A 288,358-nucleotide genomic window follows, 5' to 3' on the forward strand; every position below is an offset into this window, starting at 1 on the left:
ATATTATCAAATAAAACAAATAGAAATAAAACAGTTCAAATAGATATTTGAACTATTTAAATTTGAACTATTTCAAAAATTAATAAGATTTAAAAAATAAATATGTTAGCCAAACTAGTTCAAATAGTAAGACTATCAGAATAATTATCTATTTCAAATCATTCTATCCTTTTCTTTAGTCATAAAATAATTATTTCAGTTCATACAAGCTTATTTGGAATAAAATAATACTAATTTATTAACATTCAAAAAATTAAAGCAAGAGATCTAAAAAAATAAATTTGTTTACTGAACAATTTCAAATAGATATGACTATTTAAACAATTATCTATTTAAAATTATTTTGACATTTTGTTTTCTCATAAAATAATTATTCCGGTTAATAAAAACTTATTTGAAATAAAATAATACTACTTTATTAATATTTCAAAAATTATTAAGCAAGGGACTTAAAAACTAAAGCTATTTTTCAAAGTAGTTCTAATAGTTATGACTATTTGAACAAATATTAATCTCAAATCGTTATGATCCTTGTTTTGTCATAAAGCAATTGTTTTAATCATATAAGATGATTCAAATAAAAATAATACTAATTTAATAATATTTTAAAAATTAATAAGTAAGAGATTTAAAAACTAAATGTGTTTGTCGATCAATTCAAATAGTTAAGATTACTAGAATAATTATCTATTTCAAATTGTTTTAACCTTTTGTTTAATCATAAAATAATTGTTTCAGTTCATACAAGCTTATTCGAAAGAAAATAATACTAATTTATTAATTTTTGAAAGATTAATAAGCAGGATATTTGAAAAACTAAAGTTGTTTACTGAATAAGTTCAAATAGTTATGACTATTTGAACAATTATCTATTTAAAATCATTGTGAATTTTTGTTTCGTCATAAAACAATTGTTTTAGTTCACAAAAGTTTATCCAAAATAAAATAATACTACTTTTCTTAATATTTTAAAAATTAACAAATTTAAAAAATAAATTAGTTTACTGACTTAGTTTAAATAATTATGGTCATTTGAACAATTATTTATTTCAAATCGTTATTACCTTTCATTTTGTCATAAAACAATTGTTTTTCAACATACAAGCTTATTTGAAATAAAATTGTTAGTACTTTTTGTTTTGTCATAAAACAATTATTTTTGAATGTATAAGTTTATCTGAAATAAAATAATACTATTTTATTAATATTTCAAGAATTAGTACAGATTCAAAAAATAAATCTGTTTACCAAATAAGTTCAAATAATTATAACTATTTGAACAATTATCTATTTCAAATTATTATAATATTTTGTTTTGTCATAACATAATTATTTTTGTTCGTATAAATTTATTTGAAATAAAATAATACTAAATTAATAATATTCTAGAAATTCATAACTAAGAGTTTTAAAACATAAATTTGTTTGTTGAACTAGTTTAAATAGTTAAGACTATATGAATAATTATATATTTTAAATTGTTATGACATTTTGTTTTGTTATAAAACAATTATTTCAACTTATACAAGCTTATTTGTAATAAAATAAAACTAATTTATTAATATTTAAAAAATTTATAAGTAAGAGATTTAAAAAATAATTTTATTTATTGAACGAGTTCAAATAATTATAGCTATTTGAACAATTATATATTTCAATTTGTTATAACCTTTTATTTTGTCATAATATTTTGACAATTAATAACTACGAGATTTAAAAAATAAATTTGTTTGCCAAACCACTTCAAATGGTTAAGGCTATATAAATAATTAACTATTTCAAATACTTACAACATTTTATTTTGTTGTAAAGCAATTTTTTTAGCTCCTACTAACTATTCGGAATAAAATAAATCGAATGTATTAATATTTCAAAAATTAATAAGTAAGAGATTATAAATATAATTTTGTTAGCTGAAGCAGTTCAAATAATTATTAATATTAATTATAATAATAAAAAATAGTCAAAATATAACTGATAGCAATAATTTTAATTATTATTGATATTTCCAATATAATCATATTTAATTAATTACAACTTAATTATAAAATAGATTAAATAATAATATACTTAATTATTATAATAATTAATAAACACCAATATATCAATAAAAAAATATTGAATAATATTATGATTAACTTATTATTAATAATATGTATGTTCTATTATATTTATAAAGATTTTAATTAATTAATTAAAATTTATAAATTGTAATATTTATAGTTATTCAATATAAAAAATAAATTTAATATGAATAATAATATTTATATTCATATATAAATTTAATAATAAGTTCTATACTAATTGTTATTATAGATAATTTTATATAATATTATATTTATTGTCTTAATATAATTAATAATTATATAATTTTAATTCAATATAGCATTAAACAATTATTATAATAAGTTATAATAATTATTGTATGTAATTTAAATTACATATAACTCTATAAATTAAAGATTATTAATAATAGATTAATATTTTAAATAAACAATAATTATTATATTATTATTGTTAAATATATTATAGTAATTAAGTATCATAATAAAATTATTAATTAAAATATCAATAATAGTATTTATTTAATTACTATAAATATTATTTTAAGGTTATTTAATAGTACATTTGAATACAATTATATTATGTATAATTATATATTACATATTTGATTCTAATAGTCTAATATTGATAGATTTTTTTATAGTATTATAAATATAAATATATAATTACTATAATATAATTATATTTATTTATTAAGACTATATAATATATGAATAAAATAATTATTATAGAATAATTGTCAAATAATTAAGTATATTATTATTTAATCTATTTTATAATTAAGTTATAATTAATTAAATATGATTATATTTGAAATATTAATAATAATTAAAATTATTATTATTTATTATTATAATTAATATTATTACTATTATAATAATAATTAATAATATTATTATTATTTAAACTAACTAAGAATTTATTATTAGATAATTTAATAACTAAATTAATATTATTAATTATAAAGTAATTTTTCAAATTAATAAATTATTAATTTTAATATAACTCAATATTAAGTTAATTAATAACAAATAGTTATAATTAATTATTAGTTTAATATTCTATTAGTTTCATGTCTAATAAAATAAAATTAATTAATTAAATAATATAATTATTTATTATATTATAATTATTAATATTAAATAAGCTAATATAAGAATATAATAACTGTTATTATAAATAGTCATAATTATTAATTTTTTAATAACTATATAATATTGTAATTAAATATATTATATTTAATATCTAATTGTTAAATACAAATTATACAATTTGTTATAATAAAATGGTATTATATAAAGGGATATTAATAAATAATATTTATAACTTATATTTAAATTAGAATATAAATAATTTTATATAATATAATCTATGACAATATTTTATTAATTGAAAGTTATTAATATTTATTTAAGATTTATATATAATCATAATATATATAAATATTTAAACTAATTTGAACAATTAAGATCAAAATATGTAAATAAAAAGATATTTAAAGTATACAAAGAAAAATCTATTTCCATCTTATAATTGGAAAACACTTGAATAATTTCCCATTGTCAATCCATTCCAATCAAAATGTATCTCATTTTACTATTGGAATTTTATTTTATTTTATAACAAAATATAATATTAAGATAGATATTTTATTAATAATACATTTAATTATTATTAATTTTTTAATATAATTATTATTCATGATTATTTAAATTAAATATTAATTTATTTAATTATTAATTATTTTTAATTTAATAATTAAATAATTATTTAATATTCTAAAAAATAGATAAAAAATTAGTAATTAAATGATTAAATTAAAATAAGTATTATTGATAATAATTATTGTTATTATTAAAGAATCATTAATTTTTATAAGTATTAATTATATTTTAATTAAGATAATACCTTTAATTTATCCAAAAAATTAATAATATTAAAATTTAATTAAATATTATTTGGATAATTATTACATTGTTATCATATAAGTATTTTTTTTAATTATCCCAACTGATAAACTTAATTAATTATTAAATTTAAATTTAACCCAATTGTTTTATGACAAAACAAAAGGTCATAATGTTATATAATTTATCTAATCCATTAATAATTTATTAATTATTATTCTTAATAGATTATTTTTATTAATTAATCTAATTATTATATGTTTATTAGTAAGAGCTAAAAAAATTATTATATAAATATTAATCAAATTATTTAATAATATATAGTTATTATATATTTTAATTAATATATTATTATAATATAATCACAAATAACAAATTATTAACTTAAAAATACACTACATTTTATTTTTAAATTAGTTAATAATTATATTTTATAATTATAATGTCATAGAATTGAAATATGCTATCTAATAATCTTTGCTTATATTATATAATACTATTATATTAATATTATAATGATTAATTGTAATAAATTAAACTAAAATATTTAAATAATTTATTATAACTCTAATATATATTTATTTACTATTTAATATTTATTAATTATATATTAATAATTATATTTAATATTTATTAATTATTAATTATTTATATATTATAACAATATATATTAAAAATTAATGATCTTACATTTAATATAGTTTAATTAATATGTTATAGATACTATAATATCTATATAATATTTAATTAAATTTTTAACTACAATTTATATTATTAATAGTATTTATATTATTAAATATTAGTTATTTAAATGTACAATATTTTGATAATATTATTATAAATAGTAATATAATAATTTATTATATTTTATTAATTATTTACTTAATAAGTAAGGATTTATATCCTTAAATCTTATATAAGCTTATCATATTAATAATAAATATTAATATAAATAATTGTTAATAATTGTCCAATCTGCAATTGTTAAAATTTAAAATATTAATATCGTAAAAATTAATCAAAGATAAAATAAATATTTTTAAATCTCTTTCATATTAATTTTTCAAATGTTAATAAATTAGTATTAATTTATTCTGAATAAGCTTGTATGAACTGAAATAATTATTTTGTGACTAAACAAAAGATCAAAATGATATGAAATAGATAATTATTCCAATAATTTTAACCATTTGAACTGATTCAGTAAACAAATTTATTTTTAAATCTCTTACTTATTATTTTCAAAATATTATTAAATTAGTATTATTTTAATCCAAATAAGCATGTATGAACAAAACAATTGTTTTACGTTACAAGAAAATGTCATAATGATTTGAAATAGATAATCATTCATAGATATATTATATTATAATATAATATTTCAAGTTTTATAGTATCAAATTAAAATTATTAATATAATAATATACAATATAATTAATTATTTAATATACGATTAATCTATCAATATTGTTATATATGAAATTATAACTGTTAATATAATAAATTTTATAACATTTTATAATAACATTTATTATAAAACAATAAATTAACCCTAAATTAATGTTAAAACTAATATTATATATAATATGAAAACTTGAAGCAGATATTGTTATAAAATAATTAAACTATTATAATTTATAATAGTATTATAAACAATATTAATTTACTTAATTCTATATTTACTTAATTCATTAATAAAGTAAACAGATTTAATTATTAACTTAAATTAATATAATTTAATTTAATTATAATTATAATTATGCTTATTAAATTATTATAATAATTATACCTATTTAAAACTTAGTGAAAAAGATTATTTTTAAAACATATTTTAATAAGTATTTAATCTACTAATTATATGAAATAATATTAAATTATAGTATTTATTAATAATATTAATACTTAATTTTAATTATTAAATGAATAATAATATTATTATTACAATTGTTTGATTGGTTAAGCTTCATTGAATAATTTATAATTTATTTAATATACAATACATTATTATATTTGTGTTTAATTAATATATAACTAAAGGAAATATCAATTACAATAAATTATTAAATTAAAAGGTTACTGTTGTTTAATATTCTATTAATTTATAAATTTAATACATAAATTAATATTAAATTTTTTATTATTAAATATTAAATAATATAACATGTTATATTTAAAATTTTAAAATTTACATTCTAAAAATTTCTGATATTATATATTAATTTTAACAATTATATATTATAACTATATTGTTATATTATTTTCTTCGACCATGCACTAGATTAAAATAGTTAATTGTTTCAGTTTAATTAATAATTAATAATATAAATTAATTATTATTATATAATTAATAATTATTATTATAAATATTAATTTTAATATATTTTTAATCATAATATGTAATAAATATATGTATAATTTATATGTAAAAGAATTTACAAGATTAATTTGAGAAGAAAAATATTATTTCCTCCATTTTATTTTTCTTTATTCATATTTATTAATGATTCAAAACTATTTATTTGAATTAAAATAATTAACTTATAATAATATTTAATTTAATATTAAATAATTTATAACAAATTAATATTAACATATTATTAAATAACTAATATTTGAATTATACAATTAATATACTCAATAATTATTAATAAATTAATTAATATAATTATATTAATAATATTAATTTATTATATAATTAATATAAAAATTATATATTAGTGATAAATTATAAATTAGTATTATAATTTAATTTATACATTATGAAATATTATAATTAAATTAATATTATATTTATTAATATAATAAATTATATTATTAATAATTAATTTATAGTTATTATTAATAATTGTTAATACTATTATTATATTATTATAATAATTAATATTATAAATAGTAATTATTATACATATTTTTATAATCTTAAATCTCTAAATTATATTTATTGTTTATTAAATTATATATTTAGAAAATATATAACTATTAAATAATGCTTGTAAAAAATATTATTATAATACTATATTTATATATAATAATTATTATAGAATAATATAACAATTATTATATATATAATTAAATAATATAATAATTAATTTATAATGATATATAATTGTTAAATATTTAATACTATAATTGTTATTAACATATTTAATATTATAACTATATAATTATTACAAAAAATTCGATAAGGTATAATTTGAATATAAATTTATTTTATAAAATTTATAATTTATTTTATTATTAATTTTCTATGACCATGAGTCTTGAAAGTCTCTTAAACCGAGCTATGAGTTTTTTCTTTTGGCTAGAAACTGAGCTTGGATAAGGTATGAGAATATTTTCTTGAACTTTTTAATACTGCAATTCAAGTTACAAAACTTTGAAATTCACTTTTGGATATTTGCTTTTCAAAGTAAGATTTTGTTGGTGAAAACATTAATCAAACCCAGAACATAAAATTGCACCAACCAACAAAACTACATGACACATGAAAACTAATTCAACCCATATAATGTATAATTAATTTATACACTCACAGAAAATGCTTTTTGCTGTTGCTAATAATGCTAACTTCAAAAAATTAATCTTTAAATAATTAATAGAAATTTAATATTAATATTAAGACAATTAAATATAATAATTAATTATTGAATATTCAAATCCTTACAATTAATAAAGATTGGATGAATTTTAAATCGTTACAATTTTATTAATTATTTTAATAATTAAAATATATAATAACTATATATTATTAAATAATTTGATTAATATTTATATAATAATTTTTTTAGCTCTTACTAATAAACATATAATAATTAGATTAATTAATAAAATTAATCTATTAAGAATAATAATTAATAAATTAATAATAGATTAGATAAATTATATAACATTATGACCTTTTGTTTTGTCATAAAATAATTGGTTTAAATTTAAATTTAATAATTAATTAAGTTTATCAGTTGGGATAATAAAAAAAAATGATTAACTAATTACTTATATGATAACAATGTAATAATTATCCAAATAATATGTAATTAAAATTTAATATTATTAATTATTTGGATAAATTAAAGGTTATTAATATCTTTAATAAATTAAACATATTATCTTAATTAAAATATAATTAATACTTATAAAAATTAATGATTCTTTAATAACAATAATAATTATCAATAATACTTATTTTAATTTAATCATTTAATTACTAATTTTTTATCTATTTTTTAGAATATTAAATAATTATTTAATTATTAAATCTCTTATTATAAGTTTAAATTATTAAACTAAAAATAATTAATAATTAAATAAATTATTATTTAATTTAAATAATAATGAATAATAATTATATTATTATTATATATGATTAAATTATTATAAAACAATTGTTTTATGACAAAACAAAAAGTCATAACAATTTGAAATAGATAATTGTTCTAATGGACATGACTATTTGAACTTGTTTGGTAAACAGATTTAATTTTTAAATCTGTTACCTATTAATTTGCAAAATATTAATAAAGTAGTATTATTTTATTTTGAATAAACTTGTATGAATAGAAACAATTGTTTTATGACAAAATAAAATATCATAACTATTAGAAATAAAAAATTATTTAAACAGTTACAACTATTTAAGCTTACTCGGTAAACAGATTTATTTTTTAAATATTTTACTTATTAATTGTTGAAATATTATCAAATTAGTATTATTTTATTTTGAATAAGCTTATATAGACAGAAACAGTTGGTTCATCACAAAAGAAAATGTCATAACTATTTGAAATAGATAATTGTTCAAATAGTTAGATCTATTTGAACATGTTCAAAAAATAAATTTATTTTTTAAATTTTTACTTATTAAATTTTGGAATATTAATAAATTTAATTATTTTATTCAGAATAAGCTTGTATGGACAAAAACAATTGATTTATCACAAAACAAAAGGTTATAACTATTTGAAATAAATAATTGTTCAAATTGTCAGAACTATTCAAACAAGTTCAAAAAACTAATTGTATATTTTAATCTTTATTTAGTATAATTAACTAAATATTAATTTAGTATTATAGTAAATAAAATAAATTAATTGTAAACTTTTTCAATTATTAAAATAACTAATTTAAACTATACATTTGTTCAAATAGTCATAATTATTTGAACGGATTCAATAAATAAATTTATTTTTAAAATTTCTTACTTATTAACTTTTGAAAGATTAATAAATTAGTATTATTTTATTTTGAAGCTTGTATGATAAAAACAATTGTTATATGACCAAACAGAAAGGTAATATTGATTTCAAATAGATAATTGTTGAAATAGCCATAATCATTTGAACTAATTCAGTAAACAAAATCATTTTTTAAATCACTTACTTATTATTTTTTGAAATATTAATAAATTACTATTAATTTTAAGTATTTAATATTTATATAGTTAATTTTACATATATATTTCTATTTTATTTTATTATAATGTTATAATGATTGTTAATAAATATTTATAATATATATCGTATAATTTAAACAAAAGAAATAAAATAATTTAATATAATTAATGAAATTATACATGTCATATTACAAATATATTTCTATTAATATATGTTATTTTTATTAAATAGAAAATTAAAATAATAGATTAAAATAATTACAATTAAATATTTATATTTATGATTTAATTCTTTAAAGTATTAATTGATAATTAAAATCAATATTTAAAATTTAATTAATAATTAAATAATAATACTAATTTATTACCTTTTGTTTAGTCATCATATACTTGTTTCATATCTTACAAGTTTGTTTTAAATAATAATTATTTATTTAACTAAATTATTATAAGGATTTTAATTTTAATATTAATTTAATTATTAATTTATTTTTAATATTATTAAATAACAAATTAATTTATTATTTCAATATGGTTTATATTAAATTATTTATTAATCTAATAAATCTAATTAATATATTATCTTTCAAATATTATCTCTTACTTACAATTATAGATAATTGTATAGTTAGAATATAATTGAATATTAAAGATAATATAAAATATTATATATTTTATTAATTAGATAATAAAAAGCCTATTTAAATATTATTTATTATTATTTTAAAACAAAAAGTTAATACTATATTCAATTATTATTTTTTATTAATATTATGGTAATAATTAAATTATTAAAACTATAATAACTATTAGAACTGCTTATATATAACATTCAAAATTTATATAATTAAAAGTAAATGAATTTATTAATATTTTAAAAATTAATAAGAGATTTAACAAATAATTCTGCTTATCTAACCAGTTCAAATAATTATGACCTTTTGTTTTGTTATAAAACAAATGTTTTTGTCCATATAAGTTTGTTCGAAATAACTTAATACTACTCTATTAATATTTTAAAATTTAATAATAGATCTAAAAAATAAATCTTTTTAGATATCTATTAATTAATAAAAATCAATAATTAAAATATTTAAATTAAAATCAATATTCAGATAATTAATAATAAATTATAAGTATTTATAATAATAATTTAATTAAATATTTATATTTTATTAATTCAAATAATTATTAATAGATTAAATTTCATGATTAATCCTTAAATATTAATCTAATTCATTTTAAATTTAATAGAAATAGCATTTTAAATTAATAACAATTATTTATATTTAATTAAAATAAGGAACTATATTGTCAATATTTATTTTAATATTAATAATTAATCAATATTAATATTAAATAAAGACTGAATTAATTAATCTTTTAATTATAATATAACTGTGTTTTTCTGGTTAATATTGCAAGAACACTTTCTATTCAACCATTATTATTATTATTATTAATTCAATATTATTATTAAAATATAATAATATAATAATATTAATTTAAATAATTATTTTTAATTAATAAAATAATATTAAATAATAATATTTCATATTATTAATTTGTTAATTAATATTTCTATGATATAAAACCTAATTAATAGAAATATTAATAATGAAATATTTATTTAATAATGATTAATAAAATATTCATTATTTAATTAATTATTAATTAATGAATATTTAATAACTAAAATATTAAATATAAATATAATATTTATTAATATGCCAAAAATTCATTAATTATATAATTAATAATTGATTATATATAATTATAATTATATGTTATATATTTATCATATAATTAATGATTATTAATTATAAACCAATTCAAACTTAGTATAATTAAGTTTATACTAATTTTATTATTACAATTGATATTAATTATATTATTATAATAATTGATTATACTATATTATAACAACTAAATATAATTATTATAAACTTAATTATACTATATAAAATAATTATATTTTATAATTAATATATTATAATATATTTATTTCAACTTAATATCAATTATAATATTAATTATTTATATTATAAAATATAATATAATCATTTTATATTTAATATTATTAATAATAATAGTGAATTTAAATTTATTAATTAAAATTTGCTCCTACGACCTATTTAATAATAATATTATTATTATAAAATTAATATAACATGACTTATAATAACTATAAATAATTTATTATTTAAGCTATAAGTTAAAATTGATTGAATATATGATAAAATATTATAATTGGTTATAATTATTGTTGAATAATATCATTAATTAATTAATTAATAATTAACTAATTTGAAATACACTATATTTAATTATATAATAAAATATAAATAAAATTATTATATTTATAATTAATTGTAAGTATTAATTCAAAATTTAATTTTGTTATAACAAGTATATTTATAGATACCAATAAATATTATATAATTAATTTATATAACTTATAAAAGTCTAAATTGATATATTAGATACCATTTACAATATTACCAATTATAAATATAATTATATATAAATAATTATTATAAATTATATTAAATTAAATAATCAAATAATATATTAACTATAATTATTAATAATATAAATATAAATATAATATTATTAATTAATAACAAATATTATTTAAATATTTTAATAATAATATCATATATAATAATTATAATTGATATTATAATATATATATTTATAAATTATAATATATTAATAAATTATTTTTGCTTACTATTAATAAATAATACTATATTAAAAATATATTTATATTAAAAATTAAACTATTTTATATATATAATAAATAAAACTATTTATATACTCTAAGATTATTAATATTTATTAATTTATTTATTTATTATAAATTTATATAATATTTGTTAATATTAGAAGATGAGCAATAATATAATAGAAAACAATTTCTATTAAAATTTACAGTAATTTAATATCATAATATTTTTAAAAATTGTATTATAATTAAATTAATAAATTAGATTTAATATTTAAAATTAATATATATTATAGTATTAAATATAACTAGTAATTTTAATAATTATTTATAAATAAATAAATAAATTATTATTTAATTAATTTAATAATTGTATAGATTATAATTTAGTATAATCTATACAGTTATAATATTTATTTAAATTTATTATTTGATTTTAATAATATCAAATAACCACATTTATTAATGTACTATTCACACAATTATATCATAATTATATCGTAATTATATTAGATACCTAATATTTATCATTAATGATAAATAATTATATAATTTAAAATTAATATTTATAGCAATAATTTATAATATTATATATTTGTAATAATAGATAATATATAATATTTAAATTTTAAATATTAAATATTAAAACTAATATATATTGTTTTAATATATTAATTTGTTTAAATTAAAAATAAATATTAAAATTTATTTTAAATAATAAATATTGCAATAGCTTAATAATTAATACAAACAAATCTAATATACTATATATTAATCATCATTTATATAATAATTTTAATATTACTTAATTATATACTATAAAATAATTAATATTAATTATAATATTAATAATTAATTAATAATACTTATTTAAATATAAGTTATATTAGTTATAAAAATATATTTATTATTAATATTTGATTATAAATATTTATAATAATTATTAAAAAATAATTTATATAAACAAAAATAATTAATATAACTATAACAATATATATATGTTAATTATAATTATAAATTAAAAGATTATGTTTAATTATATCTATTATATTTATCAAATATAAATAATAATTAATTTGAACTTGTTTGGTAAACAATTTATTTTTTCAAATCTTTTGCTTATTAATTTTTCAATCCCTTAGTAATGTTAAAATAATTAATATTTAATTATTTTATAGATAAATTATTATATTAATAATTATTATTATTACAATTGATTATAATTAATATAATATAAATAAATAATATTTAAATTTAAATTTTAAATTAAAGAATTGTAGAATTTCTATATAATTAAAATATTTTATACAATTAAAATATTTTATTTAATTAGTATTTTTATTAATTACATAATTTAAAATTCAGCTCATACAAGTAAATCAATATTAATCATTTAATAATTGCTTTTTATGACTTAATTTCTTAACCTAATATTAATCATAATATATATACAAAATATTAATAATTAATACTTAAATTTAAATTAAATAAATAATTAATCAAATTTGTTAAACTAATAAATTATATCTATTTATCAGTTATCTTATTAATAACATAATTATTAATATAATTTATCTAAATTATTTTAAACATATTTTCTTTGATTATAGTTGTATTTGATTTAAATATTATAGTAAATTATTTATAGTTAATATATAATATTATCCTTTATAATATTATAAATTAATTATTTAAACATAATATGTAAATATATTGTAATAATTTTAATTCTAAATATATTATATTGAACATATTATTAAATACATACTTATGACAAAATAGAAATATGAACATAGTCTTATTTAAAATGAACAATTTGTTATAATTTAATATGATTATTATAGTATTTTATTTAATTAATATTTGGTTTAGGGTTTAATATATTAAATATAATATTAATAAATTATTAATAGATTAGATAAATTATATAACATTATGATTAACGTTAATATAACATTTATTATTTAATTTTAAATAAATAATTATATAAATTTATAATTTTACTAATATAATTAGATAGACAAGCAGTAGGCTTGAATTGAAAATTTAATTAACTAATATGGGATAAGTTAATTTTATATTAATATAAAATAGGTTTATAATAAATGATAATAATAATTTGTTACTTATTCAATTAATTAATATATTAACTAATTTAAATAATTTATAAATATATTATATATTATATTAATTCTTATAAAATGGTAATATTAAAGTAAGTATTAATATTAATTGATTATTTGTAATATATTTTTTCATATTATTAATTTTAATTAATATAAAAAATAATTAGTATTTTATAATTATATATAAATAATAAAAATTTAAACAATGTTATTACTTAAATTATAATATAAGTTATTATTTATTATTAGTATTAACTAAAAAAATATTAAATTAAAATATTACTAATATTTGTTAAAATTATAAATTAGTATTAGTTAATAATTGTTCATAACAATTATTTAATAATCTTAATGTAATAAAATAACTGAATAATTTTTAATAAATATAAGTAAATTTAGATTCATAAGATTTATTATAAACTACCTAGTTATAATTATCAGTGGATATCTTATTATATATTCTACATTTGTTTATTATATTTATAACTATAATTAATATAATACATTACTTATATGTATATTTACAAGTATATATAAATTAATTATTATTAATAATAAATAATATAATAAATAATATATAATTATTATTAAATAATAATTATTATTATAGAAATTTATAATAATACTAATTAATATAACTTTAAATAAATATTAATTAATTAATTAATTAATTATATAATCTATTTAATGATTATATATTTATAATAAAATATTTAATATTAAATTATTGCAATTGTTAATATTAATAAACTTATTAATTAATTAATATATATAAATTACAATTACAAATAATAAATTATAAAATTTATTTCTATTTGATAATTAATATTATAAATTAACTATATTTAGTTATTATGGTATTTAAATTTTAAATAATAAATAATTATTATTTAAAATTTTATAACTGATTAAACCAATTTATATAATTATAATTATATAATAACTGATTAGTAATTAAATATTTAATTAAATTCTTATAACAATAATCGATAATTGTTATAATTTTATTACTAAATCCAATATTATCTAATAAATTAAATATTAATTTAATTAATATATATTAATAATATTATATAATATATAATTGGATATTATTAATTATTTTATATTAATTATTATATATAATAATATATATAAATATTATATAATTATATAATACTTCATATTATTATATATTATTAAAAATAAATAATACTGTTTTATGAATTATTATTAATATAGTTAAAAAATTATATAATAATATGAAGTATAGAATTGTTCAAGTAATTATCATTTTATTTAATTAATTAACATTTAATATTTAAATAATTTTGACTATATAAGTTATTCATGATATAAAGTAAACAATTATTAATAATTAAAATAAGTTAATTAATATTACTAGTATTGATATTTTACTATTGTTAATAATTAACAATAATAATAATTTATTAAATTTAATAAATAATTTATAATATAATTAATTATAATTATTATTTTAATAATTTATAATAATATTGTTATTATAATTATCCTAATAATTACTAATAATGATTATCTTTAATTAATATTATACAATAGAATTTAATATAAATAATTTATTATTAATAACATGTATGTTCTATTATATTTATAAATATTTTAATTAATTAATTAAAGTTTATTAATTATAATATTTATATTTATTCAATATAAAAATTAATTTAATAAAAATAATAATATTTATATTCGTATATAAATTTAATAATAAGTTCTATACTAATTGTTATTATAGCTAATTTTATATAATATTATATTTATAGTCATAATATAATTAATAGTTATATAATTTTAATTCAATATAGTATTAAACAATTATTATAATAGTTATAACTAATTAATTTATTATATTTATTTTGAATATAAATTATTATAATAAGTTATAATAATTATTCTATATTAGAACAAGTCAATATACAATAATAATTATTGTATATAATTTAAATTATATATAACTCTATAAATTAAAGATTATTAATAATAGATTAATATTTTTCTATTAAATAAACAATTATTATTATATTATTAATTGTTAAATATATTATAGTAATTAAGTATCATAATAAAATTATTAATTAAAATATCAATATTAGTATTTATTTAATTACTATAAATATTATTTTAAGAGTATTTAATAATACATTTGAATACAATTATATTATGTATAATTATATATTACTTATTTGATTCTAATAGTCTAATATTGATAGATATTTATTTATCAATATTAAAATGATAGATATTTTTATAGCCTTATAATTATAAATATATAATTACTATAATATATTTATATTTATTATAATCTTAATAAATAATTATTAATTTACTTATAATAAATTTATTTATTAAGACATATAATATATGAATAATATAATTATTATAGAATAATAGTCAAATAATTAAGTATATTATTATTTAATCTATTTTATAATTAAGTTATAATTAATTAAATATGATTATATTGGAAATATTAATAATAATTAAAATTATTACTATTAGTTATATTTTGACTATTATTTATTATTATAATTAATAATATTATTATTTAAACTAACTAAGAATTTATTATTAGATAATTTAATAACTAAATTAATATTATTAATTATAAAGTAATTAATTATTAAATAAATATATAACTAAATAGATTAATTATTTAAATAAATTATAATTATTTATTTTAATTATTTGATATGATTTATAATGTAATTAATTACTTGAAAATTAATTAACTTATTTAATATTTTAATATTTTTATCGATATCTATAAAACTAAAAGTTATGTACTTGCCATTAGATGTTGGATTGAATAGTTCAACTCCATTTTATACTTTGTTTATTAATTATTTATCATAATTATAATTTATTAATATTAATTATAATGTAATTAAAATATTATGATCATTAATTAATATTAATAATTATTATAATTAAATTAATTATTTTTGTTAATAATTATAAATTATTATTTTATGAGTTAAATTTATTAATATATAATTTAATTATAACTATTAGAATTATATAATTTAATTAGTTATAAATAATATAAAAATACCATACAATATAAGTTATTTGTATTATATAATAAAGTAATTATAATTTAATTAATTTATTAAATTATTATTATTTAAAATATTTAATTCTAAATCAATATTGTATTATTAAATATAATAAATTAGTACAATTATTTGATAAATATAATTATTTGGATATATATTTAAATTAATTAATATGAATAATTATGGCTATTTGAATAATTGTGAATTATTTAGTTAAAATAGTTATGACCTTTTGTTTTGACATAAAATAATTGTTTCAGTTCATAAAAGTTTATTTAAAATAAAATAATACTAATTTCTTAATATTTTGAAAGTTAATAAGTAAGAGTTTTAAAAAATAAATTTGTTTACCAAACAAATTCAAATAGTTACAACTATTTAAACAATTGTCTATTTAAAATTGTTATTCCTTAAATAGACATTATTCATAACATTATAAATAAGTTATAAATTTATTTATAAATTAATAGAATAATAATATTATCAAATAGTTTATTAAATTAACAACAATTTATTTAATTGGAAATAGTTTATCTATTTTTAAATATTAAAAAATTTGTAACTAATTATGTATTTATAAATATATTTTGAAATAATAAGTTTATATTAGATGAGAATCCCTATGTGAACCCTCATTTTCCGAAATATAAATTTAATTAATTTATAATATTATTACCATTATCTATATTTATATTTATAAATAATTGTGTTAATAATTATGATACTATAAATGTTTAAACAATTATTATTGAATTAATTTAATAAACTAATACCTAATTTTGTCATAAAGCATTATGATATAATAACATAAAATAATAATTATTTTATTATTAAGTTATAATTATTAATATTTAATAAAATGAATCAATTAAAATTATTAAATTAATTAATTTTAATTTAAAAATAATATAATAATATAATTATATATATAATTAAATTGTTTATAGTCAAAATAATTAGTCAATAATTAAATTATAAATAAAACTAATTTATATTATAACTATGAAATATTAACATCAAGTTCATTAAAAATATAATTAATAAGCATTTATCCAGTAATATTTGATAATAATATAATAATAATAATATTTATTAATATAAATTAAAATAATTTTAATTTTAATATTATAATTTAATTAATAAAATTAATAATAATATTAACAATAATATGATTTATTATAATTGAATTAATATTATAATTATAATTATAATAATTATTATTTTCATATTAATTAAAATTATAATAATATTAATTGAATAATAATTCAAATATTAAAATTATAATAACAATCTTTCTTATAAATTATTATAATTTATGATATTTATAATTATAATATAAATAGACAATTATAGGTATGTATAATAACTATACATATTATAATTATAATACTATGAATTATTAATATAAGTCTTATATTATTTATATTATAATATAAGTTATATTAATAAATTAGTTATATCATATTAAGATTATATGATTAACTATTATATTAAAATACCTAAACTATTTATTATATAAAATAGTATATAAAAGAATATATTGTTATAATTCAAATAGTTATGAATTAAAATAGTATACAACAATTATATAATTAATTAACTTATTAAACTAATATCTAATTACTATCGATTAGTACTTATTAATTAACTAAATTAATTTTTTCAATTATTAATATAATTGATTGTTTATAATTATAATTAATCATTATAATTATAATTTAAAACATAACATTTAATAACTATTAATTATTAATATATTTTATTATAAAAAATAACAATTATTAGTTATTTATTTATTTTAATAATTATAAAAATTAATCAGACTTATTTTATCAAATTATATTAATGAGTAATTAATATAATACATATATATTATTAACAATTGTATATTAATTTATGATAATGAATTAATTAATTCATATGAGATTTATCTAATTAAATTATTTGTATATTAGTAATAGTCGATTCTTAGTTATAAATCTAATTGTATTTATTTTAAATATTATTTTATTTAATTTTAATAATCAATTTAAAATAAATATTATATTCAATATATATTAAATAATATATAAAAAATTTAATTAATTATTCAAAATATTTATTTTTATATCAAATAGCTTCGTATTTTAAATTATTATTTAATAATTATATATATTAAATAATCAATAAATAAGTATATTTAATACTTAATCATTTTAATTTATATTATTTTATTTAGAATAAGCTTGTTTGAATAGAAACAATTGTTTTAGGATAAAACAAAATGTCATAACAATTTGAAATAAATAATAGTTCAAATGGACATGACTATTTAAATTTGTATTATAATAAATATTATATTACATTATAATAATAGTAATATTAGTTAATATAATTATTATTATATTATAATATAAATTAATAATAAATATTATTAAATAGTACTAAGAAAATTATTTGCTCAATATGCTTATTTATTAAACCCAATAATTGGATAATAATTATATATTTTATTAATTAAAACATAATTATTAGATAAATTATATTATGATTAAACTTGTATGATAATAAAATAAAGATATTAATATGAATTATTGATTTTAATTTAATATAACTAATAAATAAATAATTATATTTATTAATTTTCAAAATATTTAACTATATTATTAAATTAATTATAATAATATTATAATTTTAATTGTAATATAATTTTTAATTAAACAAAATTAGATATTAATTTTAATAAACAATAATAAATGTTTACAAATAATATATCAAATAATATTTTATAAACGATATTATTATATAATAATTAATAATATAAATTCAAATATTATAATTAATATACTTTATTAATAGTTATAAACAATATATATTAATCAGTTTTAATTTATTTAATAATATTATTTAAATTATTAATTAATATATTGATTAATATTATTTATAATAAATATTAATATTAATAATAATAATAACTATTTGTAATAAATATGATATAATAATTTAGTTTTAAGTATAACGTAGAAATTAAAACATAATTAAATAAAAAACAAATAAATTATTTAACTTGTTTATTTATTATAATATAATAACTAGATATTTTATATAACATGATATATTAATATATATTTAAATAAATAATTGTGCAATTGCCACTTAGATGTCCTAATTTATTTAATTAAATTTATAATAATTGTAAAAATATTATAATGTTTGTATTTATTAAATAATTATAATTATAGTAGTCATAACTATTTGCAATGGTTAGGCCAACAAATTCATTTTTTAAATTCGTTACTTATTAATTGTTAGAATATTAATAAATTAGCATTAGTTTATTCCAAATAAGACTATATCAATAGAAATAATTGTTTTATAACAAAACAAAAAAGATTATAACAATATGAAATAAATAATTGTTAAATTGTTATAATTAATTGAACTAGTTTGGTAAATAAATTTATTTTTTAAATCTCTTAGTAATTATCAAAATATTAATAAATTAATATTATTTTATTCTAAACAAAATTATATTAACACAAACATTTGTTTTATGACAAAATAAAAGAATATAACGATTTGAAATAGATAATTATTCACATAGCCTAACTATTTGAACTAGTTCAACAAATAAATTTATTTTTCAAATCTCTTAATTATTAATTTCCATAATATTATTAGATTATTATTTTTTTAATTAATTAATATTTATATAATATTAGTATATTTATAATTTGTATTAAATTTATAATTTTAATATAAATTGTAAATTTATATTAATAGTTATACAAATTTATGAATAATTTATTTACTTATTCGGTTAAAAATATTACTAATTTAATAATATTTCAAAAATTAATAAGAGATTTAAAAAATAAATTTGCTTGCAAAACCAGTTCAAATAGTTAAAATGATTAGAATAATTATCTATTTTAGTAACAACAATTTATTAATTAAACAAATATTTATATAATTAAATGAATTAAATTTATATTATAAACAAATGCTCTATATTATGATATATTAATATTGAATATATTATATTTTTTATTATCTTTAAAACTATTTAATTATAACTAAATAATTAAATTATTATTATACAATTATTACTACTAAATTAATAATAAATTTTATTATTTGTAGTAAATAATTTTTGAAAATATATTATCTATATTGTAATAAAACAATATTATAACCGATTAATATAAAAATTACAAATAATAATATCAATATTAGGTATAATTATTCAAATAAATAAATATCTATAATCTATTTCAAATAATTTAAATAATAGCTTATTATTTTATTATAGCTTATTATTATATATATTATTATAACATTATTTATTACATTTTTAATTAAATAATAAAAAATTTAAATAGTGATAATTGTTGCAATTATGAAATAATTTATTATTAATAATAATACTAATTTATTACCTTTTATTTAAATATTTTGTAATAAATTAATACTAATTTACATAATTTAATAATAATCATATATTATGAATAGTTACTTTATAATTATAAATAATATATATTTATATAATTTATTAATATTTCTAAAATTAAATTATTAAATTTAAAGATATTATTACTAAATATTATATTAATATAATATAATTTATTAAAGTATGTATTAATTTTATAATTAATACAATTATAAATTATGATAATATTAATAAGTTAAATTAATATATAAAATAATTAATTATTATAATGTTATATTTATTATAACATTATATAAATATCCAATATTTAATTTATATAAAATTATAATTATATTATTATAATTTTAAATTAAATTATATAGTATTAATTTAAATTATTAATATTATTAGTTAATATAAATATTATATATTATAATATTTAAACTTATATTTATAATATATAAATTAAGATATAATATATCTATATACTAATAATTTAATTATTAATAATTGATACAATTTTTAATAGAAACTTAAATTAGAATAATATTCAAATAGTTATATAAATATTAAACAATTAACAATTTCAAAAATTGATAAGTAAGAGTTTAAAAAATGAATCTGTTTACCGAACCAATTTAAATAGTTATGACTATTTGAACAATTCTATACTTCATATCATTATAATTTTTTGTTTTGTCATAAAATAATTATTTATGTTCATACAAGTTTATTCAAAATAAAACAATACGAATCTAATAATATTTAAAAAATTAATAACTAAAGGATTTAAAAAATAAATTTGTTTGCCAAACTAATTCAAATAGTTAAGACTATATGAACAATTATCTAATTCAAATCATTACTACCTTTGTCTTGTCATAAAATAATTTTCTCAATTCATACTGGCTTATTTGAAATAAAATAAAATGAATTTGTTAATATTTCAAAAATTAATAAATAAGATATTTAAAAAATAATTCTGTTTACCTAACCAATTCAAAAAATTATACTATTTGAATAATTATATATTTCAAATCATTATTACTTTTTGTTTTGTCATAAAACAAATGTTTTTGTTCATATAAGTTTATTCATAGTAAAGTAATACTAATCTATTAATATTTCAAAAATTAATAAGTGATTTAAAATAATCAATTATAATTAAATTATTATATTAGTTATAATCGATAATTATAACAATAAATTTGAATTAATTATCTTTAATTATTATTTATAAATAAAAATTATTATTATTTTATGTTATTAAAACAAAATTGGTTTATATTATGTTAATAATTAATAATTTATAAAATAAGTTATAATTATATTAACATATTTATTTCACTATTATTAATAGATTATTATATATAAGTTATAAATTTAATTACAATTAAATTATATATTATTTTTTATTAATTTTTTATTGTATTAACTATATAATTGTTAATTATTATATTATTATATAATAAATTAATTAATCGTTATACAATTTATTTTAAAATAGTTTATAAACTATATCAAATATTAATTATAGTTAATTTTATAAAACAATTGTTAATTATTAATATCATTATATTTATTAAGTTATATATATAATCTCATATTATAGTAATAATATTATTATATTATTATAATTTATGATTATATTTGAATAATTTCTAATATTAATAAATTGATATTATTTATAGTTTATAATATACTATTTGAACAATAGTATAATTAATAATAATATATAATTCAATATATTATCAAGACTTAATATTAATTAGTAATATTAATAGTATATTAATTCAAATATAATTTAAATAATAATTAATCATATATAAATTTAATATTATTAATATTTTAAAATAATATTCCAAAAATTAAAGAGTAACAAAATAGAAACTATTATTTTAACATAATATAAAATTATTATAATATATATAATAATTTTATAAAATAACTTAATACTATTTTTATAATATGATAATAACTATAAATAATAAATAATATTATTGTTTATTATATAATTATAATAATATTATATATTATAAATCTAATAATATATATAATTTTTTATTAATTATTTAAATATATAATTATTAATATATATAATTATTATATTAAATTATTTTATTAATAATTAATTAATTTAAATAATTATAGAGATATACTAATAAATTAATTATTAATATTAATATTTATTATTATTATTAAATAAATAATAATTATAATATATAATTATATTATATTATATATAAATTTTTAGCATATTAATCATGTATTGTAACTATAAATTTATTATAGAAATTAAAAATTTAATTTTTAAATTAAACAAATTTAAACTTAAATTAGAATAATATTCAAATAGTTATGAATATTTGAATTATAAGATTTCAAATATAAAAAATTAATAACTAAGAGATTTAAAAGGTAATATTTTTCTAATTATTTAGCTGTTGTTTTATGACAACTCAATTAAAATTTTTTTAATAAGTTTAAATTACAAAATGTACGATCCAAATTTATTAACAAATTATTAATTTAGTACGATTTGAAATAAATAAATGTTCAAATTGTTATAACTAATTGAACTAGTTATCCATATTAATTCAATTTATATATTAGTTATAAATTTATTGTTCATATATTATTATATAATAAATTATTCAATTATTTTATTTATTATAATAATAAATATTTAATTATTAAATTATTATATAATTTCACTATATAAATATTTATGTTTTACAACAAAATAAAAAGGTTATAACGATTTAAAATAGATAATCATTTATATAGTTTTAACTATTTAAATTGATTCAATAATTAGATTAATATATTATTTATAATTAATACTATATAAAATAAAATAATTATTTATAATATATTGAGTCAATATATCATTATAGTATAATAATATCTAATTTATTAGTTAAATTTATTTAATATTTTATTAAAATATTATTAATACTATTATTAATATGAATAATTATATATTCATATTATTACAAATAATAGAATTAATGATATTAATATTTTTGTTCATACTAGCTTATTCGAAATAAAATAATTTAATTACTTATTAATTCTAATAATTAGCTTAATTATATATTAGATAATTATTATAACTAATATATCATAATTTAATTAAATTTATTATATATAACTAAATATATAATTATGATATATTATAATACATGCGTATTAATTATTAATATTTAATAATTTCTTTAATATTAATATATAATTAATATTTATATTAATATTTATCTATAGCTTAATTATATTATAAATAATTAATTATAATTAAATATAATAATTAATAGTATAATTAATAAATATTAAAATTATTAATATATAAATAATATAGGTTGATACCCATGACTATTTTTCCTTGATTGCGAATTGATTTTGCATATGATTGCATTCTACCAGAAATTCATCATTACAGTCGGTTTGAATATCTACTAATGCAAAAATATATGACAAAAAGAGAAAGCCATGAGCTCTTGTTAATGTGGATGCAAATGACGATGGTGGATAATTGCTGTTGTAGAGAAAAAGTAAAAGCAGTGGATTTTAAGAAAATTTTAATGAAAGCTATGGCAGATTAAAATGATTATATTATAACTAATATAGATTATATTAGTTATTTATTATTTATTTATAATAAATAATTTATATAATTTATTTTATTTAAAATTTATTTTTAATTTATTTTGCTTAACTATCGAGCATATAAGTTAAGCAAAAAAATTATTATTAAAATAATATATTTATGTAATATATATTCATTAATATAATTATTTGATAAAATACTAAATTATATAATAATACTATATAATAAATTTTAAAAATATATTTAATACTAATTTTAAAATAGAGATTATTATAACTTAATAATATTATTATTAATTAGTAGCTTAATTAAATAGTTTAATTAATATTTTATGAGTAACAATATTTATTAATAAATAAATTATTTAATAATAATTTTAATCTTTATTTAAATTAATTTAATAATAATATAATTTAATAATAATTTAAGTATAATATAATTAATAAAATTATATTATATTAGATAATATTATTAATTAATTTTTTATTTAATAAATAATGTTAACATTAATAATAATTATTATATATATATAATAATTAATATATCTTATATATTTACTAGTTATTATTATAACTTATAATTTATAATTTAATATAAACACCAATACATATATTATAAATATAATTTTTTAAATAGATTATTATATAATTATTAAAAACAATTATATCTATAAATTATAATTATTATAATACTAATTTTTATTATAAAACTAATAATAAATATATTACATATATTACAAATTAAATAATTTATAATATTAATTATAATATTAAATATTAAATTAGTATTTTCATATAAATAGATAAATATGATTATATTTATTATATCTAATAAATTAATTATTATTTAAAAAATAAGAATAGATTAAATTAAAATTAAAATTAAAATTATAACAAATATTATTTTAATATTTTGATATATTTTAATAAACAGTTAATTATATAAATTAATTAATAAATTAATTAATTGATTATATTAACTATTAAAATTCACATATAAGCATATGTTATATATACTAAATTAATATTAATTCTGTTCTTACAGAATAATTATTCAAACCAATTATTAATTATTAATAAATATATAATAATATTAATATTATAGATAAATTATAATAGTTTATAATATAAGCAAAATTATATAATACCCTACATATATATTACTACGTTTTAATCGCAAAACAATTGTGATTATACTTTAAATTTAATTACTTAATAGGTTAAACTTACTTAATTAATCTAAATTTATTAAAATTTATTACAATAAATAATTAATAAATATCTTATTATAAATTTTAATTGAATTATTATTTAATCTAATATTTAGATTATAATTAAATTTTTATTGTAGACCAAGAGTTAGGGAAACATAGCAACTAAAGATCCCAAGAATAAAATTCCAAAAACACTTGAAGGGAACAAACAAGAATCTCTAGAAATCTTAATATATCCTTGCTGTTTCACATATTTCATCTTTTCTGCAAATAATTCACCTAAAGAGCTGCTAGCACAATAAAAGGTAACCCTTTAGAAATATTAGCATAGTAAGGAACATTTTAATTGATAAAATGTTTATATTGGAGTGATTTAGTTGCGAATTTCAACATATTATTTGCAAAAACAACATTCTTTAAGTTTTGTGAATATTGTTGAGGAAAAGAAACAATCATTGAAGGTAGACTTCCACCATCTTAAATTGTCATCTGTCGTAATAATCAATTCTACCTTGCTTTTCTCTTTGACTCTGACCCATGTGCTCTAAGATGTCTGCCTTAAGAAACTGTAGTATTTGCAATACCAGCTGTTCATAAGTCAATGCTTGGATCTTCTCTAAATTGTGATATAAAAATCATTTGCAAAATTTTTAATTTTTGTTGTGTTTCATACTTATTTGCTTTAGATACATTTTTAGGAGAATTCTTTAATGCTCTAAGGAATTTTGGGATTACATATGAATGCTCCTGATATTGGGATTGCGTGAATGATCTTGATATTTGGATATTATTTGCGAAATTGTTCTTGGTGCTTGATGTGATTAATAGTGTGCTAACTTGTTTTTATATTTATGCACAAACATAGGGGGAGCACTCAAAGCTTAATGTTTTTGAAATTTTTTGTTTCGCTTTGAAAATGATTTTTGTTAGAGTCAAGCTTCAAAATATGAAATATTGTTTTAGAAAGTGTTTAAATGAAAATTAATTTGAATATCTTGAATCCAATATTTTGAACTTGCTCAAACAAGAAACATGATAACTTGCATTGGTTTTAATTTTTCACAGTTTTAAGTGTAAGTTTTAAAGGATTTTGGATCTTAAAATATCAAGATTTGTTTATGAACAATTATGGGCATAAAAACCAGCATTGGTTTTAATTTTTTACACTGTTGAGCGTAAGTTATAAAGGATTTTGGAGGATAAAATATCAAAACCTGTTTTTTAACAATTATGGGCATAAAACCATTTGCATGATTTTAATTTTTTTCATTGCGTTTTGCACTCACTTGTTTTAGATACATTTTTACTAGAATTCATGAATGCTCTAAGGAATTTGTGGGATTACATATGAATGCACTTGATATTTGGGACTGCGTGAATGATCTTGTTATTTGGATGTGATTTGTGATATTGTTATTGGTGCTTGATGTGATTAACTGTGTGCTAACTTATTTTTAAATATTATGCACCAACTTAGGGGGAGCACTCAAAGCTTCATGTTTCTAAAGTTTTAGGATTTGCTTTGAAAATGATTTTTACTGGAGTTGAGCTTTAAAATATTATATATTGTTTCAACAAGTTTTTAAATGAGAATGAATTTGAATATCTTGAATCTAGTGTTTTAAACTTACTCAAAGAAAGAAACGGGATAACTTGCATTGGTTTTAATTTTTTACAGTGTTAAGCGTAAGTTACAAAAGGATTTTGGAGCTTAAAATATCAAAACCTGTTTTTGAACGATTATGGGCATAAAAACCATTTGCTCAATTTCAAACTGTGATATAAAAACCATTTATACGATTTTAATTTTTTTCATTGTGTTTTGCACTCAGTTGCTTTAGATACATTTTTAGGAGTACTCATGAATGCTCTAAGGAATTTGTGGGAGTAAATATGAATGCTCTTGATATTTGGGACTGCATGAATGATCTTGATATTTGGATGTGATTTGTGAAATTGTTATTAGTGCTTGATGTGATTAACTGTGTGCTAACTTGGTTTTATATATTATGTACAAAGTTAAGGGGAGCACTTAAAGTTTGATGCTTCTGAAGTTTTATGCTTTGCTTTGAAAACAATTTCTGCTAGAGTTGAGCTTTAAAATATGAAATATTATTTCAGTAAGTTTTTAAATGGTAATGAAATTAAATATCTTAAATTTGCTCAAACAAAGAAACAAGATAGCTTGCATTGGTTTTAATTTTTCACAGTGTTAGACACAAGTTACAAAGCATTTTGGAGCGTAAAATGTCAAAACCTGTTTTTGAACGATTATGGGCATAAAACCATTTGCACAATTTCAAACTGTAATATAAAAACTATCTGCATTATTTTAATTTTTTCGTTGCATTTTGCACTCACTTGCTTTAGATAAATTTTTAGGAGAAATTATGAATGCTGTAAGGAGTTTGGGGGATTACATATGAATGCTCTTGATATTTGGGACTGCGTGAATGATCTTGATATTTGGATGTGATTTGTGAAATTTTTATTGGTGCTTGATGTGATTAAAGGTGTGCTAACTTGTTTTTATATATTATGCACAAACTTAGGAGAGCACTCAAAGCTCAATGTTTATGAAGTTTTAAGCTTTGCTTCGAAAATAATTTCTGCTAGAGTCAAGCTTTAAAATATGAAATATTGTTTTATCTGAACAATTATGGGCATAAAAACTATCTGCATAATTTTAAATTGTGATAAAAAAACTGTTTGCATGATTTTAATTTTTCATTCTTATCTCCTTTAGATGCATTTTTAAGAGAATTCATGAATGCTCCAGGGAATTTGTGGGATGTTGTTGATATTTGGATGTCATTTGCAAAATCGTTATTGGCTCTTGATGCCACTAACTGCATGGTAACCCGCTTTTATGCATTATGCGCAAACTCAAAGCTCAATGTTTTTCAAGCTTTTATGTTTCGCTTTGAAAACCATTTCCACTAGAGTCGAGCTTTAAAAGTTTGAAACATTGTTTTAGCAAGTTTTTAAATGGAAATGAATATCCTGAATCTAGTGTTTTAAACTTGCTCAAACACTGAAACAGGATAACATGCATTGGTTGCAATTTTTCACAATGTTAAGTGTAAGTTATGAAGGATTTTGGAGCTTAAAATATAAAATTTTCGTGTCTAAAAAATTATGGGCATAAAAACCATCTGCACAATTTCAAATTGTGATATAAAAATCGTTTGCACGATTTTAACTTTTCATTCTTCTTTGCTTTAGATGCATTTTTAGGAGTATTCATGAATGCTCCATGGAATTTGTGGGATGCTACAGATATTTGGATGTTATTTGGGAAATCGTTATTAGCACTTGATGCAATGAACTTCGTACTAATGTACTTTAAGTATTATGCACAAACTCAAAGCTCAACGTTTTTTAAGCTTTTATGTTTTACTTTAAAAACCATTTCCGCTGGAGTCGAACATTAACAGTATGAAACAATGTTTCAGCAAGTTTTTAAATGGAAATGAATATCTTGAATCTAGTGTTTTAAAGTTGCTAAAACACAGAAACTAGATAACTTGCATTGGTTTTTAATTTTTCACAGTGTTAATTATAAGTTATGAAGGATTTTGGAGCTTACAATATCAAAATTTCATTTCTGAACAATTATGGAAATAAAAACTATCTACACAATTTGAAATTGTGACATAAAATCCGTTTGCACGATTTTAATTTTTCATACTTATTTGCTTTCAATACGTTTTTAGGAGCATTCATGAATGTCCAGGGAATTTTTGGGATGCTGTTGGTATCTGGATGTCATTTGAAAAATTGTTATTGGTGCTTGATGCGATGAACTGCTTGCTAACTGCTTTTATGCATTATGTGCAAACTCAAAGCTCAATTTTTTTGAAGCTTTTATGTTTTTCTTTGAAAACCATTTCCGCTGGAGTCGAGCTCTAAAAGTATGAAACATTGCTTCAGCAAGTTTTTAAATGGAAATGAATATCTTGAATACAGTGTTTTAAACTTGCTGAAACACAAACACTGGATAACTTGCATTGGTTTTTAATTTTTCACAGTGCTAAGTGTAAGTTATGAAGGATTTTGGAGCTTAAAATATCAAAATTTCATTTCTGAACATTTATGGGTATAAAAACTATTTGCACAATTTCAAATTGTGATATAAAAACCATTTGCACAATTTTAATTTTTCATACTTATCTACTTTAGATGCATTTTTAGGACAATTCATGAATGCTCCAAGGAATTTATGTGATGCTGTTGCTAGTTGGATTTATTTGTGAAATAATTATTAGAGATTGACGCGATGAACTGCATGCTAACCTGCTTTTTTGCATTGTTTTAGCAAGCTTTTAAAATGGAAATGAATATCTTGAATCCAGTGCTTTAAACTTGCTCAAACAAAGAAACAGGATAACATGCTTTGGTTTTTAATTTTTCAGTATTAAGTGTAAGTTATGAATGATTTCAGAGCTTAAAACATCAAAATTTCGTTTCTGAACAGTTATGCGCATAAAAATCATATGCACAATTTTAAATTGTTGTACAAAAACTGTTTGCACGATTTTAATTTTTCATACTTATCTGCTTTAGATGCATTTTTAGCAGAATTCATGAATGGGAATTTGTTGGAAGTTGTTGATATTTGGATGTCATTTGTGAAATCGTTATTGGCGCTTGATGCAATGAACTACGTGCTAACCTGCTTTTATGCATTATGCGCAAACTCACAGCCCAATGTTTTCGTAGCTTTTATGTTTTTCTTTCAAAACCATTTCCACTACAGTTGAGCTTTAAAAGTTTCAAACATTGTTTCAGCAAGTTTTAAAATGGAAATGAATATCTTGAATCTAGTGTTTTAAACTTGCTGAAACACAGAAACTGGATAACTTGCATTGGTTTTTAATTTTTCATAGTGTTAAGTGTAAGTTATGAAGGATTTTAGAGCTTAAAATATGAAATTTTCGTTTTTGACCAATTATGGTCATAAACACCATTTGCAAAATTTTAAATTGTGATACAAAAACCATTTGCACAATTTTAATTTTTCATAATTATCTGCATTAGATGCATTTTTAGGAGAATTCCTGAATGCTCTGGCGAATTTGTGGGATGCTGTTGATATTTGGATGTCATTTGTGAAATCGTTATTGGTGCTTGATGTGATGAACTGTCCACTAACCTGCTTTTATGCATTATGCGTAAACTCAAAACTCAATGTTTTCGAAGCTTTTATGTTTTGCTTTGAAAACCATTTCCGCTGTGGTTGAGCTTTAAAACTGCGAAACATTGTTTTAGCAAGTTTTTAAATGGAAATGAATATCTTAAATCTAGTGTGTTAAACTTGCTAAAACACAGAAACGAAATAACTTGCATTGGTTTTTAATTCTGGTTTTTAATTTTTCACAGTATTAAGTGTAACTTATGAAGGATTTTGGAGCTTAAAATATCAAAATTTTATTTCTCAATAATTGTGGGCATAAAAACCAACTGCACAATTTCAAATTGTGATATAAAAACCATTTGCACGATTTTAATTTTTCATATTTATCTGCTTTAGATACATTTTTAGGAGAATTCATCAATGCTCCAGGGAATTCGTGGGATGCTGTTGATATTTGAATGTTATTCATGAAATCAATATTGGCGCATGATGGAGTGAGCTGTGTGCTAACCTGCTTTTATGCATTATGCACAAACTCAAAGCTCAATGTTTTTGAAGCTTTTATGTTTTGCTTTGAAAATCATTTCCACTAGAGTCAAGCTTTAAAAGTATGAAACATTGTTTTAGCAAACATTTAAATGGAAATGAATATCTTGGATCTTGCGTTTTAATCATCCTCAAACACAGAAACAGGATAACTTGCATGGTTTTTTTTTCAAAGTGTTAAGTGTAAGTTATGAAGGATTTTGGAGTTTAAAATATCAAAATTTAATTTATGAACAGTTATGGGCATAAAAACCATCTGCACAATTTCAAATTGTGATATAAAAACTGTTTGCACAATTTTAATTCTTCATACTTATTCGCTTTAGATGCATGTTTAAGAGAATTCCTGAATCCTCCAGGGAATTTGTGGGTTGCTGTTGATATTTGGATGTCATTTGTGAACTCGTTATTCGCACTTGATGTGATGAACTGCATGCTAACCTCCTTTTATGCATTATGCGCAAACAGAAAGCTCAATGTTTTTGAAGCTTTTATGTTTTGCTTTGAAAACCATTTACACTATAGTCGAGCTTTAAAAGCTTCAAACATTGTTTCTGGAAGTTTTTAAATGAAAATAAATATGTTGAATCTAGTGTTTTTAAATTGTTGAAACACAGAAACTGGATAACTTGCATTGGTTTTTAATTTTTCAGTGTTAAGTGTAAGTTATGAAGGATTTTGGAGCTTAAAATATCAAAATTTCCTTCCGTAACAATTATTGGCAAAAAAACATCTGCACAACTTCAAATTGTGATATAAAAACTGTTTGCACGATTTTATTTTTTGATACTTATTTGCTTTAGATGCATTTTTAGGAGAATTCATGAATGCTCCAGGGAATTTGTGGCATGCTGTTGATATTTGGATGTCATTTGTGAAATCGTTATTGGCAGTTGATGCGATGAGCTATGTGCTAACCTACTTTTATGCATTATGCGCAAATTGAAAGCTCAATATTTTTTAAGCTTTTATGTTTTGCTTTGAAAACCATTTCCACCATAGTCGAGCTTTTAAAAGTATGAAACATTGTTTCCGCAAGTTTTTAAATGGAAATGAATATCTTGAATCTAGTGTTTTAAATTTGCTGAAACACCGAAACTGGATAACTTGAATTGGTTTTTAATTTTTCACGTCGTGAAGTGTAAGTTATTAAGGATTTTGGAGCTTAAAATATCAAAATTTTGTTTCTAAACAATTATGGGCACAAAAACTATCTGCACAATTTCAAATTGTGATTTAAAAACTATTTGCACTATTTTAATTTTTCATACTTATTTGCTTTAGATGCATTTTTAGGAGAATTCATGAATGCTCCAAGGAATTTGTGGGATGCTATTGATATTTGAATGTCATTTGTGAAATCGTTATTGACACTTGACGTGATGAACTGTGTACTAACCTGCTTTTATGCATTATGCGCAAACTCAAAGCTCAATGTTTTTGAAGCTTTTATGTTTTGCTTTGAAAACCATTTTTGCTGTAGTCGAGCTTTAAAAGAATGAAACATTGTTTCAGCAAGTTTTTAAATGAAAATTAATATCTTGAATCCTGTGTTTTAAACTTGCTCAAACACAGAAACAGGATAACTTGCATTTGTTTTTAATTTTTCACAGTGTTAAGTGTAAGTTATGAAAGATTTTGGAGCCTAAAATATCAAAATTTCGTTTCTGAACAATTATGGGCATAAAAAACATCGGCCCAATTTCAAATTTTGATATAAAAACCGTTTGCACAATTTTAATTTTTCATACTTATCTCTTTTACATGTATTTTTATTAAAATTCAATAATGGCAGGGAATTTGTGGGATGCTGTTGATATTTGGATGTCATTTGTGAAATCATTATTGGTGCTTGATGCGATGAACGGCGTGCTAACCTACTTTTATGCATTATGTGCAAACTCAAAGCTCAATGTTTTTAAAGCTTTTATGTTTTACTTTGAAAACCATTTTTGCTGGAGTCGAGCTTTAAATGTATGAAACATTGTTTCAACAAGTTTTTAAATGAAAATGAATATCTTGAATCCAGTGTTTTAAACTTGCTCAAACACAGAAACAGGATAACATGCATTAGTTTTTAATTTTTCACAGTGTTAAGTGTCAGTTATGAAGGATTTTGGAGCTTAAAATATCAAATTTTCGTTTTTCAACAATTATGGCAATAAAAACCATCTGCACAATTTCAAATTGTGATATAAAAACCATTTGTATGATTTTAATTTTTCATACTCATCTGCTGTATATGCATTTTTAGGAGAATTCATGCATGCTCCAGGAAATTTGTGGGATGTTGTTGATATTTGAAGGTCATTTGTGAAATCGTTATTGGCACTTGATGCGATGAACTACATGCTAACCTGCTTTTATGCATCATGCACAAACTCAAAACTCATTGTTTTTGAAGCTTTTATGTTTTGCTTTTAAAATTATTTTCACCGGAGTTGAGCTTTAAAAGTATGAAACATCATTTCAGCAAGCTTTTAATTGCAAATGAATATCATGAATCTAGTATTTTAAACTTGCTGAAACACAAAAACCGGATAACTTGCATTTGTTTTTAATTTTTCACAGTGTTAAGTGTAAGTTATGAAGGATTTTGGAGCTTAAAATATCAATATTTCATTTCTGAACAATTTTGGGCATGAAAACCATCTACACAATTTCAAATTGTGATATAAAAACCGTTTGCATGATTTTAATTTTTCATTCCTATCAGCTTTAGATGCATTTTTATGAGAATTCATGAATGCTCCAGAGAATTTGTGGGATGCTGTTGTTATTTGGATGTCATTTGTGAAATCGCTATTGGCACTTGATGCAATGAATTGTGTGGTAACTTCCATCTATGCATTATGCACAAACCGAAAGCTCAATGTTTTTGAAACTTTTATGCTTTACTTTGAAAACCATTTTCTGCTGGAGTCGAGCTTTAAAAGTATGAAACATTGTTTCAATAAGTTTTTGAATGGAAATGAATATCTTGAATCCAGTGTTCTAAACTTGCTTAAACATAGAAACAGGATAACATGCATTACTTTTTAATTTTTCACAAGGTTAAGTGTAAGTTATGAAAGATTTTGCAGCTTAAAATATCAAAATTTTGTTTCTAAAAAATTATGGGCATAAAACCATTTGCACAATTTTAAATTGTGATATAAAAACTATTTGAATGATTTTAATTTTTCTTTCTTCTCTGCTTTAGATGCATTTTTAAGAGAATTCACGAATGGTCCAGGGAATTTGTTGGATGCTGTTGATATTTGGATGTCATTTATGAAATCATTATTGGCCCTTGATGCGATGAACTGTTGGCTAAGCTGCTTTTAACCATTATGCGCAAACTCAAAGCTCAATGTTTTTGAAGCTTTTATGTTTTGCATTGAAAACCATTTCCGCTGGACTTGAGCTTTAAAAGTATGAAACATTGTTTCAGAAAGTTTTTAAATGGAAATGAATATCTTGAATCTAGTGTTTGAAACTTGCTGAAACACAGAAACAGGATAATATGTATTGGTTTTTAATTTTTCACAGTGTTAAGTGTAAGTTATGAAAGATATTGGAGCTTAAAATATCAAAATTTCGTTTCTGATCAATTATGGCAATAAAAAACCATTTGCATGATTTTAATTTTTCATACTTATCTGCTTCATACGCATTTTTAAGAAAATTCATGAATGCTCCAGGGAATTTGTGGGATGTTGTTGATATTTGGATGTCATTTGTGAAATTGTTATAGGTGCTTCATGCGATGAACTGCATGCTAACCTGCTTTAAGGCATCACACGCAAACTCAAAACTCAATGTTTTTAACGCTTTTATGTTTTGTTTCGAAAACTATTTTCGCTGGAGTTGAGCTTTAAAACTATGAAATATTGTTTCAGTAAGTTTTTAAATGCAAATGAATATCATGAATATAGTATTTTAAACTTACTGAAACACAGAAACTGGATAATTTGCATTTGTTTTTAATTTTTCACAACGCTAAGTGTAAGTTATGAAGGATTTTGGAGCTTAAAATTTCAAAATTTCGTTTCTGAACAATTATGGCCATAAAAACCATTTGCGCAATTTCAAATTGTGATATAAAAACCATTTGCACGATTTTAATTTTTCATATTTATTTGCTTTAGATGCATTTTTAGGAGAATTCATGAATGCTCCAAAGAATTTGTGGGATGCTTTTCATATTTGGATGTGATTTGTGAAATTATTATTGGCACTTGATGTGATGAACTGTGTGCTAACTTGCTTTTATGAATTATGAGCAAACTAAAAACTCAATGTTTTTGAAGCTTTTATGTTTTGCTTTGAAAACTATTTCTGCTGGAGTAGAGCTTTAAAAGTACGAAACATTTTTTCAGCAAGTTTTAAAATGCAAATGAATATCTTGAATCGAGTGTTTTAAACTTGCTGAAACACAGAAATTGGATAATTTGCATTGGTTTTTAAGTTTTCACATTGCTAAGTATAGGTTATGAAAGATTTTGGAGCATAAAATATCAAATTTTCGTTTCTGAACAATTATGGGCATCAAAACCATCTGCACAATTTCAAATTGTGATATAAAAACCATTTGCACGATTTTAATTTTTCATACTTATTTGCTTTAAATGTATTTTTAGGAGAATTCATGAATGCCAGGGAATTTGTGGGATACTGTTGATATTTGGTTGTCATTTGTGAAATCGTTATTGGTGCTTCATGTAATGAACTACGTGCTAAATTGCTTTTATGCATTATGCGCAAACTCAAAGCTCAATGTTTTTGAAGCTTTTATGTTTTGCTTTGAAAACCATTTCCACTGGAGTTGAGCTTTAAACCATTGTTTCAGCAAGTTTTTATATGGAAATGAATATCTTGAATCTAGTGTTTTAAACTTGCTAAAACACAGAAACTAGATAATATGCATTGGTTTTTAATTTTTCACAGTGTTATGTGTAAGTTATGAAGGATTTTGGAGCTTAAAATATCAAAATTTCGTTTCTGAACAATTATGAACATAAAAACCATCTGCACAATTTCAAATTCTGATTTAAAAATCATTTGCACGATTTTAATTTTTCATACTTATTTGCTTTAGATGCATTTTTAGGAGAATTCATGAATGCTCCAAGGAATTTGTGGGATGCTATTGATATTTGGATGTCATTTATGAAATCATTATTGGTGGTTGATGTGATGAACTGTGTGCTAACCTGGTTTTATGCATTATGTGCAAACTCAAAGCTCATTGTTTTTTAAGCTTTTATGTTTTGCTTTGAAAACCATTTTCACTGGAGTCGAGCTTTAAAAGTATGAAACGTTGTTTTAGCAGGTTTTTAAATTGAAATTGATGTCATTAATCCAGTGTTTTAAACTTGCTGAAACACAGAAATTGGATAACTTGCATTCGTTTTTAATTTTTCATGATGTTAACTGTAAGTTATGAAAGATTTTGGAGTTTAAGATATCAAATTTTCATTTGTAAACAATTATGGGCATAAAACCATCTGCACAGTTTCAAATTGTGATATTAAAACCGTTTGCACGATTTTAAATTTTTATACTTATCTGCTTTAGATGCATTTTTAAGAGAATTCAACAAAGCTCTAGGGAATTTGTGGGATGCTGTTGATATTTGGATGTCATTTGTGAAATCGTTGTTGGCGCTTGATGCTGTGAACTGCGTGGTAACCTGCTTTTATGCATTATGCGCAAACTAAAAGCTAAATGTTTTTTAAGTTTTTACGTTTTGCTTTGAAAACCAATCTGTTGGAGTCGAGTTTTAAAAGTGTGAAACATTGTTTTAGCAAATTTTTAAATGGAAATTTTTGTGAACAATTATGAGCATAAAAACTATTTGCATAATTTCAAATTGTGATAAGACCTCAATGTTTTTGAAGTTTTTATGTTGTGCATTGAAAACCATTTCTGCTGGAGTCAAGCTTTAAACGTATGAAACATTATTTTAACAAGTTTTTAAATGGAAACGAATATGTTGAATCCATTATTTTAAACTTGCTTAAACACGGATAACTTGCATTTATTTTAATTTTTCACGGTGTTAGGTGTAAGTTATGAAGGATTTTGGAGCTTAAAATATCAAATTTTCATTTTTGAACAATTATAGGCATAAAAACCATCTGGACAATTTCAAATTGTGATATAAAAACCATTTGCACGATTTTAATTTTTCATACTTATTTGATTTAGATGCATTATTAGCAGAATTCATGAATGCTTGAGGGAATTTGTGGGATGCTGTTGATATCTGGATGTCATTTGTGAAATCGTTATTGGTGCTTGATGCAATGGACTGTGTGCTAACTTATTTTTATACATTATACACAAACTCAAAGCTCAATGATGTTGAAGCTTTTATGTTTTGCTTTGAAAAGAATTTCTGCTGGAGTTGAGCTTTAAAAGTATGAAACATTGTTTCAGCTAGTTTTTAAAGGGAAATGAATATCTTGAATCTAGTGTTTTAAACTTGCTCAAACAAAGAAACAGGATATAAAAACCATTATATCAAAATTTCGTTTCTGAACAATTATCGGCATAAAAACCATTTGCACAATTTCAAATTGTGATATAAAATCCATTTGCACGATTTTGAATTTTCATACTTATTTGCTTTAGATGTATTTTTAGGAGGATTCATGGATGCTCAAGGGAGTTTGTGGGATGCTGTTGATCTTTGGAAGTCATTTGTGAAATCGTTGTTGGTGCTTGATGCGATTAATTGTGTGATAACTTGTTTTCATACATTATGCGTAAAGCTTTAAAAGCATGAAACATTGTTTCAGCAAGTTTTTAAATGAAAATAAATATATTGAATCCAGTGTTTTAAAGTTGCTCAAACACAAAAACAGGATAACTTGCATTGCTTTTTAATTTTTCACAGTGTTAAGTGTAAGTTACGAAAGATTTTGGAGCTTAAAGTATCAAAATTTTCTTTTTGACCAACAATGGGCAAAAAAAATCATCTACGCAATTTCAAATGGTGATATAAAAACCATTTGCATGATTTTGATTTTTCACTGTTATTTGCTTTAGATGCATTTTTTGGAGAAATCATGAATGCTCGATGGAATTTGTGTGATGATGTTGATATTTGGATGACATTTGTGAAATCATTATTGGCGCTTGATGCGATGAACTGTGTGCTAACTTATTTTCATACATTATGCGCAAACTCAAAGCTCAATGATTTTTAAAGCTTTTATGTTTTGCTTTGAAAACCATTTCTACATGAGTCGAGTTTTAAATGAATGAAATATTGTTTCAGAAAGTTTTTAAATGGAAATGAATATCTTGAATCTAGTGTTTTAAACTTACTGAAACACATAAACTGGATAACTTGCATTGCTTTTAATTTTTTGCAGTGTTAAGTGTAAGTTATAAAGGATTTTGGAGCTTAAAATATCAAATTTTTGTTTCTAAACAGTTATAGGCATAAAAACCATCTGCACAATTTCAAATTGTGGTATAAAACCATTTGCACGTTTAACTTTTCATACTTATTTGCTTTAGATGCATTTTTAGGAGAATTCATGAATGCTCCAGGGAATTTGTGGGATGCTATTGACATTTGGATGTCATTTGCGAAATTGTTCTTGGCTCTTGATTGGATGAACTGTGTGCTAACTTGTTTTTGTACATTATGCACAAGCTCAAAGCTCAATGTTTTTGAAGCTTTTGTGTTTTTGCTTTGAAAAGCATTTCTGCTAGAGTCGAGCTTTAAAAGTATGAATTATTGTTTCAGCAAGTTCTTAAATGGAAATGAATATCTTGAATCCAGTTTTTAAACCTGCTCAAACACAAAAACTGGATAACTTTCATTGTTTTCGATTTTTAACAGTGTTAAGTGTAAGTTATGAAGGATTTTGGAGCTTAAAATATAAAAATTTTGTTACTGAACAATTATAGTTATAAAAATCATCTGCACAATTTCAAATTGTGGAATAAAAACTGTTGAATGATTTTAATTTTTCATACTTATTTGCTTTAGACGCATTTTTAGGAGAATTCATGAATGCTTCAAGGAATTTGTAGGATGCTGTTGATATTTGGATGTCATTTGTGAAATCATTATTAGCGCTTGACACGATGAACTGTGTGCTAACTTGTTTTTGTACATTATGCACAAACTCAATACTAAAAGTTTTTGAAGCCTTTGTGTTTTTGCTTTGAAAACCATTTTTGCTAGAGTCTAGCTTCAAAAGTATGAAACATTGTTTGAGCAAGTTCTTAAATGGAAATGAATATCTTGAATCCAGTGTTTTAAACTTCCTCAAACACAGAAACAGCATAACTTGCATTGGTTTAAATTTTTTACAATGTTAAGTGTAAGTTCTGAAGAATTTTGGAGCTTAAAAAATCAAAATTTTCATTTCTGATGGACATAAAATCCGTCTGCACAATTTCAAATTGTGGTATAACAACCATTTGCATGATTTTAATTTTTTATAGTTATTTGCTTTAGATGCATTTTTAGGAGAATTCATAATGCTCCAGGGAATTTGGGGGATGCTGTTGATATTTGGATGTCATTTGTGAAATTGTTATTGGTCTTGGTGCGATGAACTGCATGCTATCCTGCTTTTATGCATTATGCGCAAATTTAAAACTATTGGTTTTGCTTTTATGCTTTGAAAACCATTTCCACTAGGTCGAGCTTTAAAAGTATGAAACATTGTTTTCAGCAAGTTTTTAAATGGAAATGAATATCTTGAATCCAGTGTTTTAAACTTGCTCAAACACAGAAACATGATAACTTGCACTTGTTTCAATTTTTTACAGTGTTAAGTGTATGTCACGAAAGATTTTGGAGCTTAAAATATCAAATTTTCGTTTTTGAACAATTATGGGCATAAAAACCAACTGCACAATTTCAAATTGTGATATAAAAACCGTTATTGGAGCTTTATGCGATGAACTGTGTGCTAACTTGCTTTTATGCATTATGTGCAAATTCACAACCCAATGTTTTCGAAGCTTTTATGTTTTGCTTTGAAAACCATTTCCACTAGAGTCGAGCACTAAAAGTACCAAACATTGTTTCAGCAAATTTTTGAATGGAAATGAATATCTTGAATCCATTTTTTAAACATGCTCAAACACAAAAAGCAAGATAACTTGCGTTGGTTTTTAATTTTTCACAGCGTTGAGTGTAAGTTATGAAAGATTTTGGAGCTCAAAATATGAAATTTTCGTTTTTGAACAATTATGGGCATAAAAAACATCTGCACAATTTCAAATTGTGATATAAAAACCATTTGCATGATTTAAATTTTTAATACTTATTTGCTTTAAATGCAGTTTTAGGACAACTCGTGAATGCTTCAAGGAATTTGTGGGATGCCGTTGATATTTGGATGTCATTTGTGAAATCATTATTGGCACTTGATGCGATGAACTGTGTGCTAACCTACTTTTATTCATTATGCGCAAACTCACAGCTCAATATTTTTAAAGCTTTTATGTTGTGCTTTTGAAACCATTTCCACTGGGGTCTAGCTTTAAAAGTATGAAACATTGTTTCAGCAAGTTTTTAAATGGAAATGAATATCTTGAATCCAGTGTTTTAAACTTGTTCAGACACAGAAACATGATAACTTGCACTTGTTTTAATTTTTCACAGTGTTAAGTGTATGTTACCAAGGATTTTGGAGCTTAAAATATCAAATTTTCATTTTTGAATAATTATGGGCATAAAAACCATCTGCACAATTTCAAATTGTGATATAAAAACCGCTTGCACGATTTTAATTTTCATACTTATTTGCTCTATATGCATTTTTTGGAAAATTCATTAATGCTCCAGGGAATTTGTGGGATGCTGTTGATATCTGGATGTGATTTGTGAGATCGTTATTGGCGCTTGATGCGATGAACTGTGTGCTAACTTGTTTTCATACATTATGCGCTAACTAAAAGTTCAATGTTTTTGAAGCTTTTATGTTTTGCTTTGAAAACCATTTCTGCTAGAGTCGAGCCTTAAAAGAATGAAACATTGTTTCAACAAGTTTTAAAATGTAAATAAATATCTTGAATCCAGTGTTTTAAACTTGTGAAACAGCACAAAAACAGGATAACTTGCATTTTTTTTAATTTTTCATAGTGTTAGGTGTAAGTTATGAAGGATTTTGGAGCTTAAAATATCAAAATTTCATTTCTGAACAATTATTGGCATAAAAACTATCTGTACAATTTCGAATTGTGATATAAAAACGGCTTGCACGATTTTAATTTTCATACTTATTTGCTTTAATTGCATTTTTAGGAGTATTCATAAAATGCTCCACGGAATTTGTGGGATGCTATTGATATCTGTATGTCATTTGTGAAATTGTTATTAGCACTTGATGCGATGAACTGCGTGCTAACTTTTTTTTATACGTTATGCTTAAACTCAAAGCTCAATGTTTTTGAAGCTTTTATGTTTTGCTTTGAAAACCATTTCTGCTGGAGTCAAGCATTAAAAGTATGAAACATTGTTTCAGCAAGTTTTTAAATGAAAATGAATATCTTGAAATATCTTGAATCCAGTATTTTAAACTTACCCAAACACAGAAACAGGATAACTTGCATTTGTTTTAATTCTTCACAGTTTTACATGTAAGTTATGAAGGATTTTGGAGCTTAAAATACCAAAATTTCGTTTCTGAACAATTATGGGCACAAAAACTATCAACTGAATTTCAAATTGTGATATAAAAACCGTTTGCCCAATTTTAATTTTTCATACTTATTTTCCTTAGATGCATATTTAGGAGAATTCACGGATGCTCCAGGGAATTTGTGGGATGTTGTTGATATCTGGATGTGGTTTGTGAAATTGTTATTGGTGCTTGATGCGATGAACTGTGTTGTAACTTGTTTTTATACATTATGTGCAAACTCAAAGCTCAATGTTTTTGAAGCTTTTATGTTTTGCTTTGAAAACCATTTCTGCTGGAGTTGAGCTTTAAAAGTTTTAAATGCTGTTTCAGCAGTTTTTAAATGGAAATGAATATCTTTAGTCTAGTGTTTTTAAACTTGCTCAAACACAGAAACAGGATAAGTTGCATTGGTTTTAATTTTTCATGGTGTTAAGTGTAAGTTATAAAGGATTTTGGGGCTTAAAATATCAAAATTTCATTTCTAAACAATTATGGGCATAAAAATCGTCTGCACAATTTCAAATTGTGATATAAAAACCGTTTGCCCGATTTTAATTTTTGATACTTATTTGCTTTTGATGCATTTTTAGGAGAATTCATGAATGCTCCAGGGAATTTGTGGGGTGCTGTTGATATTTGGATGTCATTTGTGAATTTGTTATTGGCGCTTGATGCGATGAATTATGTGCTAACTTGTTTTTGTACATTATGTGTAAACTCAAAGCTCAATCTTTTTTAAACGTTTGTGTTTTTGCTTTGAAAACCATTTCTGCTGGAGTCGAGCTTTAAAAGTAAGAAACATTGTTTGAGCAAGCTTTTAAATGGAAATGAATATCTTGAGTCCAGTGTTTTAAACTTGCTCAAACACAGAAACAGGATAACTTGCATTGGTTTTAATTTTTCTTGGTTTTAAGTGTAAGTTATGAAGGATTTTGGAGCTTAAAATATCAAATTTTCATTTATGAGCAATTTTGGGCATAAAAACCATCTACACGATACCAAATTATGATATAAAAACCATTTGCACGATTTTAATTTTTGGGAGAATTCGTTAATGCTCCATGGAATTTCTGCGATGCTGTTGATATTTGGATGTCATTTGTAAAATTGTTATTGGCACTTGATGCGATGAACTGTGTGCTAACTTGTTTTTGTACATTATGCGCAAACTCAAAGCCCAATGTTTTTTAAGCTTTTGTGTTATTGCTTTGAAAACCATTTATGCTGGAGTCGATCTTTAAAAGTACAAAACATTTTTTCAGCAAGCTTTTAAATGGAAATGAATATCATGAGTCCAGTGTTTTAAACTTGCTCAAACACAGAAACAGGATAAGTGTTTTGTGTAAGTTATGAAGGATTTTGGAGCTTAAAATATCAAAATTTCTTTTCTAGACAATTATGGGCATAAAAACCATCTGCACAATTTCAAATTATGATATAAAAACCATTTGCACAATTTTAATTTTTCATACTTATTTGCTTTAGATGCATTTTTAGGAGAATTCATTAATGCTCCAGGGAATTTGTAGGATGCTGTTGATATTTGGATGTCATTTGTTAAATTGTTATTTGTGCTTGATGCGATGAATTGTGTGCTAACTTGTTTTTGTACATTATGCGCAAACTCAAAGCTCAATGTTTTTTAAGCTTTTGCGTTTTGCTTTGAAAACCATTTCTGCTGAAGTCGAGCTTTAAAAGTATGAAACATTGTTTCAACAAGCTTTTAAATGAAAATGAATATCTTGAGTCCAGTGTTTTAAACTTGCTCAAACACAGAAACAAGATAACTTGCATTGTTTTTAATTTTTCACGGTGTTAAGTGTAAGTTATGAAGGATTTTGGAGCTTAAAATATCAAAATTTCATTTCTAAACAATTATGGGCATAAAAACCATCTGCAAAATTTCAAATTGTGATATAAAAACCGTTTGCATGATTTTAATTTTTCATACTTATTTGTTTTAGATGCATTTTTAAGACAATTCATGAATGCTCCAGGGAATTTGTGGGATGTTGTTGATATTTGGATTTCAGTTGTGAAATCATTATTGGTGCTTGATGCAATGAACTGTGTGCTAACTCGTTTTTGTACATTATGCGCAAACTCAAAGCTTAATGTTTTTTAAGTTTTTGTGTTTTTGCTTTGAAAACCATTTCTGCTGGAGTCGAGTTTTAAAAGTACGAAACATTGTTTCAGCAAGCTTTTAAATTGAAATGAATATCCTGAATCCAATTTTAAACTTGCTGAAACACAAAAACAGGATAACTTTTATTTGTTTTTAATTTTTCACAGTGTTAAGAGTAAGTTATGAAGGATTTTGGAGCTTAAAATATCAAAATTTCATTTCTAAACAATTATGGGCATAAAAACCATCTGCACAATTTCAAATTGTGATATAAAAATCGTTTGCACAATTTTAATTTTTCATACTTATTTGCATTAGATGCATTTTTAGGAGAATTTACGAATGCTCCAGGGAATTTGTGGGATGCTGTTGATATTGAAATCATTATTAGTGCTTGATGCAATGAACTGTGAGTCAACTTGTTTTTGTACATTATGCGGAAACTCAAAGTTCAATGTTTTTTTTAAGCTTTTGTGTTTTTGCTTTGAAAACCATTTCTGCTGGAGTCGAGCTTTAAAAGTACGAAACATTGTTTCAGCAAGCTTTAAAATTGAAATGAATATCCTGAATCCAATTTTTAAACTTGCTCAAACACAGAAACATGATAACTTTTATTTGTTTTTAATTTTTCACAGTGTTAAGAGTAAGTTATGAACGATTTTGGAGCTTAAAATATCAAAATTTCGTTTCTAAACAATTATGGGTATAAAAACCATCTGCACAATTTCAAATTGTGATATAAAAACCGTTTGTATGATTTTAATTTTTCATACTTATTTGCTTTAGATGCATTTTTAGAAGAATTTATGAATACTCCGGGGAATTTGTGGGATGCTGTTGATATTTGGATGTCATTTGTTAAATCGTAATTGCCGTTTGATTCGATTAACTTGTGCTAGCTTGTTTTTACACATTATCCACAAACTCAAAGCTAAATGTTTTTGAAACTTTTATGTTTTGCTTTGAAAACCATTTCTACTGGAGTTGAGCTTTAAAAGTATGAAATACTGTTTTAGCAAGTTTTTAAATGGAAATGAATATCTTTAATATCTTGAATCTAGAGTTTTAATCTTGCTAAAACACAGAAACAAGATAACTTGCATTGGTTTTAATTTTCCATAGTGTTAAGTGTAAGTTTTGAAGGATTTTTGAGCTTAAAATACCAAAATTTCATTTCTAAAACAATTATGGGAAAAAAAACCATCTGTGCAAATTGTGATATAAAAACCATTTGCACAAGGTTAATTTTTCATACTTATTTACTTTAGATGCATTTCTAGGAGAATTCATGAATGCTCCAAGGAATTTGTGGGATACTATTGATATTTGGATGTAATTTGTGAAATCGTTATTGGCGCTTGATGCAATTAATTGTGTGCTAACTTGTTTTTATACATTCTACACAAACTCAAAGGTCAATGTTTATGAAGCTTTTATGTTTTGCTTTGAAAACCATTTCTGCCGGAGTCAAGCTTTAAAAGTATGAAACATTGTTTTAGCAAGTTTTTAAATGGAAATGAATATCTTCAATATCTTGAATCCAGTATTTTAAGCTTGCTCAAACACAGACATAGGATAACTTGCATTGGTTTTCATTTTTCACAATGTTAAGTGTAAATTATGAAGGATTTTAGAGCTTAAAATATCAAAATTTCGTTTCTAAAACAATTATGGGCATAAAAACCATATGCACATGATATAAAAATCATTTGCACAATTTTAATTTTCACACTTATTTGCTTTAGATGCATTTTTAGTAGAATTCATGAATGCTCCAGGGAATTTGTGGGATGCCATTGATATTTGGAAGTCATTTCTAAAATCGTTATTGGCACTTGATGCGATTAACTTTGTGCTATCTTGTTTTTATACATTATGCACAAACTCAAAGCTCAATGTTTTTGAAGCTTTTATGTTTTGCTTTGAAAAGCATTTCTGCTAAAGTCAAGCTTTAAATGTATGAAATATTGTTATAGCAAATTTTTAAATGGAAATGACTATCTTGAATATCTTGAATCCAATGTTTTAAACTTGATGACTTGCATTGGTTTTAATTTTTCACAATGTAAAGTGTAAGTTATAAAGGATTTTGGAGCTTAAAATATCAAAATTTTGTTTTTGAACAATTATGGGCTTAAAAACGATCGACACAGTTTCAAATTGTGATATAAAAACCATTTGCACGATTTTAATTTTTTATACTTATTTGCTTTAGATGCATTTTTAAAAGAATTCATGAATGCTCCAGGGAATTTGTGGGATGCTGTTGATATTTGTATGTCATTTGTGAAATCGCTATTGGTGCTTAATGCGATTAATTGTGTGCTAACTTGTTTTGATACATTATACACAAACGCAAAGCTCAATGTTTTCAAAGCTTTTATGTTTTGTTTTAGACTATTTATGCTAGTTTCGAGCTTTAAAAGTATGAAATATTGTTTTAGCAAGTTTTTAAATGGAAATGAATAACTTGAATCCAATGTTTTAAACTTGCTCAAACAAAGAAAGATGATAACTTGCATTGGTTTTAATTTTTCACATTGTTAAGTGTAAGTTATGAAGGATTTTGGAGCTTAAAATATTAAGTTTTCATTTCTAAATAATTATGGGCATAAAAACCATCTGCTCAATTTCAAATTGCAATATAAAAACTATTTGCACAATTTTAATTTTCATGAATGCCCTAGGGAATTTGTGGGATGCTGTTGATATCTGTATGTCATTTGTGAAATCGTTATTGGTGCTTGATGCAATTAATGGGTGCTAACTTGTTTTGATACATTATACACAAACGCAAAGCTCAATGTTTTCAAAGCTTTTACATTTTGTTTTAGAAACTATTTCTGCTGGTATTGAGCTTTTAAAAGTATGAAATATTGTTTTAGCAAGTTTTTAAACGGAAATGAACATCTTGAATTTTTTGAATGAAATGTTTTAAACTTGCTCAAACACAGAATCATGATAACTTGCATTGGTTTTAATTTTTCACATTGTTAGGTGTAAGTTATGAGGGATTTTGGAGCCTAAAATATCAAAATTTAGTTTCTGAAAAATTATGGGCATAAAAACCATCAGCATAATTGCAAATTGTGATATAAAAACCATTTGCATGATTTTAATTTTTCATACTTAAGTGCTTTAGATGCATTTTTAGGAGAATTAATGAATGCTCCAGGGAATTTGTGGGACGCTGTTGGTATTTGGATGTCATTTGTGAAATTATTATTGGTGCTTGATGTGATTAACTGTATACTAACTTGTTTTTATACATTATGGTCAAACTCAAAGCTCAATGCTTTTGAAGCTTTTATGTTTTGCTTTGAAAACCATTTCTGTTAGAGTCGAGCTTTAAAAGTATGAAATATTGTTTTAGCAAGTTTTTAAATGGAAATGAATATCTTGAATCCAATGTTTTAAACTTGCTCAAACTCAGAAACATGATAACTTGCATTGGTTTTATTTTTTCACAACGTTAAGTGTAAGTTATGAAGGATTTTGGAGCTTAAAATATCAAATTTTCATTTATGAATAATTATGGACATAAAAACCATCTGCACAATTTCAAATTATGATATGAAAACCATTTACATGATTTAATTTTCAATACTTATTTGCTTGAAATGCATTTTTTGGAGAATTTATGAATCCTTCACGGAATTTGTGAGATGCTGTTGATATTTGGATGTCATTCGTGAAATCATTATTGGCACTTGATGCGATTAACTGTGTGCTAACTTGTTTCTATACATTATGCACAAACTCAAAGCTCAATGTTTTTTAAGCTTTTATGTTTTGCTTTGAAAATCATTTCTGCTAGAGTCGAGCTTTAAAAGTAAGAAATACTGTTATAGCAAGTTTTTAAATTGGAAATAAATATCTTGAATATCTTGAATCCAGTCTTTTAAACTTGCTCAAACACAGAAACATGATAACTTGCATTCGTTTTAATTTTTCACATTGTTAAGTATAAGTTATGAAGGATTTTGGAGCTTAAAATTTCAAATTCTCGTTTCTGAAAAATTATGGGCATAACAATCATCTGCACAATTTCAATTTATGATATGAAAACCATTTGCATAATTTTAATTTTTCATACTTATTTGCTTTATATGCTTTTTTCAGAGAATTCATGAATGCTACAGGGAATGCTTTTGAAGCTTTTATGTTTTGCTTTGAAAACCATTTCTGTTAGAGTCGAGCTTTAAAAGTATGAAATATTATTTTAGCAAGTTTTTAAATGGAAATGAATATCTTGAATCCAATGTTTTAAACTTGCTCAAACTCAGAAACATGATAACTTGCATTGGTTTTATTTTTTCACAACGTTAAGTGTAAGTTATGAAGGATTTTGGAGCTTAAAATATCAAATTTTAATTTTTCATACTTATTTGCTTTATATGCTTTTTTCAGAGAATTCATGAATGCTACAGGGAATTTGTAATATGCTGTTGATAATGTCATTTATGAAATCGCTATTGGTGCTTGATGCGATTAACTGTGTGCTAACTTGTTTCTACACATTATGCACAAACTCAAAGCTCAATGTTTTTTATTCTTTTATGTTTTGTTTTGAAAACCATTTGTGCTGCAGTCGAACTTTAAAATTAAGAAATATTGTTATAACAAGTTTTTAAATGGAAATGAACATCTTGAATCCAGTGTTTTAAGCTTGCTCATACACAGAAACATGATAACTTGCATTGGTTTTAATTTTTCACAATGTTAAGTGTAAGTTATGAAGGATTTTAGGGCTTAAAATATCAAAATTTTGTTTCTGAACAATTATGGGTATAAAAACTATCTGCACAATTTCAAATTGTGATATAAAAACCATTTGCATGATTTTAATTTATCATACTTATTTGCTTTAGATTTATTTTTAGGAGAATTCATGAATGCTCCGGGGAATTTGCAGGATGCCATTAATATTTGGATTCCATTTGTGAAATTGTTGTTGGCGCTTGATGCGATTAACTATGTGCTAACTTGTTTTTATACATTATGCACAAACTCAAAGACTAATGTTTTTTAAGCTTTTATCTTTTGCTTTGAAAACCATTTCTGCTAGAGTCAAGCTTTAAAAGTAAGAAATATTGTTTTAGCAAGTTTTTAAATTGAAATTAATATCTTGAATATCTTGAATCCAATGTTTTAAACTTGCTCAAACACAGAAACAGGATAACATGCATTGGTTTTAATTTTTCATAGTGTTAGGTGTAAGTTCCACAGGATTTTGGAGCTTAAAATATCAAAACCTGTTTTTGAACAATTATGGGCATAAAAAATCATTTGCACAATTTCAAATTATTATATAAAAAGCATTTTCACAATTTTAATTTTTTTCGTTGTGTTTCGCACTTGCTTGCTTTAGATACATTTTTACGAGAATTCATGAATGCTCTAAGGAATTTCTGGGATTACATATGAATGCTCTTGATATTTGGGACTGCGTGAGTGATCTTGATACCTGGATGTGATTTGTGAAATTGTTATTAGTGCTTGATGTGATTAACTATGTGCTAATCTGTTTTTATATATTATGCACATCCTTAGGGGGAGCACTCAAAGCTAAATGTTTTTGAAGTTTTATGCTTTGTTTAAAAAATTATTTCTACTATAGTCAAGCTTTAAAATATGAAATATTGTTTCAACAAGTTTTTAAATAGGAATGAATTTGAATATCTTGAATCCAGTGTTTAAACTTGCACAAACAAATAAACAGGATAACTTGGATTTGTTTTAATTTTTCCCGTGTTAGGCGTAAGTTAGACAGGATTTTGGAGCTTAAAATATCAAAACCTATTTTTGAACAATTATGGGCACAAAACCATTTGCACAACTTCAAACTGTGACATAAAAACCATTTGCATGATTTTCATTTTTCTCGTTTTGTTTCACACTCGCTTGCTTTAGATACATTTTTAGGAGAATTCAAGAAGCTCTAAGAAATTTGCGGGATTACATATGAATGCTCATGATATTTGGGACTGCATGAGTGATCTTGATATCTGGATGTGATTTGTGAAATTGTTATTGGTGCTTATGTGATTAACTGTCTGCTAACTTGTTCTTATATATTATGCACAAACTTAGGGGGAGTACTCAGAGCTTAATGTTTTTTAAGTTTTATACTTTGCTTCGAAAATGATTTCTACTAGTGTCGAGCTTTCAAATATGAAATATGGTTTCAGCAGGTTGAGAATTAATTTGAATATCTTGAATCCAGTGTTTTAAACTTGCTCAAACAAAGAAACAGCTCACTTGCATTAGTTTTAATTTCTCACAATGTTAGGCGTAAGTTACACAGGATTTGGAGCTTAAAATATCAAAACCTATTTTTGAACGATTATGGGCATAAAAACCATTTGCACGATTTTTATTTTTTTGTTGTGTTTCGCACTCGTTTGCTTTAAATACATTTTCAGGAGAATTTAAGAATGCTCTAAGGAATTTACAGGATTACATATGAATGCTCTTGATATTTGGAACTGCTTAAGTGATCTTGATATTTGGATGTGATTTGTGAAATTGTTATCAGTGCTTGATGTAATTAACTGTGTGCTAACTTGTTTTTATATATTATGCACAAACTTAGGGTGAGCACTCAAAGCTATTTTTGAAGTTTTATGCTTTGCTTTGAAAATGATTTCTACTAGAGTCGAGCTTTAAAATATTAAATATTATTTCAGCACGTTTTTAAATGAGAATTAATTTGAATATCTTGAATCCAGTGTTTGAAACTTTCTGAAATAAAAAACAGGATAACTTGCATTGGTTTTAATTTTTCACAGTGTTAAGCGTAAGTTACATAGGATTTTGGAGCTTAAAATATCCAAACCTGTTTTTGAACAATTATGAGAGTAAAAACCATTTGCACAATTTCAAACTGTGATATAAAAACCATTTGCACGATTTTAATTTTTTCATCATGTTTCGCACTCACTTACTTTAGATACATTTTTAGGAGAATTCATGAATGCTTTGAGGAATTTGTGGGATTACATATGAATGCTCTTGATATTTGAGACTGTGTGATGAATCTTGATATCTGGATGTGATTTATGAAATTGTTATTGGTGCTTGATGTGATTAACTGTGTGCTAACTTGTTTTTATATATTATGCACAAACTTAGGGAGAGCACTCAATGCATAATATTTTTGAAGTTTTATGCTTTGCTTCAAAAATAATTTTTGCTAGAGTCGAGCTTCAAAATATGAAATATTATTTCAGCAAGTTTTTAAATGAGAATGAATCTGAATATTTTGAATCCAGTGCTTTAAATTTGCTCAAACAAAGAAATAGGATAACTTGCATTGGTTTTAGTTTTTCACAGTGTTAAGTGTAAGTTACAATGGATTTTGGAGCTTAAAATATCAAAACTTATTTTTGAGCAATTATGGGTGTAAAAACCATTTGCACAATTTTCAAACTCTGATATAAAAACCATTCACATGATTTTATTTTTTTTGTTGTGTTCGCACTCACTTGCTTTACATACATTTTTAGGAGAATTCATGAATGCCCTGAGGAATTTATGGGATTACATATGAATGCTCTTGATTATTGGGACTGCATCTATCTGGATGTGATTTGTGAAATTGTTATTGGTGCTCGATGTGATTAACTAAGTGCTAACTAGTTTTTATATATTATGCACAAACTCACGTGAGCACTTAAAGCATAATGTTTTTGAAGTTTTATGCTTTGCTTCAAAAATGATTTTTCCTAGAGTCGAGCTTTAAAATATGAAATATTGTTTCAACAAGTTTTTAAATTGGAATGATTTTGAATATCTTGAATCCAGTGTTGTAAACTTGCTTAAACAAAGAAACAAGATAACTTACATTGGTTTTAGTTTTTCACAGTGTATAGCATAAGTTACAAAGGATTTTGGAGCTTAAAATATCAAAACTTGTTTTTGAACAATTATGGGCGTTAAAAACCATTTGCACAATTTCAAACTGTAATATAAAAATCATTCGCAAGATTTTTATTTTTTCGTTGTGTTTTGCACTGACTTGCTTTAAATACACTTTTAGGGGAATTCGAGAATGCTCTGATGAATTTGTGGGATTACATATGAATGCTCTTGATATTTGGGATTGCAAGAATGATCTTGATATGATTTGTGAAATTGTTATTGGTGCATGATGTGATTAACTGTGTGCTAACTTATTTTTATATATTATGCATAAACTTAGGAGGAGCACTCAAAGCTTTATGTTTTTGAAGTTTTATGCTTTGCTTCAAGAACAATTTTTGCTAGAGTCGAGCTTTAAAATATGAAATATTATTTTAGCAAGTTTTTAAATGAGAATGAATTTGAATATCTTGAATCCAATGTTTTAAACTTGCTTAAACAAGGAAACAGGATAACTTGCATTGGTTTTAATTTTTCACAGTGTTAAGCATAAGTTAAAAAGGATTTTGGAGCTTAAATTATCAAAACTTATTTTTGAACAATTATAGGTGTAAAAACCATTAGCACAATTTAAAATTGTGATATAAAAATCATTTGCAAGATTTTAATTTTTTGTTGTGTTTCGCACTCACTTGCTTTAGATACATTTTTAAGAGAATTCATAATGCTCTAAAGAATTTGTGAGATTACATATGAATACTCTTGATATTTAAGACTACGTGAATGATCTTGATATTTGGATGTGATTTGTGAAATTGTTATTGGTGCTTGATGTGATTAACAGTGTGCTAACTTGTTTTTATATATTATGCACAAACTTAGGGGAGCACTCAAAGCTTAATGTTTTTGAAGTTTTATGCTTTGCTTCGAGAACAATTTTTGCTAGAGTTAAGCTTTAAAATATGAAATATTATTTCAGCAAGTTTTTAAATGGGAATGAATTTGAATATCTTGAATCCAGTATTTTAAACTTGCTCGTACAAAGAAACATGATAAACTTGCATTGGTTTTAGTTTTCCACAGTATTACGCATAAGTTACAAAGGATTTTGGAGCTTAAAACATCAAAACTTGTTTTTGAGCAATTATGGGCATAAAAACCATTTGCACAATTTCAAGCTGTGATATAAAAATCATTTGCACGATTTTAATTTTTCATTGTGTTTCACACTCACTTGCTTTAGATACATTTTTAGGAGAATTCATGAATGCTCTAAGGAATTTGTGGGATTACTATGAATGCTCTTGATTTTGGGACTGCGTGAATGATCTTGATATTTGGATGTGATTTGTGAAATTGTTATTGGTTCTTGATGTGATTAACTGTGTGCTAACTTATTTTTATATATTATGCACAAACTTAGGGGGAGCACTCAAAGCTTAATGTTTTTGAAGTTTTATGCTTTGCTTTGAAAATGATTTTTACTAGAGTTGAGCTTTAAAATATGAAATATTGTTTTAGCTTGTTTTTAAATGAGAATGAATTTGAATATCTTGATTCCAATGTTTAAAACTTTCTCAAACAAAGAAACAGGATAAACTTGCATTGGTTTGAATTTTTCACAATGTTAAACGTAAGTTATAAAGAATTTTGGAGCTTAAAATATCAAAACTTGTTTTTGAACAATTATGGGCATGAAAACCATTTTCACAATTTAAAGCTGTGATATAAAAATTATTTGCACAACTTTAATTTTTCGTTGTGTTTCGCACTCACTTGCTATGGATACATTTTTTGGAGAATTCATGAATGCTCTAAGGAATTTATAGGATTACATATGAATGCTCTTGATATTTGGGACTGGGTGAATGATCTTGATATTTGGATGTGATTTGTAAAATTGTTATTGGTGCTTGATGTGATTAACTGTGTGCTAACTTATTTTTATATGTTATGCATAAACTTAGAAAGAGCACTCAAAGCTTAATATTTTATGCTTTGCTTTGAAAATGATTTTTACTAGAGTCGAGCTTTAAAATATGAAATATTATTTCAGCAAGATTTTTAAATGGGAATGATTTTAAATATCTTAAATCTAGTGTTTCAAACTTGCTCAAACGAAGAAACATGATCAACTTGCATTGGTTTTAATTTTTCACAGTGTTAGGCGTAAGTTACAAAGGATTTTGAAGCTTAAAATATCAAAACTTATTTTTGAACAATTATGGGCATAAAAAATCATTTCCACAATTTTAATTTTTCGTCATGTTTCGCACTCACTTGCTTTAGATACATTTTTAGGAGAATTCATGAGTGTTCTAAGAAATTTGTGGGATTACATATGAATGCTATTGATATTTGGGATTGTGTGAATGATCTTGATATTTGAATATAGTTTATGAAATTGTTATTGGTGCTTGATGTGATTAACAGTGTACTAACTTGGTTTTATATATTATGGACAAACTTAGGAGGAGTACTCAAAGCTTAATGTTTTATGCTTTGCTTTGAAAATGATTTTTGCTAGAGTTGAGCTTTAAAATATAAAATATTATTTTAGCAAGTTTTTAAATATGAATGAATTTGAATATCTTGAATCCAGTGTTTTAAACTTGCTTTTAAACAAAGAAACATGATAAACTTGCATTGGTTTTAATTTTTCACAGTTTTAAGCATAAGTTACAAAGGATTTTGGAGTTTAAAATATCAAAACTTGTTTTTGAACAATTATGGGCATAAAAATCATTTGCACAATTTCAAGCTATGATATAAAAATCGTTTGCATGATTTCAATTTTTCGTTGCGTTTTGCACTCACTTGCTTTAGATACATTTTTAGGAGAATTCATGAATGCTCTAAGGAATTTGTGAGATTACATATGAATGCTCTTGATATTTGGGACTACATGAATGATCTTGATATTTGGATGTGATTTGTGAAATTTTTATTGGTGCTTGATGTGATTAATTGTGTGCTAACTTGTTTTTATATAATATGCACAAACTTAAGATGAGCACTCAAAGCTTAATGTTTTATGCTTTGCTTTGAAAATGATTTTTGCTAGAGTCAAGCTTTAAAATATGAAATATTGTTTCAGTAAGTTTTTAAATGGGAATGAATCTGACTATCTTGAATTCAGTGTTTTAAACTTGCTCAAACAAAGAAATAGGATAAACTTGCATTGGTTTTAATTTTTCACAGTGTTAAACATAGGTTACAAAGGATTTTGGAGCTTAAAATATCAAAACTTATTTTTGAACAATTATGGCATAAAAATATTTGCACAATTTCAAACTATGATATAAAAACCATTTGCACGATTTTAATTTTTTCATCGTGTTTCGTACTCACTTGCTTTAGATACATTTTTAGGAGAATTCATGAATGCTCTGAGAAATTTGTGGGATTACATATGAATGCTTTTGATATTTGGGACTGCGTGAATGATCTTGATATTTGGATGTGATTTATGAAATTGTTATTGGTGCTTGATGTGATTAATTGTGTGCTAACTTGTTTTTATATCTATTATGCAAAAACTTAGAGAGAGCACTCAAAGCTTAATGTTTTTAAAATTTTATATATTGCTTTGAAAACGATTTTTCTAGAGTTGAGCTTTAAAATATGAAATATTATTTCAGCAAGTTTTTAAATGAGAATGAATTTGGATATCTTGAATAAATTGTTTTAAACTTGCTCAAACAAAAAAATAGGATAAACTTGTATTAGTTTTACTTTTTCACGGTGTTAAGCGTAAGTTACAAAGGATTTTGGAGCTAAAATATCAAAACCTATTTTTGAACAATTATAAGCATAAAAACCATTTGCATAATTTCAAACTATGATATAAAAACTATTTGCACAATTTTAATTTTTGGTTGTGTTTCGTACTCACTTGCTTTAAATACATTTTTAGGAGAATTCCTGAATGCTCTAAAAAATTTGTGGGATTACGTATAAATGCTCTTGATATTTGGAACTGCGAGAATAATCTTGATATTTGGATGTGATTTATGAAATTGTTATTAGTGTTTGATGTGATTAATTGTGTGCTAATTTGTGAGAAAAAAAAAAAAAACCCAAATGTGTTCCTTTGCCGTTGTGAGTTGCTAGCCCATTGTTGTCTGGGCATCCCAGGTCCATGCCTCGCATTGGATAGACATTTTGTATTAAGAAATTTAGGTTTGCCAGTATAGTTTTTATGGAGCTTTTCGTTAATTAAAATCAACCGATTTTAAGTTAATGACTTGTTTCAGAAAAAAAAAAAAAAAAAGCTAAAATCATTTGAAGAAAGGGCTTGATTCTTGACTTGATTGTATCTGTTTCATTTTAGATTTATAATTATGTTACATAACATATACTAAATTATAATTAAGCATACAAGTTGAATTCCATGTAATTTACATGTAACTTTTCTGATTTTATCGGACAATAGCCCTTGGAAGTTAGAACAATTCTGGTTGTGTACTAAATAATTTTGTTAAAATCAAAATATATCTTGAGATCATACTAACATTTTTAATATAAATCTACTTGTAAAGTTTTTTAAAGTTTATGCAAATCGTGTTAAGCACTTTCCACCTTTTCACAAGATCAAGAAGAATTAAAATTTTCTATTTCAATTAATAACAGAATTAACATTTTATCGTTATTTGTGTTGGTATGGATGTTGATTTGTTAATTTATAGTCGATGATATCGATATATATTTTTTATTTTGTTGATCACGCGGTCAGGAGGTGAGTCAAAGAATACCTTTCCTTTTATTTCCACCTTCCTAAACCGCGCGTTTAGCACCCTCTATATAAATATATATATATATATATATATTTTTTTTTTTTTCATTTTCTTTTACTTTTATTCTCTCTGCCCCTTGCTACTTCAAACAAACCCAGGATCCGGCCGCCTCCTTAACCAGATTTTGACGGTCGATATTTTGAGGTTCAGTTCTCAGGGCTTCAATGGCAGTGAAAACATATTTTGAGCCAAACCAGGTGAAGATGAAAACCCCAAAAGCCACATTTCAGAAAAGACAAATCAAGCCTGCCCTTCAAGACCCACTAAGAATTCCTCTTTTCCCTTTGCATCGAACTAATGTTTTGGGTGTTTGTTCCGATTATAACAAAATATGTAAGATATTAAGTTTGAATTTTAAAATTAAATCTGTTGCACAGTGCTACATTACAATTGAATTAACTGACGTATTCCTCATAACCACGTGCGGCTGTAGCTCAGTGGATAGAGCGTCTGTTTTCTAAGCAGAAAGTCGTAGGTTCGACCCCAACTTGGCGCGGTATTACACGTTATCAGGCTATTTCTTTTCTTTCTTCTTCTTTCTGAAACCAATTCTTCTGCAATTGCTTTGCCAATCCATGGATTAATAGCAACCCCCATCAGTGTGAAAAACTTGGACCCTGTTTCAATGAGCTTCGCTGAAGCTGAGTTTAGGCCTCATAACATTATTGTGGTACCAGCATGACAGTTGACCCACTGGACTATCCAAGTTCGAGAGAAATATGGGAATGTTTAAAACTTCAAATCCAGAGCTTTCTTTGATTTGAGAAAATCTCACCATAGCTCTTGACACGGGGAACTACTCCTATATGTGAAGGCAAAGCCAGCCATCGCAAGCTAAAGCGAGTTCCATGAATTTGATAAAAATTTATATCCCAACTTGCCACCGTAACAGAAATGATGAAATTTATAGTTGACATTTAGATGATGAACTATATATATGATCATATTTGACGCTGATGATGATGAAAATGTGTAACTGCTATGAGCACATATAAAGGTTAAATGAGTAGCAGCAATGTGAAGCCAGCCTAAAATACCCATGTTTCTGATGGTTTTCAATCAATGAATGAAACCATAAGTTCTAAATCATAATCTTCATTTTTTTTTTATAGAAAAATCACAACCTGAAAATAAGCAAAAATATTGTAATTATTAGATTTAAACTCAAGACCTACTCAATATCACTTCTCATAGGTGATTGCATTTTTTTTTTTTTTTGCTTGAATGGTTTGGTGACGTAAAATGGAAAAATTATTATGAGATTGACAAGTAAACAGAAAATATTGTTTTCTTTTTTGGTAAGGAAAATACCATTAAAATTCTTCATGCCATAAAGCTGGTACCGGAGTATAGGCGTGGCGACAGGTTGAACCATTTCTCAAAAGAACGACTTCATGACTGAAGCAAAGGTATTGTTTATTTAAGAAACAAAACAAAATTACAAAAGATGTGGTCTAGCAAATCTTCTTGAAGACGACCAAAATTGAGGTTTTGCATCAGTCATCAAATGTGCTCATAAATCCACCAATAAACCCAGCTCCATTACAATTCCCACATAAAATCTCCCTTTTTCCCCTGCAACAAACATAAATTAATGGTATCAAATGGTGATTGCTAACAATTCCACATGTTTAATTCAACTAAGGAATTGTGGAATATAACGCTATCGATGCACCGAAAAACCCACTTCCAAGAATTCTGATGCTATGTAAGTTAACCACATGGTTGGAGGATGATTTGAACATGAGTATATAAGCAATGACAAGATCCTTGAATCTAGTATTCCTAATTCATCAAACTTAGACTTCTTACACGAGAAAAGAAGAAATGTGATGAACTCATGCCTTGGACAGGCGTTGGAACCAAGAATGTATCCATTTCTACAATTAGAAATAATGGGTTGTATGGTTGATAAGACCCAATACTAGGTATCAATTATCAATTACTTTGTTTTGCCAATAGAAAAGGTAAAGTCAATTCTCCAAGACATTTATAGAATCCGGTCTGCACTCTACACTAAACATGAAATGCTTGTAGAAAATCTCATTTTCTTTTCTAATCAGTATTCCATGTTGCTCTCAAGAATAATCCAAAATAGACATCAACCTTTAAATCCTTGATTTATCCCCAACCGTGGATATCAGGGTAAAGAAAGAGAAGGAATAATAAATAATTAACTTTGACTGCAATCAGTAACCGGTGATGACAGAAATGATACTAATGCAAGTAGGGGTGTAAACGAGCCGAGCCGAATAGTGAGAAGCTCGAGCTCAAGCTCAACTCACAACTCGGGGCTCGATACTCGGCTCGAGCTCGATCGAGTTTTATTTTTCAAGCTCGAACTCGATTCGTGATCGAATTCGAGCTACTCGAGCTCGCTCGATTAATATGTAAAAATAAGCTCGATTCATATATTCGATAAGAGTTCGATTATTCATGCTCGAATTCGAACTCGGACTCGAAATATTTTATTAATTAAAATAATAAAAATATATTTAAATATAAAAGCTCAATTAGGCTCGCGAGCTACTCGAGTCAGATATAAGAATACTCGAATTCGGCTCGATCGATAAGTCGAGTTACTCGAGCTCGACTCGATAATAATCGAACCGAATTTGAGTTTTTTTCGAATCGAACCCGAGTAGCTTGCGAGTACTAATGTATCATTTACACCCCTAAATGCAAGCTATCATACTGGGATAGGCAAGAGGGGGAAGGAGGAGGAGGAGGAAAAGGAGATGAGCACCTGCAAAGCCAACACAGCCCACCAGCTTTAACTTGTCCATCAAAGTGATCAACAGAATTAACTCTGGTACCTTTGCATTGAGTACACTGTTTGGCACCTATAGTTGAACATAGAAACTAGTTATATTTGTATGTTGGTTGAATTAGAATAAGAGAACTCAAACAAAGAAACTCTTAAGTGATGCTTTTTAGAATGCTCAAGAACAAAAGACAAAAAAAATCTTAAAATGCTTAAATATTGACTTGAACATTGGTTAATAAAGGAAGTTGTCTGGAAGACCGAATGATCAAAAAGTTCAAAGAAGATAGAGAAGACAAAGCATTCACACCTAACAAACATAGATTCGTGATGTCGAAGAATACGAGTTTGCCAATACAAAGAATTTCTTTCAAAAGTGGGTCAAGCTAAGAAAGTGAGTGACATCTTCGGCTAAGAAGCCTTCTTCCACAGTAGCGAAGAAAGACTTTTTTATTGACTTTTTTTTTTTTTTGGATAAACTACTACTTTATTTTAATTTTCAGTCACTTCCATCAAAAAGGAAACCATACAGCACACAGCACCTAAGAATTTTTGTTTTAAACCAATTTCGTGATCCTTATATAGATTGATATGATTGCAGGATCACCAGCTAAATATAGACAAAAGTGCTGGATGTTTGTATCTGCTAAGGCTATATGGTAATCATACATCATTCTTCAGCTGGAATTTTTATATATATATATATATATATATATCTACATAGATATATACATATATATATGTAGATATATCTACATATATATATGTATATACACACACATATAGAATGGACTGTCATGCTAAGCACTCTCATAATTGGCAGTTCAAAGCATCCTTCTTGGTTGATGTTTAGGATACCATATATAATATTAACAGCACAAAGTCTTAAGTCTTAAGTACATTTCAATAGAACAATACAGCTTCATTCCGGCCTGTGAGACAGCATAAAAACGTTATGATAATCAACAAAATATCTACTTAAATGAAAAGAAACCTGATCTAGGACAAAAAGACCAGACCAAAAATAAAGTAATATTAGTCACAATTTTGCTTACCATTTCCATCACAATCAGCGCAGACAATGCTATTTGGTTTAGTACTTTGATTTTTGTCTGCAGCCTGTTAAACCAAAAGCTAAGTAAACTTGCAAGCAGAAAATTATGGACGGATAAGAAGAAATTAAGAGCAAATATTTTTAAAAAACTCAACTTCCCCCTAAGACACGTTCCCCTTTGCTCATTTCCAGTTCCATAGAAAGATCTATACCTTGTTTGTTTAAGACTTTAAGTTTATATTCCATTCCATCAGCCAGAACAAGTCTTTCATATAGGCCTCGACCAGTATTATTCAGCCTTTAACCATGATAATGCCTATCCATACCATCACAATCACAATTCTAGTGTATGAATTCGTAACGCATATACTCTCACTATGCCATGAATTGATTCCTTTCTCATAACCTGCATACTATTGACAATCTTGGTATTTAAATGTACACCTTCTGGTCCAATAACCATAAAGTTGAATGTTGCATTTTTTTCGACTCCCAGTTTTCTATATTACCATCCTTCACTAGAATGGGCAACTTCCTTGACCATTTCCAGATGTCATTATGACCTAGATTAAAAAAAAAAATCATTCTAATTCATGCCTTGGGTCTTGACCACTATTTCCTTCCTTTTACTATATGTTCCCCCCTATAAAATAAATATCAAATACAATTCAAAATCCAACTTACAAACCATTAGCATCTAAAATTAAATCACCCCTTCACAGTTCCCACCTTAAAAATTTACAAAATGGGTACGAGCCCATTGGCAAGAATTGTGCAACTACCACACTTCCAAATTCCTCAACTTTACTAACAAAAATCCAAAACTAAGACTATTTTGTAAGTGGGATAGTAAAAAAAAAAAACTCAAACCTTAGCTTCTAAAGATTGAATTCTGGCAGTCCTGGAGCTTTGAAACACTTCATTTACCTGAAGAACCTTCCTTCGAAAAGAATTATCAACAATTATCCCTAAAACCAATGCAGAAAACAATAAAGTTAAAATTGGTCACCGACGATTAAACCAATATTACTAAAAAAGACACTTTTAGAGTACCTGGTTTATTCGGAGCGTTGAAGGAACAAACAGAAGTGAAACATAGAGAGGTTGCCATTCTTTCTTATTCTTAGGGGAGCTTTCAATTTGTTGTCTTCCAATTTTTTTTGAAGTGCTTTGTGTTTTAAAGCTTTGAACTTCAGAGAAGAAACGACAGGAAGTGTGCGTCTTACGGTTGTTCTTCTAGATAAGGCTGAATGGAGGCAAAGACATTCCGTTTATCTGATTACACAAATGCCCTTGGCAAAGCGGTTATAACTTGTGTGATTGTCTATTGGTATCTGGAAACAGGGGGCAATGTGGTCAATGTATTCTACAAACAAACCAAAACCTGCGGCTTTGGGCAAAAACATTGAGCGGAAAATGGCTTGTAGTTTACTGTTGAATACTGCTCCTTTTCTGCCTTCCCAAAGTATGCAATTTCTGACTCTTTTTTTTAGCATGCTTTCTTTTTTACTTTTTCTTTTAGTATAAAATTTAGTTTTTTATATACATGAAGAAATTTGTGAAAATTCTGTGAAAAAAAACTTGTCGGCGTGGGTAGTGAAATGTGGGAATGTGTTTTTATCCTTTCATTGAAAAGTAAGATTTAAAATAACTAATTACCTGCTTGTTTCAAACAGGAAATGAGGTGAGTGGTCTTATGGGACAATTGAGGAGCTCATTCCATGGCAAAGTAGGACATAAGCAAAGTTTTTTAAGGAGAGAATTCAATAATCCTCGTGGAAGCAGAATTGTTGTTGCATCAGTGGTTTGTATTGTTTCACATTTGTTGCTCATTTGTTTAACATTTATTTCCTCCTTTACATGTTTGAATTCTTAAAATTAATTGGTAGATGAATGTAAAAGACTTTAATTTATGCCCAGGCTGGTGGCAGGAAGTATGAATTTTGATTGACCTGATTTTGGGTTATGGTTCCTGTTTCATAAGTTGTAAGTTGTAACTCATGGTTTGAGATAGACACTTTGTTGCTTGGCAGCTTGGGAGGAAGGTCCAGAAGAAAGAAACTGTGATTCCTGACCCAGATTATCGCATACCAATTGTCCTACTTGGTGGGTACTCTGTATTTTCCATAGTTAGATACACTTAGATACATCCTTTTTGTTTGGTATCTTGGCCGTTCTGAGTGATGATGAACTTGCTGTTGGGTGGTACTGAATGGTGTTCACATGAACTTAACTTGCTTAAGCCAGTTTGCCTATTTTGTCTGTAGATTAATTTATTACCAGAACTAGGACCATAATAGTTCTTCAACAATTGGTTGTTTGTGTCTACCTATTGATGTTTTGGAGGCCAAACCCTTTCCAAATATAAATATGTCCAAACTGCATTATGGCCTGTGAGTGAGGTTGCGTTTCTTGTTGCATCAGCTTATAAATGGGTTTTGCACTGGTCTGTGAGCAATCTTTATTGCTAGCAATTTCTGTGTTTGCTTCTTTAGAACATTAGGAGCTTTTTGGTTTGGGTTTGCAAACCAGGTTTTTAAACCTAAATGTCATATTGTTTTGTTGTTTAGCATTGAGATTGTGTCAAAAGCAGCTTTTAAACGCAAAAGCCACTTTCAACCTCAATGCTAAACTAGCCCTTGGTGTATTGATCTTGTTATTGACTAGCCATATAACAATCTTTTAATTGATTTTGATCTGTATAAAATTGAATGGGCAGCATTATAATCAATCAATTCTCTTCCCTTCTTCCTAAAAAAGACTGCATTTCGTAATATTTATGTTTTGAAAATTGTTAATTGAAACAGGTCTAGCTGGAGGATTGGCTTATACAGATAACCTATTACCAGCTGCACCTGTTGGCCTACTTGGATTGCTTCTATTGTTCCAGGTATCATTTACTAGAAATAGATGATGTCATTGAGAAGAATCCAAATCCATCTGAAGAGCTTTGTTCCCTTTATTAAATGCATAGTGGTTTATAAGACACCAATCTCCTCCTCTTTCTAGATTTACCTTATTTTTAGTTTCTATTTTCCTATCATGTGGTTTGGTTTTGCATTTAAGTTTTTCAGCTGAAATCTGCTGACAGTTTGTTGCTTTTCCAGACTACAAGAGTGAGATTTGTCTTTGATGACAAGGCACTGGTTAGTCAATTTTTCTTTGGACTCTGCTATTTCTTAAAAGTAGGTGTTTGCAAATATAATTTAGTGACATCTTATGCAATTTTTGTTGCTAAAATGATATCTAATTCCATTCCTTAGATATGCTTCCTAATTTCTGTCTTGACTTGACTAGCAATTATCGTGCCAGAACATCATTTTGAGTAAGTTTCATGAGGGTCATCATAAAGTTTAACTCTGAATTTCAAGAGCATCATAAATATTAATTTTGGAGTATTATATAATCTCTTCATTATTGCAGATTTGGCACTAGAATTTCTTGCTTACACATATGTAACATTTGTGGTTTTAGGAGGTGAAAGTAGGAGACCAGCTCGAGGATTTAGGTGAAAATGTCTTTGTGGGTGGAAAAAACCGTTGGAAGTAAGTATTGTTTTGAACTTCTATGACTATCCTTATTTCAAAACATTAAGCAGTTAACCTAGTTATTTCACCATAGATACTCAACATTTGTGAATTGGGAGTTTTGGTGGCCAAGTTTCCCCATTCTGGTGTATTTTAAGGAGACACAAACAAAGCCTGAGGGACAAGTTCACTTTTTCCCAGTAATTTTTGTAAGTTTACATTAGGAGCAAAATTACATCTCTTCTACTTTTCTACGTTTTACTCAGCTTAACCAGCTTTACTGGATTAGCGGATTTGGTTTTGACAAAACTTGGAAGATAAAGGATGCCATGAAACTTCGGGTATGAAATACCTCAGTGTTACTGAAATCCCTGATTTATGTGTTTTTTTTTTTTTTTTTTGGGTTACAAATAGAATGGAAGGCAACTCTATGATGTTATGGTAGAAAGAGCAGGTCCTTCAAAAACCAGTGGTCCAAAATAATCCTGGTGGCGGATTTTAAAGATTAAACTGTAAAAGCATTAAGGTATGAGATTCTCCAACTCCAACATACAATTTGGTAATGGTCTTTACACTTAAGTCTTTAACTCTTGTTATACAGGTGAACTGGCTGTCGTGCCTATAGTTTATTTGAAGCTTCATGAAGTACATATTTTCCTCTAGGCTGCACCCAATATTCATCATATCCATCATTTATGGTTAAAAATTTGTACTGTCCTGCAGTTGCAGACATTCAAGAATACAAGATGTAAGAACCAAGGGTGTATATATTATAGCTTTGTAAAACTCAAGATATAAGGCCAGCATGAGATAAGAGCTCTCAACAACAGTTTCATCCAACCAGACCGTTAGAAATCTGAGCATTAAATAGCTGCCATTAACAATCCAATTACGAACCAAAAAGAGAGACCTTGTCAGAACCTTTTATCAGCTTCATTTCAACTCCTCTATCAAAAAAATGAAAAAATTTGTATTGGGATGACAACTGCGTTGCACTGCCGGAGGGCTGAGAGAAATGGAAAGCAAAACAGCGGAGTTGCAGTAGGTTCTCAACCGTAGCATATTCATGGTACTTGCATTAATTCTTGGTGCAATTGGCATCTGTACCATGCTGGATGCAACTAGTATAGCCCAGACTACTTAGAATGTCCCGTATCTCTTTGGCAGTGCTGTTACTCGCTTGCAAAAGTCGTTCATCTTCCTCATAGATTAGATATGGGGCATCACCTTTTTTCCTGGATAACAACTTTTTGGCTCCCTTCAATACATGATATTCCCATCCCTGAACATCTATTTTAAGCAGAAGCACTGGCTGCGACGTTGGGATAACTTTATCGAGAGGGATGTACCTCACTTGAACTGCTATTTCTTCATTGGACTTGAATGCCAACTTTGCACCGACAGCGGAAACAGCACTGTTGTCAAGCCGGCCAACCAACTGGTGAAACCAGAGAAGGATTTGACATAAGAAGTACATAATGACTAATATGGTAGCGGATGGAAAGAAATATATAAGTAGGGATGAATAAAACTGTGGCCTTTTCTTAATGAGAACTATTGTTATCATACAACAACATATGCTAGAAGGATTTGCATGGGGAAAGACCATAAGGTACCAAATCTGAATGCCAAAATTGAGAAGACTACAGATATTCAATACAGCAAATCATAATAGTTATAATTCACTCTCAATCTAAACTCCCCATAGTTTATCATGTGATTCATAAGAGTTACCAGCTCTCAATCTTCCAAGCAGCATTAACCAATATCTCTTGCAAAGTGGACTTGCAAAATCATTATCACATTCAACAGAAAGCAGAGTTACATCTACAGAACTGAAAGTTAGGCTCCATCAGTTCCCAAAAAATTCCAGGTTTGAGCTTCCCAAAAATCCATTTTAAATTGAATTCATGGACATTGGCTATTGATGACCAACCCAAGAGAGTTGAAGTGGTCCTCACAGGCTTTCTGATCACATATAAAGTTACTAGGGCTCCTACTAGAGCTAGTTGACATTAAGTTTGCCATTAACTTGAAATATAAAAAAATAAGGCAAGTTTTATTGGTCAGAGTGGATCATTGATGCAACTGACGCACTTAGCCTAGAGACGGGAGGGCTGTTGCATAAAGGATTCTTATGACTGCATTACAAAGAAACCAAAATGGAACTGTTCTCCATCCCAAAGATTACAAGGAACAACATGGAGCTTCCTCCTTTTCGCAGAGACTTAAGAACTCAAAAACACCAGCCAATGAAAATGTTTCGACAAGTAACAACCTTCGAAAAAGCCACTCAACCGCCAATGCATGCATGTGCAAAATCCAACAGTCCACCAAATTCCCATTTTAAAGGCCACATACATGCTAAACCTCTATACTTCTTCTATTTGAAGCTAAACCAAAGTTTAGTGAACAAACATCAGTTTAACAAATAAAACTAATACCAAAACCGTGAGGTCACTAACTTCACAACTAGATTTTAAAACTATTAAGATTATAAAAAATCAAAATCAGCCAAAAAAACCAAAAATTAAAAGAGTCGTACCTTATGGAAAGTAATATTTCCATTCCGATCAGATGCAGCAGCTTCAAAAACAATAACCAATTCCTCAATCCTATTAAACCAAACCCCATCACAAATCCTTTGCAAATTCTCCAAACCGGCTCAAAAGCCAACACGTTGAACCCCATAACAGCCGCCGCGAAACTCGCCATCCCGACATTGGCACCGACATCCACGACAAACCCATCTTTGTTTTTCCCTTCCAGGAAATCCTGAATGGTCACCGAGATGTCAGGTCGACGAAAGGGCTTTCCTTTAAGAAGTCTCACAATGTTCTTGTGAGGCTTGTCTGGGAGGGAACCTAAGTCAGCTAGGGAGTAAATGAAGGGGTATTTGAGATTTTCTATTATGTTTGCAATAATGGGATATGATTGTGGGGAGTTGTGGCAGTTAAAAGGAGGGATTGGGAAATATTTGGCAGTTTTTTGGGTCTCATAAGAGGTAGTTGTGGAAGTAAAGTTTGGGTTTTTAGGGGAAAGCAAAGAGAAGGAGAGGTAGAGGAAGAGGGAGAGGGGGAGGAGAGAAAGGAGGGTTTTGGGTGAGAGGAGCTTTTGGGTTTTGCTGTTGTCTCTTTTCCATGCATTTGCCATGGAAAATGACAGGTTTGTTCTGTTCTTTTCAAATGGAATTTACAGGTAAATTTTGGAGTATTGATAGATTGGATCTCTGGGGAAGATTACCATGAGCTTCTGAGTTTTGAGTTTTTGAGTTTTGAGAATGGGAATTGGAGAGCTTTGGTAGAGAGTGTATTGGTTGTTACCAATTACGAGTTCCCACGTGCAGAACGAAGGATTTTATCGTCTCCGCGGTAAGTTAACGAAGCAAATGTAAGGATAATGTATCAAATCAAAGTAGTAAAAAGTTAAAAACTAAATAAATTAAAAACAAAAATAATAAAAAAAGTTTTTATTATTTAATTTATATTTTAAAAAGTTCTTAACATAAATTTATTTATTTTTTTAAAAATAAAAATATATTTAAATACAAATCAAAAAATAAAAATTTATTTAAATATAATAAAAATATAAAAATTTATCTAAATAAAATAATAAAATTCAGAAATTCTTTTAATATTTTAATCTAAATTAAACAAACAAAACCCAAAAAAAAAATTACTATAACGAAACACACGTATTTTTTTTTTCGGCGGTACTAAAAATACCAATTATTCTAACAATGACAGTTTTGGAGGTGCCATTACCCCATCGGGTTTTTTCTAATGCGTACTTATACATGTAAGATTAAAATGCAGAGAAGGATTTGATCCTGGCCAAGAATGTCATGGAATGGTGACTGCACCAATGTCATTAGCCAGTAGCTTGTCAAGTGTTGAAAAAATGTTAGAATTGAAAACTAACCCAAAAAAAAAAAAAAAATTTGTTTCCTTGTTGGGTAGAGCAAACTGGAGTTCAGACAAGGAACGCGGCTTACATAAATCTATGGGGAACATCAAGCACCGATGTGGCCGTTACTCTAAACTGCAGCCTCTCAGTTTCATGCACGGGACTGTTATTGCAATCCAATGGCTTTAAGTCTGCCACGACTGCGAAGAAGGTTAGTTCTAATTGCATTAATGCTCATGGGGCAGCTTTTGGAGATGTTCAACCTGCTCCCTGTGTAGCAATTGACGTGCATACAATGTGAACAATAATGAGCCATATAAACGTACAAAATAAATTAGAGTCAATCGAATAATACAAATCCTTATTTATTACTTACTGGGTGGGGGGTGTTTCTACTAGTCTGCAAGCGAATAGTGATGTAGAAAGTTGCAAAAGAATGCCTTCAAACGCCGTTTGGGTAGGCGACAAAAAGAAATCATCGACAACTATAATGTAATCATTAACATTGCATTTGATAGGAATTGGAAAACAATTTTACATAATGAAGTACAGCACCTTTATAAATGTATGCAAACTAGGCAAGTAAAATTTCATCAAAATTCTAACAGAAACCAGTTCTTATATATGGGTTTGAATAAAGTTCTTATATTCAAATCATATTGCTCCTATTACCGGCTATGCATAAAATTAAAAAGGAAAGGAATTTTGTATGCATGAACTAGTGTTTTATAGATTGAACAAAATCTATAGATAATTACATCACATTTGATACATTCTCAGATTTTACAGACAAGGCAAATGATTACAGAATTTCACAAACAACCAGAACACATTAATGTGAAAATAATTTCAATCACTATATAAAAGAAAAATTCTCATTGCTTGAACCAAAATCATAAAGCCAATTTATGGATCACCATTTCTTTAAGCGAAGTCACTAATCTGCGGAAGACATTAAGGTTGTGGCCTACTTTATCCTGAGAAGGCAAGCAACAACCATAAGAATATAAATATATGTTCCAACAATGAAAACCAAGGACTCATTCTGTTATGCCTCGAGACTAAGACATAACATGATCATATTATCTTGAAATAAATCTCAAAATAATACGAAGTTTTTTTTTTAATCATTCTAAAATTTTTCAATAAATTGATATAATATATTAAGTAAAATCTATATTTTTAATCTAACTAATGATACATCTCCATATATCCAAATACAAACTATATAAAAATATAAAATCATTTCATAAAATCTCATTGGCTAAAATTGTCTCTGATGACTAAGTAATCTTTCTCATTTGATCTTCTAGCTTTTCTCAAAACTAAGCAAACTTATCATTTACTCATCTATAAAAAAAAAGTAAAAGGGAAATGAGTAAACCACAGTTTAGCAAGTATAGGCTTACACACCTTATTAGATCAAGTATTTTTTTTTCATATATATCATATAGATCATTTAAAATATTCATTAAATCATAATGTCAAAATATTTTAAAGATCACCGTTTTGTCAAATATTTTATAAATTCATAAATCAATGTCAAAACATATCAATTCATAAATCATTGCAAAATATGCTATCATTTAAATATCATAATCAAACCAAATCATGGATCAATCATTAAAAATTATCGTAAATCATTATTATTCGTTTATCATTAGCTACGATCACTACTATAACCCATGACATTTATCATATCAACAATTTCATTCTCATGATCATTACTAACTATTATAACCCATTAGCTAAGGCCTTATGCTAATTGCTATAATCCGTTAGCAGAATCGTATGATCATGTCTATGCTAATTACTATAACCCGTTAGCCAGAATCGTAGAATTAGTTCTAGTGTCGATGATCTCACTTCCCAAGAATGTAAAAATGTAGCTATTATAAAATTATTATTTAAACATAAATCATTATAAGCATGATCAATCATTTACATAGTAAGAACACAATAATCATATGTTTGGTCTTATTTTCATATATAAAAAATAATGAAATAAAACATTTACTCATTTAGAAATATATATATATATATACATAGATTCAAAAACAAGCAAAGTGTATGAGATTCTACTTACCTCTTTTCGATTCCATCACTTAGTTTTTCTCCCAAAATAATTAATGACCTATTCAAGATAATTTCAATATAATAGAAATTAATCAACCCATTTGAGATCACTTATACCAAAACAACTAAGTTAAACAAAAATTAACCCAACTAACTAATTCTAATAGACTGCGTTACTTTCACTAAAATGACCATATCTCAAGATATCTAACTCGAAATTAAAATATTTTTAATGCATTAGAAAATAGACTCGATAAGCTTTCTAACCATTTATGACACACATCATAATTCCTTGTAAATTAATTATAACAATTTTTACAATCCACGTCATATGCTGCTGCTGGACAGCATATATACATTCTAATAAAAATTACACATTTATTCATAGGAAACTCCAAATTCAATTCAACTTGTTTTGTTGGAAAATAAACTTAATAAGCTTTCTAAACATATATGACTTAATCCATAATTCCTTGTATAAAAATTAAGAAAATTTTCATAATCCAACTTTGATGCTGTTGCCTTATAACCTGCATATCCTTAAGTAAAAATTAGACAACTCTTCATAGAAAACTCGTATTCGACTTCCATTTGTTTTATTAGAAAGTAGATTCAACATGCTTTCTAACGATGTATAATACTTATAGCAATAACTTATCTATTAATACATAATTCTATTTTGATTCACTATCGTAGATCATAGCATCTTATCTAAAAATAAAATTCTTCCTTCAATCTTTAAAAATTCAAATCCCTACTTTCAGCCTTTAAACTCCATTCAATAATCATCAATAAATCTTAAGAATATGAAATAAATAAAGCCCAATAATTTACCCAAATAAATCGTGAAAATTAATAAAAGATTTCATAATTTTTTTTGATTTTTCTCTCAAAACTTTAACTCCATATAATAACAATCAACATGATATTTTTTCTTAAATAAAAAAAAATCATGTACTCACTTTTAAGGGATTAACTTGATTGTAGCCTTTGATTTTGAATCTCTAACTTAATTTTTTATGCTCTCTAATCCTAAAAAAGATGAAGAAGAAGAATACTTATTTTGTTTTTGTTTCACGATAGTTAAGTTTTCTTTCATTTAATACATCAATCATTTTTCTTTTATTAATTAATTTCTTAATAAATTTATGGATATTGGCATTAGTCTAACCCAATTATCATTTGGGTTGGGATATTACATATTCAAAGCAGTTGGCAATGGAACCAAGATTGATCGTGCATTTGATCAAAATTTTAACCCAACCCTAAATTAAGAGATTTAATAACACCATCATCATTCCAAACTGAAGCAACAAACCCAATCCAAAAGGGGCTAAATGTGGGAGTAAATCTATATTGCATAACTTCTTTTCATGCATATTTGTATGCAACGAATTGACATCTGTTTGGTAGCAAACTTGGTATCAAATAAAAGTGATCTTCCATTTATCTGCGCTGCTGTTTTTTCAGAATTTCAACCACCACTAGAGTAGATAAACTAAAACACATTGTACCATGTCTAATACTTAATTCTCACAACACATGCAGATATTTTATAATAACAGAGCTTGAGCTTCCAGGACAATTGTGCATGCTCGAGTGGGAATGAGCATATTGCAAAGGTCTAAACAGTGATCAGGGAAGCAGCATACCTCACTTAGTAACTCAAGTCGTTCTAAGAGTGGTATTAGCTTTTCACGCAACAAAGAAATTTCTTGTCCTGAGTCAGACTTAGCACCATATGTAATCATTTTCATACTTCCATTGGAATCAAATACACCAGAGCTGCCATTAATTAAAGCCAGGAATTGAAAATAAGACAATTTGCATAATAATACAAGGTAAATATTGGAAACGGAGCAAAGAAAAGAAAGAAGCATAACATCAATCTACTTTATGTCAGACATTCTGATGTCAACTTGCTTATGAGGACAAATCACTCTAAAATCCAATAAAAAAAAGAGGGGAATACATGGGTGGGCAAATGATTTACAGCTAAAGATTAATACATTCTAATCTAGATCACTTTCACTCTAAAATATATTATTTCCTACAACCGCTTAACATTCACTATCATATTAAGACAACCAGCTAGAGACCTTAAAGAACTTCTCTTCTAATCTTCAAAAATATCCTACACTCTTATATACAATAGTCTTAAATCTCATTCCTTATGCCTTGTCAATCCTAAGCACCAAAAGAAATACTCTTACAAATTTTCTACTCGTCAATTTTCAATAGCAGAACCATGCAACAAAAAAAGATTATATTTCAATGCTAGAATAGAGGACTAATAGACATCGGTTCACCAATTCTTGAAAGTTCCAGAAAGACCAAAACAACGTACATAAACACACCAGGCACAAAGTAAAATAATTTCACCAATCAACAATGCAACAAGATAAGGATTATTTCAAAACCAGAGGGCAAAAAACAAAGCACCTATCCTGAAAATGGATTAGGATGACATTCAAAATGTGCTCCACAAGAGGAAGTAATAAACAAAATAGCTGATCCCTATTACCAGCTACTTCGCACATTTTGACCATTGCTATATACCGCCTGTAAAACATAAAAGCCATAGTGTTAAAAGTACACGAAGAATGCACCAACAATCCATCAAAACCACAAATACATGAAAAATGTAAGCTGATATATTTCTTTTTGGGTATTTGAGGCAGCCAGAAATTGAATCATAGTCACTGAAACTAAGAGTTCAGCACTTTAACAATAGACCATCTTTAAAACCCATAAAAGATATTTTGTCTTCAATTGAGAGAAATTTCTTTAATTTCAAACATTATATAACAAAAGTATGGCTACAGGAGAAACATGTTGTGCATCAACTTTCAAATAAATAAAATCAAACAGAAAGGCAATACAAAACCAAATAGATACCTTTTTTGTAAGTCATTGGAGGCCGAACCAAATCTTGCCTAACATACATATTAATAACTTCATCCACCTCCCGTCTTGAAAGTTCATTTATGTCTCGAATCTGACAACTCTAAAATGTAATTAGTGCACATGCACCTCCACACACAACCTTTTACTTCCAAGGAGAAAAAGTAACGCACATGTAGAAAGGATAGATAAAAGGCAATGCAAATCCAAAGAACAAAGGACAGAAAAGAAATGCAAAAGCCGAAGACATTTTGATCTTTCACGATGTATAAACAATCCAGCGATACCTTATTAAGCAGTAAAGATTTTTCCTCAGCTGCTCTTTTAAGAGAATTCATCACAACATTCAGAAGTGAACAAAGTAAATTAAGTGTCGGCTGCTGCAGGCCAGGAGAAGAATGATAGTCGGGAGAGTCATCTGAAACCTGCAACAAGTTGATTGATGAGAAGCATTTATTTGTGTTTTAGAGTATAATCAAAAGATGTAAGTAAATGAAAGAACGCACAACCCTCAACCTTTGAAATTTGAACACATACCTGAAGCCTAAGGGATTTCCTTGTGACCAAAAAGTATAGATAAGAACTCAGACTAAAGCATAATTGAAAAGCATTGAGTTCTGACTTCCTCTGATTCTGATCATTCATTGGGAAGATAAAAAAATAATGAACAATACACAAGTGTGAAAGCATAACAAAGACTGTTGAGTTCCAACTTTCTCAGATTCAGATCATTTAAAAAGAAAAAAAAGACACACAAAGCCGAATAATACAAGAGTGCGAAAAAGTTGAGAGCTTCTGCAGCCACCTTCACAAGAGACATTAGCATACCTCGGGAGATCGTGATGAGTGTGAAAAAATGGGTGTCTCTGAATCATGAGAGAAAAGAATATGCATCATGCTAAAAGGCCCTTGAACAAAACCATACTCGTCACTTTCTTCATAAGGCCAAACCCATCAAATTTTTTTTAAAAAAAGGAAAAGGGGTCTATATTTAATCAAATCAAAACTTTATTTGATTAATACAAAAGAAAAGACTAGCCAACAAATAAAAAAGATGAGAAAGATTATCAGTATGACATTAAGATGAGAACCACTAGAAAACCCCTCAAAAAGAAACTAAATAGTAGTTTTGAATCTTTGACAACCATATTCTATGCCTAAAAAGTGTCCAAAAAGCACAATATTAAATAGATAATGCCACTATCTGATTGCAAGTTTCAAATCTATTCAAAGCCAGATAGTATTAACCTAGAACACATCTAAAAGCTTCTTACCTTGCTAAGTATACCAACAACAAGACTAATTTGCCCCATCATCAATTCATCAGCTCCAGAAATATCTTCCCAAAGAACTTGATCAAAGAGCAATTGATGTCTTTTTACAAAATCTACGACTTCACAAACAATTTTATTCTTTACCTATCAAACAAAGTACACAGGTATAGGAGGAAATTCACCTCAGGCACAAAATTGGAGAAAGAAGAGTTGAGAGGAGGAAGAGCAGGAAAAGGACTAATATAGAACGTAAGAAAGAAAAGAAATAGTGGCTTATGATGATTCAAGTCAAAACAAGCTTGCTTGATTGTGGTTCAAAGAGATGAAGATTGAGAAGCCTATAACAGAAATTGAAATGCTGTTTCTACAAAATTGAAAAGAGTATTTGACAATTTCTTCTTGTGAAGCACAAAATTGTCAAGCTCAAGATCTGGTTGGCTGAATCCATAACCCCAAATGAAAATGAAAAATTGCTAAAAAGTAACACCCATTCCATCATAACAATCCAATATAGAAATAAATTATAGTTCTTGCTATCCATGATAGTCAAACTTCTAAATTCCAATCCTTCAAAACTATATCTTACCTTTGTACCCAAAAGCACTTTTTAACTTCGGGTGTTGGGAAGTAAACGACCAATATAAAAATAACAACCAAACAGAGGTTTCAATAGATGGAATACAAAGTTTGATCTTAGTTGTCAATTTGAGCCATCTCAAGCTTGTTAAGTAGCTAACGGGAGGATGCTATCGATCATAGTCAGTAGCTATGTTGCTCAATTTTGCATTGAGCAAATTTTTTGAGAGTTTTTCCTCATATTTAGAGAGTCATACCTCCATACTCATATATACTTCGAAGTTTCAGGCATGAGTCCAACATGATTTTGTAGGGCAAAAAAATTAACAAGTCCATGTAAGATAGGTTAGGAAGAGGTGGAACATTTCATTTGTTGAATTCTGTAGCTAAACCTGACTTAAGGGTTAATATCTTTCTTTGCCTTTCATTACAAGCAGGAAGTGACTTGACTTTATAGGACAAAAATAAGAGAAGGACCTCAAAAAACTCAGATGTATCAACCAATGATGTCAAAGAAAACACCAATCTCAACACAGGAGTTGCGATCATCTGCTGTTTGTCAATGTCCACAGCCACATCTCTTATTAGCTTTTTGTCAACCCTCCTCAAACTTCCCTGGCGGATAGTTTAATTTCATTCAATCAGATACATGGTAAAATAAATAGTATAATGGACACAAAGATTGCACTTTCACCTGCAAGTTAACTGCCCTGCATGAAGCAATATGCTCCAAAGCACCCATGGAAAATAAAACCCAAGCCCCAGATTTCCCATATCTGTGACTAATTCTCAGAAATAATGCGAGTTCAGCTTCAAGATTAAAAGCCCGTTGCAATGAGTCAAGCGAATGGTCACCACCCTGAATCAATTATACAGTTTATATGCAATGATATGAGCCAAATTCTATAAACAAAATGGGGGTGATAGAGGTGTTAAAGATCTCTGATAATGCTTCCAAATAGGTTTTTCTTTCTTTTTTTTTTTTTTTAGGTTGGGGTGGGGGTGGTGGGGAGGGGTCAGAAGGCGAAGGTTAAGAAGTTGGAAGACAGTTTGCGTAGAGAAGAATATATCTATTTTCACATAGAAAAAGTTTAAACATATGCAAGAATTACTTTTTGATAAAAATATGTGCAAGTAATGTACCAACAGAAAACGAAATGGAGAGCATTATAAAAGTTGGAACATATTTATTGCCCCAGTGCAAGGGAAAATAACTGGGTAATGATCCTTGGTGAAGAAAAAGATTTAAGAAATTTAGGGTACGTTACCTTTCAATGATTGATTAATATTAATTACGGATGAAGAACGGAATGGCAGCATGGATAATGCATTTTAGCCAGCTATTTTCCTATTACCAAAATGCATCTTTATTTCCAACTTAATCATCAATATAACCATATTTCCCCAATTAGTATATTTAATATCAAAACAAGAACATATTATGATGAAGGATGGAAACATGCTAGTTGAGGGATTATGTTATCTGAGACTTTATTTTATATTTTACAGGTTTGATTATAATCTTTTAGGTTTAGATTATTTAGGTTTTTTATATTAATTAGTATTTTATTTCTTTATCAACTATTAGGATTTTAGGGTTATGTTTGCTATTTTGCATTATATTAAAGTTTTGGGTTTAGTCATAGATACATATGTTAGCTTTGAGTAAGTTTTATGATGAACATTTGAGTTATTGTGATATTAAATATTGAGATTTTCTCTCTGTATTGATTCTTTCTAGTTTTCCCCTTAGTTCTCTCCCAACTTCCTTTGTTCCTAATTGTATGTCTATTTCTGATTTTCCATATAGATTGTCTATATTCTGTATCTTTTCCCTACTTGTTCTACATCATTTTTCTTGTTATTTAACATGGTATGGTACAATACTTTCCATGATTCAGCAGCTACTTTATGAAGGATAGACATACCTGATATGAAAAATTACTAATGCTCATTAAGCAAGATCTCAAAAACCCTCTATTTTGAAGTTGACTCAAGAAATATCTCTCCTGATCAATACAAACTACCACATCCAGAACATAAAGTGATATTGTCTTGCGAGGTTCGCTTCCTTGAGCTGCATCCTTTATTACCTTCAGATAAGGATTGAACATGTGAAAACAGAATAAGAAAGAAAACAGCACCAAAATATATATAAAGTATATGTCATGCCCCATACATCCAGAATAACAAGAGAATCTATACAGCAGTAAGAATATCTTGCACAAAATAAATTTATGCCATGTTTGAAAAAATATTAATAAAAAAAAAAGAAAGAAAAAGAAAGGATTCATGTACCTTTGTTTGGATAATTAAAATTAATAAATGAAATGAAATGAAGTGAATTCTAACGACCATTATTTGGATAAATAGTGAAAAGAAAGGAAATGATTTATTATAATAATTTTTTCAATTATAACATTTCATTGCTTGTAATTTTATAGAACATTTCTAAATCATAATATGTTTGTTATCTTATCTAGCCTCACAATTACTACTATATTAGTAGTTTTTAATCAGGTAAAACAAAAAGATGTTTTACAAATATGTATTGATGGATTTATTGGTCATTATCAAAATTTCAGCACATTATCACTTTAACAATATATTCATATAAAAGCTATTAAATATAAAAAATACAATCACATAAAAACATTACATATAAGTGAATTATATGTCCTTTTTGCATCAAACAAAAAGTAATAACATATCACTATATAATTGTCCAGCATAAATTTATTTTACTAAAATAAAAAATAAATATTTCCATCCTAAGAAATATAAACTTATTTCAACAAATTAAATATGTAGCAAAGAAATTTTTGACATCTTTGTGACAATAAATCATATATACTACTACTAATAATACTAATATTTATCAATTACTAACATATATTAATTATTATAATACTAATATTTACCAATTAAGTTTGTGTGAAAAATGTACTAATATGTTTATAATCATAGCCAAATTAATTGTGTTTCAATGAAACATCTCACTTTTCCCATTCTTCTTTCTATAATGTCATGGAATTGCTAACATCTGAAACTATAATATATTACATATAAAAATAAAAAAATTTTGAGTTAGTTTGACATCTCATAAACCTAAAAAATATGTTTATTCATATTCAATCATTCATCAAGATCAAATCACCAAAAAATTATAAAAAAAATTTATATTGAAAAAGACATGTGAAACTTACTTGAAAAAAGAGGACTTTAAAAAAATTATAAAAAAATTGTGATGTGATTAGGTTTTTTCTTACTAGGCTTTTGGTATTAATAAAAAGTTGAATATAATAATTTTTTTACAAAAATAAAATTTTTTTAACTTTCCTTTCCTCAACTTTTCCCCTAAATTGGGTATTAAAACAGTAAAAATTATAAAGAAAACCAAAATTTATTGAGTTTTCACATTTTTCTTTTTCTTTAAATTAAAAACTTATCAAAAGAAAATGTTTTTCTATTTTCATTATTTTTTTTTTTATTTTCCTTTCCTTTCCTTCCCTTCCCCTCAATCCAAACATAATCAGAATAAGCTTGACATGGGAAAAAGGAGTTATAGAAGAACGAGATAGACTATAAAACCCTATAAAACAGTTCATCCACACGTAATATTAGCAAAGAGAATAAAATACGATAAATGTATACATTGTACAATAACAAAATCACTGCTCATGCTGATTGCCCCATCAAAGAAGCATACTATACCAGATGCATTGAAAAACACATCCCTAGCATTTCAAGTTCATAGCAGTTTAAAAACCCAGATCTTTGGACTAGATTTTGTAGTATATGTGTATATGAATTCACAGGAATTGTACATACATACAACCATTTATAGTTATTCCAATCCAGACAAAACCTTTGTTCAAACTCTGCAGTAAAAAGAATCTCAATTTGGAGTTCCATATTGAGGACAAAATATAGTCATAAACTTCCAATTTAACACCAGTCTTTACATACTATAACAACTGAAGAAAAAAAGAGGGTTACGTGGGGGAGAGGCTACTTAACAAATCCAAAATGGCCTGAGCCTCTTTCCTTAAGATAGAAAAGTTGGCACAAGTTAGTTCCGCCTGTTCTTTGTCAATCTGTAAAAAAATGGATCAGTGGTAATGAAGCTTTTCTTCAATTAACATGTAAAAACGGCATCATAGTCAAGATAACTAGAAAAAGGTTTTAGAGAGTACATACCTTTTGGAGATCTAAGTCTTCGCCATCTTGCTCATCAAGCAGCAACTGCTGAAGAACTGTTGTCGGCACACTCAGGGCAAGCATATGCTGACAATACTGGAAATAGCTCAGAAGTAATGCATACTGACTGAAGACAGATACAAATACAAAGGTCAGATAAGAACTGAAAAAAGTTTAACAAACAAGGAAAAGCATCAGATATGTAATTAGGACCATACCGCCTTCTCAAGGCCTCTGATGATTGATTTCCCAAAATTGCCATGATAAGCTTGAACAGCATTGAGTGGCAAGCACCATTTGATAATTGTTTCACCATGATAATGTCAAGACATGTTATATTATCTGAATTAAAACCACCAGGGCATAAGAATCTATCATCTCTTAGTTTTGCCATGCATGTAACAGAAACCTAGCAACATGAAAAAGGCAAGTAATCAAAACAACTGCCATAAAAAGGAAAGCTAAGTAGTAAGTTAACAAGTTGAGTGCAGCTGGTTACCTGGCTCAATATAAATGCCATTTTCAATGAGCAATCTGGAGAAGCAGAAGCACAAAGAGAGGCATCAAGAATCCTGACAATGACCAGAGAAATAAGCAATACAGCAAACTAAGACATTAAAGAAACATGCCATTGATGATAGGGAAGCCTACTGATATAAAATTTCAGATCGATTTTCAAGCGATGAGATTCTTCTGGATACAGAAACCTGTCAGAGTACATAGTACAGACAAAGGGCATGAGAAAATCGAGATTAACTTTTGAAAAAAAATAGTGTCCCGACAAGCCAATCAAAAAGTGGTTAGACCTCAATAATACGTGACCAGCCAGTTAACATATGAAGTTGGGCAGCCTGTTCCTCAAGGTTTTTGTTGTACCTCCATCCCCATCTCAACAACTGCTGAATTGTCTCTCTAACCTCATTCAGCTCAGCTTCACTGGCAAAGTTACTCAACTGAGGATAAACAGAGTTGAATTTCTGAAAAAATAATCAGATCAGCTTTATATATAAAATACTGCAACAAAAATTTGCATTTTCAGGCAAAACTTTTTTTAAAAGAAAAAGGAACTGACCTGCCAAAGTTTATCACGAAGTGAAGCAAGATCTATCAGACGATCACCACGTTTAGAATAGTAATAGATGCCACCCTTTCCGGAGGTTGGATTTCCCAGTATGTCCTCCGCCTAGAAAAACAGAAATGAGCAAGTCCAGATGACAACAGTATGAGAGATACTAGTTACCAGCAAATCATATTTCATATTAGAAATAATTTGAGAAAGCTTCATAGTGGTGTCTGGTGATCTGAATTGGACGACTTCAAGCAACTCTAACACCTGAAATTGATCCCAAAATGAGATTGATCAAATTGCAAAGCGGCACAAAGTGAGCCAGCAGAATCATTTCATACTATTCATAAAGGAAAATGGCACTCTTACTAGACACCACATAATACATCCCATGCAAAATATAAGATTAGGATTATATAGCATGGAAACAATTGTCAAAAGGATTTGATGCACTAAAAGGAACTAAGAACTCAGCCAACAATGAAAAGAAAATAAAAGGAACAACGCAATTTGCCTCGGCATGAATATAACAAGCATAAACATATATCAAACCTTCAAAAAGTTCTTAAATTCTTGTCAAAATGACTTGCAAGTTGCAACTGTCAATGCAGCCTAAAAGCAATAAATGGAAAAGCCAGGGAACCACCACTTTGCCTCAATACAGAAACCTGTATATCAGAAAAAAAATTAAAGAGGAAAAACACATGGGTGCAAGTAGCAGCAGCTATGGAAAGAATTGTTAGAAATTGAGATCAAATTCTATTTACAATAACGCAGTTATTTTTACAGATCATCAGCAATGTAAGGATTTGTTTATTTCAAATTATAATAGATATCAGTAACTAGAAATACCTTGGTCTTACTGATGGTTCTGGTTGCTGCATGTTCCTTGCTATTTTGAAGAATTAAGGACTGAGAAATAATGTCAGTGCCAGTTTTAACAACATCCTGCCCAAAAAGGTGAGCAAGGATACTCTGACAAGACTCTCTATGATCGGGACTACTCACATAAGCAGCATGTAACTCAATAGCTAAAAGTTTCAACATCCATGCTTTCTGTGGAAGGCATGAAGCAAGAAATCAGCATGATAAATGTTCCACAAGATAGAATGATATAGCTGACAAGACATTCTCAAATAATAGAACTTAATTCTGAATCTGTTAGGAAGGAAACATGCACCATGAAGACAACTAATCCATATAAACTAACACCTAAGATATCGAGACCTCAGGAAAAATAATAAATAATTGATTAATAATTGAGCTCAAAAAAGTTTGGGCAAAAGACTAGGTTGTTTTAAGTAAGTTAGAGAAAATGGGAAAAAATTTGTATCCAGACCTCTTTGGAGTAAAGCATAACATGGTTTAGTGAAATGAGTATAATCAAGTATTTGTGAATTGTCAAGCTTGGTATAACTATAGATTTAAACGAAAACATAGCCAATTTCCAATCATGAGGTAAGTTGCCGACAAAATAGTAATCCAGAAAACAAAGCACCGTCAGATTTTCCTCTGTGTCTCACTTCAAAAAGGAAATGGCACTGTTGAGTACAGAACTATGTGAACTACACAACTTGGTTTAAATGATGCAACGGCAAGAACATAGAACTAAATTATATCAGGAAAAAGAATACTAAAGCAAACCTGATGCAGAGAACTGATACGAAGTGCCTGGTTGCTATTTCGCTTAGGAAGTGGAGCAACACCTATAGTATCAAGATGCTGCCACACAACAATGTCATAAGATTTTGTTCCTTGAAACAAAGCAAACCACATAAGAAAAGAAAGAGACAAATTAAGGTCATTAAATTTTAAATCGTCAAAGCATGTTATACCGTTACAAAGAAATGATACTTTTTGTTACGCAAAAGATCCATGGTAGGTCCACATGTTAATGAATCCAAACACAACTCGAAAAGAAGCTGCATAATGTGAACAATTGAAATTTTTCTAAGACATAGAAACATGGTCCCACTCCCTTAGAAACTTGGGAAACTATAAAAGAGAAAAGAAACTAATTTAAATGCTAGAAACTTTCTTTTTAAGAAATTCAATATGCAACACAGAGTAACTCAAACCTGAAAACCAAATTCATGGAGCAATGTATTTACATCAGGCTTTGACGCGTTCTCCAAGATTTCAAGAATAACCTTCAATGAGCTGTAAAATAATAATGAAAATACCGTACGAGGATCAAAGCAAACATCGGAACAAATAAACATAAATGTATTTGAAAAACTAGCAATTAAAACTGTAATGGAATTTTGGCTGTAAAAGTGTCCGCACAATAGAGGTATCAAGATCAAACTTAAGCAGTAAATGTGTAATGTTTGGTGCAGGCCGACTAATATTAGCTATCAGAAGCTGAAAGATCAGAGAAAATTACAGCAAAGTTCAAGACACTGCTCAAAGCATTTAAACTATATGAAGACCAAGAAAAAAGAAACACACACACACACGACCAACTCAGATTAACCTGCATTATTAGAATCCCTGGATCATCACCACTGTTCTCTATAACCTGACATTCTTGCAATCGCAACTCAAGGCAGGCTGCATAGTCCTCAACCAACGAATTTGCAGTATTGGATTTCAGCAGCAGCTGAACCAACCCAACCATGCGAGAACTTCACCCAAGGTAGCATTAAAAAAAATCAGATTCCAAAACATCAGAAAGAGAGATAAGACAAAAGTAGTCCAATAGAGGAAATGCTCATAATTTTGATAAAGCATTGCTGAATTTGTGTTAGAAAACCATATCTGACATACTCCAATAATGCAACAATTTGATTATGAACTTGAGAGAGTATAACATCCAAAGGCTGCAAGGAAAACAAGCAAAAACTAAGATTATTTTATTCTTCCTGATCTGTTGGCATCCTAAATCCAGTACATGCAATAAAAAATACGCTACTTTGGGTTCAATGTTACTGTGCGGGCCATGGAAAATGGAACATAGCTTAGCACAGATCATTTAAAAATGACGCATAACTTTTATATACATTTAAAAATAATAAAATATGTGTCCCGTTCCTAAAATTATATAATTGTCCAAATTCCACATTAGGGTAGAGACTTCGTTTGGGAGGCCAATGCTCCCACCGCATCAAAAGCCAGTGGGCAAAATGAATGAAAACATACATGGTAATGGGTTAAGTGAAAATGGGTTAGATTATTAGCAATTGGTTCACCCCTTTACATTTGGAGATTATGCAATTACCCGAATTCCAAGCAGTCTAATCGGTTTGAGGCTCCATTTGGAGAGCAATGCGAATGCTCTCAGGGTGCGTGTTTTATTTATGTCAGCTTCCTAATGGAGCCTGAATACACGCACGAGATAAACACGGTTTCGAGGAGTGCAATAATGGCAACTCATTTCCGGGTTAGTGATTTCTTTGTTTAGGAGAATGCAAGAAGTGGGCACTAAGCCTACTCTCTCTATCGTTGTTATTTTTCTCACTGCTTGTGCTCATCCTGGTGCTGCAATGCAAGGCCTTTGGATTCATTCCAATGCTAAGCGCTATGACCTTGAAGGGAACACTATCTTGGCCACTGCATTGGGTTGATACGTATGCGAAGTGTGGTTATTTGGAATCAGCTTTAACAGTGTTTGAGGGTATCCGAAGCAAGGGTGCTGGAGCACGAAATGCTATGATATCAGGATTTGATCAAATGTTAACGAGTGGTATTCAACCTACAGAGACCATATTTGTTGTTATCCTCACTGGATGTACACATGCGAAGATGGTTGGAGGGGTTACAATTGTTTGAACAATGATGAGTAGCGTCTATTGGGTTGAACCTCAGCTTGAGCATATTTCATGTGTTGTTGATCTTTTGGCCAGTGCAGGTATGGTATATAGGAGAAAGCTTATAAGTTTATAGAGGAGAAGATGGGAGCGTTGAGAGGTGGAGATGCTAACGTATGGAGAGCTCTAATATCTTGCTTGACTTGATTCACATCTTAATCAAATTGCCTTATGACTCGAGAAATGGTCTTTACCCCAATTTCATATAAGTTGTGTTTTTTTTTTTTTTTTGGTGTCTGGAAGATTGGCAACGATCATTAAACGCTAGAAAGAATGAACCTTGATGGTTTTTTTATGTCTAGTGCATCATATGATGACAGAAATACAGACAACTAACCTGCAGATCTATAGAAAAACAAAACATCTGGTTATCTTTCACATTAACTAAGCATTTGAAACATGGAGCCACTTTTCTTTTCACTTCTTTTAACACATTGTGCGGTCTTAACGATGCTGCTTATTTAAACGATGGTTTTAAGCTTTCAACAAGTCAAAATTAGAGAAGAAATAGTTTTCTGTATTCTGTATAGCCATAGCTAATACATTTAAGCACCATTCTTGCAAAGAGAGAATTAATGTAGAAAACTACCATTATCCTTTTAGGGTTGATCTTTCTACATAAAGTTATAATTAGGGCACTTTATCTCATTACTCTTTCTGCCCATGGTTCTAATGTTTGAATGCATCACCATTTTGTCTTTTGAATATGCTCTGAAAGAAGATACAAGATGCATAGTGCATAATGCATCAAAAAGATAGACAGATCAAAAAGCAGTATTATCTAAACCAATACATAATACATTGAACTACACATTACTAATCAACCTACCAAAATGTTGTATTAATCGTATAGCATATAATCTGGACGGAGAGTATTTTCCATCCCCTTTTAGTTTCCTATGCCTCCCAGCTGACCCATCAGCATTTTCCGTTATTAATTCAACAGAGTATTCATCTGTCCAGTTACTAGAAGGCTTGTTTCTTGGACTAACAGTGTCGACTACACTGCTTTGCATGAAAATCTTCGGCTGATAGCAGACTACTGATGAGATGTTTGAGTTTCTCAGCACCAGGAGCTGGCCTAAGCTCTGTGGTATTATTTGTTCTGACATAATGCAGTAGAGTTATGTTGGAATTTCCTTCACTATTGAACCATCCGCCCCGGCACAAATCCGTCAGCATCGCAGCCCAAAAGCTCAGAATCAATCTTGTCAAGAACTGGTTCATTCTTGCCAAATTTCCTTGCAAAGGGAGCTCTACTTTCGACCATCCTTTGGTAGTCATTTACAGTAAGGAAATGTAGATGTTGTTTTGGAGGGTTGTCCCAAGATATGAAATGGAGGTCATGATTTAAAGTGGTGCTTCGAAACTCATTGGCGTTGCAGATAACAGTATGGAAGTACCCTTTAGGGGAAGACAGAAAGTTTGCATAGTACATGAGAACTATCCTTGGACGTTGTCCCAACCCCATAAACAATACTCGATTAAAGGACGAGAGAGCATCATCCAAGCAAAACCTGATGAATTTGAGCAGAATCTACAATCAGATGCCTACAAGTGTATCCTAAAATATGCTTCAAGTTTCAACTTCACAAAACTTATCAATCAATCCAGAACAGTGGCATGCGGGATGAAAGGAGAAGAAGAAAGAGGGTGGCGGGGGCCATGGATAGGCTGCCGGCCTCTTTTTATCATTTTAAAGGCGATCCCTTACTGGAAGTCAATGTGACGCCTATGCTAAACATAAGCAGTGGAGGGCAACTTTCATCTTAGCTGAAAGGCAGGGAAATGCTTACAAAATTGGAATGTCCAATTCTGGGACTCCATGAAACCTCGTCTATCTGGCTGAAACTTAGATTAAATGTTTATCTCGGAGTTCTTAACGACTTTCCTACTAATTGTTATAAGTTAGGCCAAAAGACTTATAGTAAGAATGGTTTCTTTTGAGTGAGAGGATGCTAAGATACTTGGTCACCTAATAGATCATGATATTCAACTAAGTACTAAAAAGGGCTTACCTGAAAAAGAGGCAGGGCAAGAGAAAAGTTCCCTAGACAACAAGATGTGATTTACATGAAATGATAATTAACAAATTATGGTGTGTTTAAAAGTAGAATTTCAAGAGGGGTAAAAATAACATATCAACAATAGAGTTAATAGATGCACTGGAATGTCTTCATTTAGTAACCTATAAAATTCAAAAAGCAAAACATTCCAAATGATAGAGTAAGTTGTCCATAATCTTATCTAATTCTTCAACTAAAATAATATTATATATTCGATGCATCATAGCAGTGCACAAAACCAGGGTGAGTGAGTGACTGAATACCTCAACCACAATCAGGTTCTACAAATAATGGCATCTTGACTTTCCTGTCTTTCTTTTTCTGCCATTTATTATTGAGAGATAGACCTTCACAATTTGCATCAGCATTTTTTGCATGAAAAAGATCATATATTGCACAAATATTCTTTTCAAGGAATATATACAAGCAAAAGCAGACTAAGGCTTCGTTTGGAATGCATTCGGTGCGGTGCATTTATTATGAAAAGAAGTGCCAAACGTGACTTTGAAATCCAAACGGTATTACAGTGCATTTTATTTTTGACCGATTGCCCACTAGAGTCTGTACCTCCAGTTCACCACCGTTCCAATTTCTTTAAATTTTTTTTTTCCATTTTTCTCCTTGAACTTCTAACAACTTTTAACTTTTTTTTTCTTTTTTATTTAAAAAGTATAAAGTAATTTTTGTTAATTTAATATAAAAATAAATTTCATTATTATACAATAAATTAATTAATTAATTTATTATATAATAAATTAATAAATAATTTTTAATTATTTATTAACAAAACAATTATTTGATTTTAAAATTTTTAAAATTTTTTTAATTATTTATTAATTTTATAAATATTAAGTAATGTAACATTTTAATTACATATAATTTGTAATCACAATTTTTAATAATTTTTTTTATTAAAATTCATCTCATCGTCACCGTTATTTTTATATCCAAATACATATTTTATTATTAATTTTAATTTCGTCACTACAATAATTAATTTTACTTTCACTGTTATTTTTAATCTCATCAAAACAAACTTCACCGTCCCTCCCTAAGCAATCTCCAACTGAACAGTAATAACTATTTTTATAAACTACATAAAGAAGCAGAGAAATGAAAAATCTCACCTGTAAACAGCCTATAAGCGGTTGGCACACTCCTTTTCTCTGCAACCCAAAATACATCTGATTTTTGCCGGCTATAAAGCCCTGGATCAATTATAACAGGCTTCGCTCTTTGATACCTGGAATTGAGCAAAAAGACATTCCTTAAGCAGATTCACATACAAGCATGAAGACTTGCAATGTACTGCTACCTTTAAATTGATATCTCTTAGACCCACGAAGATAAATAAATGTTGAAACAGATACTAACAAAAGCCTAAAGGATGAACCACCTACTCCTTCCATCCAATGTCACTGTTATGCTCGATAAAATTAAGGTCTCTTGGGATAGTTGATAACGTGTGAAGCAGATCTGTCACACAAAAAAAGAAAACATACAAATTGAAGGCACCGAGAAACCAATGCAGCAACAGCAAAACTAGTACTCGTAATCAGAAATAATATTCCAAGGACCAGAAACAAGAATAAAGTTTCAGGGCAAAATGGAGGAAGAGTGAAAAGTTAAAAGCCATGAATAGGTGGTTGTTAATCACTAATGATTAATTATAATTAGATACTAAAAAGAGTGTCTTATAAATAGTCATTTGTAATTGGAGAGTCAGAAATCTAATTCTTATTGCAGCTAATGTAGTCAGCTAAATGCATGCATATACATTGAACATAACTCAAAATTAACAACAATTCAGCAATAAATATAAAGCAGGTCGAATAAAATTATCCAAGATTTTAGAATCAACCAAATAAAACCCAGAAAACTGCAAAATTAGTAACTTTGCAATCCTCTATTTCTCAGCTCAAAACCAGAAATAACACCAACCAAAACCAATGAATTGCTGAATAAAAGGATTAACATCAAATCTAAAAAGCAAATATCACCCATCTTCAACATACCATCTTGAGTAACCAAAGGGTAATCAGAAGCACTCAAGTTGATGAACTAATCCCAGTCACCACCTTCCTTAAACAAAATGGCAGCAGCATGAAGGGTATTGGTAACCATAATAGGGCCTCTATAAGTCACCAGATTGGCTCTAGTAACCATCCTGACATTCCCAACTTTCTTAAAAAGCGGCTCACTTCTCACAAACTTTGCCACCTCCAACCACTCCTCGGCAGAAGCCTCCAAATCCAAATGCACAGCATATTGGTTCCTGGGATGATAAAAAGCTTTCAACGTTTTCTTTAAGCTCTCCCCATCGCTAGCCGAGCCAGATATGAGATAAGGCAGTTTGGGAACTCGGGCGCCACGTGGAGCATGGATTCCACGATCTGTGGAAGTTGGGTTTTAGTTCTCGCGTACGGATGTAATAAAAAATATTATGAATGATGATTTAAATCTCATAAAAAATTTGTTTAAAATTTGTTAGAGATTTATTTGAGATTTGTTAGATATTATTTAATGGACAAGAAAACTTGTAAAAAAATAATTCTAAGAGAAAAAAAATTTTTAATAGGTAAATTTAACTTGTAAAAAAAAAATTTAAAAGAAAATAGATTTTTAATATGCAAGTTCGTATAATTAGAAATAAGTGAAGTCTATACAAGATTAAGTATAAGAAAAAAATGTAAAAAAGTTATAAAATTTTATAAGATAGATAGCTCATAGGAATACTAAGGCTTATATCTTATAGATGTGTATTTTTGTTATAAGTAGACTAAAAGAGATTGAAATGGTGTGTATGTTTATTTATGAATGAATTAAAAGAGATTAAGAAGGTCCATATAAGTATAATATATAAGTGCATATAAATATGTATTTAGTTGTGTTAAAAAGGTATATGTGAGTATGTGTTTGTTTGAATGAAAAATATCTCATAAGATTAAAAAAAATTTAAAATATCTATAAATATTAATTATTGAATGATTAATATATTTTTATACATATTTATAATTTTTTATAACTAATGAATTTTTTTTTTATACGTGAACGTAGCCTAACAAAAAAAAAGGAAGTGGAGGTTACGGAGATGATGATGCGAAGAGTTGAAAGGATAAAAATATGCTATGATCATGTAATATATCCAACATGCTTCGTCACTTAGCTACTTTGATTTAACATATATATATTTTATATTTTAAATTTGAAATTAATTAATAATTTTAATTTAATGTAATATTTATAAAAATATTACTTTTAATATAAATTACATATAAATGTAATATTTTATTAAGTTAACCTTTTAATTAAAATATTAAATAATAATTAATATAATATATATAATTAAATAAATAATAAAAAATATATTTATATATTTTTTCTAATTGAGATTGATATTTCCTTAATAAAAAAATAGTTCAATTGGTTAAGATTCATCTTTTTTTATAAAAAAGTTTTGAGTTCAAATTTAATCGATAGTCGCTTGTTAGAATTATCTCGAATGTACGATCTACGCTCACCTATCTTAGATTGTGATCACTTATCTTATATTGACTTAAAGATTAAACAATCTATCAATCTTAAAATTTTTTTACCAAAAAAATATTGATATTTCGATTTAAGAAAAAAATCTCTGACCTCTTATCGAATCTTGATTGAAAAAGTTATACCTTTATTAAATCAAAATAATAAAAATTCATCTACCATATCTTATCATATTAATTCAAATTAATTGTAATTTTTTCTTTAATTCAAAAATTAATGAAAAAATGTAGTGACGCATACAGTAATGAAAAAGAAAGCGCGTGGGAGGAAAGGGGAAGTGTAATTGGCAGAGTGATAGGTTGCGGTGGCACAAGATTTGAATGCTGTGCTTCTTTTTCTCCACTTTAAATTAATGAGATGCGACGAGAATTTAATCAGTGGGGGAAAAAAGTTGAAAACCATTAAGCAAAATTATTACAAGCTGGATGGTCATTTTAATGTCCACCGATGAATGCTGCCACTGCAGCCCTTGCACGATTCATGGATGGCTTCAAATTGCTGCAAATTCTTTACTTACTTTGTTTCTCCGACAGCAAATTTCTCTTTGAAACTCGCAAACAAAGTATGCAAATGTGAATGAGCACCGGCGGCCGGCCTCTTGAGTGTCGTACCTGCTTCATTAAAGACGAAACATTGTGGAATGAAAGCGTAAAATCTTGGGCGGAGATTCTAAGAGCAGATTCACAATCATATATAGTTCCAATACAATCAATGTCCAAAGATAGGAACACTTTGTTTTGGATTCCATAAGCTTGCGGTTTAGATGTAAGATTATCTTGTAAAAATTTAAGTAAATCATTAAAAAAAAACGAAGCCACTGAATTTCAAATTCTTTGTCTTAAACCAAGTTAATTAAAAAATCAGCATAAAAATTCGTTTATCTATATATATGTTTCAAAAAATATTTTCAATTTCTTCTCATTAAACTTTATTTAATATTTAATAATTTTATTGAATAATAATAAATATTAAACTTTGAATTTCAATGATAAAAATTCAAATCATGATAATTTTAAAAATTAAAAAAAAAATCTAATTTAATCCTTACTAACTTTTTTATAAACTTTTAAAAGTGTCTTTTAATTTACATTTTTGAATAATTTATTCTAGTTAAGAGTGTAAATGATACATTACTAGTCGTAAGTTATTCAAATTCAATTCAAATAAAACTTGAATTTAGTTCGGTTATTATCGAGTTGAATTTAAGCCCAAGTAACTCGATCTATCAATCTAATCGAGTTCGAATATTTTTTTTAACCAATTTGAACAGTTCGTAAGTCTAATCGAACTTTTATACTTAAATATATTTTTATTATTTTAATTAATAAAAAATATTAAACTCGAGTTCAAGTTAAGTTTAAATAATTAAAGTTTTTATCGAATATAATAATTAAATTTATTTTTATATTGTAATTGAATATAATAAAACGAGTTCGAATAACTCAATTTATATCTTAAATCAAGTTTTAATTAAAAATATAAAATTTAATCGAATTTGAATTAAATTTCAAATCTTTAATTTTGAATCGAATTTAAATTCAAGTCTAATACTGTATAGACTCAAACTGAATTGATTACACCTTGATCCAATTGAAACAAATTTTTAGAAGGCGTGAAAAGTTTGCACATGACAGAAAAACTATTGAGAAGCCATGGGTGAAGGATGTTGATTGTTGGTTTACATGAGCAAAAGAAAGGAGAAAAAAATCATTCATGCGGACTGAAATCTTGCTTCTATATTGATTGTGAAAGACAAAAGAGAAAGGAAACCAAACCCAAACCAATTCTTAATGCACAAAGGCGAAAAAAGCTAGAAGAGCACCTATGATGTGAAATCCTAAAGAAACCTTGCACTTATCCTCAGCAGAGGAGCCATTAACAATGGTCTCCATCTGTATAGCAGGCTTTGGTTTCCGTGGCTTGTACCACACCGCGCAAACAAGATAGACTGCAAAATTTATGATGCCTAGAACAGCTAGAAGTCCATAGAAGCAGTCGAGTCTCCCATGGTTTATATTATTACCCAGCCATCCTTGCCCATTATTACTTCCTGTCACCCTTTTCGCTACTGATACCAAGAAACAGCTGACGAAGAAACCAAGTGATAGAGTTGTGAGGAAGAGACCAGTGCTCATAGTTTTCATTCCTTTGGGAGACTTAGTGATGAAGAAATCAAGCTGGCCTGTGTATATGAAGGCCTCACCAGCACCCACCAGGAAGAATTGCGGAATCAGTAAGAACACGCTTATGGGGAGGGTTGCTGTGGTGGCAGCCGCAGCTCCAGCTTCTGCCAGTCTTTTCTTCTCGACTACTGCTGCAGCTGCCATTCCAAAAGTTGACAGGACTAGGCCGATGGCTATTCTCTGTAGGTTGGTAAAACCTGTTGCCAAAAAATGAAAATTGGTAAATTTATTGAAACAATTATCAATGATTATAGCATAATTTTGTGTCACTTATTTATTTTCTTATAACATACCTGGTTTTCCTTTCCATTTCTTCCAAAATGGCATAATGAGACGGTCATATACAGCCAGGGTGATCAATATAGCTGCCACAAAGAAGACGGTGAGGGAACCTGCAGGGATCTGGAAACCTCCAATTGATCTTTCCATGGTAGAGGCTTGCTCCACTGAAAAGGTGATCATCTGTGCATAAGTGGTCCAAAATATGATGGTTTTGGCCAAATTGGCAGAAGCCCCACCATCATTTTCACTTCCTCCACCCTCGTGACTGGGCGAAGTTTCCAGGGGTTTGGAGCTGAAACAACATTTCTTTCAAATTCTCCTTCCGCAACAATAGCAGCCTTGTCCAAGAATCTAGGAATAAGATGAGAAAAAACATTGAGCAAAAATGAATGAATGATAGCAGAAAAAGAAAGAAAATGAAAAAGTATCTTTATTCCCATGCAATTACTGAAGAACTGAGTAGACAGGAAACTCACTGGAATTGATCTGTGTGACGAATTCTTCTAGCCTCAGGAGAATCCTCGTATAATAATTCAACATTGTAAGGGAGTTCCATCTTCCTCTTATTTATTGCAGCTACGATAACTTGGAAAATCTGAACTATTGGACTTCCCAAGCTTTTCTTGTATCTGTATCTTTTAGTCCCTGATAAAAATATCAAGATGGCTACAAACATGGACACAGAGCAAATTCCATAAGCCCAGCTTCGACCAACTTCATCTTGGAGGTAGACAAGCACTGTGACCGCCATCAGGGTTCCAATACTAATGATGAAGAAGAACCTGTTGAAAAAATAGGACATTTGGGCTTTCTCCTTTGTATCTTTCTCGTCAAATTGATTAGTTCCAAATCCTGAGACTTGATTTTAGGCCACCAGTGCCAAGTGCAAATAGATATAGAGCCATGTATAAAATACCCCTCTGAAATACATTGGCTGGTTGGCATGTATGGGAAGCTGATGCATGGCATGGTGGTGGGCGTAGCTGTGGCAGTTTTGTAGCTATTGCCAATGTGCCAGTCCCTAAATCACCATGATCACCACAATCAAAAACTGAAAAGGATAAGATTGAAATAAACATTTTTTAACCAAAAACTTCAACTCTTTCTTTTATTTCTAGTTTTTTTCTTTAATCTTGTAAGAAGGGAACTATTTAAACATCCACCATTGCTTGTATAATGGCAAATATGGCAATTGTCTTGTATCTGCCAAGGAATGAATCAGCAAGAAAGCCTCCAAGCAAACACAAGAGAAAAGATGTGCCCATGAAATCTGTTACAACGTTGGCTGAAGTTGAACTTGGCAAATGCATTGTGCCAACCAAGTATGTCACAAGGTTAACTGCAATTCCCATTGTTGAAAGCCTCTCACATATCTCAATCCCTATGAAATGATTTCTACAAATCATCATATATAATTGTTTGCCAGATAGTAGTTATTTATCTTTTTTTTTCTCTTCTTAATAAATTAAAAAAAAAGTTTTGTTTATAAAAAAGCCATCACTTTTCCAATTTCATCTTGTTCTAGTCCTGCTGTGAGAACTCATAAACAAAAGAAAATTTTTTACCAGCATTTCTGGTGGGGGACAATGATTAAAAAGTTTTATATCAGAAACCCTCAGAAAATTAAAGTGGAGTTGAATAATACCATAAAGCATTATGGTGGAAAGCAGATTGGCTTGAGAATATCTCCATAATTCAGAACTTACATACATGAATGGCCCAGCCAGAATATCTCCCCTATCCCATCAAACTCCGAACAGAAAATGACATGAATTTTACCATCATTAGAAGTATACATATGGATTGGAGTTCTAATGGGTCCCATGTAGTTTGTCCTCCTTCATCTCCCTTCTCCTCTACTCAACTCATAAATAAAAGTGAATCAAGGGAAATAAAATAAGAATCAGGTTTGACCACTCGCAAAATGTTTTTTCTTTTGACTTGTGCAAAGGGTGTGATGTATTAGTGGTGAATCTGTTAATAAACTTTCTGTTTAATTTCCTAGTTGAACATTTAATTCAGGCTTGAAGGCCCTATCCCCTTTACATGAACTAACTGCTTGTTACTCTGATGGAGTATCATATAATATCACCATCCCCTTTCTCCTACCTTCTTCGCATTTTTTTACAAAAGGTATTCTCATTTAAGTGCAATTTTTTACTTGTTCTAGATGATAATATATGATGTCACATGGACTGTTAAATGCTTGTCCAGTAAAAACAGCAAAGAGAAAAAGGGGTAAAGCTCTTAGCATGATCTTATAAGTAAAGATCATAACTCTGGATCTAGTCAAGACCTGTCAATTCTTTTCCTTTTGCATGATTTAAAATTTATAAAAATATTCAATTATTCAAACCAAGCCAACTTAAGAAATGATGTTGAAAGAAATTCATGGTGGATGATGTAACATACATACCTAGAAGGAGGGCAGCAGGAATCCAACCACCAGTTTTTGACCTGTCAGCAGGGAAACCCTTGTAGTCCACTGCATCCGTCACTGTCCAAATCATCTTCCCTTCCTGAGAGCCATGAAAAAAAATATTTCAGAGAATTTCATCATGTTAATAACATAGAAAGAAAATGGCTTTAACAGCCATGGATAGAATAGAATATCTCTTAGTGCCATGGAAACTTAGACTGACCATTTTCTGAAATTCAACTGGAAAAAGAGCACAACAATGCTGCAAAAGAAAGACGGAGAGAAGGTGTAAGAATGCCTTTGTCTTCTACAAGAGCTTCAACTCTCAACTTGGATGTCTCGAAACTAGCTTCCCCTTTTATAGGCAAGGAGTCTATAACAAATAATGTTGAAGTTAAAGTAGCTCTCAACTAAATAATTGAGACAGATCATTGATCTTGTTCTCGATATAAAGGCTAGATATTAGGTTTATGGCATTTTTCAGTGAGAGGTTTATCATTGATTAAAACCAATGCTTTTTCTAAGCAATGGAAATTTTAAAAAGTGATGGTGATTGAGGATGGTTAGGAGGAAAAACTGGAAATTGGAACATACAAAACCAATATATCACCTTGAATCTCACCTCTTCTTTATGGTAGGATAGATTGGACGTTTGTGAAGGTTGTAAACCACAGCACCCAACATTGGCTTTATTTTAGTGCCTTTGATGCCCCACAAGCCAAAAAGGCTCCCCCACCTCTTAATTTTTGTTTATGAAAGCCAGAAACCAGTGACTTAAAACGTTTCACAAAAAATAAATTTTGACCCTTTTTCAACATGAAAAAAAAATTACAATAATGTTAACAAAAGAGACAAAACAGGAAAGAAGAAAGTAAACGTTTCCCTCAAATTAGAGACAAAAGAGAATTGGGTTGAAAAAGGTTTTAACACTGAAATACAGTGTGACCTCTTTTGACATGAAAAGAATGTTGCAATAGTGCATAAAAGAATATTTTCATTTACACAGCAAAGTGGTAGTTCTTTTTGCTTTTTTAACTGTCAATTTTAATGAAAGAAAAGGATCTCATATATATCAATCAAGAATATAGTTGCTAGGAATATAAATATGGTAGACCCCAGAAAATTCCTTTGGTAAAGGCTAATTGAGTTTCTTCTAATCAGTTTAATTATTGGTAATATGAAGACCATGTGCTGTCTTGTATGTATGGTTTGATTTTGTCCGTAATGTAAGGCAAGGTTATATACAAAATCACATATACCTTGCCTTACAAGTCAATCAAATGGGATGAACAGGTCAGACAAATCACTCACTCGGCTCTCAATCAACATGGTAGTATGCTGTCAGTCCTACCACTATATGAAGACATTATTGTGGACTCATCCAAGTTGACAAGAATAAAGCCGCCAGCAATTGCCGCCACATGGTTCATGAAAAAAGAGAGTTTCCCACTTCACAAAATTACGTTAGGTCCAAATGTGACCCACAACCAGACAATACCACCCATGGGACCGTTATTCTTTTTCTCTCCCTTCCCTTCCACTATCAATTCAAGGATTTCTTTAATCACTTTTAACTTCTATCAGGCATATGCCACAGAATCCACAACCACCTCCATCTGCAAGGCTTCTCCATATTGTTAATGTAATAACGAGGATGTCACTTTGGGAATATTTTTAGTGGTACTATACTATGGTAATAAATTGTAGCAAATGAGTGGTTCTCATTTATGTTTGTTGTGAAAAATGATAAAAGATCTATTAGTCTCTACCAAAGGATTTTCAATAAAGATCATTACTATTTTCTTTGTCAGGACAGTTTTGAGTTGTTAACGAGTATCTATGTAATATCCTAGTCCAAATGATAATTGAGTTAGACTAATATTAAAGTTTATTAATTTATTAAGAGGTTAATTAATAAAAAAAATTGTTGAGGTATTAAATAAAAAAAAACCTAGTTATTGTAAAACAAAAAGAAAATGAGAGTTCTTCTTTTTCATCTTTTTTAAGATTAGAAAGCATGAAAAATTAAGTTAGAGATTCAAAATCAAAGGCTACAATCAAGTTAATCTCATAAAGATAAGTACATGACCTCTTTTTATTTAAGAAAAAATATCATGTTGATTGTTATTACATGGAGTTAAAGTTTAAAAAAAAAAACCAAGAAAATTATAAAATCTTTCATTAATCTTTATGATTTATTTGGGTAAATTATTGGAATTTATTTATTTCATATTCTTAAGATTTATTGATGATTAACGAATAGAGTTTAAAGGCTTAAAGCAGAAATTTTAATTTTTAAAGATTGAATAAGAAATTTTATTTTTAGATAAGATGTTATGATCTATAATAGTAAATCAAAATAGAATTTTATATTAATTGATAGGTTATTGATATGATCATTTTATATTGTTGGAAAGCAAGTTGAATTTACTTTCTAATTAAAGAAACAGAAGTTGAATTCGAGTTTTCGATAAAGAGTTGTCTAATTTTTATTTAAAGATATATAAGTTGTAAGGCAACAGTATTAGGGTTGAATAACGAAAATTGTCTTAATTTTTATACAAGAAATTACAGATTAAGCCTATATGTTTGGAAAGCTTATTTAGTTTACTTTCCAACAAAACAAGCGGAATTGAATTTGGAATTTCCTATGAATAAATGTATAATTTTTATTATAAGGTATACATGTTATTTGGTAGCAACATATAACATGGATTGCAAAAATTATTATAATTAATCTACAAGGAATTACGAGGTATGTCATGTATGGTTAGAAAGTTTATCGAATCTAATTCTAATGCATTAAAAAGATTTTAATTCCTAGTTAGATATCTTGAGATATAGTCATTTTAGTGAAATAGCGTAGGCTATCAGAATTAGTTATTTAAGTTAATTCTTGTTTAACTTAGTTGTTTTGGTATAAATGATTTCAAATAAGTTGATTAATTTCTATTATGTTGAAATTATCTTGAATAAGCCATTAATTATTTTGAAAAAAAAAATTAAGTATTGGAATTGAAAAGAGGTAAATAGAATCTTACATACTTTGTTTGTTTTCGAACCTATATATATATATGTATGTTTCTAAACGAGTAAATGTTTTATTTCATTATTTTTTATATATGAAAACAGGACTAAGCATATAATTATTTTATGTTTTTGCTATATAAATAATGGATCATGCTTATGAATGAAATGAGAAAATGATTCATATTTAACGAACAATTTTATGATAACTATGGTTTTACATCCTTGAAAAATGAGATCGACACCAGAACTAGTTCTACGATCTTGACTAACTAGTTATAGTAATTAGCGTAAAGTCCTAATTAGCGGGTTATAATAGTTAGCAATGATTATGAGTATTAAATTATCGATATAGCCAATGTCACACATTATAATAGTAATCGTAGTTAACGATAAACAAATGATAATGATGATTTATAATTATGATAATTTATGATAATTTTAAATATTGATCCATGATTTGTATGAAATATGTATTTAATTATGATTTATGATTCATAATTGATGAATTAATATTTTTTATATTGATTTATGATTTACGAAATTTTTGACATAATGATTATTTTTAAAATATTTTGACATTATGATTTAACGAATATTTTAAATGATTTATATAATATGTATAAAAACAATACTTAATCTAATAAGGTATATGAGATTATACTTATTGAACTATAGTTTGCTCAATTTCCTTTTACTTTTTTTTTAAATAAATAAATGATAAATTTATTTAATTTTGTAAAAAACTAAAAAACCAAATAAGAAAGATTACTTAATCACCGAAAATAATATTAGTTAATAAAATTTTATAAAACGATTTTATATTTTTATATGATTTGTATTTAGATATATAAAAAATATATCATTAGTTAAATTAAAAATATAAATTTTATTTAATAAATTATATCAATTTATTGAAAAATTTTAAAATAATTAAAAAAAACTTTATATTATTTTGAAATTTACTTCAAATAATATAACTGTATTACATTTTAATCGCAAAACTTAATAATCTATTACTAATATATATTTCAATTCCAATCAAAGTAGGTCTTTCTTTAATTTTCTCCTCCTTCCCATCCCCTCTTTGACCTTCAATGTTCAGGTAGATTTCTGGCATGCATATCTGCCATAGGATGTGTAGGTAAGATATCAACTGCATGTACATGATAGACTGATAGTGGAACTTTAAATTGATTTCAATGTTCTGTTGCAAAGATTCAATAGTATTATCTGTTGGATCAGGCCTTCCATTGCATTTTTCCCATCAACAGTAGCAAAAAACCTCCAGGAAGTTGCTTTTCTTTTATTTTCTTCACCTTCTTTCATCTATGGCATCTCTCTGGAATGCATAAGCTAGCCTCGTGTTACAATTTAGATGCACCTCCGATTCCATGAGACATAATTTAGTGGCAGCAATTATTTCTTGCTTAGGCTGTTGTACATGTCAAGCATTAATTTTCTGCCGACGATGGTCTTGTTTGTGCCAATCATAGCCACAAGCTCTCTATCATACAGCATGTTGTCCAAAGACAGAACCATATTAATCAGAGCAAAGCAACACAAAGGCCAATGTTAACCAACAAAAATATAAAGCATCCATTAAAACTCCACCTAATTACATCAGCATTTTGCTCAAAAAGCAAATTCAACAAATTGAAACCAAAGCTTAGATCTGCTCTAAGTTTAGACACTAATTAATCAACTAAAAACAACTAACCTACGCCCTCTCTCCTCTAATCCTCCTAGCAAGCTGGATATCCTTGGGCATGATTGTAACCCTTTTAGCATGAATGGCACAGAGATTAGTGTCTTCAAACAGTCCAACAAGATAAGCCTCAGCAGCTTCTTGAAGAGCGGCGACGGCACTGCTTTGGAACCTCAAATCCGTCTTGAAATCTTGAGCGATTTCTCTCACCAGCCTCTGGAAAGGAAGCTTCCTGATCAACAGTTCAGTGCTCTTCTGGTACTTCCTGATTTCTCTCAAAGCCACAGTTCCTGGCCTGAAACGGTGAGGCTTCTTCACTCCTCCGGTTGCCGGTGCTGATTTACGAGCGGCCTTTGTGGCTAGCTGCTTACGGGGAGCCTTGCCGCCGGTCGATTTCCTAGCTGTTTGCTTGGTACGAGCCATCGGTAGGATAATTTGGTGATGAACAAAGAGTGTTTGGTTTGCGAGAAATTGAAGAAAATTCAAATAAAAAATTTTGATGGGAGAATGGTGATGATTTTGTGGGATACATAAAGGGGGAATTTTGGAGAAGCGGGAAGAAGTGAAAATTTTGTGCTTCATAGGAAAGATTTTAAATGGGAGAATCTAAACCGTAGATTGGGTAGGCTGTCGACGGCTGTTAAGCTGTTAAAAACTTGATCTATGTGCAATGAGAAGTGACCAATAAGATTCGTTCTTTTAAGCGGCCTTTTTTTACAAGTTTTGGCTCCTTTTAATTTTTTGATGAGGTTTGTGACAGAGGATCTAGGCCGTCCATGGACTAGATTATCGACGGATATAATCTAGTAAACGGGCGAGCAACGGATAACAATCTGTGGGATAGCCAACCAGCCAATCGGATTTATCCATCACTTTTCTTATTTTTTTTATTTGAAGATATCTTATATCATCATAAATCTAAAAAAGGCTAAATGCTTAATTTGATTTTCAAACATTTCAGGATTGTTTAATTTAGAATTTTACTTTTTATTTTTAATAAATCAATATTTAATTTATTCAAAATTTAACAATTAAGAACTTCAATAAATAAAATTTAAGAGGTGTCATACATACGTTTTTATTTTCACATTAACCATTATATATTGTGATTACGTATAATTTTATTATGATGTGAAAAATGTTTATTTATTTTAACTTATAAAATATCTTTAAAATATAAATAATTATCTCAAAAATCATATTTGAAACAATTCATCCTTACTTCATTTCTTAAACCTTAAATCAAATCACCTTATATTGATTGAACCAAAATCAATTAAAAAATCTTTCATTTCCTGATCAATTCAACCATAATCCAAAATTATTTAAAGTAAGCAAACAAAACCTAATAGCCATTACTACCAAATCCCCTAAACCAAACAACCATCACCTTTACTTAAAAAATCGATTGAATCACCATAATTGAAAACAAAAAAGTTGCCCATTTTAATTTTTTAACTTAAAATAGACCCAAAAAAAAAAAAAAAACCAACAAATCCCATAAGAAACAGTAGTTAAAAACCACAATCCAAGAGCAAGCATAAACAAAAAAAAAAAACAAACAAACAAAAAGGAAAACTAATGAGAAGGGGTTTTACTTTGAGGTGCCACAAGGTGTTTTAGAGCTTGAAATTTTTATGAGAATAAAGGCTAGGGTAAGGGAAAGAACATATTTAGAGAATTGAAGGATTTGACTGACAGAAAATGACATTTCGGGGATTTAAAGTTGACATGTTTTGGCTTAAATCTAGAAGAATATAGAGATTTTTAATAGAGCTGATAATCTAAAATATAATATAGTGACACGATATGAAATTAATATGAATAAAAGATACTAAGATGATAGGATTTAAAGTTTTAACAAAAATCATAAATAAGTTTAACAAAACAAAATAAAATATATTTCATATTTTTTATCAACACAAACTTTGATACATAATTTTTGTGTAAAACACGACAAAAAGACATGGATTATTAGTATTTTACATTAAACGAGTAAACAAATAACCAAGTTTAGTTTTTAGGGAAATTTAATATGATATAAAGAAAGAAGAGGAAAATAAGAGTTTAGGGATGAATTTTGGAAGAATTTGGCATCAGCCAACAACGACCAACAACAATGAACAATGGTTAAACATACAATGCTAGAATCTAGATTTAAGAGCGGTTGGTGATGGTGTTCTTATGATATTTTTAGTAAGAGAAAGAGTGAGGTAGAGACAAATAGTGATAGTGAAAATGAAATTAAAAAAATTATAAGGTAGCAAAATGTTGTGTTTTAACTTTTAAAGAAAATAAGAAATGGAAAAGAAAGAAAAAGGATAAAAAAAAAAAAGAAAGAAAAAAATTATAAAAGGAAAGAAATTTAATATGTGGCATATGATTTGGCAAAAAAATTACCTAGTTGGCGAGATTAGCAATGCATGTACAATGCCTTCTAGATTTCATCCATTAGTGTCATTAATTGTTAATGTTAGTTTCTTTGGTAAGATTATGATCTAAAAAGAGGGCAAATTGTATTTTTTTAAATTTTTTTTAAAAAAATAATTTTAATATAATTGAATGAAAATTAAAACCAATATCAAAATATGATGTAAATAATAATAAATTGATGAACTATAAGCAAATATAAATTATAATCAAAATAAAGAGATAGTGATAGAAAAATCAAACATAAGAATTTATAAAGATTAGGGTCTTTCTCCACAAGACACCAACGTCCTCTCTCTTGGTTGTCTATACCAAGTCTTCAATCCACTATTATTGAATTGAAATTATAACCTTATGTTTTTCTCTCTAAGGCTTAAGATAGAAACCTTACACTTTCTATTTTTTAAGCTAAGTAACAACCTTTTAATCTTCCAAATTCAAGAGGATACCTCACCTCTTGATTACAAAATTACTTAATAAAAATGTAAATTTAAAACATCGCTCAAAAGCTAAGTATTTGCCTAATGAAGTATAAAAAAATTTGATGAATGAACAACAACAAAAATTTGGATACAATAAATACAAACATGTAGACTTTTAAGCTCTAACAACTCTTGATTCTTTGAGAAAATGAAAATATAGCTTGTTGACTCTTGCTTTCTTGATTCATCGATCTTCCTAGTGTGTTGGAGTACCTAATTTATAGAAGAATTGATGAAATAGCCTTTGAGAATGCTTAGGAGAATAAAATAGCCATTGAAGCTTGATAAACTAGCCATTGAAGCTTGATAAACTAGCAGTTAGAGTTGTTTCAGGACCTATTCGATCAATCCCTTCCATGAGGGGATTGATTGGTTCAAGTTTTGGTGCCATTTTTCACTTGAAAAACATTACCCAATCAATCCATTCGATGAGAGGATTGATAGGTTCATGTTTTGAAAGCTAATTCACGCTTGAAAATACATAACCCGATCAATTCCTTTATGTAAAGGATCGATCCTATGAAGAAGGTGATCGATCCCTTATATAGGACGATTGATCCTTTCTTAAACCTGGAGCACAAAGATGCATTATGGTAAAAAATCGATCGATCCCTTCTCTAAGGGGATCGATCCTGTCAAAGCTATATGGTTATTTCCTATTTTGCACTATACTCGTTAATTTGATCATATCTTGAGTTATACAAATCTAAATCAAAAACCATTTGAAGATTTAGAAACTACACTTAAAGTGCTTTCTATCTATATAAAATTCATCACTTAATTCATTATGTACTAATTACAGTGAATTTTCAAATCTACCATTTATGTAGTTTTTAGACAACTACAAAATATCTAGTAAAAATAAAAAATCTTTTCTTAGAAAATTTAGATTTAGATTTTGTTTGATCCATTAAAAAGTAGACTCAAAGAATTTTTCAACTATATAAAATTTAAATATTAAAACTTTGTGAATTAAAACAAAAAAATAAAACAAGTTCAATGTTGGAAAATTTTATTCTTGTAAAACAACTTTCTTAAGTTAATCTATTTCTCAAAACTAATATTATAAAATTGTATTAAATCCAAAATGAATAAGTTCACTTTAAAAACAACAATTCAACTTTCATTTAAGCTTGAATAAACAATCTTTAAAGATAGATTTAGTTTGAGAAATATGAAAACAAAGAAATGTTTGTTTATATTATGAAAAACATATTATTTATTTAATATAAAAATATAAAACTTAAGAACATATATTAAATAAATCTTTTTCAAAATTTTAATCAAGTTTATTTAGCTTAATGTTTTGTTATTTCAAAATAAAGATCAATTTAAGGTTCTGATACCAGTTTTCAAGATCAAGTGTTTATCACTACACCAAAAACTATAGCTGATAATGAAGACATAACTCTATTTTCTTATTATTTTTGGTAGCACAGAGCCCCGTACTAATCGACAAGTTGACATAAGGGGCTTCGTAAAGCCTTTTTAAGGTACCTCACCCATTAAGCCTCAGTAGGTTGGGTTGTCATACACTAAAATTCGATATATCATGGGATACCTCATGTAGATAAACCAACATATTGAGTCCCTAAAAAAAATCACTAGATCCCATAATCCAATAATCTCCCCTTCAACGACACTTGAGGGACTCGAACCTACAACCTTGCTCTGATACCAATTTTTAGGATCAAACGCTTATTACTATACCAAAAGCTATAGCTGATAATGAAGGTGCAACTAATATTTCTTATTATTTTTGTAGTGCAGAGCCCCGTACTAAACGACAGGTGAACATAAAGGGATTCGCAAAGCCTTCTTGGGATACCTTATCCATTGGGTCTCGATAAGTTGGATTGTCACACACTGAAATTCGATCTACCATGGGATACCTCACATAAATGAATTGATATACCGAGTCTCTAAAGGAGACCCCTGGATCCCATAATCCAACAGTTAAATTCTGAATACATTAGATCATAATTCGTTAAAATTAAAAAATCACATCCTAAATTGAGTAATCCCACAAAAATTAAGATCATATTGAGCATTTAGCAAAAAATCTAACACTTTATCAATATACTACACAACTATTAGCACTTTTCACATAATTTATGGAAAAAACTAATTTTCTTTAATTTTCTTTTTTTTTTCTAACAAAAAATTTTAGACTATACTAATTATAATACTTTTGAGTAAGTTTATTATCACGAGTCAAGTGATATAATATTTATAATTCAAAATAAAAGTAATAATAATAGTAATATAAACGAGTTAACTAGACCCCTTGAACCAAACAACCACCACACTTGCTCAATAAAATAATCGAACCACAATAATCGAAAACAAAAATACCCATTTTCATTATTTTTTCTTTTTTTCAACTTAAAAATGACCACAAAAAATAACAAATCCCATTATAAACAGCTTTTAAAAACTATAATCCAAGAACAAGCATAAGCAAAGAAAAAAAAAATAAAAAGAAAAACTAATGAAGATGGGTTTTGATGCCATAAGGTGTTTTGTAGCTTGAAATTTGTTGAAGATAAAGGGTAGGCTAAGGGAAAGGACATATTCAAAGATTTAAGGGTTTTGACTGACAAAATAGGGCATTTCGAGAACTTGAAACGGACAAGTTTTGGCATAAATCTAGGAGAATCCAAAGGTTTTTAGGAAAATTTAATCTGATAGAAAGAAAGAAGAAGAAAACAAGAGTTGGTAGATGAATTTTGAAAGAATTTTGGCATCAGCCAACAATGGCCTGCAACAATGTGCGATGGTTCGATGGATAAACAATACTAGAATCTAGGTTTAAGAGGCGTTAGTCATGGTATTCTTATGATGTTTTTAGTGAGATGTTTTTAGTGAGAGAGGGTAAGGGTGTTCATAATTCGGTTTTAATCGAATTAACCAATCGAATCGATTTAATTTGATTAATCGGATGGTCATCAAATTAATTTCGATCGGTTAACAAAAATGATTTTAGAAGAATTTTGATTTTCGATTAATTTAGTTTGAAAACGAATTGATCGAAATTTTAACCGAAATATAACATAATCCAAATAAAAATAAAAAATACATGAAATGGATCACTTAATTTCATAATTTATTAGAATTTTTAATATAATACTTTCGTATTTGAATATTTTATTGAATAATTTTATTTGGTTTGTTTAAAATAGGATAAATTAAGAGTTTAAAATATAATTTAACTAAAATTCATTTATTATACGGTTAAATAAAAAAATTAACTAAACTGACCGAATTAAATTCAGTTGGTTAATTTTCAAAATTCATAAATTTGATTCAGTTAACAAAAATAAAATAATATAAGTTAGTTGTTTCAATTTTGGATAATTTAGTTCAAAATTAACTGAACTGATTGAATAAACACCCCTAAGAGAACGAGTGAGGTAAAGACAAAGAGTGAGAGTGAAAATGAAAATGAAGTTAAAAAAATTATAAAGTAGCAAAATGTTGTGTTTTGACTTTTAAAGAAAATAAGAAAGGAAAAAGAAAGAAAAAGAATAAAAAAGGAAGGGAAGAAGAAAACTATAAAAGGAAATAAATTTAATATGTTGCGTATGATTTTGCAAAAAAATTACCTAGTTGGTGAGGCTAACAATGTGTGCACAATACATTTTAGTTTCCATATCAGTGTCTTTAATTGTTAGATTTCGTATATATTAGATCATGATTTGTTAAAATTAAAAAGTTACGTCTTGAATTATGTAATCCTATAAAAATTAGAAATCAATTTAAGCGTTTAGTAAAAATCTAACATTCTATCAATATATTACACAACTATTAGCACTTTTCACATAAATTACTAGAAAAACCAATTTTCTTTAATTTTATCCTTTTTTTGACAAAAAAAAAAAAAAAGGTTAGTCTATGCTAATGATAACACTATTGAGTGAGTTTATTGTCATGAGTTAAGTGATATAAATTTATTTTAAAATATTATTTAAAATTCAAAATAAAGTAATAATAGCAATGTAAAAGAATTAATTACATTTTTGGTAGCAAAACTTTAGAAAAATGTATAAATTGGTATCTAATAAAATAAATATACAATTTGGACCCTAAATATTCAAATGATATATCATTTTAATCTAATTTTAGTATTGTTAACTTAACTCATCTATATAGTATTTAACTAATATAAATTTGTTATACGTATATTATTTGCTAAATCAAAATGTTAAATATTTTGTAAAAACCTTTATGTGGATGCTATTGACCAAAAATGATTAACCAATCCTAGACAATTTTTATGGTTTAGGTAAAAAATATATATTTAATTTATATTGCAAAAAGCTGCTGATAGTATGTTTGGTGAACATATAACTTGATAATATTTATCAAATGTCACATATATAAACTAATATGATTAGCGAGATTAAAGTTTGAATTAATATGATACATAATTTAAAAGTTTAGGGTGCAACTTGTGCATTGTTTGAAAGTTTAAGGTGCAAATTGTACATTTTATTTTTTTAGGTAATAATTTGTATATTTTCTCAAAATTCAGGTATAAAAATTATAATTAATTCTGATAGAGTTAATTATTTTTATTTTCAAAATGATTTAATTACATTATTGGTTCCTAAATTTTAGAAAAATGTACAAATTGATACCTAAAGAAATAAAAATTAGAATTTGCATCCTAAACTTTCATAAAATACATAATTTGCATCCTAAACTTTCAAATTATGTATCATGTTAACCTAAACTATAATTTCATTAATCATATCAACTTCTATACGTGTTATTTGATAAATATTATCAAATTATTTATTCACCACACATGTTATAAACATTTTTCAATAAAAAGATCTAAATAGTATATATTTCTTACCTGAACCCTAAAAACTGTTTAAAAGATTGGTCAATTATTATTTGTCATGTGATATCCATATGGTATTTTTACAAAATATTTAAAAATTAATATGTATATAACAAAATTATATTGATTTGATACTAAATAGGCAAATTAAATTAACAGTATTATAATTTGGATTAAAATGTACATTATTTAAAAGTTCAAAGTGTAAATTATATATTTTAGTTATTTAGTTATCAATTTATACATTTTTTTCAAAATTTAGATACTAAAAGCATAATTAACTATTTTCCAAAATATACTATTTCTATTGTTAATGGTAAAAAAAAAAAGGTATTTTATTTTCATATTAAGCGCACATTCCATCCACATCCACTACCTTTTTTTTTTTTTTTTTTCATTAACTTAAACATAATTTTTTTTCCCTACTTTCAACAATAATGCTAAATTGTAATTTAAGCACATGTTCCACCCGCTACCTTATTCTAGCGAGATAAAGCCCCACTTCTCTCTTATCTCTACTTTTTTTTTTTCATTAAAACATTGGAAAATAAACATTAATGAAATGTTTATTAACCACCCTTTAGCATATTTTAGTGCTCACTTAACTTATATGTTAAAGTTTAGGAGCAGTATAAAGTTTGTTTGCATGATAATATTTGGTGCAAGATGTACAAGAATATCATTAAAGGGAAGTTAGTAATGGAAGCATATCATATATAATTAATCAATCAAAATTTAATATTATATGAGATTTATAAAAAAATTGTATAAAACACATACTTTTAAATGATAATTTTTACATAATTATTTATTATGATTGATTAATAATAAAATTAATTATAATAGAAATAATTGTGCATAAAATGCTCCCGGTTAATAATAGACTTATATAAACTGGTGGCCGGTGGTATTGGTTGAAATCTCCTACTCAAATTCTAATTGTAACTCAAAAAATTAAAAGGGCTTATCATTTCATCCAATAAATAATTTACTTTTGCTAAAAAATTAATTCCAATAAATATTTAAAACTATTAAAATATTAACAATAACTTTAATTATAAAATTTAATATTAGGCCACAAAAAATGTAAAATTTGATGGGTGGGTCCAGAAGTATAGGCACAAAATAAGCCCCGGCTCGAGCTAAACCAGGTCGGCATGCCTAATAGACAACTCCACGGTCTTAGTTGTGCCTGTTCCATCCATTTGGCAGAAGGCCAGATTAATCATAGCTAGGACCTTGGTTGCATTCAACTTTATAACTTAAAGCAAAGCAATTAGGGACAACAATGACACTGAAACAGGACAAACGGAACATATTAATTAATAATAGCATCATTCATACTAAGTTCTGTTAAACATCAATTCAAAGATTATCCTTTTTCTCAATTCATAAGAAAACAGAACAAGACAAACACAAGAACAATCACATTTAAGGTCAAATACTAAGACTGATTGGATAGTGGCACAACTTCATCAGTCCAAGCCTCTAAAGGAGCTACCACCACAGTCCAAGAGGCCCATCACACCGAATAGGGTTCACGATATTTTAGATTAAGAGCTTCTCAATTGCATCCTGCATTTCACAATTGCAAAACATAAGATGTAGGAGCAAATTTAGCCACAACAAATGCAAAACCATAACTTTTATAATGTAACAGACTATATTAGAAAGAAAAGTACCTTGAGCTGTTGTATTTGGGATTTCAATTGGCTTCCTTCGTTTGTTGTGACAGAGCATGCAATTACAGGTCTTGTGACCCCACATGCTCGGCCGAGTGCTTGCTTTGAAGGAACAAATACATAGGGGACATTCTGCAAAATTCAAAAACATAGGTTATTATAGTGATTCTGTAATCCTTCAACAAAAGCCACGGGAAAATAGAAAATTTAGCAGCTGATCCTAGAGATTTTTGCTCCATGGAAAGGAATCAAGGAGTGGTTGTTGAAAATTTGCTTCCATAATAAACTTTACTTTGAGCTATAAACCATCAAGATGTGTGAAAGGAATGCACCATAGCTCAAGAGTGCAAAACGTTTCATACAAAACAAAGTGCCATAATGTTATGTAAATTCTCTTTTTTTCTTTTTGTCTCTAAGCCTATGTTGCTGATATTTTCACAGTAGAATCAGAGTTTCAAATTCATAGCTAGGGACGTAGTTAATTTGAAGCAATAAAACCATATATGTTCCCAAATCAAGACAATTTGCCAAAAAACTCTCCCAAAGCTAAATATTTACAACAGTGATATGACTTATTAACACACAAACACCGTTGTGAAGAACAACACATTAGACAGCCACCAGCATATCAACCATAAATGCATAACAAGCAAAGGTACTGGTTAAAATTAAAAGGAGAAAAAGCTCCAAAAATGCTCAAAATTCCATGTTTTCATATAGTTTTATGGAGAAAAAAAAAAACCACAAGCCTTTTCAGTAATTTACTGCAAATCAGGCAATTAAAAGCCAGAATCAGAACATGATATAGTGGCTGCCTCCTATTATTATGCGATATAACAAATTAAATACAAACACACTTTCATTAGTGCAGGCGAGGACAAAACGATATTCCATCAAATTCAAACAAGCATCTCCATCTTGCCTAACTTTGTATTCACAACAAAACTATAAGTAACAATTAACATGCCACTTATTTATTACTACTCTGCCAGTTTAAATCCTCAAATATTCAATATTAAACCAATCCAATTGAATTAAGAAAATAAACGGAAATATCGGAAAAAATCCATAAACAAATTACCTTGTCCTCAGCAAGCAAAGGAAGATGCAGCAGAATCTCAAGGGGCTCAGTATCCGCAGCCATCACAACGAACTCCGAGATACCTCGGTTCAGGGTCTTAGTAGCTGTATCCCAACAAGCCAAATTAAAGGATTAAAAGGAAAATGAAGAAAACCCATATCAGAAATAATAACAACAATTACAATTACAAACAAATCTGAAAATGGGTATTGTTCCTAACCTTCATTAGCTCCCTTTTTGAGCTGCTTGTAGTTGGCAGCTTGTTGAACAAGATCCAAAATCGTGGTCGTTAACTGAGCATCTGCTAGTGGGTATGCTTTGGGATTCACTGGTTCTCCCGTCTGCAAAAATATTAGCCAATAGTAAATATAATGCAAAGATAAAATCACTTTGGTTTAGCAAATATTAGACCACCAGATAAAGAGAGAGACGTAGAGTACCATATTGGTTAAGAGAGACGGCTAGGCAGAGAGGTGGAAAGGGAGGCTAGGGTTTTTATTCGAGAAAATAATTTAGGGTTTGAAAGAGGAGCTGCTACCAAGATCGCCCAGATTATTTATAGGATGTTCAACTCGGATCGAGTCCTATGGCTATGGGTCCGACCGCATTTTTCTCCCTGGTTTTAATTTGTCTTAATTTGTCTTTACCACTTCAAGTTTCTTTTTTTTTTTTTTTTTAACCAAGACTTCAAGTTCAAGTCTATTTTTTTTTAATCAGAAGAAACTATTTAAACTAATAAATTGTCTATTCATTTTGGTTTCAAAGTGAAATTATAATTGTTAATTTTTTTACATTTAAGGTGGTTAAAATTAAATTTTAATTATCAAAATTAATCATCCAATACAATATCAACAAAATACACTATTGTTGATAAATTTAAATTACTCATTTATAAAATCCTTTTTTCATTTTTATTATGTCTATTTATTCGATCAACATAGGTAATTTTTTCAAAGCATCCAGTCAACTTAAGCCAAATTATTACGTCACTTCATTATAAACTTGACTCGTATCTCGTTAAGAACTGACTCATCTAATATTCACACTAACATTTTATCAAAACACCATTTTAAAATTAATTATTTGATTTTTAATTTATTTAAAATTATTAAATATAATATATATTTATTTAAAATCATTAAATATAATACAATCACTCATATATATATTTTCATATAATTTTATATAAATTTATTATCAACTATTAATTATTTAAATTAAACCTTCATCTTTTATTTCATATATAGAGTAAAAGAGAGGTATGAGAAAGTAAAAGCTAATACTTAAGCACTTCCCTTCCATTGAAGCTTCTTTTGCATACATCACCTTCATCTTTTCCTCCGATCTTAAATATCTCATTGATTTGAGCATAAAGCGCATATCAAAGAATCAACTCTGACAGATCATAATTGTATTTTTTGACTACAAGTTCAAGTCATTTCACTTTTAACTTCTCGTTAACTTCTTTTAGTTAAAACTCCAAAAAATAGCGTCAATAATTTTACTTGAAATTACAAAATTTTGGTTAAAATTTTCATATAATTAAACTTTTTAAAAATAGTTACTTGCCCAAAATTCAATAAACTATTATGGTCAAAATAGTTGTAGATATAAAGATAGATATTCTTGTATGTAAAAAATAATAAACTAAATTGGATCATTTTTTTTCATGGGTTGACCCAAGAATATTTTGATCCATTGTGCCATAGAATCAAGGTAGACAAAATGTCATCCAGGAAGATCGATCCGACCCGAATCAGACCAGCCCAGTTGGTTTTCAGATAATCCAAATCCAAGTCGAGGCCCATTATACTACTATACAATAACCCAATAAGCACGACCCTTGGAAAAAAAAAAAAAAAAAGTCACGAACACTTCAATTCCGTCTGTACAAATGCAATTCGGTTAGTTCTATCTGCATCGGACGTGGCGCAACAGGATTGAAACCGCCACATCACTGAAACTCTTTTTTCAAAGTCTAAAAGTCTAAACGTCGAAGGTCAGGTCAAAACAGAAACACCGAACTCATTTCAAAATTTGTTTTTTTTTTTTTTTTATTTCTTTTTCATATAAATTGCAGGGCGTTTCGTTGATCGTAAAAAAGGAGAGCATTGATTTCGAATGGGATGGATTGAAGAAAAGATGAAATCTACTCAGATTAGGCAAACGCTGTATCAAGCCATTAGCCTCGGTCCGTTCCTCGTTCTCTCAATTTCTCGAAACCTTTGATACTTCAAATATTTCCCCGGAAAATTGACGGTTTTAATTAAGTATTGCTTAGGAATGGTTATTGCATCGGCACTGATGATATGGAAAGGACTGATTTGCATTACTGGAAGCGAGTCGCCGATTGTGGTCGTGCTCAGTGGGAGTATGGAACCTGGTTTCAAACGAGTGAGTATGGAACATGCATTTTCAAAATTTTTTTCTTTTAATTTCGAGTTTTGATTTTTGATCGTTAAAGAATTTTATTTAAAGTTAAATTTATGTAATGCAGGGAGATATATTGTTCCTGTACATGAACAAAGATCCTATTCGTGCAGGAGAAATCGTCGTCTTCAATGATGTATGTCATATTCTTTATTTCTGCTATTTTTTTGAATTAATCTTAAAATTTTTTTCTCTATTCTTTCTTTGTCACATCCTAGTTGACCTAATGTAGAACTTTTTTCATGTTTGTTCGGACTTCGGAGTACTTATTTTCGCTAATTCATCTTTTCTATAGGGACGTGATGTTCCAATTGTTCATCGAGTGATGGAGGTTAGATCCTGTTGAGGTTTTATGTTTGTTGTATTTCTCTGTGTCTGTTTTTACTTAAATAAATGAAGAAAACAAAGAGTTGTCCGGATGTGAATCATGTTTTTCTTCAGAAAATAGTCCAAATGTAACTATGGACTTTTCAAGGTTTGCCAAATGTTACGTGGTCTCTGAGTATTTGTTTCATTTTCTTGGTTGACTGAGAATAAACAAGAAACCAAAGTAAAAACAGGAAACAATCTAGTTTCTAGAGAGGAGGGCACATCATACTGGCATCCAATAGTCATCATCCTAAGTGATCAGTCTAATAACTTTGTTTCTGCTTTAGTTTCCGTGTATATTTTGGTATTTGGTGTTTCTCTCAAGGATGCTAGTAATTGGCTGAAGATATGTGGTCTTGGCTTGTCTGTTTTAAATGATGACAGATTGAAATGCTTGATTGTCAAGTGTGAAACAGAAGCTTATCATATTCTGAAATAGAAAAGTCTCTAAAAGCAAATAGTTTTGATAGATTTGACACTACAGTGAATTTTTGGAGTCTTATGCACGAACTTTGTATACTACTACCTTGTCGTGATTAAATATTTTCTATCTCAACATCCTAACATTTATATATGTGCTATGGCTGTAAATTACATGAATTAAACGGTGCCCACCAGGTTATTTTGTATAGGATATTCATTATCTTTGCATGTTTGGTTATGCTTTGCCAGGTTCATGAGCAGCATGGTACCAAAGAAGCTGATATACTCACAAAAGGTACCATATTCTTGAATCTTGATAAGAACGCAGTTGAATGTGAGCAAATACAAGTTGCGATATTTTTTAAGTACTCTATTATTATCAGGAGTAAAAGTATTCTGATAACTCTCTTTCCTCATAAATGAAGCAGAGTGTGCAGACTTGCATATAGTTTTGTTTGTTTACATAGGAAATGGTCCTAAATACATTCCAAGTTCTTTTCATTTTTTGTTTTTCTCATGGCTGCTCTCTTAAATATCTTCATAAATTCAGTCACTACTTGAGAGTCTACTAACCTTTTTAATTTCTTGACTGGACACTTTCATCAGGAGATGCTAATGATATGGATGACAGGATTTTGTACACATCTAGTCAACGTTGGTTGCAACAAAAATACATCATGGGCAGAGCTGTTGGGTAATTCAACACCTATCTATTCTCAAAATGTTGGTTAGTTTTAGAAGTGAAAACATTTGTACTCAATGATTAGGAATTTCTTGTGTTCACCGTTTCTGTTACATTGAAGTCAAGTTTACAAGTTTATCATTCTTGATTTGTCAAAATAGTGTAAGTTGGATGGGTGTTTTGGCATATGCTATTTTTTTCAGAATGATAAGTATATAAAAATAATGAAATTCTCAAAGCATGTGAAAATTTGTGAATAAGAATTTAGCAAACTGAACTATCTCCTCCATATTTGTCAACTTTGAATTGTTTATGCCAGTTTATCTTATCATGTGTCCCTGTCAGTTTAGCACTTGTCAAATTATCCCCGCAGACAGGTTAGACCAAGAGTAAGCACAACTGCTTTTTCTTTCAGGGACTATCTGCATTTCTTTGCCAATATTAAGGCAAAGATTATGTCCAGTGTCATGAATTTTCTGTTTATATGCCCGGCACACTTAATTTGTTAAAAGTAGCTTAAGTCAAAATGTCTTTGTGCATTAGTAACGAAAAGTGAATTCATAAGCATATAAATAACTGAAACTTTCAAAGCATGTTTGCCTCCTTGAAATGCTTATTGAACAAAATTAAGGAGTTCATCGTTAGTTGTCAGTTGTTGGTTGTCTATCCCAACTTGCTCATTATAATTTCTTGTTCATCTTGGCAATTGTCAAATTATACTTGAAGGCAGGTTTGATCGAGAATAATCATGAACTTGGGTTAAAGAGTGACATTTTGGCAGAGCCTTTTTACTACTTAGGTATATGCCAAAAGCACCACCGTACCTCCACCGCTAAAAGATGTGTGTTTACCATACAGGTTCTTGCCTTACGTTGGCTGGGTGACAATTATCATGACAGACAAGCCTATAATCAAGGTATGAAATTGTTTGAATTTTAAAGTTTTCATTCAAAGTATTTTTTAAAGCCTTTGTAATCTTGTGTTGTCTACACTGCCGCAGACAACTAAAACAAGGCTAAGGTTTTCACAGCCGGTGCATTTCTTTTAACTTCATATTTTGTTTTGGACAATGCTACATACTCATATTTCATATACAAATTATACACATGCATCATTTTTTTTTCTTTCAAGTTTTATTTTTTTTCAAATTTAAACTGTGTGGTCAAATTTTTTTATGTAAGAAATTTGTGTAGTTATTTTGTGTATATAATGTTTTCTTTATCTTGTTGCAGTACATACTTTTAAGCGCATTGGGATTGCTGGTCATAACCTCAAAGGAGCAAGGACAAGCTTAAGATTTGAGACATGATTGTAAAACACCAATTTCCTATGCAGAAGTGAGAAGAGTGGGAAGCAAAATCTAGACATTAGACTTTCATTTTTGTTAAAGAGAACCGGGAGAGAAGATTTTCCCGGTACTATAGTCCGTGGTTGTGTACGAATGATAATAATAAATATCACTAATATTATTTTGGTACAATAATAATAAAGATATGCTACAATTTATTTGCACATTTGACAGTTGCAGCTATATATAAATTAGGATATTATTGAAGTACTGGTTGAAATCTGATATCAGATGAGTATTGTGAGGAACACATTCCCATGGATAACTGAATGAGTGAATGGCAGATTCTTGCATAAAGCAGATTTAAGCATCATATTTGCTGTTCCAGAGGAGGGTTAGGGATGTATAAGTTTCCAAACCCTATGGAAAGGGTCTCTCTTCTGTGGCAGAGCAAGAAAGTTTTGTCCAAGTTCCAACCTATCCAAAAATAAAGTAATCATGGCCTTTGAGGAACATTAAGGGAAATGTACTTCAAGCCTTCAGCATTAGGGGTGTAAATGATTGAAGTATTTGATGAACAATTTGTGAATATATTCGAATTCTGTTTGTTTATTAAGTTTAATAAAAAAACACAAACAACGAACAGATCGACACCATAATAAAGTTCATCATGCTCAGTGTTTACACCCTTGGTCAACTCTAGTTGAACTCTGCTTATGCTTGAACCAGAGAACTCAATCATCAAATTCAGCAACAAGTACTCCTGTTCGACTCAAGCATCAAGCAATAAATATGTGATTGAAGCATAGATAAGGTTGCTTTAAGATCTGATATATATGTTATTGAAGCATAAATAAGGTTGCCATACACCAAAAAGCAGAAGGGCTCAACATAACATATCATCTGAAATATTCCATGTTTATGGTCACACTTTGTGTTTAAATTGATACATATACAGCGAGAAAAACCATACACGATACGTTCTATAAAAGCCTTAAAAACAGAACGAAAAAGAACATAAAGAAAGAAATAAATGCTACATGAATATGGGAAGTATTTCAATTCAAGCCCTCAAGGAGCCAAATTCAAACTTCTGCAGCAAATCATAATGTGATGTCTCATGAATAAAACCCCACTTCTGCCTCAGCAGCTCAACATGCCCTTCAACCCTCAAACGATCAGGATTATTAATATAATTATATAGTTTATTAATATAATAATTATATTAGGGGTTAAATGGGGAAAAGGGTATGAGCTAATTAGGGTTCATAAGATACTGATAGTGAAATCGAGGAACTGATTTGGATGGAAATTTAGGGTTTCACTATTTGGAGGAAATATTATTGTAAGTAACGTATAGAAGAGGTTTTTCTTTTTATTTTTATTTTCTTTTAATTACAAAATAAATATTCAGTGGTCAATGGGATCGAGACTTCGGCTGGTTTCGAACTGAAGCTTAGACCCAAAACACATTGATAGTACTTTGGGCCAGAACCTTGGGTATGTATTTTTGAAACAATACAAAGTAAAACAGCAGTAGCGGCAAAAGGCGCTTTTCTCAACTGGTTTTACCATTTCTACGTTAGGTTCCAAAAGGCTAAACCAAAGCCAAGCTTAGCAGTTAGCACGATAGCAAAGCAAAATGCAGATGGAGGTTGAGAGCCAGAAGTCTTTTCAAGTAAACCTGGGAAATCTCTCGGCTTTTAACCCTTTTCACAACTTTCCTTCTTTCCCCACTTCCAGGTTTACCCATTTGTCCCCGAGAAAATCTTTGTCAAAACAAAAGATAAGACAAAGCTAAGAAAACACTGACGAGAGAAAAATCACAGATATTTAATTGTTATAAAAACATTTTTAACCTTCAAATCATAATAAATGTCAAAGCTTATTTGGCTTTAAATTGGAAGCCAGGGGGCAATTTTAATAGATTGCATAGATATTTGGCATTAGATTTATAGTTAAAATTCTTAATTTAGTACTTAAAATTTAAAAATTCATAATTGAATATTCGAATTTTGTGTCCACTGATCATTGGATCAGTCGACACGTTGAATCTAACATTTGGAATTTGCCAGTTTAAAAGAACTTATACTTTGAACTTATATTGGAAGGTTGCAAATTCGAAAGAACTTGTATGCATAATATCCTCTAGAGGTAAACTAAGAATTTAAAAAAAAAATAAAATTGAACCTTGTTTCAGCTACCAATTTGTACATGACTTAATACTGCTAATCAGATGTATAAAAAAAAATAACAAAAATATGCCAAAACATCCGCCTAACAGGTTTAACAAGAAACATTCAGAATGCCGCATCTTAATTGCAACAACGTGAAGTCATTAACTACAACATGTAAACATTAAAAAGGTTAAATCACATAATTGTCTTTCATCTACTAAGGCATAGATCACAATGATACCAACATCGCATCGACACATTTGAGAAAATAGAAGCCAAAAAAATCAGTTGATAAAATTGAATATTGAAAAGAAAACAGATTTTTTTTTATCTTTGAATTACCATCCTACCAAGAGCAAGATAAAAGCAAACAAACACCTACAATTGTGTAAAAAGCCTAAGTGCCTTAACCAATACCATGGCATTAAGAACTGACCATCAGAAACTAACAAACAAACTTCTTTCAAGTTTCAACTCTGCTCTTCTCCATCCACAGCATCTCTCTCTTCAGCAGAAGCTGCCATTAGTTCATCAAAATTTTCTGTCTTCCCCAGTAATATCTCAATCTGAGAAGGAAAGTAAATGCGCATCTATCAATACTCACTCTAAGAAGAAGAACAAAACTGAGCATTACAATGACCATAACATTATGGTTAAATAAGCACCAATAACAGGGAATGTTTAATTTATGGAAAGTTTAATAGTGAATTTCCATAGATTACTTATAGAGTTTAACTTTACCTGGAGAGGGCAAATGTATCTCAGCTTGCAAATATGTTTTTGCATAAACCATGACATATCCAACAGGAAGAACGAAGAGCAATTAAGTTGATTTACCTTTGCTTTTTGGACAGGCCGCCCTCTAGAGTCATCCTTCATGTCAACTGTTGAGGTCATGATCTCTGCAGAGGTGCAGGTTGATTCCCATGATTATCAGGACTCAATGGTTACATTAACACATTTTTTTTAGGCACATATAAAAGTGGAAGACATCTTACTCTTCTCAACTGCCAAACCATTGTTTTTCAGAATTTCTGCAATTGTGATGACCGTTGCAATAGCTGCACTAAGACATGACCAATAAAAATAATGATTTACCGCAATTCTCAAAATGTAGCATGCATAATTGATTTTAGGTTCAATGAATAATTAGTTAAGGAAATAAATCATAAGCAGCAGTACCAGAAAAATTAAGTCACAAACATTTTGCACTTGAGAAAGACAATGCAGAAAAAAGCTTTAGAGCATCTTCACTACACAATCTCCCCACTTAAACGAATAAAACAAACAACCTAACGATAAGGCCTAAGCCAAAGTAACGGGAAGAGTGACCAGACTATTTGAGATATCTGGCACCAGTGCCTTCAGGGAAATTATAATTATAATTTGTAGAGAAAATGCAGAACCGCACACCTATTCCTTTAGAGTATAACCTACTGAGAAACTTTAATAGAAAAGGAAAGCTCATATCTGGGAATAGTTCATTAACATTCAGATCTGAAAAAAAAATGTAAATTGAAATAAAAGTAACAAAAATAGAGAACTGAAGAAGAAAACAGTACCCATGCCAAGGGCAGACAGCTCCACCTCATTGTGCTGTTGCATATATCTCTACAAATAAAAAGAGAAAAAAGGTTATCCTATCAATGTAATAGCAAAGAATTTAATCCTCTCAGTCGCAGCTAACAAACAGCTAAAAACGCTCAATCCCCTAATAGTTAAAAAAAAAATCCAGTAGGAAAAAAGAACTAAAACCCACAAAAATTTTACCGGTGTTATTCAAATGCAGAACCTTAATTTCACAGAACATGATGTAAAATTCAATAAAGGAAAAAAAAATAAAAAGAACAGGAAGATTTGGAGAAGAAAAGAGGGAAAAAAAAAGGAGAAACCTTGGCGAGATTAACATAGAAAAACAAGGGTTTTTTGGTATTGGAGACTTGAATTCGGTTCTTCTTTTGGGAATCGGCGCCCAAATTCATGTTGTTGACTCCTTGGGTGATTTCTTCCATTTCAAGACCTTTGCTACTCAAAGCCTAACCCAGACCCCCAAAAACTCTGTCTCCGTCTGCCAATTGGATGAAATGCGTGGAGTAGTAGTCAAGTGAAACACAGCAGAGCAGAGAGCGAAACAAATTAATTGCAAGTTTTCTAAGCTATGTTTGTGGTGATGGCCAATTGACTGGCTAGGGTTTCTCACTTTCTTGGGAACTGACCTTCAAAAATAAAAAGGTAACCGTAATATAGTAATAATTTTAATAATATTTTTTATTAACTTTGAAGGTTAATAATATTATATATTATTTTATAAATGTAATTAAACCACATCAAATTAAAGATAATCCGAACCAAGAATGTGAAATAAAAAAATTCAAAAAAATATAAAATGAATTTGGATTTTGGTGTTGATGTTTTCTATTTCATATTTTGCACAAATCAACTAAACTATTAAAAAATAAAACATATATCAATCTATTAATTAAAAAAATTATATTGACAAATACTAACTTTTATAAAAAAAAAAATTCACCAAAAGCACTGTAAAAGAAATTTTAAAAATCCTCGAACCCAAACAAAGCTAGGAGTCCGGTTTACAAGCCTACAAAAGTTTAGTTAATTTGGTATTTGACCGTATAACAGCTTTGGTTGAGACCTAGCATAAGCTTAAAATTTACCGCATTTTAAATACAATGCGATTGAATATATCACGTCATTAATTAAATTTAAATATCATTTTTAATAAAATTTATCTAACATTAAATTTTTATTAAAATTTTTGTCAATCACAAATATAATAACTTTTGTTATTATTTTAAATATTATCGAAATCAATTTTAATACTAATTCAAATAGAATCTAACTAAAAATCATAGAGCTGGGAAGGGGATGGTTGGATGCTCATTCTATTAAAGCATTTCACAAATTGTTGGCTTATCAATTAAATTACACAGCAAACATGATTCCAACATCTAGCCAGCCAATATAAAGTATATAAATTGGTCAATTTTTCAGTACAAAAGATGACCAACAAACATGGCAGTCATCTGGTTTTGAACATCAACTGGAATATGCTAAACCCATAAAAGTCTGAAATCTGATGACAGTTCATCATGCCAATCTCCAACCTATGCTTGGGTTGGTCTTCAACAGCTATTGCATTCCAAACTATTCATATAACATGCCTATCAAATGAAGCCATGAACAAGGAGGGATGCAAATCTAGTCCCAGCCACTGGCAACAACCGATCCAAAACTATATGCATATTCATGTGGAGCAGCAGGATAGAGATTTGCATTACTTGCAACCAAATAATCAGCATTAGCAGATGCCGTGTAAGGATCAGCATAGAAGTCAGCACCGCCAAGAAAAGTTTGAGCATTAGCACTAGCAGCAACATAATAATCACCAATGGCAGGTACAGCGTTAGCATCATTATAAGTGCTTGAATAGTAACTACTCTCATTCCCAGATGCAATGCCTTTTCGGAAATCATAACCACCAAAATTGCCTGCAGCGTGTTTAGCCCAACCACCACCACCACCACCACTAAAGGAGGAATTCTCAGCATATTCGATTAGCCAAGATGGCACTTCCTGATTTGATTCCTTCATTAATTCAGTCAATGGCTTTGCAAGTGGCAAGTTCTTGTCACTGAAAAATGCGGTAGCCAGGCCATATTTCCCAGCGCGGCCTGTTCGCCCTATCCTGTGCACATAGTCATCTATGTGTTTTGGCAAATCAAAATTAATAACATGTGCTACATGAGGGATATCAAGTCCTCGTGAAGCAACATCTGTAGCAACTAAAATTGGAGTAGCACCACTTTTAAAGGATCTCAGAGCGTGCTCTCTTTCCTACAAATTTGGTAAGTAAACAAATTTTTACAAAGGAGGCAGCAATAAAGAAATATATCTAAATGAGAATTTTAAACTTACAATTGCTTCGGTTTGTTCTTCCCCCTTGAGGTAAAAACAATCATATGATGATCAAAATTAGTTATCCAATAATTGAATATTATGCTTCTAAATACAAACTATTAACACAGAAAGAATTATTTTTTCCTATTATGATGACTGTTTAACTCCAAGGACTAGACAGCAGAACATATTTTATTAACTATAGGCATATTAAGATTGCAATATCACAATAAAGCAAGGGAAATAATATAGTAGCAAGCTAACCATCTGAACTTTGTCACCATGTATTGCAATTGCCGGAAAACCATACATTGACAACCAGCGTTCCAACTCATTTGCACCTCTCCTTGTCTCCACAAAAACTAGGGTTAGAGCATGCTGCAAAAACATTAAGTAGGATCTCTTTATCAGCATGTTTATATACATAGGAATTCATTGGTGGCAAAAATCTAAGCCTGCAGATGGATATCTGTCGGGACCCAAGGATACCAGCGATGATGACTTTACAATGATGATGACATGAACCATTATATAACATACCTAACATGTTATATAAAGGCAGAGAAGCACACCAATTGAATTAGAAGAAACTAATTGCACCTTAATACAGGTTCCATTGGACTTTTGAGAACGAAGAAGATCCAAAAGATGGTTTCTTTTGTCAATCTCCTGAACTAATTCAACTCTCTGGACAATCAAATCAGTGCTTGAACCAATCCTTCCAACAGCCAGAAATACATAGTCTGAAAGGAAATCAGAAGCAAGTCTCTGCAAAACAAAATTAAGGAGTTCACAGGAAGCAAACAAGAACGTTGAAATGTAGGTTGCGTGAACACAAAAATATACGAGTTAGGCTAAACCAGAACACAGATGCATTATCAACCTCCAGAGGCTCGTATTCTGATATCACACAACAATAAGTATTGAGATCTTAGCCAAGAAAGGATAAGGGACATGAAGGCATAGAATCGAAACCTGTATCTCATCAGGAAACGTAGCACTGAAAAGCATTGTCTGCCTTGTTCCAGGTGGAGGCATGTCCATTTTCTCGACAATCTTACGAATCTGAGGCTCAAAGCCCATATCCAACATTCGGTCTGCCTCATCTAAGGCTAGATACTTTATCATTCCAAGAGAAAGTTTTGCTCTCTCAATCATATCCACCAATCGTCCAGGAGTAGCAACTAATATGTCAACACCTTTTTCTAAGTTGCGTAACTGAAAAAAACAACATTGCAGCCAATGCACATTAGATCATACAGAATGCTTGAATTGCACAATCTATAGAAACGGGAAATGTGCAGAAAAGTCGTTGATGATAACCAAACTGAACACTACATCAAAGAGTGCCAAAAAGCTATTCTATAGAAAGTCATTAAAAATTTTTAATTGATGTAAAAGAATAATATCAAGACTCAAGAGAAAAATAAAAAAGAAAGACCAAAGCAAGTAGTTTCAGGTCATAATGAATGATCACTCAATATTCAAAAGTAACATCCAGCAATGAAGCTAAGCCAAATAATACCTGCTGAGAAATAGGCTTCCCTCCATATGCAACAACGATTTTAACCCCAGTCCTATAAGCAAACTTTTTTGCCTCCTCGTGTATCTAATCACCATTCGCAAACCAAACAAACCAAACCAAATAACTATAAATGTAATTACTTGTAATAATAATAATAAAAAAACCCAATATTCCACCCACTCCTAGTAGGAAAGAGAAAAAAGAAAAAGCAAAGATCACCTGACAAGACAACTCTCTGGTAGGAGCCAAAATAAGAGCAAGGGGACACGCCACCGGTCTTCCATCACGACAAGCAAGCAACAACTGATCCTTCAGAACCCCACAAATAATAGGAAAACAGAATGCAGCCGTTTTACCTGACCCAGTTTGTGCACAAGCCATCAAATCCCGACCCGCAACCGCTATAGGAATCGCATGGCGTTGGATTGGAGTTGGCTTCAGATACTTGCACTTCCTTATGTTTTGCTTCAAACCATCCCCCAAATCGATCTCCGCGAAGGTCTCCACCGGCGGTGGTATGTTCTCGCCGCTTGCTTGCACCGGAATATCCTCATAGGCGTCGAAGTTGGTTTCGTTTGTTTCTTCTGACGTGTCATCAATGACCTCTAACTCATCGAACTTTTCATCTTCCCAGTTTGGGTTTCGGCGGTTGGTAAACCGGGGTCCACTGCCGCGGGTGGTTCGAGCAGGTTGAGGCAAGTTGAAACGGCTGAAACGTGGGCGAGTTAACTCAGCGGCGCCAGTATCAGGAGATACAACATTAGCATTTTGGGGTCTCAACTGCGGAGGGAGGTAGCGGGGTCTGGTTGGGCGAGCTAGTTTCCTAGTTGACTCAGTAAACATATCACTCCGGGTCTTTTTTTTTTTTTTGTTTCTTTTCCCTTCCAGTTGAAAGCTTGAAGAAACAAAACCGAGCAAAAACTAAAAACCACTAAAAAAACACCTATCAAAGAAAAGCAAACGCAGAGAAACGTGATGAAACGAAAAGGGTTTCGGTTTTATGGGTATTGACAAAAGAAAACGAAGAGTCTGTTGAGTATATATAGGTGTAGTAAGAAAGCGTAGAAAAACGAGATGTTCGCTGTTTCTCTATTTCTTTCCCATTCAACGATCAAACAAGGGAAAGAAAACTGTAAAACTCTAATGAAACTGTCTCTCCATTCTCCACCATTTTCCAAAGGGAGAGGGGGAAATGGCGGATTTCCGAGAGAGGAGGAAGGTTAGGTGCGTAAAGGATTAACGTTTCATGTGAAGGGTTTACGTGGGAGAAGGAAAAAAAAAAGGGTTTTGCAGGGGAGGGGGATGCAAAAGGACTTCAACTTTTTGTTGCGGAAATGGAATATCTTTGGAGTTTTATCCACGTTTCGAGATGGTAATGGTTGATTTTGGAATATGGGCTAATTTTTGTTCTTCTGTTGTCATAGTGAGACCAGCCATCGCTGAGGGCGGCCAATATGGTTTCAATTTTCTTTGTTTGTTTGTTTTTTTTTTTTTTTTTTTTTTAGTAATTCGTTTTTGCTTCTTGATGAACAAGCATTGAATGCTAACGAATGACAATTCCTATTGTCCAACAATCGTACACCTACTGAGCAGAAGTGCTAATTATAAAAAACAGTTATTTAATGTTACTATATGACATTTTTATTTAAATTCTGTCATGTAATTATGATAATGAAAAAATCAATCATTTAATGTTACTATATGACATTTTTATTTAAATTTTATCATGTTAAAAAAATCAATTATTTATTATATATTATATGTATGAATATGATAAAATTAATATTATTATCAAATTTTTAATTTAATAATTAAAAATATTTGAGGGAGCATCAAAACAAAATTTTGAATCAATTTTTTTTATTTTTATTAAAATTTTAATTTTTTGATGTAAAAAAAATTAATATTAATCTTTTAATTATGACATGTGTAAGAAGAATAAAAAGTACCTCTTCAAACCTTCGGTGAAGCAGCATGACCTGAGGCAAATCAATGCCCCCGGATAATTTTTTTAGGTATAGTAGTTGAATCTATCTAACACTAGTCTCGGTCCCTTTTTTCTATTTATTTCACTGTTTACCCTCTTTTTACCTTATTTCTGGCTTCTCTGAGCAAAACTATAAATTTCTTCCTGCTCACATAAATGTCACCAACTCAAAAGATAAATGGGTTATAATTTGTAGCCAAAGGAGTAACTATTTCCTCTGCTTCAAATCTTTTCAAGGCCTCACTTTAACTGGCTAGCAAGGGTCTTTAGTTGGTCATGATACTGAAAAATGACCAGAACCTGTTTAGGAAACTACATTGTCGTGTTTAAATTGTTATGTAGTTTGTATGTCATTGTCAATTCAGTGTGTTATTATTGTTTTTTATTCTAGGTTGTAAAACTCGTGAAAAAATCTACCAAAATCAGGAAATTAAGAACAATAAGCTGAAGCATTGATAAGAAATACGGCTCGGATTAGGGATGCAAATCAAGACTTGTCTTCCATAGCTAGAACGTGAACACCTGTAGGTGTGAGGCACTGAAGAAAGGAGGCAGAAGCTGCAGTTACCCGCGTTGGATGCTTTTCCGCGGACCATGAAATAGTTAAGTCTAATGGTTAAGCTATTATAAATAAGCAACCATAATTTGTATTGGGAGTTCATTTTATAGGGCATCCTCATGTATTTCTTTTGCTCGGTCTTATATTGTTGATCCTGTTTTGAAGAGATGCAGACTGTAATGCTAAAAATCATCAATGATTAAGTTGTCTTGTCCTGGAATGCTAGAAATGAATAATGAGAAGACAAAAGACAGGCTTACATCATATTCACATGTGTTGCTTTAATGGCAGTCTTTGCTTTTTTGATGGTCCAAAACTCTCTGCAGTATTTGCTCTGTGTGCAGTGGTGAGACTTGAGAGCAGCAAAAAGACAAATATCCATTGTCAACTACAAGGAACAAAAATTAACTTAGAAAAGGGCAGCAAGGCCCCTTAATCCTTGGACGCCATGGTGGAAATGATCTTTCATTGAGCATTATTGAAAGTGTGCAGCACAAGGAAAAATCATTCATTAATTCAATACAATCCCGTTGTAAAAGTATGTAACTCGAAAACTGTCTTTGAAATGATCTGAAAATTTTAAAAAGACTAGAAACTGTATGAGCATCTATATGCCATGTGCATATCCCTGCCATGGCACAATGGCAGCTACCAGCTAGTGCCTAGTTATTTTCAATTTTCAAAATAAGAACCGGGAGGGAATAGCCAACAACTACAGTGCTGTTCAATTCTGCAATTCTGTTCGGTTAATTTCCTACGATTTTCTGACTTTGGCTTTAAAAAACCAGAATGGGACCATGTAGTAACATTACACAAGAGGGATCACTTCGTTAGGGTTGTTTTACTGCCAATCTTGCTATGGGGAGACTCTTTAGGTTTTCTGCAGCATTTGTTAGTAACGATAAGAATACAAACAGTAATTTGTACTTTGTTGTCAAATTTGTGATCATTTTGTACCCTCTCTTTTGCAAATTGAATAAAGCAAATAGAACTTTAACTAAAAAGGAAATGACTTCAGGACACGTAACTAAATTTACTATTTTGAGGCTTATTTTGCTTTTACCAAAAATGAAACTTATATTTGATTTACTTTGTATTAGAAAAACTAAACCATTAAATGTTTTTTGATAAAAGAAATATCGTCTTAAACAAAGTTTTCTAAAATAAATAATGTTAAAGGAATAAACCTTTACCTTGAGAGAAATGGAAAAAAAAATGAAATAAATTTTTGAATATTTCAAATGAACTCACAATAACCTCTTTTTATAAAAATTTAATCTTAAGATTGTAACTATTTGATTGTATTGTTTTAATTAATTATCATTTTTTTTATTAGAAAGGTGTCCTTCTAAATAATTAATGATAAATTGTTCATTAAATTGATTAATTTTTTCACAACAAAAGAGATCATTTTTTACGTTTTAAGAAATTGTAATTTTTCATGCAAAGTAATCGTCTCCATCAAAAAAGTAGTTGACTACCTCTTTGTATTTTCAATTTCCATAATGCTATCCAAAGTAAGGCCATCGACACCCCTTCAGAGTAGTTGATTTCTTTCAACTTACTGAATACATTCAACATATGAATAGTAAATTTTTATCAATTTCTAGAATGGTTCCAATTACAACCATTTATAGGGTAATTGACCCTTTTTTTTATTATTAGCAATTGACTACTATAACTTTAAACTATTTTCAATAAGACTATCAATCAAAAGCAATCGATTTTTTTTAAGGTTTGAAATCGATTCCACTTATATTTAGCCATAGCAATCAATTGTTATAGGTTGGCAGTCACCTGCTATTTTATACAATAACTATATTTAGCTTCTTTTTGTCAAAACTATTAACTTCATGTCAATGATAATCAATTGCTTTTCCTGAAAGCCTAAGACGTTCGACTCCTATGTGCTTGATAGTTGACTTCCTATATGATCATGATGGAAAATATAATAATATAATATGAAAAACATCATATATTATAAATAATATAAAAGACTTACTTGAATTGCGAAAGCATAGCAGAAGTGATGCCGACTTGATTCATTAATCTGACACAAGATCATACATTCAAAAATTATTCATTATTTACAGTGTAAATCTTTAAATATTGAAACATGAGATTCTTTATAAAGTTTGCAAGGAAGGTTTTATTTATTTACTTTGCCCATAACTTTATTTTTCTTTTCTAATTCTCTATATGACTCATCACAAAATCTCACATGTATGAGACTCATCTCATACTTGATTTTGGATGAATATATTCACCCTTTTAACATCATGATCAAACATTATAATTCTTTTTAAGAAATGAAGAATCTACTCATGTCTTTTTTTTTTTTTATCTTCTATTTGCTTAAAGCCGAACGCCATTTGTTTTGGAAAAGAGAATGGCGATTTTCAAAACATAAATTATTAATTGCCTTTGGTAGTATATATCCTAGTTATCAATGTAAAGTTTATCTTTTCATTATAGGCAGATATTTCCTACATCTCCTACTCGCACATAATGGGAGGTGAACTTTCATGATCAAGAGAATATTTTCTTTATTTTTTACAACGAGTTCGTATATGAAAATAAGCTGTGCGATGAGCATACTTCAAGAGCTTAGTTGCTATAAGACTGTTAGGTGCATATAGTAGCTCAAAATCACATCTAGTCACTTATATAACTATTGGGTATGTATAGTAACTATCAAGTACAAATACAATAAGTATGTAGCACCTTGGATCTATTCAGTCACATTTCAAGTTTCTTACAATCTCTCTTTTATCATATTGCATGATATATTTGTGTATTCATAATTATGTTCGACATCTCAAACATAATTGGTCGGCTTGTGAATATAACCAAATATGATACCATAATGATTTTTTCTTCTTCTAGAATATTTTCATTTCAATTCAATTGCTATCTAAATATGTCTTATCAGATCGAATCATCCATTGCCATTGGTAACAATCCAAAATAGTTAACATTGAACCGATACTTTAAAAAACATTCAAAAGTCTTTAAATGTACTAAATATGAAATCCTCTAATCTCAAGGGTCTCATATAACAAGAAGCAAAGATATATTTTTTTGTTATCCTTATTGATTGAATAATGCACATGTGGTATGAAACACATGTTACGATATTATTTTTATTTTTTCATGCTATCATAATGTATTGGTCTAACAACTTGATCGTTAAATGTGAAACGTTATGAGTCGTCACCAATCATTTTTTATTGAGGTGCGATTAGTCACCAATCTTAATTTTTTGTCTACAAATTTAAGGTTGGGTTTGGGAGTATAGTTACATGTAAGAAAGGTTATAGCATCCTTATAGTACTCGTTCAAAGACGGTACCAATTAATTTTATAAAATCCTAGAATGGTCTTGTTTGAATAGTCTTTTACTTATTTTTATTTTTTTATTATTTGAATATTGAAAATTTTCTAAATTATTTTTGATACTTTCGGTATAACTTAAAAAATTTTGTCATTTTCAAAGTATTCAAAGAAATCACTTATTTCCTTAAAGGGACTCTATCGTCTGATTTATTTTAATATTTTAAAAATAAAGTAGATTGTAATTTCCTTATATAGACACTTATGGTATGATTTTAAAAATTTTGAGGAAAATCACCACTTGTGATTCCCTTTTAATTTTATCAACGGCAAAAATTTTAATATATTTTATAATATTAATTTATTGTTTATTTTATTTTTGAAATAAAAAAATTTATTGTTTTAATTCTCAAAATATTTTCAACACTTTTAGAATATTCTAATGCTTGCCTAGAAATTTTGATAAAGTCACTATTTATGACTTTTATTCTTGTAAAATTTTATTTACCTTAACAATTTAAATATTTTATATTTTATTATTTTTTATTGAAAAGATTTTCAAATAATTTTATCAACACTGTTGGTAAAATTTTGAAAAATATTTTTTTAAAAATCACCACTTGTGATTTTATTATTATTGTTATTATTCTTTTCTTTATGTATTTATTTAATTTTTACTATTTATTCAAAGTTAATATTATTTTTATAATTTTTATGTTTGAAAAATTCTAAACATTTCCAACACTTTAAAAATATTTAAAAAAATTTTCTTTGTATAAATATTTTCAATAAAATTATCACTTGTAACTTTATTATTATTAACAATTTTCTTTTATACTTGAAAAATTCTAAAAGTAATTCTAAAATATTTCTAATACTTTTAGAATATTTTTTTAAAAAAATTTTTGTATGAATATTTTTAATAAGATTACCATTTGTTATTTTATTGTTTTTTTTTTATTTATTATTATTGGTTTTGTTTATATTTTTCTTTGTTCTTGTTCATTAAAATTATTATTATTATTATTATTTCATTTTTTTACATTATTTAAGAGAAAATTAAAATTTCAAATTTTCTTTAGTTCATTTTTTAGCAATTATTTTAAATTAATTTCAATTAAAAATATTTTATATTTTTTATCATTTATTTTATTTTTTATAAAAAATTTATACAAAAATAAAATAAAAATACACGAAAAATAAAAAATAAATAATAAAAATATATAAAAAATTTGAGTAGAAAAAATAAAAATAATTATGATAAAAATACCTAAAATGCCACTGGTTAATTCTAGTCAAAGGTTAAAAGGGAGGTTCAAACGACTCGATCAACCGATTTAAATCCACAGTTAACGGCTTCCATAAACTTAGCTCGATTATATGGCTCGACTCCAACTTGGTGACTTGGTTACTATTTTAATTAAAATGACATCATTTTAATCATGATATAAATAGTCCCAAAAACTCAATTTTCATTTTCTTCTTTCTCTCCCCTTTTCCTAGAATTCTTTCTCTTTATCTCTTTTTTTTTTCTTATTTTTAGTTGCCGAAGTTATCACCGGGACTACTATCAGTTGTATCAGTCGTTGGTCACTGATACCAAGAAATTTTTTAAAAAATACTAGAACACTTCTTTTTACCTACTTTTTTGATTTAACGACTTAGATTTTAGCAAAAAAAATTCTTTTTCTTTAAAAATAAAAAAAGCCAAAGCTAAAAAACTTAGATCTACCATCAAGGTCACCTTTGATGACCACCAAAATTTTATTGAGTTTTTCTCTCACATTTCACTTGATTTTCACCATTAGGATTTTTCAAAAATTGTTTAGAGGATTCTAGATCTAAATTTGGTTTAAAACTTTAAGCCACTGAAAAACCACCTTATCACCATTCAATGGATCTGAAATTTTAATATGTTATTCTCCTCCCTTGGATATATTTTTTCACCATTCATATATCTCAAAAACCCTCTAAACAATAGTAAATCTAAATTTTGACCCAAAAATTAAACTACCGAAAAACCATATCGTTGTTATACAATCATTTTGAAAATTTAATATGTTCATCTCTTTTTCATGATTTATCTTTCCACCCTTCAGATCCAAGAAATATCTACTGTTTCGTTAGTTGTGGTTTTCATTTGAAGTTGAAAAAATCTTTTTTTTTATGAGTGTGTTTCATAGATTAGGGAAGGTTTTGGGTTTATAGAAGATTGATTTTTGTGATTTTTGCAAGATTTTTCGAATTGCCCCCACCTTATTCATGAATTCATGCTCCATTTAAAGAGCTAATCTTAAGTTCAAATCCCAAAAAATCTAGGATTTCAAAAAGACTTTTGGGGAATGGTTGAAAAAAAAAAAGGATGGTAGGATGGATTTTTAGACTTTTGCTCTTGTCATCCATAAGAATTTTTTTTTTTTTTTTACTTTCTTACTTCCTCTTTTTTTGACCTTTTTTTTATATGATTAATAAATAAAATAATATTAATATATAATATTATTTTATTATTTGAACCCAATATATAATAAATGTGATTAAAATCTTTGATTGAATTTAAATTGGATACGAATGCAATTTGGGTTAATTTTGATCAATCTAGACAAAATTAAGTATCTATAAGTACAACCTTAAGTTCTTAAGTTACTGAGATTGAGTTTTTTACCAATCCATAATTTATAAAGAGTGGTTATAATTGATTTGGAGAATACTGAATATATAGACAGTTGATAATAATATTTTACCCCAAAAGTGATTTGCAAATTCACTTGGGCTAATATTGATCTAACCATTTCCAAAAGAATTTTATTTTTTTATCTCTACAACATTGTTTTGTTATGATGTCATTGGAATGGTTAACTATTTATTAATACCATTTTCATCACAAAAAAGTCTGAACTAATCAAACAAGTACTTATATCCACAATTAGTTTCAACGCCTTAATGCTTTTATCTAATTGATTTTTCACTAAGTCCATATACTTTCTAAAGCATTTTAAAGTTTTAGACTTATGAAGAATCAAATAGATAAAACTAAAATTTGTGTTATCATCAATAAATGTGATAAAATATTAACCTCCATTGCGTGTCCTTACATACATTGGGACATAAATATCGAATGTATCGGTTTGCAATGAAATTTTAACTCTAGTTTCTTTGTCTAATGGTTTTCTTATCAGTTATCTTGCTAGACAGTTTACGCATAATGGCTGATTAACATTTTTATATAAGGCATTATAATCCCTCTTTTGCTAATCTATTCATTCTTTGTTGACCTATATGGCTAAATCTAGCATGTCAAACATTTGCATTATTATTGGCATCATAAAACCATTTAATAACTATCAAGATCCATAACAATTTATTTTCAAAAAAAAAAATCCATATGAGTATTATTAAAATTCATAACAAATCTTAGATAAAAAAACAGTGACAGAAACTAAATTCCATCAAATTTCAAAAGCAAACAAGACATTATGTAGGATGAGAGTCTTTTTTATCTTACATACTTAACTTGTAGGTATCAACTCCTTTTTCTTCAATCTTTTGATTGTTTTTTACATATATACATTTTGCTTATGTCTTGTGCCTATATGGTTTATGGTTCATAAGTCTTATTTGTCTCGTTACATTCATAAGCAAAGTGACTTTTTTTACCACAATTAATACACTTGATTTTAGTTTTGTTTTTCTTAGATTGAGCTTTGGGATCATTCTATTTGCCACATTTACCATTCTTTGATATTTTAGGAGCTTTCTCCTTATTCTTACCATGTGGCATAAGCTTGAAGCCCATAGCTTCCTTTGAACATACGAATGCCATATACACATCAGGTACTAGGTTTAGATGCTTCTTATACAATCTTTTTCTAATTAAAGATGACGAGAAGCATAATTGAGAGTTCTTATACTTTCATTATGGATCAAGTGTTCCTTAATGTGCTCTTAATTATGTGGCAAGGATTGAATTATAATTTGAACCTCTTATTCATTTGTTAAAGTGTGATTAGCCTCATTTTTAAACAAACTTTATTATCAAGGCACTCCACATCTCTTTTAGCAATATCATGCAATCTTAAGTTACGTATGATATCATTCTCTATACTATTTAGGAACGTAATGTGAGCAATGAAGTTTTTTCTATCCAAGCTTCACAAGCCCTTGGTCTCTTCTATGTTCGGACATATTCCTATACTTAGGCTCTGCTAGGACAATATTTAGAATTTCAAAAACCTATTATTCTTCTAACACATGCTAGATTTTCATAATTATCCTCATTCAATAACCATATACTTAAATACAAAAACTATATTCAAAGGATAATTCAATATTAAGAGACCAATGCATTAATTGATGCTAAGCATTACACACATCTATTTTGCCATAATGTTACAAATGAAACAATGAAAATCATTCACATAAAAATGAAACCAAAAGGTCACTATATTCGTAATCAAATTTTATTTTTTTAATGTATTTGATTATCACTTATTTTATTTCAATGTGTAAAATTTATCATTCTAAGATAGAACAAATCAATTATCTTAGAATTCCTACTAACCATAAGGTTACCTTCAATTAATGACATACTTTAATTGAAATTCACATAGACAAATTTCATATAACAAATACTTATTGAATACATGAACAAATATCATCTTTAAATAAACGTGATGTTTATTAAACTATGTTCCCAATTAGTACTTATCACTTGTCTAGTGATTCGGATGGAATCCATAAATTTCTATAATAGTTCCACATTTTTATTAACCATCTATGGAGATTTAAGAATTTTGTATGTGTCATTATGGAGACTTGGGCCAATAAAGAAAGTTGCATTTCTCTTCATCCCTTTTTCACAAAATCACAAATTTCTTTATCAAAGTTGTAATATTAGGATATTTCCTCTCCTTAGACATCCAAATATTTTTGAAAAGATTATTTTGTCTAAGTATAAAGAGCGTATCTATTCAACATCATGAATATGTTTTAAATCCTCCTTACATACATGTTACCTTATAAGATTAACTCTTTAACTTGTCATTAACCCTTGATAACATGACACACGATATCATAATCATTTGGATCCATTTAATATTACGCTAAATCAATTAGCAACCTTATGGTTCTAAGCAATTACGCCTAAGTACTTATAACAATAGGAGTTTTCACAATTATTGTCATGATTTATGTAACATATAAACAAAAAATTTCATGAACACATACAAGTCTCATCATGATTAAAATATATCTTAATAATTCTTGTGCTTTTCAACCTTTTAGAGTTAACCAAGAACTATCAAAAATTTTTTTTAAAATATTTATTTATTTAAAATTTTTTTTTCAATCTGTTAAAAATGACAAAGTATTTGAATACTTTCTTGGAGAATTCGAAAGCCTATTCAAAACATACATTAAAAATTAACATTTTGCTTAAAGCATTTAGATGCCTTGTCAAGCATTCTAATGAGTTTTGAAAATTGAAAACTCAACATAAAATAATCCAAATGACAATGGCAACTTATAATTGAATATTTCAAAGCATTCATAACAATTTTCTACAATAAAATTACACACTTTTATGTTTCATAGATTTTCGAACACATTTTGGTAAAAGCTCAGAAACATACCTATAATTTCAGTGTTTGAAGATAAACATTGAAATGATCAAGAATCAAGTCAATTTGGCTTTGATACCATTGATGGAAAATACAATAATATGATATGAACATCATCATATATCATAAATAATACATAAGGCTTATTTGAATTGTGAAAGCATAGCAAAACTGATGCTAACTTGATTCACAAGTCGGAGATAAAATCACACATTCGAAATTATCCATTATCTACAGCATAAATTCTTAAACATTAAAATATGAGATTTTTCGGAGAGTTGCAGGGAATATCTTATTCTTTTGCTTTGTCGATAATTCTCTTTTTCTTCTCTAATTTTATATGTGACTCATCACATAATCTCATATATATATATATATATATATATATATAAGACTCATCTCATTATTGATTTTGGATGAACACATTCACCCTTTTAACATCATAATCAAATATCATAATTCTTTTTGAGAGAGGAAGAATCTACCATATCTTTTTTTTTTTAATCATCTATTTTTAATAGCCGAATGCCATCGGATTTGGAAAAGGGAGAGGCAGTTTTCAAAAAACAAATTATTAACTGCCTTTGGCAATTTTCATCTTAGTTATCAATGTAGAGTTTATCCTCCCATTATGAATAGATATTTCCAACAGATGAATCTTCTTTTATTTGATTCTTTTAAGTCTAGAATTATATTATTAATCTTAAAACCATACTTTAAATTATTTAATAATTTAAATAAATCTATCTATCTAAATTTACTCGAATTAGTGAAAATTCGATCACCAATTTACACACAAATCAGGGTGTGTACAGCTTATAACAAATTGGTGATAGAATTATTCTGAGCACTATGGTGTAAACATTATGTTGCTGCAATGCTTTTTATTCCTTCACAGATGAGCTGAGGCTGAGATGTTGAAATATGTCTTTCCCAATTCAGGGGTCAAAACATGGTCGAAGGTCTTTTGTGTGGTTTTTTTAACAAAGTCATTGTAGTGGAGTTCACATTTTTTGTTTTAGAACTTTCTCGTACAAATTCATGCTTTAGTCATCTAAAAAACCCAGAATAAAGCTATGGATATAAATCCAGGATTAACCATTCTCACCCAAGTGGCCTTTTTTTTTTCCTTTGAACTGTTTAGATAGAAAGAACTTAAGGCACTTCAGAAGTTCAGCACCATGATCCAGGTTTAATTGACTCAAAGTGAAATTCATCAAACTTTGCTTGAAATCAGTCCATGTCAAAAAGTGACAAATCCCTTAATTTTTATTTCACTTTTAGAGTTGTTTAAACTGAAAATCAATCTTGAAATATCCAGGAATTTGTATTAATTTGCTTTTTTTTTTTTTTTGAATTCTTGGACTAGGGGGCAACTGAACCATCTAGAATGAATATTATGCGTGTAAGCATAGTTTTTTTTTTTTTATTTTTTTATTTTTACTTTTTATGTAAAATATAAAGAACTGAAATGTGTACAGCAGAGAAAAATGAGCCAAAAACTTTGGATGGATTCAAAGTTCCAGCCTTTCACACAACTGAATTATAATTGTTTTATCCCAATTTTCGGCTAACCCATCACCAACTACATGAATTGTAGATATTGAACAGATAAAGAAGGGTTCTTGCCAATTTTGTTTCCATGTCTGTCAATCCATCATTTACAAGACATAAGAGAAAATTGGTGTTGATGAAGTGTCTATTCATTACTGTTTTCTTCCAATATTTTTTCTATGGCTTTAATTAAACCTAATGCTAATGAAAGCAACAGTACGTAGAAATTAAGAAATATATGAATGGCTCACTTCTAGCAGTTGACTTATTATATATTGGCCGTGACAGAATTCCAGTGCTTGATTTTTTCTCCTTTTTTTCCCCAAAAAATGCCAAGCATTAACATTTCTCTCCCGAGATTCTTATAAATTGCTTTCATTGATGTTTGTATTAGTCATTGATTTGTGAACCAAATGAGCTTCATTCGATTGATGATTGATGGGGTAATGATGCAACTCCACTTGCCAATTTTTTGATTACGTGAAACCATCATGCAATTCCACTCGATCTAAATCCAAGAAAAAAACAACACAGCGGAAAATGAAAGATGGGTAATTTCAACAAGATAATAACAAGAAAGCTAAAATTTTCACACTGTAATATGAAAACCACGCTCTTTTCGATGTATCCTCTTCATTACAGATGAGTATACAATGCAGAAGCACAAGGGAATGCCCAGCAACACCGATGTGGTTCAACACAAAAGAATTCCATCTGAAAGAAGAATCCTGTCTATCACTCAAGGATGCCTCAATATCATCAGATGAACACAAAAGTTTGAAGTAGAAGAGACCTGCCCTTCATATTTTATCATAATACTCAAAATACAAAGATCAGCAATAACAAGGTGCACCAAGCATCATCATGGCAAGGCAAGATCAAGATCAACATTTCAATGTAAAATCGGACTGATTAAAGATGATTCATCGTTGGCCAACAAGGCAAAAAAAAAAAAAAAAACTTTTAGTCAATAGCTGATGCTGCTATCCATCTTTTAGATTGTATCTTCATGAAAGTCAGTACTGTGTCTTTATACCAGAACGCCTAATCTATACGGAAAAAATCATTTTGAGGCTTCAGTGTCTCAATCACGATATGAGGGTATACAACCAAGCCAGCCAAAAACAGTGTGAACTGCAAAAATACAAAATAATAATTAGACAGTTTCCACAGGTGAAATCAGTCAAGTGAAAAATGTGATACGTACCAAAAGAGGAAGGGTCAAGTAACCCCATATAGGCCACAGAGCAAAACAGAGCCCGTATGAAAAATGTTGGCAAAACATGAAAAGAAATTTGTACATATGCCACCCAACAAATCTATCCAGAAATAACACAATTGTTTTTCTTACAAGCAAAAGGAGATAAGTCCAAGCAAGGTAAGAAATGGCAAAGTTGTAATGCTTAACAACTCCCACTTTTCGTCAAACCTCCTTACGCTCCATGCTAACATGCTTGTATAAAAGAACATGGCAACATTCAATCCCATCCTACCAAGCCAAGGTATAAAGGCATTCTGCACAGAAATTAAATGACATAAGATGGGAGATATATAAGTTGAATTGCAGCCATGAATATATGCACAGTACTGTTGAGCAACTACAAACCAAATATGAAAAAAATAATCATCAAGGCAAACTGCAAATGCAGCAAATGTTTCAACTCATAACTAGCAGAATTATTGGGACCAGTCAATAGTTAAGCCAGCCTGTTGATGAATGAATAATGAAAACAATCATGTAATCACAAAATTTACCAAAAACATAATTAAATTCTGATTGTCTGCTACATTACAGATAGTTTATCCATTGTATGTTAGATAAATTGGAAATACACTCAAATCAGTTAGGTTTGATTCACAGCCACAGGAGATAGCTAGATAAATGTAAAGAGCATGGAACAAGCCTTGGGGAAACCGGAATCTCATCACTTCTACAATTTTACATAAAAAGTCTCAGCTAAAAAGAAAGAGGAAAAGAATAACTATTCCAATTCAAAGGGGACAAAGATGCTATCAATAGTTTTTCCAATGGTAATGATATGATTGAAGGAGTCAGAAGAAGAAAAAGTGAATTGCATTTCTTGCAAAAGTTCAACAATTTAAGATTCCAGTTCTGAACAAGCCCATCACTCCATTTTGTTAAGAAGTGATCACTGATCATTGTGGCACTTTCTTGATAGTACAACTGGATGAGACTTGAGCCATAATTTTTTTATGGAACTTGACAGAACCCAGGACAATTGTGTTTTAAATGGAAAGTTCTCACAAAGCTCCTAGTTACTTTATAGGACGAAACTTCACATGTCTAGCAATAAGTTCAACATGTCCTTCTGGCAGACATAATGTCAAAGCCATGTAAAGGAACTTAAAATGCAAGATCCTGCATGATTATAATATTCCTACATTTGGATCTCTCTGATCTCAAAAGTCAAAAAGTTATCTATATCATGATCTATATTCTGGTTCTGTTCCATAATAGATTGTACAGAATGAAATGTGCAGCACAGCTTACACGGTGATACTAGTAAAATTCGACTTAGCAGAACATGAGAAATAGCTAGATAAGACGTATTTGCCTTTAGTTTGTCTAGTTTTATATCCATTATGATGTCCCAGGTTAGAAGAAGTGCCTCATCACATGAGAGGAATGCACATGTGTCACGGACCTAAAGAAAAGTCCTGAATCCCACATCGAACATAATAGGAAGGTTACTGGGGTATATAAAGGTTCACACCATCTCTGCCTTGTGAGACACCTTTTGTAGGACAAAACTGTGAGGCCAGGGGGTCAGAGTGGACAATATCTCACAAGAGTGTGAACCGTGGCAGGAAAGCTGATCTGGGACGTCGGAAGGGTGAATGCCCGGGTCCCGGAGCCGCGCGGGTTCGGAGCTTAAGTCTCGACCCGTGACACATGGATTATTATAAATAGAAAAACATAGAACATGAGATGTTTCTATATCATCAATTCATCATACAATTATCAACTGAAAGTCTTCATCCTGAAGACATTGTACATGTAAGAGTGCTGACATATACAATAAAGTCTTAATCATGACAAAATAGATAAAAAAAAAATGAAGCAAACATTGCTCATGTACAGTAAAGTACTCAATAAGCAAATAATTCGTTTCTTCCATTCTTTTGTAAACAATATGCTAGTTCACAAAGAGCTTGATTTTATAATGTGGGTGTGCACACACGCATGCATAAAAACATACACATAGTTGAATGCTCACATACACAAAGTAAAGAAGAGACAGAAGATTAGATATTACAAGTTTCCTGATGGCCATAAAATATTCACATCAATCGGTTTTTACCCTGTAATATTTAAAAGAAAAATTGTCCAAAAAGGTAAAGCTTGTCAAAATAAACTTCTTCCACACATTGAAATATCACAAAAATTTTATATATTATCTCTATCAACAACAGAGCAGCCTCCATTATTGAGCTGGTGCTGCCTGTTACATAAATTCCATGCTAAAATTGATACGAGCAGATCTTCAGCACAAAAACAATCATTCAACAAGCCAAAAGCTTAACTACTAAAGCAGAGTTAAGAACAAAGCGCAAAGCAGCACTTAAAATATATACTTGGAGCTCTGGAACAGCAATGTAGTTCAACTTTTAGGTCCACCAAGTTAGTGGTTCAAGCACTTCTCCCATTTCAGCTACAATTTCAAATGACTACAAAACACTTTGACTTTTGAACCAATTAAACCAGCATTTACAACAAATCTGAGGGGCCCTTTGGAATTGTTGTTTTTACTTTTAACTAGTTTCTCCAATTGTGGTTACAACTTTAATTAGCTCCATGCACTTTGACATCGAAGCAACCAAAGCAAACATAATAATGAACCTTGTCAAGGGCCATAATCAGTTTTCAGATACCGTTGTTATATAGAATATGATATTAGCAATTATTCAATAGACAAACAACATAATTCAAGCATCATAAGCACTTAACTAACAACAAAATTCTCATAAATCATACATAAGATGCAAAATACGAGTATTCTAAACCCCACTAAGTTAAAATTTCCATCCAATTAGTTACTTTCTGATTCGCTCATCGTGCCACAATAGACATATCAAATTGGAGTGCCTATCACCAAAGTAGATAATGAACAATGCTGAACCAACCCAAAGCACATTCTCCAGAATCTCAGTCCAACTCCTAGTTCTCGGAGTTGCTGATGACAAAGGTTGCAACCTTGAGCAAGCATATCATCCTCAAGGTCCTCATTGCCTGATGCATATCCTTGACTATGCCTTTGCCTCATATATCCACCAGCAACAGGTGTACCACCAGACACGTTTTACCCTCTCACACAAGATTAACCCCCAAAAGGAAAAATCAATGTTTTCAAGAACTAAAACCCCCTCACTTCCTGGAATGGAATTTCCATAAATAATCTAGTAAGATGTGTACTTTCTACTGTGAAACCCTACTCCAATGTCAAAATCACAATCTTTTTTGAATCAAAACTCAAAGGAATATAATTGAAAATAAATGAAAAATTATTCAAGAAACCCAGACAGCAATTTTCAATTTTTATCATCTAATAAAACTCAGTAAACAATCTATAAAAAATGAATAATGAGAGTTTCACTACAAACCCATCAACAAGCCCCACAAAATATCCAAAACCCAGATTCACCTTCTCCTCGATACTCACATAATTGTTTCCCTTGGCTCTAGTCATCAATACTGCAAGAAAAAATGGTGTACTAATAAACATTCAAAGAGGATAGTTCACTCTTTTGATATTTTCAATTCTGCGCTAGAAAATAGTACGTTAAAACATGTGTCGTTTTATAGGTGACGACTAGTATCTCTCTTAAGTACAGAACTAAAAGACTGAAGTCATGGAGTGATTCGTTCCTTGTCTTAAAAGAAAAACTGTGTTTTTTCTTTTTTTTTGGGAATCAGAAGGTAACTAATTGGATGGAAATTTTAACTAATTCCTTGTCTTAAAGGAAAAGCTGTGTTTTACCTTGATGGAAATTATTTTTTTATTTTTTATAATAATAAATCATAACGTTGTGATTAAGGTCAAATGAAGTCAACGATGATAATTCGTATTTGATTACGTGGTGAGGGGTGATTGGTGGGGAATGTTGAATGTCAAGGTTTTGTTTCTTTTGGCTTTGACTCTGCAGCAAGGAAGACAGGAAAGGTCTTTCTTTTTGTGTTTTAGTTTAGCAGGCTTGAAAAGCAAGATTGGTAGGGAAGCTTGGCCACAACTTCATTAAAAATATATGATTATCTTTCAATTCCAGCTGCCTAATTAAAGGGAATTTTGCCTTTCCAGACTGAGCTGGAATGGGTGAGAATTGGATAAGAATAAGATTTAATTAATCAAAACTTGCATTGTATTAAGAATTTGGGTTTTTTTTTTTTTAAGTGTATGAAACTTGCAGGTTCGATTTCTGATATCGAACACTCTATCAATACACTATGATTTGTTGGTAAAAAATTAATTTTTTTCTCCAAAATTCTTGTCAAAGGTAGAAAGAAAATTGAAAATGAGAAAAAATAGCTCTGTATGGTTCTTTTTTAACTGTTTATACCATTAATTCAGGATAAAACTTGCATTTTTATTCTTATGAAGAAAATTATTTGTACATGAAGTAAAATTTAATCCTTAGGAATGAAGGATATCAGTTAAATAAACAAACCTGAAATCTGGAATGATTTTCGTATAACAGAAATTTGAAGTTAGGAGCACTTTCCAGAGAGGCTGCTTGAACATGAAAGCACCTTCTGATAATTTTGATGCACTTCTAGCCAACTCCTCTTTGTCTGTTGTTTGAAATGAAAGTGACCTTTTTTTTTTCTTTGCTTGGTGAACAGCAAACGAAATGAAAGTGACCTAACCTGGAACCTCGTCGGGCTTCTTTGTAGGAACCTGTCTGCTTAAATCAGTTCTAAGCTGTAACCTCAAAGCCTCTAATAAATTAATTAAGCTAAAGTACTTCATTCCAATTGCTCGCTAGAAAAGATCAAACATCACTTAGTGATAAAAAAAGAGTTGTGAAATTTAAAATTTGCTAATGCAATTATTTTTAAAAAATAATATATAATAAATTTGAAGTTTAAATTTTTTATTTATAATTTATTTTTTCATTTTTAGATTGCAATTAAAGGTGTTCATTATATCTGTTTGATTAATTTCGAAACAAATAATCAAAAATCAAATTAACCAAATTATATTATTTTATTTTTGTTAATCAAATAAAATATGTTAATTTAAAAAATTAATCTATCAAATTTAATTCAACTAATTTAATTAATTTTTTTGATTAATTGAACATTAAATATATTTCAATTAAATTAAAATTTTAATTTTACCAATCAAAATTAATTAAATAACAAATCAATTAATAAAATTAAATAAATTTTATCGATTAATTTGATTAAAATCAAAATTTGAACACTCAAACCTACGACCTCCTTTGTACTAATAAGAAAGAAAATGCGGGAGCTAAGACTGTTTGGAGGAAAACCGGAGTCGAACAAATCCACTGAAGATGATTGAAAAGGATATTGATGATTTTGATCACCATCAACAACTGCCCATTTACAACAATCTATGCAATTAGTCGAATTCGAGTCATCTATTAGTAAAGGGTACCAAAGATCGAAATTACTTGCCTAATCATTCCAGAAGTAATATTACATGTGATGTTGATTTGATTATGAAAACCAGTTGAATGCGAAGAAATGTTAAAGAAACTTACGCAGGCTCAATGGTTTCCACCTCCACCGCACAAGCTAACCAAGTCCATCAACGTTGTGTATAATACATCCAACGATAAATGCCCCAAAAACTTTCGATACTCAGATGCACCGTCATACATGTCCATTTGAAGTTTCCAATCCTCTGCAAATCCATCTTCCATCACTAACCACCAAGAGATGCATCCTTGAATGTCTTCGGGGTCCACATGTGCCACCAGGCTAACCGTATCCCCCTGTTCTAGCTCAAAAGTCAAGCACAGAAAATCACGATTTGTTTTTATTCCCACCATAAGAGCTTCCTCGTGAAGCCAACGAATTACTTGGCTTGCAACCTGTAACCGGAGTCAAGGACATGTCAATTACAAGGAAGGACTATATCAGCAGAATATCTAGACGTGCACATACATCCATTTTCTAATCACACCTCCAGAGGAATGAGTAAACATGATGAAATAACAGCATATAGTCTAAACCCACCAAAAATAACAAGTTAAATAGAAAAATTCACAGTTAATTCATGGTTATGCAACAACAACATATTTTGTTGTCAATATCTAAAAGTTGTATTTGGTAGGCAAGAAAACTTAGGCTAGTGGTAGAAAGTGGAAGATGAAAATAATTTTTCTATCGCTTGGTAGAAGAGAAAACTGAGAAAACAGCAAATATGAGAAATAGGAACATATTTCTCACACTAAGAAAAGAAGTAGCATCTTTTACTTTGACATTTCATTTTCTCCTCATGCTTCATTATCAGCCCCCGCTTCCCCTTTAAGCAGAGGCACCTCATCCACGTTATAGTCTAATCACTTCAATCTAAGTAAACACTCTCAGGGTAACCACATGATAGGTGCTTACACAACAAAGTAGGATGAGGAATTTACAGTATCCTGGTCAACTTTCTAAGCATAAATTATTACGTCAATCAAGTATTACTAATGATTCATTTCAGGCTCTCAGCATGGGGAAGAGTAATGATTTACACTTTAGAAAACAGAGTTGAGTACATTCAGACATTTGCCAAATGATAGTAGTATAAGCTACTACAAATAACTGAGTGGCAAACATTTTCATCTTCTTATTCAAAATTTAGGTTGTTAGTCAGCCTATTACGTTAATTTTGTATCAGATATCAAATTAGATGTGGATCATGTCAGCATTAATAGTCAATTTAAACCTTCATAAACAGTGTTCCCAGAATAAAACTTAGTGATGTCATTCCAAGAAATCAACAATAGAAACCTACCTGCTGCAGTATTATAACAGGAAGATCAGCTAAGTCACAATCATATTTGTTTACAGAACATATGTCCTCAGAACTTCTTTTGAACAGGCCGACAACGTTAGGAGCACCTTCCCCTTCAACATTGATGCGGTCATCATTCACCACCACCTTGGTGCGAAATTGTGATTTTATAGCATCCTTCACGTTCTGGAAGTCTGATTTTGGGGATTGGGACTCTACATGAAGAATGGACTGAGGAACTTTCATAAAGATTGTCCAGGAAGATGTCCGAGAATGCCAAGTGGGATGGGTCATCAAATGGAGATATGGAACCCTGCAAACCTGCAGATATCATGGAAAATTAAGCTATGAAATAAGAAGAATAAAATCTAAAGAAATCTTGTGCATAATCCATGTCAAATGATTAATGAGAAAAATACCACATTCTCCAGCTCCATAAGAACTCTGTTTGAAAAGATTCTATGAGCCAGAGACAGACAGAAATGACCAAGAAGACCACATCCATCCTTTCCTGATTGACCAGATACTCTGGTACCAGATAAATTTGGTCTATCCTTTGCTTTTACAAATGCATGTTCATGAACAATTTGCTGCAGATAAATTTCACAACTAATACGATTAGGGAAGCCCCATTTGTTCTTAGGTGTATCATGTTTTCCTTCACCTAATTTGATATCATCAAATGAATTTAAAGGTACAATTGCAGGTTCTAAATTCTGGGCATTGACAGTGTCAACAGACTGATCATCACCCATAGATGGCACAAGTGATATGAACAGAGAGGTTCCTTGACCTATGCTTAATTGTAGATAATTTTCTCGTATTCCAGTTACATTAACTCCGACAGATTGGTTGAATGCTTCACGATTAACCATCTCAAACACCTGCACCAGAGAAAGATAATAATAAACAAATGAAAGCATATTAACGTCATAAAAAGACTAAGAGAAAGCAAAACCTACCTGATCATCAAAGATTGATTGATGAACTTCACGAAGGAGCGAATGTGTTTCTTTGACACACTCATCATCATTCATTGATTCTTTCTCCATATCCCTTGTGGGGTGCTCAACTGAGCCATGGGTCCTGATCTTACTCGATTCTTTTGGGGTATCAGCAGAATGCACACCAACAAAACCAAAATGAATAAAGCGGCATGAATTTGGAGGTAAGTTGATAGCCAGCATTCCAGCTGAATGATGTTCAACACGAATGGTAGATAGAAAAGATGCGCGAGACATTGCTGTCGAATCATATAATGAATTATCAAAAAGATCAATAGTGAAGCCATCATTGCTAGAAGCTGGAGCTGCCACTCGTTGTCTTTTAACTTTCCAATTTTGCTGCAATCTATTCGCATGTTAGAAAATAAGAGAGATGGAGTATGTAAAAGAACTAGGCTTGCACAATACCAATTGTACAATGTGCTTATAGAGCAATAAGTCAAGAAGATGAAAAATAATAGCAACAAAATTTCAAAAGAAATATTCTTTTAAATGAATGGAGAGGGATACCTGATTAGAGCACCATAAAATCTTGCTTCCCTAGCAATCTGCTGTTCTAAAGCTTTGGCAGACTGTTTGAAGTATTTACCCAGATGCTGCAATATAGAAGTAAAATTCAATAGGAAATTCACAAAATTATTCCTAATACCAAGTCAAATAGTCAACAGGCATATTTTCAATGGCAATGGTATATACTACTCAAACTTAGATTGTACAGAGTGTTGAGAGCTTCACTTCTATTCCCAGAAGAAAAAGAAGAAGAATACCCGGTAACATTGTAGCTTGGTTGCAGCAGATACAGCAAGATCAGACAGGACCTCATTAGGCAATGCCTTTGGCCTGGTCATGCCAGCCACTGTTACAGCATCATTAGCTTCCACCTTTCAGAAAAAGCATAAACATTATATTCAAATGACTTCTCATTTACCATTCAAAGAAGCAGCACAATCCACTTTTGAACTTACTAATCAAGGAAAAAGGAAACGTAACAAGATAAAGTAGAAAATCGAAAACTTCATATATAGCTTTTGAACTCAGTAACTGGGGAGAAATGTTTTCTCTGACTCTGTTACCTTCAGAACTCATTCATTCAGGCATAAAAACAATGATGTGGCAATACAGGACACCAAATTTCAATTGTTAATATTCAGTTTCTTTACTTGAGAAGAAAGAACAAAAAACCAGAAACAATAAGAAAGTGAACCAAGGTCAAACAATGCCATTAAAATTCAATCAAGTGAAATTTATATATTCATACACAATATACACCAAATTTTTACTAACTTTTAATCAAATTATAATTTTATTTTTGATAATTTAAAGAAACGTGAGTAGTAAAAGCAACAACGAAACGACACCTAAGTAAAACAACAATAGCTAGCGAACTTACAGTGTTGATAAGGTCGATGATGACGGAGAGCTCCTGGTGAGCCAATTGGAGATTCTCAACCATGCTCTGCCACTGCCACGTGGCGCCAGCATCTTTGGAGCTCTTCTTCTGCTTCTTCTTCCTCTCCCTTTCTTCGTCGTCCTCCACCGCCCACGCGAAATCTATCCGCCGTATCAGCGACACTCGCTTCTCGTCGTAGCTCGACTCGCTATATAGCACGAAATTCAAAAAGAATTTTTTTAAAAAAAGACATTAGCACGTATCAGTAACGACATGAAGAAGGAACTTGATCAGGAAGAGAAAGCTTACGGAGGGTATCGTTCGAGGCCGTTTTCTTCGATGGCGTCGAGTCGTTTAACGGGAAGCTTATCCAAGGAGATTTCTAGGTTGCCGTCCATGTTTTCTTTTTGCCGGAAAATCTGATGGAGAATTTTTTAATCGAGCCCTAGGAGTAGAAGAAAATGTGTTGGTTTCCAGTGTTTCCGAGATTTAAAAACGAAAAGTCTATTTTGCCCATGGGATATTTGGATGGATAGGGCATTTTGTTTAAGTCAGAGAATAGAAGATAAGGCCCAGTAAGATCCTTTGTTTGCTTCGTGTTTCTAACCCATATCCAATTATCCAAGGTTGAAAAGTTTATATTTTAGTAAAGGTTGTATATCGGTTCCGAAAGTAGTGGGTTTGATTTAATTTTTTTTATATTATATAATATTATAAATTTTTAAATTTTGATTTAAATTTGAATTAATCTTTTAGATAGTTTGATCTAAATCAAATCAAACTTTGTTGGTTCGGTTTGATTTGATTTATTGATTTTTAAATTTTAAATATTTTATTATTTTAATATAAAATTAAATATATTTAAATAAATTTTAATATAAAATTATTACTTTTATTTTATAAAAATTTTAAAAAATATATAAAAATTAATAAAAATATATAATTCAGTTTAATCTTTTTTATTTTTTAAAATTTGATCCAAATTTAATATATATTTAATATCTAAACTTAATTTAAATAAAATAAAATAAATCCAAACCAAATCAAATTCATAATTTTAAGTTTTTTCTTTTTTTTTTCTCACTCTTATATTTTAGAAACGCTAAACATAATTTAGTTTCCACTTTTGTTGTTAAAATCTAAGATCTATAAGAATGTTATGCCTAAATGATCACGTCTGTAACTATATTAGCAGCTTAAACATATGTGATTATCTATATAAAAACAAAATGAAATCAAATATTTTATTTATTTATTTATTTATCACCCAATTCTCTCTAATTATTTATTTCTCTCCTTTTTTTCCTTTATTCTTAAGTAATTTGAGTGTAGGAGTGCCATTTTAAGATATTATTTTCGATACTCCTTGATTTTCTTTTGATGACAAATCACACTTTCTCAACCTCCACGACGCTTGGTTCTGAATACAATTGTTTCTCAACAGCTACTTGAAATTGAGTTCCGTTCACCACTCATGAATTTAAAAAAAAAGAAAAAGGCTTTTTGATCCGAGTGGAGTCCAAGTCTGAAAAAGGAGTTCGACAACTTTCAAGTAAGGAAAACCATTGATATACGGCTCTGCCATTGTGAGTTATCGCCTATCGGCCTCGTTTTGAACATTGACTTTCGGACCAATAAACATATCACAATTTTTTTTTTGTTTTACTGGAGCTGAACAATGAGACGCCTGATCATAACTTGTCTAGTTATGGCCTGTAGCAGGAAGCAAAGTATTGCACATTCAGTGATGCAAACAAGCTGAAATGACAGTGATTTGGCGTTTGATTTAGCACAGGGGTTTTAGAGGGCAACTCTGATAAGTCCACAAAGATCGGCGTTTGTTTGATATAGACACGAATTTTATTTGAATTTATTAATGTTTTAAATCTTATTTATTAATATTAAATTATTAATAATAAAAAAAATATTGATAAAAAATATTAATATTAGTTTAACATTAAAAGAAATACAAAAAAAGAAAATTAATTAAAAAAAGATAAACAAAAACGATTGGCATACGACGTCGTCACCCAATCCCATAAGACCAATCACCTTAATCCCATTAGACTAGTCATACTTGTGACCTAACTAGACCAGCCACCTTTTCACCAGAGCCCTACAGCCATCCTACAGACACATACAGCCACCCTCCACACTCTTTAGACCACCCATTATCTCGAACATATATCCTACCTTATAAAAAAGGTCAGACCCTCAAACACCTTGCTCTTGAATAGATCTTCAGACACTCAAAAACACCCCACGAAATTCTTTACCAATCACCCTCGATCTCACCCGATATCTATTTTCCTTTTAATCAGACAACCCAAAAACATAAACACAAACAAAAAATCCACAAAAAAAAATAACAAACACAGTCCTTGCCAAATCAACAAGGAACCTAACACCAAAAAGGGTACCAGTAAAAAAGATATATCAATTTTAGCTCTGAAAAAAAAAAAAAGATAAAAATTTTAAGCCCCGATCTAAGTTGAACGATGCTGTTTTAGGCGAAAAAAAGGTCAGATCTAAGAAAAGTGCATTGAAAGGAGCTTCTAGAAGTTTTTTGGTGATTTTCGACCACTGACGACGACCGTCGATGGTGACTCAGGCGGCGGCTAAAGCGACGGTCCAACGCAGGATGCCGAAAAAGATTGGGAGCTCTCCTAGAAGCTCTGATTTTTTTTTGCAAGAGGGTTTGAAATAAGTTAAAAAATTTGGTTTTATATAGAAAGTTAAAGCCCAAAACGATGTCGTTTTAGGTAAGAAGGATTTGTGCGTCAACCTGGATCCAACCCGAGATCCGCGCAATCCGACCCGTTGACCCATTCCTTCAACAGCTGTTGATCGGTCCAATTGAATCGGTTCGAATTGGATCAAATTGTAGACTGATCCCTTGAACCGCTGATTGAATTGCCTAACCGATCAAACCGATCTAGACCAGTGTTGATCGAACCGTTGATTGATCCGATTCAGGTATTTTTTTTACTTTATTTTATTTTTTATTTTTTTATTTTTTTTGTATTACTATTTTTGTTATTTTATGTTTTATTTTTTTATTTATGTATGATAAATTTTAAAATTTGTTGGAATAATTATTTGATTATTTTTAATAATAAATAAATAAAAGAGAATAATAACTAAAAAAATACTAAAAATGCTTAAATAATAATAATAATCTAAAAAATAAATAATAATTGAATATTATTTATTTTTTATTATTTTCCTTGCATAGATGTTGGAAGGAATAAAAACATACCCTAAAACATAATTTCGTCTAGATGTTGAGAAATTATTATAAAAAAAATTAAAATTAAAAAGTATAAAAAAATAAATAATAAATTAATAATATTATTAATAATAAATTTTCGTTAAAAAGTTCTTTTTTAAATAGTTTTTTTTAAACTATAAAAACCGAACTTGCTTAGAAAATTCGTCTAGATATTGAAGATTTTCGAAGATGTTCGCATTTTCTTTAAATCCAAAATCTCAAACCTTAAACTTTAAACCTCAAAAACAAAACCCTAAACCTTCATAACCCTAAAAACTAAACCACAAACCCTTCAAACCCTAAAACTAAACCACAAACTCCTAAATCCTAAAACCACAACCTTAAAATCCAAAATTGTAAAAAACCCTAAATTTGGTATGCATTTTAGAATCATTACCAAAAAATCATTCAAACTTTAAAACCTCGACCTATACCCATGTTAAAAACTATTTTGAAACTTCAAGAATACGTACGAAAATTTCAAGATGAGTAATTTATTCTCGAATGTCGCCTAGATAATGGGGTATTTAAGAAATTTTATTTCATTAAGTTTTCATGCTAGTCTTTAATTTTCTTTAACCATGGGATTAAAATCAATAAATAAAAAAAGGTGCTAATAATATAGGATCTTAAATATAAATGGTCGCACCTAAGCTCTACCTAGATGTTGGAGAGTCAAGGTGATCTTATTATATTTAAGAATTCATTTTTTAAATTACATTTTATCATCTTGCATAATATACATTAGCATGCTTGCATCATTATATAATTGTTGGCACTCATTTTACATTTCTTTGTCTTTAATTTTTACTTGCTATCTAATAATGCTATCATTTATGTTTTCACACAAAATGTTTTTTTATTTACTTACTTTTAAAATTGTGATATTATAAAATAAAACAAAAATAACATTCCAAATGGAGTAATTCTCAATATTCTGCCTAGATGTTAGAGAGTTACTAATAATCATTTCTCGCAAGGAGTGTTATTTTCATTTTAAGGGATATTGTATTAAATCTTAAGTGAAAAAAATTATTTTAAATTCTGCCTAGATGTTGAATAATTTTAAGATAATTCTTTAACTTAAAGATTTTCTCAATATTCCTCAATAAAGTATTTTGATAAAATTAATTTTCTTTCTTTTTAAAATAACAAAAGGGAATTATTATTAAATTTTAAATCGAAACCATTTCATCCAATATTGAAAATAACGCATAATTAATTGGTACCAATTTATGGGCGTTGTGGGGGTGCTAATCTTTTCCCACACGTAACCAACTCCCGGACCCAACTTAGTTTTCGCAGACCAAAATTTATCTTTTTGATAAATTTTAAACCTACTTTTATAGTTTTATTAAAAAGATAAACTTTTGGGTGGCCAATTACACCTTAAAAAAGATTAGTGGCTACTCCTTCCAATTTTCTCTTCATTTAAATCCTTTACGTCTAGTGATCCCAAAACCGTTATGACAGCGTGGCAATTCCATTAGGACTGTTTGATAGTCAGGCCAAAATTTTAAATATGTGCTATTGACAATGGTTGGATTTAATTGGTTTTATTTGATATTTAATTTAATTCTTTTATTTTATTTTTCAAAAATATAGAAGTTAATGAATCAAAATAACAGGTTAGTTACTACTTTATTTTGATTCTGTTTTTATGATTTATTTATGTTATTTTAATTAATACATTACTTTGCATATACTTTGTATATTCACTCGTATACATGAGTTTTAAACCCAGACTCTTTTTCTTTTAGGAGAAAGTGAAGTAGTTACGCTCTCATGAGGTGATAATATTCGCATTTGCTAACGAAATACTTCAACTTAGATTGAACCATTTCCGTTAATAACCTATAATGGATGAAGATTGAGGAGCCTTACTAATTTATAACGAACAATGATATGAGAAATAGTCTGAGAACCTTTAGACGCATAAACCTTAATCTAGCATATCGTGACCCATAGGATGTTTGCCTAAGGTAGAGCCCTGTCAACTTTTTTATAGAAATAACCCAAGTATGTATTAAAATTTGAAAAAAAGAAATAGATAATAAAAAAATATTAAAAAAAATGAAAAATTTTTTCTCTTGACGTATAGTTCATTCATTTTGTAGTTATCCAAAATTTGCATTTTCATAAAATGTTCTAGAATTAAATGATTTTTTAGCATTAAAAAAAACAAAAAAATGAAAATTTCAAAAATTAAAGGTTTTTCTTAAATTCCTTGATTATTGGCTAAAATGACAATTAATTTTTTTTTTTGAGTCATAGCTATTCTAAAAAGGTGTTTTTCCTTTTAAAATTTTTTTTTCTTTTTTTTCTTTCTTTTCCAAATGTTGTTTCATTTTTATCATTTTTATACATCATAATAAAATTATACATGCATTCCATCCCATCCACATCAATAGTTAATACATGCATTCTACTTCATGCACATGTATCCCTTGCACTCTATCTCGTTACATATCTTAAAGCAATGTCTATCTTATTAAGTCAGCATAACACATGCATGGCATCCCATATAAGCATATCTCATGCATATAGTAGGTCCATACATTTCATGCAAGTATGTTGTATTAGTAACAGGAAAATATCTCATCATTCATGTAAAATGTCATTACATTTCATGCATATGGATTCATAAATAATAAGGTCTTATGAAACATACATTGCATTTCATATCCCACTATCCCTACAATATAACATTACATTCTTTGCATACATATTCATGGTTGACGAAAATTTTCATTTGGGTCATTGTACATATAAAAATCAATTATCATAGGCATATATGCATTTCATGACATTCTTTAGTCATTATATTCATGTATTCATAAACATACTTTGTGTGTCATGTAAGTTACAAATTGTTTTTGTGGCATTCATTCAATAAGATTAGTAATATAGAAATTTTTTTAAGTCTCGAAATAAAATATCTGTTTTGGTGGAAATTAGAGTGGCAAAAATGAGAGATCAATTAGAAGTAAAGATTAGTGTTTTGAAGTTGAATCAATAAGAGTTTTGGCTCAAGTTTCGAAAAATGAAACAACAGATGGTTCAATTGATAGAAAATGGTTAAAAGTAGCAGTATGGTTGAGTTTGTTGCTCCTTAAGGATTATTGTCACTTTCATCAAGTCAAGGTCAATTGGCTCCTATTAGTTTTAGCATTCTTCCAGAGCATGCTAAAGCATTGGGTTATTTGGAAAGTGACCAAGGTTTGATCGAATTCAAGGGAAGAATGAGTGAACTAGCTAAGTAGATGACTGAGCTCAAAATTTTGATTTCTAAAAAGGAGTCACCTGGCTCCAAACAACCATCACCAACTATCCTAAGTCTAAACCCTCATTTAAATCCTTTTCATGACTACTTTCAACCTTTTTTCCAAGCACCTAGGATTAGGCACTCGAATTTCACACAACCACCAAGAATTTTACACTTGAATCCATGTCTACCATTTCATATTTCATAATCACTTGTTTAGCAAGCTATCCCGTCACCACCTTTTGAACCTAATTTTTGACCCAAAGTTTTTCAATTCACTTCAAGACCAACTAAGCCACCATATTTTCAGCAAAGCAAACCAATCATAGGACAGAAAACCTCTGGCAATACTGAAGGAAAAACTCTTATTAATCCAATACCCATGTCTTATACAAAGTTATACCCATTGCTCTTAAAAAATTACCTCATTGCCCCTATCCTTACTGAACCTTGCAAACCACTTTTCCTTGAATGGTATGACCCCAATACTCGATGTGAATATCACTTTGGCATCACAAGCCATTCTCTGAAAGATTACACAACTTTGAAACATAAGGTGCAAGGACTAATAAAAGTCAAGTATCTAGGTTTTGACACCAAAATGAAGCTAGTTGTTCATAAGAACTCTTCATTAATCCATGTTGCTATAGCAAACAGTGCTATAGACAACCATAAGGTTGGTTATAATAATGAATAAAATGTAAAAGTTTAAAAAAAAAAAAGGTTGTCCTCTCTAGTAATCATAGTCAACTATTTTTGGGTTTCTTAGGTGAGATAAATAAGAGTGAAATAGGTCTAGCACTCTTTGGCCCTAGCCCTAGAATGATTCATAATATGTAAACTTGATACTTTTGAAAATGAATGGAAACTTTTTTTTACCTAAATTTTTTATGAATTGATGCCTCTGTTTAATTTTTTTGTAATGATGTGCCTAAAAGAGTGTTAGAAAGAATGGTGGGTGTAAAACTTTTGAGGTGGAAGGAATATCTTTAGATAACCTACCCTGAATATAGGATGGAACTCAAGTCTCCCCTCAACAATAATAACAAAATTTGACTTGCATATTATGTATCATTTGTTTGAATTCATTGCTTTTTATGGCAGCTAAGGACAATGAATGATAATTGTAAATATACTTTCATCAAACCTTCGAAGTAATTTTTTTTTATAATAGAATTTATGGCATACATTTTTAACTTCAGGTAATAGCTATCCTAAGAAACAAGATTAATTAAGTCTGTGCACTTATAGCACTCGAGTCGATACCAGAATCATGGAAAATGAAGATACAAATCGGATAGACAGAGTAGAAAAAGCCCAGGAAAAGATCAAAAAAATAGTCACAAGAATGTAACAGAACATGGATAAATAGTTAGCAGAATTAAAACAGATGTTAGCAAAGTTGACAAAAGGAAAAAAGAATTATTGAAACACACAGGATAAGAGAAGAAATAGTTGTTGAGACACCATCGTATCTATTTGGATTCACATATGTTCAAGACCCCCATATGGTGCAGACACCTTCAACAAATCATCAACCTTATATTGGCCCTTCAGCGAAGCTGCCATCAATTCAGACAAATGTCAATCTCGGGCCTACTCCTTACCACTCCACTATTGTGCCTAATATGAATGATCTTAAAGAATTGAAGAGATTAAAAAACGTGTCAGATTCATTATGAGATATAAAAATAAAGGAGAAGTATGACCTATTGGAATAGAGATTAAAGGTAATTAAAGGCCATGATATGTATGAGAATTTTGACGTCAATGAACTTAATCTAGTGCCTAATCTCATTATTTCATCAAAATTCAAAGCCTCAGATTTTGAAAAGTATGATGAAATGAAATACCTTTTAACACATATCACCATGTATTGTCAAAAGATGATAGGCCACACTCATAATGATAAGTTATTGATCAATTACTTTCAAGATAGTCTTACTAGGTTTGTAACAATATGGTATGCTCAACTAGATTGAAATAAGATTTGCTCTTGGAATGATTTGGCTAGGGCCTTCCTAGCATAACATAAGCATGTTGAAGATATGGCACTAGATATGATATCCCTGTAGAACGTGAAAAAAAAGTCAATTGAAACTTTCAAAAAGTATGCACACAAATAGAGAGATATAGCAGTCTAAGTATAACCATCCTTATAAAAAAAAGAGATTGCTATTCTATTTGTCAATTCTTTGAGCACTCCCTATTACGAAAGAATGATTGGGAATGTCTCTAAAAACTTTTATGATATAGTGATTTCTGGTGAGATTATAGAAAATGCAATCAAGAATGACAAGATTAAGTTGAAAGATACAACATATATTAAAAAAAAGTACGTAAAAAATAAAAAAAAAAAGTGCAAGTAGTCACAATAGAGGAAAATCTACCTAATAGCTTCATCCTATACAATCCATATCCTTCTCATCAACCTTGTCACCTTGTTATAGGCGATATATCTCAGAACTCATATCATTGCCAACCAAGCTAGCATTTAGGCTTTCCAGCAAATCTTCATTCTCAAATGGCCATTCATGATCTTACTCCTACATTTGAACCCACCACTCGACCAACAAAGAATCGAAAAAGACCAAGAAATGATCAAGAGAAAATACGCATCCCTATTTTTTTACCTTTTTACCTTTATTAATAGAAGGTCAATATCTCACTCTTATACCTCTTAAAATAATACCAAATTTATTGACAAAGAGCTATGATCCCAATGACAAGTGGATTATCATATGGGGGCAATCGATCACTCAACTAAAAACTATAGACAGCTAAAAAAAAGGTTAAAAATCTTATCAAAAGTGATATTCTGAATCAAAAAGTGATAGAATAATGGAAGTTGACTCTATCCAATTGCCAAATGTGAGGAGTTAAGATGAAGAAAGAAATCTCAAGTTTTAAAAAATCAAGATAGCATGATTTTGTTTTGAATCTTTTCATTATTTATGTATGACATGTGTACGATGTCCCTAAAAGTTATCTAACTCATTTTGAAAGAATTAAATGCTTTATATCTTTTTTTTATGAATTTTCTTTTTATGCATTTACTTGAATAAAAAGTCTCACATAAGTAACTTTCAAGATAAAAATTTTTTTTTTCTATAATAAAAATGGAAGGATCCTTGAAGGAAATGGTGATTACTATTAGGAAAGATTTCATCAAATACCTTCACACCTTTTAAAAACTTTCATGCTCCTAATCACTCAGATGATTTGACTCATCAATCATAATCCCTTCAAGAAATGTGAGTTTGAATTCAATCTTTAAAGGACGATAATCTTTTTTTGGGCAAAGAACAAAAGAGGTTAATTTTGAAAGTTCATTTTGAATTTCAAAAATTAGATATGCTTTCAAATTTTCAATTGGTAATTTAATGTGTGTCAAAATTTTACTATGACCATAGACATAAAAATGCTTGAACATTCTGTCTTAAGTAACCCTTGTTTCATGTCTTAAGGCACAATGATTAAAAAAACAAACTCTTTTTTTGCCTAAGATAATTTGTTTCATACCTTTATACTTTTTTTCTTTCTTTCACCAAAACACTAAAAAATTTGAGCCCAAAAAGCCTTTTTGAACTATACAATTGATCCTATATAACTTGTTCATCATTAGAACCTTGAATGGAAAACAAGATGGGGCATCACCAAAAAATAAAATAAAAAAAGTAAAAAAAAACCATTTTATCTCATTCTTCAATGATTCACTCTTCGAACCAAGTGATCATGTTTGAAATGATGAATTGCCATCTTTCTCTATCGTTTTCATATATAAATTTTTTTTTATTCTAAAATGAAATATGGTCAAGGATCGATTTCTACATTGGGGGCAAAATAAAGATACCTTCAAGAGATCAACTTTAATAAAAATATTTGATATTAAAAGAATCTAACACACCCTTCAAAGATGAAAGTCCAGGTAAAAAGTGACTAAAGCTTCAATTGAAATCCCAAGAGTTCAAGAAAGTAAATAGAAAAAAAAAGATGAAGTTAGATGTCTTTGAAAAAAATGCACCTTGGAGATAAAGATTTGAAGCTTTAGTCAAAATTCAAAAAAAAAAAAAAAAAAAGAGAAAAGAGAAAGCATGTACCTTGAAAATGATTATTAAAAAAAAGTGAATAAAGTTGCTAAAATAGATGCTAGATGGTTCAAAAAACAAAAAAAAAAAAAAATCAGAGAATGCTTTTCAAGATCCTTGGCTTAATTACCCTGAATGATATATTTTTTGAGCCTATTTATCCTTTTTTTTTAGAACCCCTAACCTTAGCCTATATTTGAAAAATTCATTTTGATCAAATATAGACACATGGATTGAAGAACGATATCCTTGAATTTGTATATACTTATTGGTATTTGTTAAGATTTCATCAAGTTCTTCATTGATAGAAAATATAGCTCTAAGGTGAAAACACCAAAAAGGCAGTTTAGAGCTAAAATCATTTTTGATGCCCCAAAAGAGTTTTAGAGTATCAAGGTTCTAACCAGAATAAAAAATTCTCGATCAATGCCTATTAAAGACTTTACATTTCATAAAAAAAAAAAAAAAAACCAGCCTTGTCCTCTTCCCATATCTTGTTTGAAAGGTAATGGTTAATTTTGACACATATTAAAGTATCACGTTTTCAAAAAAAGAAAAAGTATTTTAGAAAATTATCTCTTTCGTGAGCTCAAGAGAAATCCTTGCAACCCTCATTGAACTTTTCATGAGATATGCCCACTAGTGAAAAGAATTGAATTGTTAATTACCCTACCCATAAGCTTTCCAAATAATAGTCATAAATTTTCAAGAGATTCGAAAGTTTTGAGTTTTAAATTTTTTTCATTTGATTGATACTTTATGTGGGGTAATTTTCTGATTACTTTTGAAATTTTAGAGATTATTTGAGCATTTTGTACATAATACTGAGCTCATTTTTTTTGTGAAACTGAAACTTTAAAAATTTAAATAGAGATTTAAAAAAAAAAGTAAAAAGAGTCTTTGTATTTACATTACTTGCATCATGAAAAAGATATTTGACCTACAAATGAAAAAAAAAAAAAAAAAAACATTTATAGTTGCATCATTTGCCTGTGCATTCTGGAAGGGATATTTGTATTTGCATCATTTTCATTTACACCATAAGAAAGACATTCGCATTTACATCACTTGCATTTGCACTTATATAAGATATTTGCATTCGCATCATAAAAAGAATTTGCATTTGCATCGTGACATTTACATCCTAGAAAAAGGTATTTGTATGGGCATTTACATGAAAAGAACATTGTCATTTGTATTGTGAAAAAGTCAAATGTATCTGCATCAAGCATTCACATTCTTGCATTGACATTTACATTCATATCAACATTTCCATTAGCATCATCTGATGATAATTGACATTTGTATCATGATTGCATTTATCAACTTTATAAGTATTAAATATAAAATAAAAAGAATATATAAAAAAAGATAAAAAAAATAGAAGTAAGATTCAAAGCCTCTGTTTAAGGGGAACCATTTTCAATCAAGATTTCAAAGTCTCTATTTAAGACGAACCTTCTTCAAGCAAGACTTTTAGAGTCTTAAAAATCTCTGATCAAGTGAAAGCTATTTTCAAAAAGATTCTTTAAATTTTGAAGTTTCTTTACCTCTGATTAAGAGGAGCATCCAAAGATTTTGAAATTTGTAAGACCTTCAGGTAAAAAATTTTTAAATTTTTAAAATTTCATTACCTTTGATTGAGAGGATCATTCAAAGATTTTGATTTTTAAGTCCTCCGGCCATAATCTTTAAGACCTTTGGGCATAATTTCAATTCGCGGTGTTGTCCTGATCAATTCCTTATTTTTTAACTTACGGTGTTGTCCCAGTCGATTTTATAAGACCTCCGGGCATGATTTCTAAGTCCTTTGAACATAATCTTTAAGACCTCCAAGCATAATTTTGATTACGGTGTTGTCTCGATTGATTCTTTATTTTTTAACCTGTGATGTTCTCCTAGTCGATTCTTTAAGACCTCTAGGCATGATTTTTAAGTCCTTCAAGCATAATCTTTGAGACCTCTGGGCATAATTTCGATTTGAGATGTTGTCCCGATCGATTTCTTATTTTTTGACCTGTGATATTTTTTCAGTCGATTCTATAAGACCTCCAAGCATAATTTTTAAGTCCTCCGAGCATAATCTCTAAGACCTCGAGGCATGATCTTTAAAACCTTCGGATATAATTTTGATTTATGGTGTTATTCCAATCAATTCTTTATTTTTTGGCTTAAAGTGTTATCCTAATTGATTCTGTAAGACCTCCGAGCATGATCTTTAAAACCTTCGGGTATAATTTTGATTTATGATATTATCCTAATCGATTCCTTATTTTTCAACATGCGGTGTTATCCCTGTCGATTTTGTAAGTCCTTCAAACATGATTTCTAAGACTTCCAAGCATAATCTTTAAAACCTCTGGGTGTAATTTAAATTCGCAGTGTTGTCTCGATCGATTTCTTATTTTTTAACTTACGGTGTAGTCCCGATTGATTCTTTATTCATCCACTCACGGTGTTGTCTTGATCGATTCTTTATTTCTCAACTTGCGACGTCATCCCGGTCATTGTCTTTATCACTTGACTTAAAGTTCAATCACCAAAAAAAAAAAAAAAACTCTTTGATTTTTTTCTGAACAAAATTGTTGTCTTTATCTTTGCCCTATTCCTGATTTTCAGTAATGTGTAAAGAAGGACAATTATAGACACCAAATTCTTTTCGGGTCTATTGATGCTTTAAATCATGTTTTAGATTTCTGTTTATCAATATTAAACTATTAATAATAATAGAAAATTATTGATAATAAAATATTAATATTAGTTTAATATTAAAAATATAAAAAAAAATTAATTAAAAAAAGATAAAAAAATAAGGCAACTGGCGTACGCCGTCGCCACTCAGTCCCATCAGACCAACCACCCTAATCCCCATCAAACCAGCCACACTTATGACCTAAGCAGACCACCCACTATCCCCAATATATACCCGTCCCTATAAAGAAGGCCAGACCCTTAAACACCCTACTCTTGAACAGATCTTTGGACACCCAAAAACATCCCACGAAACCCTTCACCAAACACGATCGACCTCACTCGATAGCTATTCCCCTTCTAAACAGATAACCCAAAAACATAAACACAAATAAGAATTCACAATAAAAAAAAAACAACAAACACAGTCCTTGCCAAATCGACAAGGAACCCAGTGCCAAAAGAGGTACCTGTAAAAAATATATATCAATTTTAGTTAAAAAAAAATAAAAAAAAAGAAGACAGAAACTTTAAGCCCTGATCTACACTGATTGGGATTGTTTCAGGCAAAAAGAAGGCTAGATCTAAGAAGAGCGCATTGAAAGGAGCTTCTAAATGTTTTTTGGTGATTTTCGACCATTAGCGATGATCGCCGACGATGGCTCAGGCAGCAGCCGTAGCGACGGTCCGACACCGAATGCTGACAGAGCCTAGGAGCTCTCCCAAAAGCTCTGATTTTTTTTTATGGCAGGAGGGTTTGAAATGAGTTTTAAAAAATTGGTTTTATATAGAAAGTTAAAGCCCAAAACGACGGCAACCAGAATCCGACTCGGGATCTGCGCAACCCCACCCATTAACCCATTCCTTCAACAGCTGCTAACTGGTCCAATTGAATCGATTTGAACTAAACCAAACCATAGATCGACCGCTCGAACCACTGATTAAATCGTCAAATCGGTCAAATCGATCCAAACCATCATTGACCGAATCGTTGATCGATCCGGTTCAGGTATTTTTTTTACTTTATTTTATTTTTTTATTTTTTGAATTTTTTATTTTTTTGTATTACTATTTTTGTTATTTTATGTTTTATTTTTTTATTTATGCATGATAAATTTTTAAATTTGTTGGAATAATTATTTGATTATTTTTAATAATAAATAAATAAAAGAGAATAATAACTAAAAAAAAACTAAAAATGCTTGAATAATAATAATAATAATCTAAAAAAATAAGAATTGAATATTTTTTATTTATTTTTTATTATTTTTCCTGTCTAGATGTTAGAGAAAATAAAAACATACCCTAAAACATAATTCTGCCTAGATGTTGAAAAATTATTATAAAAAAAATTAAAATTAAAAGTATAAAAAGATAATAAATAATAAATTATTAATATTATTAATAATAATTTTTCGTTAAAAAGTTTTTTTAAATAGTTTTTTTTTTAACTATAAAAACTGAACTTGCTTAGAAAATCTGCTTAGATATTGAGAATTTTTAAAGATGTTCGCATTTTCTTTAAATCCAAAATCCCAGACCTTAAACTCTAAACCTTAAAAACAAAATTCTAAACCCTCTAAACCCTAAAAACTAAACTCCAAACCCTAAAACTAAACCACAAACTTCTAAATCCTAAAATCCACAACCTTAAAATCCAAAATTTTAAAAAACCCCAAATTTGGTATGCATTCCATAATCATTACCAAAAAATCATTCAAACTTTAAAACCTTGACATATTCCCAGGTTAAAAACCATTTTGAAACTTTAAGAATACGTACGAAAATCTCAAGAGGAGTAATTTATTCTCGAATGTTGCCTAGATGAAGGGTGTTTAAGAAATTTTATTTCATTAAGTTTTCATGCTAGTCCTTAATTTGCTTTAACCATGGGATTAAAATCAGTAAATAAAAAAAAATGTGCTAATAATATAGAATCTTAAATATAAATGGTCGACCCTAAGCTTTGCTTAGATGTTGGAGAGTTAAGATGGTCTCATTATATTATGAATTCATTTTTTAAATTACATTTCATCATCTTGCATAATATACATCATCATGCTTGCATCATTATATAATTGTTGGTACTCATTTTACATTTCTTTATCTTTAATTTTTACTTGCTAACTAATAATGCTATCATTTATTTTTTCACACAAAATATTTTTTTATTTACTTACTTTTAAAATTGTGATATTATAAAATAAAACAAAAATAACATTCCAAAATGAGTAATTCTCGGTACTCTACCTAGATGGTGGAGAGTTACCAATGATTATTTCTCGCAATGAGTATTATTTTTATTTTAAGGGATATTGTATTAAATCTTAAGTGAAAAAAATTATTTTAAATTTTGTTTAGATGTTGAAGAATTTTAAGATAATTCTTTAACTTAAGATTTCTTCGATATTCCTTAATAAAAGAATTTGATAAAATTCATTTTCTTTCTTTTTAAAATAACAAAAGGGAATTATTATTAAATTTTAAATCGAAACCATTTCAATTAACTTTGAAAATTACGCATAATTAATTGGTACCAATTTATGAGCGTTGTGAGGTTGCTAATCTTTTCTCACACGTAATCAACTCTTAGACTCAATTTGATTTTTATAGATCAAAATTTATTTTTTTGATAAATTTTAAACTTATTTTTATAATTTTATTAAAAAATAAATTTTTGAGTGATCAATCGTACTATAAAAAAAATTGATAGTGATTTCTTTTAATTTTTTTTTTATTTAAATCTTTTACATTGGTGATCTCAAAATTATTATGACATCGCAGACTTTGAACAGCTTGAAACCAGTCATCATTAAAACTCTCCATTCAGCTAGCTTCAGTGCAGTGCAATAGGCAAACACTACTCTGCCATGTTTGTTGGTAGACTTTTCTTAGCAGACTTGAAAAATCATACACATTACCTAATCCGAGTAATTATTAAATTCATTTATAGCGAAGTTTTTTAATCCACTGAAACTAAAAATTCAACCTAAATTTTACCGAATAATTTCTCAAAGCTCGTCTATGGTTTTCGTTCATGCAAAACACGCTTTGCCAATCTAAAAAACAAGTGGAATTACTTGCATTGGGGGATTAATGATAAACGTAATTTGGGTGCCGAAATATACTCATCCGATCTAGGTTAGCCTCGCTTGCGTGGATGCCTTAGTGCCTTGCATGACAATGAATCTAAGGCTTGAGGAAACAGCCAAGTCAACTAATGGGAAGTAAAAAACCAATTGCTTTTCTTGCAAAAATATTTTGTCTCATCACAAACATCGGTCCAATTGGGGCTCGTGCAGTTTTGCTATATCCATGAATGGTCTTTACATGGTCAAAAAAGTTGTCCCATCAAATCAATTAAACAATCTACGTTTGATCGTACGATGGTAAGATATTACCCGTTTCTGTTGTCTTAACTGAACTTGGAAAAAAAGGGATTAAAAAAAACGTCTCAGAAAAAAAGCTCATACTCATGGAAAACAACGTTTTTGTATTCTCTATAAATAGGTGCATCGTAGAGCGATATCTGATCTTCACAGTTTTACTCGTTTCCCACAATTCCTTAACTTTCATTACTTACTCTTCTCTTTCTCTCTTTAATATTAATCTCTGTTGCATACCGAAATTTTGCTTGAATTATTTAAGTTTTTTCAGTTTCAACTGAGCCAAAGAATTAAGGTAGAAAAGCATGGAGAATCCTCCGCAGCTGAAGTGCTTAAATCACGTTTCACTTGTGTGCAGATCAATTGACAAGTCTCTTGACTTCTATCAGAATGTTCTAGGGTTCTTTCCCATCAAGAGACCTGGTTCTTTTGATTTCTCTGGGGCATGGTAATTGGCCTTTCTACATAAAATAGAGAACAAAAAGAACCCCCTTTCTTTCTTTTCAAGTTTTTTCTTTTTTAACTTCTATTTTATTAAATATTAATTCATAGTTTTCTGATTTGGGCAAGGATAGGCTGTTCAATTAGGGCATTGGCATCCATCTTCTCCAATCTGAAATCCTTGATGACATGCCTGAGATTGGCCGAATTAATCCCTAGGACAATCATATTTCTTTCCAGGAATGGTTTGTCACGGATTGCTAATCTATCCATATTGGAAGATTTCAACGTTTAATGAGGAAACTTGTTTTGCAAACCAAATAGCGACCAATCTCGACTTGGATACTTCATTTGATCTGTAAATGCACATGTACTGATGTAATTCTTGTGGGCAGTGTGAGTGCATGGCAACAGTGGAGAAGAGATTGAAGGAGATGAAGATGGAATACGTTAAGGGTGGAGTGGAGGATGGTGGAATCCGCGTTGATCAACTTTTCTTTCATGACCCTGATGGCAACATGATTGAAGTATGCAACTGTGACAACCTCCCTGTGGTTCCACTGCCTCGAGATGCTATGCAGTCGTGCTCGCTGATCAACTGCAACATACGACAAATGCAGCACCAGCAACAACAATAACATCAGAAGATTGAACAAGCAGTGAAATTTTAATGACTTTCTTGGAGTACTCTTAGAGATGAGAAACTATATTTGTACTTGTATATGTGTATAGATATGGGGAAACTGGTAATTAAGATTGATGATTAATTACCAACCTGAGAACATTTTTCCCTAGTTTCAAGTCCTATTGAACGTGTTGGCTGTTATGTTAATTTTAATACTTCTGATGATCAATAACAGAAAAAAAAAAAAAAAGATGTTAATTCTTGTACACTGTATTATATTATACTGTATATGTAGATTCAAAGATTCAAATCTTAGCATTACAATCCCTTCTCATATATTCAGTCCCGAAAAACAAATATTTCATGCCAACTTATATAGTATAGTTAGGTTGTAAAATCAATGAACTATTTCATCCTGAATTTTCTGGCTTTAATCAATGGAAACTTAATAGCTTAAACACACCAAATTTATCCAGCGTAAACAACGAATTAGTAACCAGCAAGTTAAAATCAAGTAACTCTCCTATTGTTGTCTGTATAATTACATTCCCAGACAAAAATATTATAGCAGAAAATATTATAAAGTTATAAAAAACAATTCAAAAGTCACTTCTACCCGAAGTTGTTTGACTGGATACCAATGATAAAGATGCTTTGATCTTGATATACAATTCAATTCTGACAGTCTGAGAAAACGTTGTTTTTGACAAAGAATCTCGGGGGGAAGATACGCTGTATACATGAAATTAGAACCTAAAATTTAGATAAAAAAATTATATACACATAATAACTACACTAATTTTATACATTTACATAATATTAAATTAAAAAATAAAACTTGAAAGAAAAATAAATACAAATGTGTACAATTTGTATTTGTATATAGCGAATGTCAATGAGTAAAGCATGAGAAAAGAGAGCATTCCCATCTTCATTATCAGATTTTTATATTATATCATATTCGTACTCATATCTAATAATCTAATAGATAGTTTAAATTAATATTTATCTCTATATTTAATAAATATGAGTAATCTTCATATCTATAACTTTAAAAAAAATAAAAAATAAAAACTAAATTTTATTTTTTATTTTTATATTTAAGTAAATTTATATAAATATATATTAATATATTAAAAAATATATTAATTCTAATTAATTTAAAATAATAATTTATATTATTTAATAAAAATATATTTACTAAATATATAAATATATATATATATAAGGTACAGATATAGAATGGATGCTATATTACTTGTCCCATTCGTGTACCCAAAAAAAATTAAAATCATATTTATTCTTATTTTCATCCTTATATCTACAATGTAATATCAATTTATATTTCCATTGAGAGAAAAAATTAAATTTTTTATTGGATATGAATAAAATTAATAACTCTATTTATGTAACATTGTCCTGGCAATTCATGCGATATTTGAAATTTCATGCTAAGATCTCTATTTGAAATTTCTACAAGCGGTAACTATTAGCAGCTGCAAAGATATTAGACCATAATCATGTGAATTTTTCCCTATTTTTTGAAAAGCATCATTTAATTACAAAGACCATATTTAGTTTGGTAATCTACTGGAACTATATATGCTAGTGTCATCCTTAAAGTCTTGGACTTCTTAATTAGTAATACTTTAACCCTTTCTTAATTACATATGAAAGTATCATAAAAAATTTATCTGAATAACATTCTCTGTCCAATATATTTGTTTCAAGGTTGAAAATTTTTTGCATATACAGGAGTTTGATATAGTTTATGGACCGGCCTGACATTGCATTTGGGCTCAAAATTCGGCTCATTTGTTACACACTCAATAGGTTGGTTTCTTTATTTTTCAATGGAGAAACTGTACAGTTTAGTATTTAAAAAAAAAGTTCAGATGGCTGCAAATTAAATTCAATAGAAATCAAATACAGAACCCTGCTTTTTTTCTCTGGTTCTTACACATTTATTTTCCCATCATGGTAATTTGTATTTTCTCTACATGAAGATTGTAAATGATAAAAATACTGTAACAAAGGGTTAGATTTATATGAATTCTCACATGCATTATTAATGAGTTTAAATAAATAGCCATGATTAAAGTCAATTAACTTAATTTAATTGACAATCCAAAACTCAGCAAATTATTTTTCTATCTTTAGATTATGATGTTTTTTATATATAAAAAAAAAAAAATCAATTAACTTTATCAGATTACCTGTAGAAAGAATATAACTTAATTATGCCACATTAATGATGATTCATTATCTGTTAATTCAACGCTTCCAATCTATTCCAAGACTATGAAAATTTGTATACATAATAATAAAGATGTATATAATATTTATATCGGAAAGATTTTTGATGTTCAATCATCAACCAAGGGCTAAATCTAGATAATAAATCTTGTAATAAAAAAGACAGGCCATAGTTTTTCATTGTTTAATTTCCCCCACTTGTTTCTGTTCCCCCGGACTTTTTTCTGATTCTGAAAGAGGGCTAAAGTGAAAATTGGAGTCTAGGTCGGTCAGTCAAGGCATGAGAAAAGCAAGAGCATGATTGGCAGCCAGACTTGACCCCTTTGCTCTCTCTATGGCCGCTGTATATGGATTGTGTGATAGCTATGTTTTTAGTGGCCGGATTAATTTGTCCTTGACATTACTGCAAGGGCAATGAGGGTCTGAATTTTGGTCCTTTTCTTCTTGGTCTTTCCGTCCTCTAATTATACGTTATGCACTGAAATACGGAACTTAGCTTCTTTTTGAAAACTTGCATTTAGAAAAATTTTCACATTTTAGGTATGAAAATTATTGCAATGATGGAAAAAGTCTTCTGTGTTTAATAAAAATGTGTTTTGGTGTGAATGTATATTATATTCTACGATACGAAAAGATTGATGTATATAATTATTATATATATTGTTAATGTATTTTTTGGATTAATGAGATAAAATATATACTCAACTTGAATGAAAATTGCGTTGGACTTGTAAAATTAAAAAAAAGATCAAAATTAAGATTTCAAAATGCGTTTTTACACTTAAATAAATATTTGAGTGAAAGGAAAAAAAAAAAAAAACTCAAAGTAGCTTACACTGCAAGGAATGCTATATTAATTTCTAGATTTGAAGTGTGTTTTTTTTTTTGTCAGTTAAAAAAAATAATTTAATCCATATCTAATGAATTTTGATTTGATTCGATTTTTTAAGATTATTTTTTTTTTTGAAAATTGAATATTTAATTGAATCGAGTTGAGTGATAAAATTAAAAAGATCAGGGTCAAGTCAAGGTCAGATTTTTAAGCAAACCTAATTTGATATATATAATTATTTTTTAATTAATTAATTAATTATATTTAATTTATATTTATATTTAAAAAAATAATATTTTATTAATTTCGAATCAAATTGAGTTAGATATGATTTTATATAATATCAAGTAGGATCGAATTTGAATATTATATGTATATACTTAAGTTAGGTTTGAGACAAATAAAAATCCGTTTCGATCTGATCCGTTGTCATCCATAATACTATTGCTTCCAATATAAAATATTATAGTCTCTTAATAATTAGCATTAAATCTTCATATACCCTACAAATACCTGATCTAAACATCAGAAAAAAAAAAAAAGGGATTAATAAAGTGGCAGTCGGTCCACAATATTGATGGTCTTAATATTAAATCATTCCTTACAGAATCCGTAAGAAAGCCGCATGCACTAACATATACAACTAACAAAGCCATTAATCTTAATTTCTTCCTGTATGTTTTTACGCCGCCTCTTCTATAGATTTTGTAAGCTTAAAGAGAGTAACATTAACTTTTTTTAAGAACAGTTGTTAATTTTATAAGAGTACATATGTTTTTTTGGAACTTTTTTAGGTCATAGATAGGACAGATAGTGGGCATCTTATTAAAATCTTCTCTGTGATGAGCATTGGCGTTAAAAACTATAAGACCATTCGCCAACAAAAAATTTAAAAGTCGGCTGCCTTACCGACTATAAAATAAAACCCTGGCTACAAACGCAACCATCACCAAAATCATAAGGACATATAAGGTGATTTTAAATTCATAAAGCATCGGTATGGGAGTGATTTTCAAAGAGATAGATTAATTGAGAAATTAAAACTTTCTTTTGGTGCATTGAAATGTGTAACGCATAAACTTTAAGACAAAAACTATACAATCAACACAAAGCTCTGAATAAAAGAATAACCATCTCTATATATGACAAAATCCCATGAAATATAAGCTGTTGAAAACAAGCCAAACACGTAAGTTTAAGGCTAGTGCTCCCATACACCATTTTTTTCCTTTTTCGTTAGATATATATCAGCTGGAATTCTGCAGGTGTGTAACTTTAACACCCCCCAAAAGAGAAAAATAAAAAAAAAAAAAAAATCACACATAATTGGAATTGGAATGCCCTATGTGATCACGACTTACGTTTGTTTGATCTTCTTTTCTTGGCTGCGTCCGATCTGCCAAAAACTCCACAAAACCCACAACCGGAGACCTTAGGAGAAGGAGGGTCCACGCTTGGTGACGCCGCCTTCACCGTCTGGTACATATTTACATCGCCTCCGTCCGATCGGCTGCGTCTCATCATACCATCTGATCCTCGGTTACCTTTGTTTTCTTGATTGTTAAGCTTCATTTGGTTCAAGTCTCCCGATAAAAACTTGTCGTCCCATACTAACCCTGACGACCCTTGTCTCCTAAACGAAGTTGTTGACCTTTGCAAACCACTCATCTCCATCTCTCCTTTCCTTCTTCGAATCTTCTTCTTGTTTCGATGGAATTAAATTTTGGATGTGGTTTTCTTGAGCTTTTTATTGGGTAGAAGCTTGAGAACGTCAAGTCCAAAGCTATGTGAAGTAATACGACTTTTTCAATATGTTACAAGTATATATAAAAGAGAGGGAAGAGAGGAAAAAGGCAAATGACAAGGAATGGGAGGAAAGTTCGTAAAATGGTATCTAAATGGGTAAGAATGGGATTTTGGAAACTTAATTTTGGCTAACTTTTTAATCACCGAATCAGAGATTTTGACCAGAAAACTGTTTCAGTCCATGGTCTAAAAATTGAAAAACTAATGGCCGGCGGCTAAAAAATATCTATTAAAAAAATAATAACAAAGCTTTCCAAATATTTTAATTACAATGTTTTGTTAACAAAAATCCTGATTTCGGTTTGTGTTTTGTGTACTAACAAGTTATTAAATGGCATAACATAACCAAATATTGAGTTAAGAAGAAAAATGATTGAAAATATTAAAATTAAAAATATCAATAAAAAAAACCCTTGATTTATTGATAAAATATTAGATTTTTAAGTTTAATTATAAAAAATTTTAAAATATACTAAAAAAAATTAAAAATATCAAGGTTTGGAATAAATGGACTGATACCTAAAATTTGATTAATCTCACAAATTTCTTTGCTCCTTCGTCTTATCTTGATGTTTTATGTTTATGTGTTTTTTGCTGTTATTTTGTCACTAAGCTTTAGTAGACAGAGTCATCATTGAAACAAGACCAGGTCAACATAACAGGACCATGGATTTGCAACAGGATTACTTTCGTACTTGGGCTTCACAAATCCAAACGCCCATGACCGAAACGAGAAAAAATTTAAGCTGTATCGTCATAGGCAACCGCCAATGCTTGAACTCTTGAGCTTTTGCACAATACGAAAAGCAAGGAAAAAGAGAAGGAAATTTCTTATGCTCAACACGCCCATACTTGGTATCCAACATAAAAGATAAAACAGAGTCGTTGACAAAGTCTTAAGTTAGTATTTGAACTAGTTGGCCATTGCTGTTATATGTAGAAAAAAGCAATTTTTTAATGTGCTTCTTAAAAGAGAAATGGACGGAATTAGAATTTGAGTATTCATGAAAAACTCTGTACAAGATACAAGGGCAAGCTCCATGGTAATGAATTAAAGTTGATGTCGTTGGCAAAGTTTCTGAAAGCATTCAAGGATAAGACCGCGAATACCCTGTTTCCTGGTTGAGCTCCTTTGTCGTAATTGGGATATCCGGTGGGCAATATTTTCAAACATGATATCACAATGACACCGCATGATATCATGATCGAAAAAGACAATAAAAAAATAATATGATTTAAAATTTTAATAAAAATTATATATAGTATTATGGGTTTAGTGAATACTAAAAAATATATTTTGTATTTAATTTTTCTATATTAATTATAATATAATAATTTTATAATTTTATGTATTAAATATAAAATAAATAAATACATACAAATTACCATATTTAATTGCAATTAACTGTCCTGTGCTTTACTAATAATATAGTTTCAGGAAGCAATTATTAGGGATGAATCACTTCTTTGATGAGAACGGTTAAATTTATTGGAGAGAAACTTGTGCAGATTTTTCAATCAAATCAACGTTGATGTTACCTGCAACAAAATGATCGGGATTTTAATAGGTAAAATATTAGTTGAATGGAGCATTTTTTATTTTTTATATTATATCTATTTTTATATTTATATATATATATATATTTTAAATTTATTCATATTTTTATTTTTGTGAGCATTTAATGGATATAAATAATTCTCGTACTTTTAATTTTTAAAAATAATAATTTTTTTTTATTTTACACATTTATATAATTTTTTATAAATATATATTTTTAAATACAAATATATTAATTTTAATAAATTTAAAATAAAATTTATATTATTAAATAAAAAATTAATTTATTAAATATATAATATATATATATATATATATAATGAGTAAGGAAAAAGTGTTATGTTATCCATTCATATATTCATACCCTATAAAAAATTTAAAATCATACTCATTTTCATTTCTATCTCTATTAGCATAAAAAATCGAGTTTTTAATAAATTTGAATAAGATTAACATCTTAAGAAAACAATATTTATGAATATTACAAAATTCAGCAGAGGCATATGGCACACAAGACTTTGCTGTTATAGGCCAAATGAAAATATAATGATCATGAACCATCATTTTTGTGGAAGAAAATTTACTATCAATTAGAAGCATTTAAGAGAACCAAGTCAATAAACAGAGGAAATGATTATAAATTATAAGAGGGGCTCAGTTCATCTGAAGCTCAATGGACTTGCAAGAATAGGTAACTTTTGACTGAAAGCGGAACATATTTATTCTACTAGTGCTCTTATTAAAATGGTTGAAGAAACATCTCATCTAAGAGCATGATGATCTTCATAGAAATCCTTGAAAGCTTGGGTTTTGGTTAAAAATTAAAATGGTTTATGCAACATGCTAATTAATGATTTTGATTTAAATACCAGAAAGCATGTGATTTATTTAATACTGAGGTTTAGATTTTTTCATTCTGAATTTTAATATTAAAATGATTAAGTAACACTTTAATTGATTGAACTAAATTAGTTCAGTTGATTCATATAATAAATCATTTTTAAAAGATAATATTCAATAAATAATTAAATTTTAACATTTATAATCCATTTTTATTCTCGGCCCCGACTTATTTTGTAAAAATAACAAATGAAACAATTTCGTCTTGAATCTTGATACTTATTTGGAGTTCTATGAATGGCATTAAAAAAAATCATAATAAAATTAGGCCTAACGTCTGGTGGGCAGCAACATTTACACAATCATCATTCATGAGTTTTATCTGATATAGATGTCGTAGAGGAAAGAAGCTTATTGATGGTGTAGTGAAGATAGTTTGAGAATGACATTTGAACTTGCGTCTCTTCTGAAATCATATGCTGGCACTTGTGTCTGCGTGGCATGGTTCTACTGAATCATGTGTCTCTCAGGTTGTCCAAGAAAGAAACACGTTATGGAACCACTTGCGCAAATGGAAGACAAAAGCTCTTTGTCATGCGCCATTTTTGGATAGTTCATCTATCAATTGACGAAGGTGTCAATCTTGTCTGTTTGTTCAATGAAGGAATTGATGTGAATCTCATGCAGCAAAACCCATCACCATAAAACCCTCAAAAAGAGAAAAAACAAAAATAGTTCCCTCAACCTCAAGTTGAAAATGAACCCAGTTAGAATTGTTGTTTCATCTATCGGTAAACTGCATTCATCTCGCAAAAATGTTTCGCTGCAGTATATTTGCTGAGTACCACAGTTGAGATCTTTCCCTCTGACAGCTGAGCCCGGCAATTTGCAGCCATCATTGTCAGATTTGTGAGGAAAGGATAATCCCAAAAAGAATTTAGGCCAAAGGTAATAGATGTTTGTCTTTTTGTGGATTTGTAAAATCATTCCTTGAATTATTAATGTTATCTAATGCTTTGAACGGTAGACAATGATGCAATGGCATGTGGTAAGAGGGTGTCAATTATAACGATTCCTTTCCATCATTATATGATTGTTCATTCATTGAAATAGATGCAGATATAAAAGCCCCTGGCAACAGCCTCGTGATCTCTTAATAGAGCGTTGGACTTTTAGTTATAAAAAAAAGCCCTGCAGAATTAAGTTTCATTGTCCCCATGTGCCTTCTGCCTTTTACAGACATTAAATAAAACTCTGATTGTTGATTATCGCCTCCTCTTTGCTGTCAAAAACGTAAGGAAATTTCCTTTTAACATATGTCGGTGTGGTTTTGTAGTCGCACTACGGTTCACAGTGATTCAACAGTGAGCTTCTCCATCAGGGTTTTGAGCTTGGTATCTGCAGTGAAGAGAGTCATCTCAAGGTTCCTTATCAGGGTTCCGCTCTGAAAGGCATGAAAATTCTATATGTTTTGGGGTCAGATTTTGGGCTGGAGCAGGAGACACAAGGATTTTGGTGCTGAAATAAACCATTTTCCTTGGAGATTCTCAGAGCTTTTAAAGACAGTGATTTTCACTGGTTTGAACTGTTTTAGCTTCTAAAAGCATTTAGCAATTAGTGATGTTTGATGGAACCATGAATATGTTTGATGGAGGCATGACTATGTCTTTCCATAGTGTAAACTACCCGCCAGTTCTCGGTAATTTAAGTAAAAACAGAACTCAGTTTAGAACAAGACCGAATCCTTCTTTTTCGGTACAAATGTCTTGTAATCTTCTACAAACCGGTGAGAGTGGAAATCTACCTAAATTCCAAAAGATAACAGGTTCATGCTCAGCGCTGTTTAAATGCCAAGCTCAGAATTCCCTGCTTAATCAAGCAAATACTGTAGGTATTATTGGAGGGTTTCAGTTTTGTCCACGCTTATTTTCCTGGAGAAGCTTGTATGGTGGAGCTCAAGAAATGGAGAAGAATGTATTCCTTTTGTTGTCTGCAGTGATCCAGCCTTGGACGGTTGGCTTATCTCTCAAGTTTCAATTCATTCGTCTCTTGGTGAAATTGCTCAAAAGGAAGTAAATCATGAACCTATCATCGAGAATTTGAGGCATAAAAGAATATTTCTTGAGCAATCTGGAGCTCGCTGCATAGTTATGCTGTGCCATATCTCAAACGCATGGCATGATGAGATATCTCAGGGCTGCTCACTGCCATTTTTTCATGTTGGTGAATGTGTTGCCGGGGAGCTTAGGGAAGCAAAACTGAAGCCACTGGATGCTGGGAGTAATGTGCGGATTGGGGTGCTATCCACCTGTGAAACTATAGCTGCTGATTCTTATCAGGAAAAACTAAGGAAGCAGGTATCCTAATTCCTAACTCTTGCCCTTATGTTTATAATACTTCTTGTCTCATCATAAAAATTTAGCTTATTTGAATCCGAAGTTTAGCTCAATTGTTTCATATTGCCATCCTTGACATATAGTAGTTTGGAGTTTAAATCTCAACACTTGAAACTTCTCTTTCCTTAGTCCAGGCTACTGCCTTTGAACCAAAAAAAAAAAAAAAAGCTTATTTGAGTTTGACCATTGCACCTTGACTATACTATCTGATTCTGGATCAGATTTTTGTGCTGGTCTGGCCTCCCAAACAGTATTTCTTAATGAGTTGCTTGTTTAAAATTAAATTATTAGGCTGATATATGTTGTATGATAAAAGAGAGCTAAATTGGAGGCCCAAACACTTGCAATAGGAGGAGCAGATAAGTTTTCATGTGCACCACATTCAACTTATTAGATCTGTTGAGGAGAAGCAACTCATTCAATTTTGAGTTACTGTGGTCCAACATTTGACACAGACATTTTCAATTCTTTATGTGTTCTGCCTTATTTCTTCCACTTGAAAGATTGGTGCACTTTTGCCTTCCCAGGGTTTTGGGATTGTGGATCATGATACATTGGCCTGGGTGTGATTTCAATCCACAGTTCTGCCTTCATAGGAGTTTTTGGCCATAAAATATAAAGAACTATAGCAGGAACAGGTTTTTGGTGGTGTGGCAGTGCAGTTAATCTCTTAGAGCAAGTGTCTATTCATATTATCTGAGGAAATCCAACTATATCCTCAGCTGACAGATGATAAGGGCTCATTCACCAGTCATCAAAAACCTTTTCCTTGATTTGATTTGGTTGTAGAGCCTCTTATGAAACAACTAATTGAAGACAAAAGTCATGAAAAAAGCGTTCTGTCTGCTTCCTCATTGGCCTTTCTATCAAGATACTCAAGTATCCATTTATAGATCCAGAATACCTAATGGACCATAGTTTAGCTTCTCAAGCATCACATCTTTCTTTTGAATTTGTTTTATTTTTCTGCTGTCTTTTTCCATATATTTTTTTTTATGTAGGAGACCACGACTTGAGAATAAAGAAAGGGGTTACAGGTGATAAGATTTGAACTTTAGTCCCACTAAATACCACCTTAAGAGGAACTAAACTAATTAACTGAGTTATGCTCCAGTTCCATATTTCTACATTGTCCATACATCATTCAAAAAAAATACCACTTGGAAGAATTTTCACTATGTTAATACCGAAGTACAATTATTTTCTCCTAACGGGCTAACACTTCAATTTGCAGGGCTTTGAGGTTGTTTTGCTGGACAAGGCAACCATGGAACACATTCTAATTCCAGCAATTGAATCATTGAACAAAAGGGACATGGAAGGGGCTCGGAACCTCTTAAGAATTGCAATCCAGGTCCTTTTAATCAGGGCTGTGAATGTAGTCATCCTCGCTTCTGATGAACTTCAGAATCTTTTACCTCGAGAGGACCCTCTCCTGAAAAAATGTATCGACCCGATGGATGCTTTAGCCAGGTCAACTATAAAATGGGCTAAATCTGTTAAGAAGGTACATAAGAAAACTTGAACAACACTCGGCACCACACTGCCAAAACGTGTGAAAACTCTTGCTCTCTTGTTGGGGTATTTTCTGTCAGAAGTTTTCCCTCTTGTTTACAGGCATAATTATGAAGAAATAAGCCCTTGAAATAAAATTAAATATCATCCAAGCTCTTGTGGTTGTATTGTAATAAATTAAACCCTTAACATTTATTTTATCAATTGAGTTTTTATTAAATAAAAATTGATTAATTATCAATATCCATTTTCGCCTAATCAGGGTTCAATTAGATAAAAATTTAACTGCCCTGTTTCGAATTTGAAGATTAACAAAAGATGCCTAGATCAAGTCTCCTTTCTCAATTCCCAATTTTCTGGCTGCACTCCGTGATGCCTTGCTATGAATGCATGAGAAAACAACATTACACCCAAGCAAATAAACAATAAGCAAACTTCAAGAAGCATTAATTACTAGTGATCCTAAAATCACTTTTTTCCAGTCATTCACACGGTACGTTTTTTGAATGGTGATAAACTGAGGAAACAAGAATGAGATTTGAAAGCTAGAAAGTGCATGATTAATGAATCCACGTTAAAACTTGAGTATTGAATCTGAATGTTGATTACACAAAAAAGTGGCGAATTTTACTGAAAGTAATATCCTAAATAAAAAGGGGAACTGCTTTCATTCCTTTTGAAATATTATTGATATCTTTCTAATATAAGATGGCAGATTTTCTACTGTTTCGGATAATTCTTGGAAAGAAAAAAGGACAAACTCTCCCTTTGATGAGGCATTGGAACAAGCACAAAGGATTTTCTGTAGCCTTTGGAAGAGAATGAGAACGCTATAGATTTGAAATGGAACTGCTGAGCTGTTTCAATTGAGCTTCAACACCGGTTGGTGGATGTTGATTAGCCCAGGTAGAGATGAGGTGATGGGCAATTGCAAATGGCCCAGGAATAAACGTGGAAGCAAGTTCCCCACTTACCACATTAAAATCTGCAGATAAACTCTGTCCCTTCTCAACTCCCTTGCACATTTGATATACTTTATCTGCAGCTGTTCTTTGTGCTTTCTTGTATTCAGCAAATGCCAATGCCTTCCTCACATCTTCTCTACTGTGCCACTGTGCGTCAAGACAAACAAAAAATTTCAACATTATTACTATTTTAAACCCAATCAAATAAGTAGAAGAGCAAAATGCTGGAAAACAATTTTCTCCTTGCATGCTCTAGGCAGAGATTGCTACTGGGGCTTCTAAAATAAATATGTGCAAGAACGTGCACTGCCCGTGTGTGTGTGTGTACCCATTTCTTCCTGAACTTGTATTTTCTATCATTCTATTTCAAAATGCAGAGACTCTATTGCTTTTCAAGAGTTTCTGCACCACATCATCCAACAGAGCAAAAGCCTTCCTTAAAATCTGTCATCAAATCCACATAACTATTGCAAATTATTGAAATCTGTGTCGTTGATAATGAGTCCTGAATATGCTGCAGCATCAAGTTGGTTCCTCTAGAATTAAATTAAACTTTCAAACTGTGTCTCAATATGTCAAACATGTTAGCCATTAAGAGAGTTTTTTTCAACAGAACCCCATTGAAAAACCATTAACAGCACTAAAAAAACACTGCTTCACTACAGTGACAATCAGGACTCAGGATGGCCAAAGTCTAAACAGCATTGACCAGTATTTAAATAAAATGCAATGGAACATCACCAATCTCATAAGTATGGATTGAGCCAGGTTTAGACAACACAGGTGTGCTGACTACTTAGTTTTCTAGGAAGAACGGAAGAATTACATTGCAAAAGGACTGAAAACTATTATCTCAATGGATTAAGCATGGTTTGTACAGCACAGGTGTATTGATTACTTAGCTTTCCAGGTATGAAGAAAAATAACAGAAGAATTGCATAGCAAAAGGACTAAAAATTATGTTCTCAAAGAATAAAGCAACCCAGAACGGAAGAATTACATTGCAAAAGGACTGAAAACTATTATCTCAATGGATTAAGCATGGTTTGTACAGCACAGGTGTATTGATTACTTAGCTTTCCAGGTGTGAAGAAAAATAACAGAAGAATTGCATAGCAAAAGGACTAAAAATTATGTTCTCAAAGAATAAAGCAACCCAGAAAACAAAATTGTAAATGACATTAAATTTCAGCATGTTCAAGTACCTTCTAATTCTTCCTTATCCACATTTATTTCAAGAGATTTTGCATACGCAAAGAACCCGACCATTAATTGGCATGGTATGCTACTCGGACCAACTGAAAACAGATCAGATTATTAAACATTATGCCGACTGCAGACATGCTCCAAGAAACTAAAAAGGGCAAATAATACAAGGTTTTAGACTTCTATGAAAACAAAACTGCTACTGGATAGAAATTACAAAATAGAAAATTTTAAAAGACCATTTTCAGACCAGATTTTCTGTTTCTACTTTCCAAAATCCAAATGATAGGCCAGAAGTGAGTTGAGTAAACGAGCAAGGTTATTGGAATGCTAGAAATATGAAAGAGAAACGTGAAAGGAAGGAGAGCACAAACATCAAGACCTAGAGCAGCACACAGTTTAAAAAGAAATGAAAAGAAAAGAAAAGATAATACAGAATATTAACTAACCATTAGGAGTAGTAATGTCCAGCACGATAACTGGAGCATAAACTACCATCAGCATATAAATGGTTTGCTATTAAGTATTATTATATCTCCCTTCAGAGTTTAAAAAGAAAAACAAATCAAATATAAACCACATGACAACAGAATAAAAAAAAAAGAACATTTTATGCATCCAAACAAAGTTGAAAAATGATAACAGGCCATGGCCGAGAACTATTATAGACAACTTCTCCAACTTCAATACCAGTCTCTTCATATGTTTCTCTCCTCACTGCTTCTTCTAAGCTTTCCCCTGGCTAAGGATAAAAGAAGATATCAACAACAAAATTGCAGAAATAAACATCTTTTTCTTTTCTTTTTTGACCAGGATATTGAGAATAAAGGTGAGATTGCTTCCCTTCTCATATTTAAGATATTCTCTAATCTTGCAAATAACAGATAAAACTTGATGAAAGTTTGAAGTTGCCTAAGACAGTTACCTCCATGAATCCAGCTAAGCAACTCCACATACGAGGTACAAATCTGGACTGTCTACTTAAAAGTGCACGATCATGTTCTCTATCAATAACCCACATAATGACAACCTATTGTCAAGAAATATTAGTTAGAGAGAGCAAAGAGACACCCTACATATCCACTGGTTAAAATTTCAAAGCTCAAACATCAATTTAGCATATAAGATAAATGTTTTACTGGATCAATACGAGGGTAAATCCTCTTTTTGCATAACTCATTGGAGCATTGTTTCCTTCTACCAGCTTCCTTGGGGACTGTTTTCTCTCCACAATGTCCACAAAATCGTGATAGATTATGCCATTCAAGCAATGCTCGTGCCTGATGAAATATAATAGGCTTGCAGTAATAAAACTCTTGCTAAATAAAAGATACAAAAAGTGACTAACAGTAGTACAAAACTTTTTATATTTAATCCAACGGCGAAAATGCAGAAAAACAACAGTACGTAGACAAAACTTAGCAATGCCAATTGGATAATACTTCAATGGCATCTTTCATTTCAAGCATATTTTTTTTAACAAAGAATTAAAATTCAAAGGCATAAAATAAAAAAACTAAAATTGCAAAGTTGATCCAATTTTGAATCCAAAATCATCACTTTTCCTACTTACATGACCAGCAATAGCCAATTCACCCATAGCCAAGGAATCCGCCCAATCAGTAGCCACCATCAGTGTCCTAAGCTCCACAAAGCAAAACTGTCTGCCAACCAATTCAGGAACCAACCCACCTACCTCAGAAACATCAATAGCCCAATAAACAACATCCTCCTCAGCCCCTGAACCCAAATAAACCAAAGAGCCCTCAGTCAACTGAACCCCACACTTTCCCAAGATACCATTACAATCAGCCAAACTGATCCACCCCAGATGCCAACTGGATACAACATCATCCCCATTAACAAAAGAAGAAACTAAAGGCCTGCCCTTTCGGAAAGGCAAGACCTTGAAAAGAGGAGACTTTGGAGGAGGGTGGTTGTGGTTTTCTGGGTTTTGGAGGAAATGAGCTTTGAGGGACTCAAAAGCTGAAGAAGGCGAAAGTGGGTCATGGGGTTTAGGGGTTTTGGCTCTTAAAGGGTTGCCAGCAAATGCATGGGCATTAAGGTTAATGGACATAGTGGTTAAAGAAGAAAAAATTATTCTTTTTGTTAGAGTTAAGGTTTTAGAGAGGAACAGGAAACGAGAGGATGAAGAAGAGGTCAGGCGCAAAGACAGAGAGAGCATGCTCCCCTTTTACGAATGTCAACTTTTTTTTAATATTTTTATTTCCATATCCATATATTTATCTCTATGTTCATGAAAATTTAATAAGCATTTAACCTGTACGAATAATTTTAATTATATGTGATTTTTTAAAATCATTAAAAATAATCATTTAACATTTATTAAAATAAATAAAAAGTTAAATATAATATGTACATATTAAAACAAATAAAATAATCATTAAAATAAATAAAAACTTACAAACAATATATACATTAAAAAATAAATATAAATCTAAATTATAAAAATTCACAAAAAAATAATACAAACAAAAATTCAAATGAAATTCATCATTTTCAGAATTTAACTTATAAATATGTTAAAATTTTTTAACATATAAATAAACATATTTTTTTTATCTCATAGCTGTTAAATATTTCAAAATCCTATTATTTTCATTTTCGTACCAAAAATTTAATATTTATACTCATCCTCGTTCGTCCCTTTGTTGCACAACTTCTCGTTGCTAGAATTTGAGTGATGGTAAAAAATGGAATTTACTGCCCAATTTGAGAGTAAAATCGTCGTCCCCACTGTACTTTCTCTTGCTCTTTGTTGCATTTGGGTGGCTGATATTTTTGAGGGAGAGAGAGGGTAGGTAGTAGGTAATGACTACGGAGCTTGGAGTGATGACACGTGTCATGTTTGAGAACCTTTCATTTTCTTGTGGCTCTCCTTTTATCACCGGCTACCAGAATGCCAGGCAGGGGCAGTGCAGCCATGAAATTCCAAGTCTTTGCTCTTGTCATCTTGTGGGAAAGAAATAAGACATTTTTCGAGTTTATAGATCGAAGATAATTTATTTATTAGTTAAAAATATTTTTTAGAATTTATATAATTTAAATTATTGATATAATTTTTTAAAATATAATAAAATATATAAATTTTATTTTATAAATTAAAACTAATTTTTTTATTTTAAAAGGATTGAATTCTTTTGTATTAAAATGATGATAATTTTTTTTATAATTTTATTTTTTTAATTAGATATAAATTAAATATAATATAAATAATAATTTTTTTGTAATTTTATTTTTTTAATTAAATATAAATCAAATATAATATAAAATTATTATTATATTATTATATCTATCATCATATGTATCAAAAATAACTTAATATCTTAATCATTTAATACTTTTTAATTTATTTTTGATTAATTTTCAATCTCTATTTACTTAATTTAATTAATGAGAGCATTTCAAATAAATCTTTTCAAAACTTTAAAAATTTATGCATGCCATATAATTTAATACTCAATTAGCTCTTAATTATTCAATACTTATAGGTTATGTTTAATACAAAAGATAATAGATAAAATAAGATGATAACTATTTTATATTATATTCGATTTGTATCTAAAAAAAAAGATTATAAAAAGAATTAATAATCTTTTTTATATAAGATGATTCAATTTTTTAAAAGTGAAATGGATTATTTTTAATTCATAAGATTGAATATGTATGTTTTATTATATCCTTAAAAATTATATCAATAATTTAAATTGTATAAACTTTGAGGAAGAATAGTTTTGACTAATTAATAAATTATCATACTATAATCTTTGTACATATCAAACATAAGACAAAATAATATTAATGAGTCTAATCTTATTCATAATATCATTTTATTATATTCTATTATAATTTTGTGTACCAAACACATTTTTAAGCCATGTTTGGTACATAAAATGATGAATATGATAGGATGATAATCATCCTATATTATATTTGATTTGTATTTAAAATAATTGGATGAAATTATAAAAAGGATTAATCATCCTCTTAGTATAAAATAATTTAATCCTTCCAAAGTAGAGATTTTTATTTTTAATCCATAATATTGAACTTATATATCTTATTATATTTTTAAATATTATATTAATAATTTAAATTATATAAATTTTGAAAAAGGATAATTTTGACTAATAAATAAATTATCATATCATAATCCTTCCACACATCAAACACAAGATAATATGACATTATTTAATTTAACTTTATTCATAATATCATTTTATCTTATCTTATTATAATCTTATGCACCAAATGCATCTATAATGTATAATTAGTGCACAAGATTATGATAAGATAAAATAAAGTAAAATTATAAATATGATTAAATTAAAAAATTTTATTCTATGTTATTTTTTATGTGTACAAAAATTAAAATAAAATAATTATTATTTTATTTTATCATTTTTTAAAAATACAAATCAAATATAATATAAAATATTTATTAACCTACTTATCATCTTAAAGGTTAAACATGACTCTATATAATAGAATTGGTATATAATTGTTAATTTATTTATTTTTAGGTAATTATGATTTTACTTGGTCATTTACTTTGATACTTTCACCCACTTTTTTAACGAATAGACATATAAGATGGTGAATATTTCCTTGACAAACAAATTTCTAGGTGCTTAAAAAGAAACCATTATTAATGCAATAAAAAGATAATTGATTGGATATATCTTTACTCAAACTCTAGCTTTGATTTTGATACTTACATTATCTAAACACAATTATTTGATTTTTCAACCCTTAAAAGAAGGGTAACAAAGGAAGGAAAACAGAAACCCTATTTGACCAGACAAAACAAGCATAGCTTGTAGCTGAGATACAATAATTTGAAAAGGAAAATAATTTCTTTTATAAAATAAAGAAAAGGAAAAAGAAGTTGCATACTTTTTAAATGATTCAATGGAGGCCAAAACCTCGAAAACAGAACTCAAAAGAATAATCTTAAATCTTCAGGTCCGATATTAAACTTGAATTTGAAGTTTTGAACTCAACTCTCCACCTGACTGGGCAAATTGTGTACCAATGGCAGATCATCGAGCCAATCGCCATAAATCCTATTGATTTTCCTCGGTCCTTTCCATTTGAACAAGCATTTCTTAGCTTGTGCTTCTTCATTTAAAGAACGGACACTAGCTGTCACCGTAGGTGGATCATCAGCAGGAAGGTTGTGAATTTTTGTTGAAATGGAAGCAGTTCTTGCCAAACCAGGCCCTGTATTCCCCAGGTCCCCATCAACACGTACACCTATTCCCTGCAACTCTGATTACAGAAACAGGCAGAGGATTAGACAAAGATTTGCCGGCAATATCCTATTTAGAATATATGTTCCTTGTATTTGATTTAGTCAGAAGTTCTCATGACTAATAGTGCACCAATCATGTACTCACAAATATACGCATAAAAGCAATACTCCGCTTATCTCATTCATATATGCATCAAAACTTAACAGGAAAGTGAAATATGGAGCACCATGAAACAAAGCAATGTAATTCTGTTTCATACTCACATCTAAAGCATCCTGTCAACAATATCACATTTAGGGTATGAGATCTCTTTTACAATCAAATTTAGAAAACCAATGCCTATGAAGATGACTTGACAAAAAATTCAAATTGAATAGCAAACTGGTAAGTGCATAAATAAGAAATCACCAAACTTGGTTAGTAGTATCTAATATGAGTTCTTAGGGCGTCTGTGGAAAATACCAAATAATGTAATTCAAATCTATCTTAAATCAAAACTGGAAAGTTGCATGGCAGAAATCATAAGATAAATCAAGGTAGGACAAAAAACTTAACAAGATATATACCTGATTGCCCATGAGCAAAGTGACATTTCTCACCGAAGGGGCAGTGACCTGTTGTCTCCCACTTAATACATAACTTTGTTTTCCAATAGACAGGATACATAGGCTTCATATTTCCTCGAAAAGCATCTGAATCAGTGTTGTTTAAAGGCCTATTTCCTTCTGAATGATCAGATGCAGTTCCATGCCCTGCAGATGGGCCTGTTGTGCCAATGCTAATAGCTGAACTCTCCCTAAATCTCCCCATATCATCCCTGAACTTTGATGGGGCTTCATGAAGAAAATTACATCTGTCCCCATATGGACATTCCTCGCCATTATAAAACTTCTTACAGAGCTTCATCCGATGGATTATCTTCTGATCATCGTCCCAATTCCCTGATGTACGTTCTTCATCGCATCCACCAACAAGTTCTTGCCAATTAGGAGGGGGCTGACGCAGATCCTCAATGCCATGAGCAAAATTGCAACCTTCACCATTCCTACAAGTACCCAATCTAAATTTCGAACACATACGAGTTTTAAAGAAAATATTACTCGTTCCCTTATTGACTGCAGGATTTAAAGGCATCCTGAAATTTGTGGGCGTGCATCGCACAACATTCGATTGGCTATCGTCAGAATGTCTAGGTCTTTTGAAGGGAGGTTGTTGTTGTTGTTCAACCTCTGAATGTGGGTCAAATTGCCCATCATTCATAGCAAATTCAGGCCAAATCCCAATGGCATCACTGCCAGCATAAGTTGATTGATGCTGTCTCATAAAGGAAGAGCAAGATTCAGGATAACTCATAATGATAATCAGTAAAGGCTTAAAATCGAATCCAACAATATCCCAAAACTTTAACTTTTAATTAATCTACCGAAGTCAACTGCCAAAGTGAATTGGATCAATGCTATCTGATTAAACCTAATAAAGATACAGGACAACAAACATTGAATCAGATAACAATCAAAGTAACCGATAATTGTATAAAAAGCCAAACTATTTCTAACAAAAATAACAAAACCAGATTGAATTAAATGAATATAACAATCAGATTATAAAAAGAAAGCAATCAAAACACTGAGATGGGTATCTGATAAAAAAAAAAAAAAGCCAGAAAACCTTACCAGTATTAAAAAAATCAAAATTGAATAACTTGAGAATGGAGATGATTAATGCTCAATACTCAGCAAAGAATAAAAAATACCCAGATGAGGATTTGGATCAAAGAACGAATTTAAAGAGAAAAGCTGAGAATTTTCAAAGCTAAAGTATGGGAATTGAATAAAGGAAGTGGGAAAATTTGTAAGAACTTTTCAAGGTAGTGGGAGTGTATTATGATGAAAAAAAAGGAAGGCAGAATAACATTATATAGAATAGAGAGAAAGAAAGGTCAAAGAAAAACCTAGCCGCCTTAGACAAAATCCTAATTCAGGAACAAATAGAACTTGTAAACCCTAATCCTGATAGAAGTAGGAATCTCAAACCAAAAAACAAAGGCTAAACCTCCAAAACCTTGCCGTTGTGGACTTTTATAGTAATCAATCACTCCAAAGAAAACAATAGCTCCTCTCTCTCTCACTCTCTTTTTTAATTGGGGGAAGAAGCTAAATTATTATTTTCTAGATTTTATTGCCAAATATTTTTAATTATTTTTAAATCCAATAATATTTATGATGGTGTTTGTGAACAAAAAGGCTTAATTTGATAGTCTTTCATGTTTAAGAATATATAAATGTTAGTAAAATGAACAAATTGAAAGAGAATTTAATTTTTCATTGAGAATAGCTTAGTATAATTTTGATCTTTTTCTATAATGACCAGCCATTTCAAGAAGAAAGTAAACTATATATATATTTTTTATAATCATATATTTTTATTGCATCCAATTGAAAATTTTTATTAAAAATTCAAGTCAATTAAATCTTTTAATTATAGTTTTTGATAAAGTCAACCTCTCTTCAAGCAAAAAGATTTATTCTTAATATCCTTTATCTTAATTGAATTGGCACTTATAATATATGTATAGTATATTTTTATGCTGACATTTGCTAAGTTGGTGTCTACATAACAAACACATTAAATCATTAAATTATCTTTAAATCAAGATAATTAAATCACATTTAATCTTAAAATTTAATATGACATTTTTTTTACAAAACAAAAAATATATATAGCATTAAGATAAGGAGAAAAATTACAAATATTAATATTTAAAATTTAAATTTGTTAAATGTAACCTTTTAAGATTGGGTTAAACTTAGAGTTCAATATGACATTTGTTTTAAAAAAAGTTAAACCCCACTATCCAGCAAGAAAATTTGTAATAATTCTTAATTTTAATGAATTTAGTATGTCATTAAATCTTTTTTTTTTATAACTTAAGAATAAGGGAAGTATATTATTTTTTAAAGATAATTACATAAATTAATTAGATTAATCTTTTGGTTCCAATGCTAGATAAAACCTAATTAAATTATAAAATTAGGTTTTATGTAGCATTGAAGCCGGAGACTAATTCACTGAAGTTGCGAGCTATAAAAGTTTGGCAGGATCTTGAGCAATTGTTATTTTATTTGTCAGATCAAATGGTCTAGACCACAATTGATGAGAGCTCAAAAGCATCAATCCTTCTCAATCAGAAAGGTTGAATTAACCATTGTATATATACAATTCATTCCAATGCATTATGTTGAAAGCAAAGTTGGTGACACCTAGCTAGAAAACTTGTAAAAAGGTTTTTAGGTGAAATTTATGAAATTCTTTCTTAAAAATAATTTAATAAAAATTTTAATAAAAAATCTTAACTGATAGATTGATAAAGTTTAATATGAAGATCAACGGTATGTAAAAAAAAATTATATATAATTTAAATTTAATCGATATTTATTCAATGATAAAAATTCTGTTAACATTCTTATTAAAGATGTCTAACTAAAAATATATATTAAAATTTATTAAAAAAATTTTAAATTTTGCACACTTGATATATATAACGAGACCTTTCAATCTATCAATTTTTATTTTTAATTTTAATTTTTATTTAATCATTTTTAGTTAAGAATTTTATGAACTTCACCTATAAAATTTTATCTAAGTCTTTCCCAATAAAGAACTGTATAGCAGATTCCAATATATTACTTAGAGGATGCTTGATCATAAAATTATTGTAATAGTAATAGGTTCAAACAAAAAATGGCTTATCACGTCATAATAGTGATATGGAGTTTCATGTTAGAATTTGAATTTCATATTTATTAAATATCACTTTTTTAAAATGATTACATTAATTAATTAAATCTTGGATTGATAATCCTTTATTCATTTCTACATTAAAAATAACAATTGTATAGTTTGATTGTAAAGGGACAGCTTGTGACTTGAATACGAGGACAACGGCAATTTCCATTCACTTTCATGCACGTTTCGAAAATGAAAGATTTTATATATATCTATATATATATATATATATATATATATATATATGATCGTATGAGAATGAGGAGTGGAGTTCCAAATCTGATAATTTTAAGAAGTGAAATCGCCCTTTTTTAAAGGCAAATATATATATTTTTCATGATATAACAAATCCTCGAATGTTCGTTTGGGAAATTAAGAAACGAATCATCTCCACTTGGCTCAATCATTCAACGTAACCCATTATTGCTAAGTGTTGTCTCATATAAATTGAGATTTGTCTTTTTCAATATGATATCAAGAATCCACCAATATTCTAAGCTGTCAATAATTTTATCTCCAAGTAAATAATTTCTGAAAGGGTCACTGCAAAAGATCTCATGTATTGAAAAGTATGGCAGCAGGGAATATCAGAATGAATTTAACTGGTTCTGAAAACTATATTGTTGCTTTACTTCAATTATTTGTTATCAAGTATGCTAAATATATTGCATGTTTCTTTGAATATTCTGTTTCTTTTTTCTTTTAGAAAATTTTTTCTGTTGATTCCTTTGGTTTCCATCGCATATAATTGCATGAAATCGAGGAACCGCGCTAGATAAAAATATTATGTGCGAATCTTGGACAGCAATTAAACATAAACATAATATGCTCCTTGATTTAGCACCATAATGTTGACTAGGTTCCAAATGGAAGTTAAAGTGGAAAGTGAAAAAATGGCAGCATCGCAAGTATCAGAACACAAATGATTTGTATAATTGAGAAAACATTTTTGAAACATATCAGTTTCTAAATAAAGGAAGGAGTAATTTTTTATTTAATGGTTTTTATTCAGGCTTTCCGTGTGCAATTACTAATAAAACATGTCTCTTAGCATACAATAATTATTAAACTATAATTCTATTTTAAATAACATAAAAGATATTTATTTAAATTATATAATGGGTACATGGGCCATATAATATCCAATATTATCTTCATAATTATATATAGTTCTATAAATTTAATGCTTAAAGGGATCATAAATTATTATATATAGTTTTGCAGATTTGATGTTTCAAGCTTCTGGTGTACGTAGGAACATCATACACCACAAAATAAAACCAGAAACCCTTCTGCCGATCAGTGCAATATTCCATGGCTATGCTTGGAAAAAGGCCTTCACTCTTGGCCAACCTAAATGTTATTTGACTCCAAATTAAACAAAAGTGATGATGGAAGGATCAGAAATGAAGAGAGATTAAATTAGTAACATTGAATATATTCTCTTCCTAAATTCCTAAGCACCACCTGAAAAGTAGAGCAAAAAGAAAAAAAAAAATGTCAGAAATTTGACTGAATAGCTTTTCAGTGGATTATGTTGGATTTATTCATTTTCTTTGCTATGATAAGATCAATGCTGCAATAACTATCAAGATTTCTTACCGAAATCCCTTGGTGTCCTGCATTTGAAGCATTCCACCCTGCTAGCATAATTGTGAACTCCACAGCCATATCTGTCCAAACAAAATGAGTCATATTGAGTTGATGAGTTATATCAGATGAAGGATAAGGATAAAGAATAAATGACAATTAACGTCCATGTTATATATCATTATTATTCAAGTATTTGTGACAAAATGGTTATCAAATAGAAGCAAAAAGAACTTCATATTGCCGTAGAATTCCAGAATTCCGCTGAATAATTTCTTAGAAATTTTGTTTTTGGAAGATGTGCACTATGATGGGAATTTCTTATCTGCTGTCATTGTATTTGAAAATTTCAGAAAATGTTCTTCTTGAGCATAAAATTCCACAAATAAGCTGCATTGTCTCTGTTTATGACATTCTTGATATTGCATCCTTTTCCCTCTTCCAAACATGAAATTTTACTAAAGGTTATGGTCCTTGTTCTTATTGTCAAGGCATCATGATCAGAGCAAAATGTCAACGCAAACTCACCTGGTGCACATCCAATCACCAGTTCTCCATCCAGGAGGCGCACTCCCTCCTGAGCTATAACCACCATAATCATTTTTCATGGTACCACATCGATGGCAGTTTGTTCTGCTAGCATAGTTGTGAGCTCCACAGGTCATGGCAGCACAATACCAGTCTCCGGGCAAAACTTCTGTCCGGTTGTATAAGTAGGTTGATACATCAGGGCCACCGCACTTGGGATACCCGCAGCGTTGGCATGATTCTCTCCTTTTAAAATTATGGTGTTGACACGCTGCACACATCCAATCTGCTCCTGTCCAGCTCATTTTGATCCTGATAACTATTTTACGAAGCAGGAAATGAGAAAAAGAAAATCAGAGCCGATTTTATTCTACTTCCAGCTAGTTGCTAATAGTCCTATATAAGACACAAAAATGAAAAATGCATATTCCTATAACCATGCACTTATTAAATTCTAATGTTCTTCTACTAACAGAAATTAATGCAACGTTGGCTAGGACGAGGACTTTTACTGAAGGCTTGAGTTCCAAACCAAGAAAAAACATTTGAAGCGCAGAAAACAAGCTAGATTGGAGAAGCTTACCTCCTGGAAAATAAAGGGCCAGGAAGAAAAGAAGTTGTTAAGTGTTAGTAGTAGCTGAACTAATGATTCTTAGTGCAATTGGTGATTTTGGTGTTTGGGGTTGAAGGGCTATATATACTTGTTAAGGGCTAGATTTGTGGAGTCATAGATGTTGCTCTGTCATTTTTTTGTGTCTTCATGGGATTCCAAAAGCAGACATTTCTTTCTTCTGAGAGGTTTAATTTATTTAGATAAAACCTAGCTTGTTCCTCATAGTTTTGCTACTCTCACTATTCTTGTGGGAAGATGGCTTTGCAGTGCATGTATTCATTCATACTTTCAAAATAAAATTCCAAACATGCCCCCCCCTTTATGTGATTCCTATCATCATTGTTGAGAAACAATGTGAAATATTATTCTCTTCTCATCCATATTTGCTACCAGCGAGGTGTTATGAGGGGAAGATATTATTTGGATGTGAAGGCTGCTGTTGGCCTTTTCTTATTTCCCTTAGATGAATAGCCATAAATTTTTAAGGAAGTTATAGCCTGGGAATAGGGAAGGGGTTGCAAGTGCTTGGATTTGATTCCCTTACCTCTAGGATGCCATCTCTTAAAGGTGATCACATTAATCAACTAAGCTAAGCTTAGGTTTGAATCGATCTTGAATTGTCCATAACCCTTTATCTCCTAATAATTTGAACTGTCCATATAAGTTTTCTTGCAAATGATGATATTCACTTCTTAAACTAAAGGAAGTACTTATTGGCCGAAAAATAAACAACTGCAGGAAGTACTTAATATACTTGGAATCAAACAATCTGGTTTAGTCCTCGAATTATTGCAGAAGAACATACATTAAAGAACAAAATTATGTAAGAATTATGATATTGGAACTTGTTAATAGGTTAAACACTAGCCCTTTCAATAAGTACAAAGAGTCTAACAAAATTCAACCAGTTCTAAGGTATAGTGGTTCATTTCACCTAACTTGTCCTCCCCACCATGGTACCATGGCACCATGGCACCAGAAGAGCTTCATTTTACTCAAAAGTCACCAGGATTGCTCCTCCACGTGCAAAGCTAATGCGTAAGTCCACGTGTATAGACACTTCAGGCTTGCAAGAATTGCTCCTTCCATATCCAAAGCTGACGTGGACGGACACGTCAACTGCCAGATTGAAGGTTGGAGGATTAATCCAACTAGCCAGATATACCTTCCTTCGGTAGGCTTATGCAGTGCCGGTGAAGTTTGGGACAGTAAAAAAAGATTACGAAACATTAAAAGATTTTATTTTTTTCGCATTTGGAATTTATTCTTTATGATGTACACATCCATTGCAAAATTCCTTTTTTTTTGGCATGTTTATTCCCTTTTTCTGCAATAATTCAAAAGTCATTTGAAGACTCAATTGCCGCCCTTTGCTCTCAAATGTTCTTTCCAGTTATTCTTTCTATGTATATTCCGAATGTGACTTGACCTTGGCCTTCCTTTCCTTGCACCTCAAGGCCTGACATATGCATATACAGAACAGAACCTGAAGTTTTCAGTCAAACTCCGATGTCTTGTATAACTTGACGCGTATGGAAAACATTAAGGTATGGTTAAAACTAAAATATAGAAAAAGAGAATGTTCTTTTTGAATGTTTAACTCGAATATTGTTTGCGGCGGACCGACGCTGGGTAGCATACACATTGGAGTTGAGCACCTGAAAAAAATGGAACCTGTTAATCTAGTTTTTAATAAATGTGATGTGATGAGCTGCATTATTTTGACCTGCGTAAAGGATTCAATGTTGGCATTGGCAAGATTCCTAAGGCATGGACTTTTTGGCGTGCCAAGAGGCATTAGCAATGGCAATTGAGTTGATCTACAAGAATTCACCATCCTAATTCCTAACCGATCTTGGCTTTATTCATATACATGGGATCTTTTTTTTTTTTTTTTAAAGAACAATTACTACTTCTAATATATTCAATTTCTTCCAGTATCCCACCTTGGCTTCATTCATGAACATGGGTTTTGCTTTACGTTGAACATTCCCTCAAACCTATAACAAATGTCGTAATGGAACATAGGAAGTTCAAGTTGCTCAAAATCAGCTTTAGGGCAACTAAAACATGATTCGAAAAGATCAAAAGAATTAATTAAGTCTAGAACGCTGCCTTTTCAGATGAAAAGTATGATCACCAATTAAGTTACATTTGGATTTCACAAGAGACAAATTTTTGAAATGATATAAGATACGAATCAACCACTTAATTTGCCAACAATAGTGTAATCTATTGGTTGAATGATGAATTTTTAATTTAGTGATCAAGATTTCATCTCTCATAACTTCAATTATCAAAAAAAAATAAAAATCAACCACCTAAATCGTATGTATTTTCAAGTTACAGGCCACTGATAGAATATATTCAATTAAAGGGTTTATGAGCCATTTGCAGGGTAAAACCCTCTGACTATGGTATGTGGGTGTCTCTATTGCTTGCCTGACAAACGCAGTCAACTCCAAATAGCATAATGCTTGCTTGTTTGACAATTACAGATTTGATAAAGAGGAATCCTAATCACCATTTTTTACCAAACATGGTGAATATTCCTCATAGAAAACCTTAGAACTGCAGCCATTCTAGGTTTATTCTCTACTTGTGATGTTGGGAATTGATGTTTGAGATACGGAGATTAACTGTAAGTAGAAAAACTCACAAAAAAGATAACTTACAAGAATTTGAATAATGGCAGAATATGATTATTGGATTAAAAGGAATAAATGTTCACCACCAAGACTAGAAATTAAGGGATACATAAATACTACCCTAAGAATTCTAATCAATGATATAGAATAATTAAAGTTTACCACTCTAAAAAATTCACCTAAAAAATACAGAACTTGAAGAACAATCTAACATATTGCTTAAGGATAAAGAAAACTCTATTTTGCCTTCTACCAAAGAATAATAAAAAACATATAGGCTAGAAACATCCCTCTAAGCATGAAAACTTTCATATTACATTGCTAAAATCATGCCTAAAATCATGAGATTTTGCATGTGAACATAATTTGCCCATTTATTCCTGTAATTACATGATAATGAACCTGACTACAATCCTATCAATATTCATGCTCTTCTTTTTCAGCTAGTGTGAACGCAATCTCCATATTCCAGCCCACCTTATTTATGTATTTATTTAGTGGATTTGGACTAAGGATAGGCCCATCTTATTTTTGAATAAGTCTGCCTTAGTCTTAGCCCAAGTTATATTTTGTACAGACACTCTGGTATCAATCTCCTCTGGTTGAAACAGACTTATCCTCAAGTCTAAACTAGTATTCTTTTCATGGTAGGGTAACAAATCAATAACATTGAAGGTGAAAAACACTCCATAAGTGTTGAGAAGCTCTATCTTATAGGCATTTTCCCTAATGCGTTGAGAACTCTAAATGGACCATTTGCCTTAGGTTGTAATTTGCCAAACTTCCTTAGAGGAAATCTCTTTTTGCGCAAGTTAATCCACACCCAATCATGTTCTTTAAACTTCACATGTCTTCAATGCATGATTATTGTCTTTTTATATTTTTCATTTTTTTGCAAAATTCTAATTCTAACTTGTTCATGCAATCGTTTAATACCTTTAGTCATTTCTTCTGCATCTCCACTAAATTGTTGATTAGTAGGGAAAGGAATTAAATCTAGAGGACTGATTGGATTCTTACCATATACAACCTCAAAAGGGTTGCAACTAGTGGTTTGGTTTGGTGAACGGTTGTAGACAAACTCTATTTGAAGTAAAACAAGATCCCACTGCTTGATATTCTTTCTTATAAAAAAATGATCTAAACACATTTTGCTAACCTTGATTTCATTCTCTTTTTATAGCTAAGACAACTTATATGGTTGAGGGTGATGCACTATTTTAAGGCTTAATTTCTACATCATAAAAGTAGAAATAACATTTTAAAAACTTTCACTATCAATTATAACATCACATACCTTATTATGAGCTGTGCTTTTAGTGTGAAATTTATTCTTATGTAACTAGTCCCTTTTCTCTACATGCACATCACTCAAGCTGTATTATATAATAAGTAAAGATTCAAGATCACTATAGGTCTCCTTAATATCTTCTTCAAGATCCTGGGGTACTTTAATAGGTTCTCTATCAACATATTCAAGATCTTCATTTTTAACCAACATAACTATCTTGAGATTTAGACACTAAAAATTTATATACCCAACTCCTTCGCACTTGAAGTCTCTAGGGGTGAGCAGATATCGGTTCAAATCGATTTAACTAACTGAAATTAATGAAATATGGTCATTTTGATTCAGTTTAGTCAGTTTTCGATTATAGTCAATTTTATAATTGATTAAATTGGTTAAATTGATCTGTTATCGATTTTTAAAATTGATAATCGAATTAACCGAATTAACCAATCTTATAATAACTAAGGGTAAATATGTATATTCCCCTAAAAAACTCTAAATTTAACTCACTTTTTCTAACCCACCCTACTCACGTCGTGCCCTCTTTCTGCTCTTTGCTCCCTCTCAGTCTCTTGCATCTTGCCGTGCCCTTTTTTTGCTCTTTGCAGTTTGCTCCCCTTTAGTCTTTTGCATCTTTGACTCCCTTTTAGTCTCTTACATCTTTGACTCCCTCTTAGTCTCTTGCTCGACTACTTCCCTCTTAGTCTCTTATTTCTTCAATTTATTGCACAAGATCAGACAATTGTAGAGATCGATTTTTCTTTGCTGTACAAGATTTACAGCCATCGTAAGTTTCTAAATCTTGATAACCTTTATTTTTTCTTTTGCAGTGATACTATAATAGTTGCCAAGATAGGATAAATTTTTTTTTGCTTCTTAAAGCTAGTGAGAAGTAGGCAAAAGTCTTTTCATATGTGTCCAGTGATATATTCTTCATGTTTGGTCTAACCTAAAGCATAAGAGGCACCAACCCAACCCCCAAGGTGTGCCGTAATGAAATAAAAGCCCCATTTTTTTTGCTGCTTTTGCAAAATGAAATAAAAGCCCAATTCTCTTTCCTAGGCTTTTCAGCATCTTTAGCAAACCTCAAATAGTCTCTACTTCCTTCATTGGTTTGGGTGTTCTTTCTTCTTCTGAGTGAGATCTCTTAGGAATCATAGTTCCCAATAGTGCTTGTCATCAAAGCATAAAATAAACTCTTGAAAAATGTTGTACTCCTTCAATTCCCCAAAATATATTTCCATTTTTTCATACATTTTTAATTTGGACATAATTTTAAAAATTTTACTTTTTATTTATATTTAAAATAATCATAATTTAAATTTAAATCATTGAAATTAATAATCTTTCATTTTTTTATAAATGAATTAAAATGTTGAATTTTTAGTGACATAAATGCAACTATCACAATTCACAACAATTAATGATTAATGTAAAGCTTATGAATCATTTAAATCAAAATTTGAATGGTTAAAAATTATAATCCCTACAAATTACTGGTAACATCCAAAGGCATTGAATTCTGAGTTGTCAATAATTGACATAATAAAGAGTTTCTGACTTCCTATTTCCTACCTATACTTTTTGGCTTTAGACATTGAATATTGAGTTATCATAAAACCTAAAACAAGCAACTAATGAATCTAAATTATGCTAGATACTTAAATTAAAAGCTAAAATAAATTAGCCTAAACTATGCTAGATACTTAAATTGTTCGTTGATAAAATAAGCAATTAATATATAGTTTGATCAACAGATTATTTCATTATTTGAATATCCAATGTGTTCAATAATTGTGTGACCACTACTTTATTATTGTTTCATTATTTGAATATAATTTTATTTTTATTTATTATTTTAATATAATTTAATTATTTATTTTTTATTGTTTGGATATAATTTGATCATTTGTTTTTTTTTTTTAAATGTCAAAAGAAGTGAATGATTCTACACCTAATCAAACACAATCGGCCTTTTCACTTTCTGCACATGATGAAGTAACAAAAAGTGAAACTGTAAATTTCAAAGTGATGAGATGAACATCTAAGTCATGGTCAGAGGTATGTGACCACTTTACTAAATTTGTTAAAGAGGAAGGTAATCGTAAAGCTTGGTGTAATTATTGTGACAGAGAATTTTTGTTGATCTTAAAAAGAATGGAACCATTGCTTTAAAAAATTACATGAATTCTTATAAAAAACTTTCTCATGTTAGTGGGGATGATGGCACTCAAACAGAATTGGTGTTGCCATCAGGAGGAGCGGAATCTTTAGGCACATAAAAATTTAATCAAGATGCTATTAGAAAAGCTGTAGCTAAAATGATCATTCTAAATGAGTTACCATTTGGATTTGTGAAGTCGAAAGGATTTAGGTATTGTATGTCAGTTGCATGTCCTAGATTTCATGTACCATCATGATGGATAGTTGCTACAGATTACTATCAATTTTATCTTGATGAAAAGACTTATTTAAAGCAATTCATGAAATCATCTTTCACAATAGTATCTCTTACTACTGACACATGAACCTCATTACAAAGGATCAATTATATGTGTCTTATGACTTATTTCATAGACAAAGATTGAAAACTAAACAAAAAGATATTAAAATTTTATCTCATTTCTAGTCACAAAGGTGAAGCTATTGGTAAGGCAATTAAAAAATGTTTCCGTGATTAAGGGATTAATAAGATTTTTACTGTTACAGTTGATAATGCTAGTTCTAATAATGTTGCAATTGCATATTTAAGAAAAAAATTTAACAATGCTAAAAGTAATATTTTATGAAGCAAATATCTTCATTTGAGATGCATTGCACATTTTGTTAATCTTATTATTTGTGATGGATTAAAGGAAATGAATAAAACAATTACTTGTGTTATAGAGGCAATAAGATATATGAGACAATCACCTACTAGGTTAGCTAAGTTTAAAGAGTGTGTTATGAATGAACATATTCAAAGTAAAAGTTTATTGTGTTTGGATGTCACTAAATGAAATTCTACTTATTTGATGTTGGATGCAACTCAAAAGTTTAAAAGGGCATTTGATGCATTTGATAAAGTTTATCTTTATTATAGAGGTGAGCTTTTGATGGGAGATAGGGTGCCCGATCAAAATGATTGGGCAATTGTTAAGAAGTTTTATCTTTTCTTACAACAATTTTATGATCTCACTGTGAAAGTTTTAAGTGCTTCTTACGTCACATCTAATAATTTTTTTGATGATATATGTGATGTTTATTCCATTTTATGAGAATGGCAATTAAAACCTGATATTGAGTTAAATGCAATGGCAAAGAGAATGAAAGATAAATATGATAAGTATTGAAGAAATATAGAGAAAATGTATATGTTGGTTTATATTGCTTCCCTTCTTGATATTTCAAAAATGTTTCTTTTTGTTGAATATTGCTTCATGAAAATTATTCTTCTGATGAAGCTTCATTGATGATTAAAAAAGTACAACAAGCAATAAAAGACTTATTTAATGAATACAAAAGAATATTAGAACTTTAGTCTGAGCAAGTTGGTAAAAGTAGTCAAGTAAGCCAAATGTCACAGCCCACCGATGATGAAAGTGGAAATGGAATGACAAAAAAAAAGGAAAGCTTTAAGTCCAAGTACAAAAGGTGTATGATTGAACGTGGCAAAGATGAACATAAATCAGAATTGGCTAAATATTTGAATAAGGAGCCTGATGATGACAATAGTGATGACTTTGATGTTTTAACTTGGTGAAAACTCAATAGCCATAGGTTTCCTATCTTTTCCCATTTAGCTTGTGATATATTGACAATTCTTATATTCATAGTTGCTTCCGAATCTACTTTTAGCACTGGTGGTAGTGTGCTTGATGCATATAGGAGCTTTTTAACTCTTAAAATTGTACAAGCCCTTATTTATGCTCAAGATTGGTTATGGAGATCTTCTAATCTTGATTCATTTCAACCTGAATATGATTTGACACAACTTGACAAAATGGATTTGGGTAATATTTTATTTATACCATCATTTATTTTTTAAGTATGATTTTTTTTTTAAAGCTTACTTTTGTTTTTTTTGTTTATATATTTTTAGATTTATCAAAAATTACCTTAGATGTAGTAATTGATTAAGAAAAAGGTGTATAGACCTTTTGAGGTAATTTTATTATTAATTTTTATGAATATTTGTATTTTAAAAATATTTATTTTATTCTTTAATAACTAATTAAGGTTTTGATCGCTTTAACATCTTAACAATGAAAGATATGCACCAAAGCTATGGGGTTTATGTACGAATGCTATTAGAGCTTGGAATGTCCTTTAATTAGCTTGTTTTATGTTTTTTATGAACTTTTATATCCATTTGCCAACTCGGAGTGTCCTTAGCTTGTTTTATGTTATGTATGAGTTGTTAGCTCAATTTGCCAACTTAAAATGTCTTTTATGTTTTGCACCAAAGTTATGATAACCATATTTGCTTGATTTAATTTTTTAAGTTGGCCTGTTGACCCTTGAAAACTTGTTTATGTGTTGAAATGACAATTATTATGTATTGATGGCTTTGTTTGTTATTTGATATATGTTAGAGTAATAATTTTTAAAACTTATTTTTTAATTTATTTTGATTAAATAAGTTTATATGAGTATTTATTTGTCCTTTTTCTTGTAAAATATTATAGAAATTATTAAATTCTTTAGTGATTTAGTTTGAATAGTATGTGAATTTGAGTTTTATTGGATTGAATTTGTAGCTAAATAATTATTCAAAATAAGAGAAAAATGATGAAAATTTTGGTTATTTAACTGAATTAACTGAACCAAATCGATTTTTGATCGGTTCAATTAAATTGGTTAGTTAAAATTTTATTGATAGGTTGGGTTACTAGTAGAATAAAAGTTGGTTAATTAGGTTATTAATATTTTAAGATCGAACTAACCGAATCGACTGATTGCTCACCCCTAGAAGTCTCTTTAGGTTTGAGTGTTAATATTACTAGATTGTAGTTTGTTAGAAATTACTTCTTTTTTAGGTGTAGATTTGAAGAGGGTTTGGTAGAAACACTGTTCTTGAACATGCTTCCCCTGTTAATGAATTTTCTACCGAAAGATCCCTTTGCTTCAAGTTATGGAGCCTAAAAAAGATATCTTATCGAAAGTTATCCAAGAGATACTTTCTCTTCAACTCTCTTTTCATCTTCTCCTAGATTGTAATTTTTTTTCTACCTTATATTTTTCTTTGCTTTTTCAGATGTTTTCATCAAAAAGATGATGATTTCTGAGTTTAATGGCCACTAGCTTCATCTTATGATATTCAGGGGTATCATGGTATTCAAATATGCGTCCCACCGTATGTAGCTAATCTAAGAATTATTTGAGTTACATCTTCTCTTTGAACTCAGGAATCTTTATTTTCAAATTAAATATGCTATGTTGAAGTTGGTTTCTGCATAGATAGTCTCTAACTTGTTGTGGGTGAGATATAATGTTATCATCAAAATCGTTGTTGTTTTCAGGGTATGAATTGGTTTCTCCTTCACTTTCTTCATTCTTCTTTCATTGTCTCATTATCTTCTTTCTCTCTCTTCTTGTATATACAGCTGATGTTGTAGTTAAAAGATCCGTTGCCACATCTCCTCTATAAGGGCATCCTTTGAGTCAACATTGGTAGTTATTGCAACATCTTGTTGGCTTTAACCTCTTTTGTTGGTACTTGACGACAACGACCTACCATAGTCTAATATTAATTTGATGTCGAAAATTGATGTTTGAGATGCGAAGATTAACTGCAAATAAAAAAACTCACAAAAAAGATAACTCATAAGAATTTGAATAATGGTAGAATATGATTATTAGATTAAAATGGATAAATGTTCACCACCAAGACTAGAAATTAAGGTATACAGAAACACCACTCTAAAAATTCTAATCAATGATACTGAACAATAAAAGTTTATCACTCTAGGAAATCCACCAAAGAGATACAAAACTTGAAGAACAATCTAAAAGATTACTTAAGGATAAAAAAAACTTTATTCTGCCTTCTACCAAAGAATAATAAAAAATGTATAGGCTAGGAACATCCCTCTAAGCATGGAGACTTTCAGATTGCATTGTTAGAATCATGCCTAAAATCATGAGATTTGCATATGAACATAATTTACCTATTTATTTTTGCAGATTACATGATAATGAACTTGATCACAATCCTATCCATATTCATACTCTTTTTTTCCAGCTAGTGTAAATGCAATCTCTCTATTTCAGTCCACCTTATTTTTATATTTATTTAGTGGATTTGGACCAAGAATAAGACCCTCTTATTTTTGAATAAGACACCTTAGTCTCAACCCAAGTTGTATGTTGTGCAAACATTCCGGTGTTAGCTTGTGACTATTTTTTTATGAGGGACATCTTTCTTTTAGAGAATCGACGTCCATTAATGATTAACTAGGAAGAATAGCTGTTGCTTTTGAATTTTTGGATATTCTTCCCTTTCTTTGCCACGTGAATTAAAATGTTTAGCTAGCTAGAAGTGTCACGGACCTAAAGAAGAGTCTTGAATCCCACATCAAACATAATAGAAGGGTCACTAGGTTATAAAAGGGTTCACACCATCTCTCTTTTGTGAGGCGCCTTTTGTAGGACAAAATCGTGAGGCCAGGGAGGGCCAGAGCGGACAATACCTCACAAGAGTGTGAACCGTGACGGTTAGGCTGATCTGGGACGCCGGAAGGGTGAATGCTCGGGTCCCGAAGTCGCGCTGGTTCAGAGCTTAAGTCTCGTCTTGTGACAAGTGGTATCAGAGCCAGCCCTAAACCATTCGATCCACGCCAAACGCCTCGAGAGAGGTAGGCAAGGTGACCAGCCTCCGTGACGAGGGCGTCACGAGGTTGGGTGCGGGAGAATGTCACAGACCTAAGGAAAAGTCCTGAATCCCATATCGAACATAATAGGAGGGTCACTGGGGTATAAAATGGTTCACACCACCTCTCCCTTATGAGGTACCTTTTATAGGATAAAATCGTGAGGTCAGGGGGGGTCAGAGCGGACAATACCTCACAATAGTGTGAACCGTAGCGGTTAAGTTGATCTAAGACATCGAAAGGGTAAATACCCGGGTCCCGAAACCGCGCGGGTTCGGAGCTTAAGTCTCGACCCGTGACAGAAGCACTTAAAGATGTAAAACCTTAATCATATGTTAACAGATATTGCCCTTGACAGACATGCTTAATTCTATGTTAAATTTTAATACAATATTAAATCTAAAATCAATTCACAATAAATAAACTTACTATTCGAAATTCATATCACATTATAAATCTATTATAATTAGAGGTGATATTCATATCACGTGATATATTCATTATTATTACATGTGAAGAGAGCATTAAAATGGTGATTATAAAAATAAATCTCGCATCAGTTAGCTTAAAGGCATCCCAAGTATTAGAACAGGCCGATGTTATCTCCTTTGTGATATATCCATTAAGCTGTGAAATTCATGTCACCCAATAGGTATGTTATTTCTGATGAGAGGAGTATTACCGGAAATAAAACAAATCTATTTATATTGGAGGCGAATCTGAAATATTTTTAGCTGTTAAATCATGCAAAACTACTGAGCTCAACCAACAAATCAGGTTGGAAACAGTGCCAAAAATAACTAAGGTCGGTTGATACTTTTCAAATCGATTTGACAGATCATTGGTTGGTGACTCTCCCCAAAAGATGATATATATTATCCTTGCAAAAGTTTAACCTATTATTTGGTATCTTGTTCTCCTTCCCTGGCTATTATCCCGACTTTTAAAGCGAGAAAATGACTTATAACCGGCATCTCTCCGAATTGGCTAATAATTTTCAGTCCATGTGGTGTTACTGTTACATTAAGAACAGAACGAATACTCCAAAGGGATTCGATCAAGGTAGTAAATGGTAACCATGATCATTAAATTATCTCCATCAACCACGTTTGAACCAAAGGCCTTTTACATATACCCTTCTTTAAACCAATTTAACCTTTCAGAATATCAACCAGACCAAATGTGGCATGAATTTTTTCTGAGAAATGTTTTCTAAGATTTCTTAGACATTGATACCAAATTTCAGCAGCATTAGATTTCTTAGACTTCGTTTATAGTTCACAGTCTCCTAATTCAAATCAATTTTTTTAATTTAAAATTTAATTTAATTGATTTATATAAATATTTTTAAGAAGTAACATTTTTTAGAGTTTAAATCCAAACACTTGTAATATTTTTTTTTTCAAATTATGATCTCTGATGTACCAAAAAAAATATCATTCTTTGTCCAGTAATAGATTTCATGTCTCAGTTTTTTTTTTTCTCTCTCCTTTTAATTTCTTCTTATTATTTCATAGTACATCCGGCTCTCCCGCTTCGATCACAACGATGCTTTAGCCTCCTATTTGTCAAAACCAATCTATCAGCAAGATCTTGCTAAGATATACCACAACCATGCATGGCAGCCAAAGAAACCATCCAATATTGTCATATGTGCTAAAAGAACAACCCTGAAACATCACTAGCTTTAATCATTTGATAAAATGCCATGATAATTTGAGGGTCTGGATTTCAAGATGTGATAGGGAAGGGTGGGGGAGACCATCTGGACTTGAAAACTTAAACGGCAATTAGACCTGAATGCCATTAACTCAGGAGTAACTAGCAGCTCAAGTAATTAATTTCTATCTAAGTTATCTGTAACCAGTTATCCTAATCTAGCATACTAAAAGATTCTTATTTTTAATTATTTGTAATCAAATTAAGGTCATATTCCATATATAAGATTATTGATAGAATATGATAGTAATTATTTTTTATTATATTTGATTTATATCTAAAGAGAAAGATAAAGATTGCAAAGAGAATTAATATCCTCTTAATATAAGATTATTCAATCTTTTCAAATGAAAAAAATTATTTTTAATTGATATGATTAAACTTATATTTTTAATTATACCCTTAAAATTTATATTAATAATTTAAATTGTATAAACTTTAAAAAAAGATAATTTTGACAAATAAATAAATTATCTTATCATAATCTTTAAATATATAAAATATGAAATAAGATGACATTATTTGATCTAATTATATTCATAATATCACTTTCTTATATTTTATCATATTCTTATACACCTAACAAAATTTAAAAGACTTTTATTTGTAATTAGGATCTCAATATATAAATATTTTTGTTTGTCACTCGATACATCAAGGTTTAATTTCTTACAATTAAGAGTGAGCAATGGATTAGTTTGATTTTAAAGAAAAAAAAAAACTGACTTAATCAACCTTCTTAAAAGCAATCAAAATTACTCGATCTATTTTTTATAAAATATAATCAAATAGGTATAAAGTCAATCAATTTAGTGGAAAAAATAAAATTTTTCACATTTTTTACCATCAAATTTGAATAATAATTTGACAACAATTTCCTTACATCAATGTCATGTTTTCATTCTTAAAAATATAAATAAAATTTTTTTTAATTTATTAAAAAATCAATTATTTAATTGATTCGATTATTAATTTTAAAAATAAAAAATTGATCTAATTAATCAACTAAAATCATTTTATCATTATAAAAACGAATTAACCAAATCAATTTTCTATTTGGTAAATTCAATTGATTTCCATCCATCAACACCGTTGAACCGGATTATGCTCACCTGTCACGACTACCTCCAACGGCATTGAAAACATATAAACTGTTTTTTTATTTATTATTTTGACGGGTTAATCCAAATAACCATAATAACAACCAGCGGAATTTCAAAAAGTCTTCTCCCATGGTCTCCGGGAAATGGCATTGCCAACAACTTCAGTCACCATATCTCTTTCCTCTCCATCTCCTCCCTTCTTCAGACGCTCCTTACAAACTCCTCCAAAACCACCCATCTCTTTCCCTCCTCTCCAATTGCAAAACCTTCCTAACCCTCAAACAAGCCCTCTCCCATATCATCAAAACTGGCCTCCACCACACCCAGTTTGCTCTCAGCAAGCTCATCGAATTCTGCGCCATTTCGCCCTTTTACTCTTTGAATCCATTGATGAACCTAATCAAGTTATTTGGAACACAATGATTAGAGGTCTGGTATTGTCCCGAACTTTTATACTTTTTCGTTCGTTTTAAAATCTTGCGCGAAAATGGAAATTACCCGGGAAAGGAGACAGATTCATGGACAAGTCTTGAAGCTTGGGCTTGATTCTGATGCCTTTATTCATACTTCCCTTATTAATATGTACGCTCAAAACGGTGAACTGGATAATTCGCGATTGGTGTTTGATAAAAGTCCTCTCAGAGATGCGGTCTCTTATACAGCGCTGATAACGGGGTCCGTTTCGATTGGTTGTATGGAAAATACTCGAGAGCTTTTTGATGAAATTCCCATACGAGATGTAGTGTCGTGGAAAGCAAGGATTGCGTGGTACGTTCAAACTGGTCAACACGAAGTGGCCTTGGCCTTTGTCACAGAGATGATTGGAGCCAATGTTTTGCCTAATGAAAGCACATTGGTTACGGTCCTTTCGGCTTATGCTCAGTCAGGTTCTCTCGAATTAGGGAAGTGTGTTAGATCATGGATTGACGAACATGGACCTGGTTTTATTGGTTACGGTCCTTTCGGCTTATGCTCAGTCAGGTTCTCTCGAATTAGGGAAGTGTGTTAGATCATGGATTGACGAACATGGACCTGGTTTTAATATTCATCTTATTAATGCACTTATTGATATGTATTCTAACTGTGGTGATTTGGTCACAACTTTTAATTTGTTTGAGGGTTTAGAGCAAAGGATGTGATTTAATGGAATGTGCTGACTGGTAGTTATGCACATATGAACTGCTATAAAGAATCATTAGGGCTTTTTTGGGGAATGCTAAGATCAAATATAGAGCCGAGTGATATTACTTTCTTAAGCACTCTTCCAGCTTGTGCTAACCTCGGTGCTCTTGATCTTGGCAAATGGATTCATGCTTATATAGACAAGAACTTTCAAAATTCAAACAATATCTATCTTTGGAAGAGTCTTATTGATATGTATGCTAAGTTTGGAAGTATAGAAGCAACACAACAATTTTTAGTTGTATGAAACAGAAAAGTTTGGCTTCTTGGAATGATATTTGGGCTAGCAATGCATTGACAGAGAAGGCCCTTGAGCTTTTCTCACGAATGACCAGTGAAGGATTTAAACCTGATAATATTACGTTCATTGGCTTGTTGACTGCTTGTAGTCATGCTGGTTTGTTTGATCTTGGACGTATGTACTTTAGTTAAATGGTCCAAGAATATGCAATGTCACCTGACTTGCAACATTGTAGATGCATAGTAAATCTTCTGGGGCGAGCTGGATTGTTTGATGAAGCAGAGGCTTTGATTCAGAATTTGGAATGAAGCCAGATGGTGCAATCTGGGGTTCTTTGCTTCGAGCTTGTAGAGTTCATAAACGCGTTGAGTTAGGTGAACCGTGGCCAAGCATCTGTTTTGAGTTGTAGCCTGAAAACCCTGGGGCATATGTGCCTTGTTAAATATCTACGCATGAGCTGGTAGATGGGATGATGTAGCTCAAATAAGAACCTTGTTAAATAACAAGGGAATGGTGAAAGTTCCTGGTTGCAGCTCTTTTGCAAATAATGATGTTGTTCATGAGTTTCTGTTGGCACGCTTTTGGAGAAGGCTAGATTTGTGCCTGATGCATCAGAGGTGCTTCAGGACATGGATGAGGAATGGAAGGAAGGGGCCTTGAGTCATCATAGCGAGAAGTTAGCAATTGCTTTTGGATTGATCAGTGTAAAGCCAGGGACAACAATTAGAATTGTAAAGAATCTTCGTGTGTGTGGAAATTGCCATTCAGCTACAAAGCAGATATCGAAGATCTTCAACAGAGAAATTATTGCCAGAGACAGAAACCGCTTCCACCATTTCAAAGATGGTTTCTGCTCATGCAACGATTACTGGTGAAACCTTATCAACTTGCAGTTATATTTGGGAAGAATTTAAGGGGCACATCCAAATCAAAGTCTATAAATTTTGTCAATATCACTTGTAAATACATCCAGTCCAGGTTTGCTGGATAGATGGAAATCAATTTTCTTACTGAAGAAAGCTCTGAACCTTGTAAATTAAAACCCACTTAATGTTTTATATATATAGACGATGGATTATACAACAACCGGAAGAAATGGCTTCTTAGAATACAAATTCCCCTCTCCCCCACCCCTTCTTTATATCCCTTTTCTTAGCCAAGAGAACAGTAATGATTATGGATTGCAAGCCATATCAACTCAAATTCATGCCTCCATGTTAGAGACATGCCTGAAGGAGTTCTTCCGTGCCGTAGCCAAAACGGTCTTGTCTGCAACTATAAAATAAGCAGCTCCAGCCACTATAATATAATCGAAACTTAATTAGCAAAAGGAAATTATTACAAAAAGAAGATCTTGATATACTGGTAAAAAGAGGATGATGATGATGAAAACCTGTGGAGATTATGAGAGCTTGTGCTGTGTGATTAAGATTGGTTCTTGCCCAAGGCAGCATCCTTACACTGGCCAGCTACATATGCACGTCAAGCGCAACGGATTGAAATGTTAGATTTAATCGTCCCTAAGAAATGACGGATCTATTACTACAATAATGAAGCTGTCTTTCATATACTTACAGTTGGAATGGCAGTGGCCATGCTAGCAACAATGGCTGCCTTGGCTCCAGCAGCTACGCCCTCTGTTGGTGCAAAAGAAGAAACAGATTATCATTTAAGTTATATGAAAATCTGATTATTTTAGCATTAATTACTTTATGAGATTGATCAAACCAAATCTCAAGCTATCATGATCACCAATCCATAGTTCTTGACTGTCAGATGTTCAACTTCAAACTCCCATATCCAATAATCATAGCCAGGACACAACTGAAGCTGTGCCTGAAAATGGTACAAAAAGAATAAAGAAGAAAGCTAAAAGGAAATGGAAACATACCATGCGAGCAGCCCTTTGCCATGGCCAGCTTTTGGTCAAGTGAAGCCAAGTTAGCAGATTGAGCAACATTTTTAGCCATTGTAAAAGAAAATATGATTTCCAACAAAACAAATGGCCTTATGAATGAAGCAAATTAAAGACAAAGATATGCAGAAGAAAATTTAGACTGCTATTAAGTGTGTTCCTGAAGCTTTGATTGAAGAGAATGAAAGAACTGCAAGGGTATTTATAAGGCAAATCTGGATAATGGATTGGAGTGGTTGAGAGAAAGGGACAGTGCCTCAGCCCTCAGTTGTTGGGGATTTAGAGTTTGATGGTTTCACTTGAATTCTAGCGTCCGAGACACTGGTTTTTTACTTAGATTTCCGCTACTGTCGGTTAGGTTCTGCAGCTCTGTTCCCTATACCTATATATTAAATTTGGGTAATGTGTTGGTCAACCGTACATGATGGAGGGATGCTGAGCAGCACACTTTTTTTTTTTCATTTTTTTTCTTATTTTTAATTTTTTTTATAGCTTTTATTTTCTAAAAATGAGACTTAATTTATTTCAATTTCTTTTTTATCTTTTTAAGAATAAAAATATTATATTTATAAATAGTTAACACCCATCTATTTATTATATAAATTCTATTTATTTTAATTTTTGTTTCATCCCATTTAAAGTGTAAACATGATATTTTATGTTTCTTTCTTTTTTACTTTTTATTTTTATTTTTTAATTTAAATAAATTTATGAAAAAATCCAATCGAAATATTCATGTGGCACCTTAATTTGAATTTTTTACTTTTTAATTACATAAATTTTACAACAAAAGAGGCCTTTTTTTTTTAATTTTAATCTTTTTGTGTGTGGAATCAATTTGAAACTAAGATTATGCTGCATTTTTTTTTTACTTTTACTTTTTGATTATTTCTTTTTATATATTAATTATTAATTATTTAGATTTTATTTTTTGGTGACTCACTTAATATCAAGAGTATGTCACGTGTCAAGTTATTTGATTCTTTTTTTTTATTTATATTTTTTTATTTATTGATTTAATTAATATTTTTAAATTTCTTAAAGTATGACCCGTTTGATCTAATAATTAAAAATCTATTCTTTTATTTTTTTGTTATTTTTTCTTTTAAATTAGATAATTATTTATTTTACTTTATGTTTATATATGTGTTATATTAATAATGTCATTATTTAATATCTTAATTTAATAAAAATACTATAATTATATATAATTAAAATATAATCAATTTATCTGTCAATCCATTTATTATATAAATTTTTCTAATTTTGATTATTATTTGACTCTTATTCAATATGTTAACGTGATATTTTATATATTTTTTAAGTTTTTAATTTTTTAATTTTTTTACAAGTTTTTAATTTTTGTTTAAATAAATTTAAAAAAAAATTCTATCGAAGTGTTCATACGACACCTTAATTTAATTTTTTAGTTTTTTTTGTTTTTATAATTACATAAATTTTACCAAAAACAAATCGATAAGTAGGCAAAACAATTCATGTTCAATAGGTTTTAATCTAATTCGATCTAATAGTTGGTTTTTTTATTTTATTTTATTTATTTATTTATTTTTTTAATTAGATCTTTTTTGTAAAAATATAATGTTAATAGAGATACTCACATGGCATCTTTTTTTTGTATTTTGTATTTATTTTTAATTAAATTATTTTTACAATAAATTAATATTATAAATAAAGATACCAAAACAATTAGTATCTAATAAATTTCTATCATTCTCGATTCAATATGAGCATATTTGTAAAAAAATTAATATCAAATCAATTTTTTTAATAAAAATCAAAGACAAATAAAAACCAAATTTAGTCCTCTGTGCTAAGCTACCCTATAATATATATATATATATATATAAAATATTTTATTATTTATTAAATTTTATGTTTATAAATGTATTCATCATTTTTTTTTGTTTAACGCTTGGTATTATTTAAAAAATAAAAATTATTTTATATAATTTATATTTTGTGAAAATAAAAAATTAATTTAGGTATCCACGTTCATCTTCATTTGGATTTTTTTAACTTTATTTGTTTCTCTTTTTCAAATTTGGTAATTTTTTTTAAATGATGAATAAAAATAGTAAAATAAAAAATTCTAACTAACGGCAATGCTCGAACATTCCACTTTGTGTCTTTAATTTTTGAAAGACAAAATGTGACAAAAAATTGATAAAGTATTGTACCCTTATATTATGTTAGGTGTATAAAATATGATAGATTAGATAAAATGATAATTATTTTATATTATATTTGATTTATATATAAAAAAAGAGATATTATTAAAAGAATATTATCTTCCTATTGGTATATGATTATTTAATCCTTTCAAAGTGAAAAGGATTATTGTTAATTCATGAAAATTGAATTTGTATATCCTATTATACTATTAAAAATTACATCAATAATTTAATTATATAAATTTTGAGAAAATATAATTTTAACTAATAAATAAATTATCATATCCTAATCTTTATATATATCAAATTTAAGATAAGATGACATTATTTATTTTAATCTTATTCTAATATTATTTTATTATATTTTGTCATAATATTATATATCAAATATAACTTTAGTTTCCTTAATTTTTTAAGGATAAAATGTGACAAAAAAATTGATATTGTATCTTTAGTTACTAAGAAATTCAATTGTCCTTAATTACTAGGTTAGAAAATAGGTACAAAACAACTGAAATTGAATTACAATGCAACTTTTATTATAAACGAAAATTTTTAAGTCTTGTCTTTTGCATTATTTTCTCCTGAATCTAGTGGATTGTTAAAAAATTATTATTTCACAAATCTCTCCTGATGCATTTGAATGGGATACTTGAATGAAGTAAAAATAAGAGAGAATTTTAAAATTTACGTTAAATTTCAAAAGCAAATTTAAATATCTTAAATTCTTTTTTGAAATTTTACTTAAATAGTTATATTTCAAAATTACTCCAAATCCTTTACTTCTTTAGTACACATGGCCATCATAAAATACAAAAATAAAAAATAAATATCATTTTATTTGTTATTTTAATAATATTTATATATTTTTATAAATATAATGATAGACGTATAGAATATTTATTTTTATGTTTAATATCATTATTTTTTTATTTCATCAAATTTTAATAGATTGATTTTTTAAAATATTTATTCAAACAAAATGATTAGAAATACTAATTACAAATGCTAAAATTTTGAAATAATAAATTTTAAAATGTTTAAATTTTAATTTTTTAAAATTCTTCGTCCAAAACCATTACTGATGGATTCAAACTTAAACAATAAAAAAATAGCAAATTCTTTTTGCCACGTTATTCACCTGTACACAAAATCCATAATACTAATTGCATTTTAGTTGAATTTATTTTATCTTTTTCAAAGTCTCTTTTTCTCTTGATGGAGTTTGCAGCTACCACTGGTTTAAGCCAAAGCTATCACAAAACCATGGGTGGCCCTTTTGCCTAGGGTGATTTTTGGAATATGTTGTATTTCATGGATCTGCAGTGACCATCAGAACGACACGTGTCCTGAAAAAAGGGGATGGAGCTCGTGGGATTCACTTTTTTACGCCGGATCTAAATTTTTTTAAGAGTATTTATTTATAATATATAAAAAATTATAAATAAAGATTTATAATTTTTTACGTTATTATAGTATTACAAGTTTTCACATAACAAAATAATTATATCATTGCTAATAATATTAAATTTATCATTTTTAATATATGTAATTAAATATTTATTTAATAAAAAACTATTAATAAATTTTTTAATCTTATAGAAAAAATAAATATTTATAAAAATTTTTTAAAATTACTATATTTTTTTTCAAAATTTATTATTTTTTAATTTTTATATGTCAATAAACACTCTAGCATAAGCTTTGGATCCGCTACTGTCGTTGTAGGCTGCTACTGACAACATTGTAAAAATGTTTGATGGGTTTCTTCCGTAGTTCAGGGTTTCTGGTTGAGTGGGTGGCCTACGGCCTGTCTGGTGGTGAGTTATCTGACGGTATTGGGTGCATTATATGTCGGTGGCGAGCTTCAAACCGAGGGTTAAGATTTTAAAATTATTAAAAAAAAAAAAAGTGGTTAGGAGCAAAAATAAAAGATATTTTTTTATATTTGCATTTTATCATTTAAATCAAAGATCAAAAAAAGGAGATAAAAAGAAAAAAAATAGGAAAGTAAGAAAAATATTAGATTGAATAAATAGTATCACGATGACTTTAATTATAAATGAAAAGTGAAAGATTTATGAGAAAAAAAAATGATATAATCAAGTCAAAATAATATTATATATATTAAATCGATTCAAAAATAAAAAATATATTTAATTATTTATTAATAGATTCTGATAAAAAAAAATATCAATTTACCTTCTATACCTAAAAATACCTTCAACGTTATGCATATGACACAGAAATTGTTTAGAACTTGAAGGCTAAAGTTTTTTTTTATAATTTTTTTATGCAGATATGTTTGCAGGTTTGCAGGACTACACATTCTTAGAAGATTTATGCAGGACCATACATTCATTCGTTGTTGATCCATAAACTCTTACTCAAAGCAAGTGGAGTTAGGTTTGAGTAAATTTCTTTGTCCATAACTTGTCCAAATGATTTTAGCATAGCCCATCTTTTAAACCCTAATACATTTGTTTTAGTCCACACCCAAATTTTGTTTGGGCTTCAACTTCTGAGTTTTTGCAGTATCAGTCAGTCCATTATTTTTGTTGACGCCTTGCTTTATAACAAGGACTCTGTAACTTAACAAATGAAGTTGGCATAGTTATGGTTAGAGGATTCAAAATGAAACTGAGCTAAAAAAATTCATCAGAATCAAATATTCGAATTCAAAATGATTCATATTGAAAATGACGAAAATCTAAAATGATTTGAACTCAATATTTTCCAATATAAAACTAAAATAATCACATCCGAATCCAATTATTTGTCACCTCTAATTATCGCAACGAAAAAAATTGACACAATGACGATATTGATGGGTATGCAAGTGGATTAGATGTAGAATTTTTGAATCGTCAAATTAAAAAAAAAAAATTTCTGATCTGAATCAATTTTCTTTACTTGACCTATAAAGGTTGAGTCATTTTTTCTGATCAAATTTTTAAATCAAGAGTTTGATTACTTATTATTCTTAGCAAAGAAGTTTAATGAAGCTTTTTGGCAATCCTGTCTTGCATGTTACCCTGGGTAAGCAAGATTTTTAAGTAAGCAAAGTTTAGTTCTAAAACCTAAAAGGAAGTGAATAAAGGAAGGATATATTCGTTTACTTGAAGATCCCCATGACATTTGCCTACCTGTTGGCTGATGAGCATTCCCCACTTTGTATCACTTTCTGTCATTTTCCTCTGGTGAAACCTGCCCATGAATCTGTGAGAATTTGGGAATACTAGACTAGAGGTAACCCTGTCACCTTCTCCATGCAAACACAATCAATTAAGGTTCTCTGTGGATAACAACGGTTTCCAATAAAAAGGATATGGAACCTGGTATGTTCATATTTTTAGAGAATCAAACTTTCATATTTATATTTAACGAATATGTGCCGGATACATACACTAAGATAAATGAAAAATCAGAATAACATAGCTCATGTTTCTAGTTGATTGTAACTTTTATAATTTCTTATTATCTCTTGTTCTTCCTTCTCATCTACGAATTAATGGGATGAAAAACCAATTAAAAAATGATGAATCATGAATTGGGTCTAATTTTTATATAAAAAAGAGACAGTCAAATAATCACTCTCCTCAATATAGTTAAAGTTTGATTAGTATGTGAATAAGTTTTGACATGATTTGAGAAGAGAAATTTGCAAATACTAAAAGTCAAAACCCTAACTTTATGAAAAATTTACCTTTTTTAAAAATGGTGGATAAATTTTTTGAGCTAAGTGTGAGATTCATGGTCTAATTCTTTATATTTCTTTATATTCTAATAATCATGTAAGTGGTTGTCACATGAAATAATCTATTCTCTCTTTCTCATATGTTATCATCATCTCTGATTTATACCCCAAAAACCTTTATAATCATTTTTTCATAAACTCACTCTGCCATAACCTACTAAACAATAGCTTTGAGTGGATAAATGAATGGAAGGTGAAATTTATTCCTCCAATGAATTTTTAATTTACTTTTATTCTTGCTTTTGTTTGGGAGAAAAAGAGACAGCAGGAAAACATGCATGGTTGATTATTTGTTCTTTTTTTTTTTTTCCTTGTCTTTGATCGGTGAAAGGACATGTGAATGCGTGACTATAAAAGTGCTCATTTTGTGAAAAAAAAAATGACTTCTCGTGGGAATCACATTGGAACAATTATGGGATCTCTTCCTTTTACCCAAATATTAATTGAGATGTAAAAAAACACTATATAAAAATAAATTAAATGTTAATTAATTCAAAGCATAGAAAACTAGAGGCTTAATTACAATAATTAATGTATAAAAATCTTCTCATTAGCAGGAGAAACAACTCTTCCTTTTGATGTTATACATGATTTTTTTGTTCTTTCGCTTCCTATTTGTATTTACATTTCACAGTTAGAAGTAGTCAAAATGAAGAGGGATTTGATATGGAACATCTCTTTCCTCCTTGCTTAGCTTTGGTAACTGAGCTCTACTACTCCTAATCTTGTAAAGATCACTAGGGACTTCAGGTGGCCTGACTGATCTAATCAGAGCCCAATTCACTCCCTTGAAGAATTCATGCTTCTTAATTTCGACAGAACCCTTCAAACTTCCAATTCTCTTCTTCGGATTCTTCACCTGGAGCTTCTTGATAAGATCTTGAACTTTCATCATCTCTTCAAACACTCTAACGCTATTAACACGGATTCTTGGGAACGTTAAGGGCTGTTTAAGGATGTTAATCAATGTTTTCTCATTGTTTTCGCCTTTGAAGGGTGTTCTCCAGAACAACATTTCATACAAGAACACCCCTAAAGTCCACCAATCTACAGCACTTCCATGGCCTTGCCCCGAGATTACTTCGGGGGCTAAGTGCTCATGGGTTCCAAAAAAGGACTTGGATTTAGCATTGATTGGTTCAGTTACCAATTCTGGATCAATTTCTTGGAAATTATCAGCTTGTGCTGTAATTGTAGCAGTTTTCTTTTTCCTGTTGGATGATGAGATACAAGACAGAACTGGTTGCATAGCACATGAGTGAGTCAAGCAGTACTTGTCATACTTTTCAGTGTCTTCCAAGTTGGGTTTAGGCCTTAGCAGCTTTGGAACAACATCACATTTGAAGGAAAGATCAAAATCTGAAAGCATGACATGCCCATCTTCTCTAACCAAGACATTCTCTGGTTTCAGGTCTCTGCAAACAATGCCCATCATGTGCAGAAACTCTAGTGCTAATAGTGTATCAGCAGCGTAAAACCTGTAATTATTTTTAGCTTAGTTAAGTCAGTGAATCATTACTTCAATAAAAACATCCAATTGACACTAATCAGATAAAAGGTAATTAAGTAACTTACTTAGCAGATGAAATGCTGAAATGCTTTCTGGGTTGGCGCTGCCTAGCAGCATACAGGTCTCCACCAGGACAAAACTCCATGACCAAGCAAGAGTAATGAGAAGCCTCAAACTCTGCATACAAAGTTGGCAGAAATGGATGATCAAGCATACCCAGAATCTCTCTTTCCATGTCAGCCCTCTTCAACTTGTTCCTTACAGCAAGCGCTTCTCTATCCACCACTTTCATGGAGTAAAAACACTGAGGCAACCCAACTATAGGGTTCCTTATCTGGCAAAGATAAACATTCCCTATGTCACCGCTTCCTATCCTACGCAGGAGCTGAAAATGGTCAAGACCAACTCTACCTTTGGCTCTCCTGAGTCGCTTCATGGCTTCTCATGCGGTCTGGTTAGCCTCGTGTGGCTTGTGAGAGCTGTAGAAAGAAGTTTCAACGGGAACAAACAGAAACCGAACCCCGACTGCCGAAGCTTAGGTTGCTCATCCAACTGCGGCTGGAATCTGGCACGGTCATCGATGAGGAGCTGCTGTCGTGGTCGAATTCATCTCTGGTTATGGCTGTTGCCATTGTTGTTGTTGGAGCATGTAACAGTAAGAGTACGTAGTAATGAAGGGTTTATAATGTTTTCGAGGGTTCTCTCGTTTCGCTGCTTTCTCATGCTTTTATATACAAAATAGTTTGTGTTTGAGTACAAGACATTTATTAGTGGTAGAGATTTGGATTTTAAATTTGATATATATTTTAAAGATATTATATGAATTAATTGAAGTAACAGAGTTTTCAAATTTTATTATTAATAAAGTGATTATATTTTTATAAAAATCAACGATGAGTTGGGTTGTTTTCAAGGTACGATAATAATAAAGAACAGGCGTTATCTTTGGACGATCTATCGACTTTTTGGCATTGACTTAATTTTTTCCTTAGGGGTTTCACTTGGTTCCAATAATTTTAATTGAAACATGAATTGCTCATTATTGAAGAACTATGTAGAAGTTTTAAAGACAATTATCATGAGTATCATCAATGTTTTAAAATTTGTTCAATAATTTTAATGTATTTTTCATGTTACCCACATTTACTTGAGACACTGTAACTAAATCATTTTGGTTTTGGACTACTTGTCACACCTTCATTCCATTATGATCAATCTTGTTGGCTTCTAAGTTTTGTTTTAATTTATCTTTGAATTCACTATCATTATATTTATTTAATTAAAAAAAATATTACGCGTATAAATTTTTTTGAACCTATAACCTCTAAACATCAATTATAATATCATATCAACTGATTTAAAAATTAATCAATTTGTTGTTGGTTTCTAACTCACTATGGTTTTATCCTCGTTAATCAAATTTTGCATCATAAAATTTCAAGATAAAATTAATTGAACATTAGAAAGTCAAGAAAGGAAAAACGGCTTCGGGGTCATTTAACTCTAGCAAATGATAGTTAAAAAAATGAAGCAATCATTTGGTAAATCTTTGAGGGCACTTATTTTCTTCAATGCCTCTTTTTCATGATGTATTTCCTTTGAATATTTTTTTATCAACAACAATAATGAGCTAAAAGATATTGAACCTTCTTCTATTATTTTCCTTGACCCCGATGATAAATGATGAATGATCAAAATCTTAAAATAATATGAAAACATGATGACCATGTTCTACCAGATGTGTAAATTATAAAATCTGATAACACTTCATGAAAAAAAAAATCACAATTCACAATAATCTCAATTTTTTTTATTTCAGTGCTGAATTCATATCATTTTAATGACTCCAGACCTTCAAACTCTTTGGTTGCAACTGTATGTCAGAATGTAGAGCTTACCGTAAAGATGGAACTAATTTTGATATTCATATTAATTATCACAATCACATTCTTTTCTACTTGTGAATTTCCACGTAACTGTATTTATGACTTTGCCTATCTACCAACAAATTCACCTAAAACAGAGCTATGATACTGAAGAAACTGGTCATTGATTAGGGTGTAAATGAACAAAATGTTTGACAAATAATTTGTGAACATGCTTGATTTTTATTCATTTATTATACTTAATAAATAATCACGAACAATTTTTTTTAAGGTTTAGTGTTCATTAATTAAATAAACATGTTACGAATATATTAAAATTTATTTATGTTCGGTTAATTTATAATATAAAATTATAAAAAAAAATGTTTGACAAGTAATTCAAAAATATGCTCGATTTTTGCTTATTTATATTCATTTATTAAACTTGACAAATAATTAGAACAAAATTTTAATATTTTTTAATTAAATAAATAGATCACAACATAACAAATTTGTTTATATTCATTTACACCTTATCATTGATTAAATTTCAATTCCAGGTAGGTAAAAAATACTAATTGGGTATACAAAGTTTTTTGCTTTTTTGGTGATAATTAAACATGTTAGGAATAATAACTCAAATCCGATAAAAGATTTATTTGAGATTTGTTAAATATTACTTGATGAATAAAAAAACTTGCAGAAAAAAAATTTTAAAAGAAAAAAAATTTTTAATGGATAAGTTTAACTTGCAAAAAAAAATATTCTTAATTGATAAGTTTACATGGTTATAAATAGATGAAGTCTTTGCAGGATTAGGTATGAGAAAACAAAAATATAAGAGTTGTAAGATTTTATTGGTAGACACCCCATAAGACTATTGAAGATTTACGTCTTATAAGTATGTATGTTTATTTGTGAGTGGACTATAAGAGATTGAGAGGGTCCATATAAGTATGATGTATAGGTGCATATGGATATATGTGTGCACATAAGTATGTGTTTGTTTGGGTTGAGAATATTTCATAAGATTAATGAAGATTGAGAGGGTCTATAGGTATTGATTGTTGAGTGGTTGATATGTTTTGATGTATATTTATAATTCTCTACAACTAGTGAATCTTATTTTTCATCCATGGATGTAAGTTGATTAGATCAAACCACGTTAAATTATTATCTCTTATGTGTGTTTGATTGATTATTTGATTTTGCTTATACTGGTGTGATTGGATTGGGGCTATTTGACCTAACAAGTGGTATTAGAGCTGCGGTGATCTCTAATAAGTGATATCAGAGCTGAAGGTTCGAGAAATAGGAAAAGGTAAGCTTAGAGGAGTTCGATTCAAGGAAGAAGTTCAAGTTTATGTTTTGAAGATCGATTAGCGTGAAGCATGAAATGTGAAATGTGAAGACACACAAGAGAAGATGATTATAAGACTTCTATTATAGATGGAGCCAAGTATATCTAGCATGAAGGTAAGATGATTTGATGGAATTTGAGTCAAGGTAAAGATTGTTAAGAATTTGAGAATACTTCATAAAATTTAAAAAGATTAAGAAGGTCTATTAATATTGATTGTTGAGTGTTTGATTTGTTTTTATATATATTTATAATGTTTTACAACTAGTTAATCTTATTTCTTATTTATAGATGTAGATTAGAACTGTTTGCCCAACAAAACAGAAAATATGATTGAAGATGACAAAATGGAAAATGAGAAAAAACACCAAATCAACATCTAGACTGCAGACTTTACACCCTCCCCTTCAATAATGTGTAAAATAAACTGAGCAAAAGATGGCCAGCCTGACAACTCCACAACATAATGTGTAAATGCAATGGTTATTTAAGAAACATTCACAGCATCAATTTCAGTGAAAAGCAGACCATATTCAAAACAGATATGGATGCATACACCGAAGTATTGCTTTGCTTCCGATCTTTTTCTCTCTTATTAAAATGGAGATTTTGTTGAGACGTATCATCATGGGCAGCTCCAACCCATGGGGTCCAAGGCATTTCTCTTGTTTTTATGCCGTTTTGCTTTTAGTTTGTTTTTTTTCCTTCTTTGACATAGTTTTCAATGCTTTTAATTCGCTAAAAAATCATATTCTAATTGGTCCCATCTTCAAAGATCATGTCGTTGAACTTGGGGCTTAGACAATATGATTCACCCACCTCTAGTTCTCGCAAAGTTGGATTTCGATCTCGACGCTTGCAATTTTCTTTTTCTAATCTCTTATGTTGCAGCTTTCTTTGTATAAAAAAAAAATCATTTCTTTTAATGTCAAAACTATTTATCATTCATGCATCTTAAGATTAGGGTCTCATAACCTGAAAGACTAATCTAAATTATGTATAAGACCAGATCAATTTTATTTAAGATGAATTATTTATAACAATTTAAATAATATAAGATAACAGAAGTCAAATACTGAACTAGTATCAAATAACTGTTTTTTTTTTTTTTTTTTTTTGAAAATAAGAAGAGAGGCAGAAGGCAAAGATTGAGGGAGGTAGAAAATTTAAAGAGAAATATTAGCATAGCATGTTGCTAGAATTGCAATAATTTCCTTTTTAATGATGTGCATGCTTTGAAACAAGTTATTCATTTAGCATGGTCAAGGTTCTTGCAGTTTTTCTTTTCTTTAATCCTGAGTCTGAGTTCCAAGTCTCCAACTAACTTCAGCCGATAGATTGTCTAGTTGGTTGGGGACATGAGGAAATGAAGGAAAAAGATTGCTCACCAATCACCATGAAGAACAGAAAGAAAGCAGTTGTTGAAATTTAAGAAGGAAAATAGAACTCAATATATATATTTTAACATGTTTTTTTCCCATCCACGAGGCAATTAAAGTTCTTTAACATGGCATTGATTTTAGCTGAAGCATAATTTAACCAAATTTTCCCTTCAAAATAGAAGTTTCAAGTGTAAATGCTTGCTTTCCTTCATATAGGAGCAGTTCATAGGAGAATTGCCATTTTAAAATAAATGTATCTTGCAATCTGATCTGGTCTTAGAACAATTAAATCATGAATGATTCTTAGTTGCTTAGCTATGGATTGATTTTTTTAAGCCCATTCAAGAAGAGTGCGAAAGGTAATGGAGAAACACGAATAACCTAGTAGGCTCTGGGCTTGCCAATTTCAATGTACTGTTTGGTGTCCCGGTTTTGAACCCAATGAAAATATCAGAACTGTAATTTACAGTTATATTGGTTAACAGAGGGCATAATCTGGAGGAATTCATGATTTATTTCTTGAAATACTAATAAGTTTATAGTATGGATAATGTTACTCTGAATTATAGTAAAATATTTAATGTAATACTTAAATTTTAAAAATTTATAATATAATATTTAAATTATGAATATGTTAATTAATATAATATTTATTTCTAACGTGATTAATTTTAAATGATGATATTTTGAAAGAGAAATAATTTTTTAAATATTATATTAATTAATCGATTTATAGTTTAAGTTTTAAATTTTTTAAATTTAAACATTTTATTGTAATTTAAAGAACATTCATAACATTAATCATTTATAGTATTATAATGAAACTTCTTCATAGTAAAAAAAACTACAAAAAATAATCGGTGCCAAATTCACACAGGATTCGCAGAGATGGTTAATGGACCGGTATTAGACCCTGAAATTTACTGAAAAGAAAAACAAAGAAACTAAAACTCAGGCAAGCAATGCTAATTTTATCTACTTCAATAGCTTGAATATGTTTTGCTCAGTGCTAGGCTGCCAGCCAAAGTGTAGTAGTCGCTGCTACTATCTAGCTTCGATTGCTGTAAATGTTACAAAATTTAGATGACTCTGCCATCTCAGCAATGAATCAGAACCTATAAACTCAAATGCTTAAAAGCAGGCTCTCTTGGAATTAATAAAATTGTTCCTTAAGTGCTGACTGCTGAGCATAAAAACAACATCCGACATGTTTGGCCTATTTTCTGGATTTTCTTGGACACACAGTACACCAACCTGAATGCATAGCACAAGAACATTCATTGAACATGAATTAACTAAAGTCGAATCCATCAGAATTTCACATCTGAGTTTTCCAGAGTTCCCAAGCCTTTAACAAAACTCCAACTGTCAGTTTTATACCAATGTAGAAAAAAATGTGAGAATGAAACAAAGACCAGGTTTGGCGACTTGCATATCCAACCAAGTTCAGAGAGAAATCTGACTCAGAAAAGGTTATATTCTTGCTGGCATTCAACGCTGAATACATCAGATTTTGTAGTGAAAAGGCTCATATTTTCAGAATGGAATCGCTTTCCAATCAAGAAATCAGCGGTGGGGCAGGGTCTGATTCACCTTCCACAATTCCCATGTCCAAAACTGCCAAACCATTTGTGAAACAGGGAAATTTAGTCACATTATTTGTATGTGAACCCAGAAGTCTTTGCATTAAAGGTATTCCCGTTTTGTAACTATACGGCTAGCCATCTTGTGATTCTCATAATTTATCCACCTTGCCTAACGTTGAATTCTTTGAAAAATGATTACTATGAGTTAGATTCAATAGAATTTGATCATTTTTTTTTTCTATTGTTAAGATAAAGAATTGAATCAAGAATTTTTTTTCTTTATCATCAATGGAATCACCGTCTGCAATCCATGATTCCATTTTATCATTAATCCAATCATCGCTCTTCCTTTTTTTGTTATCAATGAATAAATTTTTTTAACTTGGATGATTTAGATATCTTGTATTTTTCAAAAAAAAAAAAGAAAATCGGATTTGATATTCCGTATTTATATAAAATACTTATTAGAGCTTCGATTATACCAGCATTTTTGGTATAGAATAAGATATATGAAGGTCTTGAAACCTAACTCAATTCAAAACCTGTAGAGATAATATTTGTAGAAATACTGTGACGTAAATTTGGTCTTTCACGTATAATATATATGTCTCGTATTTATTTTATATCAAATAAATATATAATATAAAAATTATAATTTGTATTAAATATTAATATATTTTTTAATTTTTATTAAATTTATATAAATTTTTAAAAATTTTAAACAGCATATTTTAAATTTTTTAATTTTTTCGTATCATACAGTATCGACCTACTGCGATTAGAGGTGTAAATAATACATTAGTATTCGCAAGCTACTCGGGTTCGATTCGAAAAAAATTCGAATTCGGTTCGATTATTATCGAGTCGAGCTCGAGCTCGAGTAGCTCGAATTATCAATCGAACCGAATTCGAATATTCTTATATATGACTCGAGTAGCTCGCGAGCCTAATTGAGCTTTTATATTTAAATATATTTTTATTATTTTAATTAATAAAATATTTTGAATCCGAGTTCGAGTTCGAATTTGAGCATGAATAATCAAACTCTTGTCTAATATATGAATCAAACTTATTTTTACATATTAATCGAACTTAATCGAGTGAGTTTGAGTAGTTCGAATTCGATCACGAATCGAGTTCGAACTTAAAAAATAAAACTCGATCGAGCTCGAACCGAGTATCGAGCCCCGAATTGTGAGTCGAGCTCGAGCTCGAGCTTCTCACTATTCGACTCGGCTCGGCTCGTTTACACCTTTAATTGCGATAATTCCACTTCAATGCTTACGTGGCGCCAACCTATGGTTCTTTAGGTGGGTCCTACGTAGCTGTTCACACCCAATCCTGGAAGATCAGGTGCCTGCCAAGTGTCAAGTCAACCTTAGTAACCGAAAGGCCAAAAAAATGTTATTCCATTTTGTTGTTTCCGGGTGAAACCAAAGTGGTCCACGTAAACCGGGAGAGGTCAAAATCGGGAATTTCCAAATATGACAAACTTGTTGGTGAAGTTTAGGATATTATTAAGGTTGAGATGCTATCTTGCGCCATGATATAACATGTCAGTGTTAACGTGCGCATCCCAATGAACAGACGGAGTATTCTTATTTCTTGTAGAAGAATTAAGGAATAATTCATGTTACCCGAATCCGAATATATGTCTGATCTCTTTCTTGCATTAATCAAACTTTTTAGGTCTTCTTTTTCATTATTAAAAAAAAAAAAAGTTGTTTGATCTTTTAAAGGTGGTTAGTTTAAATTTAGACAGGCATTAATTTTGAATAAAAAAGAAAAAAAAATAGTCATTGTTATGTTTTAAGTGAATTTTTTGTGTTATGTTTAGGAAAGAAGAACATTGCAAATTTTTGTGTATTTTACATTTGAAGTTTTCAGATATTGAATCCTGTTTATCTAAATTAAAATTTTAATATTCTATTAATAGATTATACAATAATAAATATAATAAAATGGCTAAGAATTAGTTCTTTTCCTTTAGAGTTCATTTAAAAGAAAAAAACAAAACCATTTAATTAGACGAAATGCTTTTTATTTAGCATAAATAAAAATTTTAAACTTCAAATTAATAAGATGATATATATATCTTTTAAATATATTAAGAAATTAAAATATAGACATATGACAATATAAAATTTCACTATCATTTGTAAAAAAGTCACTATTGTTATATATAATAATGAACTCTTTAATTAATATTATTAATTATTATTAATTTGATTGATTGTTGTTACTTTGGTGGTTCAAGCTTCAAAGTCCTACTATCTTCTCCGTTAATAACAACCAAGCTTTGTTGAAGATTCTTTTTGGTCGGAAGATATGGCATTTAGTGATAAATCAAAAAGTAGAAAAAAAAAATTTTTTTAATTTTTCTTCTTTCGGTACCAGACAGGAATTTCACATCTTATATTAACAAAGCATTGTTAAATTTTTTGGGAAAAAGAAAAGAAAAATTACATGTTGGGGACAAATGCAAAGTTTTATGTCGATAAAGTTAATTGCTTTTTTTCACCTAAAAAACCATTCCTTTCATAGTTGCTTATAATTAAAGCAGCACTATACAAAACATTGAAAAATAATTACAAATTATTTAAAAATTAAAAATTTTAGTATTTAAAATTATCAAAATTTAAAAAAAAATTAAAAATTTATCATTCAATTAATAAATCATACGACTTTATAAGAATAATATATATATATATTTTAATTTTAGATGAAATCCCATATTTAAGTTTTCACTTACTCTCTAAATAGACTTAATCTATCAAAAAATATTAGCACGATAAAGCTGATGCTGATAAGTACCCAACTTTGCATTAGTATGACAAAGCTGATGTTGGTAAGTACCCAACTTTGTCCATTTATGGCCGAAAGAGAATATTACAAGAAAAGTTATTAAATATATTTATGTGGAATTTTTAAATTTTATAAGTAGAATTAAAAAGGAGATCTATTTTTTAAGATATAATTAAAAAATAAAAATAAAATATGTATCAAATTTTTAATATTATTTGTGAAATTAAAATTTTATATTAATAATATATCAAATATTAATTCAAATAAAAAATATATAGTTCATAACAAATAGAAACATCTGTCCTTGTGTTTAAATCAACGTGTTGATGATTTTCATTTGTAAAACAGCCTATATTAGTAAAGAAAATTGATTCAAAACAAAATTTTAAGATTTGATGTAAAAGAAAAAAATTTTGAAATTGTTATTTTACTTTAAATTTTTATCTTTTTTTCTAATGCAAACTCTAAACATTTTAAGAACTTTGAAATTTGAATCCTTTTTTAAATGAAAAATAAATGTTTTTAAAATGATTGAAAAATTAGGAAAGAAAAATTTGCAAGTATTATGAGTCAAATCTCTGCCTTACAATAATTCATCTCCAAAGAGAGGTAGGTAAATCATTTATTGTCGTATTTTTGTTCATATGCTTATGAATATAGTAGTTATACAAATTAATTAGTATATAATAATTTAATTAAAATCAGCATAAAATTATAAAAGATCAAAATAATATGAGACTAATTTATGAATTAACACTACCTCTTGGGGGTTTTTTATTTTTATTTTTTTTAATTCAAATCTTACATTTTGAAGAAAATAATACACACATCAATCATTTAATCAAATATTCAAAATACTCTAAGCTTATATTTTACTTTATAAACTAAGATCACTTTTGGCTTGTTAATGAGAGCTTTCAATGTTTTTTGTGTTATAGACTTGTTAAATTTAAGATATTATTTATTAAATTTCCATAAGAGTAGTATCATATAAAAAATATTAAAATTATTTGATTTGTGAATTTTTAAATTTTAGGAGGAAAAATTATATTAAATGAGAATATGTGATTATTGGGTTTTATTGAAATAGAGAATGTAAAATTTTTGTATTTAATTCACATGAATGTAAGATTATTTAATAAAACTTTTTACTATATTATTCTTGATAACACGTAAATAATAAGTGATATTTATAATATTGATATGTAAATAATATATTATATTTGTTGGAACTAAATAATTTTTTATATTTTCAACAAATATAAACTTACGATTTTAATTATTATTTTAACGTTATTGTCACTAAGCAGAAAAAACACACAGATCGATTTTCGTAATAAGGTCAATGTGGGGTTAGAAAGGAGTGATAAACTATTTTCTTGAGAATTTTCGAGAACAAAACTTTCAGATTTATATTAAAAATGTCATTTTTATTAAATTTTAAAAAATATATTTTTTTCATGTTTTCAACAAATATTATATTTTGATTTTAGAAATTATGTATTTTCAATCAAAACTATGTTTTTATTTTAGAATTGTTATATTTATTGAATTATTAAAACTTTAATTTTTAATATTTTCAACAAAAAATTACATTTTCTCTTTTAAAAAAGTTGTTTTTGTTAAATTAAAAAAAAATATATTTTTCAACAAAAATTAAGTTTTTATTTAAAAATGTTGTCTTTTCAATAAAAACTATATTTTTTATTTTAAAAACATCATTTTTGTTAAATTCTGAAATTTTTTCCATGTTTATAACAAAAACTATGTTTTTATTTTAGAAATGTTTTATTTTTAACAAAATTACGTTTTTATCTTAAAATTGTCGATTTTGTTAAATTTTAAAAAATAAATTTTTTATATTTTAACAAAAATCATGTTTTTTTTTAAATATATTTTTTGTTAAATTATAAAAAATAGTTTTTTTATCTTTTCAATAAAAATGATATTTTAATCATAATTTTTATAAGGATTTTAATAGTTCTATGTTAAAAATGTTATCTTTATTTAAAATATATTAAAAAATATTTTCATAATATTTTATAAAAAATTATTATATTTTTAAGATAAATAATGTTATTTATATAATTTAAAAATATAATTAAGTGAGGATAAATGAAAAAAAAATTACTTTTTCTTCCAAGATGTTAAAAAATTTTGGGGAGAGAAAAGTTTTTGATTCCCATTAAAAATCTTTAAAAAACTCTACTAATTATGTTTTCCTAAACCAAATAAAAAAATTAAATTATAAAAATAATATTCTAATAAAAAAATTATTTTCTCCTAAAAAAAAAAAAAGAAAATTATTTTCTCACTTAACAACCGCCCTTTAAGGTTAGGTTCCAATCCACTACCATGAAAAATTTTAAATATAGTGACTTCATTGCAAATTTCCGAATCACAAAAAGGGTTCGGCTCCAAACCACCACATTAAAAATTTTAAATATAGTGACTTCTTTGGAAATTTCCGAATCACAAATTTCTCCAAGAATCTCTCCAAATCCTAACAGCATTAGAACACCTGAGATTGGTGGCAAACCCGTAAATTTCACCCAACCTGAAGGGTTAAACCACAAACACTCAACTATAAAATTCCCAAACGCACTGGGACCGAAGCATAAAAAAAAAAAAAAAAAATCACAGCAAAAAGCTCTAAGGAAAAACCAACACATTTTCTGTCTACGAGAACTTGACTGAATTCTAATCCCTTTTCTTTCGTTTCCATCTCTGTCATTATCCTGTATACATGAAAGAGCTTTTTCTTTCTCCTCTTCAGAAGAACTGCGCAAATCCATCAAGGAAACTCAAGCTTGTTTGCAGTTTCAATGGCGCATTCCACCCCAGACCTCCTTCGGGAAAGCTTCGTTATATTGGTGGCGAGAGTCGTATTATATCCGTTGACAGAAACATTGGGTTCTTGAAACTTCGGGCAAAGATCGCGGATCTTTGCCCGAAAGTACCGTCCTTTTGGTTAAAGTATCAGGTAGCTGTTGCTGACGTGGACTTGGACATGGGGTCGATCGTGATAGAATCGGACGAGGATGTCAAGTGCATGGTGGAAGAGTACGAGAATCTGGAGTTGTACGGTAAGAGCACTAGGCTTTGGGTTTTTGTATGTAGTAATGGGCTTGAATACGGACGATTTTATAAGGGTCATGTTGATAATAAAGTGACGAAGAATGTGGGAAATGGTGGTAATGCTTTAAGGCATGGTGATGATTCTTTAAGAAAAATGGTTTTGAAACAGCAGTTATTGGCGAAACAGACGAGTAGAATTAGTGGAACTCGGGGTGGTTCAGGTTTTGGTGTTAATGAGAGTGGAATGGAATTTGCATCTTCTACTAAGAATCAAAAGTTTGGTCACCCACTTGTGGATTTAGGGACTGAAGAACCAAGTGGTTTTGTGAGTGAAGAGAACAAATCTGGTGGAAAGTTGTTAGATTATGAAACAAATTTGGGGCCTCAGATGTGTCCACTAAAACCTAGGGACGGAAATTTGAGTGTGCACTATAGTTGTTCAATGCAATTTCTGCCAGGGCCGTCAGGTGGTGTTCTGTGTAATGGAGTTGGGGTTTTTTTTCAGTCTGATGCAGCATCACGGGGTTTAAAGCAACCAAATAATTCTGGTATGATTTCAATGTGTAATTGTTGTGATGCTAAACATGATTTAAGGAGCAGTGAGCAAGGGTCAATGAGTAATTTTAATACAGAGAATATTATACCATGGGATAGTTCAGTGAAGCCAGTATATTACAACATGAGGGCTGGAAATCCCGGTAATATAAAATCTGGTGAGGTGGCGGGGGATAGTTCTCTAAATGTGTTCTGGAACCATAAGTTCTGCATGAATGATCTTGGTAATCAGTGGACATACTATCTCCGCAATCATAGGAACAACCTGTCTGGGATTGGGAACCGTGGAATTATTAAGCTGGATGGAGGAATTTCTAGTGGGAAATACTATCCTGGAGTGAAAACAAATTCCAACATCTCAAAGCAAGGGTGGTCATGCTGCTCCAGTTTTAGGAAGCCTTGGCCTGGACTACCTGAGCATGCGCTGTTAGAGGGGGCAGGTATGATGACTGATTTAAGTAATCCTGATTTTCCATATGGCAATTCAAATCCCAAGGCATGTCATTTAACATATTATGGTGCATGGGCTGCCGTAGGCAGTCAATCTCTCTTTACCGATAATGTTAATGGCAGTCCATCTGCAGATATAAGAATGATGGATGCCAAACAATATCTCATGGTTGGATCGAAAAATGGGCTTGAAGTTCTTTATCAAACTCGCTTTGAGAATTGTCATGCAGCAGCCATAAGTTGTGAACCAATTCACTGCAATCTTCAGAGCACACAATCAGTTGCTGATGCCATTAACCACCCTGCTTTGTCAAATGATATGGGCTATAGAAATGGAACAGAATTTGTTTGCAATGACCACTTGCCTGATGCAGAAGAATGTAAGAATTTAGAAAGCGACAATAAGGATGGCTATGGCGCTCATAATTTGCAAGGTGGAATTGATTCTTCAATCGATCTTTTGTGTAACCTTACATTGTCATCATCCAAAGGAATGCAACCTCCAGCACTTTCTTCTCATGATAGCTACAATGTTGCTGATGCCTTGATCATGCCTCAATCAAATCCGATAGATCTTAAGGATGAAGTGCACATGGACATAGGCCCTCAAGTTGATCAATCAAGTGGAAACACATCTAATCCTTCACCCACACACATGGATGAATTGAAAAAAGATTACATCCAAGAAGAAGCGGTGAAACATGACCTTCCATCTGATATAAGCATTGATGAAAAGGTATTATTTAATGATCTTTTTTCTATATTACTGCACAATTGACTAAGAAAGAAAAGAATTTGTCATAGTTCCTTGGCCTTGGTTTACTCATTTTCTGACTCTCTTCTTTCCCCCTTGAAAATTTTTCCAGTCAGAAGCTAAAGATGGAAACAAATGCTCTAAGATGATTGGTAGAATTTCAAGTGACCTGACTGCATTTTATACTCATCTAGCTACTCGAGGGCTTCAGGTATTCTGTCAAACCCTGCACAATTTCTCTTTTGTTTATCACTCTGTAGGTGAAAAGAATATAAAGATGATGGATTTCTATCTTACTCTGCAGACTATTAGGAGTTCTGACCTGGAATACATAAAAGAACTCGGAGCAGGTGCATATGGAACTGTCTTCTATGGAAAATGGAAGGGGTCTGATGTTGCAATCAAGAGGTTAAAGCCAACTTGCTTCTCGGAAGGTTCAGTGGAGGAAGAGCGATTGGTAAATATCCATAAGACATTTCTACATTACTGCAGTTAACTTTCTCCTATTTGATCATCTTTATTGATTATGTGATTATCTGGTAGAGTTATTTCTGTGGTAGTTGTTCTAAAACTTACTTTTATTTGATCATTTCCAATGATTATATGATTATCTGATTCTTTTTTCCTCATGTTTTCAAAGAATTTGATCCAGATGTTACATCTCGTTAATTTTATACATCATACATTCAGTAGGATACTACAAATACATATTTCTTGTTATTGCTCTTGAATTACATTATTGTGCTAACCTATGTGACTTAGGCTGCTCTCTTAACAATAGTTAAGATTTTGCATGTGTCATGTGCGTGCTGGCCACATTTGGTTATAGACATCAGAGTTGCCATTGGCCATTGATTTGTTTTGAACTCAACATGTTTTTCCTGTCAATCTAGAAATCTTCAACTCATATTAGTTAATGTAGCTGATGTTTTTGGTTTTGGAAACATAAGAGAACTAGATAAAGGGATGAAACTAACTGTTTCTGTTTGGTTTTAATCAGGTTGCAGACTTTTGGAGGGAAGCACATATTCTAGGTCAGCTTCACCATCCAAATATAGTGGCATTGTATGGTGTAGTTACAGACTGCCCTTTGACAAGTTTGGCAACAGTGGCAGAGTACATGGTGAATGGCTCCCTGAAACAAGTTCTGAGAAGAAAAGATCGGTATGGCATTTTACAATCTTATTTCAAATATAAAATTGAACCAATATATTTTATTTGCATCTCTTAAGTAAAAGTATGTCTGATTCTTTGCAGAAACTCACAGATTGATAACTAGTTTTTGCTACCCGTATTATGTGTGCTATATGAATCAATGTTACATACACTTTACATTATAGCTCTAAATAGCTCCCTGGTAGACTATATTCATGCCTGTTAGAATTTGGCAGAACTATAGACACCCCTAAAATGGGTTCCTGTAGCAAAATATGATATTCAGAAAACGGCAAATTTTCAGATTAACATCACATAGTGGTGGATTTGCAATCCTCACATTATATTTTCAGTTTCTGAAACCTCTTTCTCATACCTGCCATCCTAGTAGCATCAAGTGAAGTTTTTAGCATGCAGCAAGTATATATGCATTTGCTTTCTCTAAATTACTTCTTGTCTGATTTACAGAACTATTGATCGCCGAAAGAGATTAACAATTGCCATGGATGCAGCCTTTGGAATGGAATATCTACATGAGAAAAACATTGTCCATTTTGATTTAAAATCGCATAACTTCCTTGTTAATATGCGGGATCCTCAACGACCAGTGTGCAAGGTAGCCACAGTTCTTCTATTTGGGTAACAGTTATTTGCTATACTTTAATCAGTTAACATGTCACTATTTGGCTTGAACAAATTTTAAAATTCCTCCTTTCTCAATCAGATTGGTGATCTAGGCTTATCCAAAATTAAACAGAGGACACTTATCTCTGGCGGAGTTCGAGGAACTATACCGTGGATGGCACCAGAGCTTCTAAATACTAAGAAGAACTTGGTAACAGAGAAGGTTAGATAGTTAACAATTTATTATCTTTTACACCTTTCTACTGTAATATGATTTATGCCCTAAATACATAGTTATGCTGGAATGCAGGTTGATGTGTACTCATTTGGAATAGTCATGTGGGAACTCTTAACTGGGGAGGAACCTTACACTAATTTGCACTCAAAGGAAATAATAGGTATATTTTAACTTGACTATCCTATTCACTCGAGGATTTATATTTACAAGCGCTAACTAATTCACAACTATTCAAGACGTTCTCTGAATGCATCTCTAGTGAACAAGTTTGGTATTTATGATAGTTCTGGTCATTCTGTTCTATTTGTTGCAATGCCTCTCTTTCATTAATTTTTCTATAGTTTTCATGTTTGTCACATGTTTACACTTTCTCCTGCCATTTCAAAGTCTTATATCCTCTTGAACTTTTCCCTTAAAATTAATTTTCTTAGTCATAGTCTTCAGAAATTCACTTAGAAGAACAGGATGTAAATGTTATTTGATATTTCTTTTTTAAATCTATTCTATGAAGTAGCTCGTATTTTGTTGCTTTATTCATTTGGTTCTCGTTAAAGATCAGTTGACTGAGGAGTCAGAGAAAAGCTGCAATATCTTCATCATTTTATACTAATGCCTGTTAGGATAATGTTGTTACTGCAAGTACCTTATTTATTGCTTGACACAAATGCTTATCATGTTACTTATATTATACTCAGCTGGAATAATCAAGGGCACTCTCCGACCTGAAATCCCCAGCTGGTGTGATCCAGCATGGAGATCCTTGATGGAGAGTTGCTGGTCGACTGATCCTAACTCGAGGCCTGCTTTCTCAGAGATCGTCAAAGAGTTGCGTACCATGTCAGCAGCCATGAACATTAAGTAATTACAGCAAAGCTGAGAGGCACAGGGCAAACCCGTTGAAGTTTTTCTCCTTAGTAAAACAAGTTAGCGTTTCCAGGGACAGGGCAGAGTGAGATGTGATTAGTTTGCCATCCACTGCAATGTCCAATGTGATGATAACCCTTTCTTTAGGGGTTGTTGAGCCAGGTGAAATTTGTTTTTGCAGTCACCGGGGTCTTGATATAGCAATTGTATGTACAAGCTGAGTTTAGAAGGTATGGCTTCTCTAGTTTAGATTGAAAGGGTAAGGGTAACGGTTTTTTAACCAAAGGACAGGGCGAGGCCTTAGGTAGCTTCATGTTTTTGTTTTTTGTTCTCAAGGCTACAAATGGCCATGCATTGTTTCCCGTCCCCATGTCGTTGAGCTATTTCTAGCCCAAGGTTTTTGTTTTCATTTCCGTTTTCTGGTATTAATTGGCTAAATTGCTCAAATCCTTTAAAAAAAAAGTCAACATATTTGCAAAATTCCTAAGCAAATTGTAAGCGCAGCCGCCAGCGAGTGAACCGCTTACCCACAAAATCTCGCGAAAAGGGTAAATAAGGTGCAAAAATAAATTTTGTTATAATCATGACGTGTTTGAATAACGAATCTAATTATTAATTTATATTCACTTACGCTCTTTAAATAATTGAAAAAAGACTAGGTTAAATGAATTAAAAAAAAAATTGAACTGAAGAATAGTGCCCTTCACAAACGCCAAGAGGGCGCTTCTGTCACGGGAGTCGGTCGGCCTAGATGGTGCTCACTCGAGATGTGACACGTGCAGACAAGCCCTCCTTTGTCCAATAGAAACGGCGCCAACTTAAAAATAATAATTCAAATTTCGAAAAATAAAAAATTAGCCAACCGATGTTATCCACGTCAGACCCCTCCCTATATACTAGATGCCCCTATGTTTTATCCAACGCATTTTTTGTTTCATTTTTCCTTCGAGCTCAAACACAGAAGAAACTCGAAAGAGCCCTAGTAAATGGCTGCCCTCTTTCATCTCTTCTTCTCTCCTCTTTCCAATCGCTAATTACCAAATCTATTCTGTTACTACTTTTTTTTTTTTTTAATTTAAAGATCTTAGCCTCCAAATCAAATCGGAAGACACTTTGGTTTTTCTATTGACGGCTTGAAGTTGAAGTTTCGGGTAATCACCCAAATCGAAAAATCTCTTGATTTTCGTTTCTTTCGGCATTTCGAAGGGTCCGATTTGACGCGGATCTCATCGATTCCTATCCTGTTTGTCCTGGATCGAGTTCTTAAGAGTGTCTGATTCGTTTTCGATTATTATTTCATTTGAAAGACTCTTTTTGGGGGTTGGGGGACTCAGGGGATTTTAAGCTTAATATATTTTGTGTATTCGAAATTAATTTAATTTGTTAATTTTTGGAACTCAAAAGTAATTTTATTCCTTTAGTTTATTGCTTCCTCCAATATTGTTGTCTTTGTTTTTGTGTGTATTTCAATCCCCCCCCCCCCTTGAATTAAAATTATAATTTCTTTTATATGTAATTAATTTGGTGTTGGAAAGTGAGTTGAATTGAAGAGCTTATATTGCGAAATGTGAAGTTAAGCGTTTCAATGTTCAGTAATATGTTAGGGATCCTTGAGCTGGTCTTGTAGTTGAGTTTCGGTGTTGAGAATTGATAGATTCCACATGTCGGGTTAATCTTTTTTGGACGGAAAAATATAGATATGTGGGAAGGTATAAAGGTGGATAATTTCGGCATTTTGGGTTTATGGATATTTGATCTTGTTCTAGTTGTTTGTAAGAAGTAAGCTATTATGCAAAGATAAGAAATTCTGTGTGGAACCAGTCTGAGACAGTTGTGTGACCCAAAGAAGCAAACAAATGGAAAACAGCATTAAGTTTTCAAATTGAGTTTGTGTTACAATTGCATGAGAGAACTATTTGCTGGATTCAGAATAAGGCTTGGTGCATGTGGAATAAGATGTTACAACTTTTCTTGATTTTGCTTAAGGTATGGTGCCATATGAAGCTGTGAAAAGTGGGTTGGGAGGGGGGAGTATACATTTGAATTGAAGTGGTTTAGATTTTAAGCTATTTTTTGAGTTGTTTAAATCATGTTAGGATTTTTTTTCTTGAACTAACCTAACTATGGTGTCCAGTTGGAATTGTGGAAATTTTGTCCATGGTTAAGGAGTTTTTTCTCGAATTATATAGAAGACTAATATTGGACTTGATTTATCATTGCTATGAAAGGATGATATTGATGTTGAGGAGCAAATTAGATTATCTTCACCATAATCCTGTGTTGAACTGGTACTTAAAAAATATGCCATTGATGCAATGCAGATGATGGCTTTACCTGGGCCCAGCAGCAATATCACGGTCTTGAATCTGGTAGCTTCATTCTGTTGCATAAGCTACTGGCAGCCAATGGTGATTTTAATCTTTGCTGTAGGTTCCAGTTCTTACAGTGTCAGCCTTGTAAGGAATAAGGTGATGCCATGAGAGTGGTCACTGTTCTAAAATCTAATTATGGACTAATCCCTACGTTGCCTGGAATTATAATGGAGTCTTAAATCATCTCTGCCACAATCTTAACTGACAACATTATTTATCTTTTATAGAGCTGTTTAATGTCAACTACTTGGGACATAGAATCTGTTTTGTGTGACATCTATCTGCTATTGCTAGAGCTTATCCGATGTTGTGCGGATTAATTTTAAATATATAATATCTTCCCATTTATTTTTATCCCCTTGAACATCTATGATATATTTGTGAAGTTCTATTTTTTCCATTTTCATACATTATAGCTGTACTTTCGGGTTTCTGTTTTTTCTTTTATTTTACTTGTAAGCCTTGGCTCATTTCATTTTCTACTGAATCTGATCCTTTGTATGTAAAAACTAATGTTGATGTTATATTTTATGCTTTCAAGCATTCAGTTTCTGCCTTCTGAAAGGTCTAGTCATTTAGCATAGCGTTGGTACGTTAGAGATTTCAACATGCCAAAGGAGAGAAGAAATTGTTCTGTGTCTTTTGACGGGTATAGGAGATCTCCCTTCTCATGTAGCCCCAGCTCTAGTCACCAATCTTCGCCAAAACTCCCTTCAGAAACTGAGGAAAATCTAAAGGAATGGGAAGAAGCCAGGTGCCCTGTCTGCATGGAGCATCCACACAATGCAATTCTCCTCATATGTTCGTCCCATGAGAAGGGTTGCCATCCATACATGTGCGATACAAGTTATCGCCACTCTAACTGTTTTGATCAGTTTCGCAAGTCATTTGTTAATGCCTCAGCAGGAACAACACAAGATCCTCAACAAGAAGGAGCTCAACTTGTAACTGCAAACTTATCACCAGCGGCAGCTGCAACTTCAGAATCAACTGTTACTGATTTGCAGGAAGAAAGAAGTGAGGAAGGGCTCTCCACCCCATCTATTGTCTCATGTGAGAATCAGGTGCTGTCAAAACTACTGTGTCCACTGTGTCGTGGTGAGATAAAAGATTGGGTTGTTGTAGAGCCTGCTCGTCAATTTATGAATGCCAAATCTAGAAGCTGTTCCTCTGAAACATGTAATTTCACTGGTGCTTATAAAGACCTAAGGAAGCATGCAAGACTTGAGCACCCTTCTGCTCGCCCATCAGAGGCTGACCCTGAACGGCAGCGAAATTGGAGGAGGTTGGAGCGCCAGAGAGACCTTGGGGACTTGCTCAGCACTCTGCAATCTTCATTTGGGGAGGAGAGGGCTGATGACGGCATTTTGCCAATTGATGACGGAAGTTGGCTCACTGTCTTTTTCCTTATTCGAGTGTTTCGACCAAGGTCTAGTCGTAGGAGCAGCAGTTGGTCTGGCACCTCAAGGGCAAGAGCTCAATTGAGTCTTAGGAGGAGATCTACCAGACTGTGGGGGGAAAGCTATGATGGGGAAACTGGATCTACCAGAGATGAAGACAATGAGTCTTCAGACAGTGGTTCATTTCCTTGGAGGCGCCGTGTAAGGAGACGGACAACTCCTGATAATCAACCATGACTATGATTGTATCTTTAGAGATCTGTTTATTGTTTGAATGTGAAAGTTTCAATTGTACGTGTTTCCCTTATTAATCTACATATTCTTGTTGTATGCTTTCTTCCTGATGGTATGGCTGATGGATTTTCAGAATGTATATGAACTGACTCCATATTTTTTTTTTGTTTCAGGTAGGAGGAATATGAGTCTATTGCTTGAGCTTCTACATCCGTTCCGCGCAGCTCGGAACAAATTTGGTCCAGAGTTGCCGGATGTTATCAAATAAGTGAATTAAATTTTAATGTATTCGGGAAATTAAATCAATCAGTATACTCTTTTCCTTGCGAATCAATTTCATTTTGTCTTTATGGCTGCAAGAATTTGAGTGTTTTCGTTTCAACTGTTGAGGGGCAATTGTTTTTGTTTTTGTTTTTTTTGTTACAGTGATGGTGATTAGAGCTATTCTTGGCTGCCATTTGGTTAAAGTACTATTTGCGAAAAAGACACTGAAGCAGGAAATCGGTCATCTCACCAAAAGAAAGCAAATTCAATTCTTCTGGTTTCACATTTGTGGAATTTATGCGTCAGTTTTGAGTCTCACGTGCTGCACTTTTAACAACATTTTTTATGTGGATTAATACAACCAATGTCGCATTTGGACAAAAGTTCGAAGGTGGTAGGGTTTTACTCGTTTCTTTGGGAGCGACCAAACGAACCTCTCAGTTTTTTCTTTTTATCTCCCACTGATTTTTTAATTTTTTATAAGTAAAATTATTAAAATACATTTTTTTTATAAATGTTCAAATATCTATTATCGAAATTAAATATTTTTGTATTAATTACTAAAATTTTATAATAAATTTACTTAAATTGAATTTTTTGAAAAACTTTTTTTATTTGTTTATCATAACGAGTTTTTTCAATTAACATATTAAATTTTGATAAAATTATATAATATTTAATAATATTATTTACATAATTTTAAGCAGTTGTAGTTTTTATATATTGATAAGATTTAATTTTTTTTTGTAATTTTTTATAACATCAAGAGATGAAATATTTAATTAAGATTTTATAAGATTTTTTTTTAAATTAAAATTTTTATTAGTTTTAAATTATGATTTTTTAATAATAATTTTATTATTACATTAATTCAAAAAAATTAATATATTTTTTTGTAATTTTTCACAAACTTTCAATCCATCCACTATCAAAAATGTATTTATGAGAAATATTATAATTTTTTGAAAATGTATTTTTGAAAAGTATAATAACTTTGGAAAAACAGATTTTCCAAAATTTATAATGCTTCTCAAAAATTTATTTTTAAAAAGATAAAATTTATCGGATAAAAATATCCAAATACTTGTAAAAAATATTTAAATAATTTCACTTACAAAAATTTTTAAAAATAAAGTGTAAAAATATAATTGAGCTATATCTAGATTTTCTCCTTTTCTTTTTCAAGCCTAATGGAGTTCTTTCGAGGCAGGAAAAAATAAAAATAAAAGAAACTTTTGTTTCCTGAAAAGACAAATGAGCCAGATTTATGTGTTAGACTTGAATTTGAAATTAAAATTTTGATCGATCCTGTTTGATTTCAAATGAGATTGATGAAAGTTCATGATTGAATCATTAAACATATATATTTATGAAAGAAGCTATAAAGGTATATTTGAAATTATTAATGCATAAATTTAAATTTAATTAATTTACTTAATTACATTTTAAAAATAATTTTTTAAGAATTTAAAATTAAAATTTAGTATTTGTAATTTATTTCTATATTCGGATTGTGATATTTTTATATAAAATTTTAATTAACATGCCATTGATAATATTTTTGTATTAAATGCGCTTTATGATAGTTAACGTGATAATTTCAATTATGCAGTGAAAAAATATTTTTATAATATGATAATAATAATACTAAAGAGAAACTTGTCATTTTAGCAAAATCCAGTTATTAATCTATAATCCAGGAGTACTCGTATATGTACATTATTTAAAATGACATTTGACAGTTCAGTGGCAAAAAGAAAAACATTCAACAGATTAACTGTAAAGCTGCAGACAATCTTTAGCCAACTTGTCTTTGCCATATTCGCCCCTTACTTTATTTTCCCCTTTCTTTTCTCTTTCTGTTTCCTCCAGAGAAAAAAGAACAGTTTTCAAAACCTTTTTAACCCCAACAGATACAAGGAAACGAGGAAATCTTTGAGGCTCTCTCCCTATTATACTGAGATACGAGGAAAAGATTTCGGAGGATTTTGGGAAATCTTTTCTTTGGCAAACCTATTCTTTTTTTTTTTTTTTTATGTCAATTGGAAGAAAAAAAGATGACGAGAGGGGAAGTCTCAAATTCTAGCTCTGGGAATCAAAATGTGAGCAATAACAATGAAACCAATGTGATTTTGAATGTATATGATCTTACTCCTATCAATAATTACTCTCATTGGGTTGGTTTTGGGATTTTCCACTCCGGTATTGAAGGTTTGTTCCCATTTCTGAATTCCTTTTTTTTTTTTTTTTTGGTTTTTTGTTATGGAATTTTTTCTTATGTTTTTGGGATGTGGGTGTTGGTTATTTTAGCTTTTTCTTTTGCTTCAAAATGGTGGATTTGGTTTCTCTTGATAGAAAACAGAAATGTGTTTGCTGAATTCTTTTTAAATGATTTTTATGTGATTATCTTCAATATGTAGCTGACGATGATTATTTATTTGGGTTTTTCTTTAGGAAAGAAAGGTATTTTCTTGGAGAGGAATTTGGAGTGTAATAATGGTATGAATTATGGAGAAAATGATATCTTTTGAAACTTACTTTGATCTTTGTATTAACGAATGAATTCATCATCCAATTTTATAGTACTTTTTCTTGGTATGTTTGCGTTTGAAAATTTGTTTCCTTTAAGAAAATGGTTCCGTTTTTATGAGCCGGAGTAATTAGAAAAATAAATTTGGTGTGAAGATGTTCCTTTTTTGACACTGTATGATGGTTAAGAAATTTTGTTTGCTAAATTTTTGTGCATGCATGAGGCCATGTTTTTCTACTTAGAAAGATTTGGTTCTTATCTTTTGAAATATTTTTTATCAGGTTTTTATATGCTAAATGAAGTTGTAACTGTGGGAAAACTAAGAAATAAAATTATGTAGAAAATTAAGAGTAAAACTGAGTGTATATTAAAAATTTATTCATAAAGAATTACACAAGCACCTTAGATTTATATACAACTAACTAGCGCATAAATTAGAAAACTAAATCTTCCTAAAATTGATCCTATAATTGAGGGATTGTCTATCTTAATTTTTTGTCCTTAATTCTAAAGATACATATACTTAATTTTAGAGATACAAATATAAATATACAGATTATAATATTACAACCAGCTATAAATATGTGCTTTCTTACACTCCCCTTCAAGCTGGTGAATAGGTGTTTTTCATCCTCTGCTTGGAAATAATTTCTTGAAATGTTGCATTGTTGAGATCTTTAGTCAACACATTTGCAAGTTGACCTTTGGTTGATACATACGGTGTGCAAATTAACCCACTATCTAGTTCTTTTTTTATGAAATGCCAATCTACTTCAATGTGTTTTGTTCTGTCATGTTGTATAAGATTGTGTGTAATGCTTATTGCAAACTTGTTATCATAGTAAAATCTTATTGGTCCATCCCACTTGATCTTCAAGTCTTTTAGGATAATCTTTAACTATAGTAATTCACAAATTCCTCGAGCCATTACTTTGAACTCTGTTTCAGCATTTGATTTTGTCACCACATTCTGTTTTTTACTCCTCCAAACCACAAGATTACTACCTAGGAAAATGTAGTAGCCTGAGGTGGATCTTCTATTAATTACTGAATCTACATAATCTGCATCTGTATATGCTTCTAGAACCAACCGCAAATTTTTTTTTAATAAGATACGTCTTTCAAGATTGGCCTTCAAACAGTGCAATACACGGCAGATAGCCTATAGGTGCACTTCTTTAGGACTATGCATAAATTGACTTATCACACTCATAACATATGCTATATCAGGTCTAGTATGTGAAAGATAAATGAGTCTTCCAAATAATCTCTGGTACATCTCTTTATCTACAGCAACATCCTCATTAGTTTCTCCAAGTTTATGATTAGGATCTATAGGGGTATTTACAAATTTACATGCGAGCTTCCCAGTTTCCTTTTAAAAAATCCATCACATATTTCTATTATGAAATGAAAATACCATGCCATGAGTGAGCTACTTCAATTCTTAGGAAGTACTTCAATCTCCCTAAGTCTTTTATCTCAAATTCTCTAGCCAAATACTGTTTTAGAGATTCTTTCTTTTTCATTATCTTCGGTTACAATTATATCATCAACACACACTAATAGAATCGTAACTCTTCTTGAATCAGAGTACTTGATAAATAATGTGCGATCTCTTTGACTCTACTTATATCCCATTGCTAGCATCACTTTGGCAAATCTCCTGAACCAAGCCTTAGGAGACTATTTAAGGCCATGTAAAGCCTTTTTCGGCTTGCATACTTTGTTTGCTTCTAAATTACCTCTAAATTCCGGTGAAATCTTTATATATATTTCTTCTTCCAAATTACCATGTAGAAAAAAGCATTCTTTATATCAAATTGTTGAAGCTGCCAATTGTAATTTGTAACCAATGATAACAAAATCTTAATTGTATTCATATTGGCAAGTGGAGCAAAAGTTTCTTGATAATCCACTCCATAAGTTTGATTGTAACCCTTAGCCACCAACCTGGCTTTATACTTTTCAACAATACCATCCGCCTTGTATTTTACAGTGAAAACTCATTTACACCCAATTGAATTTTTTTCTTTAGGCAACTCTATTAGTTCCCATGTCTTATTTTTCTCTAAGGCCTCCATTTCTATTTTCATGGCTTGCTTCCATTTCTCATTGGATAATGCCTCAGATAATGTAATTGGAATAGAAATAGTGTTTAAGATCACAAGAAAATTTTTGTGGGATGGTGAAAATTTTTCAAATGACTTAAAATTAGAGAGTAGGTATAATGGATGCTTAGTACATTCTCTGGTTCCTTTCCTAATGGCAATATGCAAATCATAATCACTAGTTATAGTTTTAGAAAATTTATGCTTATTTTGAGAAATAGAGTCAAAGACTATAGTTACCTCATTTTCAGAGTTAGGATCAGGTTTTTAGACTTACACTGGTTCAGGATTTGGAACTTTTTTTATTGAGTACACCTGTAATTCTTTCATAGAATCAAGAATAATATTATCCTTTATCACATCTTTTTGTTTGGAATGCGTTCAAACTCAAATTCAGTGTTTAACTTGGACTCAGAAGAAACAAGTTTAGACTTAGAAGAATTAATGGGTGAAAATGTTGAAGAAGAGGATAAATCAAGCAAAAAGAAGTCTTTATCCTTATCTTCCATGAATGAAGTCTCCCCCTGAAGATAAAGTTGATTAAAAAATAGTTTACTTTCTTCAAAAGTGACATCTGTAAACACATAAAATTTTTTGGTAGGAAGATGATAGCACTTATACCTTTTTTGAGTGGATGAATACCTCGTAAAAATGTACTTAATTGCTCTAGGATCTAACTTTCCTCTATTATGACTGTGAATATGAACAAATGATATACAATCAAATATCCTAGGTGTGCAGTTGTTTGTGGTATTAAAGTTGGGATAGAATTATGAGAGTAGTTCCACATGAGTTTAAATCCCAAAACTTTTGAAGGGAACCTATTTATAATATGTGTGGTAGTGAGAACAGCTTCTCATAGTAGGATTTTGGTATGTTCACTTGAAAAAGTAAAGCTCGGGTTGTGGCTAGTAAATGGTTTTTTTTCCTCTCTATCACTCGATTTTGTTGTGGAGTATTAACACAAGATGACTCATAGATAATCTCTTTATCTTGAAAATAGGTAGATAAACTTTGACTGAAATAATCTTTTGCATTATCAGATCTAAATATCTTGATTTTCATTGTAAATTGATTTTGGGTTATGTCTTAGAAGCTTAAAAACATACTATTCACATCTTATTTTATTTTAAGTAAAAATATCCTAGAGATCCTAGTACAATCATTTATGAAAGAAACAAATTACCCAGCACAAAAAATATGAAGAATTGTAAAGGGACCTTATATGCCACTATGAATTAAGTAAAAATGAGTAAAACTTCTTTTATTGCTAACTGAAAAAGACACATCTATGCTTTGCAAGTTTACAAATATTACAATGAAAATTTTCAGCATGTAATTCTTTGAACAAAGAAACATGTTTTTCAAAGTTCTAAAAGAACGATGTCTAAGACGAAAATGATAAAATCAGATTTTATCTTTATTGAGAGATTTTTCAAAAAAAAATGACAAATGTAAACTATTCTTGATATTACTTATGTTATTTGATGTCTTAAGATAGTATAGTCTATTCTTCTCCTTAGCAAATCCAATCCTCTTTTCCAAATTCTAGTCCTAAAATTCACAATAGGTGGGATAAAAAATCACTTTACAATTCATGTTTTTGGTAAGTTTTTATATAAATATCAGATTAGTAGATAATCCAAGAACATGAAGAACGTTTTTAAGAACAAACTAAGGATCAATATGAACATCTCCTAATTTTACCACTATAGTAAGTGAACTATTTGCAATAACAATTTTTTTATTACTAGGACACAGGGTATATGTACTAAACTTCTATGAAGAATGTATCATATGGTCTGTGGCTCTTGAGTCACTGACCCAAAAACTCATAATAGGCTTAACCAAGACATTTAATCCATGAAAACCAAAAGCTTTACTTGAACTAGAGACCTTACCCAAAGAACATATCCTAGTAGGTTTTCAAGAGTTTTCAATAGGCTTCTTAGTTTCTCAATCTCTTCTCTGTCCAACCTTTTTTGTTCCCAAGATTTTTGTAGTACTCCGATAGTTTTACCAGTTGTCACTTTATCAAATTGGGTAGTGGTGGTAGATTTTACAATCTTTGGTATGGTTATCTTTCTCAGGACTAAAACAAGTCTTGATAGTAAAGGTTTAACTAGAGATGATTCTAGGCAATGAAGGCCGAAAAAGGAAAAAATAAGACTAAAAGATTTAATAATATTTGGCTATGAAGGCCTGAAATAGAATTTAGCAATGAAGGCTGAAAAAATTTTCTTTCCAAGAAAAGCCTAAAGCTTTGATATCATGTGAAAAAATTAAGAAATAAATTTGTGTGAAAAACTAAGAGTAAAACTAAATGTATATTAAAAAATTGTTAATAAAGAATTATATAAGTACGTTGGGTTTATTTACAACTAACTAGTGGATAAATTAGAAAACTAAATCTTTCTAAAACTGATCCTATAATTGAGGATTGTCTATCTTAATTTTCTATCCTTAATTCCAAGATACAAATATTTAATTCTAAATATACAAATATATATACAAATTACAATATTACAACTAGCTATAAATAAGTGTTTTCCTACAGTAACATCTTTACTTTTGGTCCTAACATCTTTAGTTTTTAATCAGGGTTATCTATGTTATTAGATTAGATGAAGATAAATTGTGTGAATGACTCAAGTTCCATAAGTTCAATTTAAGATTAGGCATTTCTTTATAGTTGGTGGGATTGAAATGCAGCACATCTCAAAGATTGTAGCATGCTTGAAGTAAAACATCTTATTGCTAAATACATCATTGTTATTTAGTCTTTTCAATTTGAAATCATGCTGTTTAGGCCAAAGAGAGATGGATAGCATTTTCGCAATATGACATGAATTTTGGTTCTTGTGTCGATAATCTTTTTTTAATCTAGGAAACTGAAATTTATGAACAGTTCATGGTAAAGAGTATGGGTTCGGGGCCCATGATTTTCCCATTAGTGGAGTTTTTGAAGTGGAGCCCAAGAGCTGCCCTGGTTTTAACTATCGATGTTCCATCTCGTTGGGACAGATAAACATGCCTTCCTCTGAATTTAGAGAATTTATTGAGAGTGTAGCTTCTGAGTATCATGGAGATACCTACCACCTCATCTCCAAGAACTGTAACCACTTTACAGATGACATGGCACATAGATTGACAGGCAGACATATCCCTGGATGGGTGAACCGGCTTGCTCGGCTAGGTATGTCGATCCTTCCATTTGTTTATCGAATTCTCTATATGCAAATATATATATATATATATATATATATATTTGTGTGTGTGTGAGAGCGTGTCTATGTATCTTTGCCTTACCATATCTTTCTTTCTCAAGAATTATCCATGACATTGGAATGATGTTAATGCCTTGCTCCTCCTTTCATCATGTCATAGCTTTGATCCTTTTTTTTTGGGGGGGGGGGGGGTCGGGCTCAAGAATTGGCAATGCATTTAGTTACTTTTGTTTGGTATGTTTAAACAAGGCGGGGGAAGACAGAAATTGACCCTGGCCCTTGACCCTCTATCGGAGGGAAACAACCAGTAGGCCAAGCTTCGATTGTCATGCAGTCTACTTTCATCATCCATATTTGGCTTTTTCCTGGAAATAGAAAAACACTTTGAAAATAGTTCATGATTTGCCGAAAATGCAGGTTCTTTATTCAGCTGTCTGCTTCCTGAAAGCCTTCAAGTAACTGCAGTGAAGCAGATGCCCGAATACCATGAAATGGGTATGCTTCTTATTTCTTTTGTCTTGCTTTTGAAAAGTTTAACCTGCCATTAATTCTTGTGATACTACACTCATATTTGGGAACTTTCTTCTGCATCTTTTGGCTGCTTGCTTCCAGAAGATGGAACCGAGTCTCTCTCAACTACAACCCCCCACGATTCAACAGAACTTGATGATACAGATCAAGAGAAACACTTGCTGTCACCGAAAGATGAAAATCTGGATATAGCTTTTGTTAAAGAAGCCCAAAAGTGAAAGCAAGATACCTCAGAAGAGGGGCTTATCACGGCAGCCTTTATCGACAATACTTGCTTTGTAGGGAAGAATCAACTGGAAGCATAAGTGCTGAGCTTGCTTGCATGCCTTTCATTTGAATGTTGTAATTAATTATTTTCCCACATGCTTTCCAGATTTTTAGTGTCTTCAATTTTTTTTTCTTCTCCTGTTTATTGATTTAAGCAAAAGAATTTGGCACTAGAATTATAGTTTGTTATTGATACTTTGTACGAGTGCTTACATTAAGCTTGTGGCCTCCAAATGGCATTGCATATAATTTATAGTGAACATTTGAATGTTATGAGAGATTTTTTTGGCACATCTGAGACCGTGATAAAAGAAAAGGATGCATCCAGGTTCGAAATCTAAACCTGATCTGAAAAATATTTTTTAAGGATGGTTAAATGAAGCAATTGAATTAAATTTCTGGTTCAATGTTACAAGAGATTTAACAATATTGAAAGGCAAACCATTCACTGCGCAAGAAACTTTGGCTAAGGAGAGACTAACCATTCATACTGAGCATCGGAAAGTGGAGGTTCCGGCATTCTATAAACAAGTTCCAAGTGACCGACTGGAGCACTCAAATCATACTGGAGCACGGTAGATAGGGAGGCAAGTGACCGATTTCCATCATATAGGTGGTGATTGGAAGAGAGGGAGTACGTTGATTACCACCTAACATAGTCTGGAAAGATGGTTGTGCTTTCAAATTACAAAGAAAATGCTCCAACATGCTTGTCAAAAACAGGAGCTCAATACATCAATAATTCTTAGTGACGCCGGTGAATCAGAAAACCGTGGGCGTTATTCTTACGCTGAATAGCAAGGTAAACATTGTGCAAAACATAAAATTTACAATCCAGTTTGCATTACAAATAATAAATTTCCAAACTGCAAGTTGATGGTCACATCGGTACAGGTTCTCTTGTTCCACCACACACAGTTCTAGCAAGGTCCAGGACCATTTAAGCAATATCAACTACAAGAGAAATAACAAGGTATGCAAATTATAACTAAACCATATATGACACCCATAACCAGAACAATTTTGCTCAATCTTGTTTCGTGTGACTTGTAAATAATTTTTTCTCTCCTCTCCATTTTAATTCCTCCAAATAATGCAAAACATTTTCAGATTACACCCTTACGTGGATCGGCCATCAAGGCCCAGTTTTGAAGTTAACCAAGCACAAACCTCTTCCATCTCCTCAGGGATTGTATAGTGACCAAGCCTATATTGTTGAACAAAGCACTTAGTTTAAGTCAATGAATTGTCAAATCATTAAGAAACATGAGAGTTTCGTTAGACTCTCAAGATCCATACCCATTGTAGGATTTGAAAGTCACGTCCTGAAATCCATTTGAACTCAATGTTTGTGAGGATTTGTCACCAAATTTATATGGAACCACATCATCACCTACAAGCAAACATGTAATATGTAATATACATAGTTAAAAGGAACATCACTAATAGCCTTGATGCCAATCATGAAACTATAAGTAAAATAGTAAAACTGAATTTGGTAAAATGGTGGCAACCGCCAACTATAGTGCCAAATGTTTCAAACATGAGTTTAGGCTTCAATAATTACAAGATTTACTTGAAAATGATGGCAGCCACCAAGTACCAAAAGAGATGTTCATTTCGTTCAGAATTGTTTAGGCTTCAGAATGGTCGTCTATTGAGGACGCATAGACATTTTTCAATGGGCTATTTCCTTCTCTATACAGGCAACAACTTATTCCTTGATTACTTCTGACAAGCCTAATAAATCAATAAGGCCCAAATATAATATCGAATGCACACAAAATTTAGCTAACAATGGCAATTATGTAAATATGAAATACATTGGTAGGACCACTACTCATTACAATTCATTCATCCTTAGAAAAAGCAGTACTTTTAGATGTTACACCAGTACCTTTTTTTTTAATCCCCTTGAATACCAGTCTAATAAAGTAAAACAAAGATTTGCTTTTCTAAGTTAGGAAGAACTAAACTCAGGTTGACACTACATATTTCGCTAGTTAAACTCCTCAACTAGCAGAGATTATGTGAATACCATCTTGTTATATCCCACCGCTACTTCCTAATCAAAATAAATGGTGGTAATGGTCGTGGCACCACTTCTGTACCAGAGGTATAAGATAAAGCCAATAATCTAAAACCATCTCTGACAAAATGATCAAACATAGAACCATGATAATTTGCATAATGAAAGTGATTATGAATACCTTTGCCATGGCATAGCAAAATGGGCAAGGATGCAGCACGTCTTGCAGCTTCATCCTGTCCTTCTATTTTGCTTTTCAAAGTCCTGGAAAAGAAAGGAATTTATAACAATAAACCAGACAAATGCAGGAGAGAGAGAAAGCATCAAGCTCAAATAAGAAATTGACAATGTAGGAAACCAACTTTGAACATGGAAGCCATCCACTAAGTCCAACAACTGCACTTAAATTGGCAGGATACGGATTGCCATTCCTATATTTTCCATGAGTAAAACAGGTTGCAGAGTATAGGGAGGTAGCTGCACCCATACTGAAGCCTCCAACACCAAGTTTAACTGTAATTGGAAAAAGCTACTATCAAAATAATGTCAAAACCAATGACAATAAACAAAACTTCCAGTGCTAAAACTGAAAGTGAAAACTAAGGTGAATGCAACATTGCATTGATCGTAAGCCAAACTAATGAAACAGCAAATTACAGAGATTTAAACCAATCCTAAAAAACTAGTCATTGTTTACAGGCATTTATTAGAATAATGTAAATAAAAAGAATTGTAAAAAAAACCATGATTGTCAAGATAGATAGAAGCAGAAATAAGAGGAGAAAACTGTAAGAGCTCTTTAGGCCATTACAAACTTGAGAGTCAGATGGTTTGCTGCCACTCTTTAAACTCCTGCACAAGTTACATTTATCAAGTTTGGAGAGAAAGAGATTCCAGTTACATTAATCAAATTTATCAGTGTTTATGTACATCCAGCAAAAATCAACCACACAAATAAGACGTATCTTTGTCCGACAAGCTCACATACAAGAGACAGAAAATGAAACTAAAAGGCACACTAAATCTAATGACTTCTAAAACCAACACCATTTCCTCTCATGTTCTTGCTTTATGGCCAGAAAATGAAAAGAATATTGTTCACATTTGATAGCCAAAAAAGCTTGAAATCTTGTAGAATATAAACTAACAATTGGCAGTTGTACAATGTAAAACTCTCTTTCTCATGAATTCTTGCTATAAAACATTACACAAGTGTCTAAAATGCATTGATACCTAAATATTACGAAGAGAAATTGGAAAAACTGCCCAAAAAAATCTAGTGTCATAAAACTCATAAAAGGTGGTGAGAAGAAACATACTGTCAGCAGGCTCTGTTGACAACAAATTTGCAACATGTGCTGCAGCAGCATCCAGACCTTCTATATCATCAAGAGCATCTTCTGAAAGGTCTCCCACATCAAACCCTGATGCATGTAACATTACAATTCAACAACTAGATTAGCATTCAAAGCACTATCATCAAGCACAAAGGTTGAAGAGAAAGAAATTTAATGCATTTGTTTCCTTCCAATGAGATTGCATCCTTATGGAAGTTTAAGAAAATACTTACAAGCAGTTGATGGAAAGCCACCAAATATAGTTATTGGTTGAGTAGGGGCAGTTGGGCATATCCATTTAATCTGCACCATAGGATCAAAGGCATGGAAAATTATGAAATTATAAAGAAAAACAAATTCATTGGTTAATACTTAATAGTTAGAATATATTCTCCTGAACATTTTTGGCTACAACCAATCATCCTTACATTTGGAAGAGGGAGGGTCTCCAGGAGCTGCGACCAGCTGCCAAACAAGATGAAAGGATAAATAAGGGTGAGTAGATGTTTCAAAAGATATCAGGAATTTTCTGTCTTATATTTGAGATCATTGATCACAAAGATAAGGAACCTCATAGGAGAGGATCACTCAGATTCTAAGTGGCACCCATATAATTTATTGGATGAAAAAACTTGCTGAAACATGAAGATGCAGCAACTTGCAATTTGAAGACTAAACCACTTAAAAAATTCAAGCAGAATTATCTTTACTATCAGCTTAACTTGTAGTTTTGCGCGAGCCTTATCAGCAAAGTAGCAGCAATTCAAGACTAAAGCATAATACAGAGCATAAAAGAGGTTTTTTGCATGCAAAGATTAGTTCCCTGCTACTTATTTAAGCATTGATAGCAATAATGCTATACTAAAAGAACAAAAATTGCATAGAGAAAGAGAGATTTCCAATTAACTCATAATGCCTAGTTGCCAACAAATCCCCCCCTCCCAGGAATTCAATAAAAAACAATAACACCCATGTCATTATATGCAGGATTAGTAAACTGACAGAAAGGAACACCTCAGAAATTCTGATAGAAAGATTAATATCACATATTGAAGGTATTTACTTCCTCACTACAAAATAATAATCCATAGAAATATTGTTATGATGCCAAATGATTTCTTGAATGGCCCAAAATAGATGAAAACAACAAGATACAAAGATGTTAAGAACATCTCAAACTCTTGTGACTATAGTTAACTGGTGCAATCAGCCAAACAAGAAAGGGAAAAAGAAAAGGTGGAAGCAGTGAAAAGAACTGTCACAAACAAAATCAGAAAAAATCAAAGACAAGCTAGTGTTATTTTCCTTAAAAGATCTGTTGAATTGTTGAGGGAAGGAAGAATTAGAAATGACAACTCAACATTCATAGAATTTACTAAATAGAAATGCTACAAGCCAGAGTTAAAGAAATAAATTGGGCCAGGGAATGTTATGAGCCCCATAACCGAGTCCAGGCCAATCACTATGTTTAGTTTAAAGGTCAGTTGAGTGTCTGTTACTAACATCATTATCAGACTATTTAGTTATGCAGGATTAGTTACAGAACTGAGCTGTTGGGGAGTTTTAAGGGTGTTAGCGATCATTGTATGCTCATTCAGAAAAAATTCCAGAATTCAAAAACCTTCTCTATCTCTAATTTCTTCTCTTCTTTCTCTCAGCTTATCTTCTCTGCATCTTATCTGTTCATTCTTCATTCCATACTCAGTCAGGCTGTATCAAGAACATACATAATATTCCTTCCTTTAAAAATTGACAGTTAATAAGAGATAAGGAATCTGAATTTAAATCGTTTTCTTTTCCTCGGACAAAATAAGTTAAATAACTGATATTATTGAGAAAATAATCTTAAATTTATTCATCAAAGAAAGAACCAAAAACTAGGAATAAGAAGCTTAGAAAGCAATGCAAAGTTTATAATACCTTGAACCATTATCACCAAGGCCATGCAGCCAAACTATGGTCGCTTGGTGCCTGCCTTTGGGCCTGACCACAGAGGTTCTTCCAAATTCAAGTGCTCTTCTAATGGTTTTACCACCTGAAATTTGTCACAGTAGAGTTCAAGTGTTAACAGTCATTATAACTAAGAAGGAAAAACAAGCTAGTGAATTTATAAAAAATCAACTTGAATCAACATATATACCAATCCAGTATCCACCATACAATGAAGAACCAAGTGATTCAATTGCCATAAGAACAATCAAAATATTTACACAAGCTTGCTAGTGAGATCTCATCATAGACATTACACTATAGTAAGATGGAGCAAAGCAGATAAACTAACCAGGACCAACAGAAGGACCAGTGAAGCTCATAGTAGCCCACGGAAAAGTAGCAGTAACCAAACCTGCCTATTGTAAGAGCAGAAGGCAGCAGTGATCCCGCAATGAAGAAAGACCTAGATTTATATTTAATATCAAATGTCAATTCTACAACGTAATTTCTTTTCACTACATTGATACATAATACTTATAACTAAGCAACTCGGCACCTGCCAAGTGCCCTTGTTAGCAACACTTTAACTAAACCCCAAATCAGAATCCGCATCAAAACTTGCCAAAAAAAAAAAAAGTACATTCCAACAAATTCATCAGAAAGAAGATTTTTCTATCTAATCCAAATTACATATCTTTCAAAACCCTTCATAAAAAAGGGATTTCAACTCTAAATAAATGATGGTATCCATTGCTTAAAATGAAAAGTAAAAAAAAAAAAATCTTAGCTGAAAATTCATAGGAAAAATAAGATTAAAAAACAGCCCAAGATGGAACAAGAATGAAACTTTTCAAGTCAACTGTTTTTGAGGATTAACAGGTTCGAAAGACCTGCAAAATGAACTCTCAAGAAATTCTAAAAAAAGAAAAAAAATCAAAAAGCAGAAAACGGGAAAAGAAGAGATCAGAAAAGGAAAATGGGTTTTAGGGTTTTATGCATTTTACCTTTTCCAGTGATACGTCGACTGGCTGTGAAGACTCCGAAGGCTTAGATACAAAAATCCCCTTTTTTGGTCACCAAAGGCCAGATATTGATTTTTTTTTTTCTCTGATAAATCCTCTTGTTTGTGTTTTGTCGTTTTAGGGTTTTTCTCTTTTGTCTGAAAGGGAAATCTAGATATTTGTCCCTCGGATTGATATCGGAACCCCTATATTTAGGACACGTGGCAATTATCAGGTTAAAACCACTATTTAACTTTGTTTATTATATATATATATATATATATTTTATTATTATTATTTTGTAAATAGCTTTATCTTTTTTTTTATTCTTCTTTCTTTTATTTAAAAAAAAAATCAATAAGCAATTGTCTTGAGCTTTTGATCTTTTTTTTAACTGAGAATAAGATAAAATATGTGTCATAACATTTAGATTTGATGATTTATTATTAGATATTAGTTTTAGAAATCACCATTAATCTTTTTTATTTATGTACGATTGGTCACTTAAAGAATTTATCTTTTTAAGAAACACCTAAGTTTGAGGGTCCTTAAAATAATATGTATAAGTCTACTAATTAGAACAAAGTTTGAGAATACGATTACGTGTGAAGAAGTTTGTAGCACCCTCACAACGCTTATTGAAAAATGGTATCAGCTTAATTTTGTGTTATTTAATAAGCCTTAAAAATTTACTAAGTAATTAATTATTGAAAATTATTCTCAATTGACTCTAATACTTTTAACAAAAAATTGATAAGATTCCATCACTTCAAAAATATGCAATGAGACTACTGTTTCACTTGCAGAGGCTCTATCGTCGGATTATTTAACATTAAAAAAAATTCAAAAAGGAACAAAAATAAAATGAAAAAAAAAAAGATTTAGCTTTAGATATAAATCTTTTTCTCTTCAAAAGCTCATTGCTTTTGTACAATAAAAATTGATACTTTCAACTTTTCCTCAAAATATTTTTTTTCTAAAAATTTATTTTCAAGAAAAATTGATATTTTTAACTTTTCCTAAAAAATATTTTTTAGAAAAGATTCAGCTTTAGATATAAATCTTTTTCTTTTCAAAAGCTCATTGCTTTTGTACAATAAAAATTGATACTTTCAAAATTTTCTAAAAATGTTTTTTTTTCTAAAAATTTATTTTCAAGAAAAATTGATATTTTTAACTTTTCCTCAAAAATATTTTTTTGAAAACTTATTTTCAAGGAAAATTGATACTTTCAACTTTTCTTCAAAAATATTTTTTGAAATTTTATTTAAAGAAAACCATTTATAAAAAAATAAAATAAAAAATACTAAATAATTTTAATCTAATAAATAATAATAATAATAATAATAATAATAAATATATATATAAATATAAAAAAAACCTTTAGAATGGCTCAGCTCGGTTGAAAAACGACTCGGCTCAAGATAGAAAAAGCAGCTCGGAGACACGAGTCGGGGATTTCGGCTCGGCTCAGCTCGACTCCAAGGGTCTACTAGCACTCAGGTTAATGCGGGTTGATGCTCCGGTCGGGTCGCCTGATTTTAAAATGCGAGGATCCTTTGAGAATAGTAACATCAAAACGACGTCGTTTTCAGTAAGTATAAAAGGCTCTAACCTCTGTTTTTTTCGTAGACTACTTTTTTTCTTTTCTCTCCTCTCCCTGTTTTTCTTCTCTTTCTCTTTAAAGAAATCAAGAACTCCAGTTGAATCTCGTCGGATTCTAGAAAATATTATCGAAATCTGAGTTTTTCGTCGAAAGTTCAATAGAAAGTTGATCGATTTTTGAAAATAGTACGTTAAAAACTGAGTAGCTGACCGAAAAATTCAACCGGTGCAAAAAAGTCAACGAAAAATTCAACGAAAAATTCAAATTTCGTCGAAAAATTCACTGGAATTTAAAAATTTTCCAAAAATTTCTAGAAAAAATTCGTCTAAAATTCTTCAAAATTTCTAAAAAACTCCTAAAATTGCTTATGATCCTTCTGAATGCCCATTTTTCCTTCTCTTTCTGCTCTCTCTCTGTGTTTTTGTGTTCTGTTCTTTGTGATTTGTGGATCTATTTATAGGAATTGATCAGAAGAGTTTCTAATCAATCCCAACTCTATCTTGGATTGAGATTCAATCTTTAAATCCAATCAAGACTCTGATTGAGTCCCAAATTCAAGATAGAATTTTAACTTTTTTTATCTTAATCCTAGCCGCAAATCAATCAAAGAAAAAAAGATAAAAAAATATATATATGGATAGATAAATAATTAAAAATGTATATATTAATATATGGATAGATAAATAATTAAAAAAATATATATTAATAGATAAATAATAAAAAATATATATTAATAAATAATAAAAACATATATATATATATTAATAGATAAATAAGAAAAAGATTAATAGATAAAAAAATATATTTATAAATAGATAAAAATAAAAATAAAAATAAACAAATGGGCTCACCCATTTGGATCAGGTCCAATTGATCCGGATTTAGATCAAATTAGGTGTCTATAACATGTATCATTGAAAAAAAAAAGTAAAAACAATATTTATTCTAGTAATTCTTATTGGTAAATAAATAGAACTTATTAAATTTGAAGCTTGACTTGTAGAATTTTCCATCATGCAAAACTTTCCAACCAAATATTGAATTGGTATTACAAAATAATATTATTTTGATAATCATTAACTAAATTGGTTTTAGGAATATTAACTATTATAATTTTAAAGATGTATGTGAATGAAATTAGTTGAGTTGATAAAGATTAAATATTTTTAATTTTGATATTTATTATTAATAATTTTTTTTAATGGATAATCTGTAAATTTTCGTTAAAGTTAACCATATCTCTTGATACTTAAATAGGATAATCTTCTCTCACATAAACTTTTTTTTATAAAAAATCCATTTTTTATATGTATAATTCTATTTTGATGAATAAAATATGAATTATTGGTAAAAGGAAAAAAAAAAAAGTAGTATGGTCTCTTATTTTATTAATTGGATTGGATAGTTATTTTATTTTTCATTAATGGAACCAATATTATCTATGAGTGCTAATCTTATTGATTATTGCTTCAGTACATATATTTCTTTCCTCTTAGCTTCAGCAACTTGACCAAGAAACATACTATATTTTAAAATTATCAGGGAAGATCTTCCAAAAGGTCAACATTCAATGATCTGCAAAAGAAGGGTTTTCAAAACCAAATGAAAAAATGCAAGGGAAAGTTCCCCCAAGGGCCAAGGCCAGTAATAGGGAGCTACAGTCCAGATGGCACAGACATTGCAAATGAGGATCAAGATGAGCTAGGAACGTTGCAGTCTACATGAGATCCCATTGCAGCAATTTTTGGCCTATCATTGGCGATCAAAATCCTCTTCATCTATCGACAACAATCATTTGTGTGTCCCCTTCAAGCATCTCAACCACTTGTGCCATGCTAGGCCTTGGTTTCGCCCGCTCTTGTATGCACCACAAAGCAACATGAGTAAGTCTTCTTCACTTTCCTGCTTCAGCTAGACTGTGATCAAGAGCTTCTATTATTTTTCCTTCTTTTAGTTTGTCCCTCACAATTTTAGGAAAGTACTGCCATTTTCAATCACAGTGGCGTTTCTTTGGCCCCCAGTCATCTCCATAAGAACTATTTCATAGCTATAGAGATCAGATTTCTCTGAAACTCATTGCTCCAAGAGCCATTGTTGTAATGACCCTGCTCTCATCTCTTCCCGTCAACTATGAAAGACCAAAATGTACGAAAATTGCTCTATAATTCTCATCAAGATGTATATTTTCTCGCTTGACATCAAGGTGTAATATCCTTGACCAGCAATCATGATGTAGGTATGAAAGCTTCGATGATAAGTGAGCAACGATGATAAATATGATGAGGCGGGTGACTATTGTAACAGCTGTTATATTTGCTTTCTTGTCCTCCATTAGAGCTTCATCATCGTCTTCAAGTAGATAGGGAGGCAAACCAAAAGATTCTTGATCATCTGGCTTTCATTTATTCCACATGTTGAGAAACCATTAATTGTTAAGCTTTTTCGAGAGGAAGTAGCATTCATTTGAATATTTAATTCTAAAGATTAAAAACTGTTTTCCATCTTTTGGATCAGCCAAATGTTGACGCAGGGGGGTTCATGCCTTTATCTTTTAAGCATCCGATAACTCTAGAATTCAAATGGAACAGAATAGTGCCAGTGCCGGATACGGTGGAGGGTGATAGATCAATGACATGATGAAGAATAAGCCATATATCTGAGGTTGGAAAATATCATGATTTTGAGATGTCATTTTGATGAATTAACTAATCCATTTTGATGAACATTTAACACTTAGAAATAAAAAGGGGCCAAAAGCTCCTAAAACTACCATATACTATCCAACAACGATAAGTCATCAAAACAGAATTGCTGCAGGCTTCAGGTATCATTAAAATGACATCAAAGTTAAACATGTTCAATTTCAATGTAATAGAGAAGGGTTAGATTAGATAATAATGGATGAATATGCCCAATTGATCACCTCAAACTGCCATAGTTTAACATTCAACTGCCATAGAATTAGCAGCTGCTCTACTTCTACTGAAATCTCCAAGCAACTGGGAATAAGCTAAGGAAATTGGAAAACATTTGGGTTTTACAACTTTTTTTTTTAGTTACTCTCAAAATCGTCATGAGTTTCACATTAAGCAAGCCGCAAACATGGTTTTTGACGAGATGTAGTGGTCCGCATGAAAGAGGCTTATGAGAAACACGCAGAATCCTACATTTTTCTTGGTGGAACTATCCAAAAAAGGATACGATGTTGAACGTTTGATTTTTGCCATGGAAGTGACAAATGTCTCCCTATATCAACAAGTTGGACCAAGTTTTCTCAGCTTAAACTTTACAATTTGTTTATCCACGTCATGTTGTATCTATTTTATATCAAATAGATATAAAATATTAAAAATATTATTATAATCCATGTAAATATATCAAATATGAACATTAAAACTATTATTATAATTCATGTCGACAGTGTAAACATGAAATACATTATTTTATTTTTATCAAATTCATATATTTTTTTTATAAAAATTTTAAATTATATTATTTTTATTTTTTTATATTATCTTATCACATTTAAAATTACTAAATCTAATCCATGTGCTTCATTTCTTTCTTTTCTTTTCTTTTTCTAATAATTTAATCAACAAAAAATTAATGGAGATTTTGTCATTAACCAAATTCATATGAAGATTTGTACTACACTGCAATTCTTACCCAGTGTTATAGAAATTCCAAAACGTAAACAAAGAGTATTTGTTTGCAATCTTATAATCCAGCCAAAAAATGTCTTTGCCATTAAAAGAAAACACATCAATCCAACGGTCATTACAGAGCTACAGCGGTAAATCAAAATGGGCCCCACTTTTGGCACTTCGCAAGCTGATGACGTGGCATCCTGTTTTATCACTACAATAATTATATTTTTTTGGAGCCAAAACCCCAGCGCTTTTGACGACGTTGCCCTAATAAAGAACATTCTCTGTTTCTCGCCGTGTAGATCAACTTGAGTTTACAGTGCTCAGCGAGAGAGGGGGATGGGGAGCCGTGCAAACGGCGTCGTAAGCAGCAGCAGCAGTGGAACTGTGGATAAAGGAGTTGATTTTGCGAACTACTTCTGCACTTATGCTTTTCTTTACCACCAGAAAGAGATGCTCTGTGATCGAGTCCGCATGGACGCTTATTACAGTGCTGTTTTTCAGAACAAACATCATTTCAAAGGAAAGGTAACCTCCTTTCGTGTTCTTTTCTCTTTTTATTGAATACCCTTTTGTTCAAATGCCACTCAGTAACTTAAAGCATAGAACTTGAACCTAAATGTGACAAAAAAAGAAACCCTTTTCTTTTTGGGTATTAATTATTAGTTTATTTGTTCTAGTGAGTTGGTGTAACATATAATGAAAGGGAATGCAATTGGGTGTTATTGTTTTTTGTTTGAAAGGTCTAAAATTTAATCTCTTTTTTTTCTTTTCAAGCTTTGCTATCATATTTGTTGCAGTGTATGTCGAACTGAGATAACCTGTAAGCATTATAGACTTGGAAAGCAATGAAAATGAAGAATTGGAGACAGGGGTGCTTAGTTTTCTTATTGATTATATTATTTGGGTTGTTTCTGTAACTATGTTAAATACTGATAGGAAACTAATTTGGTGAGTCCTTGTGAAGACTGTGTTGGATGTAGGAACAGGAAGTGGCATTCTTGCCATCTGGTCTGCCCAGGCTGGTGCAAGGAAGGTCTATGCTGTTGAAGCAACTAAGATGTCAGAGCATGCCCTGTCTCTTGTTAAGGCAAATCATCTTCAAGACATTGTTGAAGTAATTGAGGGCTCTATGGAGGAGGTCGTCTTGCCAGAGAAAGGTTGGCATCTAGATTGTTTTAGTGAGTGTTTTGAGACTTTTTCCTCTGATCATAGATTTTGTTTAATGGACAGTTGATGTGATTATCTCTGAGTGGATGGGTTACTTTCTCCTGCGTGAGTCTATGTTTGACTCGGTGATATGTGCTCGTGATCGTTGGCTGAAGCCAACTGGAGTCATGTAAGTAATGAACTGTTTAGAAGTTTGCTTCACCTGTTTATCATTTTTTTTTAATCTTTTTGGATGCCTCGTGTTTTATTAATTATCTTTTTTGTTTATTTTTATGAGCTTAACTTTTTGTTTATCTCGTGCCTATGTGAAATGTGCACTGTTTCTTAAGCAACTTCCTATGCAATTTAGGTGACTCTGCCATCCAAAACTGTCTTGTTGGCTGGTCGATCCTACACCACTGTGATAATAACCCACCTAAAAGCTTCAATCCCTGGATTCTTTTAATGGATAGTGTTAATAATGAGCATGAGTATGTGCATGCCTTTTCTTTTCTGTTCTTTTTGTAAAGGTGATATTGTTGATGTAAAGCTTATGTTGGTACTTTCGTACATTTGAGAGTACTCTGAGATTCTTTGATCGAAAAGAAAATTGAAAGAATGAGTGATATGGCCTTATTTGAGGCACTCTTAAGTGCAAGAAGGTGACTACCAGTTCAGTGGTTGTTGTGGTGGGATAAACCCTTAGACCTTATGGCTTGTGGAAAGATGGGTTATTGACAAAGTAAAAACTTAGGGATGTCAGCTTGAACTAGATGAAAATGCTTGCACGTAGGCCTTAGCTAAATACCAAGGGCAGGTGTGGGTGGGTATCTTGTCAATAAAAAAAAAAAGAATAAATAAGATATAGATGTGATTTAATTTAAGTTGACTCTAGTAGGACCTATGCATATCTGCTGAGATACATGTACTTTACTGTTTTCTCTGTCATATAATATCAATATTTTTTTTGAGCAGCAACTTGTAATAGTTCTTAATATCTTGAGCATTCTTTACATATTTTGCAAACTCAAATTCTGACAAAAAATTTTAATTTCTCAGGTATCCTAGCCATGCACGCATGTGGGTGGCACCTATCCGATCTGGATTGGTGGATCAACAGAAAAATGATTATGAAGGAACAATGGATGATTGGTATGGATTTTTGGAAGATACTAAGAATTACTATGGTGTTGATATTAGTGTTTTGACAAGACCTTTCTCAGAAGAGCAGGAAAAATATTATCTGCAGGTGACTTTTAAAATTTTGTTATGCCTTGCTGCCCTTGATTATTGTTACTTTTCAGTTTGTTGGCTAGACAATATTTTACTTTTTTTCTGCTGCTTAAAAATAAATGCAGTTGATTCTTGGTAAACTATTCCCTTTTTTCTTAAAAAATAACAAGGAGAAGAAGAGAGAAAAAGCAGAAAAAGAAAGACCTTTCCACTCTTAGGTGTTGTAGCACTGTTTTGATGTCTTTAGGTGAGGGTTTGTCTGGCAGATCCATTTATTAGATGTTCTATGCAATTAATTCCTTTTACTAGCTACTCAAGGCTATTGTTGTCGCTATTATCTCAAAGAACTGAGAAGGTTGTTCACTCGTTTCTCAATTTATCCCCCAATTTGTCCTTTGAATAATGTTTGGTTTGGTTCTTTTTCCTATTCATTTTTTTTTAAATAAAAATTCTACTAATTTGTTTAGACATCATTGTGGAGCAACCTTCATCCACATCAAGTTATTGGGACAGCTGCTGTTATAAAGGAGATTGATTGTAGAACTGCTACCGTAAATGACATCCTTCAAGTAAGATCAACTTTTTCATCAGCCATCAACGTGGAGCGCACTTGTCTCTGCGGATTTGCAGGATGGTTTGATGTCCATTTCCGAGTAGGTTTAGCATCAGCATTCCTTATTATTCTGGACCAATAGGATGAAGAGGCACAATGTCTAGTAGATAACTCTTGTTCTTATTTTGTACTACAGGGAAGAGTGGAGGATCCAGCTCTGCAAGAAATTGAGTTAACAACTGCTCCGAGTTCAATTAATGGCACCCATTGGGGACAACAAGTATGAATTACTGGAACCCACCCACATATTTCGGCTATCAGTAAGCAGTGGCTAAAACATTTAAGAATAATTTTAAAATAGTGCAATGGAATTTCAGTTCTAGAAAGCCTGATCAAGCAATTTGTTACTTGCCTTTCTGTCCGAATTTCATGCTAGTTTTGCTTAATGACAGATGAATTGATATTTATCCATGTATTAGGAGTTAGTGCTTGTTTCGATAGGAGGCTTTGGTCTGACTATGTTGCATATTGAGATGTTTTTGGAATTTTAGTTTTTTGAGCATTCATGCGTCTTTGCTTCTTCAGTTTCCTGATATTTTTATCACTTTTGTTATTGGACAGGTTTTTCTCTTGCATCCTCCTGTTCATGTTGATGAAGGTAGCAATCTTAATGTTTCTTTCTCCATGAACCGTTCTAAGGAAAACCATAGATTAATGGAAGTTGAGTTTGATGTCAATATCGGCCAACCTTCTGGCAAAATGCTTCCACCAATTAATAAGAAGTTCTACATAGAGTGAATACAGCAACAAATTGCCAATTTTCTGGATTTCAATGCTATCTAAGGTGTCCAACTACTTGATGATTCTATAATTACAAACTTGGTTATTACCCTTATCAGGCTGTCATCACATTCCTTTTACTTTTCCCATTATAAACATGAGTTGTGTGGGCTTTTGCTCTTGCCAGTTATCCCTGTTTGGTTCTTCCTTTCTTATAATAACAACATGCTCCTATGCATGAAAGAACTTTTGTAGTGAATGGATTGCCTTCTGTTTGTTCTAGATGCACTGGTTATTAGAAAGCTACTAAATGTAGTGAACTTGTAAACTTATTGAGGCAAACTTTAAGAAGGACTTGGATTCTCTTGATGGTTTTTTGAAACCATGAACTACAAGTGGATATTTTGTTACCAAAATCTGTCTGGTTGCTTCACTAGAAGTAAAAATGAAAATGTAAAAGAAAAAAATATAATGAGGTTAGTTGCTCATAGCTCTACAACGAACATTCCACTGCTGTTTTATGGTTTATCCTGTGAATATCCTGAGCATTGGAGTTTATTCTAGAAGTTTCCCATCTTGGTTGTTCTCACGCAAAACTAATGCTTGTTTGTCTCATTTTTTTCCTGCTCAAATCTGTAATTTGATTTCTTTGTCTATATGAATATTGATATAATTTTGTACATTTCCCCTCATTTACTGTTTTCCCCTAATTTCATTGTAACACACCTCTCTAACAATGATTTTTTTTTTGGTCATTTTTTTTCATGTTTGCATGCAAGGGCATGACTTTTTGTATGTTTGGTACTGCTGACTATATGATTCTCAGAATTCCCACCTATAAATATCATTGGCACTTTGATATATCTTTTTGCTGCTCGATTATTTCATTGAGTGGCCCTGTTGCATTTTTAAGCCTTTTTAGTGTAAGTCACCACTCTCAAAGTTAGTCTTTTTGTCACGGGTCGAGACTTAAGCTCCGAATCCGTGTGGCTCCGGGATCCGGGCATTTATCCTTCCGGCGTCCTAGATCAGCCTTCTGTCACGGTTCACACCCTTGTGAGGTATTGTCCGTTTTGGCTTCCTTGGCCTCACGGTTTTGTCCTACAAAAGGCGTCTCACAAGGCGGAGATGGTGTGAACCTTTTTATACCCCAGTGACTTTCTTAGTATGTTCGATGTGAGATTCAGGACTCCCTCTTAGGTCCGTAACATTCTCTCGCATCCAACCTCGTGACGTCTTCGTCACGGAGGCTAGTCACCTTGCTTATCTTTTTCGAGGTGCTTGACGTGGATCGAACGGTTTAGGGCTAGCTCTGATACCACTTGTCACGGGTCGAGACTTAAGCTCCGCACCCGTGCGGCTCCGGGATCCGGGCATTCACTTTTCCGACATTCCGGATCAGCCTTCTTGCCACGATTCACACCCTTGTGAGGTATTGTTCGCTCTGGTCCCCCTGATCTCAGGGTTTTGTCTTACAAAAAGCGTCTCACAAGACAGAGATGATGTGAACCTTTTTATATCCCAGTGATCTTTTTATTATGTTTGATGTGGGATTCATGACTCCCTCTTAGGTTCGTGACACTTTCTCGGTTGTAATCTTAAAGCTTCTTTTTTAGGATGCTTGTCTACAATGTTTTTAGGCGGAAGAGATGTTCATACAGTGTTGAAAAGGTCATTCAGTTTTTTTCTTTTTATGGATGCTTGAGGTACAAAAAGATGATTTATTTTCCCTTAAATTCTCAATTTCTCATCTCTGTAGTCTAAGAATGGTATATGAGATATAGTGTTTGGGATTGCCGTGGTTACATGAATCCTCTAAGCGAAGTTTTGGATTTAATGATGAAATTTTAGCCCTGATAATTTGTACAATGGTAAAGTTACCTGATGCTGAGCACATTGATTACCAAAGAGAGCTTGCTTACCGAGCAAATCCTATCTGATTTATGTTTGAATATTCAATTAATTAAGGTTTGGAGATTCATTCTATATACCATCTGCGTAATCTCCAAGCAAAGACTGTTTTCAAAGAAAGCCATGAACTAACATCTTGCATTAAACGTTTCTGTCACTTGCATATGTACTGAGCCAATAAGTACATTCCAAGCTGCTTCTAAGCTAAGCAGAATCCTGGAATCGTTAAAAAAAAAAAAGGGGGGGCTCACTACATTTGTATATTATCAAACTCCGGAAGTTCAGAATCAGCGCTTCGCTTTTTCTTTAACCCTTCTTTAAGCGAGCAACGCCATTTCTGTTTCTTTCACGAAATCAAAGCTTTGGACAATCCACCACTTACTATATATAAGATCTTTTGTTCTTGAATTCAACCTTATTACTCTGCTTCACTGTTTTTTTTTTTTTTTTTGATAATTGAGATTAGCAAACTGAAACTAAAAATTTAGTAATTTGTCGACAAATCATAGGGCTGTGAATAATGCAGAGATCATCATCGTCGTCAGCCAATGCTCCGCTGACCTCCGACGACTTCTTTTTGAACTTTTCGCAGGCTGCCAGGGCATCATCTCCACTTCTCAAAGCTGCAAGCATCAAATGACCACTTGCCAGAGTATGATGATCCCATCACAGGAACTACAAAAAGGAAATTGCTTGCCATCATCACAACTCAATGGAAGAGAAAGCCATTCACCTTATCCCAGTCGTATTAGTTCTCTGTGCCTTTACTCTATGGTTTTTTTCTCGACCTGCAGGTAAAATATGATGAAAACGCCATTAATGCTTCATATGAATGCAGTTGGCAAATTGGGTGATTATCATTGGAAACTTTGGCCATGTATTAGTTAATTGTATCGTGTAAGTTGTTTATAAACAAACTCAATTGGTTTCAATGAAATTATTGTATGTTAAATGATAGAGTATCTTATTTCAATTACCCAATTAATGTTTTTACGATAATCAAGCCAGGAACATGAACTGAAAATTGGAAGAGAAAGAATCTCAATCATCTGTCTGGCAGCGAGATGATAGAAACTTTCACGCATGATATCATTTTATGACTGTCATATGAACCCTAGAAGTAGTTAATTGGAAATACTTGTGTTTGCCATGAACTATCCTTGGTCCAGGGAGACTGCCCCAGGTTTGGACCAAGCCTAGACTAATAACAAGCCCATATGGCAGAGTCATTGTTTTACATATATATATTTTAAAACTTTTAAATCTCTCTATTCTACTTTATATCTAATTGAAGAGAACTACTTTATATCTAATTGAAGAGAACGTTAGGTATTTAAATTTTTTTGAATTTATAATTTTTGAATTGTCAATTTTAATGATATATCAACTAATTTAAGGATACTTGATGGTCATTATTTTATATTTTATTAAATAATCATAAGTTTGTTTTTAGATTTAATTAAATTAATATATTTTTTAATATATTAAAAGATTAATATAAAACAATTTACTAATATTTAAACTTTGAGACTAATGATGGATCTGGGTATGTAAATTAAAAATAAATAAAATATATTTTTATTAAAAATGTGGGAATAACAAAGAAAAATATTGAATTTATGCTTATTTTAATTGTTTTAAAAGATATCATTTAATAAATTTAAAATTAAAATTTTAGTATTTGCAATTTTCTTTTTATCTTCAAACTATGATATTTTTTATAAAAAAATAAAAATGTTTAAAAAAAATCTATAAACATCAGTTAAGGTGATAGTTATAAGAATACTTTAAAATCGATTATAATTTTTATCAAAATTAAAGAGTAAGCACCTAATTAAATATAACTAGGTGCATTAGCTGTATGGTGCATAGTTGTTAAGAGAAAAAAAATACATGGTTAAAAACAAAATGAAGTTTAGACTGAATAAAAACTTGGTTTAAACTTTTAAGGACATTATTATAAACTAACATAGATTAGGAAGCAGGCAACCCCCTTATATCTAGGCCGTTGAAACCATTAAAATACATGTACTTAAATATTTAAAATATTATTATCACTACTTTACTGGATAAAATGTATTTGGTACCTACTTTTTTTTTAAATGACAATTGCTACAATATGTAAGCAATTAACTAAAAAAAAAGTTGACGATGAAGTTGGCAGCAGAAAGCCACAAACCTTAACAATGACAGAAGAGAAAAAAACAAAAACTCTAAAAAAATCTAGGGTCAATCGTTTAATCAAAAAATAGTTAATTCAAGTGATAAATAAAATGTTTTTATTTTTATTATTTGAGTTTAAATTTATTAAAAAATTATAAAAAAATAATTTTATGAATTTATTAAATTCGATTTAGATAAATCTATTTAAATCAATTTAAATAAAAATGTATTAAATGAAAACCAAAAAAAGTTTTGGCTAAATTCAAAAAAAAAAAAAAGGTTAAATGTTTAATTTATGATAAAATGTTTATATGATCGTTCAATTCATGATTAAATATTTTATTTTATATAAATAAAAATTAAACGTTATCAAAAATTTATAATAAAAATTATATTTAAATAAAAATTTATACATATCTCTTACGTGTCATTTAATTATATATTGACATTGATTTATACTAAAAACTTAAAAAAAAAAAGAAATTGAATGAAAATCTATGCATATCTCCTACCCAAAACACAACAACTTTTCTTTCTTCTTTATTCTCAAATTTTTTTCTTTTTGCTCTAATACATATTTTTCTCCCTCAACTCTTATTTTTCTATGGAACCTCCCATCATTCTGTTTTTATAGCGGAGTTATCTTTGTATATCATTCAAATTTTTGTCTCTATTGAACTCCTCTCTTTTAATATTTACCTTCTCTCTTTAGCTATAATTTCTTTATTCACAATATAAAAAAATTATAAATTTTAAACCTTACCTTGTTGAGCTGCTAGAAGCTTGTTCATGCTTAATCTTTGCCAAATTTGAAATTTTTGAAAAAATCCAAATTAACAAACACCTAATCAATGAATCCATTTTCGTAATTTTATTAATGAAAAGTCAGAGATGGAAGTTGGCTAAGGCGGGGATTGATAGATTAGAGAATTTCTTGATGTGGTGGTGAGTAAATTATCCGACTTTATTAGTTAAGATCTAGGATTTGAATGTTTGGATGTACTGCAAGTGGTATTTGGAGGTTTATTACAATCATCCAAAAAATAAGTGGTGTGTTCAGTTGTGGGGTTTTGAATTTTATGGATATTATAATTTGAATTAGTGATTTTTTTTGTATAAATTAATATTAAATAATTATGCAAAAAATACCAAAACTTTGTATTTTTATTTTTTAATTTTAAACAATATTTAAAATAGTAAAAAAATAATGAAACGATTTTTTAAAAAATAAATCTCATTTTTTGGATAGTTTTAATTTTTTATTTAAAATAATACTTAACCACTAAAAAATGACATGATATTTTTTTCATTTAATTATTACTTTTATTAGAATTAAAGATATTTGTGCAACACGCACAAATTTTTATCTAAATATATATTTAATTATAAATTTTTAATAAAATTTAATTTTTATTCATATAAAATAAAATATTTAATTATAAATTAAACAATTATAAAAATATTTAATCGAAATTAAATATTTATTCTACATAACTAGGGCCAATGGTTCAGAATTACCATCCATTCAACTTTTTGAAGGTTTCTTCTACTTTTCTACCTACTTTAATCATTATCCGGTGCAAGTACAAACAAAAGAACAGCCCTGCTTCTCTTGTGCTTGCTCCCTTTATATATCTAATTATATGTTACTAACAATCGTATCAGTTGTTATTAAAGTATTAAATTTTTAATTTTATTGATAAAAATTCAATCATTGATAATTTTAAAGAATAAAGTCAAATATAATCATCATCATCATAGTTACCATTTGTATTAGGTAATGAAGTTGAAGAAGAGTGTATCTTTTGACCTTATCCAACCTATTTATGTAGTCTATACTAAATAATTAATTGTATTTTAATTAAATATAAAATTATTTTGTAAAATAATATTTTAATTAATTTTAATCAGTATCTATTAATATTCGCTAATCAAATCCAATAATTATATATTTAGTGGATTGAGAAAGATGATGATTATTATCAAAAATAAATTTAAACTACTTTTTTTTGTTGCATTTAAAAGTAGTACCATATTTAATAACCGCGAGAGAGGGAGCATAGAAGAAGGCTTTGGACTTTGGTGGTTCCGTGGGATAAAAAGCCAGCAACTATAAGAAGAGGTGAAAGAAACAAGGCTGTTATGAGCTGCAACTACTCAAATAAAAGAGTTTTTTTTCCCCCCTTAGTTTATGCTAACAATATTTAATATTTACACTTGGTCGAATTCCGATTTTCTAGCAAAACAAAACATTCATGGCACGCAAAAAAAAAAAAAAAAAAAAACCGCTGGCAATTGCCATGCTTTTTAAACCTTTTTTTTTTTTTTAAAGCAAATCATATATATATATATTATATTACAACATATATAATTACCATATAGTAATTATTGACATGAACATTTACGTTAATATTTTTTTTTGACATGTAAAATAAATTTTAAAATTTTTCATTATAATGACACATAAGATATTTATTAATTTTAAATTATTTATAAAAAATATATTTTAAAAATTATTAAATTATTTAAAGTTTTAAAATTTAATCAAAAATCAATTTAAATTTTAATGAAATTCTTTTATCTTGTACATTACTTTATCTTAATTTAAAATTAATTTTAAAGTAACTTATCTTTTCTAATTTATCTACAGTTAAAATGAGTATTTATCACAATTTTTAAAAATATTATTTAATATCATTAATATTTTTTATAAATACTTATTACATTATCTTCAACTTTTAAATATATTTCATAAAAAAAATATAAAAAATATATATAAATAAACAAACACAGGTCTTAACAGAGTCATATAAACTTTGACAAAAATTAAGATTAGAAATTATTTTCTATATTACAAAATATAAACTATTTATCTAACAATTAGTGGATCAGTTCAACTTAATCAAAAGGTAAATGCATAATTTTTAAAACTAAAAAAATAAAATAAAGTCAAATGTATCAATGAAACTTCCACACTTACAACATTTCTTAAGCCTTTCATATGTAGCTAAACAGAATTGATATATAATTTCTACATTTTTTAGACATATGATTGCAATAATATTTTATGATCTAAATTTACGATATGTTTGACAAATTGGTTATCAGGAATCCATTTAGATTCTAAACTTTGTCATACCTCTACAATAAAAATGTTAGCAGTAAAATTTTTTCAAAATATCTATTGTAAATAGAGTCAAGATATAAAACGTCAAAAAAATTATCAAATAAAAATATAAAATATTAAAATTTAAATATTATTATATGAGAATATATTATCTATAAATAAATTTATTATTTAAATATATATTTTTATTTAAATTTAAATAAAATAAAAATAACTCGTGCATCAAACAAGTAGCAAGCTAGTATTAATTTATGTCTAACGACATTGATTAAAATAATATTTAAAAATATATAATTAATACATTTTTAATAATTAATATATTTTCAAATAGTGTTTATAAACACTTATTGCAAACTTTATTTTAAAGAAAATATTTAGATAAATTTTTTAAATGAAAATTAATGAAATTTTTTATGGATAGATTGGATTTTTTGTTACATAAATCAAATAAGTTAATTTTGAATAAAATTTTAATATATCTTTTAGATAATATTTTTATTAAAAATTTTAATAAAATTTTTATCGTTAAATAAATATTTATAAAATTTGAATTATAAATAATATTTTTAATTTTTTTACATATTATTAATTTTTTTATTAAACTCTATTAATTTATAAGTTTAATTTTTTTTATTAAAACATTTATTAACTTTACTTAAAAATTTTAGTTTAAATCTTATCTTTTTTAATAACTAATATTATTAAATATTAAATAATGGATTGATTTTTCAATGATCATGTCGTTTCCTAGTTTGTCTTCTTTATTTCTACAGCTGCCAAGAAAGTGTCTTTTGGGTACAAAAGTATCCCAAGGAAAAGGTATGTATACGTCCAAAATCAATGCTTTTCTCTCACTTTATTGTTTTGTTTTGTTTTTTTTTTTTTTTGTAATAACGTAAATGTTGCTTTATAAATATATAATTTTTCTTGAACAACCGGCTACAACTCTTAAGTATATCTAACTCCCAAGGCAGAAACTTTTCTATTTGAGTATCTTTGTTGTAACTTCTAACTTTTGATGTTCATATTTGGCTCTAATGAAATTGATTAAATTTTTATTTAAGCATAATTGTTTGCTAATTGGCCGGTAAAGCTCAGTCTTTTAAAAATATTTTCTTTATAATTAGTGATTCCCTTCAATCTCTCAAGCTAAATTTAACAGTTAGTATTTTCTATATTACTGTTAAAATTTTATGATTGGATCCATTTTTCTTTATGGAATAAAAAATTCTTATATTTCTGAAATTTGATATGTTAGTTTGGTGATAAGCTTTAGAAAATTCTTTACTTAAAAAAAATTATTGTCTATCATCTATATATGAGGTAATTAAGACCAATTGAACCAATAAAATTTATTTATTTTATAAAGTGATTAGTACAAAAAAATTATGATATAATAAAATATTACATCCCATATAAAAAGATAAACGAATTAAATCAAATAAACAAACAAATTAATCAATAAATTTATGCATAATTAAATAAATTTAATATAAAATTGAATTAAGTTCGCACAATGAAACTTAAATATGAGATTCAAAATCTACTGCATAATAACTCCACTTTCTTTATATATTTGAGACGTTAAAATTTAAATTTCAATTATTAAAATTAAAATTTTAATATTTTATTAATAAATTACTTGACAAAAAATAAAAACAAAATTTATATGTTAGAGATAATGCATTGAAATTCAATGGACTTTAATGCAAATGAAAGTGATGTAAGCGTAGCTAAGCTGGCGGCCGAAAACAACAATCCCTTGGTGACTCGGCGGGCAATTATCACAAGTCCCAAAAGCTGCTAAATTATGGAGGAGGCACGCTAAATATCTACATTTCTTTTCTCGGAAAACTAAGTTTTTTTTTTTTATATCATTTTCGTATTTTCTTATCAAATTATATTTTAAATTAATGAATTTGAAAATTTTTAGTTAATTATAACATGAATTTTCAAACATTAATTGTTTTCATAGAGTGTGTTGACATATTCAGAAATCTATAGTCATTTGTCAAATGAAGCAAATCAAGAAAGACAGTATTGTTTATTGAGGCTGCTGAAAAATTTTAGTAATAATTGTGTGGAAATCTTTTGACGCTTTGAGCAATTGACCCCTTTACCAGGAAATGTATACTACCATTTAGAAAATGGCCACATTTTTAATCAAAAGAAAAAAGCAATAATACTATATCATGGAATTACAATCTTGTTTCTTAAATACAGTCCCATTCACAATCAATTAAGAATTTCACATGAGAAATAAGATTTTGAGTAATTTGATGGCTTTTTTTTTTTATTTTCAATAAAAAAAAGGATGATTTCAAATGTATCATATTTCAATTTATTTTCTCATTGAATGAGTCAATTTTTATTCTCATTTTTGTTTCTTTCCATTTTATCTATTTTTTCACATGTTTATAGGGACGTTAGTCTTATCTGTATCTAATGAAAATTTTGATTTTTTTATTTGAATAAAGATGAAAATGGGTATTATATTATAGGTGTAAGGATGGGTATCATTTCAATTTTATTTGATACGAGGTTGGAGATAGATAATATAGCACCCATCACATACCTATACTCTACGTATATATTTATATATATTTAGTAAATATTTTATTAAATAATATTAATTATTATTTTAGATTAATTAAAGTTAATATATTTTTATTAAAAATATATATTAATATATATTTATAAAAAATTACCTAAATATAAAAATAAAAAATAAAAAAATAAATCTTTATTTTTATTTTTTTAAAGCTATGGGTTTGAGGATTATCCATACTTATTAAATACTCGGAGGGTTAGGGATTGGGATAAATTTAAAATATTTGTTGAGTATGGCCTTATGGGTATGAGAATATGTATAATATAAAAATCGAAGAATACAAATGGTGAATATTTTATCCTCCCTATATCTTACTTATTGACATCTTTACTTGTTCATTAAAATTTCATTTGATAAATGCTTTTATGTTATTTTTTTCCAAAAAAATAAAAGAAATTAAGTAAAAACCAAAAACTAAAATCAAAAAGTAAAAATATAAAAATATCGAGCCTAAATGATAATAGACAATATATTATTTTTACAAATTATCCCAATACTTATAACTCTTTTCTTCATTATTATGATGTAGTCTCTTTTGTAAAAAAAAAAAAAATCTCATTTTTGTCATCTAATAAGGAGAATAAATTCTATCATCAAACATCTTGTATAAGTATAAACTAGGTTTCAAGCCCGCAACTTTACTTACGAGGGTAAAATCCAATTATGTATTAGTTTAAATATTAAAAAATGTATAATAAAAAAAGTGTTGTATCCATGTTTTTTTTTGTGGGTTTCATTATCTTAGACTGTAGGTTATCAGAAAGTTGAAGTTATAATATAACTACAACAGGCATAAATTATGTTTAAGATGAGCTGTACATCCAAATTGGTATAAGCAGCAGACAACTCAGGTTTAATTTAAGTATGTAGCAACAGATATTGGAATATTTTAAAAGTTTTATAAAAGGAAATCAAAACTATTACCTGTTAAATCTTGCCAAGGCTGACAAATATTTACTTACAATAAGTTTCATGAAAAGAAACTATATTGTAAAAAATGAAGCACCAAAATTTTATCTGCATTTAGGATCTAATTTACAGGCTACAATGGTATTTCAAATATATATATATATACATATATATACATAAAGAGTATCTTCAGATGCTAATAAAAATAATCAAAGAATAGAAAAGAATTTAAAAAAAAAAAGTTATAAAGAAGTGATACTTACTCTGTAATTGTTATATTTCTCCTTAACTTTTAATTGGATATTTTTACGGGATGCACGTACATTGATTGGTCCAAGAAACATCTTTAGAAATTTTCTTGCCATTCCCAATTACTAATTAATCAACTAAACCAAGCTATTTCATGAAATGAGGATCTATCATGAGCAAAACCGAAAAAAACAGGAATACGATGTTAGAAACATACATGAAGTTGACGCCCAACCATAACAACATTATGAATTGCTCTTGCACTTGGAACATCTTTATAACACTTATATAGAACTTTCATGAAAGGATAATATGAGGCACTAGAATTACCCTCAAATCGTTTTTTATCATCCTCAGACAATTAGGTGTACACAAACAACAAAAACAATTATAACAAATTCATTGATAAACTTATAAGAAATTAATGAGATACAATAATCTTTTCTATATCTTTTTTAGGGTAACTCATAGAATTCAAATTTTCAAAAGAAACCAAAAAATAATTTGTATTCCAAGCCAAATTATAGAAGACATCAAGGTATCAAGTCAATTTGACTCTTAAATCTAACAATACACATTCAAAGTCTAATTGTTGCAAGTTTAAACTGCAACCTTTCCCCATTTTTTTTCTAATAAGTGAAATTTGAAATGCAACATACATTCTCATCATGGCATATTAGGAAGCTTCAATTTACCTTAGATAATAATAACTGAATAATGCCAGAGTATCAAAACATTTTTGACCTAGACTTGAAAAACTTATCTGATAATATTGCCTTGTTTCCCATAAACATCTACTAATAATTTATATATTATTTAATATTCACATAATGGAAGTTTATACCATATAAATTGAACAATTTCACTAAGAAAATACAAAAAAAAAATCTCACCTTTATTTCAGTTGCTAAAACTACATGCCGCTCATTTAACAAATACATCAGTGCTATTAGCAACCGAATCAATAGAAAATAAGAATGGAAAGATAAACCTCAATATAAAACACTATGATATAGTTAAAATTAGTAAGTACCGTGATCAGGATAACAATATCATAGATTACATATCATTTGAATTGTGTTGGTTGATGATGAAAACATGTTTAATGAAAAGGTGGCAAGCCTTGACTAGGTTTGGAAATAGAAATTAGAGTAGTTATTGTCTTCCTGTATGACATTTTGCAAGTTGTTTCCAAAATTGGATTTCCAATGGAAAGCTTGAGCTGAAATGTTTAAATGGTAGGAGATGGCAAAATAGGTGACACCAATAACGGATTTAGAGCAAGGCTTTGTCGTAATGCATCTCCTTTTCTTCTTAGCCTCATGGGCAATGTCCTAAATGCATGTAAACAACATGAAAATAAATAAATGATCATGTATATAAATAATAAAATACTGAAGGTAGTCATTTTTAATCCAATCATGCAAATTACAGGATCATGCTATTGAAAGTAAAAAGAAGCAAGTGTTGATCCCAAATACGTTAGTATGGAAGCAGCTAAACCTGTATGCAGCTAAAACTAATCAACAGTTTTAGGGAAACATTTAATATCTCAAAACTTGGGTTAAATCATAAATTTACCTTTTAAGAAGACAATGTAACAACATGGATCTTATAAACAGTTACTAAAAAGTTTTCAATTATTTCTACTAGCTCTTTGGTTCAAAGTACGAAATCCTAAGCTATTTCAAAGCACAAAGACTTGGAAATAAAAACTAAGAGTCTTTACAACATAAACTTTCCCAGACATTGTTACAAAATTGTACTCCACCCCAAGTTTTCTTTAAGAGAAAAAAATATACAAATCTATACAATAACAAGAACATGAAATGTTTGAAACATGTAATAAGAATTAGATAAGTTGATTTAAAAGCTACATACCTATAGTTTTTATCATCATAGAGAAATTTAACAGATATTGGACTAGTTATATTTGCATTTAAAATTTCTTTTGTACGTTACACACGTTTCTTCAATTTAGCCATTATCTTGGGACATTTTCTGACATCAACCTTATTTCCAATTTGTTTATTGAACTTCTATGCAAAGTACTCCACCAGTCATAATTCCATGTTATGTTCTCCTAGTCCTGAGTCCCATCTAACATCTTTCACCTGAAAAAGATATTAAATGTTAATTATCATGATAATAATATATGGTTATGGTGCAATGTGATATTAAATAGTGCAATCAATCTAAACAATAGGTATCAGCTAATTTATTATAGTTATTTGAAGGGTAGTGTAAAGAGTAATTAATTATTATCTTGGGTAAAATGAAGATGTAGCACTCTTCATTTAGGAATAGCTAATAGTTGAAAAGCATTTCCCAAAGTGATGGAGTTTTGAAAAAAGGTGCTTGTTAAATGGAAACGTAACTGAAAACAATGAATATATGGATTAAAATCATGAAATTATAGCAATTTGTAATCTTTTAACAAATGTTTTTTGTAAGTTTAAACTCAATCAGAGCCAAGTTCTTATCATGAAAAATGTTTATTCAATTTTATTCTTTTTATATCAAACAAACATGATCTTTGCTCATAAGTCAATATCTATATATAATTATTGCAGTCTTCTAAATGAAATTGAGCTTTGTAATGCTAAATTGCTGATACTCACCTTTTTGTGTTACTTCCTATACATGGTTGTCCATGTAAGTTTTGATGGCTTCAAACGGTTATGGAAATACCTCTTGCATGTTGAATTGGAAAAGAGGAAAACCTAAAAAAAAAAAAAAATAGTGAAGAAGATTGTTTATTGCTAGTGTAACAATATAACATCAATAGTTTTAAATCTTAACTGGGTGAAAATTTACCAGAGAATTAGAGCGAACAAATTTGATGTCTTTTTTTAGGTATATCTTGGCACCACTATACTAGTAAAACTCTATTTTATAGTGCAAGGTTTTCAATTAGATTTAGTTTTCAATCAAAGAAAAGAAAATCAATGATCAAATTTTAGGCAGGTTAAATAAAACAAAATGAAAAGCAGATTCAACACTAAATTACTTCCATTTAACATGTCACATTCGACATTAGATCAAAATCTTCTCTTTCTAGCACTATTACTTGAAAGGAAAATTACAAAAGCCTATTAAAGTTACAAAAAATAAAATAAAATGGTTATAAATATGGCTAGTGTATAGAAAAATAATCCATTCAGTCAAATAGACACATTTGTGAAATTATAATCCAATTTTAGTCCCATTTTGTTGATTTTTGTAAAGAATGCCTTCTTTCACATTATTAAACAAATTTCTTTATTTTCTAATTGGACCACCAAAAACCATAAGCAATTAAAAGTGAAATTGAAATAAAATACTAAAAACTAACAATCATGCAATTTAAAAATAACAAAGTAGTTTCTTAAAAAATTATTCAAAAATTCCAAAAAAAAAAAAAATCAACATGCAAACTGTTCAAACTGACTAACATTGAGCCTTAACACCTCAATATGCAAATAAACAATACTATTCATATAAATAAAAAAATGATGAAAAAGAAAAAAATTACAATGTGATTTTGAAAGAGTTTGTCTCTTTTAGTGATAGCTTGACCAACATGATGAACAATGGTATTGGCATAGTTCTTAATGTTTCGAGTGAGGTTATTCTTATTCCCAACCTCTATCGCTTTGTTCACCACTATTTTCAACCACGATATATTGTTTCTTTTCTTTTCTCCCCATTTAATCGATCAACACAATGAGGTTTAATTAATTTTTTTTAGGTATTTTTAGGGTTATGAAGTTAGAAGAAAAAGAGACCAATGGGAATTTTTTTTATTACTATTATTATTGTTTGCAAGAAAAAGAATTCTAAAATGAAGGGAATGTTATTTCAAGATCATATCATGATTTACGAATAATTTTAAGGAAAAAAAAAAGAAAAAAGAAAGGAAAAGAGAGGGATCATACTTTAAAACCATGTCTGATACTCACCTTCTCATGAAATCATTCAACTTTATCATCTAATGTCTTTTTTTTCAGAGCCTCAAAATTTTCTCTCAAAATTCCAATCATTTCCCAAATCCAATGCCTTTGAAGCTTCTAGCTTAAGGACATTAAAATTGGAAACTAGATATAAACTGTCATAATAGATAAATTCAAAAATCTATAGCTATATTTAACAAATAAAGTCGCTACTAATCTTTTTTAAATAGGTGTGATTGGCCACCTAAGAAATCTACCTCTTTAAGGAACTCCTAAACTTGACTAAGAGTCCCTAAAAGAATAGGTTTATGTCTACTAACTAAAACAAGATTTGGGAGTTCGATTACATATGGGAAAGGTTATAACACCCCATATGCCCATCTAAAGAATAGTACCATTTTATTTTAAATTTATCATAAGGTTTTGATTCTAATAGTTTTAAATTTTTATGTTTAAATATTAGAAATAATTCTTAAGATTCTCCATCAATCTGGTAGAATTCTTAAAAATATTTTCTCATATCAAGTATATTCAAGAATCTCATTTGTTTTATTGAATACGCTCCACCATCGGAAAAAATTTTAATTTTTTATATTTAACAATTTTTTTATATTTTTTATTGAAAATATATCTAATTTTTCCACCATTTTGGGTCAAATTAAAAATATCTTCTCTTTTTAATTTCTAAAATTTTCACCGTTTATGCCTATTTAGAAATTTTTTTTAATTTTTTTTGTTTTTTGATCTTTAGAAAGAAAATAACATGACAATTATTTTCTTGAAATTTCATTTAAACTCTTCTACCATTTGGGATAAATTTAAAGAAATTTCTTCACCTAGAGATTTCTTAAGAATTTATCATTTGAAATTTCTAAAATTCTCATCCTTTGATAATTGTCAAATATTTTCAATCAAAATTTTTATTTGAAAAAGAATACAATTACTTTTTATTAAAATTTTATCTAAATTATTCCACCATTTTGGATAGATCTAGATAAAATTTTCATTTAGAGATTTCTTAAAAATTTATCATTTAAAATTTTTAAGAGTCTCATCCTTGGGTAATTAGTATTTTTTTTCAAAATTTTATTAATATTTTTATATTTTATATTTTATTATTTTCTTTTTTGTGTTTTTTTAAATAAATATCAATTATTATTTTGAAATTTTATCTAAATTATTCCACCATTTGGGACAAATTTAAACAAAATTTCTCACATAAAAAAATTTATAGAAATTTACCATTTGAAATTTTTAAAAATTTCATGATTGGATAATTATTATTTATTTTAAAAAAATATTTTATATTTTATTTTTTACTTTTCCTAAAATTAATCATGCAAAAAAAATTATAAAATAAATATAATAACTAAATAAATAAATAAAATAAAACCAAAACGACTCGACTTGGTGGTTGGAACTCAGCTTGATTGCAGACACAGAATTAAGCTCCAAAGGTATAGCTTGATGGCTCAATGTGGCTCGGCTTGGTTGAAATGTTCAACTGGTATGCAAGTAAAAGCGAGTCAACGTTATGGGTTGAGTCATCCGAATAGAAATACATAAATCCTAGGGTCGTTTAATTAGAAAATAACATCGTTTTGATTAAGTATAAATGGGCCAAAATTTCCTTTTTCCTTCATATTTCTCTTTCCCCCTATCTTTTCTTCCCTTCCTCTCTCATTCTCTCTAGATTCCCTAAGAATATCGGTTGAACATTAATCAAATTTTGAAAAATCTTATCAAAATCTGGGTTTGTTCACTGGAAGTTCGTTAAAGGTTGGCCGATTTCTTAAAATGTGACGCCAAAAATTGGAAACCTCATTGGAATCTAAGAATCTGGCAGGAATCTAATGGGAATCTAGTTGAAAATTTTAAATTTTGTCAAAAAATTCATTGAAATCTGTAAATTTTTCAAAAAAATTTTAGAAAAAAATCTTTCTTCAGCCCAAAATTTTTTTAGATGATTCTTGATTGCTTTCGTGTATTTTTTTTCTAACTTTTTGTATACTATCTCTATTTCTGTATCTTTTTTGTCTATCCCTTGATTTGTGTGATTCGATGCTATATTTATAGGGTATAATCAGAAGTGTTTCTGATTAACCATAAATCCACATTTGATAGGAATTTCGTATTATCACAAAAGCATTAAATTTATCGTGTAGAATATGAATCCATTTATAACTCTGCCAACTCTAATCCACGGCAGAATATTCATTAATTTTTATTTTTAACTCTTTTTCTTTTATTATTTCTGTTATCTCATAATTTGATAATAAAAAACAAAAAAAATACTGATAAATCAAACGTAAAATCAAAGATAATTTAAATGAAAAATCATAGATAAATGACTAATCAATAAAAAGATAAAACCCAAAAAAAATAGATAATAAATAACTAAATAAATAAATGGGCCTAACAAATTTGACCTTATGAGCTAGCCCTAATTGGTCTGGGCCTAGACCAAATTGGGTATCTACAACTACCTTTTTTTTATGCATTTTCTTTGCAACAAGAATTGTGTAAAGACGTAGACACCCCTCTTATTTAGATAGTCATCCCAACACATTTTTTTTAATCAGATACTTAAATTTACTGAATGACACAAAACTCCCCGAAGCAGAGGCTCACAATTTTTAGAAAAACAAATATAGCTCTTCTAAACAAAAGCTCAATGACTTTGGAAAAGTAAATAAGCTCCTCCAATTAGAGGCATAATAACTTTGAAAAAGTAAATACGGCTCCTCTAAATAAAGGCTCAACGACTTTAAAAAAAATAAATAAGGCTCTTCTAAATAGAGACTCAATAATTTTGAAAGAATAACAAGGCTCATTTAATTAAAGGTTCATCTAATCAGAGGTTCAACAACTTTGAGAAAAGTAAATAAGGCTTCTTTAATCAAAGGCTTAACAACTTTGCAAAAAAGTAAATAATGTTCTTCTAATTAGAAGCTCAACAACTTTGAAAAAAAAGTAAATAAGGCTTTTCTAATCAAAGGTTTAACAACTTTGAAAAAAATAAATAAGGCTCTTCTAATCAAAAGCTCGATAACTTTGAAAAAAGTAAATAAGGCTTATCGACAATTATGTCTAAAGGAGTTATAGATAAAATCTAATGAAATTTGTAATGAAAACTTAAATATTCACAATTTGAGTTTGAAATTCAAAGGTTTACAATTCAAAGATTCACAAGAATTTTCAAATTCGTAAAAACTTTTCAGCTTTGCAAGAATTCATCAAAATTTGATTCTTAAAATCTTAATTTCACAAGAATTAAAGATTTGTAAAATTTCATATTCACAAGATTTGAAGATTCCTATTTGTAAGATTCACATCCAAAATTTTAATTCAGGAATTCGTATGCAAATTGCAAGGCCACATCCAACATTTAAAGATTCAAATTCTGGAGATTCATATTCGAATTCTAGTGATTCACACCCAAAAGTTAAAAACTTCAGAGATTCACGTCCTAAATGTCAAAGATTTTGATTAAAAACTCCTCATTTAAAAACTTCAGGATTTCATCCCAAATTTTTAAAACTCCTCATTTGAGTTAAAAAATTCACATTCAATAAAGCTTAGAGGTTCACATCTAAGTTTAAAGGTTCTCATCGAAAAATTTAGAGATTCACATCCAAAAGTTAAGTTTAAAGACTCACATTCAATAAATCTTAGAGTTTCACATCTAAGTTTAAAGGTTCTCATTTGAGTTCTTCTTAAAAATTTTCATTTAAAACTCAAAGATTCTTATTTGAAGCTCAAAGATTCTCATTTGAGGATTCATAATTTTATCTTAAAAGACTTCATCAAAAAATTTAAAATTTCTTTTCCAAATGACTTTTAAACTTTTATCAAAGTTAAAATTTTGTATATAATGAATGTCATGATCAATGATGCAAATGCAACAATCGGATCCTCACAATAATGTAGATGCCATACTCTAAGTTAAAATTCAAATGTTTGCTGGTTGATGCATGTCCAAACAAAGTTTTAAATATTCACCGAATTATGCACATGTATTATTCAAATGACGATGCAAACATAATGCATGTAATGCAAATAAATGTCATAAAATTCTAATTAATTGTGGTAATATGATTTTCAAGACTCTTCTATCCCATATTTTCCTTTTTCAGCTACTCAACACATGCTATTTTAGAATAAATTTTATCAACTAATTGTAATTCATAGGCTTCTCAACACTAACAATTTTAGCATAAATTTCATCCACTGATTCACATCACTTGATTATAACTCCCAAGTTATATTGATTAATCTATCCCCATATTCATCACTTGGTAACACCATGTGTCCTTCCAAATCATCTTTTCAGGTTTTTACCATTTTTTGCCCTCTATTATCCTAGATTTCTCTTCAAACGAATACAAAAATCTTTTATGAATGTTATCATACATTTATTATCATTTCAAATCAGGACAAATATAATGTAATTATACATTTTTACGATTTATTCTGGGGATGCAAGAATAAAAGAGCACAACGTGAATTGGAAAAAGGTAATCGATAAGAAGTGAGTCTGGTACAAAAATAAATGGGTAAATGAACAATTCACAGTATGTCACTAAGAATGGTATTGAATAATATAATAATATCCAAATAATAAATACTTAGATAATTCTTAACATTAATTCAGAATTCTTTTTCAAAAACTCATTCTATTAACTTTTGAAGTCATTTTGAGCTTATTGAACTTTGCCCTAATTTTAAGGGATATTCGAATGTCTTTGATTCTTTATATATTTGAACTATCCATCCAACTTTTAGTTCAAAGATTTTTTTTACCCAAATTGCCTTTTCGGATTTTCAATTTGAGTTTTTCTTTTATCTCCTTTTACATTTTTCTTTTTTTTTTATTTTTTCATCTTTTTCATCCATTATTGATATCTTTCACACATCTATATAACATAATTTCATTGTTTCATCATAAGCATGCCTTAGCCCAACATATAATCATTCAATTCGAGCATTTACACTTGATCAAAATAGACTTTTAAATGTTGTAACGTAGGTCATGGTGATGGGTCATGAAAGAAGTGGATAAAATAGGCTCAAAATATATGTTTAAAGGGTTCAAAATCAAATGATCATTTCTCATCATTTGATGCAACTTGGCATTTTACCTCATTCTATATCATTTCACTACTTTTACCTTTTCCATTCACCTTATTCCTCATAAAAGGACTCCCATTATTATGTCCCAACTCATTTATGGCATTCATTTTTTTTCTTTATTTTGCTTTTTTTTTTTTTTGCTTTCTATCTTTGAGACCTTTTGTAATCTTTTATCTTTTTTTTTTCAAAAATTGCCCTTCTGTGTGAAGGGTGATCCTTGATTGGATTTTTTAGAAAAAAAAAATCATAATAGGCTCAAAAAGGTAGCAATGAATGATTTTTTGAATGGTAAAAGAAAAACGGGCATTTTTCATCTCAAACATGAATGCTTTCTTTAAAGATCATCTATTGAACAAAAACAAGCTCATGAATTTTTATAAAAGATTGCACATCTTTAAGATATATTAATTTTCCATTTACTAGTAACTTGCTTCTTTTGCTCAAATAGTCTCCTTAGATCAATGTGAATGAGTTTTCAAAATTAAATCTCAGAATTATTATTATCATTGTCTAAACATTCATCATTAAAAATATGAATAAAAAGACATGTGAAAAAAAATTAACCTTGAAATAGTGGTTAAGGTGAAAGAGAAAATGCAATGAAATGCATCATCCTTGTTTTATTGAAATGATAAAAAATAAAATCTTATTACATACAAGAATTTCTAACATTATTTTGAAAGAAAACCTAGAATGACAAGCAACATCTAACCAGCCTTAACATCTTTTTTTCTTTTCAAAATTATGCCCCATGTGATAAAGTAAAAGATTTTTATTGACATTCTACCCTCTAATTTGTTACAGCTCTCCAAGTTTTTTTAGGCCACACTCGTTCTTAATCTTCACTCAAAGCATTAACATTGTGATTGGGCAATAGATTACCATTACTAGTAGGTGCTGTTACCCTCCCTGTATCAAAATTTATCATTCCATCCTTGATCAGTCACTGTACCTTATGCTTAAGAGCAGTGTAATTTTTAGTGAAATGATCAATAATTTTATAATGATAGTTACAGTAAGCTGTAAGATCTTACCACTTAAGATAAGGTGGCTTGAGTGACTCTAGATACTGGAGGTAATCAAATGGTTGTTATAAAGCTTTTCGGTATAACTTTGTATAAGTCATGAGGATTGGGTCAAATATAGATTTTTTTTGGTAGTTCGTTGCTTTCGTGAATCACTTGTTGGGTTAGCAGGATGAATCTAAGGTCTTGCAAAGGGTTGAATGTTTAGGCTATATATGGAAATAGGCTGATATGTTAATGGGTAAGATTGTTGTAGAAAAAGTTGATATGGGTAAGGTGAGATATTATTCACAGCAAGATAGTATGAGGAATAACCTTATGGTAGATAGGGTTAATATCTCTCAAACTGTTTATCAAAGCTCACGACTTGAGCTTCCGTCTCTTTCTTCTTTGGTGCCTTCTTAGTTTTTCTTCATCTCAACTTGTCATTTTCAATAGCATTCTCAATGATTTCACTCGAGATTACTATGTCGACGAAATTTTTTATGGCATTCTCCATCATTTTTTCATAATAGAGATATTTTAAAGTACTGACAAATAACATTATGATCTCTTTCTCAGTAAAAAATGATAATATCTGAGTAGCTATGTCCCTCCATCTCTGGGCATATTTTTTGAATGATTCAGTCGTTTTTTTTTTTTATATTCTAAAAAGACAGGCGATCAGAGATTAAGTCTATAATATGTCGATACTGACTAATAAAGTCATGGGCTATATCACTCCAATATTGAATGCGGGTTCGTCTAGCTGAACATACCACCTAGCAGTAGAGCTCATAAGGTTATCTTGAAAAATATGCATTAACAATTTTTTATTATTAGCATGGGCAACCATTTTTTGATAGTACATAATATATGGATTTTCAAACACTTTGTACATCATATTTTTCAAACTTCAAAACCTTAAACTTTAGAGGAATAATGATATCCGAGACTAAACAGAGCCCAAACCATTTTGTTTGACTTTGTGCATTTGCATTATCATGTCAGGCATCATTTTCATTGTCATATTTAACATTGTGCATTTGCATCATTTTTATATTAGATTTCATTTATGAAAATGTACATTTCATTTATACACCAACATACCAAACATAAAGCATAGCATATCATTTTTTATCATAATTGTGGTATTCAAGGTTCAAAGATAGCTCTATCAATAAAAAATCTCATACAATCAACTCACCAATATAATACAAGAGCTCAAGCCAGACAAATAGAATAAAAAAATTCTAATCATCTCAAGAGGATAGAGAAAGCTCAAGAGAAGCTGAAAGGGGTGTTGAATAAGATTTTGGATGCCTTGAATAAGTTAAACAAAGGGAAATGACTAAAAAGAAATACTAGCCAGTAGGACCATCCATCACAAGAGGTGGATGACCCTTTGTACCCTCTTAATTTTAGGTCATATTAAACTTCATCCACATAAGACCTATCATCACAGTAGTTCACATATCCTATAGGGTATACATATCTCAGAATGCCATCAGCTTTAAATCTAAAATAGTATTAGATTATATAAATTTTATCTTTATCGAGAAGGTAGTAGAACCAGTATCAATCCCTAATTTGGATGATCTAGAAGAGAAAGAGAAGTTGAGACCTAAAGCGAATAAGACTTTAAAATGCTCAAAAGCTGAACAGAAGTTGAATTTGTTAGAGGAAAAGTTACGAGTTATAGAAAGAATTCATTTTTATGGTTTTGTAGATGCTACTGGACTCTGTTTAGTCTCAGATATCATTATTCCTCTAAAGTTATTATTTCTATTGTCTCATAATTTGATAATAAAGAACAAAAAAAAAACTAATGATAAATCAAACGTAAAATCAAAGATAATTTAAACGAAAAATCATAGATAAATGAATAATCAATAAAAAGATAAAACTTAAAAAAAAAAGATAAATAAATAACTAAATAAATAAATGGGCTTATCAAATTGGACCTTATGGAGCCAGGCCGCAATTGGTCTTGGCCTGGACCAAATAGGGTGTCTACATAAACTAAATTTTTTATGCTCAAATTTAACTATTAATTTTTTATGACATTGCCGAGATGTATATGCAAGATAGAATTGGGGACAATTTTTATCTATTGTTGTAGATAATTTTTTTTAAAAAATGTCATCAACAAAAAAAAAGGCCACCTAATTCTTTTATCTCCTAAAACTTTTTTGTAATATAAAATGTATCTATCCATCCCTTGCAATTAGTTAAACTTTCTTCAAAGAATACATTTTGATTATAAAAAGAGTTTTTTTTTTTTTTTTAAAAAAAGAGATGCAGATAATCTATAACAATAGATTAAAGTTATCCTTTGAAAATTAAGTTGTCTCCAACTTTAATTTGTTGTCAAGTTAGCATTTTTACTATTCATTCAAATTATTAAATAATTACTATATCAGTAAACAATTGGCATTATCAACACCATAGCCTTTGGTATGTGTCTTTTTTTTTACCGTTAGATGTTAGAAAAAAATGTTTAAATCTAAAAAAGATAAATGCTAATACTTCTGGATAAAGGAGCTTTTGGAAATAAGCTAAAAAAAAATGAAGGGATGATAAAAGAGAAAGGAAAATGATGCAAGAAGAAAGGAATCACCAGCCAACATTGATGGAAGCTGCAATCAATGCTAAATGACTAAATGTAAAGGCCAGGAGATAAGGAAAGATAGAGGGAGGGAAAACAAAGAAAAAAAGGCGTTGATGGATTTATCTATTATGTTTAGCCAAATAATCGTTTGATCAGTGTAAGAAAGTAGTGTAACAACAATAGAGACATTATGAAACACCATTAATGGGCCTTTCTACTTGCATTATCAAGCTTTTTAAAGAAATATTTAGGTTTACAAAGTAAAACTTGTAAAGAATTAAAGCTTGGCTTCGCCATCTATAGAGAAGGAAAAAGAAAAATCACAACTTGATAGTTAAAACTCTAAAGAAAATTTATAATTATCTATATGACGCTCATATAAAAAAATTAAGAAAATAATTCAAAAAATATTGTGATATTTAGTAAATATCACATTAACATTTTAAGAAAATTTTTAAAGAATTTTATGTATAAAATAATTATTCTTCTAATTATACTTAATAAACATTTTATTGATCACTCATGATAGTTAATGTTAAAATTAAATAAGCACACTAAATTATTTTTTTATATATGCATGATATTTTTATTATAAAGAAGTTGTAACTTAAAAAAAATGCTTCATCAAAATAAAAAGAAAAAGAGAATGGACTGTAAATGTTGAGATTTAAATTTTAAATTTGTTAGATGTTATTTTTAAAGATTAATATATGAACCAATTAGGTTTATAAAAAATACACATCTTTTGGGGTTACATAAAAAATATAATTAATATTTTCAATTTCATAATATTTTTGAATTTGAATTCAAGATCTATAAATTAAAATTAAAATTTTAATTATTAAAATGCACATTTAAAACAAAAAATTAATTGAGTTGGTACAAATCAAATATTTTACTTGTAATATTTAAGTTCAATTCTTACTACTAACAATCATTTGAGCAATCTATAAATTTTCATTGAAATCTACAACATACCCAATTTTAAATGAGCTAACCTCTCCCTTCATCTAAACTTAAAAAAAAAAAAATACCTTAAAAGACAATAATGGGCCATTTGATTCGCAGAATTTTAACTTTTTATCCTGAAATTCAATTTTTGGATAATTGATTCCTTAGTTTGGTTGAAAAACTTTCTCTATATTAGAAATTTTATATTTTCAATAGTATAAAAAAAAAAAAGGAAAATAAGAGATAAAAACTCTCATCACTATGAGTTTTTTGTTTTTTAATTTTAGAGAAAAAGTAAAATTTTTTTTTTCTGATTTGTTTTCACTTAATTGTATTTATGAATTATGTGGACATTGCTATTTATCTTAGAAACATAATAATTTTTTATAACATATTATGAAAATAAAAATTTTAATATATTTTAAACAGAGATCAAATTTTTGAGATTAAAAATATAATATTTATTATATTTTTAACAAAACCATGTTTTTAAAATTAAAAATGTGATTTTTGTTGAAAATATATTATGAAAAAAACTATATTTTGTTTGTTATAGTTTTAACAAGAACCACATTTTTGTTCTTAAATACATTATTCGTTATTGAAAATATAACGAAAATCGTGTTTTTAATCTAAAAAATGTGAGCTCTGTTTAAAATATATTAAGAAAATTTTATTTATTAAAATTATATAATTTTAATAAAAATAACATTTTTAAGCTTAAAAGCAGAATCTTTATTAAAAATATATTAAAAAATATTAGATTAAAAATTTTATTTGCCTTTAACAAATATATATTTTTTTAGAAAAGACGATGTTTTATCGAAAAATAATATTATCTTTTTTAATATTTATTATGTTTTCTTATTTTAAAACGTCATATATAAAAAAGACATATTCTTAATATTTATGATCATCATTTGACATTAATAATAATGGAATTCACTCTTTGAAAATAGAAAATTTAAAATCTTCTTATTGCTACTTATAACATAATCAAAATAAACGTAAAATATTTTTATTTAATATTATTATATATAAAATTTGTTTCAAAAACAAAGAGGATTTATCACCCCTTCCAACCTCGCATATTTTTTGGACAATCATTGTTAAGTTAATAATTAAGACTTCATGTAACTTGACAAAATACATACACAAATATTTTTAAAATGTTTAACTAAATATATAAATAATTTATAATTAAAAATCTTATAAAATATTAAATAAATATATTATTTCTTTACATATTGTTCATGCCTTATCAATGACTTTGTAGTAAAAAATTGTATTAAATAATTTTACATTTTTCTAATTAAATACAAAAATTTTGCATTCTTTAAGATAAAAAAAAGCTCAAGATTTACCTTTTTTTTTTCAATATCACTTTCTTGAAAAATTATTTTTTTATCAATGTTTAAAAATTCGTGAACCAAATGCTCTTAAAAAATAAAATTAGTTAATTACAACATTTTTACCGAGATTAAACAAAATTATTATACAAATAATGAGTGCGAAATGAACAGATTGAAATAGTTAATGCACCTTAACAAGCTATTCTTAGAGGTTGGCAACTTGGCATGAAAGCTTACCATATTATTCCTTGTTTATTGTACTTAATTTTCCATTATTTTTTTCTTTTTTTAAAATATAAATAAGTAAAATCTTTGAACACCATATATAATGTAATTTGCCCAATAAAAAAAAATTATAACAACAAATGAAAATCTGAAGGCACTGATAAACAAAACTCTTTTTTGATTTTCTCTTCAATCCTCCATTAAAGGTTAGTCAAATCTCTTCCTCAATTCGATAATTTAAAGTATTTATTTGATTTTTTTCAAAATTTAATTCTGATTATTTAGACTACGAACAAGTCCAATTTTTTTTTTTGCTTTACGACTCTTTTTTTGTTATAATTGTTGTTATTTTTCTTGTGTTTGGCTACTGAGAAAACGGTGGATACATAGAAAGAAAAGGAGGAGGAGGATTAAATTCTGTTTTATGATTTATTTATTTATTTTTTATTTTAAAATAGAAAAAGTTTAAACTTAGTGGATCACTTTAATTTTTTTCTTCTCTGAAATTCTGATTGCCTTTTTTTTCCTGCATTTTCTTGTGGTACCAAACAGAGTCTGCTCCCGATTTTTTTTTTTTTGTTTGTTTCTTTACTTTAAACTAATTTTTAGGAATGATTAACGCTTGCATTAGATTTTCTTTGTTGTTATTTTTATTAAGAAAATGTTCTTTTTGTTATGTTTTCTAATTAAATTTTATTTTTTGTTTAATTTTTATAATCCTGATTCAAATTTTCGTTCTCATTTTCTTAAACAAACGTTGCAGAAACTGCCTTTCTTTTTCCGCACTGTTCTCTTGCTATAATTGTTTCTAGTGGATGCTAGGATATTCTAATTGTATTTGTATGTTTTATGAATTAATCTCATTATTTTTCAATGTCTTTTGCAGTTTGGGCATTGTAATTTTATGTAACAGGGATCATGAGATTCAGGAAAGGGGCCAAAGTGGAAGTCTTGAGCAAAACAGAGGTGCCATCGAGCTCCTGGCGTTGTGCTGAGATAGTCAGTGGCAATGGCCGCAGCTACACAGTTAGATATGAAGGCTATTCCGGTGCCACTAACAAGACCATTGTGGAGAGGGTATCTAGGAAGGCTATTAGACCTTGTACTCCTGTGCCAGTAGTTTCAGATAATTGGATTCCTGGTGATATTGTTGAGGTTTTAGACAATTTTTCCTGGAAGATGGCAATGGTTTTAGGGATTTTGGAGAAAAAGTACATTTTGGTTAGATTGCTTGGATCGTCTCTGGAGTTCAAAGTCAGTAAATTTGATATCCGTGTGAGACAATCATGGCAAGATGATGGATGGGTTGTGATTGGAAAGGTACTTTCTATCTTTATCTGTGTTTCTAACGCATTTGAAATCTTTAAGTTTTCAAGGCTTTCTCAGCATTCATTGCTTCCCGGTTAAACAATTTGCATTACACCAAGTTGATTTATTTTGATGTCTATTGTTACCATACCCATTTGGAGTTTTATTATAACTTGAGGTTAGCTTTTATTTCGTCTTTGTATTATCTGAATGAGATCCCTTCATTGAGACAATAAGCCTTCTTTGTGCCATATCCATTTGAAGTTTTATTTTAAGTATTATGCATTATTTCTATTAAGTTCAAGCAAATCTGATGCCATATGTATGTTCTTGTTCTATAAATCAAGGTATTCATTTATATTATGTCTACATGCAGGGTTTTGGCAGTTGTGAAGATGGGAAACATGGTGAAAATTCTACTCTTAGATACAATCAAAATTCTAGCTCCCAATTTCAAAAAAAGATAAGAAAGACAAATCGACATGTGAAGGGTGAATGTGGTCCTGTTAACAAAAAGGTTAGTTGCCAGGAATCTGTTATTGCTTCCCCAAAAACTCTAAAGAGAGGATGCTACTCTCAAGTTGAAGCTCATGCTGGAGCTAGGCAGAAGCTTATAGCTGTTGAGCAAGATGGAAGATTATACCGATTGGTTGCTTCAAACCAAGTGATCCATGAACAGGTAGATGCTGTTGCTTTTCCAAGAGATATGCTGGGTGAAAAATACATATATGCCTCTCTGAACAACAGAAGTGGGTTGTGTGAAGTGCATGGGGACAGGAGAAAACCAAATGGTGCTGTTGGATGTTATTTTGCAGAACACTTAGAAACCAATGATGCTGATAGTATTACATGCTCTGTTGGTAGTTGTAGCGTGAGTAGTAACTATCTCTATAAGTTGCCTCATCGTATTTCTACAGGTCCTACTGAAGATGTCAATGATCAATGCAGTGATGCTGAATCCTTTTGTCCAAGGGGAGATGAGGAAGGGAATTGTCTCTCTCCTATGAGAGAGAAACTGGCTGCTGAGATCCATAAGATAGAGTTACATGCCTACCGTTGCACTATGGAGGCGTTGCATGCATCGGGGCCTTTAAGTTGGGAACAAGAAGAATTAATGACTAATCTTCGTCTATCACTTCATATATCTAATGATGAACATTTGATGGAGCTAAGAAACTTAATTTCTACTGATAGCAGCATTCCTATTAGATAACCCAGAGTGTCTGTGGTTTTTTTTCCTTCTCTACTTTTTCCCCTTAGAAATAGACTTGGATATGTCATTACATTGGGGGCTTCCTCAATTGTATGAAGCTTGATGAACTATGCTATCAATTTTCCTCATTCAGGTTTATGGCATATAGTGATATATTTCGAAATGAATGTAACACAACAGAAACTGAAAAGCATTAAATGTTTCTGAACTAAGCATTGTGTATCAGTTCTTCTATCATGTCTTTTCTCCCTTATTTGTAAATTTATTTTAGCAAAACAAATCTCTGAGAAATAGTACATCACGAATTTGCCATCAATTGGGCAGATATCAAGGATATATTTATCTGATCATTCTCTTGTGTATATTTCTTGCATCTGTTAGATATACTATGGATGTATGACTAATCTTCTGGTGATATTTGAATGCTTTAATTTTTAAAAAATGTTATTCTGTGACAAAATCCCTCTGGTTGTTTCTGATTTAGTGTTTGTTTTATGTTTTTCTTGATATTTGTTTAGTACTAAAGAAAGATGTTTCAAGTCTTCTGTTTGATGTGAATGTTCTCAGGGTATGATACTCTGTTTTCAGCATAAGCATTCTCATTTAAGGACATTAT

General features: G+C 29.1%; 21 protein-coding genes and 7 pseudogenes across 55 annotated transcripts; 10 read left to right on the forward strand and 18 right to left on the reverse strand.

The window, feature by feature from the left end:
* Positions 1-58,896: 58,896 nt before the first annotated feature.
* Positions 58,897-62,699, reverse strand: LOC149513635 (protein BUNDLE SHEATH DEFECTIVE 2, chloroplastic-like). The gene is made up of 5 exons (XM_089747086.1): positions 62,498-62,699; positions 62,315-62,412; positions 61,446-61,509; positions 60,373-60,469; positions 58,897-59,201 (listed from the first exon to the last, which is right to left on the reverse strand). Exons 1-5 carry the CDS (start codon positions 62,553-62,555, stop codon positions 59,123-59,125), a joined length of 396 nt encoding a protein of 131 aa, XP_089603212.1. The 5' UTR covers positions 62,556-62,699; the 3' UTR covers positions 58,897-59,122.
* A 52-nt stretch (positions 62,700-62,751) lies between these two features.
* On the forward strand, positions 62,752-65,762 carry LOC149513636 (uncharacterized). Its single transcript, XM_089747085.1, has 9 exons — positions 62,752-62,909; positions 63,121-63,248; positions 63,478-63,550; positions 64,252-64,334; positions 64,552-64,590; positions 64,919-64,989; positions 65,066-65,180; positions 65,386-65,497; positions 65,573-65,762. The coding sequence occupies exons 1-8, from the start codon at positions 62,795-62,797 to the stop codon at positions 65,452-65,454; spliced, it is 693 nt and encodes a 230-aa protein (XP_089603211.1). The 5' UTR covers positions 62,752-62,794; the 3' UTR covers positions 65,455-65,497; positions 65,573-65,762.
* On the reverse strand, positions 65,719-68,409 carry LOC111286085 (uncharacterized). The gene is given in 3 exon segments (XM_022875873.2): positions 65,719-66,409; positions 67,517-67,629; positions 67,632-68,409. Coding segments are annotated over 3 exon segments (966 nt in total). The 5' UTR covers positions 68,125-68,409; the 3' UTR covers positions 65,719-66,049.
* Positions 68,410-69,770: 1,361 nt separating this feature from the next.
* Positions 69,771-83,593, reverse strand: LOC111300836 (nuclear pore complex protein NUP205-like). Its single transcript, XM_089748076.1, has 22 exons — positions 83,450-83,593; positions 83,213-83,337; positions 83,052-83,133; positions 82,809-82,895; positions 82,618-82,695; positions 81,826-82,029; positions 81,148-81,240; positions 80,980-81,090; positions 80,714-80,884; positions 80,559-80,614; positions 80,407-80,479; positions 80,126-80,316; positions 79,908-80,034; positions 77,636-77,800; positions 76,402-76,566; positions 76,185-76,322; positions 75,132-75,275; positions 74,395-74,490; positions 74,145-74,282; positions 73,478-73,515; positions 72,606-72,738; positions 69,771-69,854 (listed from the first exon to the last, which is right to left on the reverse strand). Exons 1-22 carry the CDS (start codon positions 83,591-83,593, stop codon positions 69,771-69,773), a joined length of 2,643 nt encoding a protein of 880 aa, XP_089604202.1.
* Positions 83,594-85,364: 1,771 nt separating this feature from the next.
* LOC111300837 (beta-glucuronosyltransferase GlcAT14B-like) lies at positions 85,365-89,257 on the reverse strand (annotated as a pseudogene). Its single transcript, XR_016330124.1, has 4 exons — positions 88,864-89,257; positions 88,249-88,324; positions 87,976-88,091; positions 85,365-86,299 (listed from the first exon to the last, which is right to left on the reverse strand). The product of XR_016330124.1 is annotated as a beta-glucuronosyltransferase GlcAT14B-like (transcript).
* Positions 89,258-92,092: 2,835 nt separating this feature from the next.
* Positions 92,093-95,640, reverse strand: LOC111300315 (protein NRT1/ PTR FAMILY 6.2-like; annotated as a pseudogene). Its single transcript, XR_016329663.1, has 5 exons — positions 95,502-95,640; positions 95,276-95,378; positions 93,336-93,880; positions 92,871-93,210; positions 92,093-92,774 (listed from the first exon to the last, which is right to left on the reverse strand). The product of XR_016329663.1 is annotated as a protein NRT1/ PTR FAMILY 6.2-like (transcript).
* Positions 95,641-99,880: 4,240 nt separating this feature from the next.
* LOC111299049 (histone H3.2) lies at positions 99,881-100,554 on the reverse strand. The gene has a single exon (XM_022893964.2). It carries the CDS (start codon positions 100,434-100,436, stop codon positions 100,026-100,028), a length of 411 nt encoding a protein of 136 aa, XP_022749699.1. The 5' UTR covers positions 100,437-100,554; the 3' UTR covers positions 99,881-100,025.
* Positions 100,555-109,069: 8,515 nt separating this feature from the next.
* On the reverse strand, positions 109,070-111,131 carry LOC111300316 (uncharacterized). The gene is made up of 5 exons (XM_022895952.2): positions 110,978-111,131; positions 110,758-110,878; positions 110,538-110,641; positions 109,457-109,588; positions 109,070-109,349 (listed from the first exon to the last, which is right to left on the reverse strand). Exons 1-5 carry the CDS (start codon positions 110,978-110,980, stop codon positions 109,323-109,325), a joined length of 387 nt encoding a protein of 128 aa, XP_022751687.1. The 5' UTR covers positions 110,981-111,131; the 3' UTR covers positions 109,070-109,322.
* Positions 111,132-112,401: 1,270 nt separating this feature from the next.
* On the forward strand, positions 112,402-115,953 carry LOC111299050 (uncharacterized). 5 transcript variants are annotated; one of them, XM_022893965.2, is made up of 9 exons: positions 112,402-112,536; positions 112,618-112,728; positions 112,819-112,931; positions 113,035-113,103; positions 113,263-113,298; positions 114,009-114,054; positions 114,366-114,453; positions 115,300-115,357; positions 115,674-115,953. In XM_022893965.2, exons 2-9 carry the CDS (start codon positions 112,659-112,661, stop codon positions 115,734-115,736), a joined length of 543 nt encoding a protein of 180 aa, XP_022749700.2. In that variant the 5' UTR covers positions 112,402-112,536; positions 112,618-112,658; the 3' UTR covers positions 115,737-115,953. The 5 variants fall into 5 exon arrangements, with proteins under 5 accessions (XP_022749700.2, XP_022749701.2, XP_022749702.2 ...); XM_022893966.2 differs by having other exon boundaries at positions 112,465-112,541; XM_022893967.2 differs by lacking the exons at positions 112,402-112,536; positions 113,263-113,298 and having other exon boundaries at positions 112,548-112,728.
* Positions 115,954-118,175: 2,222 nt separating this feature from the next.
* LOC111300318 (uncharacterized protein At2g34160-like) lies at positions 118,176-120,119 on the reverse strand. Its single transcript, XM_022895954.2, has 5 exons — positions 119,799-120,119; positions 119,469-119,517; positions 118,905-118,967; positions 118,744-118,808; positions 118,176-118,472 (listed from the first exon to the last, which is right to left on the reverse strand). Exons 1-5 carry the CDS (start codon positions 119,916-119,918, stop codon positions 118,377-118,379), a joined length of 393 nt encoding a protein of 130 aa, XP_022751689.2. The 5' UTR covers positions 119,919-120,119; the 3' UTR covers positions 118,176-118,376.
* A 757-nt stretch (positions 120,120-120,876) lies between these two features.
* Positions 120,877-124,610, reverse strand: LOC111299051 (DEAD-box ATP-dependent RNA helicase 52B-like). Of its 2 annotated transcripts, XM_089747089.1 has the most exons (7): positions 123,569-124,610; positions 123,350-123,433; positions 122,800-123,042; positions 122,425-122,592; positions 122,089-122,202; positions 121,843-121,866; positions 120,877-121,761 (listed from the first exon to the last, which is right to left on the reverse strand). In XM_089747089.1, the coding sequence occupies exons 1-7, from the start codon at positions 124,190-124,192 to the stop codon at positions 121,126-121,128; spliced, it is 1,893 nt and encodes a 630-aa protein (XP_089603215.1). In that variant the 5' UTR covers positions 124,193-124,610; the 3' UTR covers positions 120,877-121,125. The 2 variants fall into 2 exon arrangements, with proteins under 2 accessions (XP_089603215.1, XP_022749703.2); XM_022893968.2 differs by lacking the exon at positions 121,843-121,866.
* A 12,388-nt stretch (positions 124,611-136,998) lies between these two features.
* LOC111300838 (uncharacterized) lies at positions 136,999-141,105 on the reverse strand (annotated as a pseudogene). The gene is made up of 5 exons (XR_016330125.1): positions 141,020-141,105; positions 140,457-140,719; positions 137,748-137,911; positions 137,604-137,655; positions 136,999-137,530 (listed from the first exon to the last, which is right to left on the reverse strand). The product of XR_016330125.1 is annotated as an uncharacterized LOC111300838 (transcript).
* On the reverse strand, positions 137,770-147,294 carry LOC111299052 (RNA polymerase II transcription mediator). Of its 5 annotated transcripts, none has more exons than XR_016329664.1 (10): positions 147,091-147,294; positions 146,782-146,989; positions 146,159-146,272; positions 145,902-145,987; positions 145,350-145,737; positions 144,807-145,271; positions 144,388-144,708; positions 143,144-143,476; positions 142,082-142,311; positions 140,684-141,110 (listed from the first exon to the last, which is right to left on the reverse strand). XR_016329664.1 is itself a non-coding variant. In XM_022893975.2 (9 exons), exons 1-8 carry the CDS (start codon positions 147,177-147,179, stop codon positions 143,150-143,152), a joined length of 1,998 nt encoding a protein of 665 aa, XP_022749710.2. In that variant the 5' UTR covers positions 147,180-147,294; the 3' UTR covers positions 137,770-137,911; positions 143,144-143,149. The 5 variants fall into 5 exon arrangements, 3 of the variants coding, with proteins under 3 accessions (XP_022749710.2, XP_022749709.2, XP_022749704.2); XR_016329665.1 differs by having other exon boundaries at positions 142,082-142,315; XM_022893975.2 differs by lacking the exons at positions 140,684-141,110; positions 142,082-142,311 and adding an exon at positions 137,770-137,911.
* Positions 147,295-163,787: 16,493 nt separating this feature from the next.
* On the forward strand, positions 163,788-164,561 carry LOC111300319 (glyoxylase I 4 pseudogene; annotated as a pseudogene).
* A 4,190-nt stretch (positions 164,562-168,751) lies between these two features.
* LOC111299053 (uncharacterized protein At1g15400 pseudogene) lies at positions 168,752-169,673 on the reverse strand (annotated as a pseudogene). Its single transcript, XR_016329666.1, has one exon. The product of XR_016329666.1 is annotated as an uncharacterized protein At1g15400 pseudogene (transcript).
* Positions 169,674-172,554: 2,881 nt separating this feature from the next.
* On the forward strand, positions 172,555-175,992 carry LOC111299054 (uncharacterized). 3 transcript variants are annotated; one of them, XM_022893979.2, is made up of 3 exons: positions 172,555-172,788; positions 172,954-174,197; positions 175,471-175,992. In XM_022893979.2, exons 2-3 carry the CDS (start codon positions 173,991-173,993, stop codon positions 175,759-175,761), a joined length of 498 nt encoding a protein of 165 aa, XP_022749714.2. In that variant the 5' UTR covers positions 172,555-172,788; positions 172,954-173,990; the 3' UTR covers positions 175,762-175,992. The 3 variants fall into 3 exon arrangements, with proteins under 3 accessions (XP_022749714.2, XP_022749716.2, XP_022749712.2); XM_022893981.2 differs by having other exon boundaries at positions 172,960-174,197; XM_022893977.2 differs by having other exon boundaries at positions 173,177-174,197.
* Positions 175,993-176,283: 291 nt separating this feature from the next.
* On the reverse strand, positions 176,284-180,140 carry LOC111299055 (nudix hydrolase 19, chloroplastic-like). Of its 2 annotated transcripts, XM_022893982.2 has the most exons (6): positions 179,496-180,140; positions 179,062-179,202; positions 178,848-178,952; positions 178,547-178,664; positions 177,923-178,014; positions 176,284-176,872 (listed from the first exon to the last, which is right to left on the reverse strand). In XM_022893982.2, exons 1-6 carry the CDS (start codon positions 180,105-180,107, stop codon positions 176,582-176,584), a joined length of 1,359 nt encoding a protein of 452 aa, XP_022749717.1. In that variant the 5' UTR covers positions 180,108-180,140; the 3' UTR covers positions 176,284-176,581. The 2 variants fall into 2 exon arrangements, with proteins under 2 accessions (XP_022749717.1, XP_089603216.1); XM_089747090.1 differs by lacking the exons at positions 177,923-178,014; positions 178,547-178,664 and having other exon boundaries at positions 176,284-176,863; positions 179,496-180,139.
* Positions 180,141-182,626: 2,486 nt separating this feature from the next.
* On the reverse strand, positions 182,627-185,318 carry LOC111299056 (zinc finger CCCH domain-containing protein 39-like). 3 transcript variants are annotated; one of them, XM_089747091.1, is made up of 4 exons: positions 184,872-185,316; positions 184,622-184,668; positions 183,765-184,512; positions 182,627-183,214 (listed from the first exon to the last, which is right to left on the reverse strand). In XM_089747091.1, the coding sequence occupies exons 3-4, from the start codon at positions 184,456-184,458 to the stop codon at positions 182,943-182,945; spliced, it is 966 nt and encodes a 321-aa protein (XP_089603217.1). In that variant the 5' UTR covers positions 184,459-184,512; positions 184,622-184,668; positions 184,872-185,316; the 3' UTR covers positions 182,627-182,942. The 3 variants fall into 3 exon arrangements, with proteins under 3 accessions (XP_089603217.1, XP_022749718.1, XP_022749719.1); XM_022893983.2 differs by having other exon boundaries at positions 183,765-184,668; positions 184,872-185,318; XM_022893984.2 differs by lacking the exon at positions 184,622-184,668 and having other exon boundaries at positions 184,872-185,315.
* A 2,684-nt stretch (positions 185,319-188,002) lies between these two features.
* On the reverse strand, positions 188,003-190,090 carry LOC111300320 (uncharacterized). Its single transcript, XM_089746804.1, has 4 exons — positions 189,686-190,090; positions 189,103-189,421; positions 188,587-188,657; positions 188,003-188,451 (listed from the first exon to the last, which is right to left on the reverse strand). Exons 2-4 carry the CDS (start codon positions 189,405-189,407, stop codon positions 188,441-188,443), a joined length of 387 nt encoding a protein of 128 aa, XP_089602930.1. The 5' UTR covers positions 189,408-189,421; positions 189,686-190,090; the 3' UTR covers positions 188,003-188,440.
* Positions 190,091-203,358: 13,268 nt separating this feature from the next.
* On the forward strand, positions 203,359-205,772 carry LOC111299057 (pentatricopeptide repeat-containing protein At1g08070, chloroplastic-like; annotated as a pseudogene).
* Positions 205,664-207,071, reverse strand: LOC111299058 (early nodulin-93-like). Its single transcript, XM_022893986.2, has 4 exons — positions 206,642-207,071; positions 206,326-206,387; positions 206,144-206,219; positions 205,664-206,049 (listed from the first exon to the last, which is right to left on the reverse strand). Exons 1-4 carry the CDS (start codon positions 206,718-206,720, stop codon positions 205,955-205,957), a joined length of 312 nt encoding a protein of 103 aa, XP_022749721.2. The 5' UTR covers positions 206,721-207,071; the 3' UTR covers positions 205,664-205,954.
* A 6,169-nt stretch (positions 207,072-213,240) lies between these two features.
* On the reverse strand, positions 213,241-214,814 carry LOC111300321 (protein kinase PINOID 2-like; annotated as a pseudogene).
* A 10,927-nt stretch (positions 214,815-225,741) lies between these two features.
* On the forward strand, positions 225,742-231,206 carry LOC111300839 (uncharacterized). Of its 2 annotated transcripts, XM_089747092.1 has the most exons (9): positions 225,742-227,195; positions 227,340-227,941; positions 228,072-228,170; positions 228,264-228,416; positions 228,960-229,123; positions 229,583-229,730; positions 229,839-229,961; positions 230,049-230,136; positions 230,672-231,206. In XM_089747092.1, exons 1-9 carry the CDS (start codon positions 225,869-225,871, stop codon positions 230,836-230,838), a joined length of 2,871 nt encoding a protein of 956 aa, XP_089603218.1. In that variant the 5' UTR covers positions 225,742-225,868; the 3' UTR covers positions 230,839-231,206. The 2 variants fall into 2 exon arrangements, with proteins under 2 accessions (XP_089603218.1, XP_022752183.1); XM_022896448.2 differs by having other exon boundaries at positions 225,743-227,941.
* Positions 231,207-231,810: 604 nt separating this feature from the next.
* LOC111299059 (uncharacterized) lies at positions 231,811-235,558 on the forward strand. 13 transcript variants are annotated; one of them, XR_016329669.1, is made up of 5 exons: positions 231,811-231,991; positions 233,162-233,308; positions 233,761-234,903; positions 235,020-235,131; positions 235,273-235,558. XR_016329669.1 is itself a non-coding variant. In XM_022893988.2 (3 exons), exons 2-3 carry the CDS (start codon positions 233,821-233,823, stop codon positions 235,032-235,034), a joined length of 1,008 nt encoding a protein of 335 aa, XP_022749723.1. In that variant the 5' UTR covers positions 231,811-231,991; positions 233,754-233,820; the 3' UTR covers positions 235,035-235,180. The 13 variants fall into 13 exon arrangements, 4 of the variants coding, with proteins under 4 accessions (XP_022749723.1, XP_089603221.1, XP_089603219.1 ...); XR_016329670.1 differs by lacking the exon at positions 233,162-233,308 and having other exon boundaries at positions 233,754-234,813; positions 235,020-235,155; XR_016329671.1 differs by lacking the exon at positions 233,162-233,308 and having other exon boundaries at positions 233,754-234,813; positions 235,273-235,493.
* Positions 235,559-236,877: 1,319 nt separating this feature from the next.
* Positions 236,878-244,049, forward strand: LOC111299060 (deSI-like protein At4g17486). Of its 2 annotated transcripts, XM_022893989.2 has the most exons (5): positions 237,034-237,321; positions 237,565-237,609; positions 242,660-242,947; positions 243,396-243,473; positions 243,591-244,049. In XM_022893989.2, exons 1-5 carry the CDS (start codon positions 237,168-237,170, stop codon positions 243,725-243,727), a joined length of 702 nt encoding a protein of 233 aa, XP_022749724.2. In that variant the 5' UTR covers positions 237,034-237,167; the 3' UTR covers positions 243,728-244,049. The 2 variants fall into 2 exon arrangements, with proteins under 2 accessions (XP_022749726.2, XP_022749724.2); XM_022893991.2 differs by lacking the exon at positions 237,565-237,609 and having other exon boundaries at positions 236,878-237,321.
* A 489-nt stretch (positions 244,050-244,538) lies between these two features.
* On the reverse strand, positions 244,539-250,159 carry LOC111299061 (uncharacterized). 2 transcript variants are annotated; one of them, XM_022893992.2, is made up of 11 exons: positions 250,079-250,159; positions 249,424-249,537; positions 249,063-249,177; positions 247,571-247,607; positions 247,376-247,445; positions 247,125-247,229; positions 246,168-246,318; positions 245,987-246,069; positions 245,076-245,169; positions 244,900-244,983; positions 244,539-244,730 (listed from the first exon to the last, which is right to left on the reverse strand). In XM_022893992.2, exons 2-11 carry the CDS (start codon positions 249,452-249,454, stop codon positions 244,727-244,729), a joined length of 774 nt encoding a protein of 257 aa, XP_022749727.1. In that variant the 5' UTR covers positions 249,455-249,537; positions 250,079-250,159; the 3' UTR covers positions 244,539-244,726. The 2 variants fall into 2 exon arrangements, with proteins under 2 accessions (XP_022749727.1, XP_089603222.1); XM_089747096.1 differs by lacking the exon at positions 244,539-244,730 and having other exon boundaries at positions 244,810-244,983; positions 249,424-249,539; positions 250,080-250,159.
* Positions 250,160-255,574: 5,415 nt separating this feature from the next.
* Positions 255,575-259,302, forward strand: LOC111299062 (protein arginine N-methyltransferase PRMT10-like). Of its 2 annotated transcripts, none has more exons than XM_022893996.2 (7): positions 255,575-255,856; positions 256,296-256,488; positions 256,562-256,667; positions 257,537-257,726; positions 258,178-258,363; positions 258,460-258,583; positions 258,885-259,302. In XM_022893996.2, exons 1-6 carry the CDS (start codon positions 255,668-255,670, stop codon positions 258,547-258,549), a joined length of 954 nt encoding a protein of 317 aa, XP_022749731.1. In that variant the 5' UTR covers positions 255,575-255,667; the 3' UTR covers positions 258,550-258,583; positions 258,885-259,302. The 2 variants fall into 2 exon arrangements, with proteins under 2 accessions (XP_022749731.1, XP_022749728.1); XM_022893993.2 differs by having other exon boundaries at positions 258,460-258,543.
* Positions 259,303-285,274: 25,972 nt separating this feature from the next.
* On the forward strand, positions 285,275-287,954 carry LOC111299063 (uncharacterized). The gene is made up of 3 exons (XM_022893997.2): positions 285,275-285,427; positions 286,108-286,541; positions 286,906-287,954. Exons 2-3 carry the CDS (start codon positions 286,140-286,142, stop codon positions 287,740-287,742), a joined length of 1,239 nt encoding a protein of 412 aa, XP_022749732.1. The 5' UTR covers positions 285,275-285,427; positions 286,108-286,139; the 3' UTR covers positions 287,743-287,954.
* The last annotated feature ends 404 nt before the right edge of the window (positions 287,955-288,358 follow it).

This window comes from Durio zibethinus, chromosome 18 (assembly GCF_047325235.1).
Source record: "Durio zibethinus cultivar Kanyao isolate XHJ-2024 chromosome 18, ASM4732523v1, whole genome shotgun sequence".
Lineage (NCBI taxonomy): Eukaryota > Viridiplantae > Streptophyta > Magnoliopsida > Malvales > Malvaceae > Durio > Durio zibethinus.

Excerpts from the sequence above, each read along its gene's own strand:
- LOC149513635 (XM_089747086.1), bottom strand. The coding sequence starts at position 62,555 with ATGGCAACCTCTCTATGTTTCACTTCTGTTTGTTCCTTCAACGCTCCG. Across the intron at positions 61,510-62,314 it reads TTCAATCTTTAGAAGCTAAG|GCTGCAGACAAAAATCAAAG; the intron begins GTTTGAGTTTTT and ends TTGGTTTAACAG. Across the intron at positions 60,470-61,445 it reads CGCTGATTGTGATGGAAATG|GTGCCAAACAGTGTACTCAA; the intron begins GTAAGCAAAATT and ends GTTCAACTATAG.
- LOC149513636 (XM_089747085.1), top strand. The coding sequence starts at position 62,795 with ATGTGGTCAATGTATTCTACAAACAAACCAAAACCTGCGGCTTTGGGC. Across the intron at positions 64,335-64,551 it reads GATTGCTTCTATTGTTCCAG|ACTACAAGAGTGAGATTTGT; the intron begins GTATCATTTACT and ends TTGCTTTTCCAG. Across the intron at positions 64,591-64,918 it reads TCTTTGATGACAAGGCACTG|GAGGTGAAAGTAGGAGACCA; the intron begins GTTAGTCAATTT and ends TTGTGGTTTTAG.
- LOC111300836 (XM_089748076.1), bottom strand. The coding sequence starts at position 83,593 with ATGGTTGGGTTGGTTCAGCTGCTGCTGAAATCCAATACTGCAAATTCG. Across the intron at positions 80,035-80,125 it reads TCAGAGGCCTTGAGAAGGCG|TCAGTATGCATTACTTCTGA; the intron begins GTATGGTCCTAA and ends ATCTGTCTTCAG. Across the intron at positions 76,323-76,401 it reads GCAGGGCAGTTAACTTGCAG|GGAAGTTTGAGGAGGGTTGA; the intron begins GTGAAAGTGCAA and ends ACTATCCGCCAG.
- LOC111299049 (XM_022893964.2), bottom strand. The coding sequence starts at position 100,436 with ATGGCTCGTACCAAGCAAACAGCTAGGAAATCGACCGGCGGCAAGGCT.
- LOC111300316 (XM_022895952.2), bottom strand. Across the intron at positions 110,642-110,757 it reads CAAAAAGGGAGCTAATGAAG|CTACTAAGACCCTGAACCGA; the intron begins GTTAGGAACAAT and ends GTTGGGATACAG. Across the intron at positions 109,350-109,456 it reads CCCAAATACAACAGCTCAAG|GATGCAATTGAGAAGCTCTT; the intron begins GTACTTTTCTTT and ends TGTGAAATGCAG.
- LOC111299050 (XM_022893965.2), top strand. The coding sequence starts at position 112,659 with ATGGGATGGATTGAAGAAAAGATGAAATCTACTCAGATTAGGCAAACG. Across the intron at positions 112,932-113,034 it reads TGGAACCTGGTTTCAAACGA|GGAGATATATTGTTCCTGTA; the intron begins GTGAGTATGGAA and ends TATGTAATGCAG. Across the intron at positions 113,299-114,008 it reads TTGTTCATCGAGTGATGGAG|GTTCATGAGCAGCATGGTAC; the intron begins GTTAGATCCTGT and ends ATGCTTTGCCAG.
- LOC111300318 (XM_022895954.2), bottom strand. The coding sequence starts at position 119,918 with ATGGAAGAAATCACCCAAGGAGTCAACAACATGAATTTGGGCGCCGAT. Across the intron at positions 119,518-119,798 it reads TCTATGTTAATCTCGCCAAG|AGATATATGCAACAGCACAA; the intron begins GTTTCTCCTTTT and ends TTTTATTTGTAG. Across the intron at positions 118,809-118,904 it reads TGGTTTGGCAGTTGAGAAGA|AGATCATGACCTCAACAGTT; the intron begins GTAAGATGTCTT and ends GCACCTCTGCAG.
- LOC111299051 (XM_089747089.1), bottom strand. The coding sequence starts at position 124,192 with ATGTTTACTGAGTCAACTAGGAAACTAGCTCGCCCAACCAGACCCCGC. Across the intron at positions 123,043-123,349 it reads GGAAGCCTATTTCTCAGCAG|TTACGCAACTTAGAAAAAGG; the intron begins GTATTATTTGGC and ends TGTTTTTTTCAG. Across the intron at positions 121,867-122,088 it reads ATGGTGACAAAGTTCAGATG|GGGGAAGAACAAACCGAAGC; the intron begins GTTAGCTTGCTA and ends TTTTACCTCAAG.
- LOC111299052 (XM_022893975.2), bottom strand. The coding sequence starts at position 147,179 with ATGGACGGCAACCTAGAAATCTCCTTGGATAAGCTTCCCGTTAAACGA. Across the intron at positions 145,988-146,158 it reads CCAAGCTACAATGTTACCGG|CATCTGGGTAAATACTTCAA; the intron begins GTATTCTTCTTC and ends TCTATATTGCAG. Across the intron at positions 145,738-145,901 it reads TTTTATGGTGCTCTAATCAG|ATTGCAGCAAAATTGGAAAG; the intron begins GTATCCCTCTCC and ends ACATGCGAATAG.
- LOC111299054 (XM_022893979.2), top strand. The coding sequence starts at position 173,991 with ATGCTGTGCCATATCTCAAACGCATGGCATGATGAGATATCTCAGGGC. Across the intron at positions 174,198-175,470 it reads AGGAAAAACTAAGGAAGCAG|GGCTTTGAGGTTGTTTTGCT; the intron begins GTATCCTAATTC and ends TTCAATTTGCAG.
- LOC111299055 (XM_022893982.2), bottom strand. The coding sequence starts at position 180,107 with ATGCTCTCTCTGTCTTTGCGCCTGACCTCTTCTTCATCCTCTCGTTTC. Across the intron at positions 179,203-179,495 it reads AATTGGCTATTGCTGGTCAT|GCACGAGCATTGCTTGAATG; the intron begins GTAAGTAGGAAA and ends ATATTTCATCAG. Across the intron at positions 178,953-179,061 it reads TTTACCCTCGTATTGATCCA|GTTGTCATTATGTGGGTTAT; the intron begins GTAAAACATTTA and ends TCTTGACAATAG.
- LOC111299056 (XM_022893983.2), bottom strand. The coding sequence starts at position 184,551 with ATGAGTTATCCTGAATCTTGCTCTTCCTTTATGAGACAGCATCAATCA. Across the intron at positions 183,215-183,764 it reads CTTTGCTCATGGGCAATCAG|AGTTGCAGGGAATAGGTGTA; the intron begins GTATATATCTTG and ends TTCTGTAATCAG.
- LOC111300320 (XM_089746804.1), bottom strand. The coding sequence starts at position 189,407 with ATGAGCTGGACAGGAGCAGATTGGATGTGTGCAGCGTGTCAACACCAT. Across the intron at positions 188,658-189,102 it reads GGTGATTGGATGTGCACCAG|ATATGGCTGTGGAGTTCACA; the intron begins GTGAGTTTGCGT and ends TTGTTTGGACAG.
- LOC111299058 (XM_022893986.2), bottom strand. The coding sequence starts at position 206,720 with ATGGCTAAAAATGTTGCTCAATCTGCTAACTTGGCTTCACTTGACCAA. Across the intron at positions 206,388-206,641 it reads GGCAAAGGGCTGCTCGCATG|AGGGCGTAGCTGCTGGAGCC; the intron begins GTATGTTTCCAT and ends TTGCACCAACAG. Across the intron at positions 206,050-206,143 it reads AGCTCTCATAATCTCCACAG|TGGCTGGAGCTGCTTATTTT; the intron begins GTTTTCATCATC and ends ATTATATTATAG.
- LOC111300839 (XM_022896448.2), top strand. The coding sequence starts at position 225,869 with ATGAAAGAGCTTTTTCTTTCTCCTCTTCAGAAGAACTGCGCAAATCCA. Across the intron at positions 227,942-228,071 it reads ATATAAGCATTGATGAAAAG|TCAGAAGCTAAAGATGGAAA; the intron begins GTATTATTTAAT and ends AAATTTTTCCAG. Across the intron at positions 229,124-229,582 it reads GTTCTGAGAAGAAAAGATCG|AACTATTGATCGCCGAAAGA; the intron begins GTATGGCATTTT and ends TCTGATTTACAG.
- LOC111299059 (XM_089747093.1), top strand. The coding sequence starts at position 233,821 with ATGCCAAAGGAGAGAAGAAATTGTTCTGTGTCTTTTGACGGGTATAGG.
- LOC111299060 (XM_022893989.2), top strand. The coding sequence starts at position 237,168 with ATGACGAGAGGGGAAGTCTCAAATTCTAGCTCTGGGAATCAAAATGTG. Across the intron at positions 237,610-242,659 it reads GAATTTGGAGTGTAATAATG|TTCATGGTAAAGAGTATGGG; the intron begins GTATGAATTATG and ends ATTTATGAACAG. Across the intron at positions 242,948-243,395 it reads GAACCGGCTTGCTCGGCTAG|GTTCTTTATTCAGCTGTCTG; the intron begins GTATGTCGATCC and ends CCGAAAATGCAG.
- LOC111299061 (XM_022893992.2), bottom strand. The coding sequence starts at position 249,454 with ATGAGCTTCACTGGTCCTTCTGTTGGTCCTG. Across the intron at positions 247,446-247,570 it reads AGACCCTCCCTCTTCCAAAT|ATTAAATGGATATGCCCAAC; the intron begins GTAAGGATGATT and ends CCTATGGTGCAG. Across the intron at positions 244,984-245,075 it reads ACTTTCAAATCCTACAATGG|GCTTGGTCACTATACAATCC; the intron begins GTATGGATCTTG and ends TCAACAATATAG.
- LOC111299062 (XM_022893993.2), top strand. The coding sequence starts at position 255,668 with ATGGGGAGCCGTGCAAACGGCGTCGTAAGCAGCAGCAGCAGTGGAACT. Across the intron at positions 256,489-256,561 it reads GGTCGTCTTGCCAGAGAAAG|TTGATGTGATTATCTCTGAG; the intron begins GTTGGCATCTAG and ends TTTAATGGACAG. Across the intron at positions 258,364-258,459 it reads GGTTTGATGTCCATTTCCGA|GGAAGAGTGGAGGATCCAGC; the intron begins GTAGGTTTAGCA and ends TTTGTACTACAG.
- LOC111299063 (XM_022893997.2), top strand. The coding sequence starts at position 286,140 with ATGAGATTCAGGAAAGGGGCCAAAGTGGAAGTCTTGAGCAAAACAGAG. Across the intron at positions 286,542-286,905 it reads GATGGGTTGTGATTGGAAAG|GGTTTTGGCAGTTGTGAAGA; the intron begins GTACTTTCTATC and ends GTCTACATGCAG.